The sequence below is a fragment of the Emys orbicularis genome, chromosome 1 (genome assembly GCF_028017835.1).
Source record: "Emys orbicularis isolate rEmyOrb1 chromosome 1, rEmyOrb1.hap1, whole genome shotgun sequence".
In the NCBI taxonomy this organism is placed as follows: domain Eukaryota; kingdom Metazoa; phylum Chordata; order Testudines; family Emydidae; genus Emys; species Emys orbicularis.
Genome location: NC_088683.1, coordinates 29,807,940 through 30,096,297, shown reverse-complemented (window position 1 = coordinate 30,096,297; position 288,358 = coordinate 29,807,940). Strand labels below are relative to the sequence as shown.

The following is a 288,358-nucleotide window of genomic DNA, read 5'->3' as shown; positions in this document are numbered from 1 at the left end:
TCGAATCCCGTGGCTGGCTCGCTCGCTCGCTGCTGGTGCCGAAGGAAACGGGAAAAGCAACAAGAAGGCAGGAGCAGGAGCGGCGCCATGGCGGCCCTGGAGCGGCCCGTGCCCAGTCCCGAGGCGTTCCTGGGCCAGCCCTGGGCCGCCTGGGTCCGGGAGGCCGCCCCCCCGCACGCGCACTGCGCCGCCCCCCCGCACAGTAAGGGCACCACCAGACACAGAGCCCTGCCCGGGGCTCCCCATGCTGCTCCCCTCCTCCTGGATACACACATGGAGGAGGGGGACGGGGCTCGCCGCCCGGGGTGATGGGGGCAGCGGGGAGGCCCGATGCTCTGCTGTCCCCCGCTGCACTAGGGGCTGCCTTCTCCCCCACACGCCCACTGCACAGATCTTCGTCCCCATGCGTGTGGGGAGGTGCTGGGTACGCGGTGTCTGGTGCCGGCACTGTATTGGGTACCTCTGCTGGGCCAGCTGCATGGGGTGAGGGGCAGAAGCAGGATGCTCTTGCACGGGGGGCTGGAGGAGCCGGAGGATGCTGATGCGTGGGAGGGGGGTTGGGGAAGCAGGAGGATGCTGTTGCTCGGAGTGGGCTGGGGGCAGGAGGTTGCTGTTGCATGGGGGAGAGTGGTGGAAGAGAAGATGCGCTTGCATGGGAGGGGGGCAGGAGGATGCTGTTGCATGGGGAGGCCGGCACTGGTACTCCATGGCAGGTGCTGTGACAGTGATAGTTGGGTTTTTGCTGTTAAACATATAAACACTGTTAACTCCTTCCCCTCCCCAGTAAACACATCTCCTTTGACTCTCTCCGACTTTTCTTCTCTTTTGCAGGTGTAGATCTAGAAGAGACTGGAAAAGAGGGTGGAAAAAGCAGGGAGGTTATGAGGCTTAATAAAGAAGGTAAGTGCAAACCACTGGCACACCTCTACCTGTCTGTGTCATAGTGGTTGTGAGTGAGTGTGGTATGGTCTTAACAAGGTATCATAATATCATGTGAATTGTTCTGCTGGGTAACCATGAAGAATGCTTATCAGGCTTCAGTACACACAAGCGATTGTCACTATGTGTCAGCTTCTTTTAAAGTATAAATATAACTGGTGTGTGCATAAGTGATACATGTTAAAGGATAAAAGACATTTTTAAGTCAAAGGATCATGTGACACTTCATATTGGATTTCTTTCTAAGAGTCTCTCTCCTTTTTGGTACAACACTCCCTTCATTTCAGTATGAAAATACACACATGCATACATCTGGGTACCAACTTCAAGCAGCTTAATTCTAAAAGTTATTAGCAACTGCAAAGACAACAGTATGGGCTGTTTTTCACTCTTGCTGAAAAAATTGGTTTGTGGAAATATTTAGATCAGTTCATATTATCTCAAGTTGCGTTTTGGTCTCAGATTGTCATGTGGTGAGGGTGGTTACAGATGGCTATATGGATAATTCACAGTATTACATTTTATTAAGGCCAGCTAATGTATATAACCTGAAACCAAATCCAATGAGTTGTTTGAGAAATACTGGGCATAAGACTATAGTTCGAAATAGCAAGTTTCCAGGTGCTATGAATGTGAATACGCAAATAAATCCCAATGTACTGGCATTTCCAGATATGCCAAGAGGCCTGCAAATTGGTAAAAGAAACCACTTTAGTGTGGCTGCAGGCACTCAGATTGACAGATTTGTTTGTGACAGGATTTGCTAAATTAACACTTGACTATGCTATAATGAAATTAGTGAATTAGTATTTGGCAGATTTTGAGGGTGACTCTCTATACTGAAGAAATTATTTTAGTTTGTTACAGTATGAGTAAGGTTTTATAAACTCATAGCCTGACCACCACCAAAAAATACAGTTGGTGTGAAATTGGTTCATAAGAAGCAGGCCCACAGTAGTGAAACTTTTACATAACATACTAACATTGAGAGCGCTCAGACTATTAATAAGGGATACTCAAATATGGTAACTAGGGCTATCAAGTGATTAAAAAAATTAATTGCGATTAATTGTGCGATTAAAACAATCGCGATTAAGCTTGTGATTAATCGCACTGTTAAACAATAATAGAATACCATTTATTTAAATATTTTTGGATGTTTTCTACATTTTCAAATATATTGATTTCAATTACAACACAGAATCCAAAGTGTACAGTGCTCATTTTATATTTATTTTTGATTACAAGTATTTGCACTGTAAAATAAAAGAAATACACCTCTACCCCGATATAACGCTGTCCTCGGGAGCCAAAAAATCTTACCGCGTTATAGGTGAAACCGCATTATATTGAACTTGCTTTGATCCGCTGAAGCGTGGAGCCCCGCTACCACCGGAGCACTGCTTTACTGTGTTATATCCGAATTCGTGTTATATTGGGGTAGAGGTGTAGTATTTTTCAATTCACCTAATACAAGTACTGTAGTACAATCTCTTTATCATGAAAGTTGAACTTACAAATGTAGAATTATGTACAAAAAATAACTGCATTCAAAAATAAAACAATGTAAAACTTTAGAGTCTACAAGTCCACTCAGTCCTACTTCTTGTTCAGCCAATCACTCAGACAAACAAGTTTGTTTACATTTGCAGGAGATAATGCTGCCCACTTCTTGTTTACAATGTCACGTGAAAGTGAGAACAGGTGTTTGCATGGCACTGTTGTAGCCAGTGTTGCAAGATATTTACGTGCTAGATGCTCTAATGATTCATATGTCCCTTCAGGCTTCAACCACCATTCCAGTGGACATGCGTCCATGCTGATGACGGGTTCTGCTTAATAACAGTCCAAAGCAGTGCAGACCAATGCATGTTCATTTTCATCATCTGAGTCAGATCCCACCAGCAGAAGGTTGATTTTCTTTTTTGGTGATTTGGGTTCTCTAGTTTCCACATTGGAGTGTTGCTCTTTTAAGGCTTCTGAAAGCATGCTCCACACCTGGTCCCTCTCAGATTTTGGAAGGCACTTCAGATTCTTAAACCTTGGGTTGAGTGCTGTAGCTATCTTTAGAAATCTCACAGTGGTACCTTCTTTGCGTTTTGTGAAATCTGCAGTGAAAGTGTTCTTAAAATGAACAACATGTGCTGAGTCATCATCCAAGACTGCTATAACGTGAAATATATGTCAGAATGTGGGTAAAACAGAGCAGGGGACATACAGTTCTCCCCCAAGGAGTTCAGAAACAAATTTAATTAATGCATTATTTTTTTAACAAACATCATCAGCATGGAAGTATGTCCTCTGGAACGATGGCCGAAGTATGTCCCTTGGAATGGTGGCCAAAGCATGAAGGGGCATACAAATGTTTAGCATGTCTGGCACACAAGTACCTTGCAGTGCCGGCTACAAAAGTGCCATACAAATGCCTGTTCTCACTTTTAGGTGACATTGTAAACAAGAAGCAAGCAGCATTATCTCCTGCAAATGTAAACAAACTTGTTTGTCTTAGCAATTGGCTGAACAAGAAGTAGGACTGAGTGGACTTGTAGTCTCTAAAGTTTTACATTGTTTTGTTTTTGAGTGCAGTTATGTAACCAAAAAAAATCTACATTTGTAAGTTGCACTTTCATGATAAAGAGATTGTACTACAGTACTTGTATGAGGTGAATTGAAAAATACTATTTCTTTTGTTTATCATTTTTACTGTGCAAATATTTGTAATAAAAAATAACATACACTTTGATTTCAGTTACAACACAGAATACAATATATATGAAAATGTAGAAAAAAATCCCAAATATTTAACAAATTTTAATTGGTATTTTGTTGTTTAACAGTGCGATTAAAACTGCGATTAATAACGATTAATTTTTTAAATTGCATTAATTTTTTTGAGTTAATCATGTGAGTTAACTGCGATTAATCGACAGCCCTAATTGTAACAATGTGTATCTTTAGATTATATATGTTACAGAATTATGTTAACTAGATTTTTATCACATTGACATTAACATTAATTCTGTGACAATGGCAACGTTGTTGGCAACTTACTTAAATGAAAACTAAAGACAATGTTTCTTTTCCAGACAAACCTTATAACTTATTCTGTGTTTCAAATCAGATGGTCATTAATGTAAATTTGCATGCTTTACCATACTTTAGAAATCTGTTACTGCTTTCAGGTAGCAACTTGCAGGACTTTTAATCCACTTGAATAAATTAGTATGAGTTGAAATATTTTTATCTTACTCATTTAATCAGTCTGTTAATGTAAATTGTTATATCATAGCCATCATTGTGTCTGAGTACCCTTTGTAAATCGTGAATGAGCCTTCACTCCCCTTGCTAAAGGTGGGAAAAATCTGAAGCGCTAGTGTCAGACATACAGAACTTATTGCCCATGTTTTTGCAACAATACTTGTAGATGTATTCTGATCTCACATATGCAACAACTATTGCATGGTATGACCGTGTTTTGGTTATGGCCAAGGCTTGTGGACCTGGAAGGTCTTCAGTTCAAACCCAACTTGATTTTCTTTGTGACCTCATATAATTCAGTTAACTTCCTTATATCACAGACTACCAAGGTATAAAACTTGGTTATAAATAGGGCCCTATCAAATTCACGGTCTATTTTGGTTAATTTCATGGTCATAGGATTTTAAATATCGCAAATTTCATGATTTCAGCTATTTAAATCTGAAATTTCACAGTGTTGTAATTGTGTGGGTCATGACCCAAAAATGAGTTGTGGGGGGCCTCAAGATCATTGTGGGGTGGGTGGGTGGGAGTTTGTGGTACTGCTGCTCGTGGCGGCGTTGCCTTCAGAGCTGGGCAGCTGGAGAGCGGCAGCTGCTGTCCGGGAGGCCAGCTCTAAAGGCAGAGCCGCTGCCAGCAACAGTGCAGAAGTAAGGATGGCATGGTATGGAATTGCCACCCTTACTTCTGAGCTATTGCCTGTAGAACTTGGCCTTTCACCAGCAGCCACCACTCTTCAGCCGCCCAGCTCTGAAGGCAGCAGCACAGAAGTAAGGGTGGCATGGTATGGTATGGTATTGCCACCCTTATTTCTGCACTACTGCTGGCGGTGCTCCCCTCAGAGCTGGGTGCCTGGCCAACATCTGCCGCTTTCCGGCCGCCCAGCTCTGAAGGCAGTGCAGAAGTAAGGGTGGCAATACCATGACCCCTCTAAAATAACCTTGTGACCCCCCCCGAAACTCCCTTTTGGGTCAGGCCCCCCATATGATAAACACTGGTCTCCCCCATGAAATTTGTATAGTATAGGGTAAAAGCACACAAAAGACCAGTATTCACAGGGGGAGACCAGATTTCATGGTCCATGACGCGTTTTTCATGGCCATGAATTTGGTAGGGCCCTAGTTATAAACAGGACTTTACAAAAATCTGAGACTTCATGTGGGTTATGATAATGTTTATTGAATGATAGTAAATTATTTTTAAACATTGAAAAAATCCAGAAATCCTAGTTTATCAAATTTGCTTTTTTGTAGTATATGGCTTTTGTCATGATGATAAATACCAAATGTACATTTTAAAATATTCATATTTTAAGTAATTGAAATAGTTGTTTAGCAGGAGATTGCTTAGCTACTTAGTTTTTACTCCATAAAGTACTCATCAGATGTTGACTAAGGTTCTCTTATCAATGAGAAAAAATAAAATGATATAAAAACTAGTAGGGTTTGTATTTCCATTTGCACACATGAGATAGACGAGGAAAAAATATTTGAAAGGGTCCATAATCCATGATGGATCATTTGGTGATGATATGATAGTACACCATTAAAGACTGCTACCCTCATTCATTATGGCCCAGTTTACATACCTCTTTCAGTGGTAAGCAGTTACATAAAATAGTTCCATTCAGGTCAGTGGAGCTACTTGTGTGAGTAAGTGCTCACCATTGAGAGTAAGAGTCTAACAATCTGGCCCTATTATGTAATTTCGGTAGTGGAAAAGGTGCAATGAGGTCATGTTTAAACAAAAAAAAGAAAGAAACTGGAGACTTACAAAAGACCGCATTGTGTACTGCCCCTTGTTTTATTATTTGTATAGTGAGAGAATAGTGAGGAGGGGAAAAAATCATGAATGTTTGCAAATGAACTTGCTTTGGCCATAATTGTGCCCCCTTTATGTTTACTTTTTGTGAATGTGTTTGAGTTTTACTGGTATGTATGTTTATGGAAAGTGGATTCCAAAGTTACATGCTCAAGTATTCACAGGAAAATGATATTTGAATGCATAATTTCATATGCCAGAAAAGCTTGATTACTCATCTAATCAGGAAGCAGTATCATGTGACTTATCTGACAAATCACAACTAATCAACGTAGCTCAAATAGTGACTATCAAAGACTTGGAGCACTGTTTGGAATTTATACTTAGAATTGACTAACAAATTTGAGGAAATGAGGGTTTGCTTGTGGATAGTCTATGTACAATATGAGGCAAAATCATTGGATCACTTATTTGTTGTGAAATATTCATTAAGCTGTAATTATGTGACGATGAAGTTGATGCTAAAAGATCACCATTTCCATAATAACCTGTAATTGATTTTAAATATATTCTGTACATCAAATATTTTCACTTACTCTTTTTCTTATGTGAATTCACATGTTGTATAAAATAGGAGTGTATTTTCTTATGTACATAAATCTTTAACATTGAAAGAGATGTGTGCTTTGCTACACTGTATGTGTATTGAGATCTGTTAAGCAGAAGCATTGCCAGAAGCTGGGAATGGGCGACAAGGAATGGATCACTTGATGATTACCTGTTCATTCCCTCTGGGGCACCTGGCATTGGCCACTGTCGGAAGACAGGATACTGCGCTAGATGGACCCTTGGTCTGACCCAGTATGGCCGTTCTTATGGTCTTATGTAAACAACTATTGGCTTTAAGGGATCAAAGACATCCTGATTTAACTTTACTGACTTTGCACCAGGGATGAATTTGGTTCATGGTGTTTCAGTCTATATCTGGTGGCTGTCCAGATGGAAGTTTAGATTCAGTGGATCTCCATACAAATTGAAAGGGTCAAAGGTTAAGCTTGATGTCATAGTCAATTTACACTTTCCCAGTTCAACAGATTTTAATGTTCCAGTTTGAACCTGATGACTGCTGTGTCTGTCTTACATTGTCTCTTCACTACCAGTTTCCAACTTGTCGCTGTACAGCAAGATAGCTGAGTATAAAATTCATTATAGCAAAACAAGTTATAATCTGTGTATCTATGTTAAAGTCTGGGTTTATCTGGATCAGCATCACACATGCCCAGTCTCTGATTTGGTGACTACATTTGGAGCTGGAGTGCTGAAAGGATAGAGTGGGGATATAGATATCAGGGGAAGGATTAAATTGGGTTCAGGATTACAAGTATCCAGCATTTTCACTCAGAACAGGACCACAGTAGCACTAGAGTAAAATTCATGGAAGGTCTAGTCAGTTTTACTCTTAACCTCTGCGCTGTGCATAAAATGAAAATGATTATTCCATTAGAAAAGATTCTGTTCTTGTTGGAAGCGAAGGAAGGAAAGTGGTAGGGAGATAGCAAAGGATGTTTTCAAAAAGGGGATTGTAGAATATAAACTTGAGTGGAGTGGGGGAAAAAACCCCAGGGGAAAGAGCAAAAAAAAAAAAAAAATGCATCAGAAAGTGGAGTAGTGAGAGAAGATCAAACAAATTGGTTTATGTCAGATGGAGATTGTATCTTAATTTCTTTTGGTCCCAATCTCCAGGAATGAAATGTACCTCTAACATTTTAAAATTTTTCTTTTTCTCCGCCTACTCCATCTTTTTTCGGAAAAATGTTTGGGAAGAGTTTATTAATTAAACATACCAAAGAAGAAAACAGAAATCAAGCATAGTCAGTCAGCAGAGGGATTGCATGTATGTTCTATAGTTCTCATTATGTGTAACTTTCCTCCATTTGCCCCCTAATGTATATAGACTAATAACCTGTTCCAAAGGCAGAGGACCTCCAGTGGACATAATTATTCCATTGGAGCTTGGTATGTGGAAAAACTGGGAATTGGCTTGAGACAAGGCATGATTGATGTGAAGCGGAACTATCCTCTTTCAGTATGGGGTTAGGTGTAGGAATAATCTATGCCATCTGTTTCTGATTACTTAAACTCCCATTGTGAGTTCTCCTTGGGATGACGAGGCTGACCATGGGATTGGATTGTCCATGTTCTGACATTAAATGCCGGATCAGTTGGATATACAATCTTTTGGCTTCTTGATGTTTTCTAGGATTCTGTCCTAATCTAGCATGCAACATTGAGGCACTGCTGGGGACTAAATATCGGCTAACTCTGGTCCTAGCTGTGTACTACAGTATTATTGTTTAATACATTTGTTATGATAGTCCCCAGAGGTTTAGTCAGAATTGGGGCTCAGTTGTGCTAAGGATTGTACAAAACACATTTGAAGACGTGGACTAGGTTTCAAGAAAGCTTACAGTTTAGGTATGTTATATTTAATCAGCCCAGGTTGGGTGGAAAAGTGGATGATGATAGTGGGAAAGGTGCTTTCTGACCACAGATGTTCAAATCAGGATTTTGGATCCTTAAGATATATGATCCTAAACTGTCACTCTAGGGAAAGACCCCTGTTAAAAATTCTTTCAATATGTAAAGGCAGCAAATTCTTTTAAACTAGAACTTCTTTGCTTTACTTAGATTCTCCTTAGAATCCTTGAGATTGTAGTTGAATTCCTTTCATCTAGCAATGTTGACAACTCCTCTTAATTTACCAGAGATCTTTTTAGACAGCATAAGTTCATACTCTTCTTAGTAAGTTATTCTACTGAGGGTACATATAAGGCAAGTCCTAGGATACATCTGCATTTAGAGGCTTCAGGAGTTGCCTGATGCCATGGAAAGATCATCATCTTGGTACGAGTTTGAGATTGGGGGATCTAGGTGGTATCTGGTAATTGTCCTCAATATTTGTGCTTGAGGGTTTCTGGAGATTGAGAAACCAACCTAATGTTCTTCAGGATAGAGATTTTGAGTTTAGTGGGAAGCTATATGTGGTTTTCTGTTCACTGATGAAATTGTCACAAAAATACTTTTCTATTTGACATTCTTTGTACTCACTACAAATTATGGTAGAATTTGGGATGATGAAAAGGTAGGAAAGGAAGGGTGTACAGTTGTCTACTAGGGATCTCTCCTATTGCAAGATCCCCAAGTCAATCCCAGAGAATTGGTAAAATGGCATGATGCTGATAGTTCTGTCTCTGTGCTTTCCAATTGCTTAACTGATGGGATGCAAGTTTGGGAAAACATTTAAAGAACCATTTTCTCCCCCCACTCCTCTTCCCCTTTCGCAGCCATATGTATTGGTGTATGGTTGACAGTTTCAGAGTATATTCTATCCTAGGATGATGTAATGTTTGTTTGAGGCTATGCTTTTAAACCACCTGAGCTATTTCAGAATGAGGTTTCATGATTCCTCAGGTCCTTTTATTCAAGAGAATATAAGTTGTCTGTATTCTGTAAGCTATCTTTATTATTCAGCAATTTTCTTCACTTTTTACTATCAATATTTAAAGTCTTAAATAATATACATTTTACGCCCAGCATGTCTTCCTGTGTCACTTTATAGCAATTCAGTTCACCAGAGTTTAGAACTACATGCTCTTACTTCATGTTTTAGTGCTTTTTGTTTTTCATTATTGTGTGTGTTGGGAAAGAAGCTGGATTGTGTAAGAATAAGAATAAGAATAGGCATTGTGTAGTAAGAGCAATGACTGCAAGGCAAGAGTTCTGGGTTCTTTTCACACCTCTGATACTAAGTTTCAACTTGTTCAAGTCACTTACTCTCTGTTCTTCAGTTGATCCATCTGTAAAATGGAGATAAGCATACTGTGGTGGCAGGGCTCCGCATAGTTCGCAGTGCATCGGGGTTAACTCTAGCTTCCTTTGGCACATGTGTTCAGGAGAAGGGGATATAAGAAGGGCTGCTGAAGCGACAGGGACAGGACAGTGCATGGGGGAAGGCAAGACTCCCTATCCCAGCTTTGAGGATGGGGTTGATCCCTAGTCTGTGGTTGCTTGTGTTTTACTGTACAGACGCTCCCCGACCTACGCAATCGTTCTGTTCTGGAAAGCCTTGCGTAACCCAAATTTTACATAAGTCGGAAACTTATATTGTGCAAGCATAAAAAACAAACAATTACAACAAAAATATTGCATTTACCTTAATCCTATTGTTATCCTGGCACACTGAAGGCTGCATTTTGGTGGTGGATGACAACGGGCTTAATTTGTAGATGAGGAAGGAGAGGAGAAGACAGGCATTACATCATCAGGGTCGTCAGAGGGGGCTTTGGAGGTGGAAGGCTGTCGAGATGTGGATGTTGCAGGCCTTTCAACCTTCCTTACAGACTTATCGAGAGATGACTGGATAGGGGCCTTTTTCTTCTCTTCATATATCTGTCTATAACAGGCCAGCATTTCGTCAATGCCTCTGTTCACTTTCAAGAATTGTGAGGAATTGGGGTCCATCTTTTCAAACCTTGCCATTGCAGAGTCACGAGACTGAGAGGCTGTGAGAGCGCAAAGCCTTCCCTTGTAGGAGATGCTACTGCTGTATTCCTCCGCACACCGCACTATAGTACTTTGCGTTTCCGTACGCTACGCAATATTTTCCTCAACTCAAAAATTTTATTTATACCTTATGGAACTTTTTGCGTAGAGTCGAATTTGAATAAGTCGGGTCTTCCGTAACCCGGGGAGCGTCTATATTTGCTTGTTACTTTGTTTTCATGGAGTTTAAAGACCGATGGGATTATAAGAACATCTAGTCTGACCTCCTGTATATTACAGGCCATCAAATTTCACCCATGTACACCTGTGTTGAACCCAGTAACTTGGGTTAGACTAAAACATTTCAGTTCTGAAGAGACTAAACGATTGTGGGCCACTGGCATAGAACAGGAGAGACTGAGATGCCACCTGTCACAACCGGAACCTGGTCAAAGCAGGAGTCGGAAATCAGGCCGTGTCAGATACCAGGAAGTCAGAGTCTGAGACAGGCTAGAGGGCAAACAGAGTCGAGTGTCAGGAGGCAGGCAGGGTCAGGTTACCAGGAGATCAGAAGCAGGAGAAAAACTTGAGAGCAGAATCACAGCTCAATAACCAGAGCCAGGCCAGGTTGGAATACCAGGAAGTCAAGCCAGGGGAGCAGGAGCAAGGGAGCACAAGGCACACAGTCCAGAGCAAGGTGGATCTTAGTTGCAAGGTTGACTTCCTGTTCCTGTGCTGGGTTTAAATAGGGGCTGTGGACCACTCAGTAGAGACATGCAAATCTGCAGATATCCATTTTATATCTGCATCTGCGGTTGCAGTTGTATTGTTTACCATCTTTACAGATCAGATGCGGATCCAAATTTTTGTATCCGCACAGGGCTCTAACAGTGAGATAGGGTGCTGGTGTGCATCGTGGATCGGATACAAGTTAATTATTGTGGATGCAGATCCAAATTTGTGTATCCGTGCAGGGCGCTACCAATCAGGACCCCCAGCATTCTACCAATCAGCTCCCAGGACTGGGGTCCTCTGTCTGAGTTCAACTCCTATTCTGACAACAGTTAGCAAATCCCTGGGAGCAGGTTGGAATTTGCTAGCTCCAAAGAGCCAGGGTTCAAGGCCTGAGGCCCTGCAATGGCATGAAATTGATTAGGTGGGATATGCCCAGATGATCCATACTCCATGCTGCAGAGGAAGGTAGAAAATCACCAAAATGCCTGCCAATCTGACAAGGGGGAAATTCCTTTCCAACCCTAAATCTGACAATCAATTGGACCCGCGCCCCCACAAGCAGCCGGGCTACCCTCCCCCATCACCCGTGGGGCGCTTGGGCAGTTTCCCCTTTCCAAAGTTTTATTCATTGGTATTTTTAGTAAAAGTCACGGACAGGTCACAGGTCCTGAATTTTTGTTTACTGCCTGTGTCCTGTCCGTGACTTTTACTAAAAATACCTGTGAGTAAAACGTAGCCTTCATGAATCCACCACCTCCCTGGTAAGATGTTGCGATATTTAGCTACCCTCTCTGTTAGGAAATTGTGTCTTATTTCCAGGTTGAATTTGTTTAATTTCAACTTTCTGCCATTGGATCTTGTTATGTCTTTGTCAGCAAGGTTGAAGAACCTCACTATCAGAGCTTTTCCATTTTTAAGTGTCTGTGCACAGTGATCAAGTCACCTCTCAGCCTTCTCTTTGATAAACGGAATAGTTTGAGCTGCTTAAGCCTCAGATTGTAAGGTTTGTCTTCCAGTCCCTGGTTCATTTTTTGTGGTCCTCCTTTGAACTCTCTCCAGTATTTCTACATTATTCGTGAAGAGTAGACCCCAGCTGAACACAGTATTCTAGTAGTGATTTTACAAATGCATTGTACAGAGTTAAGATTATTTCCCTATTTGATTTGTCTTCCCCTTTTTATACATCCAAGGATAACATTAGCCCTTTTTGCTACAGCATTTTATTGGATTGTGACCATTAAACTAGGTAATCTAAATTATTTTGTAATAATAATCTGTTGTAATGGGGGGCAATCACCTCTTGAGTGCCTCCTATGGGCTGGATGTGGTACTTCAGTGCTTTTATCACCCCTTGCGCCTGCTGCAGGCTTCCAGCTGACCTTCGTGGGTCTTCCATGGCTTGACCCTCCAGCCAAGTCAAAGTCCAAATGAACCTCTTCCAGGTTAGTAAAGAGTCTGATAAAGGAACACTCCTGCTGCCCTTCTATGGTCTTCAGCCCCAGCTCTGGGCCCTTTAAATTCAGCCCTTTGTTTGAGCTCTCAAATAAGCTCTGTCCCCTTCTTGGGATTTAGGCCACTGTGGCCAAGAGGGGAACTCAGGCATGCCCACTACTTCAGGTTCCAACCCAGGGACCCTATAAACCGCATTTAGTCACTGCTCGTTTTCAGTTCGTTGCTGCTTCTTCCCTGTGCTTCTTCCTACCTGGCCCCTTTTAACTTCATATTTACTTCTGGGTTAAAGATCTTAGGTCCTCTCTCTCTCTGAAAACCCAGCTTTAAGCAAATGCAAGCAGAAACAAACTTTGGTTATCCCTAGAGCTCTTTTGGCCAGAGTGGAGGACCCTGCCTTGCCTCACCCCTCTGATCCCAGCCAGGAACTGACTTGCTAAGGCTTTGCAGCTCCTTTTATCTGAGCCTGCTGGGCTCTGATTGGCTGCTTCCGTAAGACCTTTCTAGGCAGGCCTGGAGGACCCACCTTTCCTGTCACTTTGGTGCTTCTTGGGGCAGGGTGTAGTAGGATCGTGGGGCCTCCTGTAGGGAGTGACAAAGGCCAGGAACACCCTGTCATACCTGTTTTCATTATATAGTACTCAACCAATCTTTGTCATCTGCAGACTTTGTCAGCAAAGATTTTATATTATATCTAGATTGTTGAAAACAATATTGAATAGCATTGGAACAAGAACTGCTCACTGGAGGACCCTTAGAAATGGCCTCGCTCATTGATATTTTCCCATTAACATCTACACTTCCAGATCTGTTGGCCAGGTTTAATTCATCTACTGTTAAAAATAAATAAATAATGGAGATATACCTATCTCATAGAGCTGGAAGGGACCCCGAAGGGTCATCGAGTCCAGCCCCCTGCTTTCACTAACAGGACCAAGTACTGATTTTTGCCTCAGATCCCTAAGTGGCCCCCTCAAGGATTGAACTCACAACCCTGGGTTTAGCAGGCCAATGCTCAAACCACTGAGCTATCCCTCCCCCCGTTAACAATGTTGATTTCATATAATGGAAGTTTTTAAAATTTAAAACTGTAATAATGTGGTACTAAGTCAAATGCCTTTGAGAAATCCAGGCATACTATATCAACACGTTGCTTTTATCACCCAGTTCTGTAGTCCTGTCAGAAATAAACAGGTTTGTTTGACAAGACTACTTTCCACGAAACAGTGCTGACAGGTATTAGCTATATTTTCAGCTTCTAATTCTTTGTTGACCGTGTCCTGAATAACTGTCCTATTATTTTGCCCCTGATCGATGTCAGGCTAATTGGTCTATAGCTCACCTTTATCTGCTATCCTTGCTTAACAGTTCTTATTATCTGTTCTGTATATTTTTTGACTAGTCATCCCACCAGTCTTTAGGGGGGAATCAGAAACACTGTCTAGTTTTTCTTACTAAGCTTTGTGTTTATTTAGCTTCTGACAGATGTAGTGCAGTTTTCAAAACTCACACAGATGTTACTTGTTCACCAGAAAGAAAAACTTCCTGTTTTGCATCTCTGAACAGGGGATAGAATACCACCAGTTACATTTTGCAATTTTTATTGTTGTTTCTTTCCTTCCTAAATCCCTGCCACAGTTCTTGGCTGCTGGTTCCACAAACATTTTTGACAAAATAGTGCTAATGTGAATCCTCAGAGGGTCCTGGCAGGTCAAACTTTGTTCCAAAGTTGGATTTTGTAAAAATAAGCTTTTAAAAATCCTTCAAAAAGTATTTTTTATTTATATATAATATCAACAATGCGCTTGTCATTTTATAAACAAATAAGAGAACTTGGTCCCCGTTTCAGGGAGCTTACAGTGTATTTGAGATGCAGATAAAACGGACACAAGCAGTATATGGTGTGCAGGTATGAGTTAGAGGTGGTAAAAATCTAGAAGTAGTCAGTGTTGAAAGGCTTAATGGAAGAAGCTATTTTAAGGAGGAGTTTTGAAGGAGGAAGAGTAGATTGGTGTGAGGGGAGGGGACTATTCCAAGTTTAATATGTGGTTTGGAAGAAAGTTTGAAGACAAGAATGGGGAAAGATATAAAGGAAACAGATATTTATTTCCAGTGGAAGCCATTTTTTAAACTGTTCCTGAAATATTCACAATCTTGTGCTAATGCAGAAGAACCTGAAAGCGAAAGAGAAATAAGGACAACCCAAGGAATTACAGACAAGTCAGCTTAACTTTTGTACCTGGAAAGATAATGGAGCAAATAATTAAGCAATCAGTTTGCAAACATCTAGAAGATAATAAGGTGATAAGTAACAGTCAGCGTGGATTTGTCAAGAACAAATCATGTCAAAGCAACCTGATAGCTTTCTTTGACAGGGTAATAAGCCTTGTGGATGGGGGGAAGCAGTATGTGTGGTATATTTTGACATAGTAAGGCTTTTGATACTGTCTCGCATGACCGTCTCATAAACAAACTAGGGAAATACAACCTAGATGGTGCTACTATAAGGTGGGTGCAAAACTGGTTGTAAAACCGTTCCCAGAGAGTAGTTATCTGTGGTTCCCAGTCATGCTGGAAGGGCATAACAAGTGGGTCCCTCAGGGATCAGTTCTGGGTCCGGTTCTGTTCATCAGTGATTTAGATAATGGCATAGAGAGTACACTTATAAAGTTTGCAGATGATACCAAGCTGGGAGGGGTTGCAAGTGCTTTGGAGGATAGGGTTATAATTCAAAATGATCTGGACAAACAGGAGAAATGGTCTGAAGTAAATAGGATGAAATTCAATAAGGACAAATGCAAAGTACTCCACTTAGGAAGGAACGGGAAATGACTGCCTAGGAAGGAGTACTGCGGAAAGGGATTTGGGGGTCATAGTGGACCACAAGCTAAATATGAGTCAACAGTGTAACGCTGTTGCAAAAAAAGCGAACATCATTCTGGGATGCATTAGCAGGACTGTTGTAAGCAAGACACGAGAAGTAATTCTTCCACTCTACTCCGCGCTGATTAAGCCTCAATTGGAGTATTTTGTCCAGTTCTGGGCGCCACATTTCAGGAAGGATATGGCCAAATTGGAAAGAGTCCAGAGAAGAATGACAAAAATGATTTAAGGTCTAGAAAACATGACCTATGAGGGAAGATTGAAAAAATTGGGTTTGTTTAGTCTGCAAAAGAGAAGACTGAGAAGGGACATAACAGTTTTCAAGTATGTAAAAGGTTGTTACAAGGAGGAGGGAGAAAAATTGTTTTTCTTAACCTCTGAGGATAGGACAAGAAGCAATGGGCTTAAATTGCAGCAAGGGAGGTTTAGGTTGGACATTAGGAAAAACTTCCCAACTGTCAGGGTGGTTAAGCACTGGAATAAATTGCCTAGAGAGGTTGTGAAATCTGTATCATTGGAGATTTTTAAGAGCAGGTTAGACAAATATCTGTCAGAAATGGTCTAGATAATATTTAGTCCTGCCATAAGTACAGAGGACTGGACTAGATGACTTCTCAAGGTCCCTTCTAGTCCTATGATTCTATGATTAGCAACAGCTCAGTTATGTAATTGTCCAAGCCATCTGGTAAAAGTAAATTTCGTCCTCTGATTCTATTCTCCAAGCATCCTCTCTCTTTTCGTCCAGGTCCCTTCTTAAAATTAATCACTTTAATCAGCTTTCGTAGATTCCAAGGCTAGAAGGGACCATTGTGATCATCTAGTCTAACCTCCTGTATAACACGCCATAGAACTTTCCAAAAATAATTCCAAGAGCATATTTTTTTAGAAAAACATCCAATCTTGACTTAAAAGTTGTCAGTGATAGAGAATCCACCACTACCCTTGGTAACTTGTTCCAATGTTTAATCACTCTCAGTGTTAAAAATGTACATCCTATTTCCAGTCTGCATTTGTGTAGCTTCAACTTCCAGCCATTGGATCATGTTATGCATTTTTCTGCTAGATTGAAGAGCTCATAATTGAATATTTGTTCCCCATGTAAGTATTTATAGACTGTAATCAAGTCATCCCTTTTCTCTTTACGCTAAATTGATTGAGTTCCTTGAGCCTGTTAGTATGAGGCATGCTTTCTAATCCTTTAATCATTCTCATGGCTCTTCTCTGAACCCTCTCCAGTTTTTCAACATCCTTCTTGAATTGTGGAGACCAGAACTGGACACAGTGTTCTGGCTGTGGTCGCACAGTGCCAAATAGATGCATATAAAAATGGGAGGCGGGAGAGAGAGTGAGAGAGACAGGCAGTCAGTCAGTCCCCCATCCTATAAGTATCTCCTACATTTTTAGTGTCTAGATGTTTGCATTTACATTTAGCTATATTAAAACACAGATTGTTTGCTTGTGCCCAGTTCAGCAAGCTATCCAGATTGCTCCCTATGCATTGCAGTGAAGAAGACGACTAATGCTGTCCTTGACTGTATAAACAGGGAATATAGAGTAAGGAGGTGTTATTACCGCTGAAAATGGCATTGAAAAACTATGCACAGTTCTGGTGTCCATACATAAAAGGATGTTGAAAAATTGGGGAGGGTTTAGAAAAGAGGTACATGAATTATTCGAGGTTTGGAAAATCTGCCTTACAGCGAAAGATTTAAGAATCTCAGTCTATTTAACTTACCAAAGATACTGGACTTGGTGATGCTCCTGAAATATGTGGAGTTATTTTTTGACCTCCTGCCCCTTAAGTTTCACCTGGCAGCAATATTGCTGTGTTGCACTCCATGGCAATTGTACTCTGTCTTGTTATACCCTATGTTATTAAAATTCCTAAAGGACCTTCATACTTGCCCTCCAGTTAGAGTGCTGACTTCCACATGGGACCTCAATGTTGTCCTTCTAAAGTTTGAATTCTCCCTCATGGCCCCACAGTATGCCAACATTTTTATGGCTGACTTAGAACAACGCTTTCTCAGCTCTCGTCCCCTAACGCCCCACTCTACTCGCGCTACATTGATGACATCTTCATCATCTGGACCCATGGAAAAGAAGCCCTTGAGGAATTCCATCATGATTTCAACAATTTCCATCCCACCATCAACGTCAGCCTGGACCAGTCCACACAAGAGATCCACTTCCTGGACACTATAGTGCTAATAAGCGATGGTCACATAAACACCACCCTATACCGGAAACCTACTGACCGCTATACTTACCTACATGCCTCCAGCTTCCATCCAGACCACATCACACGATCCATTGTCTACAGCCAAGCTCTAAGATACAACCACATTTGCTCCAAGACAAACACCCACAAGATCTCTATCAAGCATTCTTAAAACTACAATACCCACCTGCTGAAGTGAAGAAACAGATTGACAGAGCCAGAAGAATACCCAGAAGTCACCTACTCCAGGACAGGCCCAAGAAAGAAAGTAACAGAACGCCACTAGCCATCACCTTCAGCCCCCAACTAAAACCTCTCCAGCGCATCATCAAGGATCTACAGCCTATCCTGAAGGACGATCCCTCACTCTCACAGATCTTGGGAGACAGGCCAGTCCTCGCTTACAGACAGTCCCCCAACCTGAAGCAAATACTCACCAGCAACCACACACCACACAACAAAAACACTAACCAAGGAACCTATCCTTTCAACAAAGCCCATTGCCAACTCTGTCCACATATCTATTCAGGGGACTCCATCATAGGACTTAATCACATCAGTCACACTATCAGAGGCTCGTTCACTTGCACATCTACCAATGTGATATATGCCATCATGTGCCAGCAATGCCCCTCTGCCATGTACATTGGCCAAACCGGACAGTCTCTATGCAAAAGAATAAATGGACACAAATCAGATGTCAAGAATTATCACATTCAAAAACCAGTCGGAGAACACTTCAACCTCCCCGGTCACTCAATTACAGACCTAAAAGTCACAATTCTTCAACAAAAAACCTCAGAAACAGACTCCAACGAGAAAGTGCAGAACTGGAATTAATTTGCAAACTGGACACCATTAAATTAGGCTTGAATAAAGACTGGGAGTGGATGAGTCATTACACAAAGTAAAAACTATTTCCCCATGATAATTTTTCCCCTACTGTTACTCACACCTTCTTGTCAACTGTTTGAAATGGGCCATCCTGATTATCACTACAAAAGTTTTTTTTCTCCTGCTGATGATAGCCCACCTTAATTGATTAGTCTCGTTATAGTTGGTATGGCAACACCCATTTTTTCATGTTCTCTGTGTATATATATCTTCCTACTGTATTTTCCACTGCATGCATCCGTTGAAGTGGGTATTAGCCCATGAAAGCTTATGCCCAAAGTCTCAAAGGTGCCACAAGTACTCCTCGTTCTTTTTGCTGATACAGACTAACACGGCTACCACTCTGAACCCTTTCACTTACTGTCAGAGTGCTCAGTACATCTTCTTGCCATCAAGCGGTCTGTCTCATGACTAAGGCTGTGAGTCTGTCATGGAGGTCACGGAAGTCACGTATTTCTGTGACTTCCGTGACTTCTGCAGCGGCTGGTGCTGGCTCATGGGCTTCCCAAGCCAGGCAGCCCCTGGGCCAACAGCGACAGTTTGGGTGTGTGGGAGAGGGCTAGGAGGTGCGGGGGGCACTTACCTCGGGGTGAGGGGCTCCCACTGGCATGGCCCTGCAACTCCTCCTAGGTGGAGGGGCCAGGGAGGCGCCGCACCCTGCCTGCGCCCACAGGCCCTGCCCCTGCAGCTCCCATTGGCTGCAGTTCCTGGCCAATGGGAGCTGTGCAGCCGACGCTTGTTGGGAGCAGTGTGCGGAGCCCCCTGACCCCTCTGCTGCCTAGGAGCTGCAGGGACACACAGAACCCCTACCAGTCCCGCCAACCCTCCCCCACCCCTCCCAGCACCAGCGGGGTCCTGGCCCACTCCCCTAGCACTTGCAGCGTCCCCAGACAGCCTCCCCCCTCCCCGAGCACCCGCGGCCCCCCGCCCAAGTTTTAGTTAGGGTTATATAGTAAAAGTCATGGACAGGTCATGGGCCGTGAATTTTTGTTTACTGCCCGTGACCTGTCCATGACTTTTACTAAAAAAACCCATGACTAAAGCGCAGGCTTACTCATGACCATTACCTCAGAATGGAGAGCCAGCAAGCTGCAATCTTTTATGGTTGGGCCACCTTATGCATTCTTCCACAAGACAACGTGGTGATAGAACCACACTGAGTGCTCCCTAATGTGGTCTCGGAATTTCAGCTGAACTAATCCATCACCTTACCAGTCATCCTGACACACTCCACACAGAAGAGGAGAAGCTGTATACTTTTGGATGTCTATAGAGCCCTGCTCTATTATCTCAGCAGAACCAAGCTTTTCAGGATCTCTTCCCACTTCTGTGTGGCCATATCTGGAACACTGAAAGGCCAAGCTGTCTCATTGTGGAGAATCTTGAAGTTGACCACACCGTGTATTTTCACTTGCTGTTACCTGGCTGGTGAGCCCGTCCCTGTGAATGTCGAGGCACGCTCTACCAGGGTGCAGGCAGCATCATCCGTCTTCTTCAGAAATGTGCCAGTTTGAGTTCTCCAAGTCAGCTACATGGAGCATCCACTAATTTTTGTTGCCAGTTCGGATACCAACTTCAGGAGAACAGTACTTCAGTTTCTGTTTGACTGACTGATACAGCTACATTCCCACCATCCAGGGATGCTGCTGCTTGCCAGTCAGCTATGGGGAGCCACACTGACACACATTCAAAGAAAGAATGGTTACTTACCCTATATATATATATATATATATATATATATATATATATATATATATATATATAATGAGTGAAGAACTAGCAGGTTGGACACTTGCCATGTTCTGTTTTGCTGCCATTGGCAGCAAACAGGAACTGACAGCGGGTCATTCCCCCCTTTCAGGGCCGGCTTTAGTCCGATTCCCCCGAATCGGGCCCCATGCACTAAAGAAGAGCGCCTAACTTAGGCGCCTTTTTAATTTTTACTTACCCGGCGGCGGTCCGGGTCTTCAGTGCCGTGGAAGACTCGGAGCGAGTGAAGGACCTGCTGCCGAAGTGCCGCTGAAGACCCGGACCACCGCCGAGTATTCAAATCGGGCCCCGCACTTCCTAAAACCGGCCCTGCCCCCTCTGTGTCCCCCCCCCCCCATGCCCTCTTACAGGAGTACATAGAGGCACAGGGTGCATATGGGGCCTGATGGACACTGCTAGTTTAAAAAAAAAAAAAAATCCAGTCTCACCCTCAAGGTGCATGCATATCTGCAGTGGGATCCATGCTGACTATAAAGTGTAAGGACTACAATCACTGTAGAGTAGGTAACCCTTTTTCACATGTAATCAGTTGCCTCCAGGAGCTGGTGCTTTAAGAAAAACACCAAATATTGCAAGACTTGCAATAAAATTGTGAGAGTTGGCAACACTGCTCCCCACCTCAACATGACCACCTTTCATAGGCGCTGACTCCATGGGTGCTCCAGAGGTGGAGCACCCATAGAAAAAAATTAGTGGGTGCTTAGCACCCACTGGCAGCCAGCTCCGCCCCTCCCCCCAGCGCCTCCTGCCCGCTAGTGGATCCACCAATCAACTCCTCTCCCTCCCTCCCTCCCAGCACCTCCTGATCACAGTTATCAGCTGTTCTGTGGTGTGCAGGAGACACTGGGGGTGGGAGGGAGGAGCAGGGATAGGGTGTGCTGGGGGGAGAGGCGGAGCTAGGGTGGGAAGAGGTGGGATGGGGTGGGGCCTTGGGAGAAGGAATGCAGTGGGTGCGGGGCCTGGGGTGAGTGGAGGTTGAGCACCCCCAGAGAATGGAAGAAGCAGCACTTGTGCCATGTTTTACATCCACTTGCTTGACGAACTGTCAGTAAAGCTTCGTGCAAATACAGTTTTGCAGATTGAGACATGGATATAAGTAGTGGATCAGCAGCACTCACAAAGGTTAAAAAAGCAAGATGAAAGGTATTGTTACATCTTTGACTTATTTTTTTTTTAGATACAGAAAACCCATGAACTTAACTTTACAGCACATTTCCTAAAAATATTTATTAGAACACTGCATATAATGATGTGGTATCTGTTGTCTTTAAGTAAAGACATTGTCATCTGAAACAGTAAGTGATTTTAAAAAGCCCTCTTTTTGTTAGGTTTCAGAAAAATTTTCCAGTCTGACTTGATAATTGTAGACCTTTATTTATGGCAAATGAAAGCTGCTCCTTAGCTATGATACCTTGAAGAATATTGTCCTTCCTTTAGCTATGTGTGCTTTTAAAATTACATGAGTGAATTAAGCTGTTGTAATTTATTTAGTCTTTCGGTTCCTTTAAAGCTGTGGCACAATTCGTAGTGAATAGATAGGTGGGTTTTGTTATAGCAATGTGTTCTTGTAGCAATTGTGTGTATGTAACTACAAAGTCGTACGTGTGTGCATTTACATGAAGGCTTGCATTTTTTGCCTGCTGAACGACGGGGATGGAATGATGTTAGTATGTACCAGACACAAGAAATATTTTTAGACCCTTGCTTAATCTCCAGTATGTCCATTTACATGCATTGTTCCTCCCTTACCACCACTAGCTTTTTGGAGTTTTCGCTGGTATTGTAGTAAAATGCACATATATTAAATAATGGATGAGTAAAACTTGGTTTGGTAAAGATATCAAACCTCCGAGTTGCTCTTATTTTTAAGTGAGATCCAGTGCTTTAATGTCATTCAGCACCAGGGTCTCGAAAGCTTTCTTTTGCAAGTAATGTCAGTGGTTTGTCCCTGTCTGTGCCAGCATCCAAACTCTTTTCATCCCTAGTGGGAGACCTGTGATTGACCTCTGTTGTCAGTTAGAGATTACTGACAGGGCCTCAGTGTATAGAGGGCTTCCCCTATGAAACTGACTAGGCGCTTGTAACTTTCACTTAGGGCTACTGCAAATTCCCCACCCCCTCTAGGATTGTCACCTAAGCTAATTATAAATGGAGAGAAGGGGATGGGGAAAAAGGCATGATACCCCACAATGCTATACTAAAAATAAATCCCCAGAGTATGGAGATTTTTTTCCTAAAGATGCGTGGATTAAATATATTCTACCTGTATATCTTTATTTTAAAATATGTTTAATTTAGGAGAACCAGCAATACAGTTTACTGTAAGATGCAATGAAACATAATAGTTTAATACCTTTGTAGCTCCTTCTAGCTGATGATCTCAGAGGATTTAGCAAACTGTTAGTGAATAAGACTTCACAGTCTCCTTGTGACCTAGATACCTAAATATTATTTTACAGATAGAGGAATAGAGAGGCTAAATGACTTGCTCAAAGTCATATCGCAAGACTGTGGTGGAAGCAAGAACATAACTCACATCTCCCAACTTCCACTTCTGTAGTATTAATCACTATGGGCTAGTCTACACTTACCCGGTAGTTCGACGGCTGCGGATCGAAGTTCCGAGTTCGATTTATCGCGTCTGGTGTGGACGCGATAAATCGAACCAGGAAGTGATCCCCGTCGACTGCGGTACTCCAGCTCGGCGAGAGGAGTACCGCGAAGTCGACGGGGGAGCCTGCCTGCCGCGTGTGGACCGCGGTAAATTCGAAGTAAGGTATGTCGAATTCAGCTACGTTATTCACGTAGCTGAATTTGCGTACCTTACTTCGACTTGGGGGGTAAGTGTAGACCAGGCCTATGTCATGCTTTCTCCCATGGATTGTAAATAGGAGTTGGACGAGGATGTCCAGGACACCCAGAGCTTTGTATGGCATTCCTTTGTGTGGAGTCTGCATAGGATGAAAATCTAAAAAAATGAATACAACTTTAGTTTAATTTATAGTTGCAATATTCAATATGTTTACAATAACATAGAAAATTGACTTTATTCTCAATTTTTCTTGCAGCATGTAGTCAGTTACACTTGTGCAAAGATGATGTAAAATGGTACCAAAATAGAATGGAAGCATTTTATGCCCTGCTTTGCATTCACTTTATGCTGCTATAAATGACTACATAAAGTATAAGGCAGTGGAGAACCAGGCCCAGTGTTTTTAAAGCAGATCTTCCAAAAAAAAAAAAAAGGCATATTAAACTTAAGCTCCTCATCATGGAATGCTCCCTCCAGCCAGCCTTGGATCCGGGCCCAGATATCTCCCCTGCAGTCCCCCACGTACATTGATCTCTGAGTGAGCACAGTGTCCCATCAACCTCCACATTCCACTGGCCTAAGTCGTTTGCAGAATGAGAACACAGGAGAGGGTACTGGTAAAGCTCCCAAGAAGAGGAGTCTGGAATCTTCTTACAGAGTGCCTACTTCAAAAAAGCCTTTGTCACCATCTCTGAGACCTTGGGTCCTGGGAAAAGTACTGCTGTGGCTCCAGGCTTCTCCGGTATTGGGAGCTCCTCAAAGACCCATAGTGCCAAGCATACCTCAGCACCAAAGTTGTCCGCTGTACCTTCCAAGCATGACCACTCTAGCAAAGACCCTGAAAGATCTGTCTCTATTATGTCTTTAACATCAACAGACTTTTCAGTACCACTTCTGGTACCTAAATAGATGACCCAGGCTCCAACATCAGTACCTTTGAGGTCAACATCTTTGGTACCAGCGCTATGAACTAGAGTCCTACACAACTCGTAAAGCGGCGAGGGCCATATTACTCCAAAGAAAACAGCTGAGGGCCGAACCCCCCCCCCGAGCGCCACCGAACCCCCCCCCCCCGCGCCACCCAGCCCCCCCGAAACACAACCCCCCCCCCAGCGCCGCCCGCCCCACGGAAACAACCACCCCCCCCAGCGCCGCCGAAATACCCCCCCCACCCCCCCCAGCGCCGCCTGCCCCGCGGAAACAAACTGTCCTTCCCCAGCACCGCCCTGCCGAAACAGCAGTATTGAACCTCGGTAATATGTTATAGCGGGCCCCGAAGGTAGTATAATTAAGGTAAAAGAGAAATGTCTTTTTGCTAGAAGTAGAATAAGATCTTCCCCCCACTTTGTAATCAATTGCCCTGTTGAATGAATGAGGTAGGCATGGAAGGCAGGCACCTCCAGACAGCTGCAATCCTTGGAGAGGGGATGGGAGCCAGACCAGATCAGTAGAACAGGTCAGCCACCAATTCGCCGCTCGCCTCCTCAGCCCCCCTCCCCCAGCTCGCCTACTTACCCCCCACCACTGCCCGCCCACTCGCCTCCTCAGTCCCCTACCCCCCCGGCTTGCCTACTCACTCCCCGCCACTGCCCACCTGCTCACCTACTCAGCCGCCCTCCCTCACCCGCCGCTTGCCTACTCACTTCCCCCACCTAGCCCTCTTCATCAAAATGGACGTGTTGATGAGGATTTGATTGAGGGTCTGGAACATCCCAACCTCGGGAATGTTCAGCTGCACCACCCTATCCACCTCCCTCAGTTTGGAGGTGGATAGGGTATGTCCCATTTTTGCTTTGCATGAGAGCAAATTACATCCAATAAATGGGTTTTGGAGGTTATAACATCGGGTTACTCCATCCATTCTACCTATCGCTTTACAGGAGCCCATCTTACAACCGTTTGCTAAGATAAGAAGTAATCTCTTTACTATGCATAGGGACCACAGAACCAGTTCCAGTCCAGCACAGGGGGGAGAGATTCTGTTCCAAGTATTTTCTAGTTCCAAAAAAGAATGGGGGATGAAGACCAATATTAAATCTGAGACTTCGAAACACCTTCATGAAATCAGAGAAATTCAGGATGTTAACTCTAGCAGCTACAATTCCAGCATTAGATTCCAGGGATTGGTTTGCAGCTCTTGACTTTTAGGATGCATACTGTCATGTTGCCGCTCATCCATCTCACAAGAAGCTTTTTTGTTTCACAGTTGGCCAAAATCACTTCTAGTATCGAGTACTCCCCTTCAGCCTCTTATCTGCTCCAAGGGTTTTCTCCAGTCCTGGCAATAGTACCCACTCACCTTCATTGGCAAGGAATAATTATCTTTCCCTTGAGATATTTCTCTCAAGATTACGAGTGGGAACTGGACTCTTGGATCCTCAAACAGATTTTCCTGATGTGAGGATTTCTGGAGGTGAACATCTTTGCAACCACAGCTAACAGAAATTGCAAGAAATTCTGCTTGAGTGACACAGGTCATCAGTCCTTGTTTCGTATTCCTTAAACAAGGGGCCTTCTCTATGCATATCTTCTGATTCTGAGGACATTGAACAAGATCAAACAAGGCAAAGCCAGAATCATTTTATTTGCACTGACTTGACCAAGACAAGTCCAGTACTCTTACCCGATTCTTCTTGTTTCCCATCCAGCGTTGGAACTTCCAACCATTTCCCATCTGCTGTCTCAGTACTCCAGTTGGACTCTCCATTCCAACCTGGCTATCCTCCAATTCAGAGCTTGGTTCCTCAGTAATTCTTGGGGATAGATGTTTCCTGTTCGACAGTGGTACAATAGGTCCTATAAAACAGGAGAAAGATCTCTGCTATAAATATTTACCTTTTAAAAGTGGAAGAGATTTCATCATTGTTGTATCCAGTGGCAGTTTCACCTGTTCATTCTTCCCTTTCTGCAGTACTTTTGGATTTAAAGAATTCAGATTTTTTTCTGAGTTTGTTGGAGTTCATTTGGTGGCAATTACATCGTTTCATTCCCCTGTGTAGGGATTCTCAGTCTTTGCTTATCCCACAATGGCAGTATTCATCAAGGGATAGGTTAACCTTTTCTTGCAAATGAGAGTCTACTCCCATATGGGATTTGATCTTGGTCCTTAATAGTCACATGACACTTCCACTTGAACTGCTAGCTAAGTGTTCTCTGCTGCATTTATCTATGAAAAGACACTCTTATTGGCCTTCACTTCTCTCCACAGATTTGGGGAATTAGGAGCACTGGTGGCTGATTCCTCCCCTTCACTGTTTTTTTCAAATATAAGGTATAGTTATGTCCATATCCCAAGTTCATACCTAAAATATTCTTGCTTGCTATCAGGCTGTTAATGTTCAATCCCCTTCAAGAATAATAGCCCATTCTACAAGATCCCAAGGAACCTCAATGATATCATTTAAAAAATGTACCAGTTGCTGAAATTTGCAAAGCAGTAACCTGGGAATCAATGCACACTTTTTCCAAACACTACATCCTGGTACATACCACTAGATCAGATGTGGCTGTTGACATAGCAGTCCTTTCTTCAGTATTGGATCCAGCTCCAAAGCTCCCTCCTCCTTTAGGGGAGTCACCTGACCTGGGACACTACTAGCAGAAGAAGTTATTCACCTTGTGCAGTAACTTGAGTTCTTTGAGATGTGTCTCCACGCAACCTCCCAGGTGCTCCACTACCCACCCTCCTTTCTTCTGCTTTGGAGTTCTGTCTCGCGGGAGTTCACGGTAGGGAAGGGACTGAGAAATGTTTGCCCATGCACCTGTATATATCCTTGGTGCAGGGCATGGGGATTTCTGAAGAGCATCTGCAGTCAGAATGCTCACTGCTACTGAAAATGGCCAGTCAAAGGCGCATGGGGCACAAGCGCACCTGAAGTGGAGCAACCGTAGGGACATGCACCTTGTACAGTTACTGTACAAGGTGAATAACCTCTCCTTTTTAGTTCACCTACTCCTGTTCATTCTATTTTGTATTTTCCTTTCAAACCTAGTCTGTTTAGTCACAGGCTGGTTTTCAGATCTCAATCCTCTTCTTCCCCCACACTCCGTGTAGCCCTCTTCTGTATTCAGTTCTGACAGAATTTCTTCTCTTATTTGGTCCTTGCTTATTTGGTCCCCTTAGTTACCTGCTCCCCTGTCACTTTCTTTGCCCTATCCCACCATCCTCCTTTTCACACCCCTGTCCGTCTCGTAAGTCCAGAAATATGCTGTCCTGGAGTCTGGTGCAACTATGTGTGTGCCACTCCCAACAGCTTCTAGCTGCACTCTTTCTGCTGTCAAGGCAAACACAGATCTTACTATTATCATGATTTGTATTACCATAGCGCCTAAGGGCCCTAGTCAAGGACTGGGACACGACTGTGCTAGGTGCTGTACAAATACAGAACAAAAAGACTGTCTGCCCCAGAGAGCTTACATTCTAAATGTAAGACAAGAGATAACCTGATACAATACAAACAGGTGTGGGAAATGGAGACAGTATTCAGTAGGATTGGCAGCAGCCTAACTATTGTCAAGGGCATCACAGAATAGGCGAGTTTTGAGGAGGGATTTGAAGGTGAATAAAGAGGTAGCTTTGCAGATGTTTACAGGGAGTGCCTCCCAAGCATGAGTGGCAGCATGGGAGAAAGCACCAAGGTGCTTGTTTGAAAATTTAACAAGTGAACTATGGTGGATGGCATCATGGATAGGTGGGGTGAGGGATAGGCTCTGAAGGGCATGGAAAGTGAAGACAAGTTTATATTTGATACAATACAGAAGGGATAACCACTGGAGGGATGCAAAAAGAGGGGTGATGTGGTCAAAGTGACGAACTAGGAAAATGATCATTGCAGCAGCATTCTGAAGGGTTATAAGCGGCTCAAGTTTGCATTTGTCAAGGCCAAAGAAAAGGATGTTGCAGTAGGAGGAGAGGACTGTCTGGACCAGAGTTTTAGCTGTGTGGATGGATAGGAACATCTTAGAGATGTTATGCAGAAGGAATCAGCAAGATTAAGACATACGTAGTCTGAACATGAGGACCTATAAGGAGTTCAGAGTCGAAGATGAAGCTTAGGTTACGAGCTTGTGTGGCAGGCAAGATAGTGGTGATTATGATGATTCAGAAATGAGGTTGCAGGGAGGGCTTTTAAGAGATCTGTTTTAGTTATGTTGCGCTTGAGCTGAGGCTAGACATCCACAAGAAGATGTCAGAGACACAGGCGAAAATTTTAGTTTGGACAGAAGGAGACAGGTCTCAAGTACAGTGGTAGATCTGTGAGTCATCAGCAGAGACAGAGAGGACTGGAGAATTTGTTTGTGGGTGATATTACCCAGAGATAGGTGTTGAGGGAGAAGAGAAGGGGACCAAGGACAGAGCGCTGTGGGAACCCCCTGCAGATCCCCTCCCCCCCAAAAAAAGTTGGAAGGGGGATGAGGAGGATCCTCTGCAGGAATGATTAGTGAGGTAGGAGATAAGTCATGGAAGCCAAAGAAGCCAAAATACTAAGAAGAGGAGCATGCTCAGTAGTGTCAAAGGTGGCTGAGAGGATGAGGATGAAGTACTGGTTCTGAGATTAGACTGAGAAGGGGTCAGACTTTGACAAAAGCCGTTTCAGTGGAGTGTAAAAGATGGAAGCTGGATTGGAGAGGGTTTAGGATAGAATTGGAGGAGAGGATCTCCAGACAACAATTGTAAATAGTGAGTTAATGAACTTGGAGGTGAAAGGGAGAAGAGAGATGGGGTGGTAGATGGAGAGGTAAGTGGGGTCACCGGTGTGTTCTATTTTTAATAAGGAGGGACTGCAGTGTGCTTGTATTGTGAGTGGAAATAGCCAGAGGGGGGAGAGAGGGTAAGGGGAGGGGATGCAAGTGGGTGTGAGGGAGATAGGGGATGGGATGGGGGTCACTGGGGCAAGTGGAGGGAATATAGGAAGAGAGCAGACAAGAAACTTGTGTGTCAGTGACTGTGGAGAAGGAAGAGAGTTGTGTGGGAGAGGGAGGGAAGGTAAATCGAGTGCAGGGGAGGCCACATTTTGTCAATTTTCTCTTGGAAGTAATTGGTAAGATCCTGTTGGGAGAGAGAAGTGGAGGCAGGATGGGGGAGGGTTTGAGGAGTGCATCAAAGGGATGAAAAGGGGACTGGGAGTGTGAGCATGGAATTCAATTAATATGGAGAAGTAGAGTTGCTTAGCAAGGAAGATGGAAGTACTGAAGCAAGAGAAGATGAATTTGTAGTGGAGGAAGTTAGCCTCATGAGATAGGGTTTCTAGTGGAACAACAGAGGAAGCAGATATTGGGGATGAGCCAGGTTTGGGGGTTGGCAGGGTGAACCTTGGGATGGGAGCAAGGGCAAAAGAGTCAAGGGTGGAGGAGAGTGAAGCATGGAGTGAATCAACAACCACATCAACAGAAAAAATGGAAGAGAGGACAGGAAGGTCATCGATGCTGATGGATTGGAGGTCACAGAAGGCTGAGTACTATCTGGGGTCAGGGAGTGGAGATGGGGCTGCTGGACAACGCTGAATGACCAGGTGATGGTTGGAGAGGGGAAACTCAGCAACAGAGATATCAGCGTTGCCAGGTCCAAGTGAACAGCCCTTTTGGTGAGTGGGCGTGTTGAACCAGGGCTGTGGGTTGAATGAAGGGGAAGTGTGCAGCTAAGGGGTTCAATGGGCCATCAGCATGGAAGCTGAAGTCACTGAAGGTGAGCGTGGGAGACTGCAAGAAGAGGAAGAGAGAGGGCCAGGAGTTGATGGGGAGGAGTTGGGTGGCTAGTACGAGACAGCAACATGGGAGGGGAGAGGAGAGTTGGATGCAGCATGTTCAAAAGAGAAGAAAGATTGGGAAGGGGAAGAAGGAAGTGGTTGGAAGCAGCAGGAACAGAAGAGCAGAAGCCCAACATTCCCACCACGGTCTGATATGGGGTGGGGTGTGAGATCCCATCAGAGAGGGCTGCTCTGTATAGGCCGTGTCAGACAAAGGGATCCAGATCTCTCTCAGAGCCAGGGGTCTGAGCGAGCGAAAGAAGAAGTGGATGGAAGAGATCTTTTTAGAGGTGGAGTGTGTGTTCCAGAGACAGCAAGAGGGGGGATGAGGTCAGGAAGGGTGGTATTTGAGGGGCGGGGATGGTGGCGAGGATGGATGTAGGATGTAGAGGATGTGCGGGGTGAAGGTAGGGCCGGGGTGAGATGAGGCAGAGAAGAGTGCAGCACTAGTCTGTGGACCCAGGCTGGGAGGCTCGCTCCCAGATGCAGTGTAGACAGACCCTAAGGGGCTAAGACCCTGTCTCTGCGGGGGGGGAAGAGGGCGGTGTTATGTAAAAAAATACTGCAAGTCACTGCATCGGTACTCTGGAATCCTGGTGACACTATTTTCTTTCATGCCCTCACTTTCAGATGGTCCGTGCTTCAAATATCATTTTTTATCACATTCTGCGACAATGCTTAAAAACAAACAGCCACGTGGCAAAACCAAATGGTAGACTGAGATATACCACTTCCAACAGTTTCTCAAAAGATGCCACAAGGAGACAGACTATGATAAAATCACACTTAAATCTTACACAATTTTGAAAATATATAAAGTACTATACAGGTATTTAACTGAGTAATCTGAACAGCAACTCTGTGAAGAAAAGTATTGTTATCCCCATTTTAAAGAATAAGCAAAGGAGTAACTTACAGAGAGATTGTCTTTCCCAAGTCCGCACAGCAATATTGGTTACAACCGTGGTATTTCTGGCTCCTAGTCCTGAGCTTAGTCTACAGATCATACTGCTTCTTTAGTGAGACTAGGAAGCATTTATAAGTTCATTTCTGCTTCAGAGTTGCTGTCCTGTGTCATGCTCTTTTCAGGTAGATGAAATGAAGGGTCCCCCACACACCCCTGATAAAAACATACATCTGGTAGAGAAGAAGCAATATCTGGTGATTGGAATTATCTTAGGGCTAGTCTTCACTGGCAACATTAAAGCGCTGCCATAGCAGCGCGTTAACGTGGCTTGTGTAGTCGTGGCATAGCACTGGGAGAGAGCTCTCCCAGCGCGCTAAAAAAAACATCTCCATGAGGGGCGTAGCTACCAGCGCTGGGAGCATGGTCTATATTGGCATGTTACAGTGCTGAAACTTGCAGCGCTCAGGGGGGTGTTTTTTGGAATGTTTTCCTAGCCTGAGCTTCAGGTCCAGGGAAGTTCAAGGGTTTTTCCACCTTCAAATTGTTTTTAGTTCTGTCATTTCAGAATTCTTTTTCGGTCCTGGGAATCTGAGAAAATAGCTATTAATGTGTCACCATTAGTGGTCAAAATCCTGGAGGACCGATATCGTTGCTCTTTTCAATATATACATTGGTTCATCTTTTTTATTTAATTTGACTAAACTGACCCAAAAATGTTTCCATGAATTCAGTCAGGTCAAGGAGCTCTTTCAGTGAGGACCTCCAGAATTCTAATAGTAGTGTTGTGTGCTCTGTCCTGGTTTCTGAGCTGCTCCAGTCTTCTTTCCATTACAAGATTGCTTTTAATCAGGAATTTATGTGGCCTTCCTCTACCACTGTAGTTTCCCCCCCTACTGTGTCTAGGAGCTTATCCTGGCTGATTAGTTTGCCATCGTGTATAATTTGCATAGTTTATGTGAAGGTGAGTCAAATATGTCTAATAGGGATGCCAGAGAGGTTTGCAGGTTATCAGTTTAATGCTTTGCTATATTTCTTTTATTTTACTTTCTGCTGATGAGGTATTTCCCATTTCTCCCTCCACAGTCTGCTTTGCAGATAAGAGTTCTGCTTGTGTCTGGTTCACCAGTGAAGTTGATTTTGACGCATAGACGACCTGCACATCTGAATTGATTTTCATTATTTTTTCCGAATATCCAATTTTTGCTTCTCCAAGAGCCTAAAAGCATTTCACTTCATTGGGGAGCCTTTCACAGCCTATAAAACAGTTTTACAAGATAATCTTACATATGTGTGCGTTCCTTCCCATTAAGGCTGTTCCTGTACCTATTGAAATAGATGGCAACACTCTTATTGATTCCAGTGAATACAGGATCAGGCCTATAATGAGCCACCTCACTTGCCTCCTTGCCAACGACTCTTTTTTTTTTCTTTTTTTTAATGGTTTAGGGTTTTTTTCATTTATAATAATTAATGGAGATATCCCATCTCCTAGAACTGGAAAGGACCTTGAAAGGTCATCGAGTCCAGCCCCCTGCCTTCACTAGCAGGACCAAGTACAGATTTTGCCCCAGATCCCCAAATGGCCCCCTCAAGGATTGAACTCACAACCCTGGGTTTAGCAGGCCAATGCTCAAACCACTGAGCTATCCCTCCCCCCTTTGGGAACAAATTTTCAAATTCAAGTTTGGGGACTTAATAGTTCAATTCCTGTTAATGTCACTGGGAGTCGTACAATTATATGGGTGCACCTCACTTAGAAGATCTGTACCCTTTTGTACAATTGTCATGATGGAATCATACTGCTCCAATCATCAAATTATTAGATTACGTCTCCAAATTTGCATTCTGTAAGTATGGTGAAATAGAGTGATTCGAATCTAGCATGTGAAATCAAACTTAGTATTAGAATTGAAAGAATACTTCTTACAATAGTGGGGGGGAGGGGAAAGATGCTTGAAATCTTTTTCTACAGCTTGCTCTCTGATAGAATTTTAGCAGATATGACTTCACTCATAACTTCATCAGCAGTTTTGCAATAAGTTTGATATTTTGTAAAGCTCTGTTTCCAAAAAAGGTCCTTGTAAGGTTATTGAAACATCCAGTTTTAAATTGCTTGTAAATTATCTTGGAATGTAAACAATGGTTCCAAGCCAGCTGTGAGAGAACGAGCGAGAGCATTATTGTAGTAAGAATTCAGATGTATTTTGATAATGAACAATTGGGCATTAATGCCTACCACATTTCTTACATGAAAAAGTTGCCAGTAATGTAAACCTCTTTTTCTGGCAAGGGGAGGTGTCATTATAGTTTAGTTTATGGTAGAGTGACTTTATCGCTGTTGAACTTCCCACTTGTATTAAACCTGTATGAACTAGTTGGGAATATGGGAGATAGTCCTTTCCATTTGATGTTTCACTTTGACTTTGAATTGCACCATAGGTATCAAAAAAATTATTAAAGTGAAGTTTGATTGATGGAACATGATCGCATTCTCCTTGCTGTACATTACACTTCTAACCGAAAACTAAACCTTTTCAATATATATAGCTATGTTGAGATTTCAAAACCAACTACAGGATTTAACCACATGCAACTCCACTGAAATTACTGTGAATTGTGTGGCTAAATTCACTAATTAGCTTTGGAAATCACAATAATATTGTCCAATGAAAAAATATGAAAAATAACCCCAAATTTCTCCTACTTAAAAAAATTTGTAAGCAATTGCAATTGAAATTAGCAAGTTTTGGTTCTCATTTTACCACTAAACATTTGTTTCACTCTGTTATCCCCAGATATAAAACTAGGTTAAAATGGAGTTAAGGTTGAGAGAGCACAGTGGTATCTGAAGGTTTAAAAACATAAGAGGAATTTGTAATTATCCCCCAAATGGGGGATAATTGCATATGAAGGAAATTAGGGATAAGGTTAAACTTAAGGGAAATTCAAACATGTTTAGGTATGGAAATTCACAGTTAAGGCATCCAAATAATCTTAACTTTGCCCTGTAGTAATGCTGTGCAATAACTATACACCTATGAGTAATGCCTTTTTAATGTTTGTGGTCTCTTATTAAGTAATACTAGTTGTGAAAGACATAATTTTTTCATATTTTTCCTTCAAGGAAAAAAATTCTATTTTCATTAGGGGAAATGAGTTCAGTTAAGTTAACTACAAAGAAAGTTTGGTTTCCTTGAAGTCCAAAACTGTGAGCCCAGTTTCAAAGTGTGGCCACTTGAGTCCCACATTTAGTCTTCATATTGAACACTCTAATAGACCTTACTAGAATAAAAGTTACTGTTGTGGACTTACAAAGCAAACACATTGTTCAGTATGAAAGCTGGGCTTAGGCACTTTCCTCCTCCTTTGGCCATTGCTAACAATGTTTGTTTAATCTATTAGCACTGATTGAGGCAAATCCACTGGTTTTCAGAGACTTCCTTGCTTAAAGACATTCCATCTAGAAGGCTTGGAAAATTAAATGGATTGTTCAAATTTTCAGCTACCATAACTATCAAATCTCCTGTCCAAAGCAAAGAGGAAGGAGAAGACTGCTATTTAAGCCTGTGATACAGTTCTGGTCACCCCATCTCAAAATATATATATTAGAATTGGGGAAGGTACAGAGAAGGGCATCCAAAATGATTAGGAGTATGGAATAGCTTCCATACAAGGAGAGAGTAAAAATATGGGGATTGTTCCGTTTACAAAAGTGGCAGCTAAGGGGAGATATGATAGAGGTCTATAAAATCATGAATGGTATGGAGAAAGTGAATAAGAAAGTGTTAGTTATCCCTTCACATAACACAAGAACCGGGGGTCACCCAATTAAATGAATAGGCAGCAGGTTTAAAACAAACATAAGGAAGTACTTCTTCACTGAACGCACAGTCAACCTGTGGAACTCATCGCCAAGGGATATTGTGAAGGTCAAAAGTATGACTATAAGTATTAGATACGTTTGTGTAGGATAAGTCCATGAATGGCTATCAGCCATGATGGTCAGGGATGCAAACACACGTGCTGGGTATCCTTAGCCTCTAACTGCCAGAAGCTGGGGATGGATCACTCTATCATTGCCCTGTTCTGTTCATTCCCTCTGAAGCATCAGAAGACAGGATATTGGTCTGACCCAGTATTCCATTTTTATGTTCTTATTATTAGTAATGAAGTTGACAGTTTTATAACACATAAAACCCATCCTGAAGTGACTGTAATATGTCACTTGTGCCATTACAGAGCAGAAAACAAAAACAATGTTATGCAAAAACACTGTGTGTGGTTGCAAGCTCACTTGCAGCAGTCATATATGTGTGTAAGGTAAAATTGTGAAACGTCAAAAAAAAAAAAAAAGGTAATTAGTTTTTCCATTGCTCTCTGTTACTGCTTGGAGAATGTGAAAATGAAACTGTTGTGCAGTTCTTTGTGTGTTAAATAAAATGGCAAGAATTGTATAGGTGAGTGTCAGGAAAGTCGTTTGATGTGTTTGACAAAATATGGCAGGCTAGAAATTCAAATAAAATAATAATGTAATTGAGTGTTAAGCTAATTGTCAAAAGCTACTTCTTCCCTACAGTAAAAACACTCTTTATTACATGTTAGTATGTTTTTTAAAAGGAACAATCCTCTGGTCTGAATGATTATACCAAACTGGTGATTTGTGTGGAATGTGTTAGAAATACATACCCTTCAGCATAACAAGTACAGAACGTTTTATTCTGATTTTAAACAAGTAGGACATATCTGTGTTTTCAAGTTTATTTCCTTTTCTTCCTCTTGCTTCCTCAGCATTACTAGGTAAGGAAGCTTGCTCAAACTGACTTGTAACATGTTCTGAGTCTTCAAGGTGGATGTTCACAAGCGGTTCAGGGGGAAAAATACCCTTCTGATAATTCTTTAATCTTTCTTAGCTAATAAAAAGCTCTCTTTTATTATTAAGAAAAATGTCTCAGTTTTCCCCCTGACTTTACACATCTTTTGAGTTGATGCTATACCTACTCATGTCTAAAAATAAATTAATCTTATCCATGCAGGATGAAGTTCCTTCCAGGATGAGCACTCTGTTTTTGCAGAGTTGTAGTCTGAGTCATTTACTTCTCTTCATATGGTGGTGGTTGTCTGTAGCTTAGTTAATAGCACAAATGAGAGCGAAGTGGGGAAAATAATGTGTGTGAATGCAACTTGCCCTTACATTTTGGAGCAGGCAAACTCTGGTCATGCATTTGGAGGCGCTGTAGATTATGAATGGCATTTAGACTCTTGAGAATAAGAGACGGTGTATAAACCTTATTGTACAGCCAGAATTTGAAAGGTGTGCTTATTCGGTCAGACTTTTAGCTGCTTTGGTATCTGATGTATGTACTTATTCTTTGGGGAGCAAACTTCTCTTCTCAAAACACAACAGCTGTTGTAAGGTGGTATATATTCTTAGAATCAAAGACAATCTGAAACTTGTAGTCATTAATTCATGAAGATCTGTAAAGTTTGTGTATCTGTTGAGTATTAAGGGTGAAGGTCATCATGGGTGTAAGAGTGGTTTTGGATTCATAACACAAACTGAATATTCAACTGCTGTGTGAGGCCCTATTGGATTAATCTTTTTGGTAGAGTGTGTCTTCAGCACCTGTAGCCTATGCTCTGTGCAGTGACACTTGGATAACATCAAGTAGTTTATCCCATATTTGACATTCCAATCTAGTGGGAAATATTGTTTGAATTTTAATTAATGTCTCTTATTTGGGTTTTTTTTTTTTTTTAGAACTTAAGAGAAAATAAATCTCCTTTATTTGCATTAGCACTACTAGCTTTGCATTAGCAAGCTAACTATTACTAATTTTATTCCTTATTTGTATAATGCCTTTACAGTGAAGTAAACAGTACAGTTTAGAGCTTGAACAGATGCTGTTATATTGGTATGTGACAAAGGAAGTAAACAAACAAACAAAAAATCCACATTTTAATTTCAAGCTGAAAAACATTAGGGGGCAACGGTAATATTTTTCCAAAGAGGGAAAAAATATAATCTTAACTAAAACCTGCCAGCTTCTCACATTTGTTGTTTGTATTGCAGGGGCACCCATAGACTTACTCAGGCTTGGGACAGCATTGTGCTAAGTGCTGTATAAACACTAAGGAAGACCATGAAGTACTTGAAATCTAAGGCCCAAAATGCAGACACGTGAACACAGAGTTCAGTGTTTAGCATTAAATTAAGCACATGCATAAGTCTTTGTAGAATCAGGATCTAAGAATACAAGCAATACATGGAGACTGCAGGAGAGGCATACACTAAAGTGTAGAAGGGCTTTATTTGTATGCGTTTTATATAAAATCACGTTGGCAATATCCAACTGTTCTGGACATCTTTGTACCAGATGGATTTAACTAATTAGTGTAAGTTTGAAGAGAGACTAAAATGACCCCAAGGGACTGGAGGGATTGATTTACTGGAAACTACTTGGTTAAACTATTAATTGGGATGGGAGGGCATAAATTTGCATATATTTGGAAGGTGTAAACATCCAGGAGGGAGCAGAATTACTGACAGTGATGCACTATGTAATTAAGAATAATGGCTAATTTAAGTAATAAAGAAATATTTAGGCTATGAATGGTGGAGGGAAATTGGGGGAACATCCTGATACAGATCTCGGACTGTGTAAGTGATGAGAGATCTGCTTATGGAAGTAGTGGAAAGTGTGTCACTTAAACCGCCCTAACATTAGACTAAACAAAGCACTAAAGGATGTACTATATGAACTATCCTTTGCTGGGGGAAACAGGGACTAGATGATTTGATAAGAATTTTCTAAGTGCAATAGCTACTCTTTCCAGTGTCAGGGTTCTTTATTCTGCTGAAAAGCAACATTGTGTGTGCTTGTAAAATATATGTGATATTGGTGAGTATCCATATGAGATCTAGGTATTTCAATGGTTACTTTATTACATTCAATAAATTTGTGTATATATCACTTTTATATGAAGTATCTCTTTTTTAATAATGAGAAGTAAAATAGGACAGTACTTACCTAACGTGGCATGTAAATTCCTCTAGAGATGCCTTCGCGTGTTTGTAAAAACTATGGTGCACATTGTGTTTTGTGCACCAAAAATAGGTTGACATAGTATTTTGTGGACTAATACAAGAACATCCCTATTCCAAAGAGTTTTAATTCGAAGGTCCCAATCCTGTAATTTATTGAACACAAACAGGCACTTGTGTGGTTTGTCCATGCGCCGTGTATTGCAGCGTTGGGACCTTAGTTTAACAATGTATAAAGAAAGGAAAGGGTGGGAATGGTTGTAAAGAAGTTGTGGTGTAGAGTGTTTCTGTGCTTCTTGTAGTTTCAGGATTCTTTTAAAGTATGTTGTAACATTATATTTCATTGCAGGGAAGAGAGAGGGAGAGGAGAGCTACTGTTGGAAGGCCAGCTGAAGGTGATATTTTAGGAGAGACTGAAAGGATAAGCAGTAGCTAAGCACTTGGGATCAGGAAGTCACTTCTGAAGTGTGCTCCGTATTTAGAGGGCAACATGAAAAGGCCCAGAGATGAGTGGGATGAGTGGGAGGGGATGAACTAGCATACAAGACATTGTACTTTAGATAATTAGTAGTATAAACACTTTTATACAGTGTGTAGCTATTAGTAAAGAATGAATGGGCACATAAGGGTTAATCATGGTCACATCTTAGAGCAGAGGAAGATTTTTGAAGCAAGATCTGAAGACACTTTGTCCCTGGGGGAGAGGGGGAAGAGTTCCAAAGCAATGGAGCAAGGAAGGAGTACCCCCCTCACCTATGGAAAGTCTTGGGGTGGGGAAAGACAGGAGGTCAATACCGAGGGAGTTTGACATTGAATTTGGAGATGGGCCTCTTAACACAGTCATGTGTTTCCCTTAGTCTGCTCTTTTCTTTTATTTTCTAGATTTTTTTTTTTTTAAACCTCATCACTTGGCTGGTGTATGAAATACGTGTTACAAATGTCAGGACTAATACAGTTCCAGAAAGCATCTCCAGTTGCTTTGAGATACGAATTGCGCTTTTAGCCAAGGTTATGGTTGCTTTTTAACTTATGTGCATGTGATTTTTTGCTTTTGAAAGGCTGACAGCCCCAGAGACTGAAGTTCTCTGTGGAACAGGTAATGTACAATATACAAATTAACACATACTCCCTTTCAATGTACCTCAACTCTAACCTGGAGGATTCACCTCTGGGTGTGTGAATAGCTCAGTTTCCAGGTCTGCTCAGTCCATATATAAGGCTATCAATAATAGTGTGTTACAGTCAGTTGTGGTAGTGTCTTTTTAGGATGTGGAAACTTGTCCTATGGGAACTTGACTTAGACAATTAAATCATTTCATATAGGCCACCAAACATCTATTGCATGATAACAGTTGTTAGTCGTTGGGTTTAAAGTGCCTACCTAGAGGTGAAAAGTTTTATATCCCATTATAAAATTCATAATTTTACTAGATATTTTATCCTGATTTTTGCAAGTGGGATAATCACATTTTAAATAAGACTCATTAAGTTATTTCTCTTATGGAGATAGTAACTTAATCATAAAAATGTCCAGCACACCTGAGAAGGGGAGGAATTAGGTATTTTGTATAAAGAGCTGCTTTGCTGCTTGAATATCATGGTAAAATAAATGAGTATAGAGATCAAAAACTCTTTGCTTTCTTTCCACAGTGTTTACCAGCAGTCTTTTTAAATAAAAAATGTAAGCTTTTTTTTCATGCCAACAAAATTTTCAAATGCTCAGCTTTCTTTGGAAAAAAATCCCTCTGTATTCTTTGGGAATTTTGGGGAGGTTGTTATTTTGAACCATTGCTGGATGAAGATCTCTTTATATTTTCCCTCTCCCCAATTTCTCCTACTCTGGCAGAATTTGGAATGAGGTAGATAAGGTGGGAAAGATTGAGGATGTTGTCATCCTGTACTGGCTTGGGGGAGAAAAGAGATTTTCCTGATTAGGCAGCAGTAGCGGAATCATTTTCTCTTCTTTCAGATTTAGTCCATATCTAACGATAAAAGAAGAGGACAAACTAAATTGAATTTTCTATGAATTGCCTGATGGCCGAGTGGTGGAATATAAGGAAATACTGGCTTTCTTCAGCAGTATTGGATATTCTGACAGCAGTAAGTAAAGGAATCCATAATAACGCTTACTGAAGTGGGAACACTCATGGGTTTACAGACTCTTTCTATATAGGAGAGCATGAGCATGCTTAGCTTTTTCCAAACTCACAGATGTAAGGTGAGGATATTTCTTTTTCTAGAAGGTGTCTTTTATTAGTAATTTTCTTTGCTAGAAGAATTGGGAGATTGCAGGCATTAGCTATTGTCCCAGGAACATTCTCCTTTGAAAAGAAGTCATTTCAGAACCTAGTTTAGTTGTCATCTTGATAGAGAACATCCTAAAGACATTAGGATAGAAATCCATGAAAATTTTGTGTTTTATTAAACTTGACATCCAAAAGAAAGAAGAGGTTGTTCATCTTTTATTATGTTGTTGTGGGATTGAGGATTTTTTTACATATTTATAGAAGATTACCTTTCTTTAAGAAGGAGCCTATGCTCAGCTGAAGATAATCTTTCTTCTCAACTGTGTCTGCCTCCTAGACTAGAAGTTGTTGATGTGAGGACAGTTAGGAAGGATTTCTTTATCAGATCTTTGTGATAGCATCATAGTCATCTTTTTCAACATATAAGAATTGCTGTAAATTATGTATTTATATTATAGTAAGTCTTAGAGGTCCCAGCTAGATCAAGGCCCCATTGTGCTAGATATTGTACAGATACATGGTAAGAGAATAGTAAAAAAGCTACCATCTAAATAGGTAAGGCATACAAAAGAAAGTGTTATCTCCATTTTAGAGATGGGGTATGGGAGCACAGAAAGATTTTCTCCAGGTCACTCAAAAATTCTGTGACAGAACCTGCAACGGAACCCAGATCTTGAATACTGTTCCATTGCCCAAAGACCATTATTCTTCTCTGAAACATTAGTGTAGCTTCCCAAGCTAGTTTGTGAATGCTGTCCATGTCTTGTCTGATTGCTTAAAAGTCAGTTATTCACTTGCAGCTCTGTACATAGCATAAGAAGTAGTGGCACATTTTCTGCGCTCAGGTTCTCTCCTTAGGTTTTTAAGATCAGGCTTGACAAAGCCCTGGCTGGGATTATTTAGTTGGGGATTGGTCCTGCTTTGAGCAGGGGGTTGGACTAGATGACCCCCTGAGGTCCCTTCCAACCCTGATATTCTATGATTCTAGGAAGGTTGGTTGATTTAAGAGTCAACATAAGTGTAACATTTTAATCAATTTGTATTAATTTGAGAAACAAGAGTAAGAGACGTGACATACTTGCAATATTTCTACTGGAATATAATCACTGCAATATGTAAATTGTGGATTTAACAAAACAGAAAGTTGCCTATGCCAGCCAGTTAACTAAATGCTCACCACTCCATTATCCCAGCAGAGACTTCTGCAGGGTTATCTAGTGGAAAACAGGGATGAACTGGAAAACATCAGTAAAGTTTGGAAATATCAGCCTTTCAGATGTTTAACCTACCTAACAGCTGCAGTTTTAGGAAATGGGAAACTTGATGAAAGGAGGATCACCAATAGTCTGTACAGTAGGTGATGGTTATGTACTATGCTTTTTGATACAATATTCACAAGAGAAAAGTGAATTGTCTCATTTTAGAATGTTTTTCCATAAATGGATTTCTCATAATGCATGTGTTAACAGAGCTTCCTGTTCCAAGAAGGTCCGTGTAGAAAATCCTTGATGGTTTGGGACGCAGTAATAGTACACTTGCATCATTAGTATGTGCTTATTTCTTAAAACCTAGGGCTACTATGGCATAGGAGAGAACACTGACAAAGGTTTGTACTACCTATCCACACCCCTTCAGCCAGTCAAATGAGTTTCTCAAGTCAGTCTGATTCTCTCCCTCCCTTCTCAGCCTCTTCCATTGCTTCTCATATAGCCTGTTTTGGCCTTTCCAAACTGTCAACAGACTTGCACATCTTATTACAATATTTAGAAACATTCCAAAGATCATTTGCATGAATTGATTTAATGTGAAAAAGGCTCACATTTCCTGTAGAATAGAATTTCTTCTGTTTTCGATACCAGTTTAAAGATGAAACTTTGCTCTTTTAATTACAATTTAAAAAAAATTAAAATCCTGAATTGTCTCTTAGGGAAAAATATATCACTGTTTTGTAGGTATAGTTTCTTCTTTGAGCAGGGATTCCACTGTAGATTCATGTGCACATCATGCACACAAGACTGGATTTTGATTAGCAATGTCCGGGGTCACGCATGCCCCATATCGCCTCATGCTCTTATATGAATGTATAAAGGGTGGGTGGCCACAACCCTCCCTTGGTTCCCTGTTACCACCCAGGACAGCGAGATGGGCTGCAGTGAATGTCTGACCTGCAGGTTCTTAGCTCAGGCTAAAGATCTTCGAAATCTGAGGTGTCAGGGGGAGGGATAGCTCAGTGGTTTGAGCATTGGCCTGCTAAACCCAGGGTTGTAAATTCAATCCTTGAGGGGGCCACTTAGGGATCTGGGGCAAAATCAGTACTTGGTCCTGCTAGTGAAGGTAGGGGGCTGGACTCAATGACCTTTCAAGGTCCCTTCCAGTTCTAGGAGATAGGATACCTTCTGCAAATCTTCAGAACCACTTCTGATCTTCTGTTGTGACTTCCATGAATCAACCATGAACTTCATTAGTTAGATCCCCTCACTCCATATACAGGGATTATCAAATGGCAAATTCAAAACCTGCAGGCTTCCAGCCCTGTCCGTCCTGCAATGAAATAATACCCTCAAAAGACAAACACAGTAGGTGTCTCTTTTGCCTGAGGGAATCACATATTCCAAGCAGATGCTTATTATGCTTATTCTCTGCAAGGACTCATTTTCCCCCAAGACAGATTGTTGGTGATGGGGGTTTTTTCTCCTTCCTCTGCAGCCTGGGTCACATGCTGGGATTATCTGGGTATATATCACTTAATCAGTTCCCTGCCATTGCAGGGGCCTTGGTCATAGGTGCATCTCAGTCCCTCCTGTTCTCTGCCTGTGGCACACAGTAGTTTAGTCTCCTGTGGGCTGCAACATTTTGGTCTAATTGTGGTTGTTGGCTTTGGTGTGTGGGTGCTGGGTGGTGTTGGTGACCTGTGAGTTACAGGTCAGACTAGATGATATGGTAGTCCCTTCTGGCCTTGACTCTGTGACACGCACGTTACAAGATGCGAGGCTGAAGCTCCTCAAAATCTTATCAAAAGTGGAGGAAACAAGGTCCAGAAACCTATTACTAGACAAGCCAGCATCATCTAACACCCCACTGAGTGGACAAGCAATGCCCAAGCCTACTGTGGGGAAGACTGTGTTGGGGAGAGATTGACCTCTGCTTCAACATCAAAGCCAGCACTGACACCTCAGATTTTGAAGTTGAGCACTGAAAGGGGCCTCTCTGAACATTGAGGCAGAAGCTCAAGAAGGATCTCAGTGTCCTCCCCTAAGAGTAGACGTAGCACACCCTCTGAAGAAAAATCCTACAAGCCCCACACAGTGTTGAGGGATAGAAAAAAGGAGCAGACTGTGATGCAGCAAACTTCACCATTGTTGATGACGCGCCTCTCAGCATCCACCCCAGCCTTGGGGCATGAGGCTCGGGTAGAACCAGGTCCATCGTTGGTACCAAGACATCCACCAGTACCAGTAGAGACTCCAGGACCAAAAGCACCTTATACATGGGCATGCCCTCTGGGGAGAGGTCTGTCAGACTAGATGGGGAGAGGTCTGTTCCTCCTCACTGTCACTGGGGCATACATTCTCCCCATCATTGACTAGTGAACCTGCCCCTCTGAGGTCTGTAGTCACTGCCACTGAGAGCCCCGTGGGGCTCTCCTACAGGTTCCAGCCATCACTGGCCTGTCAAGACTGGCATTGGTCCAGCCAACAATCTGTTAGTCATCTGTACTCATATAGGTATGATACCATGGCTTTATTGGGGGTACTGGGGCCTGTCTTCACAAGCACCAAGGACCCTGTCTCCACCACTGAGAGAGAAAGAAACAAGTGTCCCTCCCCAATGGCCAGACCATTGATGCCAGAATATTAAGAGAAGGCAGATCCTGGGCTGATGGTGCCAGCGCCTCATCTCTCTAACAAAATATTTCTCCTCCTCATTGCCAGATGAAGCAGTATCTTCAGTACTGGATGACTTTAAGGAATTCCAGGAGCTCCTTGTGTGGACTTCAGTCATCTCAGAGAAATCTCACAAGCAGTCTGACATCCTGTCTGGATTGCCCTCCCCATTAATGAGGGCCTATTACACACAGCTGAAGTCCTGTGGCAGATGCAAGTTATCATGACATCAATGGCCACATGAGTCAAGAAGAGGTATACGGTTCCCCTTTCAGGGTTTGAGTACTTCTACACTCACTACTAGCCAGGCTCTACTGTCCAAATGACTTTCTAGCCTGGAACAGGGTGACACCTTTCCTCACAAAACTCTGTCATGACAACAGAGAAGAGCATAAGGATATAATGAAAGAAGGTTGACTGTTGGCCATGATGGCTTTGCAAGTGGCAATGGATACCGCAGACACTGCAGCCAGGTCTGTGGCCATCACGGTGACCGTGTGCAGAGCATTGTGTCTTCAAGCATTGGACATCCTGAGGCACAGGTCACAGTTGAGGATTTGCACTTGAAGGGCTCAGAGCTGCTGAACAAGAGGACAGACATTGCTCTGCACTTGCTAAAGGACTCCAAAGCTATCCTGCATTCTCTGGGAATTTACACCCTTCTCCGTACTGCAAGCTATACCATCCTCAGCCACAGCTGAGATAGTGCACACCATGTTACCACCCCAGATTAAACTGAATATCACTCCAAAAGGCACTTGAGATGCCACTGGAGGTGCCAACCTTCCTCCTCCTTGGCAAAGCGCACTTCTTTTACGTGTCAGCGGGTTTGATGAGGCAGTCAGGAGCCTTATTGGACTCAGCCTAGAGAACACAAACTTCAGAAGCTGCTTTGTCTCATTCCACTGGGTATTATCTGTCCTGACATCAGACAGATGGGTGTTAGAGATAATCACCCCGGCTACCTCATACAATTTGACTCTTTACCCCCCCTTCCTTTCCCCATCTCTCTTCAGGGACCCTTCAAGACTGTTAGTCTGAATGGGCCTTGCTACTTCATTTTGGAGCAGTAGAGGAAGCTTCTCAGGAATACAAGGAAAGAGACTTCTATTTTTGGTATTTCCTCATTCCAAAGAAGAAAAAAGGGGTCTTCATCCTATCCTATCCTACACCTGATTAAAGAAATACAAAAACTTTCTCAGGTCCAGGATGGTAACGCTTGCCTCCATCATTGCATCCCTCCAAGCTCAAGACTGGTTTGTGACTTTCAGAATGAATCCTTCCACCTAGCTTTCCACTTTGCTCGCAGGAAGTATCCAAGATTCACAGTAACAACAAGGAGTCTGGTGGCACCTTAAAGACTAACAGATTTATTTGGGCATAAGCTTTTGTGGGTAAAAACCTCACTTCTTCAGATGCATAGAGTGAAAGTTACAGATGCAGGCATTAACTTTCACTCTATGCATCTGAAGAAGTGAGGTTTTTACCCACAAAAGCTTATGCCCAAATAAATCTGTTAGTCTTTAAGGTGCCACCAGACTCCTTGTTGTTTTTGTAGATACAGACTAACACGGCTACCCCCTGGCACAAGTTTCACAGTGGGACCCAACCGTTATCAATACAGGTTTTTGCCCTGCAGACACTCCTCAGCACAGAGTATGTTCACCAAATGCCTGATGGTAGTGGTGGTGCATTTAAGGAAATAGAGAATACATGGCTGCTTGTACCTGGATGACTGGCTGATCGGGGCAGACTCCAGCAAGAGACCAAGACAGCCTTGAATTGCATCTTTTCTCTGTACTGTCAACTAGGACTCCTTGTGAGCCACAAGAAATCATTTTTCACACTGTCTCAGATTATAGAGTTCTTAGGAGCTTTAATCCTAACCTGCCAGAGGACAGGTTCCAGTCTCTTCAGTCAGAAGGAGGGGATGACCTTATTGTCTCTTTCCCAACAATGATGATTATTGCTGGGGTGCTCACCTGAACCACCTTCGGATGTAAAACATGTGGTCTCAGGACAACTTGACACTAGAAGTGACTGTCCTGGAGCTCAGGGCCATTGGACTAATCTGCATAGCATTCCTGCCCATTCTGCAGAACTTCACAGTGCAAATCCTGACAGACAACACATCAGCGATGCACCAGATAAACAATCAAGGAGGTGCTCGATCATCCCCTCTTTGCCAGGAAGCCATCAAGTTCTGGGCCTTTGGGGTCATCAGCTTTGAGTGACACAACTGGTGCTACACTTTCCCGGGGTCAGCAATGACATGGTGAACTCCTTGAGAAGAAATGTGGTAACCAACCATGTGTGGTCTCTGCAGGAATCCATCCTAGACCCAATATTCTGTGAATGGCGGACTGTGCTCCAGAGGAGGCATGAGCCCAGGCTGTGTGCCGGGCAACTTCCTCCTCCAATGGAATCCTTCCTTCCTTACTCCCTCCCTCCTCCACCACCACTGTCATAGTGCTCATTGCCAAGGCTATGATTTAGTCACGGAATCCGTGACTTCCAGGGACCTCCGTGACCTCAGCCTGTGGTGGTCGGGAGCTGCAGGGTTCTCTGCCGCCCCCAAGGGCAGGAAGCTGCAGGTACCCCCATTGCCTCTGGCGGCCCCCAGAGCTCCAAGCTGCCATGGGCAGCAGGGGAACCCACGCAGCTCATGGCTGCTGTGGGCCCCTAAAGTGCCCCACAGCTTCCAGCCCCCACTGGCGGTGGGGGCAGCTCACAGCTCCCATCTGCCGCTGGGGAACCCCCGAGCTCCCGGCCACCGTGCGCCCCTGGGGCTGTGGGCGGCGGGGAAGTCACCCTCTTCCATGAAACTGACAGATAAATACCATTAGGAACTGAACGTGGTATACCTTACTGAGTTGTCAGGAAACTGTCCTTTCTAGAGGGAGAAGTTAGCCTCCTCCTTGTTCTGGCTAAGGTATTTATTACGTGTGTGTCTGTTTTGCCTGGGTGGTTTTGCTAGCCTTCCCTTTTCACCAAACCCCAGTATCTTGGCTCCAGAAGGGTGGCTAAGCACCCTATGGCTGCTCACTGAGGGGACATAGAAGGCATTACTCTGGTGCTGTAAGTAGCATAAACTTGAGCATGAATAATCTGCAGGGTCCACTACAGGCCATGTCACAGAGCAGCAAGTCCCCAGCTCCAACTTCTTGTGCCCAGGCCTTCTCCCTAAAACATCGCCAGTTCCAGTGGGAGTTTCTGTGGGGCTCCAGAGACAAGGAGGGGAGAGGGGGAATAAAACACATTTCTGCTGCTTCCCTCTTGTGCTGGATCTCAGTCATTTCTAGTTGTGGCTATGGAGGGGACAATCTGGACCCATATAAATAAATTAATAAATTTATTTTCCTATGTTACAACTATCTTTAATATTCCCTCAGTTTCACTAGTTTAAGATCTAGCTTCCTTTTCAACATTCATACTGTGCTTTTTCTTTGTATTTTACACACCTTGGAATTGAAACTTAATGTAGTTTTGTTTAACTAGGGCACTGGTATCAAACTGGCCTGTGGAGCATGTTGGTGGTGCTATCCAGAAAGCTGGCAGGTCATGTGGTGCGGACTCTTATTTTGAGCTGCAAACTTCCATGAGAGGGTTAAAAAAACCCTTTCTTAGTATTACTTATCCATATAAGTAATTGCTGTAGTTGCCACAGGAACGTTGTAATTGCTAATGGGAGAAGTGAGAGAGGTGGTACATACTCTTTATTAAGATGTGGTCTGCAGCATAAAAACGTTTGAGAATCTCTGCACTTTGGATTTGCAGGTTGCATTTAGGTGTTGCCAGCACAGTTGCAATCCCCTGCCCCCCAAAACTCTTCCATGTAGGCTAATGCCATAAGTGGTTGCTTTTTGCTCTACCTGCCTCCTCCTTCAGGATTACCCTTGTGACACAACCAACCTTGTGCTGCAAAGGAGGATGCAAAAATAAAATGATAAAATATAACATCATTAACATTTTTGTAACAGTTAAAACTTTGAGTCCTTGTGGCACCTTGGAGACTAACAAATTTATTTGGGCATAAGCTTTCGTGCGCTAGAACCCACTTCATCAGATGTATGAAGTAAAAAATACAGGAGCAGGTATAAATACATGAAAGGATGGGGGTTGCTTTACCAAGTGTTAGGTCAGTCTAACGAGATAAATCAATTAACAGCAGGATACCAAGGGAGGAAAAGTAACTTTTGAAGTGGTAAGAGAGTGGCCCATTACAGACAGTTGACAAGAAGGTGTGAGTAACAGGAGGTAGAAATTAGTATTGGGGAAATTAAGTTTAGGTTTTGTAATGACCCAACCACTCCCAGTCTTTATTCAGGCCTAATCTGATAGTATCTAGTTTGCAAATTAATTCCAGTTCTTGGTATCCTGCTGTTAATTGATTTATCTCGTTAAACTGACCTAACATTTGGTAAAGCAACCCCCATCTTTTCATGTATTTATACCTGCTCCTGTATTTTTTACTTCATACATCTGATGAAGTGGGTTCTAGCCCATGAAAGCTTCTTATGCCCAAATAAATTTGTTAGTCTCTCAGGTGCCACAAGGACTCCTCCTTTTTTTTGCTGATACAGACTAACACGGCTACCACAAAACTTTGATATTTGTCTCACGGGAATTCACCTGCAAACTACAAAGTACAAAAAGCAAATGCGAATTAGCAGGCATGGACACCAACACAGGCTCCCAACAATGTGTGTACTATATTTTAAGTTGCTATGGCAGTCCTGGTGCTGCCTTGGTAGCATCACCTCCAGTCATGAGAGCCAAAACAGAAGAAGGATCATTAATTGAGGGATACACATCAAGACTGCGGTCATGCATGGGAACCAGAAAGTGAAACTTAACCAGTCTAGTTTCACTGTCCAAGTTAAATAGAATGTAAGAAAGTAAATAGTAATAAGGAAGCTAGCATTAAAAAAAAAATCAGTTGTGTAATCGAAGATGTTAGTAAAAATAATTATTTAAAATGCGTGACACTGCCTTTCTGAATCTGTTGACACAGTATAAATTAATGGTTTTGATCATTGCTAATTTTGATTGCCAGATAGAACATTCAAAGGTATGTTTATTTCTAGAAGGCTGTTCTCTGAAGCCAAGTATTTCTGCATGTTCTGCTGAGATGAATGTAATACAAAATGTTTATTATGAACCCTAGTATAGTTGGGAAGCTGGAGTACAGAAGCCTTTTTGTCAGAGGTAGTCATTTATACTTCTCTGGCAAAGACTAAGAAATGAATTTTGTCACGGACCCTCTCACTTAGAGCCTCTCACTGAAGTCAATGGAAATACTTCAGTTGATTTTAATTGTGCTTAGATTGTGCCCTTGCATCTCTCACAAGGAAAGCTATATATTGAGGTTCTCAGTTTTGCCCCTTTGTACTGACATCTTTCCTACTTGGCAGGATTATTTTTAAAGGTTTGGTGCAGTGACATCGCTACAGCCATTTAGCTAAAGAGAGCATAAGAGCTGAATTTTTATCTGAAAACAATTAGAGAAAAATATACAGTACAATAACAGGACTCTAGACGACTATGTACATATAATATATACCAGTGGTTCTCAAACTATACTGGGGTGTCAAACATATGACCCGTGGGCTAGATCTGTCCTGAATTATGTATTTTTGGCCCACTAGACACATTCAGTTCGTGTGGAATATCAGCTTTCATTTTTTTAAAAGTAAGTTTCTAGCCTTGGTAGCTGCAGAGAGAACTTTTGAAACATGAACCAACTATAAACTGAAATCATGATGTTGGCCTGAATCTGCACAGAGCCTGAAACAATGATTCTGTCTCCTAATCTCACTGCAACATCTGCGCTAAAGCCCAGTGATAAACACTAGATAATATTAACTATTCCTTTGCTGATCACTTTAGCAGATAGAATGGAAAATGGGGAAAAGAAAAGCCTGAAAGGGTGGGAATTGGGGGTTGCTACAGGGAAGGAAGAATAGAGGGACTGACAAAGATGGAGAGAAACGGGGGAAAGAAGAGAAACAAAGGGCAGAAGTAGCAGTGGCCAAAAAGGAAGCAGATTTTCTTACTATGTGACAATAAGATACAGAGTAAATAATAAGTTTAGTTACTATGTAAATACGGTATTCTCCCATTAATTTCTGTGCAAACCGCCCACTCACATCATTGAAAGTTAATGTGTATATATAGAGGGGGGTATGAAGTCTACAGTTCTATACCCTGGCTCACAGACCATAAATAAACATAGAATCCAGCCATCTTGTCCAAGTGTGTTTGCCACCCCTTCTTTATATTCCATCCCACCCACTTGGCTCAGAGCAGATGAGCTGAGACCCCATCCTTAGCACATATACTAGAAACCGTATTCACATAGATCAACTAAAGCATAACCCTTCTTTGAGAGATTTCAATTAAACATGCAAGCTTGGGACAGTGTGGAGGAAGAGGGTGGGGTTAAAGGCAGATGGAGAACCTGGGTCAGCCTGGACAGGAGAGTTGTTGGCAGACAGTGGGAGCCATGAGCCTTCAGGATGGATTGAGATGAAACCTGGAGCAATCTCGTCCATTATGTTCCTGCATCCCATTACTCCCCTTGTATTCTCCCATCTTTCTCAGCTCATCCTCCCATTCCCTTAAGCCTCTGCTTCCGTCACCTCTGTGCCATCACAACCCTAAGGTGGCTGCTGCCTCCGCCTCTTCTTCTTTTGCAACTCAACACAGCTGGACATTAGAATAAGAAGCTTTGAAAGCAGAGAAGATATGATCAGTTTGGTTAGTGTTGGTACAATGGAAGGAATCACGGCAGGGGGAACCCTCCTGATTCCTGGCAGCCTTGCTGGGAGCATGGGAAGACTGTAGTTGGAGCTGGACCAAGCGTAAAGGAATTCTGAAAGAAAGACGCAGGCATTTTATCTTTAAAGTTGTAAACAAAGACAAGTTTCAGGTCCCACCCACAATCAGAGTCTGGTATACAACACATTATAATAGGTGCAGCAGCTCCTTAAGACTTAAAATTAAACTCCCTTAAAGTGAAGGTTACACAACAGTTTCCAATTAAGTCACCTGCACCTTACTGAATTGTTCAAGACTTTATGCTGAATTTTTTAGGCTTGAATTCAGCCCATAGGTAAAAGAATTTTTTTTTTTTTAAATCTGCCCTACAAATGAAAATGAAATAGTAGAAAATTGTAGTTGGCAAGGAAATAGTCAGGAGGAGCACCTTTCAGTGTTCCAGAAGAATCTTGGTTTGATTTGATCAATTTAAATGCCTTTGCAAATCATTAATTGAGTATACATATAGTAAGATGGTAAAGTGTTGAGCTGAGGAAGGCTTCAGTGCACAAGAGTTACGGAGCTAACTTAGCTGCCTAGTGAAAAATCTAGTCAAATGTCTAGCTGCAAAAAGACAAGGACATCTTGGGCTGGAGGAATGGTCTGGACTTCAGACCATTTAAAATGTAAAAAGGTTGGTGGGAGGGCTCTCTTACACCTTGTAAGGAGTTCAAATGGTGAAGTAAGGCCTCCATAAGTAGATGATCTCCCTCTTATGCACTTTTGGACACCTGCACAAGTTACGTTGTTGGTAAACTCCTAGGATAAAATAAGTGAGTACTAAAATTCCTTAAAATTCAGTGAGGGAAAATGTGCATTTAGTTATTGCTTCAGCCTCTAGATCTTTTAAGATGTGAAGGAGTTGAGGGGAGGAGTTCCCATTGTCTTTATTAGGTGTTCAGGATGCATCCTAAAGATGTGCATCTTTGAGAATCTCTTGCGGCCCTCCTAAGATATGTGTGGTACTGGAAGTTCTGGTGCTGTCGAGACAAATAGTTCCAGATTTTGAAATGTACATGCACCATTTGTAATCCAATAGGCCTTCAGAGTTCTGGAGAAAAACACCTTTTCAGATATTTTTTTAATTTAAAAAAAACTAGGACATTTCAGGAAAAAAATGTTACTTAAATGATTGATTGGTTGTTCAGTTTGATCCAAACCAATTCAGATTCAAACAGGTTCTTATCACAGAAGGCATTCTAGTGCTGTGAATCCAAAATATGTCTCTTTACACCACTGAGTCCAGTACCAGAATTTTCCTTGCTTTGCTAGCACTTGGAACTGGTAGGGCACAGGTAGTCAAAAATTTTTTGTCAAGGTCCAAATTTCTTTGTCAAGGTATAGTCAAGGCCCAGACTCCAGAGGAAATTAAATAATAATAATGCTAATAATAAGTAAATAAAAAGATTTTGGGGTCCATTCTAAAGCAGCTGGCAGTCTGGATTTGGCCCGCGGTCTGCCTATTGACTACCCCTATGGTAGGGTCTCTGAGAAGATCAATCCACTCCCACCTTGGATACTCTTCACAAGTATGTCTAGCCATTCCCAGTCAGGCAGTGCAATAATTAAACCTTCAGTCAGTGTTGATATCGGTTTCTGTGTAAACTGTAATTAATGGGAAATTCCCAACATTATTTAATATCTCCAACACCCTAAATTGATTTAATTAGCCATAGCACCTGGGAGGCAGCATACCGTTCTCGGTTATTTATGAGTCACAGGTGTCACCACCCAGACTGTTCTCTACTGGTGAAGATTACTTGCTGCTTCTTTCTTTCTGGTGGTTCCCTTCCACTCTCCTTGGTCACTGTTCTATCTTTGGCTTCTTAGGGCTTGTCACCCCCCTTATCACAGCAAGTTTGAGTGCTTTAAAGCGCTAGTGTGGACAGGCTCTCAGCACTCGGAGCTATTCCCCTTGTGGAGGTGGATTACCTGGAGCTCTGGGAGAGCTCTCTCCCAGCGCTCACGCACTCCTGCGGGATCACTTTGAAGTTCTAGTGTAGACGTAGCCTTGGTCTACATCTACACTTGACAGGAGGGGTTCTCCTGTCATTGTAGTAGCTCCTGACATGCAGTAGCTAGGTCGATGGAACAATTCATCAACCTAGCACTGTCTACACTGGGTTTTCGGTCGGTTTATCTTCATTCCTCAGAGGTGTGGGGTTTTTTAACACGGCTGAACAACTGTAGCTGGGTCGATCTGATTTTCTAACGTAGACCAGCCCTCAGTGCCTTTGTTGAAAAGTCATTTGCCCTCTGCTTTCTTCTCCTTAACTACTTGTGTGTTCACTTGCATTGTCTTTGGTGCTTTGATTTATTTGTATTATGTTAGCATCCAAAGGGTCCCAATCAGGACTGGGGATCAGCTGAACTAGGTGCTGTATGAATACCTAGTCTCTTACCTGAAGAAGAACAACTTGGTCTAATTCATATAATTTTGTTTCCTTGATTTCTACACTAGTGACTTCAAGCTTGCTTTACCTTGTTTGTTCAGAAAAGAAACCAGCTTGCATTTGATTAAAATGTAGCTCACCTAGGATGGGATTTTCAAAAGCACTAGCCACCTAAATGACTTAGAACCACAAATCATATTGACTTTTGCTGGGACTTGAATTCCCAAATCAAATAAGCACTTTTGAAAATCACACCCATTGTCTTGTCACTTGCCAGAGCTAACATTTCACAATTTGAATTACCTTGATACTATATCTCTTGTGTATCCAAATTTCTTCTCTTTTTGGGACTTAGGACACGTCTAGACTGCTCCGCAGTTCAGACTACAAAGGTGTGAATAGTGGCGCACACCAAAGTGCTGCCCTGTAATCCCCTTGTGTGGGTGCTGTGGGCATGAACTAAAATGTTCCTAGATCTCATTAACTTAGTCCTCTTCAAACAGCGGCAAATTATTGAGAAGTAGGAACTTTTTAGTGCGAACCTGCAGCATCTGCACAGAAGAGTTTTACTCAGTTTAATTTTACTCAGTTCATAAAAATGTGTGGTTTTGGTAACAAGGTGATTAACATTTAATCTTTATAGTTGTCCAGTCCCTGAAAATTCATATAGGATCTGGCATTTTCAAGAATAATATGAAACCAATATCAACTAACTACTGATGCAACTTCACCTCTTTTCACAAAAGGAGAATTGTTACTTGTAATAAAACTTATATTAGATGGAAGGAGTGGACACTTATTTCTAACATAAGGGAGCAGCTAAACATGCTTGCATAACAGCGCAGTTGCCTTTGTATTGTGTTTCGGTTTCAGGTTTCAATTCACCTCTCAAATCACTCAGATTAGATTTTTGTAAAAGTGATCTTATGTAGTGAAAGAGGTTTTCTCTTTCACTGTCATTGATCTAGAGTGGGAGAGAATATATCTAACAAATTTCTAGCCCTAGAGTTTTTCAAATCTATAACTTGAGCTGAGGGTCCAGGTTGATGGATGTTATTCAGCATACCTATCAATGCGACATTTTTGTCAATCTAAACAAGTTTCACTTCAACACTGACTTATTAAACATGACCAAAATTAATTTTTAGAATATAATTTTACTAAATGTTCAGCGGAGCAATTATTACATAAGGTGGAATGTATGTTTACAATTAACAGGGGAGTATGATTCCTATATAATAAAATACAACTTCTCTAACAGTCAGCATTGTGAGGTCCTTGGTGCTGTGATCACCTTAGCTCTGCAGTGGAGGGATCATTCCTTTCCTGAATTTTTCTATACACTTAGATGTAACTGATTATGTATATTGTGTTCTACATGTAGAGAAGGAACTTCATATAAGTCATTTGACCTTGATTGTTACTACAAGTAATCCTTACTTTCTATGTGTATTATGATGGAAAGTTAAAAATTATATCTGACATCTGCAGTAGCCTTTGAATGTTCGTGCCACACTCTGCAAAGGCAACATATTTTCTTTGTTTTCTGTGATTTCTGTTTTTTTAATGCATCCTTTACTAAAATAAAGTCTGGCAAAATTGGATCATGTTATGGATACAGCTATCTTATTGTTTACAAATGTTACTAATATAAAAACTATAAACACAAGAATTCCCTAGTACAGTAAGGCTTATTCTCTGAAAAATGCAATAAAGTATGTTAATAGAAATATTGATCTTATGACTTTATTCTATAGAAGTCAGGATTTCTACAGTCAACTTTTACCATCCCTTCGCCTTTCTACCTTTTCCCACACTCACATGGGTATGACACATAATCATATAATGTCGGACAATATTACATGCTATTACTCAAGTATTTAGTTTTCAAACACAGGCTGTGGTCCTATATAAATATGTTCTACGGCAATTGTGGTAAATTATCAGATGATAAAGGTACATTAGTATGTGAAAGGTTTACCATCTGACAACTAGATTTGGTCAAAGTATTTGTAACAAGAAATGTTGTTTATCAAAATATGCTCATTTTTGAGTTTGACAGTGAAGGCAATTTTATAGACGTTTGTATTTCTTGAGTTAAAATTTGTGCAAAGATTTTTGTTCTCATTAAGATGTCTGAAAATATATTGTGACAAATGTTTGTGCTTTTTTTTTTTTTTTTTTTTTTTAAGTTTTGAGCTGGACTGGTTTAGGTACAACTGGTTAGATAAGTTTAGCAAGGTGATTGCTCTGGTTCTTTGGTTGGTTGAGCCTATCCATGTTGTCAGAAGAGTTAGCAGACATGATTCCCCATTTTTTCTCTCTGAAGGAGTGGCTGTATTTCATGTGCTCTCTCTGAACTATTAAAAGTAGGGTTGGGGCAGGGAGCAGATCTACCTTAGGGAAGCCACAGGCCAGGAGGAATACAGGAAATGCATAATTTTCTTTCTCTCTTACCTCTCCCCCTCCTAAGTTGGGGCATATCCCCAATAAATGTTCCATCTGTAGGTCTTTTCTAAAAGAACCAGAAAGCTAGAGAGGCTGACATCAGACTTTGGATAGCTCTTTGTGGCTTGACTTGGACCTAGGCAAGCAAGACCTTCCTGTACCAGCTCAATCTGAGTTCAGAAGTGCCCTGAGCTCCAGATCAACAGCTAGCTCCCAAGTCTGTCATCTGTGATGGCCCTGGTTGCAGATGTGATAGGGCAGTTAGATTCCTGAGACAGGGGTGCCATTTAGGGGGGTCAGGGGAGGGCTTTAGCGCCCCCCTCCAGTTTTGTAGGGGAGGTCTACTCACCCTAGCCCCATTTATATTCATAAATGATCTGGGAAAAGGTGTACACAGTGAGGTGGTAAAATTTGCAGATGATACAAAATTACTCAAGATAATTAAGTTTAAAGCAGACTGCGAAGAGTTACAAAGGGATCTCACAAAACTGGGTGACTGGGCAACACAATGGCAGAAGAAATTCAGTGTTGATAAATGCAAAGTAATGCACTTGGCAAAGTATAATCCCAACTATACATACAAAATGATGGGGTCTAAATTAGCTGAACCCGTCAATAAAGAGATCTTGGAGTCATTGTGGATAGTTCTCTGAAAACATCTGCTCAATGTGCAGTGGCAATTAAAAAGCTAACAGAATATTGGAAATTATTAGGAAAGGGATAGATAAGAGGAAAAATATTATATTGCCTCCATATAAATCCACGGTATGCCAACATATTGAAAAGTGTGTGCCGACTTGGTCATCCCGTATCAAAAAGATACATTGGATTTGGAAAAGGTACAGAGAAGGCAACAGAAATGATTAGTGGTATAGAGCACCTTCTGTATGAGGAGAGATTAAAAAGACTGGGACTTTTCAGCTTGGAAAAGAGATGACTAAGGGTGGATATGATAGAGGTCTATAAAATCATGAATGGTGTGGAAAAATTGAATAAGGAAATGTTATTTTCTTCTTCACATAACACAAGAACTAGGGGGTCTCCCAATGAAATTAATAGGCACCAGATTTAAAACAAACAAAAAATGTATTTCTTCACAGTCAACTTGTGGAACTCTTTGCTAGGGGGTGTTGTGAAGGCCAAAACTATAAGAACTAGATAAGTTCATGGAGGATAGGTCCAGCAATGGCTATTAGCCAGGGTGGGCAGGGATCCAACACCATGTTCTGCATGTTCCTCGCCTCTGTTTATCAGAAGCTGGGAGTTGGCAACAGGGCAACTTGATGATTACCTGTTTTGTTCATTCCCCCTGGAGCACCTGGCATTGGCCACTGTTGAAAGACAGGATACTGGGCTAGATGGACCATTGGTCTTACCCAGTATGGCCATTCTGATGTTCTTATATAGAACCCAGATATATCTGTTCCCCGCTGTAACTCACTAGACCCCGCTCTCCTCCCAGAGCTGGGATAGAACCCAGGGGTCCTGACGGGGTCTCTCTCTCCACAGAGTTAGTAATAAAGTAAGAATATACATTAAAATTTTAAAGCTAACCAGTATCCCTTAAGTGACTTGCCATAAGATGTCAGAACATGTTGTTATTAGAGCTGAGTGGGTCTAATATTTATTAAATTTTCTTTCTTTTTAATAAAGGAATTAGATACAGGGCTCCTGTCAGTTAATTGCTAAGTTAGCTTCCAAAAAACTAGAGTTTTAAAGTGCCTAAGTAGCCTCAGGAATCACAGTTCAAGTTGTGTCTCCACCCCCCCCCCACCCCGGAATCTGAAATGGCGCCCCTGTCCTGAGAAAAAAGCTTTGGCTAGTGATAGAAAGGAGCTGTGCTCCTCTGGGAAATAGAGGGGTCGATCCCCTTCAGCTGACCCAAGCAAAAAGATTTAAACTGCTTCACCAATCCTAGTCTATGTGGACTTAATGGCCCAAATTGGGTGCTGTTGGAGCCCTGAGGGCGCATGGTACTTGGTATTCAACACCATCTTGGGAGGTGGGTCTAACTGCCTCTGGTACACCGTCAACAGTGACATGATCACTTTGGCACTCTCCGCTCTGATACTGTAATCTCCTGCTCTGCTTTTGTGGTACCATGTGTCTCAGTAATAAGATAATTCACAGTATTGAGAGATCTCTACATATAAGCTGAGCTAGAGTCATCATTGCTATCTTAGGTCCTGAACGTCTCCACTATGATGCTGGCTACCACCACTGCGGCGGTACTGAGTATCTCTTAGGCACCGGTCAAGCCACAGTTGGAAGTGCATCCAATAATCAGTAATTTGAGGGGCAGCTGGTAGCCAGATCATCCTTTCAGGCCACTCTAGATGCCTCCAATACCACAGTAAGATCCATGGCAATTTCTATTGCCATGAGGAGAGCATCCTGGCTAGTTTTTAGGCATCTCAAAGGAAGTTCAGACAACAATTGAAGACCTCCTATTCGAAGGCTGTGAACTCTGGTATGAAAATGGATGACACTGCATTCATTGAAAGACTCCTAACCTGCTCATTGGCTGCTAAGAGCATACACGCTAGAGGGTTGTGCACTTCATAGCTTGTGTGGGCTGAGCTGATTGCACGCACCAGTGGCTCCTTGCATCCCTCCATTCCCCCCACAAGCTCCCTGTGTGCCATCCTCCTCTGTTTGAGAGACTCACTGTGATTCCTAATCTCCTCATGCCAGGGGTTCTTTGTGATTCTCATGTCTGCCTCCTCCCCTACCAGGGGACCCCAATCTTCCCCCCCCTGCATGCTGGGGGTTCTGCCTGTCCCCATTCCCCCCTCTGCCATTTCCCTCCATGACAGGGGCTCTCTGTGCACCCCCTTTCATACCTTCCTTCTATGCAAGGGACTCTGCGTGGCCCCCTTTCTCCTCCTCCTCCCCATACTAGGGTCCTCCAGTCCTGTCCCATCCCCCACTAGGAGCTTGTTGTGCATGCCCCCATTCCCCACTTTCCCTGACCCCTTTCCCCCCATTATTATTATTATTATTTTATTATTATTATTATTTTTTGTCTGAGAGAGACATCATTCTGGGTGTCAACATGATAAACTCTAGTGGGAGGACAGGCAGAGAGGAGATGGGGTATTGTTATGCTGAGGGGCCATCAGCCAGCTGTTTGATCTACAGAGGACTGTAGAAGTGCTTGAAGCTGTGTCTATACTAACAAGATGGCATGGGGCTCCAGTTAACCCCCATTTTTCCCATCTCAGTTTTCCAATTTTTCTCAGAAGTCAATAGAGTTCTGGCCACTGATGCCAAGAACTTCCCCCGAACATTTGGAATTGATTAGATGCAGTGTTCAAAAGTTAGTGTCATTGAGATGAGTGTAAGGCTTTTGCAAGCTTGGCCAACCAGCTGCCAGAAGGAAATGGAAGGCTGCAGTCTTGTTCCAGACAAAGACAATGGCCAAGTGCTTTTATCCATCAAAGAAATAGCCTGATTTTTGGCAATCGTGGTGTCACAACCGGGGCATGGGTGGTCTGACCTCATAGTCAGAACAGGAGTCAGGAATCAGGCCAGGTCAGATACCAGGAGGTCAGAATCCTAGGCAAATCAGAGGACAAAACCAAGAGTCAGGGGTCAGGAGACAGTCAGAGTCAGGTTACCAGGAGATCAGTAGCAAGTAGAAGGAGCAGGTATTGAAGGGGAAACAGTCTGATGCAGGGAGATCCCAGTTGCATGGACAACTTCCTGTTCCTGTGCTGGGTTTATAAAAAAGTAGTGACTCGATCAGGACTGCCAGCATTCTGCCAATCAGATTCCAGGCCTGGTGTCCTCTGTCAGAGTTCAGCTTCTATTCTGTCATTTGCTAACAGGTCACTGGATAGCAAATTGGAACTTACTAGCCTCTAAGAGCCCTATGGACCAGAGGTCAAGACCTGTAGTCCCTGACACATGGTTATTTATGGCAAACATGGTTATTTACATTGAAAAAAGAAAATTCCTGTTCACACTAGACCACTAAACTATGCAAGCTACATCTGTGTTTAAAAATGTTTGACACAAGGTGAGTGAGGTATCATCTTCTATTGGACCTCACACACTTTGAGTACCTTTCCCAGACCTGAAAAAGAGCTCTGTGTAAGCTCAAAAACGTGTCTCTTTCACCAACAGAAGTTGGTCCAATAAAAGATCTCACCTCATCCACCCTGTCTCTCTAATATCCTGGGACCAACTCAGCTATACCAACACTGAAAACATTCAACGTTTGTCAAGCACATTCCGCCCTTTGGTGCCATAGGAGGCATAGGACTTTTCTGTCTCTTTCCTCTGCACTTTCTGTGCAACTCGTTTCACCCTTTTCTCCACTTTTGCCATCTCAGTACTACAAAAACTGCTATTGGTGCAATGTACTATTAATAGTCCCCTCATTCCCCATTTTGCCTCCCCAATATTGTGTGTGGTGGAGATGCAATTGCTTCTCTGATAACTGTGACCTGGCCTGGTTTCTAATTCTATCATGTCCTTGGATAGATTCTTGGAGTATTAACTCCTTCTGTTTTTTAGTAATTTCTCACAGCTGGACTTCTACTAACATAGGTCCCAGAACTGGGCAAGTTTTGAAGGCCTAGTATACGGGATGTATTCTGAGGCTTAAAAAAGCTTAAAGAATTTAGAACAGTGACAAAATGTAACTCTTAAATATTATCTATACCTTTTTATTTGCCAAGTGATAAGTCTCTCTGTGTGTGTGTATCTGTTTTTTAAAGTATGTAGTGTTGTTGTAGCCGTGTTGGTCCCAGGATATTAGAGAGACAGGGTGGATGAGGTAATATCTTTTATTGGACCAACTTCTGTTGGTGAGACACATAAGCTTTCGAGCTTAAACAGAGCTCTTCTTTAGGTCTGGGAAATTCAATCAGAGTGTCACAGCTCAATACAAGGTGGAACAGTGTGTTTAGCACAAGTAGTTAACATACATTTCAAGGGATCATGCAAGGTGAAGTGGCCCATTAACACCACTCCAGACATAAGGGGGAAAGGAGGCGGGCGGGGGGTCATTAGTGGGTTATAGATTGTTGTAATAGGCCATAAATCCAGTGCCTCTATTCAGTCCATGATTTTTAATGTCTAGCAAAGTTATGAATTGAAGCTCTCCGGCTCTCAGACTTTGAGGATGAGGACTGGTAGGTCAGATATAGAGTGACCGCTTTTTGAGAAGTGTTCACTCACAGATGATGTTTTTGTCTTTTATCATTTTCCTGTGTGAGTTCATTTGAGAGCGTAGTGACTGTCTGGTTTCACCCACATACTTGCTATTCGGATATTTAGTGCAATAGATGAGGTACACCACATGTTGTGATAGGCATGTGAAGGACATATGGAGCTTGAAAGCTGTGTTGTGGAGGGTGTTGATCGTTGTAGCAGTGGAGATATGTCTGCAGGTTTTGAATCAGTTGCTCTGGCATGGTCTGGTGCCGCTTTGAATTAGCGTATCCTGGTGTGTTGGGAGCTTGCTTCTAATGATGAGCTTGGAGAGGCGATGCAAGAGTAAGAATAATTTTTTTTTTCAAAACTCTTATAAACTTTATAACGAGGATGAAACATTTCATAAATGTAATGCAATGGATGATTCTTGAGCTGAGAGCTTGTGCCAAGTTTCAGACTGGTGAGGGAATCCTTATCATGGAGTTACAAGGTTCTGACAGTGGGAATCTACAAATGGAGAATCAGTAGCAAAACCCTGGCTTTAGCATTGCTATATCTGTACTGCAATGTAAAGTGTTTGTAAGATCAATAACTTCAACCTCAGGCTAAAGCAGAAGGAATGGCCTCCAGCGTTCTTAAAATTATATAACTGTATTAGATGTGAGATTAAAATAAAATGGCCTGCCAAATTGTTCTTTTATCAACCAGTAAAACGAATAGCTGTGAACAGGAACAGGGCTTAGTATGCAATGTTGGTCCCATCTGCACTAAAACTGTAACTAGTTAGGGGGTTAAATCACAACATGGTTTATTTATAGTGTGGACAGGGCCTAACTGTGTCCCAGTAACAAGGCTAAAACCTTGGAAAGTATAAGGCTTTAGAATGGTTAAGGGGCCACGGTTAGGTTTCATCTGAACTATAACCTTTGACCATGTTGTAACCAGATCTCGTGACTTTGTAATAGCAGTATAGACTGGGGCTTTTGCTTTCCTCCACATCCTGGCCTTTAGTATCTCTTCTTGATTTATATTGTCTATCACTGAGGGGGGCCTGGTTCTGGCCAACCATAGTTGAATCAGGGTCTTTTAAAGTCCACTAACACCGCTCCTTTATTGAATCATGGAGAGACTGCTCTGCTCTGCTCCATCCCTTGCTCTCTGAGAGACTGAAAATACTCGCTCCCAGCCCTTTCGACCTGAAGAGTGATATTAGTCCTAGGCATCGAACTGTGGGCTTTCCCACAGGGCAGTGCGGAACGTGACACGATTTTTAACGAAAACATACCATTCTGGCACTACCATTATCAAGAAACAATGAAACAACTTTGGTAATATATTAATTCACCCACTGAAAAAGCTACTTGTTTGAATAAAGATAAGTTATAAGACTTGCAGACAGGTCACAAGTATATTAGAGAATTGATATTTAAACATTCATCTGTTTATCATTCTCAGCTGGTATTTTGAGTGTTTCAGAGCCATTTAATTTTTGTGGTGGTCCTGCACTAGAAGGTTTTGTTAATGTTTAATTTTAATTTAAGTAAATGGAGTTTGTTTTTTAAATGGCAAAGCAGTGCTGAATTGAAAGCTAAATTTAAGGAACAGAAGCAGCATTTACAAGCTTTCGAGTAGATCTTTCAGATGCAGTAAGTAGTGTTAAGGCACCATCATGTGACATCTTTGAATAAGTAATGGACCTGTCCTGAGGGGTAGCATGGACCACAGTTGACATTGTTGATACTCAGAGAGGCATTTGACAGTCCAGCAGTGCATTCATTGTTTGCCCAAAAGAATCTACCATTACCTACCTACGAGGCCTTTCATTTTCAGTTGTTATTTTTTTAAACTTCAGAAAGTTCTCAGTGTTTGTTACAACAATTTTTAAAAATGGGTGAAAATGGATGTACAGTTCTCTGGGTAAATATTGAGGTTAGTGTTGCGGGTGGGAGAAGAGAGAAAAAAGCCACAAATAGAGAAAAGTAAGAGTATTAAGTAATTTAATGCTGTGGTTTATTTCATGGACTGCTCATTAAAAGTATGTACACCTGCATGTGCGTTTGTGTATCTCTTCCAGTACTTTTTCTTACTTTAACTGACAGCCTCGCATTTACACTTAGACTAATTTATTATTAACATAACCGTGTCTACCTAATGTAATGTATTGGATTGTCTTAACATAAGCAATATTTTCATGTACTTGAGCAGTACAAATTTGGGTGAAAATCGGTAAAAATAGTAGCTTTTGTAAAAGCTGGGAATTTTTCAGTAAAAATCAGTAAAACTGAAAACAAAGGGCCTCATTTACCTAACACTGATAGATTTAATGGAGTTTCCCAGTTGGTCAATGGAGAATGCTACTTTGGAGATCCTTGGCTCCTGAGTTCTATCTCTAATTCTTAAAAAGTAGAATCTGCTAATAGTCCACAGAGAGCCAAGCTCTTAAGCCATTAGCTGCTGCAGAACTCATGCTCCTTGTTTGCTGAAATAATAACAGAAATTAGAGATGGGAAAGACCTATAAATATTTCATTTTGTGAGTCCTTTCCCAGTGCAGGACTGTTCCTTACAACGTGTTCTTGAGTGCTTTGTTCAGTATTACATTTATTTCCAATAAGTATTTAGACAGGAGTGCTTCTTCTTGTATTCTGATTGTCAGAATAAGATGTTCTGTCCGCAGCTTAAATAAAGGATCATAGAAATTAGAGCTGGCAAAGATCTATTTTGATAACATACCACCAACACTGTCCTTACAGAGAATATTACGTAGTTTTTGTTTTTACAAATATAATACTAGTAATCCTACAGTATCTTTAATTTCTTTTAAATATACTCTTAACGCATAACTTCTAATACTTGTATATATTTTTTAACTTTCCCACAGATATGCACTTATTTGGCCATTATCCAGCTCATGACGATTTCTATCTAGTAGTGTGCAATATCTGCAATCAGGTAGTCAAGCCACAGGTTTTCCAGTCGCACTGCGGTAAGTGAAAATTTTCATTCCTGGATTACAGTGCCAGATCAGTGTATGGTTCTGATAAGAATCATTGCGTACAATCATGACAGAGGCATTGCAAAGGTAATCCTCTTGTCATCATGTCTGTTTTCAGTGCAGAACGTCACAAATGCCTGAAAGCAGCTATGAGTTTCTTATAGGGAAAGTTAAAATAATTATCCCAGAAGCTAGGCTTCTCAAATTGAACCTATTATAACAAATTAGATAATACCTGTAACTAGATACTAACTAGACCAAAACTATTTTGATGTAACCTTGAACTGGTCTCTGTCAAAGTTGGGCAGTTGGGTCACTTGTAACCAGAACACAGAAGGAAAGGTCTCAAGGATTTATATTTAGGAAGTTTGAAATGAAGGTTGATCTGTTGCAAGTTGCGTGTATACAACAAAAGCTTTAATAATACCAGGAGTTGTAGAAATGTGCAAATACTTTTTCTAAATTAGCCTGCTAATGGTAAGATTACAAAATGTATCCTTATTTTGATATCTGAAATCAGAGCTCATTTTGTTTGAAAAGCATTTTTTATTTCGCTTTAGCAAGCTGCTTTTGGGCATTTCCTGCAAATCTTCACCCCAAGTTCTAGTCTATAGTTTATTATTTGTCCATTGTTTTGATTTATACAAATAAAAGGCAGTGGCCGGGCTTGGCCAGGACACTAAGCTGATGAGCTTTCTATGAATTCCTGAAAGCTTTGTACATTTTCCTCTGAAACTTCAACTTAAGTTAGTTTTTGAGAGAGGATTGCAGAACAATGAAAAGTAGCTAATACTGAAGGAGGGATAGGTGAAAATGCATCAGAAAGCAAAACTGAAGGTAACCCAGTCAGTTTTTACTTTTTTCTGTCGCAAACAGAGTTCATAGATCCTTTGTATTGTTCAGTCTTGTATGCAGGAAGCGATTCAGTAAGTGGAATTCTGCAGCAGAACTGTAGAACAGGAAATGTAAAAATACTACCTCCACTTTGGAGGAGCACTTACTAAAAGTTAACTACAGAAATCCATCTGTGTAAGACCAACTGGAAGCAACTGAAGTCATGTTGCAGGCAGTTAGGTGCCACAGATAAGCATGGTAGGTTCTTACCAAAAGAATTGTGAAACAAAGCATAATAAATGAATGCCACATTGAGTATCTTATGAAAAGGACAAGATCTGAAAACATGAGGATCTTGGGGCTCCAGTACCAACATCATGTGAAAATTCAAAACCTAGATGCATGGGTCATGAACGTAATTATTTTTAAAGGACCAATTCCAGGGTTGTAACTAGTAATTTTTCTTGAACGAACACACTCCCTCCCCCCCCCCCCCCCCCCGTAGCCTACAGCCTACGTTATATTTGTATTTTCCCAAGGTAAACAGGCTTCTACACACATGGTCACTGATAACATGTATACATTAACACACTGATAAAGTGTGTTAATAAAGGCTTGATGCAGAACAATTGTGTATGCTGCAGAATTGCCACACAAGGATAATAAAAAATTATTTGCTGTGGCATGCATGATACATGCTGGCCTTCAGCCATGACATGTTGGCCTGGAGTAAATATGAAAGATGGCCCTCTTTCTATTAAGCGAACATACATGATCCCTGTTAGAAACAAAATAAAAACAACCCTAAAATCAATAATCTGATTTCTCCATCTGATCACTGAAGTTTCAACAGAATTATGCACAGGGCCGGCTCCAGGCACCAGCGAAGGAAGCAGGTGCTTGGGGCGGCCAATGGAAAGGGGCGGGACGTCCGGGTCTTTGGCGGCAATTCGGCGGCGGGTCCCTCAGTCCCTCTCTTCCTCTTTGAGCTGCCGCCGAATTGCCGCCGAAGAATGAAGTGGCACGATTGAGCTGCCGCTGAAGTGCCGCCGATTGGCTTTCTCTTTTTTTTTTCTCCCCGCTTCGCCACTTGGGGCGGAAAAACGCTGGAGCTGGCCCTGATTATGCAGCAGCAGTTTCTGAAAGGAATTGAGTGTAAATGGCATAAATCCAGTGTTAGCCTGCATGTCGGAGAAAACTGACCAGATTAAAAAGATTTTTTTGCCAAGAAAGTAGTAGAGTCCTGTGGTTTCCCCATCAAGATGTGAGTTACATATATGAAAAAATGGTATTTGTTCTTAGGGACATGGGTGCAGCAAACTGTATGAGGAAATCTAGTAGAGTAAACAAGGGAGGAATCTAATAATGACAAAAATACTTTAAAATCAAAAGCTACATTCAGATCCTTAGAATTAGTACAGGGGATATTTAAGCATATGATACTACCATAACAGAAACTATGTCCTATGCTCCTCAGCAAAAAGGAAAACATTTGTCATTGAATGGCAAGATGCACCGGATTTTATTCATGTCTGAAGGGTATCTGTCACATGGAAATACAGCATGGTGAATTCAGTAACAAGGAAAGTAAACTATGACAGGTAAATTGTAAAATGGAAATTAGGAGGGTCAAGAGGGAATTTTAACAGCTAATAGCCAAAGCTAATCAGCAAACAACAAGGAATTCTTCAAGTATGTCAGAAACAGGAAGACTCCAAGAAGGTGTTGTGAGCAAGACACGAGAAGTCATTCTTCCGCTCTACTCTGCTCTGGTTAGGCCTCAGCTGGAGTATTGTGTCCAGTTCTGGGCACCGCAATTCAAGAAAGATGTGGAGAAATTGGAAAGGGTCCAGAGAAGAGCAACAAGAATGATTAAAGGTCTTGAGAACATGACCTATGAAGGAAGGCTGAAAGAATTGGGTTTGTTTAGTTTGGAAAAGAGAAGACTGAGAGGGGACATGATAGCAGTTTTCAGGTATCTAAAAGGGTGTCATAAGGAGGAGGGAGAAAACTTGTTCACCTTAGCCTCTAAGGATAGAACAAGAAGCAATGGGCTTAAACTGCAGCAAGGGAGGTCTAGGTTGGACATTAGGAAAAAGTTCCTAACTGTCAGGGTGGTTAAACACTGGAATAAATTGCCTAGGGAGGTTGTGGAATCTCCATCTCTGGAGATATTTAAGAGTAGGTTAGATAAATGTCTATCAGGGATGGTCTAGACAGTATTTGGTCCTGCCATGCGGGCAGGGGACTGGACTCGATGACCTCTTGAGGTCCCTTCCAGTCCTAGAATCTATGAATCTATGAATAAGGTCAGTAGATCTGCTAGACTACCATAGAGTAAAAGAGAGAAACCCTGTGTAGTTAAGGCCATTGCTGAGAAGCTAATTAGTTTTTGCCTCTGTAGTCACTGTAGAGGAATTTTGAATACCTACCTAGCCCTATTCTTTGTGGATAAAGATGAGTCACTGTAAGAAACTGAGCGAACAAAAAGTGCTGGAACAAAATGATCATTTAAAAAGCAACAAGTCGCTAAGGCCAGAATTCTGAAGGAACTTAAGAATGGAATGGCTGAGCTGGTAACAAAAAAAGTATATATAATTAAAATCACGTACTATACTTGAAGACAGAAAGTTAGCTAATCTGCTTTTCTTTTAAAAAGGTGCTAGGGATGCCCCTGGGAACTACAGACTTTTGAGCCTTACTTCAGTAGTAGGTATAGTACTGTTATAGGTATATAACAAACAAAATTATAAAACATTTTGTATGGTAAGGTAGACACAAAGCAGCATAGCTTATATAAAGGGTTTTTTGCCCGATTCTTTTTGAATGATTTAAGACAGTCAGCAAAATAGTTGACCAAGTAAGGATGGTCTTGTGGTTAAGGCACAAAATTGGGACTCTGGATATATTGATTCACATCTCTGGCACAGACTTCCTGTGTATCTGTGGGTAAGTCTCTTAAAATGACTGTCATCCTTGCAATAGCCCTGTGATGTAAAGAAGTATTATCCCCATTTTACAGATAGGTAACAGGCAAAGTTTACTGTTTTGAGGTGCTCGGATAGTATCTCTGTAGGTTCTCATTATTTCCGAATGTGATGATTTTTAAGAGAGTTTAATATAGTCCCTCGCAAGAAGTTAAGAAATCAAGTCACAAAATGAATGGTTAACTTGTTTCATAGATTAAAAACTGTCTCTGAGACTGAAGATAAATATCAGGAAACATGGCCAATTTTAAACATGAAAGGAGGTTAACAGTGGGAAGCCTCAAGATTCCATAACTAATATCAGTGTTTAGTTTATTAATCATCAAGACAATGATGTGAAGTTGGCAGAATTTGCAGATGACACAATCATTTAGATAAGTCAACTAGAGAATAAGAAATTCCAAAGAGACCTAAAGCTAGGCAATTAGACAACATGATGGCACATGAAATTCACTGTAGATAAGTGCAAGGTAATGCTCATTGAAAGGGGTAATTTGAGCTCATGGTGCACTTTGGGTCCTAATAAGTTATCACTCATGAGAAAAGAACTATGTGTCAGTATGCATAGCTCAATAAAAACTTCCGCTTAGTGTGCGGCAATGATCTAAAAAAGCAACAAAATGTTTAATTAACTCCATTATAAGAAGGAATGACACTATTTGAAAATATTATATCACTGTCTAACTTTCCAGTGTGCCCTCACGTAGAATACTATACTTGATTCTGGACACCTCCATCTCAAGAAGGATATAAATGAAATATTGTAGAACAGGCCCATAGAAGGGCAACAAATACATAGATGAATGTGAAGGTTTCCGTTTGAGAAGAGACTAAAACTATTAGGACTAGTTTGTTTAGAGAGGAGACACATAAGAGGTGGTGTGATAGAAGTATATATAATGAGTGGCATAGAGAAAGGCAGTTGGGAGCCCCAGGTCATCCATATAAAAAATATATTTAAAAAATCTAAGAAAATTTAAAACAAATTTAAAACTGATAAAAGTACTCTTTTATACAAGGCATAATTAACAAGTAGCACTCATTACCACAGGTTGTTATTGAGGCCAGTAGTTTAGTAAGATTCAAAAAAGGGTTGGAGTTATGTTAGATATGCATTTACACTAGCTAGGATGAAATTGATTTATAAAAATCTCATGTGATTAGACAGAAGGCATCTACTAACTACTTGGGGCTAGGAAGAGTCTTTTCCAAAGGGCATGTCATTGCAGAATTGTCCGTTATGTGGGGGTTTACACTTTCCTCTGAAGTATCTGATACTGGCCACTGGCAAACAGGAAATTGAAATAGATGGGCCATTGGTCTGCTCTGGTGTTGTAAATATTTACCCTTTTTCAATATTACTTTATTTTGAGTTCTGGAAAGCCTTGGAACTAATTTGCTGAATCAAATATGTTCAATTGCAGTGTGTAGCAGTGTGCCCTGTTCTATTCTGTCTGAATTCAGAGACACTGAACACCTCACTAGGAGGATATGAGGATACTTTACACTGTTCAATTGAGTTTAAAACATAGGATCTTGCATGTCATGAGCTACAGCTGTAAAGGTGTGGAGGAGGCAGAGAAAGGGGAAAACAAATCACCATAGAGGCCACTATTATTGTCTTTCTTAGGTACGCAGGAAAAAAACCAGCAGAACATTGGTTTGTAATTTTTGCCTTTTTTCTCCTTACTCCTCCTCCACACTAACTGTAGGACATCTGTATAATTTAAACCCTGAATTTTATTAGGTATTTTGCATTACTAATTTTCTAATCTGTAGATTCATTTGAGCATTTTTTATTATTATTTATTTTATTATTTTCATTTATTTTTTTAATTGCAATTTTAGATTATTGTAATGTGACCGACTGGGAGAACCCTCTGTTTTTCATGTGGTGGAAAAACTCACCTGAAAAATACTCAATTTTGCATTTTTATTTAAAAATCTTAGTAAAAAGGTTTTTGTTTTTGTTTTTTTAAATGTTGGTAACTACACTGTTGTTTTCAAATAAATAGTTTAAAGGCATTATTATAATGTTCGGTTCAGAGATTGAAAAAGGCAAGTTATAGTTAAGGTGTTCAGTTTTCTCTTCTATTTTTGGATTTCTTTAGGAGTCTCTATTACAGTTTCTCTGTGTTCTTATTGCCACTTACTGTAGGATTTGCCTTTTACTACTGACAGAGAAACAGAGTGAAGCTTGGGGTTCTCACCAGGTTTTTTCTTGTCTTGTGTTTCTGCTATTTTCCCTCTTTAATATAATTTTAAAAACTAAATATCGGGGGAGTCATAGTTGCAGGGGTTAGGGATTGCAGCAGACCATGATGTGGAGGTAATGGAGAGGAAAGTACTATCTGGATGAGAGAATGTGTGTGTGAAACTAAAGCATAACTGAAACAAAAAATAGACTTGGCTTTTATTGACAAATGCATAATAGCTTATATAGCTACATAATTGAAATACATTTTTGCTTGGGTTGCTCTTCAGTTTCAGTATTCCAGGTACTGAGGTTCATGCCAGTTTTGCTCTGAAACCATTTGCAAGTGGCATCCTATCAGTCAGAATGTGCCGTCAATCCAGGCATTGAGCCTGTTGTCTGCTCGTAAATGCCGTTGTCCTAAATAACGAGTATGTTGTACTATTGCACTGAGTTACCCAGCTTTAGACTTTTAAAACTATTTAATCTGTGTACATTATATGCATAAATATCCAGTGTTGCAAGCATATAGTTGTGGCTACTTCTGCATAAAGTAGTTTTAAATGATGTCAGCTAGTTGTGAGACTGGTAATGTAGTTCAGTGCACTTTACCATATGGAAGTCAGACGTTTGATACTGACATCTTGGCTATTATATGCTGGCCGTAGTGGCATCTTGGAACACACTTGGGGGCACCACTACTCCTTGTGGTGGTGGATGGGTGGGCGTCATGTCCTCAATGCACTCTCTTTCTAGACATCTGTTTTTGTAGAAGATTTTTTTGAGCTAGTATTCCACGGTGTGAGAGGTTTGTCCACATGACTTTCATTAACTGGAATCCTGTTCATTTGCCCCTTATTAAATAAGATTGGATTCTTGCAGTTTCCACTAGATGTCTTTCTCTCCCTTCCCCCTTTTCTTTACAGTCCTCAGCCGGTTTTAAATAATCGAAAACTGGGGTTGTAATAGAAAATTAAAGAGAAATAAATGTAGTTCCAATTATCAAAAACAATGAAATGATGATCCTAGCAATAACAGCCCTGTAAGTCAGTCTTTCTCTTTTAAATGAAAATCTCTCTTAACAGGTGGCAGTGGAGCCATGAACAACAAGCAGAATAGGTTTATAAAAAGAATAGAACTTGTCAGACGAATTTGATGACTTTTTTTTATGATAAAACAAACTTAGTGAATGAGGGGAAAGTGGTAGATATAAAATTACTGGAATTTAGGAAATTATGTGATATAATGTCTCAAAATCTTACATTCAAAACTGACTGAAGGAACTTAGTGTGGTGATAAATGGTGAAGTATCATGTTTGGGGAGATGTGGATACTGCAGGGATCAGTTTGGGTTAGCAATGGTCTAGAAGAAGGAACTACTAGCAAATTAAATCTGTAGATGGTAATAGTTTACAGATCTATAGTGCCTTCCATTCAAAGATTTCAAAGCACTTTACGGAAACTGAGGGACAGAGAGGTAAGGTGACATGCCCAAGATTGCACAGGAAACCTGTTGCATAGCTCCAGACAGAGTGCAGCTCTCGTGCACTTCAATCCTTTGCTGCAACTGCAAGAATACCCTATCCCTAAAGGGAGATGGGCAGAAAATAAAATTAGCCTCAACTTGGAAGAGAAACCAGCTAATAACATGTGAGGAAAAACTAAATTGAAGCATAGATATTCAATTGGAGGGAGAAACTTAGAAAGCAGTATAATGAAAGATTTTGGATGAGAACGCTGGGGGAAAATGAGGTGTAAGTTTGTAAAGCTATCTGAAGTTGTATGCTATGGAGTAGTAACTACACCTAGGGTATGACTGCCCCTGGAAATACTAAGAAGCTTGTTATCATAAATGTATTGATTAACTGGCGGATGCTCAGAGAAGAGCAACAAAACTTTTTAGGGAGTTGTGGGGACTGATTTGAGGAAAGATTGAGTTACGGTAAATATATTTTGCTTGGCTAAGCTCTGGATAGGTGCCCCCTTTTAACTTTTGTACGAATCTAAATAATATATAAATACAAATATATTTGTAGACTGTGAACACCAAAGATGAACATGAAATGTTTAGGCTAATAAATGGTGGCAATTTAGGAGTTGTTAAACTGAAATTTAAGAAAGCAAAATTTAGGCAGGCAGACTATCGAGAAAAGCTTTCCAGCAGTGAGATCGGAGGCTGGGAAGTAGTTTCCAGGGAAGTGGTGGAAGTCCCATTACTTAGGTAATTACAACGAGGCAGGACAAAATATTAGTAAGTGTACACTGGAGAACAGTCCTGCTTTGGCAGAGATGGACTAGATGACCTAGAGGGTCTTCTCCATTATTTACTTCTGTGGTATGATTTTATTGTTCTGTGCTTCCTATCTGCAAGGTCATTTTACCATATACCTCTAATTAGGGGCAGAGACTCTCATTATATAAGAGTATAATGACAAGACAGGGAGATCATGCACACCTGATTTGTCACTCTCTAATTATGAAAGTTAGGGTTGGCATACCTGTTTTTCACAAGGGGTGCGTAGGGGATAATCTTTCATTTGATCTCTTTGCTACAGAAACATTTTTTTAAAAATATCTAGGACACCCTACAGTAGTCTAGAATATAAAATCTTTTTTCCCTTTCAAATAATTACTTATATCCTCAAAGAGATTATATTCTGAATGCATGTAAGATTAGCTAGTTTGCAGAGTGATGGTGGTACAGTAGAATTTAATGAACTGTGATTCAGAGGAAGAAGGCTGAGCTGTAAAATGAATGAGGAATGGTTCACTCTCCATACATTGAACTAGAACAGTGACTCTTGAGTGCATCCACTGTGACTTCTGGGGTCCCAGAGCCCCTTCTCCAAACTCCTTGCTGCGGCCCCTGGCTCTGCTCCCTGAAGCAGTGCCCAAGCCCAAGGTGGGCCTGGTGATATTTCATTATATTTTATTGGGCTGCTGCCTCTGGCTGTGGGAAGGAACCTGCCCTCTCTCCCCACCCCCTTTGGCTGATTGTCAAGGGGGCTCTGGCATGCCCTGATTGGCCAGACCTCATTGTTTCCCGGCTTGCCTTCCATTGAAGGGGAGTGTCACCTGACCAGCTCTGAAATAATCACCTTGTAGTGGGAGGAGCAAGGCAGAAGCGGGAAGATGCTGTCCAGGAGAGACTGCATGGTAGTGGTGCTGCTGCTACTGCTGCTGGGGAGCTGAGTCCCAGAAACAACTCCGGGGTAGTGTCAGCCAGGGAGTGCAGGTGCAGGACGGTGTACACGCTGCAGTGAACTTAGGGGCCCAGCTAGGAGAGAGCACAGGTGGCAGCAGTTGCAGGGACATGGAGGACCATGGAGCACAGGGACCAGGGACAGGCCCAAGGAGCAGACTGAGTGTGTGGCCTCCAGAAGCCTCCCCAAGGGTTCCAGCTAGGAGGAACCCACTAGTCAGGGCAGCCCCAACCACAGTAGCAGCTTCACATTTTTTGTGTGCCACTATGGATATACAAAACCTTTCTGCTGAAAAGGAAGCATAGAAGTGACCAGCTCACACTGAATCTAATATGAGTGACATAGGTAACTCTGACTTGTCAGCACCACCTTCTGCAAATCTCAACCGTGACATACACGAGGAAAAGAAGAGGAGTACTTGTGGCACCTTAGAGACTAACAAATTTATTTGAGCATAAGCTTTCGTGGGCTACAGCCCACTTCTTTGGGTGTTTTAGAGTGAGTGGAAAGACAAGTATTTAGTTTTGTTGGAACCAAATTCATCTGAAACTATCACGATTCGTGCAATATGTAAAACAGTACTTCATCAGGTGAAATCGTACCCTGGGCAGCGTCATTATAAAACTCATGAATCAGAAGTAGAGAAAAACTATAGTGACATTTTTTTCCATAAAAAGCTCTTGGGTAAAATCAGAAGTGAGATGCTTCAACAACGAAAGAAACTAAAGGACTTTCTTCCCCAAAATGATGAATTCCATCTGGCAACACTCAAGGCAAGTTATTGCATTGTGTTGCATCACAAAGCATTTTCAGATGGTGAATTCGTCACATCTTTAGTACTTTTTGTTCAACAGGAAAATCAACTGTTTTGTGATAGCCCTTTAATCAACCAATTAATTAATTAATTGCATATTATTCTTTACAATTATTTTATTTACGACACTTCCAAATGATCACGTCACTAGGCTGTCACTAATATAGTATTTTAACTGTCAAAACGGCGGCCTCAGCAAACATTCATTTGAGAGCCAATGAACCAGAACATAACTATTTTTTATTTCTCATAAGCATTCTGATATTATCAGTGTCATATTTTGTTAGAAACAGCATCAAAACTGTGAAAAAGTAAATCTAGCAAGTGTATCATCTCTACTATGAAATTACTGTTTTCTGTAATTGTTAATATTTTGTCCAGTGTATTATGACCTTTGTCAAGGAAAGAAAAGCGCTTGTATCCTTGATGAAAAAGGAAGTTTGATGGTTTCTCATTCTTACATGGTGTTTTTCATTAATACATATCATCATTTAATTACCTTGTCAAGACTTGCAATACAAAGATGTTAAGCATAGGCCAATTTTTTTCTTTTTGTATTGTCATGTTGAGGCTAGATTTTCACTCCACATAAGACTGAAATAACAAAAACTAGCCTCATTCCACTTGCTTTATGTCAAGTCTGGCAGAGTTGGTTGACATTTAGTTCATAGCTGCCAAGAGCATGCACTAACCTTACTTTTTTTGGGGTGTATTAATTTTTAACTTTATGTATTCTGGATAATTTAGTACGTATAGGGTTTTTTTGGGGGGTGTGCATGTGTTTTGTTTTTTGTTGGATTTTTCCCCATTATTTTTCATTTCATTTACGTTGAATTAGGAATTGTACAAGCAATTTCTCTCTATGAGAGAAAGATTGAGAAGGTGAAATCTGTTCCTGCCTGAGGCCAAGGCATTGGGCTGCAGCGCAAGCCCCCCACCCACAGCTCTAGCCTGGGGTTAGAATGCCAGCTAAAGGTGTGGGGTGTTTAGAACCATTACATCTGCAAAATCCCAGATTGCATAACCTCTTATTTTGGCTGGCCCCTATTCAGCCCTCCAAGCTGGCCTGCATAAACCAAAAGCCACCTGCTTCAAAACCCCCCATTCATGCATAGCCTGGCTGCAGGATTTAAGTGATCTTGAAAGCCTTGCACAAGCCATCCATATCTGCATTAAACTAATATGGGGCGTTTTGAACTCTACATCATAGTAATTGCGTGGGTGGGAGATCGGTATCCCTGGTAATTTGTGTCTCGGGCAAGGTTTTTAATAGAAATTTAGTTTTAAATAGTACCCGGCAAAAAGGATTTCTCTCTGAAGGAGTATCCATTTATAGGACTCAGCTGTTGAAGTTCAAGGGTAGCATTAGGTTTAAGTTTAATCTCCTGTACATTATAATTTACAGGCTGAGTTTAGAGCATCATACTTTCAACTGTTGTTTGACAGAATAACTGTTGCTTTTGGGGAAATAGAAAAAAAATTCTCTGGCAAATATTGAATTATAGGCAGGGCTGTTGACACCCCTATTATTAAAGTTGCACAACACACCCCATTATAAGACTGATTTCAGATAATGCATACACACAAGTAGGCCAAATTAAGGTTGCACAGGCAACCTCAATTTTGGCATTTCCTAGCTTTTGAATGCTGGACTTTGCAAACTTAATGTTCTTTTAATCTAGTTGTTGTGTATAATGTTACAAAAGTCAGTGCAAGCTTCCATTTTAAAGGCAGAATCCCACTGAAATCCATGTTTTTATTGGTTTAAAATTTAATCACTTGCTATGTTTTACATGCCAAATATATTCTTTCAGATAGCAATTATTTGGAATATATATATATATACTGTATTTCCAACAAGTAGTCCAAATAGCACTTTTGTTTGAGACTGCAAATGTGAACCCCTATAATATCCCATATTATTATGTTGAGAACTCTTGGTGGATTGGTTGTGTTGTGACAGCACTAGTAGAACCACCGATATAAAAAGGAAGTATTTCATTAATTTGTTTAGTAGTGATTTACAAAATATATTTTAAAACTTGGATTATGAATTTAATGCTGTGAAAGATGTTGGATTTATATCACGGGAGTCTGAAGCCTTGTGTTTATTGCCATAACAGGTATAGCACATGCAGGCTTTTCAACATGATTCTGCCAATGTGCCACCATACCGGCCTGGTGAGAATCATGAGGAGTTTATTTTCCAATCCTTGGCCTTTCTGCTGAGACTGCCAAGAAGGATGTCCATTAATTGCCAGTCGTAGTGGTTTTTGTGGTATGGACTTGTCCACTATGAACTGGACTGGGATCACCTGGGCATAGATGTATTGATGTATGGCGCGATAATGGAAGATACTTGTTTTCCCATCTCTGGTCTGGTGCCAACATCCATCAAGATGTCTTTTTAACATACAGCAGAACTATGTTGGGTTTTTTATTAATAATTTTGTGAATTCCTGACTTGTGGGAGCAATCCAAAATCATAAATAGATACAAGTAAAAAACAAGCCAGATCAAAACATGATATCAAATTGAAACATACTGTAAAGAAGGTGAATCTGACCCTGATTTTGAGTTTGCTAAAGACCCAAGTATGAGATCATTATTTCTACTGTATGCAGAGGTGCTAAGTTCCTTCAAAGCAAATGTACTTTGTCCTTCCATCTTTTTACTTACCTTGTATATGATCAACAGAAAGATTTGGTCCTTGCTCTGACAAACTGTGCAGGTGATAGTTTATTTGACAGTGCTCTGCAGAAAATATAATCAGTATTTGGATTAGTCACTAATGTACATTGCACACACGAGTTACCCTTGAATTCCTAGGAAAATGTTACATGCATATAAACCTGGAAATTGGAATTTTTTTTGGCAGTTTTCTAAACTCTGTTTCCTGGTTCATATGCTGAGTGCTATTGAAACAGGAATGCATGGTGGCACTATAACCCATATATTTTATTTCCCACAGAACATATGTATAAATTCTGGTCTACCTACCGTCTCAGTGCCCGGTCACCAAAACTTCTACAATATACAATGGTGAGTGGAGAGAGACGTGGGATAGTGGTTTGTCCCCACGCAGAAACATCTTCTTTGATGGTCTGTAGTGCAATAGGCAATGCTAGGCGCTACCACTTCCCTTACCATTCCCAACGTCTGCAGCCCAGTTATGGTACACTGTGAGGGAAGAAGCTCCTTGTTACCCTCTCATCCATCAAGTGTACTTTTGGAGATAGGTGTGATTAGACCCAAATCAAATAGGGAAACATACCAAAATTGAGAGAATTACTTTAATAAAAACACACACACAACACAACACCTTTAAAAAAAAAAAAAAAAAAACAGAAGCAGTTCTTGATGCTTTCGGGTGATGTCTGCCTGATGTACAACAAAATATTTTACTAAGTCGTGTCTTTCAAACATATTGTAAAGCAGGTAAAACGGTTTTATTGTAATCCACAGAGGGCTAGTTAGAGCAAAGCTCAATAATTAAGTGATAGTTTTGTCCTAGTTGGCTATTGGTGGATTACATTTTTCCTTTGAAAAGGCTGTTTTACCTACCTCAGATTCTTTTTGTACTAAGTGCGTAAGAAATGGTCTGTATTGCTGGTATTTTTTTTTTTCTTTAATCACAGTAAGATTGGTTTATTTCCTACCTCATACAAGTATGTATTTTCTAAAGCTAATGGGTTCTGTTTATTCCACTAGTACTACATTAGGAGTTCTGAGTACTGACAAATATATGCAAAACATTATATTTGAATGCGTGAAATACTGTACTTAAAATTTGCAATATTTTACATGCAACTGATGCTGCTCTGTCTAGATCTCATTTCAGAATCCCGCAGTGAATCATATAATTGTTTTAATAGCTTAATACTATTTTGCTTAACTGTTGATATTAGTGTAATAAGTCATAGTAAATTTTTAAAAAATATTGAATTAGGACTTTTGTTCTAAAATATATTTATTAGAGACAAGCTAGAAAATACTGTAGGCCAGTGTTTTTAAATAAAATTGCTGCATTTATCTAAATAAAGTAAAACATGATTAATTACATAATATATAATGAGAGAGCTATTTAAAAGATGATGTTGAAGATATTGCCCTGACTGGTATGTATTTTTGAGCATTCAGGTTCACACAAACAAAACCGGCTCTATTTTTAAAGCTGTCTCAATTGAATTTAGAAAATCTTCCTCAATGATTGTTTGAATTTGTGTGACTGGTGATACTGTCAACCAGGAATATTTGTTTACTATGTAGTGTTCTGTGGAATTAACAGAGATTTCTGGGAGGCTTATTTGCTTCTAAAGCATAGTGTATGAAATGTCACTGTATCTACTAGGGTATTTCTAGTTGTGCTCTAATATGGAACAAGCTGTGTGTGTGTGTGTGTGTGTGTGTGTGTGTGTGTGTGTGTGTGTGTGTGTGTGTGTGTGTGTGTGTGTGTGTAAAACAGTGGGAACAGTGTGTAAAACAGCAGAGGACCATTCGGGGGTGGGGGGAGGAATTGCGCGGCAGGGCTCGGGCCAGCCCCCATGGGTAGGCAGGAAGGGAACACCATGTTCCCAGCCCCGCTCTGCCACCAACCTCATTCAGCCTCCAGGCCAGTCCTGCTCCACCTCCAGGCCAGATCCGCCCCCAGCTCCACTCTGCCCCCCTGCTCTGCCCCCAGCCTGGCTCTGCCCTCATTGCCTCTCCGCCCCGGCCCAGCTCCACCTTTAACCCTACTTCCTCCCCCATCCCCAGTTAGGGTGGCCAAGTGTCCAGTTTTTGATCGGAAAGTCTGGTCAAAATGGGGACCTGAGGGTGTCCAGTCAGATCTACTGACTGGACACCCAAAGGCTGGTTACTGCAGGCGGGAGACTGTGGTCGGATCGCTCATACACTAATATATACTTGCAGATTTCCATATTTGGCAGTGGTACCCTAGTATACTACTGGAACTACTACTGGGCTCAGTTGCTGCCCTTAGATAGAGACAGATTGAGGGGCAGAGAGGAAAGACCGTGTTTTCGGTCTCTGCCTAGGGCAACAGAAGAGGTTAGCCCATCACAGTTTTTAATAGATTTTTATGTCACTACCTAGTGCATTTAGCTGGAATGTTGAAAACAGAGTTAAAATGTTCAGGTGGACAAAAAAGGCATAGAGACTGTTGCTTAGAGATGTGAGGAACAGCATGGTACAGAAAAGTAGTGTAAGAAGGGGTCTTTTGTGGTCCATTAACTAGCTTGGTTGAGTTGGAGAGAGGAGTTCAGTACACAGCTCAAATATGCAGGTAATGTAAAGCTGGGAGGGATCACTGATACTTTGGCAGATAGTGTTCTAACAACATAATTAGTAAATTATAGAAATAAATTATCATGGGGTTAAAAATACTCTTTGACTTGTTCCATTTCTGTTACCCAGGCTACCCTTAGGCTGTTCCACGATAGATTTCTGTGGTCCTGAGCTTTCCTGACCCAACATATAACAATAATGTTAGTAGAGTGAACTGGGAACTGTTCGTACCTGTCGTAGAGCTGTTGTTTCAGCCATGTCTGCAGACTTGGAACACTGCATCAGTTTACATTCATTTCATATTTTCAATTTTCAGTCTAAGTCTAAAAACATTAAAAAAAAAAAAACCCAAAAAAACCCTAAAGTTTTAATTTTGGAGCACAATTCTGGGGCATGTTCAGGGGCCAGGAAATACATGGGGCCTAGGTCAAGGCACTATTTTTCTATGAAGATTGAGAATACTCAGGGTTCATTGTCTTGACTCCAATGTCTCTCCTTTGATCAACTTGTTTCCCTTCAGCTTCTGTAAAGTTCTTTTGACTTTCCACTCTCACTCTAAGTGCCATATCCTGTCCTCAACTGGAGGAGTGCCCTAAATCTCAGTAACTGGTGGTGTTCCACTCTATATACATGGAGTGAGTGGGAAGGGGTAAGATGTGTGGCACCAACTCAGTGGTCCATACTGCATGCCGTGGAGTTCAGCTCCATGAGGACTCCCTGGATGTGGGGGCTGGGAGAGGAGCAGAGGGGCAGTGGATTGATCAGCTAGTGTGAATCCATGGTACCCCGTGAATTGGGAGAGCAGGAGTTGCCAGGGAACAGTGCCACTGCTGCTCCTGTGCTAAGATCAGATACTGTGGCTTGGTGCAGAGGGAAGGATTTGGCTTTAAAATCTGTCACATTACTTGATACCTGCTGTATATATATTAACCCCTCTCTTTATCAGACCAGCAATAGCTGTTAAGATATCCTCATGTAAAAGAATTTCTTCTTGGGTTTTTGAGAGCAGCTAGAATGCTCCAGACAACACCCAGCAGTGTTAAGTTGGGTGATACCGAGTCAACTATTATATATATTCACAAAGTTTCCCCCAAGTCATGTCTCATCATCATTTCTGAATTACCATCCAATGAACTCCTTAGGTGTGTAGGCCTGTGGGTTACATACACTGAGTCTGTTAATACTCCACTCTAACACAGACATTCATAATTCTGAAATAGCTACAGAACCTAGTTATATGCACATATACACAAGTTAAGTGTTTGTATATTGAATTTATCAGTCCCTAAAAGCAAAATTTAGAGTTAAGGTTGCTCAAGCATAAATCCCACAGCACAATTTCTCAGCCTAGGAGATCCCAGCCTGTCTACCTCCCTAGCTCCTCGTGGTCTCTGAGAAATAGAGCAGCGAGTCAGGGAGATGGGGCTGGCAGTGTACAGAAATGGAATTAGTTGACAGAACTTGACAGCGGTCATCTACTCTTGGCACAGATCAATTCAGTTATGCCAAATAAGGGGAACTGACTTTGTTTAATGGTTAAATTTCAAATGTGGCCTGTGTCTCAGATGCTAAAAGAAAATATGTAGGTTTGAAGTTTGGAGTTTGTGGTGACTGCATTTGTTTAGCTGGAGGAACCCCAAAAAGTGAGATGTTCAGAGCAGAATTTCACAGAGTGGAAGAATTTTTAAATATTAGCTCAGCAAAAGGAAATAAACATTTTACTAAAAAAAGTTATATGGGAAAATTGTGGAGTCACTAAACAACAGCAGCATAATAAATTGAGTTTCAGTAAAGACAGATGTAAAATATTTCAAGTAGGAAGGATTAGTTAAATGCACAAATACCTGATAACCATACTACCTAGCCAGTAGTATTGAGCTGGAACAATGGTTAAAGTAAACAATACATTAAATGGGTCCACCATGTGACTCCGTCACATATAAAAAATGGCAAATGGTGTACAGTTGAACCCACCTGAAATCATCTTGCTTAATGCAAGTTCTTGCATAAAACTAAACTATTTATTAATTTAATATAGATATTTCACTTAGTTTCACTTCAACAAAATAGTTGGTTCCAGCCAGACAGTTAAAGTCAATTATTGCACAGAACGGAAACAGGTTTTCAGTTTTTTAAACTGAAACTGATTTTAATTTCATTTCATTTTAGCAGAATGGTTTTGTTAGTGAAACAGCTGCTGTATGTGAAACAATGACATGATAAGATTAGAAAACTATTTGGATTCCGCCACTAAAGAGTTTGGAAAAAACTGCACATTTTAGCAAGTTCATTTAGAGTTTATCACTTATTAGAGCATCTTGGTTAATGGGGGTAGTATGTAAAAACTGGTATTAATATTAAGTAGTTTTGTCTGTGCAAAGTTAATAGAAACACAGGTAAAACAAATTAAATAATTGTTCCCCTCTACTTGTGTGTGATCCACCAAAACTATCATCCAGGCCCACTCGTCATGTCATGTCTTGACTGCTACAACCTTCTCCTTTCTAGCCATGACAAAAGCAAACTTGTCCCACTCAAGTTAATTCAAAACACCACTGCTGGGGTCATCTTCTTGGCTTGTTACTCTGACTATGTCATTTCCACTTTGCATCCCTCCACTTGCTCCCATTTTTCTGCTACATGGAATACCAGCTACAGGTCTTTCGCATCTTACGCGCATTTAACATGCGCGATTTCAGCTTTACGCGGTCGGCAAAAACAAAAAAAAGAGAAAAATAACAATTTTAATACTGTATCTGTAGTGCAGGCGATTCCATTTTTTATATGTGACAGAGTCACATGGTGGACCCATTTAATGTATTGTTTACTTTAACCATTGTTCCAGCTCAATACTACTGGCTAGGTTACTCAATGTAATTTTGACTATACGCGATTTTCGCTTTACGCGCTGACTGCGGAACGTAACCCCAGCGTAAGATGTGACAGACCTGTACTTTGTTCACCTCTGAGGCCCTGCATGACTTGACTCACGCCTACCAACCCTAGTGCACTGTCTGTTTGCCTGCTCTGCCAAAGATTTGCCCTTCATCCATTTTTCCCTGAGGCGCCTTCGTGCTTTCTCCCAGGCTGCTCTTTATGTTTGGGAGGAACTCACTGTTTAAAACAAAAACAAAAAGCCCACCTCCTTATCTTTCTTCAAATCCTTTCTTAAAACCTGGGGAAACCTCTGCCTTTTTGAAAGGCATAGGCAGAGTGGACAAAACCTTTATCTACTGTTGAAAACCACTGTGTAACAGTTGGGTGTTATTAGTACAAGGTCTTCAAAGAGAAACTTACACGATAAATGTAATAGTACTTATTTTAGCTGTGTCAGAAGGATGAAGTACTGAGTCAGTTTTGCCAGGATTTGGACCTGCCGTGGCAAGGAAGTATTCCAAACCTTATGATTAGGCTACTCAAGGTATTTCCTCTGGCTACACATGTTCTGCAAAGACTGTTGTTCCTAAACAAAAATGATCAAAGTGTACCCAAGAGCCAGTTTTTGAAGCATAACAAAGTCAGAAATCAATTTTAAAAAATAGTGAATTGGCTTTGATGAACATACTGATCTGGGCCCTCAAATAATGTGTATCTGCGTAGTCACTTAGCTGAGAATCTGGGCCAGTGTGTATTCTGTGTCACTGAAACAAATGAATCCATGAACATTTCCATGAATTTATATACCCTTCGTATGTTATTTCTCTTGGGGGCAGGAGGAGAAGGATAAAAAAAGAGTATGGAACTAGTAAGGTGTTTGTTTATCTGACTTCTTGCATATGTTTATTATGTTCCCCTTGTCTTCATTTGTGTGTTTTCTTTTCAGATTGTAAACTTTCGGGGTAGGAATTGTATCTTCTAATGTGGCTGTACAGCAATCATCTCAGCAGAAAACAGTCTTAAGCTAAGAGTAAAATAAGGGGTAAATGATACTCAATTGCAAGCAACTTTCTGTCCTCTTGCAAAATCAACACAAAAAAGATCTTGCAGTACTTTTTTTATTCAAACGTATGTCTTGTATCTATATTGAAATAGTGTCACATTCAGTATAATTTCCAATAAGAAGGTTCACGTCAATTTTCATTGTTTCTTATTAACTATACTGCAGTCGAGTACATTTGAATAAATTTAATGTTTATGGAATTGGTTTTCATTTCTTACTGCCAGCAGTAAACATTTTAAGTAACAATGGATGATTGTGAAACAGGAAGAAATTTAGAACTTTGCCTAATTTAAAGAAAGAACCAGTAGTTCAGTGACTGTATTGCCATTGGTGTTGTCTTGTAAGGTTAGTGTTCTCTCATGTCAGTCAATCAAATAGTACCAATAATGAAATAATTTTTTTTGCATCCAAGGATTCATTTCTTACTGCATTCCCAGGAGAATTACTACCTTTGGATGACGTTGGGTATGTCTGCACTGCAGCTGGGCGGTGTGATTCCCAGCATGGGTAGATAGACTCAAACCAGTGCATTAAAAATTGCAGTGTGACTGTTGCAGCGTGTGTGGCAGTTTGGGCTAGTTGCCCGAGCTTGGACCCAGAGGGTCGGGTGCACTTGGACTCGGGCAGCTGACCCAAGCTGCTGCCCATACCACAATGTCCACACTGCTATTTTTGGCATGCTAGCTGAGGTAGCACGAGTCTGTCTACCTGCACTGCGAATCACACTGCGAATCCAGTTGCAGTGTACACATACCTGTTGTGTCTGAAGGTCGTGTAGAACTAGTTTTAGTGATTTAGCAGTTTACTTCTTTGTAATGCTTTTGCTTTGAAGCTCTTGTGGTGTTTGGTTGCAATGCATGAAAGGTCCCCCATATATCGGGATCTTGTTTGGCTTACTTCCTCTGGCCTCTTAAAAAAACCCAGCCACCTCTGTTTATGGAGGCCAAGAAGCTAAAGGAACAGCTTTTGCAATTACAGTCTGCCAGTTACTACAGCAAGAATCAAGGCTTGTATTTAGTAGAAATCACAATTTAGAACATCAACTTGAGAAATTTCTGTTAGGAACACCCATGTCTGATTGTAGGGTTTACTCACCATCAGCTGATACAATGTTGAACTGACGTGGTTACTCCCTACACTGTTGTGGTCAACCTGTTAACACAATTCTTCAAGGTGTAGTTTTTTAGTGAAGACAAGCCTCAGAGGCCACTGTGCAGATAGCACGTTTCTTCACCATACCATCTCAACCTATGTTTGAGTTCCTCAGCCCAAACTAATCCCAGAAATTTAGAAGAGGAGAGACTGGCAGGACTAGTTACTCAAACACACGGAGGGTGGATTTGACTCTTAAACCTGTCATCAGTACTTAGCTGGAGATTTTGAAGATTCCCAAAAGTATTTGCCAGAAGGTCCAGTAGAGATAGGCGATATACTAAGAATTCTACCAAGAATTTGTCTAGTAATTTCAGGGGGACTATTTGCCTGCAAAGGTAGGAGACACACACACACCCTTTCCCCATTTGAAGTTTTGGAGAGGGAAGGTGAATCAGAGTTATTTGGAGCCAAAAAAGAGGCCCATAAGTCCTTCTGTAAAGTTACACAAGAGGATTGAACTAAGAACATTACACAAACATGTCTTCAGGAACCCTGGAGACCTGCATTCTCTGTAAGGAAAGGTCTTGCTTTGTTCCTAGATAAAGGTAAAATCAGAATTTATGCAGGTTCATCTGCCTTTCATACTTCAGAGGAAAACAGCTGTCATTCTCCTGATACAATTATTCTAAGAATTTAAACAAACAGCATAAAATGACCAAAGTATGTTGCCTGGAAGTTTCTATAGTAGATCCGGTAGTGTCTTCCTGCCCTGTTCTTCTTTTCCATGGGGAGATGCATCTCTCCCAGATGCACACCAGATAGGAAAATGGAATATGTCTGATACAGAAAACTTGAGTTGACCACACCACTGATAGGAACACCATGTGACTCATATCTTGAAGTCCAGTATTGAATGCATGGATGACATAATGTATTCTAATAAGAATTTTTGTATATAACTTCCAAAAGAATGTCAGATTACCCAGTAACCTATTTGCCTTATAAATGTTATCAGAGAAATCTCCTAGGATTTCCTTAAGTTAGTTGTCAACAATCATGGATGCCTGTCTTTGCTTAAAGTGTATTCTGGCCATTACTTGGCAAAGACAATTCCCCAGGCAAAGTTAAAGTAAGAGTTCCCTGCAGAAGAGGAAACTGGGGGATCCAGGATGGTCATATGTAGTTTTTCATTCATACTGTCCCATTTCAGTTGCATCTCTTGAAGATCACTAAATATATACAATTGTGATAAAAATTCAGGAACCATCCCTTTTGAAAGCCAGGTCAATTTTCATACTGTTTGTAGCCAGTTAACCAGCCAGGAAAGAACTCCTTCTGACAATTATTGCACCTGCTTTCAGTCTCCATAAGATATGGTCTCACATCGGGGACCATCAGATTTGATGGTCTCATGAGGTCATCATTACTCCTGTGTCAACAAGGGCAATACTACTCATACGGCCTTTGAGACAGTAAAAGAAGGGAGATGCTTTGAAAGCCATATTTCCTCACTAGCCATAAGAATCATCTGCCTCTTGTATTGGGGAAAGAGGCCCAGTGGGTCTGGCATACTCTGCTCCCTGTTGATCGTCTAGTCAGACTTCACACACTTAATTTTGATCATTAATGGTGGGATTATCAAGGTAAATTTATTCCTGAATTTGTGAAGATGTATAACAGTTTGAGTTTCCAACAGTGTAGTTATGATATTGTACTTACTGTTTATGTCCAGTATCACAATTAACTCAGATCAGTATTAATCTCTGGGAGAAATGAGCAAGAGGGGGCAGTATATCTTAAATTTTATGTAATTCGGTCTGCTTGAGGATCAAGTGCAGGGTAAAATTCATGCAGGGTTTCCCCTTCCCAGAATCAAAGGTGATATAATCAGTCAAGAATACGCTATTGCCAAAGTTATCCTATTGAATCCCATCTACAAACTCTAACAGAAGTCATATTTATTTCTCTTGCAAAGAAAAATCAGTCTAGCTTGTAATTAACTAGAGAAAATGTTCATGGTTTTCAAGCGGCTGTTAAGGTAGCTGGGAATTGGCTATATTGGTTCCCTGACTAATATGAACACTCCCTTCCTCACACCTTCGGCCAGGTGAGAATCAGTGTGGGAGCAGTTTACGAGCCGCTACAATGGTCCTGTGCCCTCTGGGGATTCCTCTACGCTATGGGATTCCTCACGTTGCTGGTTATATGGGCTTTCCAGCTGCCGGAGTAGCAAAAAACAGCAAGGGCCAGGACTTGGCCCAAAATTTCAGAAAGTTACGAGAAACTGCAAACAGGAATGGAATGGAAACTGTTATGCACATTTAACCACAGCAGTTGCTGCTGCTTCTGGCACCCACTTTCCCCCCCTCTCGAATTTACTGATTCCCCATCCCATTTATTTTACGTTCTTGTCTTCTTTGAGAGACAAAGTCCTTAGTTTTAATCCCACCTGTACCATTGCCTATTGTGTGTCCTTGGGCAAGTCATTTAAAATCTTTCTGCCCTTCTGCAGCATGGGAATACTTGCCTCTGCCTCTATGGGGATTTAAAGAATTAAATGCATTTTCAAAGTGCTGTGGAAAATTAATGCACTATTCAAATTATATGCTTGCTTTTTCAAGGTTGGGGCTGTATTTCTTTCCTCTTGATCTGTTGTCTCTTCTCCCCTCATTTGTATGCTCTTTGTTCATTCATTCTCTCTCTCTTCCTTTTCCCGTGTTGTCTTTTTTTATCCTTCCATCACCCACGCTTTTTAGTAGAATACTGTACTATACTGCGAACATTAACCAGAACAAAACTAACTTGAATCATTAAACTTTACTGTGTAGACTACTGCACTTCCAGAAACCCTAGAGAGAAGAGTGCCTTATGAATCCATATTAGGAGGGAAGTGGATTAGCAGTTCTGTAAGTGAAATCCTAAAGGAAACCGAATATGCATAATCCCACTTATTCTTAAATCCTTGATTCACTGTGACTGCTCTAGCCACATTGGTCAAACTGTTGTGTATTCTGTTTGCTCCTGGGAGATTTACACTATTTCTTGAACTAATACACTAATAGAAAATTGACCCTTGAGATATTATAAAGTAAAATACCATCACTCCATCCCTTAGCTACAAGTAATGTGTGTCTCAGAACAATGGAGGGTAATGGAGGGTCATACTGTATGCACCATATGTGCTATAAACTACAATATAAAAATTGTTCAGATTTATGATGGAAATAGCACTTCTTTGATTTCATGAGCTCAGGTTAAACCTAGTGCTATAAGTTCCAGTCACTGTGCAAGACTTTGTGCACCTCCAATTAAAGTGAAAAGGGATCATATTGCTAAAACTCTGCACAGGTGTTTGAAAATGTAGAGGTTAATGTTTCTTTAACTGCTTTATTCTCATCTGTTTTATAGGAGTAAAACCCTTTTTCAAGATGACATTTGGCAGCTGTCATTGGGTATTTGAGAAATGTACATTCAGGTTAAGTGTAGGTTCTAATGAACATGGTTGTTAACCTCAATTTCTATGCCCCCTTTCTCCCCGATCTCACAATTGCCACTGAGTTGCAACAGATTTGATTTAAGGCACTTAAAGTCTTGAACTAACTCAGTTTTAAGCAAATGCTGATCCGGTGAAATAGAAAATTATAAAACAAATAAAATGTTAATACTGAAGTCCTGCCTTCCTCTTGGTACCTGTACTGATCTTTAACTGCTGGGGGAAAACTAACACTCTGAATAATACTTTATTATTAGAAACAGTTCAACTTGTCACCATATGACAGTGTAATTATTTTTATTTGTGCCTTTATCTGTTTATAGCAATAGTGACTGCAAGGGCAGAATTTACCTGGCAGGTAAGGGCTCTTCACTTCACTTTCAGCACTCAGCTCTCCAGCTGGTTATAAATTGTCAGGCAATGTCCCCTTCCTTTTAGGGTATGTCTACACTGCCCATGTTACAGCGTGGCTGCAGCAGCGCTGCGACATGGGCAGTGTAGTCACGCTTTATCGCGGGGGAGAGCTCTCCTGACGATAAAATATAACCACCCCGAATGACTAAAGTTTTCACAGCCCTGAACGACTAAAGTTTTAGGGCTGAAAGTGGCAGTGTCGACACAGCCTAAGTCATCATTGTTGTCTAGTGCTGAATAGTTGAAGTACCCGGAAGTAACTGGTTTTTTTAACAATCATATAGTAGTTAATTCTTTAAGATTTTTGTTTCATTGTGCTTCACTGCATTAGTACCTTCGCTAAGTATTTGCCAGAGTCCAGGTTATGAAACAAGTGACTTTTTCATATGGAATTTAAAAAAGCCTCAGAAATAAAACCCTGTTTATTTCCTTAAATCTAATGAGAAAATTGTTCAACTATTTTTTTAAGGCTTTGCAAAACCCAGTGCACTGAGATTGAGTCCTTTTCCATGTTAGATAAACCCTAGAAATCATATTCTGAACCCTTAGCTATAGTTACTCAAATGATTCTGGAACTTTGAGTTAATATTCAGCACTGGTTGCAGTTGTTTTCCTAACAAAAAATAGCTTAAATCCGTTAAAATGATTTTAACAGATTGCATTGAAGGCCAAAAGACAAAATGATGATAAATGTAATTCACATTATTTTAAAGATGCATACAGTGCATCGTGTTAGTCTGAGGCTAGTTCTGTGCTGCCCCGCACTTCAGACCAAAGTGCTGCGCTGTAACTCCCCCATGTGGACATTGCAGGCACAAACTAAAAGGTTCCTTCATGTTGACATAATCCTCTTCAAACAGGACTACATTAACACAAACTAGGAACCTTTACTTTGCACCCACTGCGTCCACACAGGGGAGTTACAGTGCAGCACTTTGCACACTGCAATTCATACCCCCTTAGTCCAAACTGTGGGGCAGTGTAGACAAGCCCTGAGTTGGTAATATACGTGTGAACAGATGAATTGATTACCATAGTAATACAGTATTATACTCTTGAGTATCATACAGAGTCTTTTTAGTGTGCAATACAGTTTTGGCTGTAGCTGCATGTAATGTTTTTTACTTTGTAAAGGTTTCCTGATTTCTGCTTCTACATGACATTGTGTTGCCATACTTAGGGTTACCATATTCAAACATTTAAAAAAGAGGACACTCCACAGGGCCCCACCCCAACTCCGCCCCTTTCCCGGCCCTGCCCCAACCCCACCCCTTCCCCGCCCCCATTCCAACCCCTTCCCCAAAGTCCCTGCCCCAACTCTGCCCCCTCCTCTGAGCACCCCACATTCCCCCTCCTCCCTCCCGCTCTGATCTTGGTTGGGGGTTGCTAAGTGCTTCCCTGCTCCCCACTCGCCCTGCAGCCCCTGCACTCCCCACGCCCCTGCAGCCTCTGCGCCCCCCGCCTGCCCTGCCCCTGCGCCCCCCTGCTGCCTCTATGCCCCTGCCTGCCCTGCTCCTCCTCGCCCTGCAGCCCCTGCACCCCCCCGCCTGCCCTGCCCCTGCGCCCCCCCTACCCCTGCAGCCTCTATGCCCCTGCCTGCCCTGCTCCTCCTCGCCCTGCAGCCTCTGCCCCCCCCCGCCTGCCCTGCCCCCCCCGCCCCTGCAGCCTCTATGCCCCTGCCTGCCCTGCTCCTCCTCGCCCTGCAGCCTCTGTGCCCCCTGCTCCCCACTCGCCCTGCAGCCCCTGCACCCCCCCGCCCCTGCAGCCTCTGTGCCCCCCGCCTGCCCTGCTCCTCCTCGCCCTGCAGCCTCTGCACCCCCCCGCCTGCCCTGCCCCTGCAGCCTCTGTGTCCCTACCTGCCCTGCTCCTCCTCGACCTGCAGCCTCTGCACCCCCCCGCCTGCCCTGCTCCCCTGCTCACCCGGCAGCCTCTGCCTGGCGGGGGCTTCAGACGCTCAGCGGCGACCGGGGCAGCGCGGGTCCCTGCAGCCCCGGCACACGCCGCACTCCCCGCGGCCTCCTTCCTGCCACGCGGGGTGACGGGGCCGCAGGAAGGGTCCCCCAGTGGCCGGGGAGTCCCCGCCCGTGAGGGAAGCCCGAGCTGCTGGCTGGGCCCGGCCTCCCTGTGGTGCTGTGGGCTCAGCTGGGGCGCGCGGTCCGCCCGGCCTCCGGGGGCAGCAGCGGCCCCTTTGCCGCCTTCTGCGGCTGCGCCACCCCCCTTCCCCCGCCCGAGCTCACTACAATGTAGCCGGGCGGCTGGGCTGTGCTGCGGACCCTGCGGGTCGTGCTGGGGCCGGGCGGACCCTGGCTTATGCTGCCTCCCTATTTCCCCGGACATGTTCGGCTTTTTGGCAATTCCCCCTGGACGGGGATTTGAGTACCAAAAAGCCGGACATGTCCGGGAAAATCCCGGACGTATGGTAACCCTAGCCATACTGTACCTGGACCTCGCTCCCTGGTGGGAGCTCGAGGGCCGGATTAAAACGTCTGGAGGGCCAGATGCGGCCCCAGGGCCGTAGTTTGCCCACCCCTGTTTTGGCTGTCTACATACTCAGGAATACAATGATTTACAATTGATTGAGGTTTCCACAGAGTTTTTTTGTAACCATAACTGTAACTTTTTTTAACTTGAAAGCTTAGATTCTGGAGCACAGTTCTGTGGCAAGTGGTGGATTCTGTTGGGAAATATGCTGGGCCTTGCAAGTAACATCATAATTTAAGGTGGCATTGAGAAGTGGCAAACAAAGTTAGGAGTTTCTGAATATGCGGTCATAGAAGATCCATTGTGTCTACATATATTACAGCACATTTCTCTGCTGTGATATCTCAGAATAATGGATGATCTTCCTTAGACATGCTGAAATAACCAGCCATAATGGAGTGCTTTGGCAGCCTTGATTTGTTCATTCTGTGTCTCAGCCTTCATTTCTTTAAAATGAAGCCAATTCTTGGTGGGAATTTAGATAGTGGGATGAAAGTTTTGCTCTTATTTCCTTTCAGAAATCTTTAAATCAATATTCTTAAGTCTGATTGTGTTCTAAATGTTGAAATTAGCTATACAGAAAGTTGGTCATTCTTTTAATTTTATCGCACCATGTTTACTTTGTGAAGGTTTTAGTTAATAAGGACCTCTAGCTTATTTTCATTATTATCAGTGTTTATGGTACAAGGTATCTGCTGATTGATGTTAGATTATTTATGTTTGTAGTTGATACATTTTAAAATAATGTTACCACAGATCAAAGGACTAGTTTCAATTGTGCTCATGTGAAAAGATTATTTTGGTCTTGCCAGTGCATTTCCATAGCTTGAGAATTTTTTTATCATGGGTATCTTGCTGTCTGATCAGCTGTATGAGAGGCACTTACACTGTAGTCATTACCAGCTTGTTGTGCTTTTCCAGTGTGTACTCATCACACTGCAGTGACAGTCATGTGATTGTAAAATAGGTAAGTAAATCTGTTTCCAACATAAAGCTTTCAGTAGCTTTAAGACCTCATCACCCATCTGGGGTTTTGGCCTAGTATCCAGGCTGGTGTCCCTTTTTACAAGTACGTTCTTTACTACAACCAGGTTATAAAGAATATTTTTTAGGAGGGCAGTTGACCTCTCCGATGAAAGAGCTGGATGTGAGTGTGACTATTCCTGATCTAAGAGCAATATTCTGCTGTTCTGTATTGATTCAGATTTGGATACTTTCTTGCTGGTTGAAATCAGAATTGATACTAGAACCTCTGCAGATTGCTGGAGATGCCACAGAGCAAGTGACAAAGTGGATTTCTTTACCCTATTCACCTCTTGAGTAAAGGCCACACAGAATTCATGACATCTTCCTTTACCAGCAGTAGAGAGTTCTGAAACAGCTCTTAAAATCCTTCAAGAAGACAGACTGCAATTATTAATGGCCTCTTGTGAAAACAAGCATGATGCTTCAGTGACCAGAGTAAACAAGATGCAAAGAATCTAGAAGCCCTTGGATTTGGCTGAATCAAATGCAGAAAATGAGGAAAGATGTAAATGAGAGGAATAAGGGTGGAACTGAGATTTTAGTCAAAAGATTGACAAGGACAGCTAAAAAGAACGGAAGATCAGCGACACAACCAGAACATTAGGATTTGCGGAGTTGAATGTGAAAAGGAAGACAATGGCCTGGTCCACACTTACCCCCCCCCCCCCCCCCAGTTAATAACGTAGCTGAATTCGAAGTACCTTAGTTCGAACTTACTGCGGGTCCAGACGCGGCAGGCAGGCTCCCCCGTCGATGCCGCGTACTCCTCTCGCTGAGCTGGAGTACCGGCGTCGACGGCGAGCACTTCCGGGATCGATCCCAGAAGATCGATCGCTTACATCCGGACCAGGAAGTAAGTATAGACGTACCAAATGACACTAACAGGTGTGCAGAGAAGTTTCTTTCAAAATTTAGATATCGCCGTGGTACAGTCAATGAACAAATATATCTGCTGAGACCTTGCTGGTGATATTATAATATAACTTTTCAAAATAGAGATAAGAACAGGCCTTTACTGGGGGCTAAAAACAAGAATTGAGTTGTTTGGGTTTGATGTCCGTTCTTAACATATCTGGATTTAAAACAGTTACACAGTTTGTCAGACTTCCTGAGCATTAATGTCTTCATCAATTCTAGCTCCCTCTGAGTTCTGCAGTGAGAAAATATATATTTTCTGGAGCACAGATGTAGTGCCTACAATGCTAGAGAAAATGATAGGAAGAGATTGGTGTATAGGATTCAGAAAGCAAGTGTATAGGAGATAGTTAATGTTCAGTTTGATGAATGCATGTGACTTTAAAATTATTTTTTCTATATTTGCTTAGAGGTTGTGATAGATGTACATTTAAATAAACTCTCAGCTGTTTTTCCTAGTTAGATATTAATGCACATGCCTGCTGGTTAAAGAGCAACTGAATACTAAACCCCATTTAATATTTTTCTCAACAGTGTAAGTAACGCTTTTATACGTATACATGTGGTTTGTGTGGACACAGCCCTATATATAAAATAATTCTAAATAAAAAAAATTAATTGTAATGCAAGATTAAGAGCCTAATTCAACAACCCTCAGATTAATAGTTCCACTTCAATCCATGGCAATACTCATGTTACTAGAGATTGTAGAATCTGGTTCTGAGGCTGGGAAATTAAGCATAACATTTGGGAAATTAAAAAGATGAGGTTTCTATAGCAATTTAAACTCTGCTTTGTTGTGCATGTATTGTCGCTATATTTGACACACATGTAGTAAATTAAAAAGTAATATGCATTTTTGAGGTACACATTAGCAAACCTAAGAATAGACAATGCTAAGTGTGGCAGAGCTATTTTGCTGTGGAAAATTTACCTCTTCCAATTTTTGACTTGTACATTAAGAATTAATGTATAATTCATGTCAATTTGAATTTAAATTTCCTTTAAAAATGTTTCAGAATCCCTTCAGAAAGGAGATTGAGTTTCTTTAGCATTAAATGATCTGTTGCTTCAATATCACAGAAGAAACCTCGACCACTCCTCAATTTAGAATCTGATCCTGGAAGCACTTAAGCATAAAAGTAGTATGACTAAGTTTAGTGATATTGCCATGGCCATAAAGTTATTCGTGTGCCTAAGTGTTTGCAGGATTGGCACCCTCATTCATAAGCTATTCAGAACAGTGGTAGTGTTCTTGATATGTGTTTGTATCGTACCTATTACAATGATCTTGATTGGTGCTGTTGTAATATAAATACTACATAATAATAATGGATCTGGGAAGAAAATTTGACCAGCCTCCTAACAGCCAAACCTATTGAAGTGCAAATAAAGTTGAAACTTTTTTTACAGTAAGAAAACTTCATGCTCAATTTAAATTACTCAAAAATCTCCTTTTCTAAAAAGTCTTTTTTTTTATATCCTTTTATTTTGAAAAATGCTTTAGAAGAGTTTCTCTTGTTAAAAGAAAGGATTTATCTGTATTAAGGGAGCTACCTAAGGGCCCCTATCAAGGAGCAGAGCCTCATTGTGTTAGACATCTGTATAAATACATATTAAAAAGAGATAGTATCTTCCCCCAGTCTAGAAATGGGAGAAAAATTAGACTAGAGTTTATCATCCTTTGTACTTTCTAGGTAAAGCAGATAAAATGTCACTTGTTATGAAAATTAGTTTTATTTAATGTTCTAATTAGTTCTTCGAGTAACCTCTGCATATTCCCCCTTGCGTCAAGCAGTGGAGTTTTTCTAGCCAGCAGTGTTAATTGAAGATGTGATAGTGAGATATGTCTGTATCAGATTATAATCTACATTTTGTATTATGAGCTGAACTCTCATGTCTAACTTTGCCCAAGACAAGGTTGTTGTAATGCAGGGGTTCCCAAACTTGGTTCATGGCTTGTTCAGGGTAAGCCCCTGGCAGGCCGCGAGACACTTTGTTTACCTGAGCGTCCGCAGGTACGGCTGCTCGCAGCTCCCAGTGGCCGGGAATGGCGAACCACGGCAACTGGGCGCTGCGAGTGTCCGTACCTGCGGATGCTCAGGTAAACAAAGCGTCTCGCGGCCCTCCAGGGGCTTACCTTGAACAAGCTGCGAACCGAGTTTCGGAACCCCTGTTGTAATGCATTCCAGAGAGGTGGCCTGCCCAGAAAAGATGTTTGATACCTTGTTGAAGGACCATCAACTGAGAAGCTACCACAGAGTAGTCTGGAGCCATTAACTTTGATTGTCCCTCAAATGCTGGCCCAGCCCCATGGGGCAAGGGATTTTAGATGCTAGCATAGCTGGTGGATCTGCAGTTTCTTAGCCTGGACATATGGCAGAAGTAGACTGTTTTTAAGAAGGGTGCTGTTCTGAGTAGGGGTGGGCAGATCATCACCACATGTAAGCAGGACTGAATGGAGAGAAAGGGCAGGAGGGATTCTGCGCAGCCTGAGTCAAGATTTGGAGCTTACACAGAGCTCTTCATCAGGTCTGGGAAACTTACGTGTCACAGCTAAATACATGATGGAACAGATCGTGTAGCATAAGTAGTTAACACATATTTCAAGGGGCCATTCAAAGTGAAGTGGCCCATTAACACCCTTCCATTCATATGGAGGAAAGGGGGAGGAAAGGAGCTGGGGGGTTGTTAGTGGGTTATAGATTGTTGTAATAAGCCATAAACCCAGTGTCTCTGTTCAGTCTGCATGAGGGAGGCATCTCACGACTAATATTTTATAAAGATCTGTATCTCTCAAGTGCTTTATAAGAGTAAAGTTTCTGTGGTTAAGAAATTCCTTTGCTAAGCCTACAATCCTGGCTTTCCTGCCACCTTTTTACCAGAGGGCTTTAACTAGAATCCCAGAGTGCCCACAGCTAGGTGGATCTCTACGGTAGTGTCGTGGTCAAAGACCCCCACGCAGTCATTTTAGTTCAAAGACTCATGCCTGAGGCCAGTTTATTGACATACAAACCAGTGCGCACTGGGGTGTAGTCCGGAGACCAACACACCTAGCAACAGCTCACATGCTGCTTTTATTCCATTAAACCACAAGCAGGGTACAAATAATACGTCATGAGTTAAGAAATTGGGGACCAATTATAAGCTGGGCATGGGGTGAACACGAGCTCGGGGGCAAATCACAGGCTGGGTTTGGGGTGATCACGAGCTAGGGTGTTGGGGTTGGGGTCAGTCCTCTCACCCCCCTCCCTACCCTCTGACCTAATTTCCGAGGAGTGGGTGTTTGTTTGGGTAGAAGGGCGCTTGGTGGTTTCCGCAGGGGTGGTGCTCGGCCCTAGCTTTGGTACATTTCTTAAGACTTGAACTATGTCATTTTCCGGGGGATTTCAGCAAAGGCGTAAGGGGGGGGGCTAGTTTGCAGATAGCTGGAATCACGGAGTAGGTCACAGATCATGCAAAGGAGAAATTGCATGAGTCAGTTTGCATTTAGCTAAAGTTACCTATTGCTTCACACAAGCGGTTATTATATTTCATTAGCCATGAACATATTTCACCAGTGCTGCTGGGGGGGGGGGTGTCATTCCCTCCTCTGTTGCTGCTTTTGACTGGGCATAGCCTCACAAACTGATTTGAGCAGTTTGGTTCAGGCTTTTAGGCCTACCCCATTACCCACGAAAGTCCTCAGTATGGCAGATTTCTAGGGGAGATGTTTCAGGGTCTTCAGGCCCAGGATCTTGGTTATCGGAAAGAAGGCCACCCTGCTCTATTTCCCCACAATCTCCCTCCTCTGATGCCATATAGGCATCACTATCCTTATTTAGAATGGAGGTCATTGGGCAATACTCAGACTCCGAGTTTATACTAAGGTGGTCAACAGTTGGGTCTGAAAGATTATTAACATCGGTGGAAAAGAACAGGGCCCTGAGGGGTGGTTGTGGCTGAGGCTGGGATATAGGACAAACTCTACATAAGCAGCACAAAAAGGCAATTAACAATCCACAACAAGCAGCTAAAATAATACCAAGCAAAATCTTTACAACTATAGAAGTGGAAAGGCTGGGTGCAAGCTGAGCCAATTCTTTAGAGACAAAACACGCAATATCATGAGAAGAACATAAGGCACCTAATCTATAAATGGCCTGAAAGGCTTTAACTGTTTTGTTATATTTTACTTCTATTACATGTATTTGGGCTTGAAAGCGAGATAGGTTGGAGAGGAGGTTAAATAGAGAGGTTAAATTTAAGAAACGGTTAGAGAGGAGAGGAGTCCAATTAAAAGTAAGAGGGATGACTGGGTTGAGAGACACATAGATTTGGGGCATACCAGGCCAGGTAATAAAGCGGCTGCCTTGTGCAGTGGTTAAGTTAAGATTGTATGGAATGGGGATTTGGGGCTGAGATGGCAGGGCACACCCATCCTCTTTGCTAAACAATAATTTTCCCTTTGGGTCCTTTCCAATTGCTTTTTCTTCCCAACAGGCCATGTCCAATACATTGATCATTTCCCCAGGATGCAATTTGCGGAGGCAAAATAGCTGTGGGGGTTCCAAGGGCCATAATGACCACAAGGTTCCGATACCCACCCAGATATGTTGAGCAGCGAAATCAGAGGGAGTGGTGATGAAATGGCTAGGTTCATGGGGTGGTTTAACTTCCCATACCTGCCGGTGGATAACTCAGTCCCATAGACAATTCGCCCAGGGATTTGGCACAAGTAAGTGCACTGGAGCCCAGGTGCCATTTACCGGTTCCGAAGCTTGGAAGGTACATGCAACAGAGTCACAGCTTTATTTTGACAATGTTCACGTATTTTTCCACTTCCACAGCTTGGGTGGCACTCCCACAGTAGTGGTAAGGGTTTCAAGCCACCGCTGATTTAAAGGGACCGTTAAAGAAATCCTGCATTTGACTACAAGCTGAATCCCAGACAGTGTCCTTTCCTGCTAAGGCAAGGGTGTTTAGTTAACCCTGCCTCAGTAAGGAGGCCTGATGCTTTTTCCAAATTTTTCAGGCGGTTTTTTTTATGGTTTTGGGCTTTGTCTATTGTTCAAGTAGCGGCTACTCTAGTTAGGCTATGTAAGATTTTTTTTTTTACTATGCCTCCCTTTCCCCAATAAAAACTTTCCCACTGCACAAGCTGGGCCAGTTGAATGGCCGCTCTCTGAGAACAATCAGGGTACAAGGTAGTTATTTGGAAAGCAGAGAGGGAAATGAGAAAGTGGTGGTTTTTATAGTAGCATTTAGCACAATTCACCACTGTAAACAACAATTCCATCGGTAGGATGTGCTATACCACATTTGTTGTTCCGAGACTTGAATTTCCCTGAGGCTATGGCCAGACAGATTTGTATGGGAATTGGAGAAGATACAAGGGGGAGTAGCTGGGGAGCGGGGACTACAACAATGGGCAACCATATAGAGCCGGAATACACTGCAATACGACACAGGCCAAACCGGAGGCTACTGATTGGCCAAGATTACTTTTTCCCTCCCCACCCCAAGTTCGTTAAGGAGGAGAGGCTGAGAAATATTAAAAGTTTCATCTTCAGGTAGTTTTGGCTAGCTTCCGCAAGCTATTCTTCAAGATTTCGTAGTCTTAGTTCTCTTAGCTGTCCGGCAATGAGGCTGCAAGGGAGGGGTTACCAGCACAATCACCTTGCTTGGTTGGAGGCTTTATTGTGGCCTCAGGTGGAGAAGTTGTTTTCTTAGCAAGGTCCGAAGGCTTAATGGATTTGTCAGCGGACAAGAGTTCCTTAGCATGGGGTGAGGGCAGTTCTTTGCTGATGGGCCCTTATGCAAACCCAGTCTCTGGTTTCAGCGAGTGGCAGGACTGCTGTATATAAAAAGACCTAACACATTTCGTTAGTGCCTGACTATTGTGTGATTTATTAAATGACTGTTTATTTGAGCTAGACCAGCAGGGCACTGTTGGTAGCTGCATTTGGTGCCCTGGTAAAAAATTTTATGAGGGCTAAATTTGTTTTTTTGATTGGGAGTGGCCTTTAAAGGGCATTTGGCCATACTGGATCTGTGAAGCTGCACACATACTGGATCTGTGAAGCTGCACATAGCTCTTTTATAATCAGTTCAGATATGCCAGACCGTGATACAAAATCCTTAAACAAAAGCCCCACAACAGCCCACGCATGACACATTTTACCAATGCAAAACTGTTGCAAAACCTCCGTCCGAGATCCTGCATTTGCCCCTCTTCCACAAGAAAACACACCACCAAAACTAACACATAGTAATGTATTTTCCCGTAAAAAGCGAATGCCTGCAACACTTAAACACCTGAATAAATTAATTCAAATATTTAGAAAGAGTTCTCAAAGAAGGACTACCACATACTTACAATTATAACATTTAAACATTTGAATAAAATTAACTCAAATATCTAAAAAAAAATTTAAAGAGGGAGAAGTGCTGCCTGCCCAATCATCACGTCGCTGGCAGTAGTGCTGGGCCACAGAGGAAAAGTTTTACTTAACTGCAGCAATCAACGGTGCACAGTCATCCGGTGATGCACGCGAGCAAATAGGGCCAGAGCACCTGAGGCGCAACCGTCCAGGGAGTGCCAAAGGTGTACAGGGTATAAGGTGTACCTAGCAACACTTCCAGATTTCTATTTGTGGCTTTTTAGTTGATATTAGCTTTTACTTGCTATTAGTTACCAAAACAGATTTAAAATTTTCCATTCTTTTGGCTTTGACTATTTTGCTGCAGCCACAACTTTGGTCTTTATTTTAAACACTTTAAATTTTGTAAAGCATTAAATTACTTTAAGGATCAAATGCTAAATACCAAAATTAAACAACACTAGAAAACATCTTAAACTTATAAACAAAAAAATTATACACACCAGGAGCGTTTCTTAACAAATTTAACTAACTTTTTTATATAGTCAAATGATTTTACCTTAATAACCTTTTGCCTGGATTACTTACAGACACTCCCAAAGGAATGGCTGCAAAGAAACCAAGAATTTCTTTTTTTTTTTTTTAACATTTATTCATAGTTTTACCGCTTATGCCATTTGTGACGGGTTGGATTACAGAAACCCCCCCTGGGAGCTGCCACCCAATGTACCAAGACTACTTCTGCTCCTGTTTTCCCTGCCAGCTTAGGACTTCAGCACCCTGTCTTGCTGAGCCAGACACTCCAGTCTGCTCTAACACAGACCCAGGGTTTGAATCACTTGTCCCAAAGCTGCAAGTTTACCTGAAAACAGCTCACAGTAGTGTGCTTGTCTCTAGCACTCAGATGCCCAAATCCCAATGGGGTCTAAACCCAAATAAATCCGTTTTACCCTGCACAAGCTCATGCAGGGCAAACTTTTATAAATTGTTTGCCCTCTATAACACTGATAGAGAGATACATTTTATATTTCTAGATTTAGATACAAGAGTGGTACAAATTAGATGACTATACTCAGTAGATTATAAGCTCTGTAATGATACCTTACAAGAGACCCTTTGCATGAAGCATATCCCAGTTACGTTATATTCACTTATTACCATATTTTTCCTAAAACTATTCCAGTTACATTATATTGACTTATTACTAAGTTTCTATAAAAACATATAGACTGCATGTTACACCACTATTCAAGCAATCACTATTATAAAAGAAAGAAAGCAAGAAGCCAACTCTGCAATTACTTAATTTTCACCAGCAACTACAGAGTTAACCCCTCAACCCCCCCCTCTCCTGACTTCCTTAAACTGCGGTTGTCTGCCCGCTTGGGCCCAATCCTTTTTTTCTTATGGGCACAGGCACTGTTTTACTATCAATTCAGCAAGGAGGGTGGGCTGTTTTTACCAACTCTCCTTGTAGAAGAGGACCAATTATTTAACAAAACAATTATTATTATACTTAAAGAGTGGTTAAACAACACAACAACACTAAACACTTGCTATCATGCTTGAAGAATAATTAAACAACACTAAAATCTATATTACACAAATTAGAACACTGCAATAAGCTCTGCTCTCTCTTCCAGGGGAGAGCAATCCTTCCCCTATGCTCCTTTTTAAACCTGGGTGTAGCCTCACCCCTTTCAACATTCACACCACTGGGGAGGATTTATAAGGGAGGTCCTCGCATGCACCCTGTCCGGCAATGAGTTACCAATCCGCCCTTAAAAGGAACGGAGTAGGATGCCCGATTGTCCCAGGTTTTGGCAAATGATTTCCAGGGGCTCCCCTTCACACACAGCAAGGGGAGGGAGCTCACTCCACAGTGATCCAACCCACACGCGAGTTCTTGCTCCAGAGGAAGATAAGATTCGGGGAAGGGTTTTTGGTCGTAGGTCAATCACACGAAAAATTAGGAAAGCCTTGGTCACCGTACTCTCCTCCCCCAGTAGAGAGCACCGGCCCGTCTTCAAGAGTACGGGATGGGATACTCTACTACCTAGGAGTACTAGGACGGATTCCTTAGGGGCCCCCCCGCTCTCCGAGCAAGGAGGTGGTCGCCGTACACTCCTCCCCCAGCAGGGAGCACCGGCCCGTCTTCAAGAGAACGGGATGGGTTGCACCACTGCCTAGGAGTACTTGGACGGTTTCCCGGGGCCTTCCCGCTCTCCGAGCGAGAAGGGACACAATTGTCACTTAAATGGGTAGAAAAGGGTGGGGACCTACTACTCTACTTTACACAAAACGGGGGTCTCCGCTACTTCCCTTCACGGTCCCTTACCCCGCCCGTAGCAAGTCCCGGAGTCACCTTGCGACCTACAATCACACCACACCTAAACCGGGATCTTTGCTATAACAGTCCTTTCCAGCCCCCAGCCTGTTGCTAGTGGGAGTCCTGCCAATCCCCGGGCCGCAGGTCTCACCAGTCCACACAGCCTATTGCTGGTGGGAGTCCTTTGGCCCCTTCGGCTGCTCCGGGATTCCCTGTACCTAGCCCTACATGCGCAATGGGGGTCTCCGCAGTTAAGGGTCCCTTACCCCACCCGCAGTAGGTTCCAGGGTGCCCTGTACCTAGCCCCACCCAGCCAACGGGGGTCTCTGTTCCGGTCCCTTACCCCGCCCGTAGTGGGTTCCAGGGAGTGGCTTCAGTCCCCTACTCACTATGGGGTCCACTTTCCCGGGGTGCTCCAGCAGCCTGATTTTCACCTCCCTCTGAGATCACCACTGCCCAGAGGGATATGGCCACAAAGCTAAGCAAGCAACAATATAGAAAGCTTAAAAAAGCAAAGCATAGGAGTTTGGCGTACTTCTTGTTCTTATCAAGATTAGAAACCCTCTCAGTTGTTTACCTCTAGTCCTCGGGCCACTCAGTTCTTGAGTCAGTGGTGGTTTCCTTTATGTCCCAGAGAGATCACCCAGCCTATTCAGCCTCTATTCCTGCCTGAATAATCTCCTGCCATCCGAAACTTGTTTTTATTCTGGGCTGGCACTCTAAAAGTGTTTAACTGCCAGACGGATGTCCCAGTAATTTCACCAAGGCTGTTCCAAGGAAACCGTTGGGTTTAAGACCTCGTGTACACACCACAAAACAGACAGTCACCTACGCCCCACCCCCTAGCTTATAGCCTAAGGAAACAATGATAGAGAGAGCGCAGCATGATGCAAGAATTTAAACAGACAAGTTACAGAACAGACACACACAAAACGAAAAGGCGTCAGGCAAATGAGTCTTACCTCAAAAGGTTCGGATCACAGCGCGCCCTTACCTGAACCCAGAGCCTATGGGCAGCTCCCCACCGAAGCCCAAATAGAGACAAGGGTCTCTTACCTGGCGCCTGGGATCGGTGTGGAAGCGGTCCACGGTCCTCCGGTCCGGTGGGACGTCGAGTGATCCCGGACGAGCCCCCAAATTGTCGTGGTCAAAGACCCCCACGCAGTCATTTTAGTTCAAAGACTCATGCCTGAGGCCAGTTTATTGACATACAAACCAGTGCGCACTGGGGTGTAGTCCGGAGACCAACACACCTAGCAACAGCTCACATGCTGCTTTTATTCCATTAAACCACAAGCAGGGTACAAATAATACGTCATGAGTTAAGAAATTGGGGACCAATTATAAGCTGGGCATGGGGTGAACACGAGCTCGGGGGCAAATCACAGGCTGGGTTTGGGGTGATCACGAGCTAGGGTGTTGGGGTTGGGGTCAGTCCTCTCACCCCCCTCCCTACCCTCTGACCTAATTTCCGAGGAGTGGGTGTTTGTTTGGGTAGAAGGGCGCTTGGTGGTTTCCGCAGGGGTGGTGCTCGGCCCTAGCTTTGGTACATTTCTTAAGACTTGAACTATGTCATTTTCCGGGGGATTTCAGCAAAGGCGTAAGGGGGGGGGCTAGTTTGCAGATAGCTGGAATCACGGAGTAGGTCACAGATCATGCAAAGGAGAAATTGCATGAGTCAGTTTGCATTTAGCTAAAGTTACCTATTGCTTCACACAAGCGGTTATTATATTTCATTAGCCATGAACATATTTCACCAGTGCTGCTGGGGGGGGGGGTGTCATTCCCTCCTCTGTTGCTGCTTTTGACTGGGCATAGCCTCACAAACTGATTTGAGCAGTTTGGTTCAGGCTTTTAGGCCTACCCCATTACCCACGAAAGTCCTCAGTATGGCAGATTTCTAGGGGAGATGTTTCAGGGTCTTCAGGCCCAGGATCTTGGTTATCGGAAAGAAGGCCACCCTGCTCTATTTCCCCACAGTAGTGTGTGTAAGTGACTGAGGGCACTTGGGAAAGCAAAAGTACTAGTTTTAAGGTGTATGGTGTCTGGACTGCAGAGTCCCGTGTCCCAAGGAAAGGCTCAGACAAGATGCCTTAACTAGAGCTGTGCAAATAACCAATGTTTCAGTTCGATGACTGAACCAAAAAATTGAAAAAACTTTTGTTTCAGGTCAACACAAAACAAAAATTGAATTTTCCAGCAAACTGAAAAAAATTGTTTTTGCGTCAAAGGAAATAGTGCCGAGGGTTCAGGACAGTTGACTCTGATGAGCCACTTACTTAAAAGTGCCATTAAAGTCAGCCTTAGCTGAAGTAACTCCACACCCAGCTCAAGTGGCAATAGGATTCTATGATCCATCTGAACCAATGTAGTTCAGTGGCAAGATCCAGAACTGTTAACTTGAGTAAACCACTTGGAAAAGTTTCTTCGTGCTCAGTATCAACAATACCGAAATCCCCAGATTTGCTCAGGACAACTGGATCCAGTGCCGGCATGGTCCATAGTCTCTATACTGCCACTTGCTAAAGGAGTTTTATACCTACATCATTTTCACCAAGGTTCCCTGATTTGTCACAGATTCAAGAGAATCTCACATTGTGATACTTTATGTCTAGCATAACTGGCTCATGTGCTATATTGTCTGAGTATGGTTCTGAGAACATAGATCCACAGCCTATTTTCTCTTGTAGGTGTCACTATAGTTCCCTGATCCTTTGGGATTTGCTAAATCAGCAACCCTAAAAAATCTGGGTCTACTATCCTACTCTCATTTAAATACTACTGCGAAGTGTTATCTACCAATGGTTTACTCCAAAAGCCTGAAGCTGTAGACATTCCCTTTCTGGGAGTCCCTCCAGATAAAATCAGTAGTATAGTTCAGGTTTTCCAAAAGTTGTGTCTAGGACCTAGAATAACCTCAGTGGGCTTTGAAAACCTTCATCTGGGTTCCCTAACCCAGCAGCCCTTGAGTGCTAAACAGCATTGGTACTAAATTCTCATAAACCTGTTCTCAGGCCCAGATTGAGAGAACTCCAGTCTCTACTGATTCTTATTCAGAGCCTCACTACTTGTTGGTTCTGCAAATGGCTAAAACGTCTAGTCTAAAGCTAATACCCCAGTTTTAAAAATGTCCAAGTCTATGATAAGCATCAGGGGTCTAAACATGGGCATCAGTGCTTTGTTTCTGAAGTCATGTGTGACAGGTAAGTGTCACAGGACCTAGAGTCAGAAGGGAAGACAACCTGAAAAGATATGCAGACAGATTGTCCGGTGGGACTTTACTCTGGAAGGGGAGAACTATATAGTGACCTGACCAGACGGCAGAGTCACAAAGAGGGAGCACCCCACGTCCCAAAGAGAGTGGCTACTGGACGAGCAACCAACAGGAGGGGGTGCCAGACAGGACAAGAGCTAATTCCCAGACCTAGTCACAAGGAGACACATCTGCAGTGAGTGAACACCTTCACATCAGGTCATAAAGAGCTTCTGCTCTACTGTCATCTGCCAGTGATGGATCAGTGGATCTGCAGACTATTTCTTATGTGAAATCAATTGCACAGTGATATCCTTCAAGATAACAGGGAACAATAATAAATAAATAAGTACTTTTTGCAGCCGCTTCTGGGACCACATTGTCTTAGCACTGAAGTTCTTGGTTCCAATCAGATTGGGCCCTGATTGATCCCACATTAGGGTTCTGCAGTTGAAAACTCTTTTTCTAGCCTACAAGACTTCCTTTGATCAAGGGCAGAGACTGATCTGTCAAAAGCACACGTCTCTCACTTAGGACTCGGTCTGGCAGTATGTATTATTTAAAGGGAGTATGCCCAGGTTAGGCCTCTTTGGATACATCTATGCTGGAATAAAAGATCCATGGCTGGCCCATGTCAGCTGACTTGGGCTCTCGGGGCTTGGGCTGAGGGGCTGTAAAATTGCTGTGTAGATGTTCGGACTCGGGCAGCCCCTCAGCCCAAGCCACACAAGCCCGAGTCAGCTGACCCAGGCCAGCCGCAGGTATTTAATTGCTGTGTAGACATACCTTTTTTGGTATGTCTACGCTGCAATGTACGTCCAGGTTCGGCTGACTCTGGGTTAGAGAACCCAGGGCTTGAGCATCTACATTGATTGTTAACCCTACATTAAGAATTTTCTAACCCAGGCTCAAACCTGGGGCTCTGGTTTCCACAAAGCAGAACGTAGATCCAAGTCAAACCAACCATATCCCAGACTCCCATTGCATCCTCTTGAAACGTGGCCACGCTAGCCCTTTGATCATGGTGCACTTTGAGAAAACTTGACCATCCAGCTGCACGTTATAGGAAATTTGAATAGCCTGCCAACACATCCTGCTGAGCAGTCATTTTGCTCTGTGTGCTCCCACCTATCAGAGCCAGCAATGGGGAGGAGGAGCCCTTTGAAGACCTTCTCTTGCTTGGACTTCCACTCCTGTGTCAGGAAACAGGCAGAGCTTCTGTGAGACACTGGTGGACATGTCAGCGGTGTTTTCTGACCCACCAAAGGCACCTGACAGTTTATGATGGAGGAAGACACAGACATGGCAGACTTGAAGTGGCTGATGCTCATGACACTTGGCACAGCTGTTGATGCCCCCTACCTAGCCTGGCACTTCTGAAGCAGGGCCACGAGCACAGACTGATGGGATCACATCATCATGCAGACCTGGGATGACCAGCAGTGGGTCCAGAGCTTTCGCATGAAGAAAGCTACATTTCTGGAGCTTTGTGAGCAGCTTGCCTCAACCCTCCAGCGTAAAGATACACATATGAGGGCAGCCATCTCGGTCCAAAAGCAGATTGCCATAACCGTTTGGAAGCTGGCTAGCCCAAGCTGCTACAGATCCACTGCCCACCAGTTTGGTGTTGGAAAGTCGACTGTAGGCAATGTGATGATGGAAGTTTCTGAGACAGTCAGGCATGTGGTTTACCCCAAGGTGGCAGGCATCAAAGATATTCCTAAAGTAACTGCTGGCTTGGAGAAAAGCCCACTGCACCTGGGCTATTTATGAGACTCGTGTGCCCATATTTTGCTGCCCTCAAGGAGCACTTGGATGCATAAACCAAAAAGGGTACTGCTCCATTGTTCTGCAGGCCTTTGTGGACCCCAGAGGTAAATTTGTGAATGTCAGCATGGCTTGCACTGGGAAAGTTCATGATACTAGAGTTTTTCATTGTTTGGGAGTTCTGTTTCCAGGCTGGGACACTATTCCCACCAAATGACATTATCATAAACAGAGTTACTGTCCCCACCATTATTCTGGGAGACCCTGCATACCCCCCTTTTGCCTTGGCTTATGAAACTGTACCTTGATTTCAGAGGCCCTGACAAAAGATGTTTTAATTACACTCTGAGCAGATGTAGAATGGTTGTTGAACGTGCTTTAGGCTGATTGAAATCGTGTTGGAGATGTCTACAGACCCGTTTGCATGCCAGTGTCATCAAGGCTGTCTGCACTACTGTGCCTTGCTGTGCTCTTCACAATCTTTATGAAACCAGAGGTGAGCCATTTCCTTCTGAATGGATCTATGACAGCGGGTCCGCTGAATCAGTACACTCAGCCAGAAAGAGCACCTACCACAGCTGGAGCTGGATGCACACCCAGACAACAGAAGTCAGGAATGCTTTGTGTTCCCTCATTATGGACTTGCATGGTCCAATGGAAGAGGGAGACTTGTACCTTTATGAGTGTGCTGGGGTAGGGGTGGTGAATGGGCCTCATTGTGAGGGGCGTTTTCAGTGCTTGGGAGGGGTGTGATTTATGAATGACATGACTACTTAGCCCACCCTCTTTGATGATTCACAGTATGGATTGATGTAAGGAAGTGATTGAAGTAGACAACTGTAGACAACTGTATCTATGAATAGTGTTTGCATACTAATTCCTAATTTTCCCTTCTCATTTATTTACCTTTATTCTTTCAAATAGACACTGTATGATGTGATGCAGTGATAGCAATACACTTTCTTGATAAAATAAAAAGCTTTATTAATAAACTTGTATTAGGGAAGTACAACATTAACCCATTACCAGGCCAGCTGCCATTACCTCACCAAAACACCAGTAACAATAGAACCTTAACAAACAAAAAACCAGTCTATGAACAAGTGCAAACAGTGGAACCATGTATGAGACAGAAACCCCTACTGTTGCATATTCCTGCCCCACCCCCGGGTTCTCCTTTCCCTTCTTTCCCCATTTGCTGTTCATTTGGTGCCAGGGGAGAGGGATGGAGGCATCCATAGGGGAGGTGGTCAATATGGAGGGCAGCATGAAGCAAAGCTGCCCTACCAAGCCACTCATGGGGGGCTGATTGCACGGGACACCCAGCCATGGAGTTTTCCACGCTGTTTCTGGACTATATCACATGGTACTACACGGGGGACTCGGGCTGTGGTGTGGGTGATGCAGCAGGAGCCATTAGTGATATCAGCCACAGTTCTCTCTGCTGAGCTCTGACTTTCTCCTTTAGCCGCCATTCCTGTTCCAGGAACTGAGAAGCAAGTGCCTACTCCCACACTGAAACCCTGTCCTCAAGCTGTTCAGCCAGCCTGAGCCTTCCTGCTGGCCTCTTGCCATGCCTTTCCTCTAGCCGTAAGTCACTCTGTCTTTGTGACTGGGCCTACTTGTTGGCCCTGTTCAGAACTTCAACCATAAATTCATCACAGAAACAATTCCTCTTGGAAAGGTCCATGAAGATACAGTGACCCAGGTTCTGCTGCAGTGTGGGCGAGCTGTGGATGTATAGCAGCCAGTAGAGGTCAAGGGGCCCGTAATAGGACAAGCCACAGAGGGTTATTGTCTCAATAGCTCGGTGCAGAACCACAGAAAAAATCCTTGTGGAATTTCAAGGATGTAAAATATTACTTTTCCAAACTGAACCTCAGTATATTAAGAGAGGAATGCTTCAGATCACAGAAGCTCCCTGGACGTGGCTGGGTTAATCTCAGCAAAAGAAGTCCAGAGACCATACTAAGTTAAAATTTTAAAGTTGTTTTGTGTTTTCTAGAAATTGCAGCACTACTTGGGTTGGGGGACATTTTGGAGGACATAACAGTTGTTGTGGTACCCAACTGGCAAAGGGAGATGTTATTCCAAGCTGCTGGTGGGAAACCTGCAGTGTATGCAAGCAAAGTATTCAAATGTATAGTGACCGAACAGTAAATCTGAGTGGAGTGGGCTGGTCAGCTACTGTCCCCTGAAATGATGTTGTCAGTAGCTACCGGTGTGGTGCTCTGCTCTTGTTCGATGATAACAGTCGACTGCGTGCATGTTCCCTCTGTGTGCTGCCCAGTTCTGCGCAGATAATTGACACAGCAGACCCCGAGAGAACTCCCAAAGACCACAGACTCTGGTAAGGTACTAAGGAACCCGAGCCAGGTTTATTGTCAAACGAAGCACAGTAATAGTTTCCCATAAACTCTACAAGACATACTACGAATTTGTGCCCCCTGGCAATGGACCGGCTCAGTCAGTGGCGGGACTTTCCACTGCCCCCTAGGCCAGACACAGATGTGCCCTCCGGGACCTACTTTTATACAGTTACAGGACAGATTACTCATCCCTACTGACGTATTGAGGTATAGCCCCTTGACTCATTGGGGGCTGTCTCCCTCTTTGATCATGTCAGTTCAAACAAATCTATCCATCATGCTCTCCTTTTGACCCTGACTTTAATATGCACCTGCCTGTTCCTCATTATCTCTGTGGAGTGTTCTGATGCTATCTTGGCACAAGTCCCTCTTATTAGCACTTATGTGTGGATGCACCTGCTTCTAGCAGCCCTCTTCTTGCCAACTTCTGTGAGTGGGGCCTGCCTCTGGCTCACAGCCCAGCTTTTGCTTAGCAATGCCTGGAAGTACTTTGGTTCAGGCTTCAGGCCTCAGACTGGGCCTTTGATACAAGAGTTTATGTTTCAGGGCCTCATCGTACTACAAATGTCACTACCTATCTGGAGTTCCTGCTTCAGGAATAGTTTGCAGCTATCAGCCCCCAAGTTTGGGTTAGAATTCATGAGGGAATCAACAGGATGATATGTTAGCTTTCATGTGGCCTGTCTTGTTATGGCTGCATGCAAACACACAGAACTCCACAGCTATCCCCTTACTCCCCCTCTCCCTCTGCCACATTTGTGGAAAAAAATTCTAATCTTGGTCAAATTTGGCACAAATGATTTTGTCACCTGCATGGACTACTTCTAACTGAAATGGACTAGATTTGTAAATGGAAAACATTTTCACCTTCATTTCCCCTCCCCCTCCCGTTTACTCTTTCTAGGCAGCTGGTTACACTATTGAGTGGTTACAGAGCTGCGTATTTCCAGGCATGGCAATGTAAGGTTATTGTTTTTAAGAAACAGGAACGCCCTAGCAAAAATCTGTACCTTCTCAAGTAAGGATTCACTTTCAAGGCATTTTTATTGTTTGTGTTTCCCAGTCACCATTTTGAACTACACGTGATGAGGGGAGCCAAGCCACTGGTAGCATACAATACTCCACTAGGAAATACATGCTGCTAGCTAGGGCTTCTAACAACTTTTTAATTGGTTCATAAAACAGAAATCCCTCCCATTATTATATTAGTAGACTTTAAAATGGAGCCAGAAACTTACCAGCTTCTGTCCCTTTCATGTGTGCTACAGGCTCTGTGGCAGGCTGTTCCTTGGGGAAGGGCATCAAACAGCTCCTTCAAGTACGGCCCCTGGATGTGCTCCTGCTGCTCCTGCTCCTGCTCCTGCTCCAAAGCCTCCTCTGAGGCTGGTTTCAGCAACAGTCTCACTTCACTGTCCTCACTCAGCGCCTGCTGCTGGCTCCCATCAGTCCCCATGCTGGATTCTGGGACCAGCAGGTCACCTTCCTGGCTGACTAGGTCATCATGCACCTCTGTTGGCTCTGTGCTTGGTGCAGTGTCCAGCACCCAGTCAAACCCATCATAAAATGGGCATAATGTCGGCAAGTTGCCTGAGGTGCAGTTCTGGGTCACTTAATCCACTCCCAGCCTTCCTATCAATTGAGGGACAGGGGGGAGGGATAGCTCAGTGGTTTGAGCATTGGCCTGCTAAACCCAGGATTGTGAGTTCAGTCCTTGAGGGGACCACTTAAGGATCTGGGGTAAAATCAGTACGTGGTCCTGCTAGTGAAGGCAGGGGGCTGGACTCGATGACCTTTTGGGGTCCCTTCCAGTTCTATGAGATACATATATCTATATCTATATATATATAAAATAAGTTTTGGATTTACATGCTCAAAATGAGGTTTAGTGGATGAAAAATATCTGTTGTGCAATGCTTCCTTCTTCTGCTGGTCAGAAGGGAACTGTGCAGTCTCCAGTAGTGGTCCAATATGGGGACCTGGCCATTGCTACCTCCCCACAAAGAGCTCTGTTGCAGCAGAAGCTGGCTGACTTGTATCTTTTGATTGATTTTTAGCAGTGACACCATCACTGTGGCATCTGAACACTTACGAGGGGGGAAAAAAACACAAACAAATTTAATAGCAGAACAGCGTTGGCCTATGTGTTCGTAGAGCACCTGGAATAATGGGGCCCTGATCCTGACTGGGGCGTCTGATGCTATTGTGTAATATGAAAATAACAAAATCCCCAGAACTTAATGTTTGAGCCACCAGATATGTCTCGCACTACTCCAAGAAGTTAATCAAATGTAACAATTGATCTTTTATAGGGACATAGAAACTCTGCACATTAGTTTCTTTGAAATCACCCAGATATATGGTTAACATTTGTTTTATATTTGCTGTTTCGCTTTGAGGCAAATACTGACGTGCTTGCTCAGTTTTCTGTTCTGACGCAGGCGAACTCCCATTGAAGGCATTGTGGGCTTGCCTGAATAATAACTGAGTGAAAACCTGAGCAAGGACCTCAGGATTAAGACCCTAATATATTACTTGGTGAGGTGGAAAAGAATGGGGTAAAAACAGTATGGGAATGTGCATCATATAACATGTCTCTTGTTTACTTCCATCTTTGTACTCAGTGTTGTCAGAATAGCTCAGGGTATAGTATTTTAGCTTCATTGCTTATGTAGATCCAGTTGCTTATGTAGATCCAGTAGGGGGAGCTCACAACATTGTTTTGTCAGCTTTAAAATGTCTCTCTTTCATAGGTGATTGAACTAGATTTTTGAAAAATCTAGAACCTGAAGAGTATTAATTTATTTTGCCACAGGTTGGAGGGGACACATACTCTCCTCTGTTCTGGGCACATGATTCTCATTGTCATTAATGGGAAAATCCTGCCCACAGATGAACAGGAGACGGTCGCAGAATACTTTAAAATTAGATCCACATTTGGGCCTAAATTGTCTGTGAGTCTCTTTTCTGTTTGCCCTCTGCTGACTAGAAAGAGTGGCATTAGAATGAAGAGGTCTGGAATGTTTCAGTTGTGCACATGTGCTTGAATCCTGTTAGCTTTGGCTCTTTTGCTCAGTGTAACAGTTAAAACAACCGCTTACTGAATGGAGAATGATGTTGGTATGTGTATACATGTGTAAAGACAAAGATCTCTAGGGCTATAGAAATCTGCAGTGTCTAAGTGGAACGCAATGAGGACAACAGATCCTCACATGCAATCCATGTGTATGAAAAAACTGTCCTTTCAGTAAGGATTCATACAAACGCCATACTCTGTGCTGTGAAAATCAAAAAAATGCCTTTGAAAGAGTCAGTACCATAATAGTAGGACCTCTTGAGGAAAGATCTAGGATCTTTCTAGGTTCCTTTATGCCAGGTAAAGGGTCTCTCTAAGCCATTGATATAACCATTGATATAACCAGGGGGAATTCCTACAGAGCAAAAACTGAGGAAGACAGATGTAGGCTATCTTTTTAGGACCCCCTCCCGAGTCCTGGTGTAGGGGCCATGCAAGACCACAGAGCATAGCACCTTGGAGATTCTGAGCAGTGCTGCAGCTGGGGAGAGACTTCCATAACTTAGACTGGTGTTCTCAACCTGCAGCCTGAGGGCTGCTTGCGGCCCAATCATCACACAGCTGTAGTAGCCCATGTGACACTCTAAGGGCCTTACGGGTAGTATGTAATGTGGATGTGGCCCACATAACACATATGAGGCCCGCAATAGTAAATAGGTTGAGGACCTCAAACTTAGACTCTCTTGGGCTGTCTAAGGTGTGCTGGGTACTGCTTCAGCCGCCAGAACTGCCTAGAATCAGGAGGGTGCAAAAGTGGCTTAAAGCTACTTATTCCTCTCTTCCCTCTAGTTGTGAATTTGTGCTGTGCCTCTTAGAGTATGTCTTCACTGCAAGTGAAGGTATGTTTGTAGCATGGAAAGACATATCCATGCTAGCTTTAATTTAGCTAGCATAGGTAACAGTATGTAGACATGATAGTACGGGCTAGCAACCCGAGTAGACACCTAGAGTCTTCATCAGGCTTGTACTCAGGCTGTTACCCCAAGAACAAGCCTGTGCCACAATATCTTCACTACTACTGTTACCTGCACAAACTACATTAAAGCTAGCATGGAGATGCAGAAACAAACAGACCTTCTCTTTGCAAAGAAGACATATCCTTAAGGGTGCACACCATAGAATCTCACCATCATTATTTTCCTGGGGTAACAATTTTCATGAAGGTTGCAATCCTTTCTTAAAACTGGTCTCAGTAGCTCAGTATTGCATAATGTTGTGAGTGAACTAATGCAAAACAGATTACTTTGTATATGACATAGAATTCCAGAGAAGACAGCAGATCAGTGGTCCATTGCTTTATACAATATTGGCTGTGAAAATAATATATTTAATTCCTTTTTCAAAAATGAGATTAGTTACAATCTCAAATCAGGAAATGCCCCGGGTGATATTGCATGTTTAACTGAACTTTGACCCCTTGTGTGTCTGCACTCTAATTGTCTTTAGCTAGGTGATCATATTATTGCTCAAATACTTTAATATACTTTTTTCCTACCACCTTAGGGCTTGTCTGCACAGTGCCGTAGTCTGCACTGGCAAGGATGTAAATTCTGATGTTCACCAACATGTCGGACATTGTCTGGCCTGTGTGGTCCCTGCTGGCACACGCTAAAAGTTCCATAGTGCACTTCAATGTAGTTTGTTTTCTTCAATCAAGCAGACAAAGATATAACAAGATCCAATGGCTAGAAGTTGAAACGAAGCAAAATCAGGCTGGAAAAAGCACAAAGCTGGGGAAGGAAGGTTGAAATTTATGACTCGGACGACAAAAGACAGAATACATGTGATGCTTCATTGAGACAGACAATGAGAAGCCAATAAAACTAGATGGTATAGAGTTAAAGTCTGTACAATTTAAATATTTCAGTTCAGTGTTAAGCTGTGATAGGGATGTGGATGTTAGGAGTCATATAAAGAGCACTTGGTGCAAATGGAGGGAGTTGACAGGAATTCTCTTCAATAAGAATATGCCAAGTAAACTAAAGAACAAAGCGTATAACACCATGATTAGGGCAGCCATGATGTATGGGTTGGAATGCTGGCCAAAAAGGAAGAGAGAACCGCTGCTTTATACTGCTGAAATAATAATGCTCAAGTGGATGCTGGGTAAGATGAGAGCTGGCAGGCTACTCAGTGAAATACTGTGAGCCATGATGCAGGTAGCCCTCATGGAAAAGCTGAGGGAGTATCAACTAAGGTGGTTGGGTCACATGAGACGACGAGGTGTGGGATATGTTGGTCAAAGAGTATGTGATCTAGTGGCCACAGGACAAAGACCACAAGGAAGGCTCAGAAAAAGGGGGTTTGAGTCGCTGAAGGAGGACAGAAAGAAGGCTTGTGTCTGCTTGGAAGACACACTCGACAGCAATGCTTGGAGACAAAGAACAAGAGCCGCCAACCCCAACTAGCAGGATAAGGCAAAGAACAAGAACAACATTGAAATTTAGTATAGCAACAATCCACACTGAGGAAAGTGTCTTGGACTGTATTTGGTCAAACTTTAAAAAAGTTGAATCTTGGGTAGAATCCTAAATTTGCTTAATGGTTTCAGTTCTTGACTATTGCAGACACTGTTATTCTAGCTATAATATAGCTGTTTTCTCCTTGTTTCCTGCCTACTACCATAAAATTGAGTTGGAGATTTAGTTGTCACAAGAGGAGGAGGAAACATTTTATCACTTTCCCTTATAGTGTACCTTCCCTGTTTCTGCCGGAGGTCTCGTTGGAGAACCTGAGAACTGGGAACTTTTTCAACGCTATACTGATGGAGTTTGTTGAATGTTTAACAGAGATTTTTCATCTGAATTGTTCAGCAGGTGTTAGAATTAAGTTAAGATGTTAAAATTAAAATTTTCCCTTTTATATTCTCAAATTTCACTTTTTTAGTACTTGTAATATCATAATCCTACTAGTTCTCTAGTCATCCATAGTGTTACAAGAAAAACAAACAGAAGAAACAGTTTGATTCCTTTTATATTTTATTATTCTGTTTGCAGAAGCATCTAAAATGTGCTAGACTCTAAATACAAAGAAGAAATAGTCCCTGCCCCAAAAAACATAGCAAAAAAGAGCAATAATCCTCCCCTCCTCCTTCCAGAAGCTCCTCTAAGGTCCAAGGGTATGTCTGTGCTGCAATCAAAGGTGTGATTGCAAGCGTGGGTTGGTATACCTGCGCTAGCTTTCATCTAGCTAGCATGGTTAAAAATAGCAGAAAAGACATGGTGGCACAGGCTTCAGCACAGGCTGGCAATGCAAGTATGTACCCACAGTCCTCAGAGTGTTTGTACAGCCCATGCTGAAGCCCCCACCATGGTATCTTCACCATATTTAGCTGTACTAGCTAAAGTTAGGTAGTGTGGGTACACCAACTCATGTTGCTCTCGCACCTTCAATTGCATTGTGGGCATAACCTGTGAGTTAAAAGTTCCATAATCCCCTATGGCCTGAACAGGGATGCATCCTGACAAACCTGCAGTTACAGATAAGTAACCTCCTCTTCCTAATTAAACCTCACATTCCCCTTTCTGGGGAGGTAAATAAGTGTTAGTATCCCCATATCACAGATGAGAAAACAAGGGTTAAGTGACTGCCCCACCATCATACAGCAAATACTGTACCCATCACACCAAAGCTACGTCTTCTGGCTCACCAGCCGAGTGCCTTCCATTGCCACTCATGCATGTCATTCACCTTTTCTGTGTTTGTTTGTTTTTTGCCTGTTTCTCAAATGAGCTTGTTAAAAATGCTTTGCACTTTCATCTTTAGAGATCAAAGCACTTGCCAAAAGGGGTAAGCAAGCATGAGCAGTCCCATTTTACAGACAGCATAATTAAGCACATTGATTTGAAGCGATTTTTCTGTCATTACAGGAGCTGTCCTTATCTTTCTTTTCATTTTGTTGTTGACACATTTGTTGAGTATTATTACTGTTGTACTTCTGTCATCTCTGGTCTTTTTAGATTGACTAAATAGCATCATATAAAATACCTTAAATGAATTGCACCTGGTTGACCCAACAAAAGATTTTGCATTTCAAGTTATCAAAAGCTACTCTTCCCTTGTACATAGAGGTACATCACTAATGTTATTGCCTCTGAGTAAACAACAGTTTGCCAATAAAAACACCCCCCAGAATTCCAGGAGGAAAATGTATGCAAGTTCCCTGATTCCTGCCAATAAAGCCCTGCAAGAAAAACTTGTAATTAAACTTGACCTTGTGCAAGAGTAAGGTTTGATTAATCATGGTGTGCTACTGTTAACATAGTAAAATGGGAAGGAAAAGGGACTAGGTTGTCCACAACCTTCAGACCAATCTGTCTCTAATTACCTGTCTACTTTTAATTAATAGAGGCTTCAGTGAATGTCTGCAATAGTCCTGTGTAATCTGCATAATAAATATTACCATAGCTTTTCCATTCACTATTTAAGAATTATCTCACATACCTCTGAAATGCATCCACCTCTGGGAGGAAATATAACTGTTTTTAACAGGTGCATCATGACAGTTCGGACTATAATTGAATACCACCTTATCCAGTTGAAACTATAGGAACATTTAGGTCAGCAGATTGCAGTTACCCAAACTGTCACTTGGCCAGAACATCTGTGTTCTTGCAGTAAATGCTGCACGATTTTTAACTGACCCCTGCTGATTACAACTTCATTCTTATGTTTAATAAGAAGATAACAAGAAGTGCAGTGCTTCCTAGCACTATGCTGAGACATACTTTATTTATTTATTTCCATTAGTGACTTTGATGTGCTAGCTGCTTTCCAAACAGAAAAGAAGGGAATGTCCCTGACTGACTTCTTGGGAAGTATAGCCTACTTTAGTCACCTGAGTTTTTCCTTGTAGATATCCTTCTACACCAGTCACTGAAGATCCACCAGCCAATCCTGGAAAATGTATGCTGAGCACATGTTCTTCATATCGCTTTATTTTTTTTGAGGAATTTGGCTCTTTCCAGTAATTTAGTAGTGAGGTTCTAGACATTTTATCTACTGTCTCCTGTGCAGTTATCCTGGCAAAAAATCTGCATTGTTACATAAATAAAAGATGCTCCAAGGGAGCTCCGGTTTCTCCTGTTGACTACTGCGAAACATCTCACACAGCACCCTGCCCCTCCCCTGACCATATAGCAAGTATGAAAAATCGGGACGGGTTGAGGGGTAATAGGCACCTATATAAGAAAAAGCCCCGAATATCGGGACTGTTCCTATAAAATCAGGACATCTGGTCACCCTACCCCTGCCACAAGAAAGAATGAATAAATAAATAAATAAAATCTTTATCTACGAATATGTATATCTCTTACTCCTGCTGCTTTTAATTTTGTACTTTGTTTCAATATTACTTAGTTACTTGACTTGTATAAATAGTTTTTTAAAAAGCAGCACTTTTCAAAGTGCTTGTTCTTGGCACAGGATCAGTTCTGGTGTCCAACTGGTAGGACCTGAAACTTGTTGTTTAATAAGTGCCTGTAGTCAAAACAGTTGGTGTATGCAACGACTGATCTGGTATTTGTTGCAGCAGGTCATCTGCCTGATTTCTAACACATGCACAATACCTAATCACGTTGCTGTATTTCTCTGACGGAGTCCGTGGTAATGTGAATCATTTCACGTTCCAAAAGTACAACATGTTTACAGTCATCGTAGAATCAGATTACGTTGGCAGCGCGTTCTTCTCTGTAAGTGGTTTCAGTTTACATTTCGTCTTCTAGTAGGGTATTTGCATAATTTTGCTGATCCTACTTTATTTATAGACCTTTTTAGAAACGGGGAGTCGTTTTAGCTGTTTAATTTTAGGAAGTGGAACTTGTATCTGTTGCAAATAAAGAAACGTGCAGCTCAGAGGTTGTTTTAGCACTTGATCATTAATTTCCAAATGATGTCATTTGACCTAGTCTGGAGTGTATACTACTTGCACTGTTTTTTATCAAAACAACAGTACTTTTCTTTGAATTGGCAGTTTATTTCCTTTGTCAGTTTACAAGAAGGATCAAAATGAAACTGACTGTGCCATTTCCTTTACTGCGCACAGTGTAAGGGTGGATACAGTTTGCGGATATTGTTTCCAAACGTTTCAACTGGACTTGGAACAGTTATTTTGTCAAACTCTCACTGGTAAAGTTATCCTTGGATCGTGCAACACTCTGCTGTGGTTTGTTGGCATCAAATCTGAGTTTATTTTTATCTAGCCTCACATATTTGGTTTTGTAGAGTTTTTTTAGATTGTTGATACAAAATGAAAGTGCTTACAAGGTGATTATGAGCTCTGGTTATGAAGCAACTGCCAGTTATTGCAAGATGACACTCTCTGCCAATACTTCAGTTGTTCAGTTTTCTGGCTCCTAACTAGAATTGTTTCGGGGAGGGGGAGTTTATTGTTGTTGTTGTTGTCGTTGTTTTTAATTAGAACTAATGCCAAGCACATTTTCAAACTTTGACCTGGAATTAGTATACTATAGAAGATTTCATACAATATTTTCTGAAATAGTAGGTAATAAATTGCTCAACTTTGCACAGTGAATAGCTGTGTAATTAAAATTCAGAGTATAGAACTCATAGATTCATAGATTCATAGATTCTAGGACTGGAAGGGACCTCGAGAGGTCATCGAGTCCAGTCCCCTGCCCGCATGGCAGGACCAAATACTGTCTAGACCATCCCTGATAGACATTTATCTAACCTACTCTTAAATATCTCCAGAGATGGAGATTCCACAACCTCCCTAGGCAATTTATTCCAGTGTTTAACCACCCTGACAGTTAGGAACTTTTTCCTAATGTCCAACCTAGACCTCCCTTGCTGCAGTTTAAGCCCATTGCTTCTTGTTCTATCCTCAGAGGCTAAGGTGAACAAGTTTTCTCCCTCCTCCTTATGACACCCTTTTAGATACCTGAAAACTGCTATCATGTCCCCTCTCAGTCTTCTCTTTTCCAAACTAAACAAACCCAATTCTTTCAGCCTTCCTTCATAGGTCATGTTCTCAAGACCTTTAATCATTCTTGTTGCTCTTCTCTGGACCCTTTCCAATTTCTCCACATCTTTCTTGAAATGCGGTGCCCAGAACTAGACACAATACTCCAGCTGAGGCCTAACCAGAGCAGAGTAGAGCGGAAGAATGACTTCTCGTGTCTTGCTCACAACACACCTGTTAATACATCCCAGAATCATGTTTGCTTTTTTTTGCAACAGCATCACACTGTTGACTCATATTTAGCTTGTGGTCCACTATAACCCCTAGATCCCTTTCTGCCGTACTCCTTCCTAGACAGTCTCTTCCCATTCTGTATGTGTGAAACTGATTTTTTCTTCCTAAGTGGAGCACTTTGCTCAGAGAAACAATATTTTGTGTGTGCACACTGTAAGGAATTATCATGAGTAAGTAGCACATTAATCTGTATAACGATTATGGCATAACAGTTTAATAGACCAGAATCACATTGTAAATGAGATACTACACTTCATTGAACCATTGGTTAAATATTTTAAACAAAGATAGATAAATAGCATTTATACTATACTGAAGGTCATCTGATTGTTCAGTCTGACCTGATGTAAATAATTTGACCACAGATCTTGTACAGCTCAAGAAAGACAACTAAAAAAAGGACATTTCTATAGTGATAAATGTGAACACTAAACTGAGTCTTACTGTATTGTAACTGTTTACTGCCAGCAGAATATTTTTAATACATTTTTTTCAGCAATTCAGTTCTGCTTATTCTAATGGAATGTAATACAGAACTATGAACCAAAGTGCTGAGTTTACTGAATTATTCATGAATTAAATTTAGAATGAATATACCATTTTCACCCTTTTTGGTAGATTGCCTTTTTATTTGACTTTTTGAGGATTATAATCTTGAGACTGGGAAGTTTTTAAAAAAAAAAACACCAAGTTTTTGCTTTAGGCTCTGTCTACACAGGAAGTCAAATCATGGTAAACTGCAAATGTGTTTGAACATGACAGTTGCTACATAAATAAGGTTCTAGCATGTTTTCTCTGACTTTGTGCACAGAGATTTTTTGGGCTGAGAACTACGTCCAGGCAATACCAAGAGAAACTGAGGTTTTTCATTTGGTAATGGTGTTTGCTCTTCTCTCCCACTCCGGCCAGAACTGTCCCTGTCTGAGCCTTCCCCTTCTGCCATTTACAACACTTTGTGATTTTGTATCTCCCATTGATGCACAAGAGACTGTTTTGAAAACTGAATCTTTTGTCTTTTTCCTAGAATTGTTTGTGTTAATGGAGATAAGCATTTTGGATGAAAGAGGGGTTTACTGTCACATACTTGTTTTCAGTCTCCCTCAATTAAAAAACTGAGGTTTTAACATCAAAATATGATCTGTTTAGCATACACTAAAACAACTGTAGGATCCAACTTTTTAATCTAGTAAAATATGAACAGTTGACACAACTCATTAGAATTAATAAGCATGGACTGAGTACATTTGGGTTTATCTCCTCTGTACTTCAGAGACTACCTCATATTTTATCCCAGGAGTGGAGATCAGCAGGGATGCTTGATCTTATGAGTGTAGTCGTTAGAGAGCTAGGAACGAGGCATTCTCAGAGGCAGGTTTTCAACTTTGGAACTTGCTGCATTTTTGCCCCCTCTTTTTCACTGACACTGGTCGGACAGAATCTGAGTTTGTTGACCTTCAGAGCACGCTGCATTTCCATTTTCTTATGTTTTTTTGAGGAGATGGAGTTGAGGAGGAAGGATTTTAGTCTTCAGTTTTTGTGGATTTGAACGTCCTTATTGATTGTCATTGTGTCAAAGTGATTATTAGTGTATTTTTAAAATTATGGATCTGTATAAGCACGTAGGTTGAGCACGTGCTATTGTTAAAAATAAATAGCCTCTCATGTCACTAGGTAATTGAAACTCATTCACTTCTGACCAGGAAGTTGAGATGTTGCTCTTCCTGCAGAATAGTTGTTGTTGTTTCCCAAAGACCAGCCAATGAATTTCCAGTGGAATTAGTAAAGTGGTTCAGAGACTAGAGCTTGAGGATTTGAGCCGTTGCAGCAGAGGGTTTGGGAAAAGTAGAGGATTGCATCATGTGGTGGTGCATGAAAGAGGGCTGGAAACTGAGAGCAGTGCTGGAGATTCAGGGATCATCCAGTCTTGCTCCCCAAACAGCATAAAGACATCACATCTGGTGTGCACAAAAATCTAATTTGGCTGGGACAATTGGATTACATCCATGTTTCCATGGGACATGGAGAGTTTGCTGGAACAGTTTAATGATCATTTGCAGTGCTATTCCGAAAAGGGAAACTTAGTTGTATAGCAATAAAATGAACTTTAGGATCTCGTAATAAAATTTTAAATAAAACAAGCTTCAAGTTGTTTATTATATTTTTCTTTCTTAAAATGCATGTACGTTAATCTAGTGGGGGAAAGTTGAACTCTGTTCTCAAAGATTAATGCTGCTAAGATGTTAACTCCTTGGCAGCAGAAGCCAAACTTTGTTGCTGTGAAGTCAGTTGCCGCAGTGGATGAGCAGAAACCCACAGGCAGGCACAAAAGGCTTAATGCTGTAAAGGATTGCAGCTCTGCTTGTGTTCTATCTGACAGATTACAAATGCTTGTGGATTTGACAGTAGTTCTTTTATAAAATAATTGAACTATACTTAGTTATTTATGTGTAATGCGAACGTATCAATTTACAAACACTCCAGTAAATACGTGATGTTGTCTCCCAAATTTTATACCTACTCAGGTGAACAAATGTATTTATAGCATTGCAAAATATCTGCAGAAATTGCAACAGGTGTGGAATTCAGTTTAACATTATAATTACTTGTATTGATTTATCAGAGGCACATATCTAGCATTAGTTACTTTATAGGATTTTTTAAATAAAAACAGAAGTGTACTTGCTTGATGACTAAGTTATTTGATGCATGTACAGTGATTATGCTATTTAACGTGAACATGTAGGACCTCATTTTCAACAGGTTGTACGCAGATAAATTCGCTTGCACTTCTGTGCCTAATTTGCATGCACAATTACCACAGGTGCATGTAGAAATCCCATTTTTACATGGACAAATTGCCAGTTACATCCTTATTGGATATTTGTGTGTGCAAATACCTAATGGGAGAGTACAAATTGTATGTGCATTTTTGTGTGTGCAGCTGTGGTTTTTCTTTTTTCCGTTCTTTTTATAGGCTGTGTATTGGCAAATCAATAGAAATGTAATCTGAAAAATAAAACAAGCTTAAACAACCAAGTTTAATTTCCAGGAACTTGCAAAGGGAAGAATGCAGCCATTCTATTTAGGCAACTGAGTATGACAATGGAAGTGATATTTTCTTTTTCATATGTATAGGGAGGTATATATTTTTCCATTTATTTCCAGCAGTCCTTAAGGTATTTTCAGCTGAGGCCAAGTAATATTTCTGGTAATTCTCAAAGTACCTGCTGAAAATGTGGAAGGTTATTTATAGCCATGTTTTGTTTGTAGGTATTCAAAGATATGGAAGGAAATGCCAGATATAGCTGTCAGTACAGGTCACAAGAAAGTCGGCCATTCTCTTATGCTTTAGGTAAAATATTAAAAATTGTCCTGGTAACCTTTCTTCCCTTCCCCCAAACACATACACATTTTAAAAATGGAGGGATAAACTATTATATATTAACATAGTGCTCCTTATTTCTGACATTTCACATAAGTTACAAGTGCCATTGTGAATGTATTGCTTTGCTCTTGGGAATTAATCGATCAGGAAAGTTTTTGATGGAACAAATCAAACTTGCTTGATTGAAAATTACATATAATGAAGACTATATAAAAAAATCTGAAGCTGCTCATGTATGTGATTCTTTAGATGACTCTAAAATACTGATCATCTTAAATGGTCAATATCTGTGTCTGTAAATTAACCTGAGTATCTTTCTTTCCAGAAGATTTATTTTAATTATCTATAAATGGGATATATCACCCTCAACTACTACATCCTTAGGTATAATGCTTAAGGTATCATTTTCTAGAAGGCAGTCAGTCTTGACAAGACTATTAGCTGAAGTGAAAGTCTGAGCAGTCCATGTTGAATATTTAAGGAGGAAAAGGTTTTACCAACAGTTTTAATTCACAGGGAGTCTGTCATTGTAGAGGTTCTTGGTTGGTTACATAACAGCACCTTGTCATCAGAATCTCAATAGGGTAGTGGTAAAATTTAGAATATAATTCAAACTTGTTTTGTTTGGCAGGACAAGGTAGATTAAATTAAAACATTTGCAGTAAAGGAGTTACAGGATGTTATACTGGTCCACAACCAAATTGTATAAAATAATTAATATGGTTTAACTAAATAAGAAAAGTAACAGTACCTTTCAAAAATGACTTATTGCAAGTAAAACTGTTGTCAGAAATCTGAAATACAAAATCAGAATAATAATAAAAGGTGATCTGACAAGAATATTTTTGAAAAATTGAACTTGTGCCCTCTTTTTACTTATTGATGTTTGTAATTTTATTCTTTTACTACTTTTTATTAACTTTAAAAAATTGGAATGTCAAGTTTGGTGTTCCTTGAGCTGTTGGAGGACCTCTGGGAGTAGGGTGACCAGATAGCAAGTGTGAAAAATCAGGACGGAGGTGGGGAGTAATAGGAGCCCATATAAAAAAAAAGCCCCAAATATCGGGACTGTCCCTATAAAATTGGGACATCTGGTCACCCTACCTGGGAGGTCTCAAGGCATGTTTATCATGAGTGTGACAACTTACTTGAAGGGGTGGGGGTGGGGTATTGAATCTTTAAGAGAGGCTTCCTTTATTCAAAGTGTTGTTTAGTCATTGATGTTAAATAGGTTTCTAACAAAAACAAAAAAGTTTAAAACATTCTGACTAAAACTCTCTTCCATTTCTTTGAGCTCTTGTAAACCATTGCACTGGTTTTCCAGGCATCACAGTCTTCTAAGCTAGACAGAACCTGAATGGCCACTGTAAAAAAACATGCAAGGAAAAAACTGGGGTGGATGGAAAATAATCTTTTCTACATGATAAAGAAGCAAAAAGGAGTATAACTCTAGAGAAGCAAAAAGGAGTACACCTCCACTTTTGTCCCCCTTTGCACACCACCTTTAAGTATTCAGTATATAGTTCCCAAGCACTGCATAGATGTCTGTCTACCATAGATATTATTTTATTCTTTGCTTCTTCAGTGGAGGGCAGTGCCATTGGTTATTGGAAATTAGCAGTACTGGTGACATTTAGGAATTTGTCTTGCTTCCAACTAAAATCAGTGGTAAAATTCCCATTACTTCAGTGAGAGCAGGATCTGGCCTTTACGGGCAGAGTGAGTATGGGGAAACAACGGGGGGGAGGGATAGCTCAGTGGTTTGAGCATTGGCCTGCTAAACCCAGGGTTGTGAGTTCAGTCCTTGAGGGGGCCACTTAGGGATCTGGGGCAAAATCAGTACTTGGTCCTGCTAGTGAAGGCAGGGGGCTGGACTTGATGACCTTTCAAGGTCCCTTCCAGTTCTAGGAGATAGGATATCTCCATTAATTTTTTTATTTTATTTTGTACACAGTTGTTTTTGTGTTTCATATTTACCCATTGGCATTATGACTGATTTCAACAATAATTAACTAGTGTAATGTTGTGTGCTGAAAGCCTCATGATTTCAACACTGAATGGCATAACTTCATCTTTTCTAACTGCTTTTATTTAACTTTTTTGCCTGTGAAATGCTTTAAAATGTATTCTTTGTCCATTACAGAACGAAGACACAATTCAATGTGTAAACCTTCCCCATCTCCAGCTTCTCCACCCTCCAATTCCAGGACATCACTAGTACAAATTAAACAGAAATCCTGTATCAGCGGCCATAACCCTGTCAGCAGCAACTCAAAGCCATTCAAAACTCCCAAAGACAATCTACTTACCTCCACTAGCAAACAGCACACAGTCTTTCCTTCAAAAGTATCAAGGGATAAACCATGGTAAGTACCATTACAGTAGATAGCTGATTTGTCTACGCTTGTTTATTTGTATGTTTATTTTAAAACCTGTTTGTGTATCTCATGGTCCTCTAAAGAATATACGTTTTCTTCTCTTCTGAATGCATAACCTAAGCCCAGGGATTTCCTCTGGGGGGGAAATGGGGAATAAGTGTTGTGTTGTTTCTATACATATTTCTATAAAACCTGACCCCAGGTGTGTGGTGATAGATAGATTAAAAACTCTAGGAGGAAAGAGGAAGATTGAAGGTTCACCTTCCTAATGTACTATAAAATGTTTACTTCTCTGAGATATAGAGCAAGGGAGATGTCTTTTAAGTTTGGTAACTTAGATCCATAGAGCCTGTGGACCATCTGACATCACTTAGGCCGACCTTAAAATTAATATGCTTAAATAGTAAGAACAGGATTTTCAGTAGTGCTCAGCATTGGCTTCGCTAAAGTCAATGAGGGCTTGTCTTCTGCAGCCCTACCACTTGTTTTGGGCACCAGCTACCACTGAACCTCATTGTTTAAGTGCTGACAGTATGCTTCATGCTCTGTGAGACTGCATAGAGCGAAGTACAATCTGTAAAAATCGCTGTTCTCTAGGTCGTTCAGCGTGGATGGTATTGTATATGCATTTAGGCTGTGAGATCTTTGAGGCAGTCCTCTTACGTCTTAATGTTACACTGTCAGTATTTAACAAACTAATTGAGCACAGTGGAGTTGTGAGAATGTAAATGAAGGCTAAATTTGTATTTTAAATCTTAAGAAACTAACTTGTCTTCAGTTATATGGAAGAAGGATGCTTTTGTGATTAAGGCCTCAGACCAAAGACATCTGGGTTTAGTTTCTGGCTCTTAGGATATGTCAGCACAGCAGCTGGAAAGGTGCTTTCCAGTGTAGATACAGACACATCTAGCTCTGCTTGAGCTAGCATGCTTACAAGTAGCAGTATGGCTGCAGCAGCTAGGGTTAGCCTCCTGAGTTCATACCTGGGGGTTAGGCAGGACTGTACTTGGACAGCTAGCCTGAGCCACCACCCGTGCCACCCAGCCATGCTGCTATTCTTAGCATGTTTGCTCAAGCAGAGCTAGTGTGTCTGTCCTCCACATGGGAAGCACCCTCCTAGCTGCTGTGTAGACATTGCCTTACACAGTTGTGTTTTTTTGTGTGTGTGACCCTGAGCAAGTCACTTAATCTGTCTGTGCCTCAGTTCTCCATCTGTAAAACTGACATAGTAGTACTTTCTTTCTCTTTGTCCTACTTCTGTTTTAAGTTCTTTGGGACAGGAGCCTTTCTTATTATGTTCAGATATAGTACCTAGCATAATAGTGTCCTGATCTAGGTTGGGGTCTCTGGGTGCTGTTGTTACACAAATAATAATCAAATGCAGTTTTTCTTGCTATGTTCTACAAACCATTTGTGCAGTGAGACAGAAAATATCAACCCATCCAAATCACTTTAAAAAATACCAGGTTACATTTTTCTCTCTGATGTATTGTGAGCGATTCACATTGAATTCAAAGGGAGCTGCTTCCATATATCTTCAGAGTTTAGCATATTGCAATTATTTTTAACAAACTTGGTTCAGTTTTGACTTTTTTAAACGGTTAAAAGTAGTGAGTGTCCCAAGCAATTATGGTGCTAACATTGACTGAAAATAGTAAACTTGACCTTTTAGACTACATATAAAAGAGATGAGGTACAGATTATCCCAGATCGAATGTAACTGCTTTCCAGTACTGTGACAAAATAATACTACTGATCTCATGCTGACATTTTTAGTATCCTTACACAAGAATAAGACTTTTTAAATATTGTTTGAGATTAAAAAAAAAAACTTGTAAGCAACAAAATACAAATGGCTTCAAAGTGTTCACATTACAGACCATTGAAATGTTCCTAGTTCTGGTGTTACAAAATAGTAACCTACACGGAAAGATTTCATCTCATTGGCTCGTCTTGTGCAAGCATGTAATATGGGGGCCTTTGTTAGCGCGCGCGCGCACACACACACACACACACACACACACACACACACACACACACAGTTACTTTAACCTGGCTCCATCCATTTCATGTCATCATGTCATCATGCCCAAGTCTGTGTTTGTTATGACCCAAGACCTCCTGGAGGGGTCCTCAGTAGTCTCTGCCCCTTTCAGGATTATGGGGAGTCAGAGGTTTTGTGGCTGTAGTGGGGGCTGATCAACCCTAGGTTTCCTGGATTTAAGACTTTTTTTCTCCAAAAGCCCCTGGCTGGAGTTAGTAGTGGAACCCAGGTCCTCCCACTCCACTGGGTTTCAGCTCAGGGACCTTGTTTGGAACAGCCAAAACCAGTCTTCCTCAGTCCCTTGCTGCTCCCTGAGCTTCTTCCTACCTCTTCTCTGCTTCTTCCTACCTCTGCTCTAGATTTCCCCAGCCTTGTCCTGCTTCCCCCTCTTTGGAGTGTTGGTTTGTCTGACAGCTTCTCACCCGTCTGCAGGAGGGAGCGTCTCTCTGCAATGCCTGTGCCCCTCTGGCAGCTGACCTGCCCTCCTCCCTTGCAGCCTTCCTATCTTCAGAGCTACTGTGGGGCTGCCAGTCACTTCTGGCTGAGCAGACAGGCAGTTACTTCGTTAACTCTTTGGGTGCCAAACCAGGAGAGGTGTGTAGGCCTTATGACAAAATATTTGTTAGCCATAATTCATGTCCTTCACAGTGCCAGCAGATGGCCTTCCATAAATCAACCAAAGCCCAGTGCAGAACAGCATGCCCAGTGCATGTTCACCTGGCTGGCTTTATCCAAAAAGTTCTAAAGCAAAATAAACATTTCCACCAAAGCAGAATAGGAAACATTTATTGAAGATAGAGAAGATAAATCAGTTCATTTAATGAACTAGTGTAGTAGCATTTGATAACACTTAGTGTTTCTATCTAAAAAGCAGCCGACGTGTTTATTGACTAGTCCTCACAACATTCCTGTGTGGTGGTAAGGAAGTCTTGTGTAATCTCATTTTACAGATGGAAAAACTGAGAAATATTGAGATTAAAGGATTTGCCCAGTATCACAAAGCAAGTCAGTAACAGAGTCAGGATTAGAACTCATGAGATTTTTTTCTCCCAGTCTTGAGTGTAGCATGCAAGATCACACTGCTTCTCCAAAAAACAAAAAAACAACAACAATAACAACCCCCCTCTCCCCGCCCCCCAAAACCCATGCCCACTCCACGTTTTAACACTGGTCTTCCTGTGCAGGTTCCAGCCTCTTCCATGGCAAAGTTGCAAGCTTCAGGAAAGTGAGGACTGATTTTTCTTTTCACTTGGAACTCAGGAAAAGAAGGTCTGATTATAAAGTATTAGAAGATACTGACTATTCAGTAGATGGTTTCAATTTTTTTAAGGAGAAATTATTCATACAGATTTTAAGGTTAGACGGGACCATTTACAGTATTCTAATCTCACCTCCTGCATAACATAGGCCATAGAATTTCAACCAATCCTGGATCAGGCCAATAACTTGTGATTGAACAAAAGATATCTTGTAGAAAGAAATATCCAATCATGAAAAAATAGTAAAAATAGTTTTAAATAATAACTTTTAATAATTGTAAAGACAGTCACTAGTCTCTTCTAAGTCAACCCAATTGCTTGGTCCCATAAGCTTTCTAATCACCTGGGTCTGGGCCGAATCTATTCACTGTTGATAGCTCAGGATCTATAATACATGCTCCTAGGCTCCGACCTCTTATCTGACCCTTTCTTGGGATATGGGACACCATTGCACAGCTGCAGTAGATGTCTGGATGTCTGAGACCTCCAGAATCCCCCAGTCACTTACACATATTCCCTCAGAGCTCCACCTACAATATGGACACTCTGGGTGTCTAGTTAAACCCCTTCTGTGACAATGTGGCAGGAAAGCAAGGAACACAAGCTTAGCAGAAGAAACTCTGAAGCGGAGACTTAAGTCTTTGAGTGCCCGAGAGTTACAGATCTTTGAAAACAGCAGAAGTTCTGAGACACATCCTCCCCTATTCTGATCTCACTCTTCTTGTGAGTCTGAGGTTTGTTAGGCTGGGATGAGTCCATCCTGCTCACTCTTTCCTGCAAGTTCTCCTTATGTGTGGCAATGGTCGACTGCCTTGCACAGAGCAGAACTTATTCTTAAGTAGGATGATCTCTCCTCTGTGCTATGTGTCCAACTGAGACGCCCAGCCCCACATCCACCTTGTCATGCTTGCCCCATCTACAGACCCCCTGTATAGGGAAATCATTGTTCCAGAGGGGCGGGTCAGCAGTTGAGAGACAATCTAAGTCAGGGCCCTAGATTGCCCATGTTGATAGTTTATTTGTGATACTCCTTCAACAAGGTATCAAGAATCTTTCCTGGATAGGGGCGGTGTTTGTAATGTGGTACAATATGCTGCTGTCAGGCAAGATTAGACATCTGTTCAATATATAATACAAAATGCAGTTCATAATTTAGACTTATCCCATTCATTCACAGTCTCACTAATGCTGTATACAGAGGTAATACCACCTCCCAGCTGCTACTCCACATTCCCCTAGGATCACAGTAGAGGCAGTTCTTGATTCAGTCCTACGTGGAGCACAGGATCTGGTCCAAGAGGTCAGTATAGATGAACTGCTGAGTAATAGCAATCATAATGTAATTAAATTTAACATCCTTGTAGGGGGAAAATGCCAAAGTAACCCACCACAGTAGCATATAACTTTAAAAAGGAGAACTATGCAAAAATGAGGAAGCTCATTAAAAGGAACAGTGGGTGACCAGATGTCCTGATTTTATAGGGACAGTCCTGATATTTGGGGCTTTGTCTTATATAAGTGCCTATTACCCTCCACCCCTTGTTCTGGATTTTTCACACTTGCTGTCTGGTCATCCTAGAACAGTCACAAGAGTGAAATGCCTGCAAGATGCATGGAAACTGTTGGGGCCTCTATTATGGTGTTTTTAAACTAAATGTATTCCCCAAATAAAAAAAAGAGTAAGAGGACCCAAAAAAATGCCACCATGACTTTGCAGAGTAAGAGAGGCCGTTCTAGGCAAAAAGGCATCCTTTAAAAATTGGAAGTCAAATCAAAGGCCATGTCTACACTGCTACTTATGTTGGCAAAACGTATGTCTCTCAGGGGTGTGAAAAAACACATCCCTGAGCGACATAAGTTTCACCGGTATAAGTGGTGCACAGCACTCGCTATATCAGCGGGAGAACTTCTCCCATCAATATAGCTACCACTGCTTGTTGGGAGTGATTTAATTATGTCAATGGGAGAGCTCTCTCCTGTTGGCATAAAGCAGCTACATGAGAGATCTTACAGCGGCGCAACTGCATTGGTACAGTTGTGCTGCTGTAAGTTCTCTAGTGTAGACATAGTCTTAGGCCTTGTCTACACTACAAAGTTTTGTCGGCAAAAGTTATGCTGCTTTAATTAAAGCGCTTTAATTAAAACCACTGTTGCATGTCCACACTAGCTCCTTGTGTCGGCAGAGTACTTTCACACTGAAAGCTCTTGCATCGACACAGAGTAGTGCACTGTGGTAGGTATCCCATTATGCAACTGGCCCACAGGGTGCTTTGGGAAGGGTTTGCAATGCCTTATGGGGCAGGTATAGCGTCACATGATGCAAGTTTCTCAATCCCATCTTACCAAGGGCATCCTAATAGGTTGTCAGCTGCTTTTTCAACAGAAGCAGGTGGGCGGGGAGGAGAGGTGAGTGGTTGTCTGGAGCTGGGGAGACAGCAGGCTGACCGACCTATCCTGAGGCAGGAGGAGGGGGACACCCCCCCCCCCACGTCAGCCCCCAGCTCTGCTCGGCACAGCAGTCTCTCCCGAAGTAGCCCACTCTGCCTGCCTGCCTGCCTGCCTATGGTTCTGTGATTCCTTCTGAGTTCTTCCACAGCCTCTTCAGCTGTCGGGAATGGCATCCTCAGCAGCTCTGTGAGCTCTCCACACTGAGGAATGTCAAAGCAGCACATTAGTTCCGTGTGTGTCGTTGTCCTCCTCTCTCTCTCTCTCCACTCCCCCTCCCCCTTGGCTCCCTGCAGCGGCAGTCTGCCTGCCTCTGTGTTTCTAGTGCAGGGTAGAACAGGAGCATTCCAAAGATTTTCTCTTTGTTCCCGAAATGGAGCAGCACGCTCAGCTGTCAGATACTTTCCGGAGCTTTGAAAGGGCAGCAGAGATCAAAACAAAGAGCACAGCGGTCACGGCAGGCATTGTGGGATACTGGCGGAAGCCAGTTCTGTCGACAAAACAAACAGCAGTGTCTGCACTGATGTTTTGTCGCTTTAACTTTGCCGCAAAAGACTTTATGCCTCTAGTTGAGGTTTTATTTTGTCGTCAAAACAGCAGAGTTTTGCCTCCAAAAGTAGCTTTGTAGTGTGTACACCTTCCCTGTTTTGTCAGGCCTTAGTGAGGAAAATAGAAATGAATGTAAACTACGGCAAATCAAGTGTAAAAGTATAATAAGGCAGGCCAAGAAAGAAGTTGAAGAGCAACTAGCTAAGGACACGAAAACTAACAGCAAAAAAAAAAAAAATTGAGCTGCATCAGAAAAAAGAAGCCTACCAAACAATCTGTGGGGCCATTGGACAATTGAGGTGCTAAATGAGCACTCAAGGAAGACAAGGCCATTGTGGAGAATCTAAATCAGGGATCGGCAACCTATCAATTCACTCTGATTTAAGGTTTCGCGTTCCAGTAATACATTTTAACGTTTTTAGAAGGTCTCTTTCTATAAGTCTGTAATATATAACTAAACTATAGTTGTATGTAAAATAAATAAGGTTTTTAAAACGTTTAAGAAGCTTCATTTAAAATTAAATTAAAATGCAGAGTCCCCCGGACCGGTGGGCAGGACCCGGGCAGTGTGAGTGCCACTGAAAATCAGCTCGCGTGCCGCCTTCGGCACGCGTGCCATAGGTTGCCTACCCCTGATCTAAATGAATTCTTTGCATCAGTCTTCACTGCGAAGGTTGTAAAGGAAATTCCCAGACTGAGGTATCAGTAGAGGAGGTTTTGGAACAAATTGTTAAATTAAACAGTAGTAAGTCCCCAGGACCAGATGGTATTCACTCAGGAGTTCTGAAGGCACTCAGTTACAGAATTGCAGAACTACTAACTGTGCAATGTACTCACTCACTCACTCATGCCCGTCACCCCAGTTGGGGTATGGGCCGCCAACCACAGATCTCCAGAGTCCTTTATCCTGGGCCATTTGCTCTAGCTGGTTCCAGGTATAGCCCATTTTTATGCTATCAGCCTGAAGGTCGCGTCGCCAGGTGTTTCTTGGACGGCCTCTTTTCCGCTGCGACCTGCGCCATCTTTCTTGACTCGTACATGGTCCTCACGTTCCATGTACCAATGGTAATCCTCCTGGTTGCAAGAAGGGTAATCGGCTTAGTGGCTTCCTCACGACTTTCACCACCCAGCGTCATGCGTCTTCGAGTTGAAGACCCTTCTTTTTCCAGGCTAAAAGTCTCGTTATCTCTATTGTTGGCGTTTCTGTAGCAGGTTGATTTTTTACGGGGTGGAGTTGCTAGCCCCACGCCCAACCCTCCTCCTTTATCCTGACTTGGGACAGGCAGATGGCCCCAAAGGACCTCTCTGGTGGAGTTTGTGCAATGTAACCTATCACTTAAATCCGTCTCTGTACCAGATGACTGGAGGATAGGTAATGTAACACTGACTTTTTTTTTTTTAAAATCTGCAGAGGTGATCCTGCCAATTACAGGCTGGTAATCCTAATTTCAATACCAGGCAAATTGTTGAAATTATGGTAAAGAACAGACTTATTGGACACATAGATAAACACCATATGTTGGGAAAGAGTCAACATGCTTTTTGTAAAGGGAAATCATGCCTCACCAATCTATTAGAATTCTTTGAGGGCATCAAAAAGCATGTGGACAAGGGTGATCCAGTGGATATAATGTACCTTGACTTTCAGAAAGCCTTTGACAGGGTCCCCACACCAAAGGCTCTTAAGCAAAGTAAGCAGTCATGGGATAAGAGGGAAGGTCCTCTCATGGATCAGTAACTGGTTAAAAGATAGGACACAGGGTAGGAATAAATTTTCACAGTGGAGTGAAGTAAATAAGGTCCCCAAAAGGACCTGTACTGGGACCAGAGCTGTTCAACATATTCATAAATGATCTGGAAAAAGGAGTAAAGAGTGAGGTGGCAAAGTTTGTAGATGATACAAAATCACTAAAAATAATTAAGTCCAAAGCTGACTATGAAGAATTAGAAAGGGATCTCACTAAACTGGCTGACTGAGCAACAAACCGGGAGATGCAATTCAGTGTTGATAAATGCGAAGTAATTCACATTGGAAAATGTAATTCCAATTATACGTACAAAATGATGGGTCTAAATTAACTGTTAATACTCAAGAAAGATCTTGAGTCATCATGAATAGTTCTCTGAAAAAATCTGCTCAGTGTGCAGCAGCACTCAAAAAAGTTAACAATGTTAGGAACTATTAGGAAAGGGATAGATAATAAGACAAAAAATACCATAATGCCTCAATATAAGTCCATGGTATGCCCACACCTTGAATACTGCATGCAGTTCTGGGCACCCTAACTCAAAAAAGATACATTAGAATTGGAGACAGTACAAGGACAACAAAAATTACTAGGGTATGGAATAATTTCCATAAGAGGAGAGATTAAAAAGGCTGGGCCTGTTCAACTTAGAAAAGACACAGCTAAGGGGAGGTTTGTAAAATCATGAATGGTGTGGAGAAAATGATTAAGGAAGTGTTATTTACTACTTCACATAACACAAGAACGAGGGATCACCTAATCAAATTAATAGGCAGCAGGTTTAAACCAAACATAAGGAAGTATTTCTTCACAGAATGCACAGTCAACCTGTGGAACTCGTTACCTGGGGATATTAGGAAGGCCAAAAGTATAACTGAGCTCAAAAAAGCATTAGATAAATTCATGTAGGATAGGTCTATCAATGGCTATTAGTCAGGATGGTCAGATGCACGGCCCCATGTTCTGCGTGTCCCTATACCTCTGGCTGCTAGCAGCTGGGCCTGGACGACGGAGGATGGATCACTCAGTAAATTGCTCTGTTCTGATCATCCCTTCTGGAGCATCCAGCACTGGTCACTGTTAGGAGACAGGACACTGGGCTAGATGGACCATTGGTCTGACCTAGTATGACCATTCTTATGTTCTTAGCCATAGAATCACTCTGGGAACTCCATGTTTTTTTGGTTATCCCTAAGTCCTTTTTGGAGCTGCAGGCTTCCATGATTCAGTCCCCTGTCAAACAAGTATGGCCTACGTTCTTTGTTCTTAAATTCATGACCTTTCATTTGGCTGCATTAAAACACATGTCCAAATGAGCCTAGCTTACTGTGCAATCTCACTGTAAAACTTACCTGTCACGGTTTACTACTCCAATTTTTGTGTTGGCTGCCAACTTTACTAGCCGTGATTTTATATTTTCTTCCAAACTGATAAATCTGTAGATTAGTATTTCACCAATAACATAACTTGCAGGACCCCACAAGAAACCCCTGATGGATAATGATTTTCCATTTACATTTGGAGAACCATCAGTTAGCCATTTTTAATCCATTTAATATGGGCTACAAAGATTTTGTATAGTAATAATTGCTTAATCAGAATGTTGTACAGTACTACATCAGAGTATATTACGTTAAGCAGTAACCTTTGTCAACCCAGTTTATAATCTCATCAGTGAACAATATCAAAGTTGTTTTCAAGGCCTCTATTTTCCATAAAAATATGTTGACTTGTGTTAATTATGCTATCTTTTAATTCTTTAGTGATTTACCCAGAATCAGTGTCACATTGACCAGTCTGTACTTCCAGGGTCATCCTATTTATCCTCTTAAATACTGGCACAGCATGAGCTTTTTTCCAGTCCTCTAGAACTTCTCCAGTATCCTAAGATTTGCTGAAGATGAGCTTCAGTAGTTCATAGAGCTCTTCAGCCAACTCTTTTAACTCTTGAGTGAAAGTTGTCTGGTCCAAGAGATTTTAAAATATTTAACTTTAGTAGCTGCTGTTTAATATCCTCTGGTAGTTACTGTTGGAATAGAAAGTATTTGATGATCACTGTAGGATGTGAATATGTCATTCAGCTTCTTTCCAAATACAGAATAGAATATTCGTTACTTTTGCCTTTTCTGAATTATTGACAATATTTTTGCATTATTGTTGACAATTTTACTGTTCTTTTCTTGTAGTATTGTAAGGTCTTGTCTATATGAACAATTAGTGGGTGGCACAAGGGGATGTGAATCTACCCCATACTACCCTGCCACGGACTACCTGTCCATATGGACTCTGCTGACACTCATTAACATTTAATTAATGTGCTTTGATCTAGCACTGTTTCAAAGAGTATTAGTGCAGTAAGGCCCAGAGCTCCCATCAAGATTGGAGCCTCGTTGTGCTGAACAAATCTAAAATAAATGACAGATAATGTCCCCAAAAGCTTACAATCTAGACTGGGACAGGTTGTAACATGTGGATAAAGATCGCAATGCAAGTGAGTGTGGGGAAACAAGTGCAGCAGTAATAGAAAGCCAGAGTTGTATATATTAGCTAGTTGTATAATTTTCTGACATTGCAGTTTTCTTTTAAATAAGTGAACAAGAGATCTTTAATGAATCGCTAATCATCTGTCAGTTTAGCCATCATTATTAAGCACTTTATTGTAAACTGGGTACAGATGGGTCTTAAGAAGAAATTTGTGGGAGGACAAGAGTAATGGCTCTCCCCTCCAAATACTTAAAATATATTTTCAAAAAGCATCTTTAAAAAAAAATATTGCAAGGGGAGACTTTATCCACCTGCTTTTTAGAATGTATACTTCAGCCGGGTGCCAGATGTTTTCTTTTGCTAAGTTTCAGGAACGTTAACAATTAAAATGTAAAGCTCTCTAGCATAGGAAATTGGGTTCTGTGCTGCTATGCAGAAACTTTGGCTGGATTCTTGGTCCTAGGGCCTAACAGGGCCCAGAAATGAAGTGATTGGTGCCTTATCTTGCTTAAAGTTCTGCAATGTTGGGCTACAAAATGGTGTGTGAAAGGCTGGGAAAATAGTCCTCTGACATAGATGTGGAAGGTCTCCTGGTGAAAAGTGTTTCTGAAAGATAGGAAATAATTTTTTTTTAACATAGACATAAAGATTTTAAGCCCAGAAGGAACCACTATAATATCTAGCCTGACCTCTTACACAACACCGGGCAAGAAACTTGATCTTCTAATTACTGCCAAAATAGTCCTAAAGTCTTTGAGGATAGAGGTTTTATTTATTTCTACTTCTGCTTTCCACATTAGAAAAAATACTATCCTAAGTAAAGTAGCAAAAAGTACCTGAGATGTGTTACATAGTCATTGATTTTTTTTCTCTGCTTCTACACACCAATATGTCTGCATGGTACATGCACAAAAATCATGGCACGGTTGTAGATTCAATCCTTGTGATAGAGAGTTAGGATGTGTCTACACTGCAAACTTTTGCCAATGCACATTACATCAGCATAAAGCTGCCACAGTTAGCATGTTGCTTGTGTGCGTGCGTGTTTGGCTCTTTGCGTCGGCGCTGCCCATGCTCACCACACGTGCTTGTGTCAATGCACAGTGCGGTGCGCCATGGGTAGGTTACCACCATCCAGCACGCGCTTTGGGAAGTTTTGGCAATGCATGTTAGGGCAGAAACAATTCACACAGGGGCAACTGAGAGCCCCAGAAGTCAACTTCCCAGCATGCAACTCTCCATCCCATAATATCTATAGCCCATAATTTTTGCAGCATTTTAAAAAATCCAATGAACCCGTGCAGCCCACCTCGCTGTCTGCCATCTCTGACAGAAGCATTGAGCCTGCAGTGCTCTGCACTATTGTCATGAGCATTGCAGGCACAGGGACACATGATCCTCCCTTATTTGCAGAGCCACAAGAAAAAACCAAATCAGTGGGGAACATAATGAATTTGTTAAGGACTGATTGCTGTGGGACATAGTGAGAACTAATTCAAGGTTGGAGGTGGTATTCATGGAGCAGCTGCAGATGGTGGAGTTCTGCTTCTGGGCCCGAGAAATGAGCACTGACTGGTGGCATCACATCATAATGCAGGCTTAGGATGATGAGCAGTGGCTGCAGAACTTTCGGATGCATAAGGCCACATTCCTGGATTTGTATGCCGAGCTCGCCCCAGCCCGCCAGTGCAGGGACACCAGAATGAGAGCTGCACTGACTGTGGAGAAGCAAGTGGCGATCGCACTTTGGAAGCTTGCCACACCAGATTGCTGCTGATAAGTGGGAAATCATTTTGGAGTTGGAAAATCCACTATGGGGACCGTTGTCATACAAGTGTGCAGGGCTATTAACTGTCTCCTGCTGTGCATGACTGTGACTCTTGGCAACGTGCAGGACATTGTGGATGGATTTGCAGCAGTGGGGTTCCCGAACAGTGGTTGGGCGATAGCACTCATATCACTATTTTGGCACCTGCCCACCTTGCCACAGAGTACATCAATAGAAAGGGCTACTTTTCTCTGGTTATTCAAGCATTGGTGGATCACCGGGACACTTCACCGACATTATTGTTGTCTGCTCAGGTAAGGTGCATGATGCTCACATCTTTAAGAACACAGGACTGTTCAGAAGGCTACAAGCAGGGACTTTCTTTCCCAACCGGCAGATTACCATTGGTGATGTTGAAATGCCAATAGTGATCCTGGGGAACCAGCCTACCGCTTGCTCCCCTGGCTTATGAAGACATACATTGGCCACTTGGACAGTAGCAAGGAAATATTCAGCTACTGGCTCAGCAGGTGCAGAATGACAGTTGAATGTGTTCTTGCTAGGTTGAAGGGATGCTGGTGGTGTTTACTCACAAGATTGGGTCTCAGTGAAAAAATCATCCCAATGGTTATAGCTGCCTGCTGTGTCCTGCATAATGTCTGTGAAGCAAAAGGGGGAAAATTGCCGCTGGAGTGGAGTGGGAGCAGCTGTCTGCTGAGTTTGAACTGCCAGACCAGATGACTATTAGAAGAGCTCAGTGTGGAGCTATAGGGCTCAGGGAGACTTTGAAAGAGCACTTTAACAGTGAGCCAGAATAGTGCATAGTGGTGTTTTGGGGCCCACTAGAAATTGTGTGGTGCTTGGTATACACCTATGAATATAATGCAGTCAATGCTCCTATTAATTTTGTGGTGCATGCTGTACATTTATGATTATTATGCTGTGTTTTTTTCACTGATCCTGAGTTGTCACGTTGTACAATAACAAGTAAGTAGGTGCTTTCAGTACTGCTAGGCATTCTGCAGCATATGTTGTGAACTAATAAAGATGAACTGTTTTCCAAACAATAAAATTTTGAGTAATGAAAACACTGCAAAAAATTTTGTCCAAGTTAAAAGTAAATACATTTAAAACTTAATAAATTTATGGAATAGAGCTTAAGAAAGAGAGAGAATATTTATGGCCATTTTTGCTACATGTATAGCAACTGTGGCTCTTTCAGGTCAGTGTATGTGAAGCTATGGTTGTTCTTAATGTCCTCAGGTGTGGAGTGGTCGGGGTAGGGATGTGACCCCTGATGCAACGTGGAATGTTGAGGAGGGGTGCAGGGAGGTGCTATAATGGAGTTCTCCGTGGACAGAAAAGGGAGGTAAACCTGTGGTTGTTGAACCTGTAGGTCCACAAGAGTGTGCAGAATCTGCGTTTGCTGCTGGAGAAAAACCCCATTGTGTCCTGGTGCATCTCCCTCTCCTTTTGCTGGTGTGACTCCTGGGCCTTTCTCTGTCTGCTCTTTCCTTCTTCATACAGTTTGCAACATTCACCCTCCAGGCCCTCTACTCTTGTCTGATGCAGCTCTGGCTTGCAGGATCTCTCTGAACATGTCATCCCAAGTCCTCTTCTCTCTCCTCCTTATCTGGTTCAGGCATTCTGCGAGTGTGGAAGGGGAGCCCCCTCAAGGCCGCAACAGCAGCAGCTACAGATAAAACACACAGAGGTAACACTGTCAATATAGTCACAATGGAAAGCGGAAGTTAAGATTCAGAACTCCCTTCCCTTGCTTCCCATTTGTTTTAAACAAGGCTCGCTTATTGACACTTCTGCTTGGGATTGCTTGTGCACTGCACCACTCACCGCTCCTGCCCTGGTGAGTATGGCCCACCGGGGCAAGGGAAATGAGGTGGGAATTGCTCAGTTGCATGAAACCAGTTGCATGAGAACAGGGAAATGGCACTGAGTACTGGCACCATTTTCCACAGACAGTAGTGATTTTAGCTGATATCTCACTCCCGAGGGTGACAAAGGCACCGAGAGCACAGCTGCTGCTGGCATCCTGAAGCTGCCTGGGCCCATATGATGCTAGCCTGTTTACTGCAATGGTACCTGCCGAAGTTATCTCTGAGTGGTATGGGAAAGTGTCCCACCAGGGAGGAAGAAATAAGGCTGCCATCCTTAGAAACCTTTGGCAGCAAATTGCAAAGAACCTCCATGAAAGTTTTATTGAAATCTCTTGGGACATCCCAGTGTACATAAACAAACTGCTCCACATGCCCCAACCACCGAACTGTACAGGGGAATGAAAAGCATTTGGGACAAATGGGAAATACATTTACACACTTACTGGAGGTTCCTTCCCCTGCATTGGGCTCACCTATGCTCGACTCCTGGGACTGACTGGACTGCATTAGAGTCTCAAACAGGTCCTGGCTCATGGCATAGCTGGACCCCATCCCTGGTCTCCTGTTCCCCGTCCTCCTTCTCTTTCTGCTCCTCCTCCTTGTCCTCACTGTTCACGACAGGAGTGTGTGAGTCGGGCTTCTCAGAGGTATCAGCAGTGTTGTGTGGGGTGCTGGTGGGGTCTCTGCCAATTATGGCACGCAGCTCTTTGTAAAAGCAGCAGATCTGTGGCTCGTCACCAGATCAACTGTTGGCCTCCCTGGCCTTACGGTATGCCTGTTGCAGTTCCTTCACTTTCAGTCGGCACTGCCGCTGACCCCTGTCGTACCCCTTCTCCTGCATACCCCGTGGCATCAGCTCCTAGATGCCAATGTTTCTATGGCTGGTCTGTGGCTCTGTCTGCACATCCTCTTCTCTCCACAGGTCCAGAAGATTCAATCAGTATCTCTTATCTACTCCAAGCTGGGGGTATGTCTGGAGCATGTAGCTGACATGTTCAGCTGGGCAATTCCCACAACCATTGCAAGCTGCTAGGTGTCTTTCCACGCTGGACTATCAGGAAAAGGCATTTCAAAAATTTGCAAGATTTTAAGGGGGAGGAGGGCTTCAGGTCCCTGTGACACCTGCACAGTAGAGTTCACAGTTGTGGCCAGTGTTGGGCATTGTGGGACAGCTACTTGGAGGACTGTTAGGGTCAGCATAAGTAGCACAGTGTCCGTACTCATGCTGTGTAGACCTCAGTACATCAACCATGGCTCAGCGCTGCTCAGGGAGGTCATGTTACTGCATCACAATAATAAGACACATCAGTGGGAGACAAATTTAAGTGTCAACACATGCACAGCTAGGTTGACGCAAGGCGGCTTGCATCAGCCTCACTTTATAGTGTAGACCAGGCCTTTGTAACCTACCTCCACAGCCATCAATTTGAATAGGGAGGGGATTCCTTTTTCAGGCAGAAATGTGTTACATAGCTGCATTTATTTCTCTGGCACAATGAAACTGAATCTTATGTATGGAGTTCAGAACTAAAAATAATGTTAATTCCATCTTTCTACATGACAACATTTGATGATTAAGGACAATAACATTTTTTGCTCTTTTCTTCTCATAAAAACAGATCACAGTGGACTTGTCTACACACAAAATTTGCATTCATTTAACTAAACGTGGAGTAAAATCAGTTTAGCTAAACTAGTGCAATTTTAGCCTGCTCTACACTTAAAAATTAGATTGACCTACCTAGATCACTCAGAGATGTGAAAAATTCACACTTGTGATTAACAGAGTTATGCTGGCCTAACCTGCAGTGTAGAAACGGCTAGATCAACTGAAGAGTTCTTCCACTGACCTAGCTACCACCGCTTGTAGTGGTGAATTAACCTCCACAACAGAAACCTCCCATCCTTTGCTATAGTAAGCATCCAGCACTGAAGCGGAGCTGCTGTAGTATCTGTAATGTAAACATGACCTTAGTATGTGAACACTCTGTTTGGTTTAACATGGGACAAGCTAAACCAGTGGAAGCCAGGTTTAAACCAGTGTGAGAATGTGTCCACACAAAGAGTTGCAGAGGTTTAGCTAAGCTGGTTTAACTTTATCTCTTTAGTTAACAAGCACAACTTTGTGTGTAGAGTAGGCCTATAATTGCCCCATCAATGGTGCTGTTAGAAAAGAGCCATTGTTCCTTTGTCTCTGACAAGTAACTGGAATGGTGGCTCAAGATGCACTTTTTTTTTTCAGAATGATTGAATTTAGTACATTATATTCACTTTGATTTTTATTTTGAGAAAGGACAAAGTGTGTGTGTGGGGGGGAGAGGGGGGGAGGGTTGTATATTTTAACCAGATTTTTTCTTTAGTAAAGCACCACAGCCCCTAAATCATGTAGTATGAATTATCATTGCTTCCGTGTTTTTTATACTTGTTCTTAGTTTAGAAATATACTACACAATAATTACTAAACAGTGATTCCAAGCACAGTTATTCCTTGTTAACCCTAAATATATTAGTGTTAAAGTGTGTTTGGCTGTGTTTTGCGTGAAAACAAATGTTGTTTTTTACATTATGTTCTGTTAACTGGAAAGGACATGGGAGATGGGTGGGGATCAGAAAGGTGGGAGAGTTTGGGCAGAGAGGTGGAAAGGCATACTGCCCCGTCTCCTCCATCCTGCCGCAACACAGCAAGGCTTCTGGCAACTAAAAAAACACAGGGATTTTTGTAAACTGAACTGGGAGAATGGAAAGTCCCTCAAAGCCTGGGGTGTTCTTGGGTTTCTGGAACATCTGGTCACCTTGCTTGCTGGTGTCGGGGGGCAAAGGGGAGGGCAGAAATATTTGACTGGTCTTATGAACGATGTTGTCTGAAGTGCACCCATTTAGCAGGTATCAGTTTCATCGGGTCATCTGCCTGATAGATCTTTCAGTTGGTGTCTGCAGGGGCCACAAAACTGGGACAAAGCAGCATGTTTTTTAATTTGATTGATTGATTGTAAAAACTAACAGGGACACCCAGTTGGGCCCTAAAGACAGGAATGTTTCCAGTTTTCTGGGACACAGTGTAGCATAAAAACAATTGATTGTTCCACTTTCTCAACCCCATGCCCAGCTACTGGGTATTTCTGAAAAGGAAGGGAAATTTAGCCCAGAAGAAAAGAAGATTGGATTTCATTGGAAAGACAGTAACTGCTTTTTGTCAACTATAGCTAATCCTTGGGTAGACGAAATCTAGGTGTGAACCAGAAAGAAAGCCTTCCTGAAGCAGAATATTAAATAACACTGTTTGCAGAGAGCCAGACAGCAGTGTACGACTTGTGAATACCAAAATAATTATATTCCATAAAGCAAGACAACTTTTTATGCTAGTAACAGAGATTAATATTTCAGACATGTTGCAAGAAAGATGTATGGCTAATAGAGAAGCACAAAAGGAACTAATGGAAGATAATCTTTCACTTTGACAAAGCAGTTTTTATTGTGGGGAACCCATGTTTTCTGTAGCAGTGCTGAGGAAGGATTATCCCTTACTACACTCTCCATGACAGCATTGCAAAGGTACAAAGATACAAGGTGTGATAACTACTCCCAGTATATTACACGCAGCAGGGAAGCAAACTGCTGCCCAGGGCTCTTGTAAGAGTTTGTTCCAAGTGAATAAAAAGCAGCATTATAAAGCCAGTAGGTAAGATAGGATCCACCACCCTTCTTCCTCAATCTCTGTTCCCAGTGAAAAGATACAGAGCGAGGGGAAACAGGTTAATTTTGATACTTCCAGATGGGAGCAGGGAGCCCTGTTTAATTTGAAGGAAGGAATAGTTGTAGTGTAGGTAGTACATACAAGGGCATGTACTGGGCAGTCGTCTTTTTGTTCCTCTGCACCTGAAGAGCTGTTGGGTATTCACCTCTCTCTGCTGTCCTCTCCTGGTTGTCACTGGAATCATATCAGCCGTTATCTGGCCTGGGTCTGACTTCTCTTCTCCCTCGCAGCTTCCTGAATAGTTGACTAGTATCTCCTCCCAGTCCTGCCAGCAGTCTGGGGACCCCGCTCATGATGGATTTGCACCAGTTCACTCCCACAGCACCTCTGAATGACGTTCCTCTTCCCCCATCACATGTATGAGCAGTGTGGAGCAAACAGAGATAATACTGAAGCAAACTGAGAATATGAAAACAGCACAAATAGCTTTCCCACACCCTGGCATAATTAAGGAGAGGCTCCAGTGCCTGGCAGGGGGAGCTGAAAATGAAGGTAAAGGGATAGCCTAGTCAAAATCAGGGAAGCTGGCAGCCTTCCTATCAATTGAAGAACAGAATACAAATCAGAAGAGCTCACAGAGATACCTAGAGCTGATAAAAACATACCTATGGTATAATAATATATAATCATTTGAATTTATAATGTTGTTTTAAAGGGTTTTCATATCACTTGTCTGTTAGTGACATGTAAACATCATTATCGCCAGTTTAAGGATGGGGAAACAGGCTAAACAAGATTTAATGATTTACCTAAATTAACACAGCAAGTCTGTAGCAGAATTGGGAGTACAGTTCAGCAGTACAGATTCCTATATTAACCACTAGAGCACATTTTGTGTGCTCTTTTGTTAGTTATATAATAGGAAGGCTATAGACAAACTGAAAAGTGCAGAACAAACAAGAAATATTTGGGTTTTTAAAGATTACTTTTAGGTATTTTAAGAGGTTTGAAAAATAAAGTTTGTATTAATTTTAAAAAATGAGATTAAAGGGGTTTGAGATGAGGCTGAGACTTGAGAATGAAACCAGCGATGGCTGACAAAAATAATAAAATTGTGAGACTATATCAGGCAAAAATGATTTAATGGTAAAACCTGAAGAGAAGGAGACCAACGGTATGATGTGAATATAATAGTCTACAAATATCTGAGAAATATTAAAGTAGAGGGATTATTTGTGTTTGAGAATGGCATGACAAGGAACAATGGCTTGGAACTAAATGACAATTAACCCAAGATAATATTGGAAGAGAAAATTCTTAACTGTTAAAGCAGTTTGTCATGGGAATAATCTATTTAAGGAGTGCCAACGGTTGATGTTTAGGCGTAGATTACATAACATGAGAAAATAGCGTAAATGGGAAATCCTTTGTTTCATGCATCAGGATGCTAGAAGACCCAGTAGGTTCTTGTCTATGCAGTTCTTATGGGTAATGTACTAAAAGCACAGTAAACTGATTCAGGGGCCATAAAAGGCTTGAAAGCAGATGTGCACTAACTGAAACAAGGGAAAGCATGAAAATTACAGGTGTTCTAGCACAAGTCTTTGCTTATGTATACTTTTGAAGAAACTTCATCTTCAAAAGTATACATAAAGGAGGCAGCATTACTTGAAACAAATATTAGGCCCTGCATTTCAGAGCCCCACCGGAGTAATCCATTTTATATATATACATATATATATCATCTAAGGTTTTGATTTTTTTAAATAAATCTTAGAGTTTAAGGCCAGATGGGGGGCCATTAGTTCATCTAGTCTGACCTCCGGTATATCACAGGCCATTACATTTCACTCCGTTACCCCTGTATTGAGCCCAATAATCTGTGTTTAACTAAAACATAATTTGTATTTGGCTTAAGCATATCTTCCAGATAGGCATCCAGTCTTGATTTGAAGACATGAAAAGATGTCTCCACCATTTCCCTTGGAAGTTTGTTCCAATGGATATTCACTCTCACTATTAAAAATGTGTGCCTAATTTTTAATTTGTCTGTCTTCAGCTTCCAGCCATTGGCTCTTGTTACTCCTTTCTCCACTAGCTTAAAGAGCTATTTAGTACTGAGTATTTTCTGCCTGTGTAGGTACTGTAGTTATGCGCTATAATAAAATCACCTCTCAGTCTTCTTTTTAATAAACTAAACATACTGAGCCCTTTTAATCTCTCACTGTAAGGCATTTTCTCCAGCCTCAAATCATTTTTGTGGTTCTCTTCTGCACCCTCTCCAGTTTTCCAATATCCTTTTTAAAATGTGAACACCACAAGCAGACGCTGTACTCTAGTATTGGTCTCACCACTGTCATATACAGGGGTAAAATAACCTCCCTGCTCCTACTCACTATTCCTTTGTTTATCCGAGGATCGCGTTAGCCTTTTCTGCCACAGCACTGCGCTGGGAGCTCATGTTGAGTTGCTCATCCATTTTGACCCCTAAATTCATTTCAGGATCTCTGCTTTCTGGGATACATTTCCTCATTCTGTAGATATAGCCTGCATTCCTTGTTCTTAGTTGCATGTGGCGGTATTAAAATGCATTTTGTTTCAATGGGCCCAGCTTACTACATGATCAGATAATTCTGTGTGGCCGCCCTGTCATCATTTATCATTGTGCCATTTGCAAATTCTATCAGCCGTTATATTTACTTCCAGATCGTTGATGAAAATGTTGAATAGTATCAGTTAGCCAGTTCTTAATCATTTAATGTGTTTTATTGATAGTTTGTAGTGCTGTTTTTTAATTAATGTTGTTCAGTACTAACTCAATGCCTTAAATAAGTATATTACATCTACACAGTTACCATTATCAACCAAACTTTGATTACAAGTTTCAATCAAAGAATGAAATCAGGTTTGTTTGACAAGACCTATTTCTTCTTCAAGTGGTTGCAGGTATGTATTCCACTTGGGTATGCATGTGCCCAGCGCATCAGTTGGAGAACTTTCCTTAGCAATACCCCTCGGGGTGGCGCTTGTACCCTTAGGCCCTGTAGCCCCTCCCATGGCTACCTGCTTAATTCCTTCTCACTGCCCGCAGGTTGAGTTGGCACATTCAGTGTGGTGTTTCACCTCACTTTCCTCTATCACAATGTTTCTGTGGTTTTCTTATGTAAATAGTTAGTTTAGTAGTACCTTAAGATTTTATTTAATGTAGTAAGTAGAGTTTTTGCCTGATGTGATGCCTTCACCAGGTTTTAAGCATTGTTTGACATGTCGGGTAGCTGCCTCTACTGGTGACTCCCACACTCAATGTTTATTGTGCCTTATGGAAGGGCACATTAAGGAAAGGTGCTCCATCTGCAGGTTGTTCAATAAAAGACCTGCGGTACAGCTGCTGCTGGCCCAGGTCAGCTGACTCGGGCTCATGGGACTTAGGTTATGGGGCTATAAAATTGCAGTGTAGATGTTCAGGCTTGGGCTGCAGCTCAGGCTCTGAGACCCCACGAAGCAGGAGGGTCTCAAAGCCCTACACTTCAATTTTATAGCCATTCAGCCCAACTCCAGTGAGCCCAAGTCAGCTAGCCTGAGGTCCTAGGCTCAGTGCTATGAATTTTTTTTATCACAGTTTAGACATACCGAAGAGAACTCAGGTGGCTATAGACTTGTGCTTGAAGAAGCACCTTATGGAGCAGGCCATGAGGTCCACTTAGGCTCTCTGGGGACTGCCACAGATCATCAGGCCCCCAGAGACCGTCTGAGCTGCTACGGGCTGGGGCTTCACAACCAGATTTGGATTCCTCACCCACGAAGAAGGGAGATCGTTCCCTGCCTCTGTTCCTCTAAGGAAAAAGAACCCACAAAATGGACTGAGGCTGTTCCAGAGCTCAGCAAGATTCCTCCTCCCTGTCTTGGAGGAGTGCAGACCACCAATGTGAGTCTTCAGTACTCAGGATAGAGCTGGACAACCCACTTGCTCTCCAATACTGAGGCAAGATCAGATAGATGCCATACCGTCAACCCCAGTACTGTCCAGAGGGCGTCCATTGAGTCTGGTACCAATGACAATGGTGATGGCACCGATGGTTTCTGCACTGGCAGCATATCAGGCATCAGTGGACTTGCTGTGCTTTTCTGTTCCTGATTCGCCACTTACCCAGGAACATTTGACTGTGGTGGCGGCTTCTTTGGTGTCCTCGGCACTGCATGGACTGGATCTAGACTTGTTGGTACTGTCGTCCATACAGCCTTATGGACGGGGTTGCAGTCAGCGTCCTGCTTGGTACTAAGGGGCAGGGTTGCAGTCAGCTTCCTGCTTGGTACTAAGAGCATTGCCAGCATAGTGATTGCAGTAGTCTACATCTGCGGGTCTGGTATCAATTTCATCCTCTGTACAAGTACCAGGTTCAGTAATGAAAGTGAGTGCAATGCCTTTGTCAGTACTCAGTGCCAACTATTGTACCATCGTTGGTGCCGATGAGACCTGCGTCTAGGGCTGTGGATGACACGCGGTGTTTACTGGATCCACCTGGAGCAGCTCCTCCATTACCATCAGACTACTTGGAAGGGTCTTCAGGATTGAGTTTGGAGTCTTTTCTTTCGCCATACCGTTCTTGAAGGTCGTTGAGACTTCCTGGGAATCACCCTGGGTACAGAGATTGGTACTGCTCTCGCAGGGATAAAGGTTCCTGGCCTAGCTCCTACTGGCCACCAGTGCCGTATCCCTATCGACAGTGGCCTCCTTGGAAATCCCTGGGAGGTTCCTCATTCGACGAGGTCCCAGTCTTCCACTCGTTCCAGGGTGAGGTCACACATTCCTCTGGTAGTGTCCCTCCTGATCCACCTGTGCTGCAGCCACAGACTGAGGTGACTCCCTATGAGTTGGTGCAGATTGATCCTATATTAGTCATGCATTGCCACAGGAGATTCCATTGATCTCGCTTCCCTCTTCTTCCTCATCACCAAATGAGGCTACGGTGCCAGATCATTCTTCTCTGGTGCCAGAGGATTTTAAAATCACATCAAGATCTCCTGAGACAAATAGTGTCCACCTTGGGTATTCAAGCTGAGTTTGTTCAGGAGAACACCCATACATTAGTGAATATTCTTCAGTCCTCTGCTCCTGTCAGAGTCACTCTCCCTATAAATGAAGTGATGTTAGAGTCTGGCAAATCTCTGTGAAATATCCCAGTGTCTTTAAAAGCAAAGCATAGTGATAAGAGGTATTATGTCCACAGGCAGGGTTTTGAGCATTTTTTCCTCACATTCAGCTCCTAATTCTCTTGTTGTGATGGCGGCAAACAAGAGATTATGACACAGGAGATATAAATCCGCACCTAAAGAGAAAGAGTCTAAGAGGTTAGTCTTGATGGGGAGAAAAGTTTATTCAACCTCTTAATTACAAATGTGCATTGAGAAACACCAGGTATTATCATTTAAGTATGATTTTGTGAATTAGGATGCTATGCCCAAGTTTATGGATAAGTTGCGAGAATCCTCCAAGGAAGAGTTTAAGGCAGGGGTCTCAAAGTCCCAGCCCGCGGGCCATCTGCTGCCCAAGAATCTCCCCACTGCGGCCCGCGTAGGAGAGACGCATGCAGATATGCTGCAGGCAATGTCTGCTGAAGGTGCGCTGCCCCGCCAACCCCTCCCCCCCCCTCCCCCGCAGCATCATTAGTTGCCAGACAGAATCAGCCATGGAGGCAGCATCACTTTTTTCCACAATGAATATAAACAAGTCAAAATACTGAACACAACTATCTGATGCACACCTTGCTGCAATCCTGAAGGTTTCAACTGCTCAGTCACTGAGGCCAAACATCAACAAACTGACAGAACTGAAGCGTTGCCAGGTGTCTGGCAAACACTAAAAACTCTCTGGCAGGCGAAGAATTGTATAAAGTTGTATGACAGTTTTATTATTTCTAAGAAATTCAAAATAAAAAATACAATATAAAGGTTTTCTTTTCTGAACACCATCTTCAGTGACACTATTGGCCTGCTAGGAGGATTTGAGGACTGGCACTGACCCTAAGGTAAATTGAGTTTGAGACCCCTGGTTTAAGGCATTCATTGCAGAAGGCCGTTTGGTGGCCAAAATGTTGTTGCAGTTGGCACTGGACAGCAGATCCTTCATCCAGATTTATGGCTGCCTCTGTAATAAAGAGAAGGACCTAGTGATTACAGAACTCAGATAGCTCCTGAGGTCCAATAGAGCACAGAGGACGTACCTTTCGATGATTGGTTTTTGTTTTCTGAGAAAACTGACAAGACATTGCATCCTTTTAAGGATTCTTATGTTATTTTGCAGTCACTGTGGGTTTATACGAGGCCACAAAGAGACATCGTTATGAGAGTCAACAACACTAGCAATATCATCCACCACAATACTTGTGACAGTCGTATTAGCCTGCTAGGTGGCAAAACTAGAAAGCGGCATAAATCACCAGAAGAGAAGACCGTCTGGGTCCAGATTTGATTAACCAGCCCTTTCTCCACTACCTTCGGGCAAGCAGCCTATTCGACTTTTGTATCGAGAGCAGCATACCAATGGTGAACTTATTGATCACATCTCCACAGTTCAAGGACAGGCTTCTAAAGTAGTTGGGAAACAATAACTATGGACAAGGTGATCCTAAGCACTGTGGGATCAGATTATACCATCCTATTTCTGTCCAAATTCTGTGTGCTCTGGGGGCTTTTAGTGAGGGAGTTCATCATCAGGGAAAGGAATTCTGCTTCCGTTACTTCCTGATCCCCAAGTCCAAAGGAGGGGTGAGAGCTAACCTTGATCTCCATGGTCTCAACAAATACATCCGATACGGAGATTCTGCATCTTTCCTTATCTGGATGATTGGTTACTGAGGGGCAAGTCCAAAGACCAGGTTCTCTGCCACAGCCAGTTCACACTTTTCTCTTTTTGATCAGCTGGGTCTAATTTAGAACAAAGGGAAGTCACACCTAATACCAACTCAAAAAATAGAGTTCATTGGGGCCCTACTAGACAATACAAGTTTGAGGGCTTTCCTGCTGATTGAGAGATTTCAGGCAATTCACCAACTATGTCTATCCCTCCAGTCTCATGATCACCCATCAGCTACAATCCTTGTGTCCCTGAGGTCACTAAGGCATGTGGCAACATGCATTTAGGTAGTCCAACACGCAAGATTGCATTTGTGTTCTCATCAAAGCTGGATGAAACTAGTCTACCTCCCAGATTGTCAGTTGAAGGACAGCTTAGTGTGAGTACCACCAAACATCCTGGACTCCCTACAGTGGAGGACAGATCAGTTCAATGTTTATAAGGTGTTCCCTTTGTCCGCCCTTCTCCAGCCAGGACTATAGTTACTGGTATATCCAAAATGGGCTGGGGAGCACATCTAGGTCATTGCGAGTTCTGGTTCTGTGGGCAAAACTGGAAGTTTTCCTTTGTATCAGTTTTCTGGAGCTTTGCACTATTTACAATGCATGCCTGGCCTTTCAGTCTCACATCAGGGGTATAGTGGTTCATATTCTTAATGACAATAGTATTGAAATATATTATGTGAACAAGCAGGGAGGGGCTAGTTCCAACCCACCTTGCCAGGAAGTGATACAATTTTGGCATCTGTGCATCAAGGAGGAAATTACCCCCACAGCGGCTCACTTACCCAGTGTTCAGAATCAGTTAGCCGACCACCTCAACAGAGTTTTCTCCTAGAATCATGATTGGTCCTTGAACAACGTATTGAGATCCATCTTCAGAGACTGGAGTATTGCAGCGATTGACTTGTTTGCAACAAAAGACAACAGTCAGTTGTGATCTCGAGTGGGGCCCAGTCTAGGCTCTTTAATCAGTGCCTTCCATTTGAATTGGGGATCAGAGCTGATGTATGCTTTAATTCTTCAGGTTATCCTGAAACTGAAGTTGAATCATACCAAACTGATACTCATATCACCAGCTTGGCCAAGACAAGCTTGGTTCTCTGATCTTCTTGACCTTTCTGACATCTCAAATATTTTCCCCTCCCCCCTTCTGACACACTGAGCAGTCTGCATCTCTTGACGTGGATGCTACATGGTTAGATGAGGGGGAGGGACATTGCTTGGAAGCGGTGCACTGAGTCTTGCTTGACAGCAGAAAGCTTTCTACTAGAACTACATAGTTCATCAAGTGGAAGCGTTTTTCTGTTTGGTTGCTAGCTCTGGGAATCCAGCCAAAACAAGCATGCATTCAAGATGTTTTGGATTATCTGTTGCTTCTTAAGTCATCAGGTCTGTCTCTCAGCTGCTTGAGGGTCCGCTTAACGAGGATATCGACATTCCACATAATTTTTTCTAACTAGCTGAAATGTAGATTTGTTTTTTTAAAGGGATTGTCTGCCTCCAAGTCATCAGTTGTCTCGACTTTGTCTCTTATGTGGATCGTGTGAAGGGTCTGGTGGTTTCCAAGCAGACAGTTCCCAGATGGATTACTTCCTGCATTATGGCAGCATATGGAGTGGCTCAGTCTACACCTCCTCCAAGACCAGTGGCTCATTCAACAAGGGCCCAAACAGCTTCCTGGTGATGTTCTATATTAGACATTTGCAGAACAGCTTCCTGGTCTTCAGTACATATTTTTACCAAGCATTATGCTAGGATGACTGCATCAAGGTCAGATGCAAACCTTGGGAAGGCAGTTTTGCAATTGTTCTTTAGCCCCACCTCCTTCAGTTACTGCTTGTGAGTGGCCTTAGTGTGGAATACATGTCTGCAACTACTCGAAGAAAAAAAACAACAGTAACTTACCTGAACTGTAACTGTTTTCCTTTGAGATGTGGGTGCAGATATAGATTCTACGACTCACCCAACATCCCCTCCTCATCAGAATTGTTAGCTTTGGATTCTGGTGCGAAGGAACTGAAGGGAGTCAGGGCAGCGTTGCCCTTATAGCAGGGGAGGGGCTAAGGACTGAAAGACATGAGTGCCGCCCTGACAGGTACTTCTAAGCAAAGTTCTCAGATTGTGATGCACTGGGCACACGCACACTTTGAGTGGAATACTACACATCTGCACCCACATCTCAAACAACAGTTAGAGTACAGGTAATTAATTTTTTTCCATGAAACTATGTTGACTGGCATTAATCATATTCCTATCCTTTAATTCTTTATCAGGTGAGTCCAATATCAGCTCTTCCATTATTTTGCTCGGGCTAGCCAACCTATATTAACCCTTTTTGAACATTGTCACAACATTAACACTCTTTCAGTCTTCTGGCATTTCCCCAGTATCTCAAGATATGTTAAAAATTAACATGAGAAGGGCCAGAGATCTCCTCAGCCAACTCTTTTAGGACTCTTGAATGCCAGGTATCTGGGCATGCTGATTTAAAAATATTTACTCCCAGTAGATGTTGTTTTACATCTTCCTTAGTACTTCATCCTCAGTGATAAGAGTACATAATCCTGCTTCTTTCCAAATACAGAACAGAAATATTTATTAAACACTTCTGTCTTTTCTGCATCATTATTAACAATTCTAGTAATGGGTCTATACCCTTGTTGGGACTTCTTTTATTATTAATACACTTCAAAAACTTATTATTGTCTTTAGTCCTGCCAACTATGGATTTTTCCTGACGTCTTTAGTTTCCCTTATTGATTTTCTGTACTTCATAACTTCGAATTTATATCAATCACTTTTTAAAATTTGTTCTGTTATTGTTGTTTTTGGGGGGGGGGGTGCTGTTTTTCTATTTGCTGCTTTTACTTTACCACTGAACCAGGAATGTACTTTTAGCTAAAGTTGTCCTCTTCCTTGATTGTGGAATCATGGCTTTTTTGGCCATCTAATAAACTCTTCTTAAAGAACTCACAATTTTCCTCCCAAACAATTTAATTCATATTTTTCCTCAGCTTTGGAAAATTAGCCTTTCTGAAGCACCAAGTGTATACATTACTGGTTGGTATTTTTCCTTTGTTTGTCCATACTGAATGTAATCAGGGTCATGGTTGTATTTCTTTCCCCCTTCCTTCTCCCCCCCCCCCCCCCCAATTCATTCAGTGAAAAGATAAGACACCATTTATATCAGTGATCTCTTGGAGAAAAACTAAAGTTTTCTGGTCCCTAAGCAACCAACAGCTTCCCGCTCTGTTATTGATTAATCATTATCTGTCATAATGAGGTCCAAATAATTGCATTGTGTTGAATGCAATACCTTTAGTGTTAGAAAATTATGTATAATTTTTAGAAACTCTAATGATGTTTTACTTCTGGCTATATGAGACCTCCAGCATGTCTCCAAAATTAAAGTCCCACATAACATCACAAGTTTTCTTTCCACACATTACAGACAACAGGTGTTGAAGGAGTAACTCATCCTATTCTCTGGTTTGATTTGGTGGTCTGAAACTGACCCAAGCCAGTAACCCCTCCTGGGCTTTGTCAGTTAGCTCATTGGTCCATATGCATTCAAGACTCTGTAATTCGGAGTTAGCAGTAAATATAAAACAAGTAAGTTCTCTGCCATTATTCTTGTTTTAGCATATTTACTCCATTATCTTTAATACTAAAATAGAGAATCTATTTTGGGGGACACTTTTGCCCCTTTTTATTGCTTATCAGTGTTTTTAAATTTATCTGTATAAAAATAAAAATGTGTCTTGAAAACTTACCCAGCTTTATTTTTACATAATAAAAACTACTTGACTCTGAGTTGAATTGGCTATGATTTCCTCTGTTCATAAATTACTGTAGTTCAATCATCTGTAAGAAGACTATAGCTTTTCTCCAAGAAGTCATTTTTATATAAATGGTGTCTTATCTTTTAACTGAATGAATTCAGGGGGTCGGGGAAGGGAATACACACAGAGGGCCAAATTCTGTGTCAATGTAGAAGTGAGACTATAGTAGGAAATGCAGGTATAAGGGATATATGCTTTATTTTACACCCTTCTGTTGCTTTGGGTGCAATCACCTTGTAACTTATACTGGTTTCGCATACCTGTTGAATGCAGAGTGGGTACAAGTTAAGCTACAGTTTTGCCCGTTTTCTGACCAACTTACAAAACCATTTTTTACACCACAGAATTTGGCCCTCTTTGACCGTTGCATCTAATTAATACCAGATCTGGATATTGCTATGCTACACAATTCTTTTTTGGTTTGATATGTATATGATTTATACAAATCTCCTCTGGGTACTTTTACCATGTTAAAACCTACAATCACACTGATAATACAAAAATTCCTAACTCTTCAAAACCAGGGAGAGGGAAGGTGGATGTGCTTCAGCCACAGATCCCAGCCCTTCAGTAACACATTCCAGTTTTCCGCTCACCTTCCTCAAAAGCCTGGAGAAAGAGAGGTTTTGCATCATGCCCTGAAGATCAATAGACTTTGGGGCTATTTTGGACCAAGGTTCCAAAGTTCAGGGCCCCTCTCAGAATACCTGTCAGCAGCTCCTTCTCTTTCAAACTAAGGGAACTCCAGCCCTGGCACCTCTGCCAGCTGCAGCAATGCAGCATGGGAAGAGGCAGTTTCTCAAACAGGTAAGTTCTAAGTCACTTGGTGCTTTGTATAAAAAATCCAATATCTTGAACTCCACTCAAAGTCAGGAGGTAGCCATTGCACATCTCAGAGCACTGGCAACTTATGCTCCTGGCAAAAAAAAACCCTCCACTTAACAGACATATTATGTTAGCATATTTCAGTTTCTATCTTGATTCAGTAGGAGATGCATGGTTAACAATATACAATTTTTGAGAATCAGCACAATTGTAAACATTCTCTGCTCTCTTAAAATGTTTGCAGTGATAATGTCCTTAGTTAATAAACTTGATTGGTGCTTCAAAAGAAACATTTAATAAAATTGTGATAAGGGGAAACTTTGTGCTGTACCCATCCAGTTAATGCATTTTCTTTTTATCTATAGTATGCACACCGTTTAAAGGTCTGTAAGCCAATGATTAGACTAAACAACTTCTTATACTCTGACTCATCAGAAGTATCTGTGTCCAGGATGGCCTGGTGCTCTAGGTTATCCTGGGGGTTAAAATTAGAGGCTAGCTCAGTCTTTAGCACCCATTATTGGATAACTAATGTGATGCTGTTGTTTTTTTAAAAGTCTCCAGAGGCAATCCTGGCAATTAGAGGCCAGTAAGCCTAACTTCAATATCAGGCAAATTGGTTGAAACCACAGCAAAGAACAGAATTATCAGACGTATAGATGAACACAGCATCTTGTGGAAGAGTCAACATGGCTTTTCTAAAGGGAAATTATGCCTCACCAATCTATTAGAATTCGTTGAGGGGGTCAAAAAGTATATGGACATGGGTGATCCAGTGGATATAGTGTACTTTGATTTTCAGAAAGCCTTTGACAAGGTCCCCACACCCCTGGCTCTTAAGCAAAGTAAGCAGTCATGGTATAGGAGAGAAGGTCCTCTGATGTTTACAAGGTAGAAAACAAAGGGTAGGAATAGACAGTCAGTTTTCACAGTGGAGAGAGGTAAATAGCAGGGTTCCCCAAGGATCTGCAGTGGGACCAGTGCTGATGAACATATTCATAAATGATCCAGAAAAAGAGGCAAACAGTGAAGTGGCAAAGTTTGCAGATGATACAAAATTATTCAAGATAGTTAAGTCCAAAACTGACTGCAAAGAGTTAACAAAAGGAGTTCACAAAACTGGGTGACTGGGCAAGAAAATGGCAGATGAAATTCAGTGTTGATAAAGGCAAATTAATGCACATTGGAAAATATAATCCCAACTATACTTACAAAATGATGGGGTCTAAATTAGCTGTTGACTCCAAGATCTTTTTCTTGAGTGGTATCAAGTTAGTTCTCAGAAAACATCAGCTCAATGTGCAGCAGCAGTCAAAAAAGCTAACAAAACGTTAGGAACTATTAGGAAAGGGATAGATAATAAGACAGAAAATACCATAATGCCACTATATAAATCCATGGTATGACCACACCTTGAATACTGCGTGCAGTTCTGGTTGCCACTTCTCAGAAAAGATGCATTAGAATTGGAGACAATACGGAGAAGGGCAGCAAAAAAGATTAGGGGTATGGAACAGCTTCCATGTGAGGAGAGCTTAAAAAGCTGGGGCTGTTCATCTTGGGAAAGAGACAACTGAGGGGGATATGACACAGATGTGAATGGTGTAGAGAAAGTGAATAAGGAAATGTTATTTACCCCTTCACATAACACACAAACCAAGAGTCATCCAATGAAATTAATAGGCAGCCGGTTTAAAACAAACATAAGAAAGTAATTCTTTACACAATGCACAGTCAACCTGTGGAACTTGTTGCCAGGGGATGTTGTGAAGGCCAAAAGTATAACAGGGTTCAAAAAAGAATTAGATAAGATCATGTAGGACAGGTCCGTCAATAGCTATTAGCCAAAGCTGGTCAGATACGCAACCCCATACTCTGGCTGTCCCTACACCTCTGACTGCCGGAAGGTGGGAGTGGATGACAGGGTATGGATCACTCAATAAATTGCCCTGTTCTCTTCTGGAACCAGCCACTGTTGAAAGAGAGGGTACTGGGCTAGGTGGACTGTTGGTCTGACCCTGTATGGCCATTCTTATGTTCTTAGCCAAGCAAGCAGAAGCTGAGAAAGCAGCAGAGGTGACACTTGTACTTACTGGTGAAGATTTGGTCTACTACACAAATATCCCCTTCTATTCATATTTAGGAACAGCTCTTGAATTTCAAGGACAGTCTGTCTGTTTCCTCAGTGTGGAATAATGGCCCGAGAGCATCACCAGAGAATTTGCGTGCCATCTGGATATGTATTTGCTAAAAAAGTAGTTGATCACACCCTGTCTGACAAGAGCAATGCCTCAAAGAGGGTGGGGGATGGAGTGGAATAATGGAGATGTTTTCATTATGGCCTTTTAACAAGACCTGGGCTTAAAGCTCTGTGCCTCTTTAGCATGAATGTTATCTATCAGGATTGGTTTTCCTGGGAGGGCCTGAGCCGGAGGCAGGAAACTGGCAGGCAATAAGAGGGTGGATGTTGGATGGACAAAGAAGTGTGCGTCTTCACAACATGTCTGCTCATTTGCATGTCAGCCAGTAAAGTCAAAGCATTTTAGGATTAAAATAAATTTCTTTATCAAACTAAAATAAATCCAATCTTGCTCACCTCTTGCTATTGAATTGAGAATGTTAATTTGTTAATGCCATAAATATACTATTAAAAAAGTCAAATTATATAGCGCTCATTATTGATGAACTTATTCTAGAAAGGAAAAATTAAGCAAATTGTTTATTAATTCTTAAAATTGTATTAAAATACATTTTACGGGCTGCTAAACTCATTAGGGTTTGTAGTATATTTAAAGGGAGACTGTTAAAGTTGCCAGGTTCAAAATGTGACTTCTTTCCCTCTAATCCCCAAAATGCATATAACCTTTTGGGACTCTTCTAAGCAAGAGAATGTTTTATGGATATTTATTAATTAATGTTAATACTGCCAATAGCAAAGCACACAATCATGATGAACACTATACAGGAAAAAAAAGTGTGCGCCTATTATTGGAGGAATAAAATCTTTATATAAAAAGACTAATTTTAAATTTCAAGATTCCAAAGAGGAATTATAAATAGTGGGGAAAATGGATCGTAAAAAGGAAAAATACATACCTTGACCCATATAATTGGTTCTCAAAACTTCCATGCTTTGAAAAATGGCCGTTTATGTAAATACCTGATTGAACGAAATATTACATGTTTGCAAAGTATCTCATTTTTAGTCTGGTCCCAGGATATTATGTGACTTAATTCAGAAGTTCTTATATAACTGTGTCTAATTCATAATAAAATGTAGAAGTAAGTCAAACTGTAAATCCTGTGGTACAGAAAATACAACTTGAAGACTCTTTCTTTGGTTTTTCAGTGTTCCTGTTCCTGTAGTCAGTCTAGAGAAAATTCCTAACCTAGTGAAGGCAGATGGTGCCAATGTTAAAATGAATTCTACAACCACTACCACCATCACCTCCTCCTCAGCCTCTTCATCCACCATACCTGCTCCAACTTTGGTTAAATCTTCTTTGACATCTAAGTCAGTGCCACCATCACCAGAAAAGATTCTGAACGGCAAAGGAATTCTAGCTCCTTCAATAGACAAGAAACACCAAAACGGCACTAAAAGCAGTAACAAGCCTTACAAAAGACTTTCAGGTGAGTGATGTTGTAGTGCGCCTTTTGAGATAGTCCATCATTCTTCATTAATAATTTTTGTAGCTGAGGAGTAATATATTGTAATATGCTGTAGCTATGTTTTACTGTAAGATGCTGTTTTTAATATGAATAGTTAGCCTGCAAGCCCTTGCCATATGGATAAAATATTTCCTTTACAAAATACAAGTTCATTTTGGCTTAGAATTAATCTGGGAGGTTAACTTATTTGTCCTCAATTGGCCAGCAGATAAAGTGTAGACTATCTAGAGAATAAATGCAGTAAAATAAAAGGGCAACAGGCTCTCCCTTTTTAATTTATTTTTAGTCATATTGAACAAATTTGCTGCAGACCAGTGTAGTAATGATCAACTTACCAAGATTTAGTATTGTTCTCAAGTCACTCCAATTGAATACTTGAGATTTGAGGCATTAATGTATATCTTGTAGTTGAAGGCCCATGCTGCCAGATGGCTATAATTCATAAAGTTGTGTGTAAAAAAGCCAAAAATGTCTGAGAACTTAAATATTGGACAGTAACAGACTGTGAATCACAGTGATGATTGAACCTGGTGATATTCTAAACAGAAAAAGGTCTCTACCTTGCTTGTAGCTGTTTCCATCACTTCACACTGACTCAACAGACATTGTAGGCCTTCAGAGTGGGGTTATTGTGTGTGCTGGTTTTGTCGTTGTGTGAGTGATTGTGTTAATTTATGTGTGGGTTGTGTTGTTCTGGGAGAGGTGTGTGGATTTGAGTGGGTGGAAAATGGGTGTATGCTCTGGCAAGAGGCTGTGTGAGTTTGAGATAGTTGTGTGTGCTGGTTGTGTTGTGTGAGTGGTGTTGATTTGTGCAAGTGGCAGTTGGGCGCATGGGTGTGGCAGTTGGGCCACATAATCTATGCAGTCTCCCTCATTCAGCCAATGAAAATGTGCATGCAAATTAGCTATAGAGTAAGAGTGGTAATTGGTTGAGTTATTTCTGGTATCACAATGGTCTGGGACTCTTGACATGGCATAGATACATGCCTTCTCTAGTTGTACGCTGCACGGGTATAATTTGTAAAGTCAGAATGGCTGAGAACTTAAAAACTGGACAGTAACAGACTGCAAAACCCAGTGATGATTCACCCTGGTGATAATCTGAACAAAAGAAGCTCTCAGCCATGTTTCTAGCTGCTTCCATCGCTTTGCACTGACTCAATAGACGTTTTAGGCTTCAGAATGACTCACGGTGACATTTCTGGACTCTTATTATGTACATGTGGTTAGTTCAACTGAGAAACGTAACTTCTGCCACTTGCAAGATGTCCATTGGATGTGCCATCAGTAAGTGTCTTTCATGTTAAACATCATGCCTGTACTAATGAATGGGCTTTTCAGGGGTACTGTTATGTGGATCCAGTGTGTTAGTTGTGTAGCTGTGCAATGCAGTGGCTAATCTTACTCTCTGGAAACGGTTACAATTTTGCATTGTTATACCTTTAAAAGGGACAAAAACATAAGAGTATGTGCTCTGTACAACATTCTGTTTTTAATTTTGGTAAGAAGGCAGTATGATACAAACATCACCCTAATCTGATGGGACTTCACCCTATCACATTGTAAAATAATTTTAAAGCTTTTATTTTTTCTTAAATATCAGGAAATACTGCTAGGGTTACCATATCTATTAAATAAAAAAAGAGGACCCTCCACGGGCCCTGTCCCCGCCCATTTCCCCACCCCAGCCCCGCCCCAACTCCGCCCCTTCCCCGCCCTAACTCCGCCCCCTCCTCCCTCCCACTCCCAGCCACGGGGAAAGGGCTGCCCGAGCGCTACCGGCTTCACGGTTTGCCGGACAGCCCCCAGAACCTGCGCCCCCGGCTGGCGCGTGCCCAGCGCAGCTGGAGCCCGGGAGGGGAAGCGCCCAGCCGGGGGCGCAGGGTCTGGAGGCTGCCCGGCAAACCGTGAAGCCGGTAGCGCTTGGGCTTCGGGCAGCCCCCTTGCCTCCGGACCCTGTGCCCCCAGCCGGGCACTTCCCCTCCCGGGCTCCGGCGGCGCAGGGTCCGGAGGCATGGGGGCTGCCCGAAGCCGGTAGCGCTCAGGCAGCCCGGCTCTGTTTAAGAGCCGGGCTGCCCGAGCGCTACCGGCTTCGGGCAGCCCCCTTGCCTCCGGACCCCAGCCGCCGGAGCCCGGGAGGGGAAGTGCCCGGCCGGTGGCTGGGGTCCGGAGGCAAGGGGGCTGCCTGAAGCCCATAGCGCTCGGGCAGCTCGGCTCTTAAACAGAGCCGAAGAGTCGGGGAGGAGCAGAGCAGCCGCGGCTGGAGGCTCTGCTCCTCCCCTGACTCTTCGGCTCTGTTTAAGAGCCGGGCTGCCCGAGCGCTACCGGCTTCGGGCAGCCCCCGTGCCTCCGGACCCTGCGCCCCCAGCCGGGCACTTCCCCTCCCGGGCTCCGGCGGCGCAGGGTCCGGAGGTATGGGGGCTGCCCAAAGCCCGTAGCGCTCGGCTCTTAAACAGAGTCGGGGAGGAGCAGAGCCGCCGCGGCTGGAGGCTCTGTTCCTCCCCTGACTCTTCAGCTCTGTTTAAGAGCCAAGCTGCCCCAGCGCTACCGGCTTCGGGCAGCCCCCGTGCCTCCGGACCCTGCGCCGCTGGAGCCCGGGAGGGGAAGTGCCCGGCCAGCGGCTGGGGTCCGGAGGCAAGGGGGCTGCCTGAAGCCCATAGCGCTCGGGCGGCTCAGCTCTTAAACAGAGCCGAAGAGTCAGGGGAGGAGCAGAGCCGCCATTTTCCCGGACATGTTCGGCTTTTTGGCAATTCCCCCCGGACGGGGGTTTGAGTGCCGAAAAGCCGGACATGTCCGGGAAAAAGAGGACGTATGGTAACCCTAAATACTGCACAGATTTAGGGGAGAGACACTGATGCTAGGTAAATCGTGTCTCTCATTTCCTCTTCCGCAACAAGTGAAGAGGAATGAAGAGGGCTGCACATGTGCACATACACACACAGAGAGCAAAACTGGGGTCTGGTTTCTCTTAATGGGGAGGAGGAGGTAGGATTTGGGGAAGCTGCACAAGCTGTGGTCATGACCTGCACAGCCTTGGATCTGTGGTTATGAAGGCAGAATGTGGGCCTGTTGATCTGTCACTTTGCAGATCCACCAATGGAGCAAGAGGATAAGCATCATGGAAGAAACTGTAGCTCAAGGATGCAGTAGCAATTACAAAGTGCCCACTGCTTTACAGCCGGGGGGGGAGGATTTTTCCCCAGAGCTGAGCCAAGCCAGTTGCAGGACTCTGGGCAGAGAATTTGCTGCCAAAAGCAGAATACATTTTTGTTCTGAATGAAGGAAAACAAAATGTCTGAGTTAGATTTTCCAGCAAAAGTAACTGAATCAGGTTTACTGCATCAGAAGCTGCACAGGGCCTATTCATCCATTGGCAGCATGCTGAGATTTGGGCAGGAAATTTCTTGTGTGAATTGAAAGTCTAATTTTGCTATTGGCAGTGCTATCCAGATTAGGCTGTGCGCTTGATAGAAAGTTAATTGATTCTGTTTCCCAAATGCGTGTTGTGACACCACTGATTAGTTATACAATAACTTATAAAGATGAATGCTATTATTTGTAATTGAGTTTAAAGTATAACCCAGGTTTTTGTAGACTGAATATCGGTTTATTTTTTTTATTTTTCTCACATTTGGCAGTTAGTATTATGGTTCTGTTAGAATGGCTTGACTCCAAAACAGTGCAAGGTGTGTTTTCTAAGGGGGGGGGGGAGGATATGGAACAGTGCCATTGCGCTAAAGCATTTAGTGTGGTGTCTTCTTTCTTAATTAGTTAAATGTGGCACACAGGAAAACTTTTGTCCTAAGATTTTGCAGTTGACCATACCAGAATTCAACAGAGCTGAAAGTATTTAGCATAAATGACTCATTTATCTTTTTTAACCTAACGTTTCATTTACTAGGATCTAATTTATGATTCCAGTGAACAAATGCAGGGAATTGTGTTCTACCAGAAAACAGTTTAAGATACCAATGGAAAGAATGGTTTAAGAAAACATGAAAATTTTGAGCAGCTTAAGTTCAAAATTCAGCTTAGATCTCTCTTCCCTGGACAATGGGAGCTTGTCTTCACTGCATTGTTCATTCCAGCTGTAACTCAGGTTTTGCCCCTAAGTAGACAACAGGACAGACACACGTATCTCTAGCTCAAGTTAAGTGGTGCTTTAAGCTCGAGCTAGCTGGCCTGTAAGGGGGCTGGATTGAAGCTCAGGTGCTGCTGATGCTCAAGCAAGTAATGCAGTGGGGATGCAGCAGCTCACAACTCATCTGCTAATCTGATCACTCTGTGTTGCTCGAGTGGTGTTTTGCAGTGTGGTTGCTCTCACTCCACTTTCACTTGACCTAGGCTAGCTCCAGTGGAGTAACTCGAGTGCGCTAATTCAAGCTAACTCTTGCAGTGAAGACGAGCACTAGCTGATGGGCCCAGTCTTCAAGCTACCAGCCTTGCTCCACAGACGACTGTAGGTGTTGTATATGCTGAGGTTGTATTTATAAATATTTACTGTATATGCAACAGTCATTAGAGTGAATAATTATTCTGAAGAGGTCATCACAGTATGGGGCCTTCTTTCATATTGCTTAACTAGGGCTATAGTAGTGCTAGGGCAGGTCCACACTGGCACTGACTCAGCAAATGTTGCCAGTTCACCATATCTGCCAATATATTAAAATTTGCTTGGGGGAAATCTCCAAATAGGCTAGGACTCTGTCGTAGTACCTTGTGGTCATTCTGGTGAATGTTAAGCTATTTTTTCACATGAATATCTTGATTGCCAGGGCCACAAAACTGATAGGTTTTTTTCAGGTTGTTCTTTAAAGATCTATTCCGTTACCAGACCTAGAATCCACTAAATCCTGCCTTCTCTGCCCCACTTATTGATGCAGCACCATGATACCGTTTGTGATTGTTCATCACAATGATGCAAGTAAAGTACGTTGTAAGAACGTGTAAATGTTTTATACAGGTTGTCCATCAACACGGTTGGTTTCTGACCATTATTATACACAATTTGGCACAGGCTGAGCTAAAGATCTGAGGGTTAGTAAATGATTCTTTGGAATATACCCAGGACTTAATATACTTGTTTTACACACTAAGTGGGCAGGGGAATTTTTAGGGTCATCTCAGTCTCTTGCTGCAGAAGTGGAGCCAACTGCTTGTGGTTTTCAGTCCTGGCAATGGGCTTAAACTGATTTACATCAGTTTTACTTCCTTCTCAGAGCCCTGCCCTCTCTCTTTACACTACATCCTTGAGTGAGGCTGAAGCTCTTTCTGTGGCTGAAGGCTGGTTCTTGTTGGGGGTGATCAGGGATGCTGCCCTCCTCCCTGTGGCAAAGTTTGAGCAGGGAGAGAGGTAGCCAGCCTGGAGAGCTGCGAGAGGCAGTCTCGGGGATCAATGTCCCCTAGTGGCAAACTGGAAGAACTGAATCTGGAAAAAATAACTTTTTTCAGTTCCAAATCCCATTTATGGAGAAAGCTAAAGAACTGGAAGCCCCATCTAAATAGGACTGTCTGCTAATTTGCAAGCTGTGGCTATGGGTTGTAGAGTTTACTCCCTCCTCTTCATTCTGCCGAGACTATAATGATGTTGCTCTAAGCCACCCACTGCAGCTGCTCCAGAGAAATGCTTGCACTCTCCCATTTTGGAGGATCAGTGTGTCAACCCTGCAGCATGCCTGGGCTATGCCAGTGCAGATCTGTGACAGTCCAAGGTAACATTTACAACTGGCACTCTGACCTGACATAATGGATACTGTTCCTCCCTGGGAATCCAAGAGATCTGTTTTTATCATTGCTTAGCAAGAAGGTGGTGATCTTTCCTCTTCACCATGGAGCAAGTACATGGCTACTCTTGGAAAGATTGCTCAACTAGAAGAAAATGTGGTTTACCTGCTTACTTAGCAGTGTGCCTTGCACGGAGTATATTATGTCATTGCTCTGTAGGTCATACAGGCTTCCAGTTTTTCTGGCTGCAAATCAGGATGTTGGCTTACATCTCTAAAGCCCTGCATAGTTTTGGACCTGGCTGTCTTAGGAACTGCCTTTTTCCGCATACTCCATCCTAGTAGTTTTTGACCAGTCAGGATTTTTTCACAGTTCCCAGTTTTGTGTGTTCCTGAGGCTGGAGGGCTAATGTTTTTAGTGGAGCACTCTTGGTTGTTGAATTTGCTTCCATGTTGGTCCTACAGTTTGAGCGTATTGGTGTTCAGGGCATATAGCAAGGCTTGTCCATTCACTCCAGCTTTCTCTTGTGGTTCTTTTTAGTAACAATCTTGTCAGTATAGTTTGTTTTATTTTGGGGGGGCAAAGGAGGAGATTAGGTAAATGAGCCTAGAACAACACATTATATACATTTAACAGCATAACTTAAATAATTGATTCATACAATTGGCCTGTGAACATGCATTTGGATGTATTAAATATTTCTGTAGTTTCATCTTATTTACTGTACAAGCCCTTTAGTGTCGGCTATGCGTCAAGGGCCACAGCAGCGTCTACTACTCAGGACAGATTTCATTTCCATTGTAGTTTTCCAATAGTCATGGCGCTGACCACCATTTCAGGGGTGTGCACCTGCTCTGGAATGCCTTGTTATCCCCTCTTTCTGCCATGTCCCAAAGATGTTTGTGCATGTTGTTTAATTAGCTGGTGGCAACAGCTGATTTCCTTTGTTTTCTTTCTCAGCTCTTCCCTGGAGGGGGGTGTGAAAGGGCTTGAGGGGTACCCCACAGGAAGGAATTCCCAAGTGTGCCTTCCTGGGTTCTCAAAGGGGTTTTTGCACTTGGTGGTGGCAGCATCTACCCATCCAAGGTTAGAGAAAAGCTGTAACCTTGGGAATTTAATACAAGCCTGGAGTGGCCAGTATTATTTTTTAGAATCCTCGCAGGCCCCCACCTTCTGCACTCAAAGTGCCAGAGTGGGGAATCAGATATATGCATAGCTATTTGTATTCCTGTCAAGGCTATCAAAACAGTGGGGAGGGAGGTATAAACTAAGTACGTGTTCATGTTTCTGCTACAGTGCTATAGTATAAAACTAAAACCTATGTTGTACATACATTGTGGGTGAGACATACAAAATTAAAAATGGTAGTAAAATATGTAAATCAGGTACAGTTAGCATTAAATATACTAAAACGAATATCTCAATGGATGTTTACTATTGCTAATAATATTTAGAACTCAGTAAGTTCTTTCTCTTTTCAAAAGGCATTGCAAACTTTAAGTAAGCTTCTCAATGCCCCTGTGAAATAGGAAAATAAGAATTATTATACCCATTTTTACAACTGGTGAAAAGGGGACAGATTTAGGCCAAAACTTTCAAATGTAGCTGGTAATTTTGACTGATTCAAATTTTTAGTGTAAAGCTTGAGATATCTATGGCCTGGTTCTTCAGAGGTTCTGCTCACCTGCTACTCCCAGTTGAAGTAACTGGGAGCTGCGGCAAACAGTCAGTAGGTGTCTTAAGCTGGGCACCCAAAGATTTGAGACACCCAAAATCAATGGCCATATATGGAAAATTTTGGCCTTACTGGCCACAGTGGTAGTCATACAGTAAAACCTCAGAGTTACCAACTGACCAGTCAACCACACACCTCATTTGGAACCGGAAATACACAATCAGGCGGAAGCAGAGACGGGAAAAAAAAAAGGCATACATAGTACAATACTGCGTTAAATGTAAACTACTACAAAAATAAAGGGAAAGCAGCATTTTTCTTCTGCATAATAAAGTTTCAAAGCTGTATTAAGTCAATGTTCAGTTGTAAACTTTTGAAAGAATAACCATAACATTTTGTTCAGAGTTATGAACATTTCAGAGTTATGAACAACATCCATTCCCAAGGTGTTCATAACTCTGAGGTTCTACTGTAGTTGAAATTTAACTCAAATACTTGGCTTCGTCTGGTACTTGGACGCTTCTATCAAGCCCCATTCTTTAGCCCATATCTCTGAATGCAATAATGACACAGGCCTGGTCTACACTGGTGGGGAGTGGGGGGGTCGACCTAAGATACGCAACTTCAGCTACGAGAATAGCGTAGCTGAAGTCGATGTATCTTAGGTCGACTTACCTCGCGTCCTCATGGCGCGAGGTCGACTGCCGTCGCTCCCCTGTCGACTCCGCTTCCGCCTCTCGCCACAGTGGAGTACAGGAGTCGATGGCAGAGCGATCGGGGATCGATTTATCGTGTCTAGTGTAGACACAATAAATCGATCCCCGACAGTTCGATCACTACCCGCCGATCCGGCGGGTCGTGTAGACGTACCACAACCTCCTTAATTACTACTCCCAAAAGACTTTTTGTCAAGTGAAGTGTTCCCTAGTGTAATAGCAAGTTCTCTGAATTCTGTAAGTGAAATCCTGCTTTTACTGATGGGCGCCATGTGCAGGGAAAGGAGAGAACAGAATTGTCTCAGCCATGCATGTGGTACAAGAGATGCTTTGCTGGTATAGGTCAGGATGGTTCAAATTGGGCTTGGGTGAATAACCAGGGACAGCTTACTGCAGCCCCTTAAAAAATATGTATTTTCTAGGAAGTAGTCTTAATTGACACATCCATTTAAAAACATGTATTTTTGAGACAATCTTTTCTTTTCTTTTTTTTCCCAAACAGAAAGAGAATTTGACCCAAATAAACACTGTGGAGTACTGGATCCTGAAACAAAGAAACCTTGCACAAGATCACTCACCTGCAAGGTACTTTTCTCAGAAGATAAAATATCAGATGCTTTGTTGTAGTTTAAAATCCCACCACGGTAATTTGAGAGGTCATGCCTGCTCCTGTCTTACAGACAATGGGTATGGTATTCAGACACTATCCACAGGTAATTCTTGCTAAAGTAATTCTATTCTGTTTCTTTGATGAATCAGAGCATCTACATCATTCCACTGACATTTTTGACAAAGAAGGTTTTCCTTATCATTTGTGATGCAAAGGGCATTACAATTTATTTACATGCACTCAATAGCATTGCTTTAAACACTGATTTTTGGTTAATATATGCAGCCGCACTGTTACACAGTCTCCTTGTAGTAAAGATGAAATTCATTTTCTTATAAATAATTTGAGATCTGCTTATATGGCTAAAAGACTCACATTACTGAAACAACAGTGTAAGACACACATATATCTACTGCTGTTGGTCTGTAGAGGGGAACAGGGCAATGTGCTTGAATATCTACCCTTATTTATATTTATACATTTGCCAGTCCAACCAAATCTAATTATTTATTGTAGATTAAGGGCTGCAATTACAATGCTCTAGATAGAATATTAGTAATACTGTTGGGATACTATTTGTCTTGGAAATGGTAAATGGATCGTTTCCATTATGAAAATTGTCCCTAAAGATAATTTTAAGATAAATTGGACACATCCTGAGAATAATTTTTTGAATGTATCCAGGGCTATGTGGAATAGCAACTTTTTATTGCCATGACTAAATCTAAAGTTGTTTTAAGTGGAGTTTTTTTCTTAGAATTGTGTTTCAGAAATTTAGAGCATTCACAAACATTTTATACACAAATTCTTTTTAACCACCCTATTTTTAGACTCATTCACTTAACCATCGACGAGCAGTTCCAGGTCGCAAAAAACAGTTTGACATCCTTCTAGCTGAACACAAAGCTCGATCCAGGGAAAAAGAAGTTGCAAAAGACAAGGAGCATCCACAGTCTATAAGGGAAACCCATCCGAGCCATCCCACACCAGCACAGGATTCTTTGCCAGGATCTTCACTGAACTCTGGGCAAGAACCTAAAGTAACATTTCCTGCAAAATCTAGACCACCCAATTCTGTACTTGCTAGGTGAGCAGCCTTCTCAAATGCATGAATGCGATATTCTGAAACTTCTATGGCAAATGTCCCTCTATGTCTTGTGTACAGATAAAGTTATATTTGTGTCATATTTATATGGAGTATTCCATAATAAACTATTAATATAGGGTTCTTCTCAGGAGCTGGAAATAGATAACACGAATAGCAGTACTTAAATCACTGTATAATAGTCAGGGCTCTGATTGGGATGGGGGAGAGTGGTTATTCCATAAGCTCTGCTGTCAGTCGCAGAGTAGCTGAATGTTTCAGCTAAAATGGTCAGTAGAAGTTAGCAAAGTTAATATTCAAAATATATGAATAGGTTTTAGAGTCATTTCATTTAAGTGAATCAGGGCAATTCATGCCTCTCGGTTAAGTTTGTGAAGGAAGGTGCCACTTAATAATTCCCGTTCACTTTAATGGGACTACTTGTACAGGAAGGTGCACTTCAGTGATCAGCAGCTGGCCCTTAGCACTGTTCTTTCAGGCTATCTGTCTGTAGCTCATCATTTCTTATTCAGGTTTTCTTTGCAACCACAAGGGCTAACAACACTTCTTAGAACGGAAGCCCAACTTCTAAAGAAACTGATGAAACCCCTCCACAGAAGTTCTGGCATAGTATACTGTGTCAGCTGAACCCCAGTAATGATCTGGTAAACGCCCCATGTGGTCTAGTTTCTAGCATATAGCTCAGCAGGCCAAGTGACAGTCACTTGTATAGCTTTTGAACTGGAGCACCAGTTTTGGATAGGGTTGATGGGGTCAGTCAAGTCAGATTGATCCATGCTTCTTTTATTATTTCATAATTCACTTCTTCTGAGAGGTCCCAGTTGGGATTGGGCCCCTAGTGTGCTTGGTATTGTACAAACACATACAAAGATACTGTCTTTGCCTCAAAGAGCATATCTAAAATAACCAAGTGACATAGAAAGGGTGCAGGAAGAGAGGTACAAACAAGGATATGCAGTTTTTATATGCATATCTGCACTTGCCACTTTAGAAATTATTCTGAATAAAGTAATTGCCAGGTGCTCCTGTCAGCTCCTCAAGCCATCAATAATTAGCTAATTCAGTTCAGGGCAAGGAGCACGGAAGAATGTGTGTAGATGTTTGGGTGAGACTGACAAACTGGCAGATGAGGCTGGCATCACTGGTGGAGAGGGGAGACTACAAAGAGATGGGCAGAGAGGCAGGGAATGGCAAAGTTGTGAAGAGACTTAAAGGTTTGCACTTACTGTGGTGAAAGCCAGTGGAGGGTTTCAAAGAGAAGGGTGAAGCGGTCAGAACAACAGGCAAGGAAGATGAGCTTACCAGTTACACTTTGTAATTCTACCCATTAAGTACTCATTTCTGCTGCAGTGCCTGCGTTTACCATCATAGTGACTATTAGCCTCCCTCGATCTCGGTACAGTAACGTGTATAACTGGTTTGAGATTGTAAACCTCAGTGCAGTTAGAGGTATAAGCAACTCTGCAATTTCCACAAAACAGAGGCAGATTGGCTACAACTAGTGACATTTTAGGGGGGCTGCATCCTATTACGTTAAGATTCTCATCAACTCCAAGGTAATTTTAGAGAAAAACCTGTTAGGCACTGAAAACATGCCTATATTAGCAGCAGCATGTTTTTATTGTAAGCACTCAACAAATGTACTAGAATGGTTGTTTCTCTAAAGCAGGGAGAGGGATAGCTCAGTGGTTTGAGCATTGGCCTGCTAAACTCAGGGCTGCGAGTTCAATCCTTGAGGGGGCCATTTAGGGATCTGGGGCAAAAATCCATCCGGGGATTGGTCCTGCTTTGAACAGGGGGTTGGACTAGATGGCCTCCTGAGATCCCTTCCAACCCTGATAGTCTATGAAATCTACATTTGGACTCTAGATTGTTGCACATGTGACTTCTCAGAATCAGAGAGTACAAAACTGAGGGAGAAACAATTTAGCAGTAAATTCACTTGACTAGAGAAGTGACAAAATCAGGCTACCAGTTACAGACCATTTGTTTCCCTCTACCTTCAGACTAGCACACATGCACACTTGGCCACATAGGGTGCAAGTCTTCACTGACTATAACTGAATTCCCCCAATAATTGTTTCTAGGCTGCTTTTGAAGCATATACATTTGTTGCTAAAGAAGGCACTGTCGTGCACTGGGGGCAGGGATTGTTTTGGGGGTGGGCGGGGAGTGTCTAGCACAAAGCCTGCACTATTCTGGATGGTCCCGCTTTGACTTTTTTATAGGGTTTTAGAGAAAGGCCAGATAAAGTTGTCTGCTGGGAAAATCCTACAATATAGAGCTATCTGGGTTAATTAACTAGCTGGAAATAAACTAAGCCAGGCATTTTATTACATTTACTAAGCTAGTTGACCACCTTCTGGTAGGAATTTCATAGCAAATAATATTACAGAACTGGACACCTCGTTTTTTGGCAAGTAACAGAGTAATGGTTCGATGTGTCAGCCTTTCAGTTTCTTTCCCATTTATTTTTTGTTTTTATTCAAATATACTTTCTTTGCCTTTCATACCTCTTAAACTGACCCTCCTGTGAGCCCCAAATGTAACTTCATCCAGCACAAATTTAATCGTGAAAGGCTGAACTGTGAAAGTGATGTAATTTTTAAAAAATCTTCTTAATGACCCCACATCATTTTTGTGCTGCTTACACTGTCATTTCTTGTGCCATTTACTTTGGAGCTTGAACAGATGTTGTGCCATACAATGCGGTTTTAGCAAGCTGGTTATGGAGCTTCTTCAAAACATTGAGACTGTAAATCTTTTTACTCCTCTTAGATCATCATCTGCAAATAGTGTAAACAGCAACAGTTCTTCAAACCACAGTGGCTATGTACCAGAACTGCCACTACCTTCCATGGGAGGAGATTTAGCTAGTAGACTGTCCAGTGATGAAGGAGAAGTGGATGGAGCTGAAGAATCCGAGAAATTAGACTGTCATTTTTCTGGACACCACCCGAGGCCTCTTGGGGTATGTCTGTCTTTTTACAGCATTGTTGCTGTTGTTGTTTATACTATGCCATTGGTGTGTATGGCATTCTACAGACATGTAAGAAATAAGGACTCTGCATTCTAAAGCTTTCAGTCTAAATAAGACAAATACATCTGATTCTGATAGAAGACAATGATGGGTAGGGGAGGAGGGGAGAAACAGGTTAGTGCACCTGACATTAATAGTACAAGGTTATGGGCACAATAAAAGGTCAGCTGTAGAAAAAAAAAAGTTTTAGGGCTAGATTTCCCTCTCACTGACATCAGTATAAACCAAAAGTAATTCTGATATAATGAATAGTTACATTTGTGTAAAACTGGCATGAGAGACAATTAGCCTTTATATCTTAGGAAGAGCTAACATCTTAGGTTAAATGACAACATCTAAATGTCCTTGAAAATCTTATAGCAACAAAAAAGCTACCAAGTGATTAAACTGCTTTATATTCTTGAGTATGTGTAGTCCACCTTGGAGCAATAACACTTCAGGAGTGCTATTTTCATATGAATGCACTTGTGCATTGATCTCATTGCCTTATTCATCTAAAAATTGAGTGTCCTCTCCTGAGTAAGGCTTAATCCATCTGCTCTGGAAGCACTCTGGCTCAAGTGTGTGCCGGTCTGGCTGCTCCTGTTGTCTTTCTCCTCTGCTAGTTTTAAGTTTTATTGTTACTCATAAGTGCAGCCATATGGCACCAGAACTTAAGAGTGTATTTGTTTATCTAGTACAATGAAAGCAGTAATCAGATAATTCTTGAACTCCTGAGCAGACAGCTCTCATAAAAATCAAGCTAAGGAAATTAATGACAACTAGAAGTTTTCATCAATTTATTTTCTATACAATTTGTGCAATTAAGAGACTCTGCTTCTATATCACACCACAGTAATACACTGAAACAGTATGACGACTGCAACGTAGTCTAGTCCTCAGACTTAAATGTACATAATTCCCATTGAAGAAATGGAGAATTTTACCTGTGTTGTTACTCCTGGACTAGGCACATAGATGCCCCAAAATTAACATATGTTTACACTGATTTTCAAATTAAATTTAAATATCGCTCCATCTATATGTTTATTTTCCCCATGTTTTAAAGGATAGCCAGCATTAGAATTTATCCTACTGTAATTATCATGTCCAGAAACTACAACGGCTTGTTTGGTGCATCCTACTATGTGTCTGTCAATTATACAAAGTTGCAGGTGGCACTTTCTCAGACGGATCGCATAGATGTGATTTCAGAGTCACTGAACAGTAAAGAAAAGCTAAAATTCTTTTAAAATTAAAAAAAAATCTACATAATTAGTTGTCCTATAAACAAGCTATGTAATGTAGCATAAACTCTCCAAAATGTGTATTAATTTTGGATGGTCTCCTAACCCAAAGGCAAAGTGAAGTGGAGCTACTCATAAGTGAAGATGGTATCCCTAACTTGTGAAAAAATTTCTCCTATCTCCATCCAGCATGTGCTTCCCTTGCTCACAATCATTGTATTTGAACTTATGCTAAGGAATTCATGTTAAATTATACCCGTTGTCTGGGTACTGGCACTCGAATACTGCAGTTGATGGGTGTTTATATAGGAGCCCAGATGGGTAGATAGTATGTCTCATTTCATTGAGTACTATCCTTTTCATGTTGCACGAAGCAACACATAAGACAACTATAGGAAAGCTCTTGTCACCAGTAGAATTGTACAATAAAGAAATCTCCATAAAACATTGGGTATCTGTCTGTCTAGTATTCTCTGCAGCGTCACCAGCAGACCCATGTTGGATTGTTTTCAAAGCCTTTTTGTAGAGGATTGGTGTGGACTTGGATGCAGTGAAAGAAGTATGAAAGAACCACTAGATACAGAATGCATTGTTACCAAACAGCTGCCCCACTGAGTGTCAAAGGAACAGCGTTCATGAGTGTGAAGAGACAGTGACTCTGTAATAATGAATGTTGGCTTGGTTAATTGGTTGTATAGTGTATGGATATATTGGTTTAGCTCAACCTAGGAATAAATCTGTTGGGTTTGTCTGACTAGGAAAACAGGCAGAAAGAAAAGACTGGCTCAATATAAGCCATTGCTCAGGAAATACTTGTTGTTAAGAGATAGTGGCAGAACCATCAGCTCTGAAAACTCCGGCTCAATCTCCTGCAGAACCTACAGGACTGGTTTTGATCAGAAGGCTCAAGGACCACAATGTGACGGGTTCTCCCCTCTTCCGCCCCCCCCCCCCGGTGCCACCTGGAACTGGGGTACCACTGAGCCCTCTGACTCACCAGCCTGGGTTCCCTCTCACACTGTGCTGCTGTGACAAGCTGCAGACCTGCTCCCGGTCTTACACTTCCACCAGCATTCACACAGGTAGGGACACACCCAGCTGCAGTTAAATGCAGGTTCTCCAACCAGCGACTGCATAAACCAACAATAGAGAGCCTACAGCCAAAATAACCACCGGCTTCCCAGCCTAGGACCCCCCCCACTGGAGTATAAACCCAGAATTATATCGTCTTGCACCGCACAGGGAACTGTACAGCGTAAGCTCATAGAGTTCACACACACACAGTGTGGAGAGGACTATGCAACAGCCTTGAGATACGATTTCCCATACACTTCATTCCAACATACTGGTTTAGATAAGCAAAAACAGGTTTATTAACTACAAAAGATAGATTTTAAGTGATTATAAGTGAGAGCAAACAGATCAAAGCAGATCACCTAGTAAACAAACATGCAAATTAAGTCTAAGATACTAGAAAGATAGGATATGAATTAGCAAATTCTCACCCAGGCTGATGATACAGGCAGGCATGCAGATTCTCAAGGCCCAAGCTGCACTTGCTTTACAGCTTGGAATCCCCAGGTTTTCATACACAGGCTAGAAATCCCGTTAGCCTGAGTCCAGCACTTCCCCCAGTTCAGTCTTTGTTCCTCCAGTGATTCCAGGAGTCTTCTTGTGTGGAGAGTGAAGAAAACCTGATGATGTCACTCCCTGCCTTATATAGCTTTAGCATGTGGTGGGGACCCTTTGTCCCAAACCTCAGTTTGTGGAAAAACACCGGTATCCAAGATGGAGTCCAGAGACAAGGCCCTTACATGCCTTGCTGAGTCATAGCAGCCATTACTTACATGTTTCTGGAGTGTTCTCAGGAAGGCTCACTAGGTGGGAGATAAGTTTCTCCTAAAGCCTATTGTTTTCCCTAATGACTCATTACCCTGAATAGACCCTTCCCAGCCAGCTATATAGACTGAAAGCATCTTGCCTAGTGGGCGTCACCCAGGTGTAACTACATTTGAAATACAGATACATAGTCAATATTCATAACTTCAGATACAAAAATGATACATGCATACAAATAGGATAATCATATTGAGCAAAGCATAACTTTCCAATGACACCTCACATGACCCGTCTTGTACAAAATGCATCATAATTATGCCATAATTATATCATAATAATATCACTGTGACGAATATGGGGTGCAGTGTCGCACACAAATTTGGAATAACAAAAGAACTGTAACAGGGCTTAAAAGGAACCCTCTTCTCAAGAGAGAGATAGTGGGCATTTGGGGGAACCAGTGTGAGACACAGGGATCTCCTGGAGTGTCTGAAGAAGATAGGTCTGCCTAACTCTAACCATCTTAGGGGATGGTGAGACCTTTGGTAAGATAGACATGTGTAGATTGTTGATTTAAAATCTTTTTTATCTAAAAGCTTTGTTCCTTCTGCTAAATAAGCAGAACTTTGATTTTATCTTCTATACCGTTGGCCATAGACTCCCAAAGGGAAGGACCACAGGTGCCTGAACTCAGTAAGACCTGCTGAGTTGATACACTGGTTACTATAGCATGGACCTGGTCTAGGAGTGGGCAAATTGCGAAATTCAACCCCAGGGTAGGTAAAAGCCCAAGGCCTAGCACCTTGAGTGGATACTCTGAGAGAGATCAGAAAAGGAAGAGAGGTGCAGCTAGTGTTGTAATTATGTCAGTGTATTTCAATACAGCCATCTTCATCCAGAATAACAGTAGCTGCAGTATTCAATCTTGAGGGTAAGGGGTTAAGTATAACTGGAGAAGTGAGGGAATGTTCAGGATTCATCAGGGACGCACATTAACCTCCCTCCTCTCTTCCATTCCACATATGCTTAATAAATATAATGTGTTATTTCATGTGAAATAAACTTTGTTTGCTCACACAGTGACCTGGTCATTGATTCTGGGGTTTGATGCAGTCACCTCAATCCATGTAATCATAACAGCTATGCTCTGAGTGGCGGTGTAATCTGGTTTTACTCCACCACTTTTGTGTTCTTTTTACCCTCTCTTTGGCAACCAGTACAAAATATTACTTTTTGTAGGATGGCCAGCTGCAGTCTGAGAGTTGTGTGTCTTCCATCTTCTTACAGATGCGTAATTGCTATGGTGCATGGGGGCTGCACTGGCAGAGAGTGAGAGTTACAAGAGTGTCCTGAACATATATATCACTGGGGCCATAGCATGCTACTGGACCAGTTTGGAGTGTGCTGAAACAGAAAGACAGAAAAACAAGATAATTGTATGTAGTAATAGTGTTCCTAGGATATTGGCTGTTGGCATTAGGAGCAGGAATGAGGGCTAAGTTAAATAAAGATGACTACAGAGATAAGTGTATCAAGAGGCTAGAAAAGTGGTTCCATTGTTTTCTGATGTTGACTTCTAAGAGGAATCTACTCCACAGAGATCTGTCGCTCCAACACCTTGCCACGTTAAGGATCGGTAATGGTGACCAAAAAGAAAGTAGACAACCCAAAAGCATGGAAAGCTTTCAGTGATGCCCTCTCAGTGGTTTTTAAATTCATCCCCAAAAGTCTCTAGAGATTGTGGTGCAAATACACCCTTTCGAAGTCTTCTGTAGAATTCCCACAGGGAGATAGTACCCACTAGTCAATGCATGTGCAGCCAGGAGAATGGGGTGTTGTGCACTCTTCTGTACAGGATGTACTGACGGCAACGCTTTTTCTCCTCTTCCTGAAGTGTCATCTATTCAGGCATTTGTGAAGTGGTTTATTAAGGACAGTGGTACAGTGCTTTTCGTTTCATTTCTTTAGAAAGATTTTTATTCTTGCTTAATGAACCATGGTATTGAACATGCATTGAATGGTATAGCCAATTGAGGCAATTACGGTATTAGCAGGAATTACTTCTCTAACATTTCAGGTCAGGACTTACATGATGTTTGAAAGAGAAAGTATGACTCTGATATTAGAATCAAGCCCTTACCACACACAGGTGAGTTTTTAGCGGCTGTATAAAATACCCCTGACAACAAGCTGAAATGTTAAACATATTTCATATATCATGCAGGAAAGTAATTGGTGATATTTTCTTCTGTCTATAGCTGACTTTTAAAAATATATATGTTTGTGTGGTGCAAGTATGTGTGTGTATGGATGTGTGTGTGTGTGTATATATATATATATATATATATATATATATATTTTTTTTTTTTAATTATTTTCTCTATACATTTTGTACTAATTTATTAGTCTATTAGCAACATTGAAATGTCTTTTCTTTCAGTTTTGTTCATATGGCAGTCGCTTAATGGGAAGAGGATACTATGTATTTGACAGAAGATGGGACCGTTTTCGATTCGCACTAAACTCCATGGTAGAAAAACACTTGAATTCACAGATGTGGAAGTAAGTGAGAATTTTGCACCATGTGGATGTTTTATTCTTTTATAATAGTTAATGCTTACAGTCTTCTAAATTAACCACTTCCATGAAACGCTTTTTTTTAAAGTTACCTGGCACATTAGGTAGTGTCAGTTACATGAATACAATTTTATTCTTTGTACTCAAGAAATACAGCTAGCCTTTAGGAGCTTGCAGCACAACAGAATAATTTTTTAGTCAGAGTTCCGAAGCAGATTTCTACTTGGTGGCTGCTGATGATCTTAACAGACGTGTACCACATCTAGGTCACTTGTCCCTCTGTACCTCTAGGGTAGGGTAGTTCCATTAGCCTTCTAACTGCTTATGTGTCATTCTGTTGTGCAGCCCATTTTTCCAAAATATTTGTGTCTGCTTCATGCAATTGTATAGATTTATTATCTACAGACATGGCTTTCTTTACCCATTATTTTGTCCTGACTTCACTGAGAGGCCTATGTACAAAAGATTTTTTTCTTTGGCTATCATTGAGGTGGTGGTTCAGAGATACACTACAGCAATGTATTGATGGGTTGAATGCTCATTGCTTGAAAACCCACAGTAGTTTTCTCCATACTGACTAAAATACCTCTGACAACAAGCTGAAATATTAAACATATTTCATATATCATGCAGGAAAGGAACTGGTGATATTTTTCTCTGTCTAGAGCTGACTTTAAAAAATATATATATATATATATATATATATATATATATATATATATATATATATATATATATATATATATATATTTGTGTTGTGCAAGTGCATGTGTGTGTGTATATATAGAGAGAGAGAGAGAGAGATAGTGTGAGAAACAGTCAAATGAAAAAGTCCCATTTGATTACATCATGTAATGGCAGACAGCCAAAAATTGACAAGTTTTTAAAGTGCTTATATACCAATGCTAGAAGTCTAAATAATAAGATGGGTGAACTAAAGTGCCTCGTATTAAATGAGGATCTTGATATAATAGACATCACAGAAACTTGGTGGAATAAGGATAATCAATAGGACACAGTAATACAGGGTACAAAATATATCGGAAAGACAGATCAGGTCTTCCTGGTGGGGGAGTGGCACTATATGTGAAAGAAAGCATCAAATCAAATAAAGTAAAAATCTTAAATGAACTAAACTGTACCATAGAATCTCCATGGATAATAATTCCATGCTCTGATAATAAAAATATAGCGGTAGGGATATATTACCAACCACCTGACCAGGATGGTGAATAGAGACTGTGAAATGCTCAGGGATATTAGAGAGGCTCTTAAAATAAAAAGTTCAATAATAATGGGGGATTTCAACTATCCCCATATTGACTGGGTACATGTCACCTCAGGACGGGATGCAGAGATGAAGTTTCTTGACACCTTAAATGACTGCTTCTTGGAGCAGCTAGTCCTGGAACCCACAAGAGGAGAGGCAATTCTTGATTTAGTCTTAAGTGGAGCACAGGATCTGGTCCAAGAGGTGAATATAGTTGGACCACTTGGTAATAGTGACCATAATATAATTAAATTTAACATCCCTGTGGTGGGGCAAACACCACAGCAGCCCAACATTGTAGTATTTAATTTCAGAAAGGGGACCTACACAAAAATGAGGTTAGTGAAACAGAAATTAAAAGTGCCAAAAGTGAAATCCCTGCAAGATGCATCGAAACTTTTTAACTACACCATAATAGAGGCTCAACTTAAATGCATACCCCAAATTAAAAAACATAGTAAGAGAACCAAAAAAATACTACCGTGGCTAAACAACAAAGTAAAAGAAGCAGTGAGAGGCAAAAAGGCATCCTTTAAAAAGTGGAAGTTAAATCCTAGTGAGGAAAATAGAAAGGAGCATAAACTCGGGCAAATGAAGTGTAAAAATATAATTAGGAAAGCCAAAAAAGAATTTGAAGAACAGCTAGCCAAAGATTCAAAAAGTAATAGCAAAAAAAAAATTTAAGTACATCAGAAGCAGGAAACCTGCTAAACAACCAGTGGGGTCACTGGACGATGGAGATGCTAAAGGAGCACTCAAGGACGATAAGATCATTGCAGAGAAACTAAATGAATTATTTGCATTGGTCTTCATGGCTGAGGATGTGAGCGAGATTCCCAAACCTGAGCCATTCTTCTTTAGGTGACAGATCTGAGGAACTGTCCCAGATTGAGGTGTCATTTAGAGGAGGTTTTGGAACAAAGTGATAAATTAAACAGTAATAAGTCACCAGGACCAGATGGTATTCACCCAAGAGTTCTGAAGGAACTCAGATGTGAAATTGAAGAACTACTAACTCTAGTCTGTAACCTATAATTTAAATCAGCTTCTGTACCAAATGACTGGAGGATAGCTAATGTGATGCCAATTTTTAAAAAGGGCTCCAGAGGTGATCCAGCAATTACAAGACGGTAAGCCTGACTTCAGTATCGGGCAAACTGATTGAAACTATAGTAAAGAACAAAATTGTCAGACCCATGGAAATTTGTTGGGGAAGAGTCAGCATGGTTTTTGTAAAGGGAAATCATGCCTCACCAATCTACTAGAATTCTTTGAGGGGGGTCAACAAGTATGTGGACAAGGGGGATCCAGTGGATATGGTGTACTTAGATTTTCAGAAAGCCTTTGACAAGGTCCCTCACCAAAGGCTCTTAAGCAAAGTAAGCTGTCATGGGATAAGAGAAACGGTCTTCTCATGGATTGGTAACTGGTTAAAAGGTCAGAAACAAAGGATAGGAATAAATGGTCAGTTTTCAGAATGGAGTGAGGTAAATAGTGATGTCCCCAAAGGGTCTGTATTGGGCCCAGTCCTATTCAACATATTCATAAATGATCTGGAAAAAGGGGTAAACAGTGAGGTGGCAAAATTTGCAGATGATACAAAAGTATTCAAGATAGTTAAGTCCCAGGCAGACTGCAAAGAGCTACAAAAGGATCTCTCAAAACTGGGTGACTGGGCAACAAAATGGCAGATGAAATTCAGTGTTGATAAATGCAAAGTAATGTACATTGGAAAATGTAATCCCAACTATACATATAAAATGATGGGGTCTAAATTAGGTGTTACCACTCAAGAAAGAGATCTTGGAGTCATTGTGGATAGTTCTCTGAAAACATTCACTCAATGTGCAGTGACAGTCAAAAAAGCTAACAGAATGTTGGGAATCATTAGGAAAGGGATAGATAAGAAGACAGAAAATATCATATTGCCTCTATATAAATCCATGGTACGCCCATATCTTGAATACTGCGTGCAGATGTGGTCGCCCCATCTCAAAAAAGATTCAGAGAAGGGCAACAAAAATTATTAGGGGTATGGAACTGTTTCCATATGAGGAAAGATTAATAAGACTGGGACTTTTCAGCTTGGAAAAGAGACAACTAAGGTGGGGATATGATTGAGATCTAAAAAATCATGACTGGTATGGAGAAAGTAAATACAGCAGTGTTATTTACTCCTTCTCATAACACAAGAACTAGGGGTCACCAAATGAAATTAATAGGAAGCAGGTTTAAAATAAACAAAAGGAAGTATGCACAGTCAACCTGTGGAACTCTTTGCCAGAGGAAGTTGTGAAGGCCAAGACTATAACAGGATTCAAAAATGAATTAGATAAATTAATGGAGGATAGGTCCATCAATGGCTGTTAGCCAGAATGGGCAGGGATGGTGTCAGAATCATAGAAGATATGGGTTGGAAGAGACCTCAGGAGGTTATCTAGTCCAACCCCCTGCTCAAAGCAGGACCAACCCCAACTAAATCATCCCAGCCAGGGCTTTGTCAAGCCGGGCCTTAAAAACCTCTAAGGATAGAGATTCCACCACCTCCCTAGGTAACCCATTCTAGTGCTTCACCACCCTCCTAGTGAAATAGTTTTTGCTAATATCCAACCTAGACCTCCCCCACTGCAGCTTGAGACCATTGCTCCTTGTTCTGCCATCTGCCACCACTGAGAACAGACAAGCTCCATCCTCTTTGGAACCCCCCTTCAGGTAGTTGAAGACTGCTATCAAATCCCTGCTCACTCTTCTCTTCTGCAGACTAAATAACCCCATTTCCCTCAGCGTCTCCTCATAAATCATGTGCCCAAGCCCCTTAATAATTTTCCTTGCCCTCCACTGGACTCTCTTCAATTTGTCCACATCCTTTCTGTAGTGGGGGGCCCAAAACTGGATGCAATACTCCAGATGTGGCTTCACCAGTACCGAATAGAGGGGAATAATCACTTCCCTCGATCTGCTGGCAGTGCTCCTACTAATGCAGCCCAATATGCCGTTAGCCTTCTTGGCAACGAGGGCACACTGCTGACTCATATCCAGCTTCTCGTCCACTGTAATCCCCAGATCCTTTTCTGCAGAACTGCCGCTTAGCCAGTAGGTCCCTAGTCTGTAGCAGTGCATGGGATTCTTCCTTCCTAAGTGCAGGACTCTCCACTTGTCCTTGTTGAACCTCATCCGTGTCCCTAGCCTCTGTTTGCCAGAAACTGGGAATGGGCTACGGGACATGGATCACTTGATGATTACCTGTTCTGTTCATTCCCTCTGGGGCACTTGGCATTGGCCACTGTCGGAAGACAGGATACTGGGCAAGATGGACCTTTGGTCTGACCTAGTATGTCCGTTCTTATACTGAACAAAAATATTGATTACAGCCCAGTCCTTCTCTCTTATGCTGCTTGGCTAGCAGCACACTTTGTTGACCAATCTGCAGAGCATCATTGGTGTCAACTTTGCATGCTGTTCATTCTTTCCCCTCAAAACTGGAAGGAAAACTATATATCTGTGACAACCCTGAAGGAGACTGAAGGTGTTTGGAATAAAGGGGAATGGTGTCAGTACCATACAGTGAGCACTTGATACAGTGTGTCAAGATTTCATAACATGAGGTATTCCTGGCAGCACACAGGTTTCATGAGGCTCATTGGCATTGAGGTCTTAACATGTCCATTTGCAATGCAATATTAAACATATTTCACCATTATATTTTGCAACAGTGTCCTAAGCACTGCATATGGGCATGAGTTGCACCGATGCATTAAAAATAGCCGGCATTACTAACATTTAAGAATTTAGAAAACAATGTAAAAACTGCACTTGGGGCTTGAAGATATGATTGTGGGATTGTACTGCACAATGTGCATACTCCATCCAATATAACTACATTACTCTGTAATGTTTCATGTCACTCCATAGATCAGAGCTGTTATAGGCCTTATATAGCAGTTATTAGATAAACCAGTTTTAAATATATTTAAATATATTGCGGTTGAAATACTAAAGTTTGGCTTCTCTGACTAACCTTGTAGCCTACAAAAAATAAGGCTGCTGTGCTGGGAGACAGAGTTTGGAAACAGTGGGCCTGTTGCCCCAGGGGTTAGTTTCCTGCATAGCTGAGAGATAGCACGTGTTTGCTGCACAAGTGTTTCTCATCTTTCCGTAGTAGCTGTAGCAGTTTACTATCAGGTAAAGAGGAGGCTGTTCGTTAGACCAGCCTTCTGCTCAGAGCTATAGTTCCATTACTTTTGCCACCCAAAGGTAAAGCTGTGGATCCCCAGAATAGAAGCTCAGAAGATTTGTGAGCTACTAGTTTTGTTCATCCAGAGATTCAGCACTCAGGTGGCTGAGAGAGTGTGTCACTGGCATCGCGACTACCAGGAAAAGTATAAAAAATCACTACCTCTGTCAGTACTGTGAAACGTGTTAAAAGGCACCATCCTGCTCCCATGGAAGTCAGTGAGAGTTTTACCTTGGATTTCAATGAGAGCAGGATCTAACCTTAAATGTTTTACCCAACTACTAGCTCAGCCTCTTTATGAAATCTCTACGTATGTTTAATATTTCTTTTTTCAGTTAATTCTGTCAGCACTTTATTAGCCATATAACATAGAAAGTTCATGAAACTGGGTCCCTAATTGTATCCCTTTCTTATCCTCTCCTTCTTCCAGACTGAGCTTTTCTCATCTTCCCCAACTGACTGCAGGGGCATTTGTAAAGCACTATAGAACTGATGCTATTGCAGTCCCATAGCTATGGATCATGCAGCAGAGATGAGGGGTGAGATGAAGCAGTGTGCTGAGAATATGTTCCCCAGAATAATAATACTCATGTAGTCCTTTTCATCTTACCCACAAAGGTGGGTAAGAATTATCACCCCCACTTTACAGATGAAGAAAGCGAGGCACACAGAAGCTAAGCAACTTGCCCACAGTCACACAGCAAGTCATTGGCAGAGTTGAGACTAGCTCTTATTAATTCCTAGTTCCCAGGCCCCTACATAATTCCATCCCCCTCTCTAACATAAGCATTGTGTTCAGTGCTAGGCCCTTCAATTCTAGATAGATACTGCAAATAGGAGGTAGTTCAGAGAAGATCAATGAGAGTAGTTAGGGAATCGGAACTACTTTATAAGGAAATACTCCGTTGAGGGTTTTTATGTATACTTGTCTGAGTGACCATTCTGGGGCCAGGGGGATCTGAGTCTATTAATCCCTGAAGGGTGTAAACATGGCTCGAAAAAGTTGTCTTAGAGAGGCCGACAAGACTGTAACTAGGAGAAATTGAATGAGATTAAGAAAGCTAAACTTTAGGCTGAATGGCAGGAAAAGGCCATGTAATAGTTTCCCAGAAGAAATGACAGAAGCCCAATTTCTTGGGATACTTAAGGTAAGACTAGATAAAGCAATAAAATATATGCTAGTTGGCTGAATAGAAAACAAAATTCAATATAGATAACTAATTTCACTGGTAATTATTGAATAATATATTCTCCAAATAGTATTCAGCCACCTATAGAGCTGATTAAATACCACAAAAAAATGACAAGTTATTCAACAAAAATCAGTGAAATTCATCAGATAGGTATTTGACTAATCCTATCTGGCCAGCCCTAAAATGGGCTATAGGGAACAATCCTGCACTGACAGAGTGATGGACTGTGCTTTTCTAACTGCGCTGATCCTGTGATTCACAACTCAGAAACTGGCCAAGTTCAACAGCTCCCCACCCTCATTGATCTGACCTGTAAATTCACATTAATGTTGAATTGTCCCAGTAATCCAGCCTTTGAATACTTTCAAGAAAAACAAATGTAATATTTTTAAACGTTATGGTTAGAGGTTGAGAGTCATGTGATTGAGCTTTTTTGTATTTCTGGGTTATTTTGTAAGGTGGGGAAGGAAACAGGAAATTAAATTTGGAATACAATTATTTAATTGAAACATTGAACTCAGAATTTTCACTTAGCACTTTTTGCTGAAGTGAAGCCTGGATCTAGATTAGCAGGTGTGTTGCAGGCAAGATTAAGAAGCATTGGCAGTGTTGTTTGGGGAAACTTACACAGCATAATTCTCTGCTCAGGCCTGTGTATTACTCCCCCACTTTCTTCAGCATCAAATCAATACTCCAGATTTGAAACTACGCTTTGGGAAAATATAATTTAAGATCCATGTTTAGGAAATTATTATAGTAATAAAATGTGTGTGCATATTTATTTTAGGTTGAATCACAAAGCACCTAACATTAGAACTATGAGTTTAAAAAAGATAGACATTTAAACTGACACAAAATGCACAATATAGTCTGTGGTATTGGCGTTAAAATTTACATGGTCACTAGGGATAATATTCAGAATTAGAATGTCTTTGGTTTGCTTTTTTTTCATAGTTTGGTCTGTCCAGGAAAACTCTTCCTATCTGCATTGCTCAAATTGAACCTATCAGATTGAATGAAAAATAAAAAATCTGAACCTCAATGTTTTTCTTTTTCATATTTAGGAAAATCCCTCCTGCGGCAGATAGCCCTATGCCTTCTCCAGCAGCACATATCACCACCCCTTTTCCGGCATCGGTTTTACAGCCTTTCAGCAACCCCAATGCAGTGTATATTCCTTCAACACCCATCAGCTCAAGAATCACTTCTTCTTACATAATGACATCAGCCATGTTATCGAACGCAGCCTTTGTGACAGCGTCGGATACGAATTCCATTGTGTCACACACCACAGCTTTTCCTCATGTGGCTGCAAGTTTAAGTATCATGGACTCAACTTTTAAGGCACCATCAGCTGTGTCACCAGTGCCAGCAGTCATCCCTTCCCCATCCCACAAGCCATCCAAAACAAAAACCAGCAAATCCTCAAAAGTCAAAGACCTATCGTCTCGTAGCGATGAGTCTTCAAGTAACAAAAAGAAAAAGTCACAGTCTTCTTCCTCTTCATTATCTTTGCAAACATCCTCCTCGTCTTCATTTTCAGGGTCCCACAAAAAGAACTGTGTCCTGAACTCTAGTTCAACTTTGAACTCCTATCAGGCTACATCTTCCTATAACAGTATGTCTGTACACAATACAAACAATGGAACAAGCCCACTCAGTGCCAAATCGGAGCCCTCAGGACGGACTTCATTAGCAAGTAGCTCAACTGACTCAGTAAAACACATGAGCATGGTAGTAAGCAGTATTGATTCCTCTAATTTGTCTGTATCCTCCTTTGTGCACCATTCAGGGGACCATTCCCTGGCAGCACATAATGCAGTGTCTTCTCTACCCCTTTCTTTTGACAAATCAGAAGGAAAAAAACGTAAAAACTCTAGTACTAGTAGCAAAGCCTGTAAAATCACTAAAATGCCTGGTATGAATAGTGTTCACAAAAAGAGCACTGCCAACCTTATTTCTACGGTGCCAGATCCTCCAAACAGCTCTCTCTCTCGGCAGGTAAGGGATTCTTCCAGTTACTTCTCTGCAGGTCTTGTTTGCCTTATTTGAAATGTATTGAATTGTGAGGGAACCGGTTTTACAATTGTCTCAGACTCTGTTTTTCATCTTCTGACTTACTGTTTAGGCTGATGCAAAAATGTTTTTGCATTTGTTTTGAACCCGGTGTGGAAGGGAGGTTCAAGTGTGCACAACACCTTTGTGATACTTAATTCAAATATTTTTGTTTTACAAGTTATAACAGTTTTAATGCAACTATATAACTAGCCATTTATGTTTTAGAAATCAAATTGTGGGGGAAGGATGGGGAAGGACTTTCAGAAGATAATTCCTGCTCTTTGTTCATGGCTTGGTACAGTGCATGCAAATTCAATATATAATCTATCTCAGTATAGCTCATCTCTGCACAGCTCATCAGATTTGGTTTCTTTATATACAGATGTTTTGCTTTTGGAGTGCTATTTTTTTTTTCATAAACACATGCAAAATAAATGCCTGCTCCTGAAAGGTGGAGAGTACCAGTCACTCCCATGGATTCAGTGGCTGTTTTGTGCTCTCAGCATCTTTCTGATTCCAGACCTAAACCAAACTTGTTTTTCCCTTTGAGCAGTACTACTCGTTCACTCCCTTTTTAGGGGTTTGGCTCCTAAATGAATTGTTCAAAGACTGGTGATGACCTCAGTTCTGTGAATTAGGATCCCCTTTATTAGACATCAGTCCTTATTCTGGAGTACAGTAACTTTTGGATTGGTGAACTCAATAAAGCTAATAAAATAGACTTATTTCATAGTTGGAACCAGGAGAATGGAAGTTTGCTTCACATGTGGATTTGTTTTAAAAACACTTTTATTTGTTTTTAGTAACATTCAAATAATTTTTAAATAGTATGCGTTACACACAAAGCATAGTGACTGCTTTAAACATCATGACTGGATAATTCAGATCAATACGTTCAAAAGAGAAGGAACAGTAGTTTTCACAGAATACTGTGACTATTGGAACAATCCACAGTGCACTTATTACAGAAAACAAAGTAGTAAAAGGGCTTAAAAGAAACTTATTTGAGCCCCATGTTGTATGGACCAGTTCATGGGTTCTCACCGTAGGGGGTCACAAACAAGGCTGTGGGAGAGAGGGAGGAGTTATGGCCATCCTCTCTTTCTTTATGGATAGATGGCAGTGTGGGAACCCAACGCTATTTCTGTTGTAACATGGGGTCATGGTATTGAAAAAGTTGTGATGCACTAGTTAATTACGATAGCTAGTTTAATACATAGAGCTGGTATTTGTGAAATTAGCATTTATTTCCACAATAACCTGTATCTTCATTTGATTTTAATTGCTTTTATAAATAGCAATGTTAAGGGGTTTTCCCTTTCCACTTTAATTGGGTGACAAATTCTGAACAGTTTGTCTGTTAGAGCAGATAGCTGATTGTCAGTCCCTCTAAGTTCTGTTGCTAGGCTCTTTTCCCTCCCAGATCTGTCACTGATTTGCTTTGTGACCTTAGGCAAATCATCAAACTTCTGTGCCTGATCTGTGAACTGCCTGTGTCTTCACCATCTGTCAAATGGTAGTATTTACATTTTTCAGTGAGGAGGAGGGGTGTGGTCAGAAGCTTTTCTCTTTTTTGCTTATATTGAAACAATGGTACAGCCACCTCTGGATCCCCGATGCTGTTCCCCAATCAGAAGTAGGAAAACTTAAGTCAAAGTAAAATAAATTCATCTTAATCTCAGTTCTGTGCACCATTCATGGCTGTTTAACAGCACAGTTTCCCCCTTGAACTTGCTTTGTTGCCACAGACTGTATGTAGTACAGATTCCACCAGAGGGCTCCAAAGCAGCAGAGCTTCCAAGGAGGGCATTTCATTGAACGTTCTGGTAGCCAAAGCAGAGGTGTATGAGGCAATTTCCAAATCACCTTTATTGAGCAGTTGGTTATCGTTTTAATGTGCATGTGCTCAGAGCACTGAATTCAGTGCAGTTTTTAAATATCTAAATAAATAGAATCAAATAAAGGTTGTTACGATGCACCACCTAAATCTAGGATGGAGATTTGCCACTAATTATAGAGCTTTGAAATCCTGGGAGAAAATGGCGCCATATGCGGGCAAACGTGTAAGGTGTGAGAATAAATAAATTGTGGCCAAATGCATACCGATAAAACCTTTATTATGATTTATTATTGATATGCAATGCACACAAACAAAGCTAGTCCCTGCCCTGAGGGGTTTCAGTCTAGAACAGTGGTTTTCAATCTGTGGTCTACGGACCCCTGTGTCTAAGATTTCCAAAGGGTCCACACCTCCATTTGAAATCATTTAGAGGTCTGCAAATGAAAACCACTGGTCTAGAAAGGAGAGAAAGCTGTAGAAGACAGGACACGCTGCAAAACCCAGAGGTGGGGATAGCTTTGTGTGTGGCTTTTTGTTTTGTTTTAAACGAAAACTCTCCCTCCATGTGGACAGTGCAGAAGTGAGTTTTTGAAGGGAACGTGACTGAAGAGAGGATGGTTTGGGAAGGACATTCCATACATAGGAGCAGCACAGAAATGGGAAAAGAGGACAAATAGGGCTCTCAGACTGGTGTAATGGACAGAGTAAAGATCCCCAAGGGAGGGCACCATTATGTATTTTCTCTCTCCTGCTACCAATAGAGATACAATAATTACATAACATACAGAGAGATGATTTATTTTAGCTTTTGAAAATGGATAATTTTGTTTCTTTGCATGGAATAATGGCATTGTTTTTCAGTTGTGGTTGATCACATGGCTTAATCATTTAGCTCTGTCCAGGTGACCTGGATTTAACCTCATCCCCAGACAGTCATTGGAGCACCAATATATCAGGGTGTGGCAGGGCCGGGCTTGGCTCTAGCAATCCCCAAACACCTGAGCTGTTATGCCAGCATCCAAACCAGGACCCAGCCAGCCGCAGGATATGAGGGAACAGAAAGGTGGCTTGAGGGTACCTTTCTGCCCTACCCTATCCTCCCCCTGCATCCTGCACCAAACACAGCTCATTTGAACACAAGGATCAACTTCCCCACATTTGAAACCATTTTCAAACCATTTGAAAATCACTAGCGGGGTCAGTTAAACAGAAAGCACGCTATGGATAGAATAGTGAAGCAGTGTCCATAGGTCAGCCCACTGAATCTAGGTATTATAAGGCATGGTATAATATGGATCAGAATCCCCAGTTATGGAGCACATGGAGAAGAGATTTAATACCTCTTCTGTCGCACTTTTTATAATCAGACATTCTAACATATTCTGTGCAAAATCCTGCCCCACTAGATGGAGGCAGAAGGAAGCATTGGGTAGGTGGGGAGGCTAATACAACTTATATATTCCATGTGTAGAAGAAAGCATGTAAGTGTCCCTCTCCTCAAATGCAATGTAAACTCCCTGCCCACTGGGCTAATAAATTGATCTGGCTTCTTGTGCACTATAGAAGGACCATGTCAATCTGATTGAAAAATGCTCTCTTCCTGTTTTCCTCTGACCAACTAGCAGAGGGAAGGATTTGCTCTGAATCAACATGTGTGTTATGGCTTTGAGACTCAGTACAGGGAAATAAACATGTCGAAGGAAACAACAAACATGATAGAGAGGGTCTCTGTGCAGTTGAGACAACATGTATATCTATGAGAAATAGCTAGAAAAGAAGCAATTGCAAGGGTCCATAAAGTGTCTAAAATGCTGAAAGGTACAATATAAAGGAATGGATGCAACAGACCTATTTATGAAAGTAACAGACTCAGGATGCAAACTGAAGCTAAAAACAAGGACAGGAACTTAAGGGGCATTGGGAAACCTTGCTTTACTCAGAGGGTGATTAATATGTAGAATAAACTATACAAAAGACAGCAGTAAAAGCTGCAACCTCGACTATACTTTAAAAGGACTTTGTTAGACAACGCCTAACAAAAGGGTGTTTAAGGGTATAAACATTAAACTAGGGGAATGCAATGTAGGTTACTCCATTCTAATATTCAACAGTGTAATCAAAATAGTCATAAGTGTCCCCCTGCACAACAGTTAGAGGTAACTGAGTATAATACAGCACTTCCCATTTGCAGCTGTTAGGGCTGTAGATTCACAGGGACAGGTACTGGAAGTTGACCATGACACACAGCAAAATGTAATAAAGTTTGAGGTCAGAAATCCAAAGGACTGCTCAAGACTCAGCAGCTTGAGGCCTTTGCAATTGTCCACTAGCTTGAGGTGCTGCAATAGATTAGCTGTAGCCCAGTGCATCAGTCTGAAATCAGTCTGTAGCCCACAAGTCAAAATCGGGTTACTACAAAGCTAGACAGAGGGTCTATCTGATTTGTTGTTTTTCCATCCCATACTGTTCCAGTTAGTGTTTCCTATGTGCTTTGTGAAATGTAACTACATTTGCCTGCCTTTAACAGGGTCTGTGAGATCACTAGGATTATATCTAAAGAAACTTGTTTTTCAATAGACAGTAGCAGTTACTTCTGTTTTCTAAATAAATGTAAAACATGCTTTCAACATGAAAGAAAACAAGGCCAATACAGGCTTCCCATGCATCTGACAACAATGTGCCTTTCAATACTATTCAATTAATGTCTTTCAGATTGGAAAAAATAGCAGTGTAGCTTTGTCACAATCCAGTCCTTCAAGTACATCAAACCCAGTACACAACAGACAGGTAAGTTTTGGGGTTGTTGTTTTTTAAGCGAAAGTCACTTCAGTAGTAAAATAGCAGATACTCTGTCAAGAAATGTCTGAATTGTTTTATGTATTAAATTATATTTTTAAGCTTTGTCCTCTGTAGATTTAATCCTTTTATAAATTAATATTAGATGTCCCCCCCTCATTAAGATTCTTTTTGCAGCTGTTTATTGCTCCCAAAGAGTGTATGAATGGTGAGTTTCCTGCATATTGTTGGCCACCCACACCACTGCCCAATCAGTTTGTCGTTTGCCTGGCCAGCTGTCTCTGATGTGATGGAACACCAGCCAGCAGCAGCTGAAACAGTGCTTTACACATAAAACTCACTGCAAAAGGAAATTGACTAGGCTCATGCAGTTGCAATCAGAAGAGAGAAGTAGGGCAGAGAAATATTTGAGAGGAGGAGACAAGGGCTTGTCTACACAAGGAAATTGACTGGCACAGTCATACAAACTCCGTATATACTCGTTCATTAGCCCATTCGTTTATAAGCCGACACCCCCAAGATGGTTAGGTAAAGATAGCAAAAACTGTATGACCCTTTCATAAGCCGACCCTATACTTCAGGGGTTGGCAAACTTTGGCTCCTGGCCCGTTAGGGTAAGCCGCTAGCGGGCCTGGACGTTTTGTTTCCCTGGAGCATTCACAGGCACGAAGCCCCTCAGCTCCCAGCATTGGCTGGGAACGGCGAACTGCGGCCACAGGGAGCTGAGGGGCTACATGCCTGCAGACGCTCCAGGTAAACAAAACGACAATGTATTATATATTCAATTCAGTGATTCCATAAAGTTTAAAATCATCAAATTTTGGTGTAGACCCGTTTATAAGCCGACCCCCGCTCTTTTTTACCAAAAATATTCAGCTTATGAATGAGTATATATGGTACTCTGAATCTGGCTCCTTCCCACACCATCAGACATCACTGAGGGCATAAACAATGCTCTGCCATCCCTGTCTGTCCTACTGTTTGCTGCAATGACTACCTTGTTGTGTTTCTATAACGCAGCTTGTGTGAGAGGGCAGGTTGTTGGCCTGTTGCTAAACCTGGAGGACTTGTGGACTGCTTTTCATTTAGTCTTTACCCTTTGACATGTCCAGCTTGGACGGCCCTACCAGGAGTTAAACTCCCACCAGGCTAGCTCTCAGGGTCATTGGAACACAAAAGCCTTCCCACTGTATCAAGTCCCCAGAGAAGGATAAGATATTCCCCCATAACTATTCCCCATATGGACAGTCTACTTCAGAATAGAAGTGACTTTCTTCAGAAATAAGTACGCCACTCACAAAGCAGTCAATGCTGGTCAATTTTCCCCGTGTAGACAAGAGAGGAGAGAAACAAACAGCAGGAATAGTGATAGTCCTAATGCTGATAGCTTGCATCATTTTCCCCCACTGACAATAATCTGAATCACCATCGTTTAGAGATGAACTGCTAAAATATGACCTAAAATAATGTATTCCCCCTTGCTTGCTGATTTAAAGGAGGAAGTACATGGAGGAAGAACTACTATTAATAAACAAATGCATTGGAAAATCTCTCCTTGCACACTGGCTTTTTGTTTTGAGAGAATGACATCCAAATGCCAACAGCAGTCAGGGGCGAAAGCTGTTATAAGGCATAATACAGATTTTTGGTTGATTTAAGGGGCAATTCCTGTTTTGTTCTTTCAGCTGCACCATCTATACACAACCCCAGGAATAAGGCTTGTTAGTTAACTGCTGTACTGGATCCACCAGTGAGAACCCAAGAGTACAAAACATTGATTTTGTGGCAATCGTACATAAACAGAAGCTATTACACTGTTGCCAGCTCTTGCAGTTTTATCAAGCATTGCAATATTTGGTGATTTTTTCTAAAGCCCCAGCTGTTAGAGTCATTAAGAGAAAATCTGAGCTTTCATTTTAAAAAAGTAAGGTTCTAGCCCTCACAGTGGCAGTTGAAGCTTGAAAACATGAACCCTAAACGCAAATAAACCAAAATATATTGCTGTTTTTAAATCTCATGATTTAGTGGGGCCTGACTCAGGGTTTTTGAATGATTGGGGTTAATACTGATCATATGAATTGGCAACAGAGTGCTCTGGAAGTCAAATATTAGGCTTACGCTATATGGCAATGTCTCTTTTTGTAAGATTTTTGTCAATTACATAAACTGATCTGATATCTGAAAGTTGCAGCAATCGGGATATTGTCACAGTAGCCTGCGCTGTGTGGTTTTTTAATAAACCATAATGGAGTTGGTAAAATGATGACTTTACATGAAAATGTCTTCTACCTGTTGATGTCAGCTGTGAACTAAAAGCAGACTTCCCCAGAATTACTGGCCATAACATCCATCCCTGCATTAGATTTATAATTAATCATTTCTTTTGTCTTTGTAATATTTTTAGGTACCTGACTGTTTTAATATTTCAAGCCCTCATTGTATTATGGTTTTTAAATATGTATAACCAGATCACTGTAGTAAGAGGTGACAGTGCATTGTATGTCATTTGGGATTACAATAGCTTTTCTGCCTAAGGCTAGTGGAGATGTGATGTATAAGGAAAAGATTCTTTAGAACTGCCTCCTGTTTGTTATTTCACATTTGCCCTGATTCTTGTGTTCATTAAGTCAGTGTATCACTGAATCTCTTTTTTTTTTTAAACCCTACACACAGTCTCAACAAGAAACAAACAGCATATTTGATACAGCTTCTTTTCATTGTAATGAGTTTATTTATTTCTTAGAAAAAGAGAATTTATTTCTCAAAAGGGATTATACTTTATTTGTTATGAGATTTAAGAAAAACAAATTCCTTTTTTAGGCTTTGCAGCAGGTGCATTATTAAAGTTGTTACAGTATTGAATGAACAAGCGCATGTACTGGGAAATGTTTCATGGTTTTGAAACTGGCTCTTTTTTCTTTTTTAGAAAACGTCAAATCGGACTGGTAGGATAAGGACTCTTCCATAGCAAGGAAAAGGAACCAGCCTATAATCTCTAGCTCTCAGCAACCCTACACCACAAAGTTTTTATTTTGTGTGTCCTGCAGGTGGATTTAACCTTTTATCAGTTTGTGGTTCTAAATTAAATTTACAGAAAACTGCTATAATAGAGGATTGTTTAGTTTCTCGCTTGTATTTGCCACTGATCTGTGCATTCTGCTTTGTTCTGTTTCATGCCTTCTCAAGCTGTTAATGTTGCTTTGCTCCCTTTGTTTCTTACAACAGTAACAGTGGACATTCCAAAATAATCTAATTCATGGCTTGGATTTTAAATTGTCCCCCAAAATTGTTGTCATTAATTACAAACTACATTAATCTCTGAATTTATGCTTGTTTTATGGATAAAAAATATTACCTAGTGCATTTCTCAGCAGTTTGTAACAATTGGGGCATTGCAACTTTAAGAACTAATTTTGATGGGTGCTCAGCTCCCATAACTCCCATTGACTTCATTGGGAGTTCTGAGTGCTCAGTGTCTCTCAGGATCAGGCTCTTAAGGAGTCTGTACTCCAATCAACGCATGGAGGATTTACACATCTAACTCCTGCTAAAGTTAGTAGGAACGCAACGTGAAAATTCCCCGTATCGTGGTGGGAGTTGTGACCCCTAAGATCATACTATTGGTTTGCTTCATTAAACAATTTGGGTTTGCAAGGACAGGAGTTGAACAGATTGGTTTGCATCAATAGAATTGCACTGACAGTGTTTCTTATAGGATTACTGATTTTTTTTATATAAAATGTAGATTTTATAATCAGAAAATTGATACCAGGTACTGGAACATTAGTACAGAGGAATTAATTTTTATTTCTACAGTGTTAAAAGTGCACTTATATGCTGGTTTATTTACATCTTGGGGAAAGGAGAGACTGCAGATAGTAAGGAGATTACTTTTTTCTTTTTTTAAAAAAGAAGGCTTAAGGCAGATTTTAAGAATTATAAAATGTTTAAGGAATTATAAACGAGGCTAGATCCTTTGAAAAAAGTTTAGAAGATATTCTTAAAGTAAATTTTTATAGTGTTAATTTTGTAATAATTTATGTTTTACTATATTTCGGAGCTAGCTGACCGGAATAGTTTCAGAAACAGTATGAAATGTAGGAAAGTTTAAGCAATGTTTATATTTTTAAAATGTTCTTTGAATTATGTTTTTATTGAACATTTCTTCAGACTGAAAAATGTGTACATATCTTTGTTATTTTTGCACAATTTTTGTCTTGTTCAGTTTTAGAAGCAGAACTATGTTTGTTTTTTAATTTATTTTGGTTGTAAAACTGCAGGAATTTAAAAATCTTAGTAACAAAGTTACCCTCTGTAATTGATGAAGTGTCCCTCTGCTTCCAGAGGAAAAACAGTGCTTGTGGGATTCAGTGGCTGCTTCTGAGAAATAATGCTTGTCAGTGACTGAAGGAGTAATTCAGTAGTTTTAAGAATTTTTAGCTCTTTACATGCATCTTTTAATTGGAAAGCTGGAACACGGAGACTAACCTTTGAATGCTGCTTAAATTTGTTTTCAACTGGCTTAGGCCTGACAGCATTTGGTGAAAGCTAAGTATCAAGTGAAAACCCATGGTATTTCTCCCTTCATTAAAGAAGCATTATTTGATTTTATATGTATTAAAAACTTCAGCCTGAAAAGTGAAATGGAAATCAACCTTTTTAAAAATGGATATAAACTGGACCAGCCTATAATGCATTATTAGTGTAGCATTCACTCAGCAGTTCTTTTTCTCCCTCATTTGCCTGAAGATCTTGTGATTTGTTTCCAGCAATATAGGCTCAGAAGCTTTGGTTGTTACACATACGCAATGCATAGGCCCGTCAGCCATAAAAAAAAATTAAAAAGCAACTTGGATAACTTGTATGCCTTCTTTTGTATTGATGTAACAATTGTAAATAGTGCTGATCGACCTTTGTAGAGAATAGTTTATACAGCATATTCTATTATTGCTGATTCTCAGTGAACTATTGTTTTAAAAAAAGAAAAAAAATGAAATTTTTCTATTTACACCTTATATTTTGTTATGCTGTTGACCCATGGCACTTTAACAAAACTCTGTGGGTTTTGCATAGCTGGTCAGTCATGGGGTATATTAAATAACTGTTGTTGCACAGAAATGAATTTGCACCTGCTATATTGTGCTTTCCTACTTCAGATTTTAGAAATTTTTCCAGAAAACTTTTGAAGAAAGCATGTCCAATCATTCTAAAAAAATAATGCCATACTTGTACAGTCAATTTCTTTTCTACAGTCCATATTTTGTAACACTAAGTATTTTCATTCTTTGTCCTGCACCTTTCTGTGTTAGCAGTATCAAATAGAATTCATTCCATGCTTGTGATAATTGTAAGCAGAATAAATGTCTAAAGTAGGTGTAAATAGTAAATTCTATGGCTTACAGTTTAAAAAAAGAAAAAACAGAACAAACATGTATCTGATTGATACTGCCATGGTTCAACACCGGGCCTGGAGATATTCTCTAGTGAGCGATTGTATTTTTTGTTTTTTGCTTTATTTTTTTTTTTTTGTAACATGGCTTTGTAAATAAAATAATTTATATGTTTGTAAGAAAAAATGTGCAGTGTCATTATTTAACTTTAAAAACAAATGTGTATATATTTTAAAATTGTACTTTTCTTCATTTCACAGGGGAAGATTAACTCCTGTGCAGAGAACCAGCCAGTTGGACTAAACGGGGTTCTGTGACCCTTTCTCGAGGTGCCCAGAACCGTAAGCCCCTGGTTCCCCTCTGCCTCAGCAGGTGAGAGCTTTGGCAGAGCTTAAACTGTGACAGCTCCCTGCCACACCAGTCGGTCGGCCTCATCAACAAACTCCTCAAGAATTTGCCAGGTAACATGCAGTGAACCCCAGTTTCCGAGTTCCCCAGAGACATCTCTCTGCAGTGTCCAGTCCCTTTGACTGGACACACTCAGAAATTAGTAGGTCCACTAGTCTCCAAGAAGACAGAATACACACCAGCCTGCTAGTTCAACTGAGGATGAATGCCTTATTTTAGTGTAACAGCACTGGGACAAATTTATAATAAAACAAAAATAAGTTTATTAATAAACAACATAGATTTGTGATACCAAGCAAGAGAAAAAGAGAGACAAGGATGGTTACAAACAAAACAAAAATAACACATTTTCTAGTGACTAAAACATAACGTTAGCAAGCTACAGTCTTTGCCTGCTAATCATAACCCCTCTCCAGCCCTTCTCCTCATGGCAATCTAATCCTCCCTTGCCCTCAGCAAACAACCCCTGACAGTCTCAGCTAGACACTGGAAATTAACCAGGATTTTTACCCAACAGGGAACTGGAAATTATCGGGTTTTTGTCCAACAGGGAACTGGCCAGTTTGAGAGACTGAGTTTTGGGGCAGGAAGTAACACATCCTGTTGCCTGTGTTTTCCTCTCGCCCCAAAACAGTAAATAAAATATTGGCATAATATCTGATACTTAATAATTAACCGAGTGCTAACACTTTTCACAAAGTGATTGTTCCATATCTGACCTCTGTCCTTATCTTCAAAGGAAACCATCACAACGTCTTCAAAAGATGAGCCTGGGAGCTTAAATTCATAACTTTACTAGACACTAAAAATAATGGATTTAATAAAGACACTAAACTGTAACCCACTAACCCCCTTTTTTGTCTTATGACTGCAGTGTTAACTGGCTACTTTACCTTGAATGGTCTCTTACAATATGTTACTCCTGGGGGAATTATGCACCACTGCGCACACGAAGAATTCATGTTCCCCCACAGATTTTTTTTTCTCTGCAGAATATAGATTCTGCTGAAGAGGCACTGCAGTTACACTTTTCGCCCTCCAGGGGCGGCTGTGGCACCAGAAGAGAGAGCAACAAGCCAGCAGAGAGGGATGGGGAGAGACTGCATTCCTCACAGCGGGGCCAGGTGAGGAGGCACAGAACGGACAGAGCGTGGCTATTGGGGGGGGTCACAGAGTGGGGTTCAGAAGGACTAGTGTGGTGGGGACAGACTGGGGCGGGGGCTCAGAAGCTAGTGGGGTGACAGCATTGACCCAGTGGCTGAATGGGAGGGGGGCTGCAGGGCCACATGGGGATGGGGGTAGGTAGGCTGCAGGGCCACATGGGAACGGGGGAGGGGAGGCTGCAGGGACACAGGTAGGAGGGTGGTGTGGGGACTCATGGAAGGTGGGAGGTATGCTGCAGGGACACACAGGGATAGGGGCAGATGTGCCTGACTGAATGATAGAGGCTAGAGGTCAGCCAGGGTCTGCATGGGGGAGGCTACCCTGTTCCATATTTCTCCCACCCACACCCAACAACCCTCCAGGTTCACTCCCAGGCTCCTTCCCTCTCCCTCAGCTCCTCCGTTACTCCTGACTCCCCCAAGTCTTTGCACCACTTCTGAGGGGTGCTAGAAATATGTTTCTGTATTGCAGTTTAAATGAATTACTCAACACTCTGTATTAATATGCCTAGTAAGGAATCTATTTGTCAAAAAAAAAAATTCCTGAATCTTTTTCTTTTGTCTGTATTGTTACAGACATACTTGCTGATAGGTATTTTGAAATAAATTACCAAAATAATTGAAACAGGAGTGATTATATTGTGTTATTTCGACAAATAAAATACACCTCTACCCCGATATAACATGACCTGATATAACACGAATTCGGATATAACGCGGTAAAGCAGCACTCCAGGGAGGCAGGGCTGCGCGCTCCAGCGGATCAAAGCAAGTTTGATATAATGCGGTTTCACCTATAACGCGGTAAGATTTATTGGCTCCCGAGGACAGCGTTATATCGAGGTAGAGGTGTATACAGAATTTTGCAGAATTTTAAAATATTGTGCACAGAATTTTTAAATTTTTTGGTGCAGAATTCCCAGAGGAGTTCACATATGTGTTAACTACTTATACTAAACAATCTGTTTCACCTTGTATTTAGCTGTGACACTGAATACTTTCCCAGAGCTGAAGAACGCTGTGTAAACTCAGAAGTTTCTCTCTTTCACCAACAAAAGATATTTCCTCACCCAGCTTCTCTCTCTATGGGTAGGTCTATGCCTAAAACGCTGCATCAGTGCTGCTGTGCCACTGTAGCATTTAATTGAAGACACTCTGTGCCAACAGGTGAGATTCTCCTGTCATCATAGTTAATCCACATCTGCGAGAGACGGTAGCTATGTCGACAGGAGAAGCACTCCCACTGACATAGCACCATCTACACCGGAAACTAGGTCGGCATAACTACGTTGCTCCGGGGTGTGAATTTTTCACAGCCCTGAGCGATGTAGTTTTACCGATATATGTCTGTATTGTAGACCTGGCCTAAGAGCTAGCAAGACACTCAGCAGAAGCAGAGACAAAAAGAAGTCAGTATTAAAAGGAGTCCCCTGGTGAGGGCAAGACGGATTTGGAGACGTGCAACTTTCCCAACACAATTGCTCCTTTCTTCTTCCCCATGTCCCCTGGGACTAGTCTGGCTCCTGCACCTTGATTTAGGAAATGCTATTTCATGAACCTACTTCCGAATCAAGCCAGCACCTGCAGTGTGTCCAGCCTCAGCCACTATCCTTCTCAGTTACACCTTTTAAGTCCCTGGGCAGTTTGGGCTCATGCATCACTAAGAAATTAAAACATGTGAAGTGACAAAGTTCAGCTTCATTGACAGGTTGTATACTAACTTTCAGCCAAATTCAGTTTCCAACAGCAAAACACTCTAAATCCCTGAAAATACACTTTATCCTGGAGCTGCTGACAAAAGCTTAGCTACAAGCATCTTATATTCCACACATTATGCAGCCATGAAACGTTGTTAAATCCTTTTTTCCCAACTCACCTAATGTTTGGTTTCTCTCATAATAGTTTGCTGTACAAGCTTCTCACAAACCTCCCTCAACGATCAAACTTCCATGGCTCATACACATCAAATCCCATGGTGATGAGTAGGGATAATAAACCCCCTGTATAAGGCATTGTCAACCTTAAGCATTCAAAATTATAAACTCTACTCCCCAAAAATCATAATTAAAAATTACAAATTAAAATAATAAATCCACCTTGGGGTTTCCTCTGCTTTGTCATTTTGGAGCATTTAGGTTTTCCCCATAAAAGTCCCCCCCCCCCCCCCATTTGTGTGTGATAAGGCAGAATTTTAAATCTAAATTAACTGTACCAACAAAGATGAGTGTCTCCTCTGGCTTTCTCCTAATTGCTGGGCTGAGGGAACTTTCTTTTTTTTTTTCCCCCTTCTCCATCTCCTCGCCAAACATTGGCTTCCCTTCCTGCTCCTGTCCCTTACATACATGTTCCCTTTTCCCTCTGGCTTCTTGCTCCTCATGGTCTCCCTCTCTGCCCTTCCATATTACCCTCTCTGAAGTTTCCCTCTGCCCCCATATTCTCCAGCCCTCTGTTCCTCCTTGTTCTCCTGTTATTACTGTAGTTATGTGTATTTCCCTGCCCCTCCGGAGCTGCTTTGTTCCCAGGTTTCCTCCCCTCCTCCCGGAAAACAATGTGCAGCTTCTCTGCAAAGCCTGAACTGCTAATTTTACTGGAAGGGGAAGGGAAGTCAAGGATGAAAGTGGCCCTAGTATCCCCTAGTTGCTTCTGGGAGGAAGAGGCGGCTCTCAGAGGGTATGTCTACACTGCACTTAGACACCTGCAGCTGGCCGGGCTAAGGGGCTGTTTAATTGTGGTGTAGACATTTGGGCTCAGGATGCAGCCTGGGCTCTGGGACACTGTCACCTTGCAGGGTCCTAGAGCCTGGGCACCAGCTCGAGCTCAAACGTCTATACTGCAATTAAACAGCCCATTAGCCCAAGTCCCACAAGCCTGAGTCAGCTGGCACAGGCCAGCCATGGATTTTTAATTGCAGTGTAGACATACCCATACATGCCAGGACACCGGCCACTGGGTACAGGTGTTAAAAACCTGTAGTGACTGCTGGCAGGGATGATGATAGGTAGAGAATACTGCAGAATACAGTCATGAAGAAGATGGGTTGGCTCAATAGTTTCTGAAGCCTCCTTTCTGACTATATTCCTTTATCAGACTAATTCAGAGACCTTTAGTGCTATAACATGATATACTAGTGCTGGCAAAGGATTAAATACAGAAAGGTCTAGAATAGAGTAATAATAGGCTTTTATCCCACATACCCAGTAATCATTATTGTCTGTTTCTGATTTGGTGGCCCGCTGCATCTTTCCACTCTTGCTTATTCCTTCCAGAGCTATACTCAGTTTCTTTTGTTTTGTAATCTTACTCTTAAGCATCTTTTTCCTATTTCATATTTTGGGGGAATAGAAAGACTGTTTCAGTTGTGATCTTCCCTGTCACACTGTTTACAAAGACATTCATCCCTAGTTTTCCAGTGTGACTGGAACATCCTGGTTCTTATTCCTGGTTGTGATAATTGATTCTGTATGTGGAGAGAGGTTTCCCTGAGTCATCCACATTTCACACATTTGTTTAAGCATAGCAGAGATCAGACTAAACTGAAATATGGAGCTGAAGCATCTCTCTAGATTGTGCAGCAGAGGGAGAGCAGCAATCATCTTTTTAAAAATCTCTCAATGCCAAATTTCACAACCTGTAGCTGACCAAATCCCTTCAGTGGGAGTTTTGCATGATTAAAGACCCCAGGATGTAACAGTGAGAAGCTGTGAACATAGCACTAATAATTTTGAGCCATCCATTTAATAAGGCTCTACTGGATGGCACGTGGACATTTTGTTATCCTCTTGACGAAGTATTCTGCCGGACACTCGACGGACATAGAGAGACCAAACAGCTCTTAGTAAGGGGCTAAGTAAAACATTTACCTCATTAAGCCAGTCCAGAGGGAAGGAGACTTGAGAGACTATTAAAGGACTACATCACATTGCCACAAACAGAAATAAATGTGGCTGATGTTCACAGTACTTTAAGAAAATGTTAAGATCAACAGAGTATAATTTGCTTTCCCGGATATTAACTAAATGCAACTGTGCTACAAAGTGAGCACTTCAGGAAAGCTTAAGTTTTTCAGTTACAATGCTAGTGTAGTGGAGTCTAGGTGGCTGAACTTTCAGCCTCCCACTTAAAGCACATACAGTACACAATAAAATCTCACACTGCTAAACCACTTACTATGGGGGTAGCACTTCCCAGTGTTGTAAGCTGACTTCTAATTTGGTATCACTCAGGGTTGATTTCTTGAAGAGGATATTCTGACAGTCACTGACTGTCTGCTCTCCTCTTCCAGTCCCTCTGTCTCCTTGTCCCTATCCTCTCCTGACAGCTATCTATTTCCCACCTCCTTCCTCACAATCTCCTCTGCCTCCTTTTCCTGTGTACAAACCACCTTTGATCCTTTTGTCTCTGCAGAGCAGCACTCCCCACTCCCTCTTCCCCTGAAGGGACATCTAGAATCAGGGAGCAGGCTTTTTACACCAACTGTATTGACTTCTTTCCATCACACTAAGAACTTATGACTATAGTGAGTCAGACCAATTGTCCATCTAGCCCAATATCTTGTTTTCTGCCACCAACCCGTGGTAGATGCGTCAGAAGGAGCAAACAGAATAGGGCTGTTTATCAAATGATCCATCCCGTTATCCAGTCCCAGCTTCTAACAGAGGTTTAGGGTGAGCCAGAGCATGGGGTTGCATCTCTGAGCATCCAACAGCCACTGACGGACCTATCCTGCATAAACTTATCTAATTCTTTTTTTAAACCAGTTATACTTTTGGCCTTCGCAACATCCCTTGGCACCAAATTCCACATGACTGTGTATTGTGTGAAGAATTACTTCCTTGTGTTTGTTTTATACCTGATGCATATTAATTTCATTAGGTGACCCCTGGTTCTTGTGTTATGTGACAGGAATAAATAACACTTCTTTATTCACTTTCTGCACACCAGTCATGATTTTATAGTCCTCTATCATATCCCCGCTCAGTCAGTGCTTTTCCAAGCTGAACAGTCCCAATCTTTTTCATCTCTAAGATGGAAGCTGTTCCGTACCCCTAATGATTTTTATTGCCCTTCTCTGTACTTTTTCCTATTATAATTTTTTTGAGATGGGGATGACCAGAACTGCATGTAGTATTCAAGGTGTGGGAATTCCATGGATTCACATAGTGGCTCTATATAAACGAAGCACTAGATCCACTCAGTCTGGCTTCCATCCTTTCCACTCATCAGAAATAGCTCTCACCAAGATTTGAGATGATCTTTTACTGGTTAAATCTTAAACCCTACATGCCAGCCTCAGCCAACTTGGCCAGTCTGCTGCCAAACCCTGTACTCCCTTCCCCCTGCTGGCCTGTCTTTTCTTGGGTTCTGAGACACTGTCCTCTTTGGGTTCTCCTTACTTCTCCAGCCACTCTGTGTTACCTTTGACATCTCTTCCACCCAACTCCGCTGGAGCCCTTCAGGCTCAAGTTCTTGTTCCCATTTCCGTATCCCTTGCTACTCCTGTTTGAATGGCCTCATCCACTCAAATAGGGTTTAATCACCCTCTTTACCAGAGAGGTGGTAGTACTGTGGAAAAGGATCTGGTCATTACAATGGATCACAAATTGAATGTAAGACAACAAATTAATGCATTTGTGAAAAAGGCTAGTAGTATCTGGGGCTATAACAACAGGAATGTTGTGTGTAAGAGAGGGGAAGTAACTGTCTTCTGCTACTCAGCATGGGGCAGGCCTGAGCTGGAGTACTTTAGAAAATATTTGGCTAAACTAGAGTCCAGAAAAGAGCAACAACACAGCAGAGGTTTAGAAAATCTGATGTACGAGGAATGCGCAGCTACAAAAATGGGGTGGGTGAAGTCTTTGCTCTTGGGAGAATTCTGTATTGCTGTGCAGAATTCATGCTCCTTCTACCAGCTTTCTTTGCTTCCCCACAGAAAAATGACTTCTGATGGGGAAGCAAAGGGAAGCCACAAACGAGGTCATGCGCCCCTTGTTGGCAGTGCAGACAGGTCAGCTTGGGCGCCCGGAGCAGCCGGTAGAGAGATCAATCACTGCCGGACAGGAGGGCCGGGCAGTCAGAGAGCGAGAGACACCGTCCCTCTCGCTCGCTCTTGCAGCATGCTTGGCGTGGAGGGGCAGGTCTGTGGTGTGTTTCTGGGGAGGGAGATGTGGAGCAGGCTCTGTCCCCTCAAGCAGAGCAGAATGTAGCAGCCTGCCTGCTTAGTGAATTGTTACCATTGTTACTGAATTCCCCCAGGAGTATAACACTGTTGTAAAAAATTTTCTGGGGCCCCAACTCTGCCACAGCCCTCCCTCCCCCTGTGGTCTGAGGCCCCCATCCGGACTGCCCCTTGCACTGTGTGCCACCCTCAGTGTCTCAGCCCAGCCTCTGTCCTTCACCACAGGGCTGGGTCTCTGCCCCTCATCCCCTCTCAGCTCGCCAACCGCCCCAGCAGTGTCGCTCGCACATGCTCTTCTCGGCACTTTTACCATGCCACCAGGTCTGACTGGATGGCGCTGCTGGAACTGTCCCCAAGCCTGGGCTATCCCACTGCAGCGCTCCCCACCACAGGGTGCCCGGCGCTGGCTACCCAGGAGCCTCCACCCGCACCAGGCCGCTACCCCCATGGCAGTAGCGGGGTGGGTGGCGTTGGTTGTGCTGGTTCCTGCTGACACTGGCGCTCCTGTCGGGTGTAGTGTGAGAAACTGTTCCAAGTCACTTTCTGCCCCGTCTGCTGACCGTGCCCACCACCCCCTGCTCCGACTTGCCCCCTTTGCCCCTTTTTATCCCCTGTAAAGCACAGGCTGCAGAACTGGATGTCAAGTAAGGGCAGGGTGAAGGGCAGTAACTTCAGCAGCTGTTATTGAGCATGCTCAGTGCACTCTAAGTAGCAAATTCCTATAGCTAACAGGTGCGCACACTAGACGGGCACCCTCCGCCCTGTCACTGACGGCGCAGCAGCAGCCGGGGGCGGGGCCTGCCCAGCCCTCGCGCAGCCACCTCCCTCCCGGCAGGGCCGGGGTGACAGCGGCACCTGCCGGCAGGCTGCGTTTGGTTGGCTCTTAGGGACCGGACGCCCCGACCGCGGGGGCGGGGCCTGCGCTCGTCTGCGAGCCCCACCCCGGGCGGGTCACGTGGTGGAGGTGTGGCCGCGTGATCGGTCTCCCAGCAACGCGGGATGGCGGCAGGCGAGCAGCAGGGCCGCGAGTACCTGGAGCGCTACAAGATCCCGGAGCTGCTGCACAACCTGAGCGCGCTGCTGCTCTACCACCGGCCCGGTACGGCGGCGGCCCGCGCGCCCCGCTGGCGTCGCGGCACCAGCCCGGCTTCGGCCAAGGGGCGGGGCTCGGGAGTCCGCGGGAGGCTGACGGAGCGCTCAGCCCCTGGCAGGAGACCGGGACGGGCGGGGCGCCATAACAGCCCCCGCCCCCGCCGCTCCGGGTGCAGGGCTCCCAGCAGGGACCCGGGTCCGGCGAGAACACGTGACTGGGCTCAGACCCGGGCCAGCTAGAACCATTCACAGCCGGCTGCAGCGGGGCAGACACGCCCCCGGCCTCAAGCGCCACGCGCAGGCTTGGGGCTTTGCTCGCCTATCTGTGGTGTGTCCGCCCCCCTCCCGTCAGTGCATTAACGCCAAGCCCTGATTTGTGGCCCGTAAGGGCCGCCGAGGCGTGAGCTGCACAACGGGCCCCTCGTGCCTTCCTGACGCATCCCGAGCAGCTGGGAAAAGCCGGCGTGGTGGAGCGCTCGTGCCTCTCCCGATGCCGCCAGGACGCTGCCATCTCTGCTCGAGCAGATGAGCCTGCTGAGTGTGTAAAAACGTCACGTGTTCTAATAGTCCCGCATCAGGTCTTGCCCCACCCTGTTTAATGCACCTGTTGTAGTTTGTCGTACACATAGATTACACGTTTGCTAGGCCCAATGACTTTGTAGTATTCAGTTGTACAGCACCTAGCACTGTGGGGGCCTTGGGTGGGGCTCCCAGGCAGAACTATAATGAACCCTGAAAATGACTAGCCCCTGCTCGAACAACTACTTGCATAGGGACAAAGTGATTGGTTGTACATTATTTGACTGCATTGAAACTGCATCCAGCCTAGTGGGTGTTTATCAATTGTTGATGCAGGATATCACCAGACAGTAATTAACCATAAATTCCATTCTTCAACCCAAAGGCTGAATAACCTTAGCTTAGTACTTGGGTAATTAGACAGGTTTAGCACATTTATACAATTGGGTAATTAGACAGGTTTAGCACAATTGTATAAATGTGCTAAACCTGTCTAATTACCCAAGTACTAAGCTAAGGCCTTTCCCCATTGCCTCCCCTCTGCACGAACCTTTCACTGCTGCACGTAGCTACACTCTGCAGTTTGGATGCAGCTTGCTTTTTCTTGTGGCATGTGGCTCCATCAGGGGTAGGCAACCTTTGGCATGCATACAAGCTGATTTTCAGTGGCACTAACACTGCCTGGGCCCTGGCCACCACTCTGGGGAGCTCTGCATTCTAATTTAATTTTAATGAAGCTTCTTAAACATTTTAAAAACCTTATTTACTGTACATACAATAATTTAGCTATATATTATAGACTTATAGAAAGAGACCTTCTAAAAATGTTAAAATGTATTACTGGCACACCACTTCTGAAAGGTAGCAGACCCCTGGTCTACATGCTGCCAGAAGTGGTGTGAAGTGTAGCCATACCCTTAGCAAATTTAAGGTTCCACACAACTTCTATTAAAATATTGTAAACGATTTTTTTAATTGCATTACTTCCTATGACTGTAAGATACCAGTACCTTAGCTGTAAATTTAACAAGAATCATTAATGGGCAATTTAAGATATCATTTTATTGATAGAAGAGCTTTTTATATGTATGTTATAATTTTTCCAAAAACCGTGCTGCCTAAGTTCTGCTATGTTTCAAATTTTATTATAGACAGTAGTGATACATTTTCACATTTCAATTATTTTTTAGAATTACTTCATTAAAACTGAAGGTTAAGTGCTTATAAAATCATTCACTTTGCTGCAGAATTCAGTGCAGCGTTGCTAAATAATTCTGAGGGCTTTGGCATATAACTTAGGTCTAATGTGCCATAAATCATATATAAGGCCTTGGTAATAAGCTAGCAGTTTGCCCCACTGCCCCTTTGCAAACTTTTTGGCCCGAGGGCCACATCTAGGTGGGCAAATTGCATGCAGGGCCATGAATGTAGTGCTGGGGGTTGGGGTGCGGTGTGCAGGAAGGGGCTTGGGGCACAGAAGGGGTGCAGGGTGTACAAAGGGGCTCAGGGGAGGGGGGTGGCAGGGGACTCAGGTGCAGGAGGGGTGCAGCAGGGGACTCAGGGCAGGGGCATGGGAGGGGTGCAGGGTGTAGGAGGGGTCTCAGGGCAGGGGGTTGGGGTGCAGGAGGGGTTCAGGGTGCAGGCTCCAGCCTGGCACTGCTTACCTGGAGGGGCTCCGGGGTGGCAGCAGCATGCAGCAGGGCCAAGACAGGCTCCCTGCCTGCCCTGACCCCGCACCATGCCTCTCCCAGTAGTGGCCGGCCCCACGTCCCTGCGGCCCCTGGGGACGGGGAAGTGGGGGCAGAGGGCTTCACGCACTGCTCTCACCTGCGGGTACCTCCCCTAAAGCTCCCATTGGCCATGGTTCCCCGTTCCCAGCCAATGGGAGCTGTGGGGGGTGAGGGCACTACACAGAGCCCTCTGTCACCCCCAGGGGCCACAGGGAGGTGGTGCCAGCCGCTTCCGGGAACAGCGCAGGGCCCATGGCGCCACGGAGGTGGAAATCCTGTGGGCTGTAGTCTGCCCCACCCTGTTCTAGGGACAGTCAGCATATGTTTATAAAGTAACAAAGTAAGCTTCAGAATGAAGTGACTAATAGCTAAATATTTCAAAATTTCAATTTTTTTCTTAATTGCTATTGTGTATACAAAAAGCCATATCTTTCTAGTGCTACAGCTAATATAGTCTATAGCCAACTGTTAAATCAAATTCTATTTAGTATGTAAAGTAATATAACACCTTTTTATACTCAAATGGTGAAATTTTGGCCCCACTGAAACCAATGGGCTTGACAAAGCCCTGGCTGGGATGATTTAGTTGGGAATTGGTCCTGCTTTGAGCCGGGGGTTGGACTAGATGACCTCCTGAGGTCCCTTCCAACCCTGATATTCTATGATTCTAATGGGAGTTTTTTGCCATGGACTTCATTGGGGCCAGGATTTCACTCAAGGTGTCAAAGTATTTTACAATGTAATGCATTAAATTCAGGGCCTTTAATCAAATGTGGCAGCTAACATACACACAACAATTGCTCACATGAGCCTTGGATATTAGAATCAGTTTTAGCGAGAGGTGGAACAGTGGTTGACAACCAGCAGCTGGTTTATTTATAGGTAATTAATCAGAGCATTCAGCGGTATAGTATATGAACACCTATTTGTTCCTCACCCATTTCATTAACTGCTACAGCACCTTAAATTATAACCTGGAGAGACTGCACTTTTTAACACAGCATCCAATGGAAGATAACCTTTAATAGTACATCAGCCCCTTCCTATTCTGTTGTTAGCATTGAATCTGATATGAGACTTGAACTTGCATGATGGTGCACACAGAACAAATGGTTTTGCCATAACTTGTATTTCCTTGAGATTGTCAGAAACTTAATATTTATAGAAAAATTTGCATTAATTATAGGGTTGAAGAATTAATAACTAGATTACATTTATTTTTACACTAGTGTATATTCAGTGAAGTTACACTGCTAGTGCACTATGGGTAAAAACAAAATAAATCCTACTGTACTGTAGTTCACTGTTTTTGCATTTAATGGTAAGAATTACTAAACCTAGTTTAAAAAAAATGTATACTATCAACAAGATTTGTTAACTTTATTCTTTTACAGAAAGACCAAGAGAGTTTTTGATACATGCACTGGAAAGAGTGAAGCTTGCAAAACTAACTGATGTGGAATATCCTTATCTTGTGGATGAATCAAATTTGGATGCTATGTTTGAAATGCTGGATACTACAAGTCAAGGCTATATAACCTTAGTGCAGTACAAAGGAGGTTTGTCTTCCTTGCTTAGCATTTTTTTAGTTAAGATGGATTTTTTATTTAATACAGCACAGAACATTTAAGCTATAATATGCAAGGTTGTTGCTCAAAAGAATGTGAGATAATTTCATTAAAGAAATTTCTCAACCCATCAGAATTTAGCAGTGATAGAAAAACAATTTACTTGTTGCAAAACTCTTTTTATTAAGCAAAAAAAGAGAGAGACCTTCCTCCCCACCCCCCAGCTCTTGTACACAATATTTGACCAAGAAGTTCTAAAAATAATCTACAGTAGAGTTAGCAACTTTAAAAAGTTATATTCTGTTTACCAGCTAGATCAGGGTGGGCAAATGTTTTGGCCCGAGGGCCACATCTGGGTGGGGAAATTGCATATGCAGAGCCATGAATGTAAGACTGGGGCAGGGGGTTGGGGCAGAGGAGGGGTGTTGGTGTACAAGGGGGTTCAAGGAAGGGAGTTGGAGTGCAGGAGTGCAGCAGGGGCTCAGGGCAGGTTGTTGGGGTGCAGGAGAGGTGCAGGGTGCAGCAGGGGGTTGGGTTGCGGCAGGAGGGGTTTGGGGTATGGGCTCCGGCCTAGGGCTGCTTACCTGGAGCGGCTCTGGGGTGGCAGCGGCGCCGGGTCAGAATTTTTGGATGTAAAATTAGACTTCTGTGGGCTTGCATTGGAAGGTTTAAAAGGATTCTCTTTTTTAAAAACCTTTGTAGCTCTTAAAAGCTTGGGGCTAAGTACTCAGGATTTACCTTATGAAGAAGATGCAACTATCACCCTGGAAATATTCAAGAAAGAAGTGTAAGTAAAGTGACATTTTTACTCTTTGGCTTTATGTGGAAGAGAAAGATTTGTAGCTAATTTTAATTGCATGAATTCTTGTATTAAGCTGTTTCTAAAAATATCATTATGCTTTTTAATATTACTTTTTTAATCAGGTCTTAAATCTACAAAGTACTCGATAGTCACAGCTGCTCGACTTCAGTTTGAATATCAGGCACTTGTCACCTTATGTTCATACCCTTTATATTAAAGAATAAAAATGTCACTATAAAGTCAAATTTAAACTAGAAGTGATTGGATTACATTTGGTTTTCCCTGTGAGGTGGATCATAATAAATGAGTAGCGATAGACTGGGGAAAAGTTTAAAAATATAATGTTCTAATTTATGGGGTACCCTGGGGAGCACTAGCAAAAGAGTTCACAGTTCTGAAAGTGATAATATTTCCACGAGTAGGTCAGATATTTTGCTATTGGTGCCACTGTTCGCTCTAAAGAGTATTTGTACCGACTGCACAGCAGCAGTGATTTTCTTGTCATCTCTGAAAGCAGTCTCCTTGGAAGCTATATGTGGAAATGACACTTGCATTAAAAATTTTTACCAACTGACATTGCTACTTGGGAAAATATCCCAAATATCAGAAATCAATACTACCAGAATAAATATCTGGGGATATAGAGTAGTGCTGGTAATCTCCTATACACAGGAGCATCTGTGTTTGACTACAGTGATAAACCTTTCAGTTATAATTAACCATAAGGGGTGGTATACTCGGTCAATACATATACATAAAGCCTCAATATTATCTAGTTAAAACTACTACTGTATTTTATAGGCAGCCTGGTAATTTAATTTTTTTTTTTTTTTTTTAATTAGAACAACCAATACACCAGCAACTGAGCCAATAAAATTTGTGTGGTTTGGACCAACATTTTAATCAGGGCTCTGTCTATTCAATGCAGCAAATTCACTGGCTGTGGAGCTGGATGCTGAGATTCTGGAGTTGTGCTCCAGAATCTCAGCATTTAAATTATGAGCAAAGAGAGAACCTTGAAAACATGAACTAAGCATAACCAATGCAGTGTCACCTGCCTGCTTAGCACCTAATACAATTAGAGGAATTAATTTCCCCCATTCATTTCAAAACCCTATGGATTCTTGCTATCAAGGCTATGCAAATTGGCATTTTTCCAAAAAGACCAAAGAATTGAGCATTTCTGCACTGAATTTGGCATTTTGCTGCATGCAGATGACCAGCATTTTGTTTCCCCATCTCTGTCCTGTAGAACCTGCCTGTAGTGCCTGCCTCTTGCTCTCTCTTTCTCTTCAAAGGCAAGTTATTTGAGTTACAGTGCAGTCTCTGCCTTGTTCCATAGATGTAGGCAGCAGGAAATTAGGATGCCAGAGCTGGAGTCCAGTTTACAGCCAAGGATCAGGAGAAGCCATAGGGGTGGACTGGCAAGCAAGGCAGCCTGGACAATTGTGTAGAGCCTAATGCCTGTTTTGAGCCTGTACAAGTTCCCCATATCCCAAGCACACATTTGGGAAGGGGAGAGCATACCAAAAACCCCCTCAAATGTAATAAGTATCTTCAGCTTCAATTTGGCATGTTTGTGTTTGTTTGGGAGGAGGGGTACAGAATTGGAAAACTAGATTGTTATTTGTAAATGAGAACTGGGTAACTAAGTCTAGCACACAAGTCCATCTTTACTTCCCACATATGATGGAGAATAACTGTGGTGGTTTGGGAAGGGATAAGAACACTATGTACTGAAGAAAATTCTATATTGAAATCTCACGTGTAATGAACAAATTGTTTACAGAGTGTTTACAGAACATCTAACTAGATTTCTTTTCTTCTATAGAAAGAAGAAGTTGCAGGAGAGCTGGGCAATATATCAATCTTAAGCAGCTGTCTGCTAAAAGTAAAAATGTTTCTGAAGTCTTATCTTTGAGTTTGTTTTTATTTTAATTGCCTTTTGGCAACTGATAGTTTCACTTATCCAAAAATAAACTGAGTAGCATCAGCATAGTATGTAAAAAGTTGAATTATATGGTACTAGTTTAAATCAATCAGAAACTACTCATTACACCCGAGGAACATCTTTTGAGGACTTCCTTTAGAAAAAAAAATTCAAAACAGTATAACATTAAAAAGATGCTGTGTATCAACATCTTCCCTAGCAAGAATGTTTTGGGGCCATACAGTGATAAAAAAATGACTTAATCAGAGTAGCTCAAGGCAATACTTTGACACTTGAACAGAAATAGCTTTATATTTGAACCAACAAAACGTGGTTCTAGTATGCAACAAACAGCAGCCATTATGGCATTGAAAGTTTATTTTAAAGTCAGATGATATTTCTTTAACACTCTTGGGGGGGTGGGGGGGGGGGAGGAAGCAAGTTTTAAACAACCTGGAGAAGATACCCAAATTCCAACAAACCCATTATTTCCAAACATAAGCAATTTGAAATACATAATATTTCAATAACTGAATCAGTTGTGATGGCATTTTTAAACAAGTTTACTAGTCACAAAGTATGCAAGGCCTGTTCAGAACATTTTAAAGAGGACAAAGGATTTGGACATTCAAGGAAGAGACAATTCTGAAGTTTCCATAACAGGACTTAGTTTTAAAAGTTAGCATGATCAGAGAAAATAGAACATGGACACATGCTTTCACCTCATTCCACACCCCCTGCACACACATTCATGTATGTAATGTCCATGTGTGGGAATTTATGTACATAACTGTCCATATACCAAAATGAGAAAGCACCAATTTGAATGGAATGTTTACCACTGAATGCAGTAGCATATATACCCAGAGTTTACTCCATATTACTCTAAACCATAAAAGTTTCTTCAGCATAACCATTATCGCCTTACAGCCATCAACTAAACAGATCACTCACTATTCAACAAGGAACACATTCTCCACTCTAGATCTGAGCCTGCTGTGCTCTACAGGCCTCTAGGCTGGGGGTAGTTACAAAACAGGCAAAGTTAAACGTGATTAAAACAGATTTGACTAAACTATACCAGCTTAGAAACCAGTTCAGTATCTCAACTGTTTTAAAATGGCTATGTACAACATATAATCTGAATTATAAAAAGATTAAGGCATAAGGCTAGATCAAGTCAGCATTTTACAAAGATGTACTAGTGGTTTGTTTGGTTTTTTGGGGTTTTTTTTTTTTTTTTAAACGAATATACAATAAAAGTATACTAATGTAATAGCTTGACTTCACTTTTATTCAGATAAATAACCTAGAACAGATATTTTACTTCTAACCATTTTCCTTGAAGATCTTTACTTATTTTCTTATATTAGGCCAGTTTGTTCTCAAATTAAGTAAAATCTCAACATCCTGTTGAGCTAATTTGTAAACTCCAAGTTCATTTAACACTGCTGTGGCAGAGGGCTGGTTTGGATCCAAGATGGTTCCATTTTCTGAGGCTGAATGTAGTGCATCTTTCAAAAGGAGGGCAGAGCCAACATTTAGATTCAAGATAATGCAGGCTTCTTTTATGCTATAAGAGGAAAAAATACACACATTTTACTGCCTGAAATGAAGAGTGCCCATTTCAACTTCATGCCAGGACACAGTATATTAGTCTGTGTTTTTTTTTGTTTATCCCATTAACAAAATACTAAGAATAACCTCCCCTGTCTGGATAGCTGAAAAGACAAAACCTGAACTGAAAAGATAATGCAGCCACAGCTTTCAAGATATATAGTAGACATCTACCTTAATGTCTTCATTGTTTTCAGTGAGACAAGACAAATGTGAGTATAACCACCATTTCTGACATATAGTGCTTCCAATTACCCAGGTCCTTGCATTTGTTTTTTTAAACTCTAGTTTCCCCATGGAGTAAAGTAATAAAAGCCAATACTTTTTCACATTTTAATACTGGTAAAAAGTTAAGCAGGAAAGCAAGATGAACTACCTTCTCATTCAGTATACTGTTTTCTTTTTTAAGTATGATATATAGGTAACAACTGCTGAAATTTGAACACATTCCTTGTCAGAAGTCATCAAAAAGCAATAAGATGCCCTGTAACTGTACTTTTCTGTGCCTACACTTTCCCATTATAAATGGGGATAATACACATGAAGGGAGTGTAAAGCTTAATGTTGGAGAAGTACTTCAAAAGCCTCAACAAATAAAGCATCTTCCATTTAAGTATTATTGTAGTACCAATGTGTCACCTTCATCTTTAAACATTTCTGGACCCACTCCTGCACTCTATTCAGGCTGAAATCCTATTTGACTTTGTAGGGCAATTAGCCTTAGTAGGAATCACAGCACTGCACCCTTAGTCCTTGTTTCTTGATGGTTTGTCCTGCTATGGCTTCTTGTGCTGTTTACATGCTTTACCATCCAATTTTCCCTAAAAGTGCAAGTCTGTGTGTAACAAACAAACAATCCACTGCTAACCTGTAAGAACCACAGAGACAATGGGAGCTTTGCTTAAGTATGAACTGCAGGATCATACCTGATGTAGTGGTACAGATTCTCTCCACTTTCAACACCATAATTTTAACAGATTTCTCACCCAATTAATCCAAGCTGCAACCATGAAAGATGCTGATTTATACACAATGTAAGAACTTGGTATGATCAGTTGGATACTCGCTACCGAAATACTAATATTTTAGAAATTGGCTTACTTACTGTTTGAAATAATTTTCTGGCCTTTTGCAATAGTGGGAAAATAAAGGGAAAAGATTCCTAGTCATATCAAACTGAAGTTGTGCTGCTCCTCCTTCATTGAAGTGATTAGCCAGAATTACCTACATATGTATGCAAACAGATGCAATAAGTTAATTTAGGTAAGTCAATTGCACTTTCATTGTCACAGCACATATCACAACTGCAGATGCTTACCTCTTGATAGATGAACATATCCACTTTCTCTGCAAGCATTTGCCAGAAGATTTTAAACAGCAAGTAACAGAGCTGCTGTTCTAACTGCAGCAAACGATCTCTTAATGTCAACAACAGTGGGCAAGCTGTACTGGATAAGGACATTACTGCCTGCTCTGCCTGGGATGGCAAAGATAACCACCTGAAGAAACAGATGTACAACACGATGTTACAGTAAAGTTATTCACAGAAAAGCAGTAGCAATGAAGCTCATCTTTTTCAAAAGTCCACAATCTCATCCATTTTTAATTTTCTTAGGTTTCGGCTACCCCTCCACTTTCTCAAATATCCAAAAAAGATCAGTCTGCATTATGGATTAATACTCTACACCAGTGGTTCTCAAACTTTTGTACTGGTGACCCCTTTCACGTAGCAAGCCTCTGAGTGCAACCCCCTCTTATAAATTAAAAACACTTTTTTATATATTTAACACCATTATAAATGCTGGATGCAAAGCAGGGTTTGGGGTGCAGGCTGACAGCTCGCGACCCCCCCCATATAATAACCTAGTGACCCCCTGAGGAGTCCCAACCTCCAGTTTGAGAACCCCTGCTATACAGCAAGTATCCTAATAATATCAAGGCTATATTTTAATTAAAGGAATGCAAGCTAGGACACCAGAAATTGGGGGGGAGGGACAGGGGGACACAACTCCAAATGCATAGAAACAAATCAGAAAAGAGCATTTATTTTAGAAAGCGGCCTACCAATTTTACCCAGAAGCAAGTATTCATAGTTACATTTTTGATATGTAAATTCATGAATAAGCACTCCAATGATTGGGACCTAGTGTTGCAGCAGTTGCTTTTTGCCTACAGGGCTGTACCACATCCCAGTTTAGGGTTTTCACCCTTTGAACTCGTTTATGGCTACAAAGTTAAGGGGCCATTACAGCTGGTGAAGCAGCAATGCGGGGGGGGGGGGGGGGGGGGGGGGGGGGGGGGGCTGAGTTACATCTTCTCCAGGAACTAACATTTTGGACTTTGTAACCAACCTTCAAAACACCCTCAAAGACTCTCTAGCCCTTGCTTGAGAAAACCTACAGGATGCTCAACAAGAGCAAAAGGCCTGGTATGATAAACATGCCAGAGAGTGTTCCTTCAGTGTAGGTGACCAAGTCATCGTCCTGAAAGCACTCCAGGCCAATAAGATGGAAGCGTCATGGGAGGGGCCATTTATGGTCCAAGAGCATCTGGGAGCTGTTAATTACCTCATAGCGTTCCTGGACCCTACCCTAAAACTTAAAGTATACCATGTTAACTCTCTAAAGCCCTTTTATTCCCCAGAAATCAAGGTTCTCCAGCTTATAGCCCAAGAGAGAGACAACGCTGAGTGGCCTGAAGGAGTCTGTTATGAAGGTAAAAGGAACGGTGGCGTAGAAGAGGTGAGCCTTTCCATAACCCTTGGGAATAAGCAGCGACAGCAAATCTAGGAGCTGTGCACCAGCTTCGTGCCAATGTTTTCAGCCATCCCAGGATGGACAGAACAGGCGTACCACTCCATTGACACAGCAGATGCTCACCCAATTAGAGCCCAGCCCTACCAGATGGGTCCTCAAGTGAAAACCGTGATAGAAAGGAAGATCAAGGACGTGTTACAGATGGGTGTAATCTGCCCCTCTGAGAGTGCATGGGCCTCTCCAGTGGTTCTGGTTCCCAAACCAGATGGGGAAATCCGCTTTTGCATGGACTACCATAAGCTAAATGCTGTAACTCGCCCAGAGAACTATCCAATGCTACGCACAGATGAACTATTGGAAAAACTGGGACGTGCCCAATTCATCTCCACCTTCGGCCCCATCTACTCTGGCAAGTTTCTGACCACTAAAGCAGCTTTGAGGTGTACACACTGCCAAGCCACTTAGTGCGCAAGAACTGTGCAGTTGCAGCGCTATTAAAAAAAAAAACCCTACGAGACGTAGAGCTTTCTGCGCCGGGGCTACAGTCCTGCGGCGCCAGTGTAGACACGGTGGCAATTACAGTACAGAGATTGGCCTCCGGGAGGTGTCCCACAATGCCTGTTCTCGCCTCTCTGGTCATCGGTTTGAACTCTACTGTCCTGCCCTTAGGTGACCAACCGTCAACCCCACCCATTACATTCCAGCGGAGGGCAACAAATAGGAAGGGGACTGGAGCACATGACTTATGAGGAGAGGGGACTGGGATTGTTTAGTCTGCAGAAGAGAAGAATGAGGGGGGATCTGATAGCTGCTTTCAACTATCTGAAAGGGGGTTCCAAAGAGGATGGATCTAGACTGTTCTCAGTGGTACCAGATGACAGAACAAGGAGTAATGGTCTCAAGTTGCAGTGGGGGATGTTTAGGTTGGATATTAGGAAAAACTTTTTCACTAGGAGGGTGGTGAAACACTGGAATGGGTTACCTAGGGAGGTGGTGGAATCTCCTTCCTTCGAGGTTTTTAAGGTCAGGCTTGACAAAGCCCTGGCTGGGATGATTTAGTTGGGGATTGGTCCTGCTTTGAGCAGGGGGTTGGACTAGATGACCTCCTGAGGTCCCTTCCAACCCTGATATTCTATGATTAGGACTTCTTGAAAATGGAGGTAGCCCTTAAAGCCCTATCACACTTGAGCCTTAATATTCCCAAAGAAGCAATTATTGTCAGATAACAAGAGTCAGCAAAGGACAGTTACCTGTTCTGTAACTGGCGTTCTTCGAGATGTGTTGCTCAGATGTATTCCACAGTAGGTGTGCGTGCTTGCCACATGCACCGGTGCCAGAAGTTTTTCCCTTAGCAGTACCCGTAGTGGGGGAGCCCCGCTGCGACCCCTGGAGTGGTGCCTCTATATCGCGCCATAATGGGGGCTGCGCGCTCCCCCCACCCTCAGTTCCTTCTTGCCGCCAGTGAAGGTAGTCGGAACTTGTGCTCTAGCATTGCTGTAGCTTCTATCCTTGGTAGTACCTCGACTGTTACTAGTTTCTGCAGTTAGTAGCCTGGCCCGGGGCATGCCCCGAGCCCCAGGCTTCAAGTCGTGCGACTCCTGTCGCAATTCCATGCCCAGAAGCGATCCACACTCCGAGTATCTTCGCTGTCTGGGCAAGGCTCACATAAGTGAGCGGTGTAAAATCTGTAAGTCCTTCAAGCCCCGGACTAAGCACGAATGCAAAATCTGACTCCGGGCCCTGCTTATGGAGTCGGCATTGGCCCCGGCGCCGGGCACCACATCCTCGGTACGGAGCGAAGCCCCATCCACCAGTCGGCACCGCTCCCCTGCCAAGAAGCAAGGCAAGACCCAGCGGCGCCGAGACAAGGACAGGGGTGAGGCCGGACCCGAGTTGGGCAGCCCACGATCCCCCTCGGGACCCAAGCCTCCGACTCGTGCGGAGCGGAGTAGTCCGGCCCCGTCTGCACGTGCCTCCCCAACGATGAGGGTTCCGTCAACACCGGAGGCAGCCCAGGCAGCGCGTGACATCCTCGTCACGCCAGAACCGAGCGGGCCGCCCGAGCTGGGGCCCCGGTCCCGAGGGAAGCCGCCGTTGGGCGCTCACCAGCCCTCACCGGCCAGGTCGGCGGTCGACGTCTCTACTCGATCCGCTGGGCCTTCCCGTAGCCCGCGACAGACCTGCACTCCGTTGTCAGGGTCGCCTGGGAGTGAGTCGCCGGAGTCTTCCTTGACCCACGGGGGCCGCAGGCACCGGGACAGGAACCGTCGACTTGAAGCTATGGCATGTCCCGGGCCAGGCTACTAACTGCAGAAACTAGTAACAGTCGAGGTACTACCAAGGATAGAAGCTACAGCAATGCTGGAGCACAAGTTCCGACTACCTTCACTGGTGGCAAGAAGGAACTGAGGGTGGGGGGAGCGCGCAGCCCCCTTTATGGCGCGATATAGAGGCGCCACTCCAGGGGTCGCAGCGGGGCTCCCCCACTACGGGTACTGCTAAGGGAAAAACTTCCGGCACCGGTGCACGTGGCGAGCACGCACACCTACTGTGGAATACACATGAGCAATCACTCGAAGAAGAAGAATTTCTTCTGGGAGTCCTGCTGCAGTGTGCCTCCACTATTTGCAGGACTGTGCTTTAGAAAAGCACAATCTAGTTAAAAACATATTTTTTTTTTTTTTTTAAAGAATTGTGAAGAAATACCACAGGCAGCACTTTCCAAACAATTTACATCTATCTCATTTCATTCATAGAAATGGATTTTTACATTAGATAGTTTTTTGCCAAGTCTTAACATTTTATAACAAATTATTAGAAGACATTAACACAAAGACTCACCTCTCTTTTTTGTACAGTTTTGCAGCATCTTTGACCTCCCTGAAGACATGGTCTACTTGGCGGGTCAACATATCATGTTTTAGGCGTTCTAGGAGGTTAATCATGTCATCAAAGACAGAGCTTTCCATACAAGCTAACTGTCCTAGCTGTAGCTTACTGAGAGCATTACTGTCTGCACAAACCTCCAGCGCAGCCTGCTGAAGCTCCAAGAAGAACTACAGAAACAAACAGATTTGGATATAAATACTAGAGCAAAAAGGTTTCTACCATGTTAACTTTTTATTTGTACTTTAATATGCATAGCTTCATCTGATAATGTGTTTCCCTAAGGTTTTTATAAACTAACAATTTGTTTTCAAAGAGAAGCGATTAAAAAAAAAAAGTCTGGTAATTCTATTGTCCCCAAATGAGTATAGTGTTTTAAACCCAGTGATGGAAATAGAAAGCTGTTGTATCCCATCTGACTTCACAATAGTACTAAAAAATAATTTAAAAAACACAAGCTGAAGGGTCAAATTTTCTTCTGGCCTAAGTGACATAGGCTCCTAAATTCCATTTTCAGAAGTTCAATGGAATTTTGGGCTTCTAATTAATTACCTGAGTCACTTTTGAAAATGAGACTTAGGTGCTTTGAAAATTTTACCCAAAAATCTCAATTCTCTGATTTCTGCAAAGTCTGACATTCTATTTTTAACATACTAAGAAAAAACTACAAGACTTGGATAGCATTTAAATTTTAATAAATGTTTCCTTAACTTAAAAAAAAAGTTTCTGAATTAAATTTTGTAAAGAAAGAAAATTAAATGGAAGTGTTCATATTATGGTGATAGTGGCTACATACATGTTAGATCTAGCATATTAAGCACTGAATTTCAACATTTCCAGTTTTTTAGTTAATCATTTATTTTAACAGGTATTCATTAATTAAGTTGCATACTTAAATATACAGAAACAGGCTTGGATTCTGAATTAGGACACACTACCGCAAACCTCCGAGGCCATGGAGAGCCCCACTGAGGTTAATAGGGATCCGCACAGGTCTCCACTAGCAGACCCTAATATAGAATCAGGGTTTGTAGGTAGGTAAAACAAAGCATACTCTCATGGCTAGCCAAATCCACACAGACCTGGCTGTCAGATGTGTCTGGCTTCTCAATTTTACATAAAGGATCAGCAACTCACTATCAACTATAGGTGCATAGATGTGTGCTGAAAGTAATATCTTATGGCATTAGGTAAAGACACTTAAGAGCAAGAAGAAAAAAACCAAGCAAATATGCTTCAGCAGAAAAAAATCCTAAAAATTAAAATCCTCATATATTTAGAAGCAATGGATCATTAACCAGAAAGATAGGTTGACCTGGAAATTTAGCATATTGACTATAGGTTTTAGATACATTTTAGTTTGCTGAGTATAGCATAGTCTGGGATTCTTGCTTCCTGGGCTGACTGAGGCAAGAAAATTAGCTAAGGTTAGTGTGACACAATGGTGCTTTCTTTTTACAGGTAACGGAGCATTCTGCAGGTGGTAGGCTACAAGTAGGAGGAGGAGGAGGACTGTTGGCTGTAAGAATGAAGTATAGCTCTAAACATAATGGGTGAAATAATCCTTCCCCTACTAGATTCACCCTGTTTCCTGGGAAAGTGACCACTCCTACAAATCTTACACGTGAGCAGTCTCATTGACTTCTACCAGACTACTCATGTAAGGGTTAACAGAATAGGATCCATAGGTGGTCTCCCATGTAACAAGATGCTGCAGAATGGCCCTGGTGCAGTGCCAGTTTACAGGAAACTAGTCTGCTTTAGGTGTTTTGATACAGTGCACAAAAATGGCAGTATTTAAGCACTGTTTAAATTATAAGTAGTAATTTATCCTTAAATTAAGCATCTTTCACTGAATTAGAATTTACATCTGGTTCTGTTTTTCAGGACTCATGATTAATTCTGCATTTTAAAGATATTGAGATGAATGAAGTGGTTTTAGTTGAGCACCACATGACAAAGCTAGTTTATTTCTTTATGTAAAACAATAATTACTCACAACATTGTCAGCCCAGTCTGCTAATACTGTTGCTATATAGTTAACAGCATTAAGAATGGCACAATAACGGAAGCCTAAAGAAGCTCTAGTCTCTTCCTTCATAACTTGAGTTAACCGGATTCTGAAGTCATCAACTAAGTCTTTTTGTAACTCCAAGAACTGTAGTTTTCTAGATGCTGTAGGAAGATTCTTATACCTGTCTGGAGAGACAATTGTAAAAATTTTATTTTCCAGAGTAAATAAAAACAGCAACTTTTTTTAAAAAAGTAAGTATTTTGCTTGCCTCACAACTAAGGCCACACTCCTGCAAAGACTTACATGCATGCCTAATTTTACACCCTAAAAGTAGTCCCATTGAAGTCAATGGGACTACTTACAGTGCATAAAGTTAAGCACATATGTAAATCTCTGCAGGACTGGGGCCTAAATAAATGGTTGTTTTACTGATTTCACTATAGCATTTAATTTTAATTTTTTTTTTTTTTATTGAAAGCAAACTTGAAAAACAGTCTGTTAACACTAGGTGGACCTCAGAAATCTTCCCACAAGATGTGACAGATACACATTTAGTACTCAAATAAAAATCACCTTGATGTTCATCTGCTCTTACTCACAGTGTAGAAAGGCTAAAGTTAGTTAGTATCTACGTTTTCAGGAATTCATTGTTGGTCACTCAGCCATTCCCTGGGCTGAATCCCTCAAAAGAGATAACAGGACTTGTTTTATTTAATTTTTACACATAAATAACAAATATGAATTCAATTTATCTTCTTTCAAATTTAAACAAATTTCTAATGGTAATCATCAGGTGTATCACTGTAGAAATTAGTACAAATGTAAAAGTTTGATCATTATCTCTAGAATTATTCATTAAAGTTCAAAGGAAAAGGCAACAAGAATTCCATTTATTTGTTAAAATGCAAACCAAACAACATTTCTACTTCTTACTCCTTTGAGGACTCCATAACCACTGACTTTAATGTATATTTTCTTATTGAATTATAGTTCTTGAAGTATTCAGGAGAATTCACCTTAAGAAGTGTTTCAAATTTTATCATTACCTGTGATAACCTGTAACAGAGTCGTAAAAGTTTCAGCACAGTCTGGGACTTTCATTTCATCTACATCAGTGATATCTTTATATTGCGATACCCAGGCAGCTTCAGATGAAAGTAGAGAGTCCATCTTTTGAAGAGCAACTGACAGGCACACAAAAATGTTTAATAATTTAAATATTCATATATTTCTTATGTAAACCCCAAAGCAAGTTTAAGTATTTAAAATTTATTCTAATAAACTATCGTTTTTAAATAAACTTAAGAATCCTAAAATATAAGATTTAATAAAAAGTAACACTGACTAAAATACAGTTCTTAAATTTGCAAATTAAAACATCAATTGCTTCAGTTAAGATGAAGTATGTTAGAGCAATATAAAATTAGCTTATTGAAAATCATCACTAATCATAATTTTTAAAGTACTCATCAACCCTGTACAGCTGTATTTTTCCTTTATCCAAAAGAGGGTCAGAAAATTCATGGCCTATTTCAGCTGTTCTTATTCTTTACAATACAACACTTAGACACTATTATCATCATCACTGCTTGAAAATTTACCAACATCTACTATCCTGAGGATTAAATCTACAAAACAAGCTGAAAAGCATTGTGCTGTCATGTACTCCAAAGCCAAACCTCTGCAATTAAATGGAAAAAACCTTTAGGTACTGCATTTAACATTTTCACTCAATTATCTTTTTAAATGTAAATGTAGCCTACTACACAAATATATCTGCCAATGAATTTCACCTGTCTGTCAAATAATATAATAGCCCTTTAAAGTTGTACAAATATTCTTTTGCAATAACAGATATTTGACTAATACTCTTGAAGTCAAATAATATATTCACTGAACACTATTCAATCAGCTTTATTTACTATGGCCTGAACGCACAAAAGGAGTTAGGTGCCTAAGTCCCAGTTTTGGGACCAATGGGATCCACAAGACTCCCATTGAAACTCTGTAAGCACCCAAACTCACTGGGCGCCTATGTTTTTTCAGTACAAGTTCTGCTTCTGTGCATGTGTGCTGCTGCTAATCTCCCACATTAGCCTTAGAGCAATTCATAAACCAGGGGAAAAGAGGTGTTCTCCTGTCTAACTTGCCTGAGTGGCCCAATCTGGTAGGCAACTTCTGAGCATACTTATTGGATTGGGACCTCAAAAGTTTACACAAGAGAATGGGGGGAAAGGGAGACGAGACAGGCCTCCAAAATAGCTTTTAGCCCACTGGTTAGGGAACTGGGGGTCTCCCAGATGAGTACAAGTCCCCCCTCCACCTGCAGGGAAGAACAGATCTGAACTGGAATCTGCCAATTCTCAGGTGAGGGCTCTAACCATTGGGTTATAAGATATTCTGATTTGGGGAATTCGTCAATCTCTCCTATTGAAGCTGTTGCACTGTGGAATATTTAAAGAGTCATTGGAGCAGGGGGAGAGCATGCATGCACGCACACATCTGTGTAAGCATGAGTGACTCTATAGACTCGTGGTTAGCACATCCACTGAGGATGTGGGAGATCCAGGATCTACTCCCCCTTGCCATGACTCTCTAAATATTTAGCCACAGTGCAACAGCTTCATCAGGAAAGTGAGAGACTCCGAACATTAGAATATCCCAGAGCCCATAAGGAGGGCTTGAACCAGGAGTCTACCACATCCCAGGTGAGTACCCTTATCACTGGGCTAAAAGTTATAAGGGAGGTGGTCCTCCCTTCCTAGTTTCTTGCTAAAACAGCCTAAGATACGAAACTCCAAAGAGATTTCCTGGTTGTGAATCGCAAGTAGAAACAGAAGACTCCCTGTAGCCCAAACTTAGGCTCCTATCTCTGCAAAAGGGGCAGGGCTGAGCACAAAATCTCTAGTCAGTATCTCCCTTTCTAGTTTAGACAATCCCTGCCTACCATACAGACTACAGCATCTATCTCTCCCTATTCACTATATATGTGCCAACTCAGGCTGTGTGTATTGTAGTGATTTTCCCGGGGACCCAACTCCTTTTCTGCATTCAAGCCTGCATCTCTCTTGCTTTTCTTATAGCTTCTTTCACTCACTCCACTCTCTCTTCCCCTATAATAGATCTTGGTGTGTCTCTTTCTCCCTATAGTGTCCTTTACTTGCTCCCCTGTACTTCTGTCTCTATTTTCCCTGTTACTCTTCTCCGTAAAAATTAGTAACCTCTTTTTCTTTCTACTATATTTTTCTTTCCTAACTTATCCCATCAATTTAAAAATCCACCTTCACCCAGGCACATACACAGAATATGGACATGTTATCTGAGGAATAAATCCCCACAATCCAGGGGCAGCAAGCATACCAATTATGGTAGCATTAGTAAGTGTTGTCTTAAAACTAAACAGGACAGTCTTGTATAAAAATCAGGGGGCTGATCTAATATCCTTTATTCATGTGACATCCTAACTTAATGGAACTATTTGTAGAGTAAGTATTACATGATTAAAGAAAAATATATGAAGGCCTAAACAAAACCAATCATATTAAATCTTACATTTTCTTTCCACAGTTAGCCACCTTTGAAAACAGGTTTCTTCTGACAGAATATGCATGCAACTGGGAAAGCTGCTGAGATATCCATGAGTAGCGTATAGCTCTCTTTCAAATAGAAGCACCTCATCCACGAGATGACAAAAGAGATTATCGTCATACAATAGGCAAGGGATATCAGCAGCCAACTTCTCCAAAATCAGCATTACTAGAGCACGGGAAAATTCAAGCTTCAAGAAAAAAACAGAAGTCACCAAAGTAGACAGAAACTGCAAGTTAAATTTGTTAATATTTATGCATTTTTAAAACTCTTTCTGAACTAACTTCAGCCCCATCACAAATTCAGTAAGGTTAATGAAGTTGTGCTTACTTACACCACAGCTAGAATTTGGCTGTATATATAATTGCACATACAGTAACTCCTCGCTTAGCGTTGTAGTTATGTTCCTAAAAAAATTTTACTTTAAGCAAAACGATGTTAAGCGAATCCAATTTCTCCATAAGAATTAATGTTAATAAGAGGGGTTAGGTTCCAGGGAAATGTTTTTCACCAGACAAAAGACATACAAGTTTTAAGCAAACAATTTAATATTGTACACAGCAATTATGATTGTGAAGCTTGGTTGAGGTGGTGGAATCAGAGAGTGGAAGAGGGTGGGATATTTCCCAGGGAATGCCTTGCTGCTAAATGATGAACTAGCACTCGGCTGAGTCCTCAAGGGTTAACACACTGTTGTTAATGTAGCCTCACACTATACAAGGCAGCACGAATGGAGGGAGGAGACATGATAGACGCATGGCAGTGGCTGCAAACATTCCCTGCGGAAACTGAACGTGATGATGAACCCACGCTATCCCACTGGAGCGCACCACTCCCTCCACTTTCCAAAGTGCCGGGGGCGTGTGTGTGTGTCACACAGAGAGAGAGACAGACAAGTGCATTGTCCCTTTAAGTGTGCTGACCCCACTCTAAGTACACTGCCTTTTTAGTAGATCAGCAAGTTGAGAGAGCAGCTGCTGCCAGCATGCTCCCTCATCCTGTCATGTCCCTCCTGCTCTGTGGAGATGGGGTACAGAAGCAGGGGGAGGGGGACACCCTGACATCAGCACCCCTCTTCCCCCTTACCCCTGCACAGCAAGCAGGAGGCTCCTGGGAGCAGCTCCAAGGCAGAGTGCAGGAGCAGCACATGGCATTGGGAGGAGGTACACCCGGACTGCCCTGCAATTGCCGCACAGGGAACTTAGGGGAACTGATAGGGGGGCTGCCAGCCCACCCTGGTTCCAAGCTCCCACCAGCTAGCTCCAACAGCTGCTCTTCCTGCAAGCAGTGGACAAAGCAGGCGGCTGCCAAACAACATAAGGGAATATTGCGCAACTTTAAACAAACATGTTCTCTAATAGATCAGCAACATAACAAAACAACGTCAACCCGGTTAACGTTGTTTAAGTGAGGAGTTATTGTAACATATTTGCTTACCCTTGCATTGACTGAAGAGCCTGCCTTGTCCAATATTGGCTGGATTTTATCATCGAGGAATTTTGCGTGATTTCCAATCCACATGAGTGCCTGGGTTAGGTACCACTCAGGCTTGTACAAAATAAAGAAAAAAGCAAAAACACCCAGAACATTAAAGTTAACTCCACCCAAAAAACAACTGATATATGAACAGGAGTATAGATTTCACCTACAATACCCACTACAAACAAATATGAAACATAAAAGGACATAACTACTGACAAGTCAGAAAGATTATATTAAGGGTACATTTTAAAAATAAAGTGTGATAAAGAGTTAAGTTACTAGATGTCTCAATAAATGGTTAATCAACTGTTATAACCATCCATAACACATTCTACTCATGCCTGTAACATGCTTCTAACATCTATTCAACACTGTTAACTCTTTATAAATTATTTATAAGTGTAGCAAGATTACAAAGCATGACCAGAAAAAGCATTTGGGGGGGGGGGGGGGGGAGAGTTAACGAATGCCAACTTTAAATTGGATTTTGCAATTTAGAGCAGTTTATTTTACAACAGCAGCAACATTTAAAACCTGGGTAGGGGTTTTGGCTTCGGGTGGGAAGGGAGGAAAAATGGAGGACATATATTGCTTTCAATTTAAAGCATTGTTTTTTCTGTCCCAGTAGGTCAAAAGCCCTCAAAAAAAGGATTTTATTATTTTTTTAAATCGTGGACCTTCTCTGTATTTGTGATCACATAACATCCCTATGGCAACTAAGCAATTATTTACATGGCAAATTAACATCAGAGAACCATTTGTGTACTTGTACTATCTTTAATGCAGTAAGTGTTCTCTCTTTTTTGAAAAAAGGAAAGAAGCTGCCTACTTTTATTCTTCATTTATCTCTCCTTCCATTTGCTCTATTATTCTCTTTCCTACACATATTGCTCTGTCACCACACCCACTGTCTCCTCTCCCTCTCCACTGCATATGCCTCTTCTGGCTGATAGGGAAAGGACACACCACTGAGAATGAAGCTGACCGAGAGGCCAGTTGCCCTCATCATCCTTTTATGTAGCATCCTCCCCTACTGGAAACAGCTATGCCGGTGGCTCCTCCTAGTTTCCAGTAGAAGTAATGAAAACCCTGTAGAAGTAATTAAAAAATGCAACTAGCCCTTCACAGACCACCAGTGAAATAGTTTGGGAACTAATGCCAAGGTGAAATGTATTTAGTTTACCCAAAAATGTTACATGCAACCACACAGATTAACCTTAAAACTTTGTTACTACAAGCAGTTTATATACATGCTAAATATCAACTTTTCAGACTGACGCAGTTGTATTAGAACAAAAAGAAAAAGGAAACATTCTTATAAAAATGCACCCGTATTTTAACCCCCGATGAAAGCCACCAAACTTTGAGGGCATTTAATGTGCGCGCACACACATTTCCACATTTGGGGGGAGGGGAGGATTAGACATCTGCAATTTAATGTAAGTTTTTTGTTTTTTTTTATTTAAATTAATTAAATTAAAGCCGAAAACTAATTATAGTCCCAAGCCATTGTCAGTTAGATTTTAAACCAAGAGCCTATTTTAATGCAGAGTCTAACACCTGTAAATATAGGAATAATAAAAATGCTATCACATGACCAAATTCACTCCCTTTTACACACAAACTTAAGTAGCCAGGACTGGTAAAAGGGATTTTCCATAGGGACGAAGAGAAATGAATCCATCCTTCTCAGGCTGTGGAGTCTACCCAAGGCTGCAATAGGGCCGGCTTCAGTGCCCCCCGCCCCAACAAAGGGATTTGGCAGGTGCAACGGAGGAATATCCCATTGCCAGGGAATCTCTGCAGTGCAGCACTTTGCCAAGCAGGGGGTAGGACTTGTGGAGGGTCTTCAAGTGTTTTTTCACCTCCATACACATACAAGCCCAAGGTCCTCCATGCAGAGAGCAATATTTGGGCCACAACTTTACTACAGCAATGTATGTTTTATATAAAAAGGGTTGGGTTTTTTTTGTTAAGTACTGCAATTAAAAGTAAATCAAGAAATGTTTTCCCCATACCTTGCTTAAAACATTAGTTTGTCTATTCCCAGTAAAATGATACTTGAATCTTTTCTGAAGAGAGTTCAGCATGATTTGCATTGGAAGGATAATAGGTGGTGATGGAGGCAGAGAATACTTCTCTGGCAGTTGTTTTGGTTTAGTTAGTAATTCATCTCTAAGGTTTAAGAGTCAAAGGTAAAATATTTTATTGGTAGATCATTGTTATAGAAGTACTGAATTCTCAACATCATAACTTGAGACAGCTAAGAAATGTTACATTCCATTTCTATAGTCCCCTTTCTTTACTGCAGTCACTACACATACTATAAAATTATCAAAAACCTGCAATGAAAACTATTTCTATATTTAGAATACTTCAACATTAAACTTGTGTTTAATATAACAGGCTGATTACAACTGATTTGTGATAGCAGCAGTCAGTCAATTTGGTTTACAAAAAAAATCACCTCTAGTCAGGATTGCCAAGACAAATGTGGGTTGTCCTATCCTCCCATAGACACACACACAGACTTGTCATTACTATACTGAAATGGAGAAGCAAAAACTCAGATTATTAGTAATGCAAAACAAGAGCTTCTTAGTCTCTGATTTGTATGTGACCCAAACTGGCAGAGATCAAAAGCTGTTTTTACCATCTGAGGGCTGCTCAATGGCTTATGTGAAAAATATTAGTGGTCTCAGTCCAGTTCCAGGGAACAGGCAAATGTACCACCACAATTTTCACCTTTGTGGGTAATCTTGCCAGAGGGCCCAAGGACTGAATAGCATGAAGGTTAAACTATCTTCCTCACTTCCCCAGATGTGAGTCCACTAGAATCGTGGTTGGCACAGCATTGCTGCTGCCAAAGCTACACTTTTTCTATTGGCAAACAATTTCTAGTATTGTTAACTGGGTACTTACTTGTTTTATTAAAAGAAAAAAATTAACATAGAAATACTAAACCCGCAAACCTACTTCACCCTTAGTGAGAAATGTCCAGCTTAACAATGATTTAAAATAATCAGTACACTGGATGACTATCACACATTTCTTCTTTGGAGTGGGCATCTCTTAAGTTTGTTCATTATTCTTACTGAAATTCCCTGTGAATATAAGACATTAATTCAAAAAGGATACGATGTTTGCAATTTCAGAAGCTGAGAAAACAGAGTCTCCAAATTATTATATATTTCTGGAACATTAGCCGGTGCAGCAAGGCCAAAAACCTGAGACTGTGGTGGCCCAACAAATGGCCAATGAAGGTGAGTTAATATTTCCTCAAAATCACTGTAATAGAAAACATATACATCAACATGAATCAACGATACAATGCAAAGATGAAAGAACTATGATGCATTTCCTACCTTGACAGTTTGTCCTTAAGAATTTTATGCCAGAACTTAACAGTAGACCTCACAAAAGTAAGAAGATGAGAACAAGACGACTCCTGAAGCTTAATATCCAATTCTGCCATGGATGCCAGAGTAGTAGCTGCCTCTGGCACATTGTTGGTCATGAGATACTGCTGAATATTATCACTATAAAATATATAAAGCAAAATCATGACTAGAATGCACTGAGGCAATTTTTAGCAACACTGAGAATAGTTCATTATTTACCTGTCTTACTGTATAATGAAAGCAAATAAAGCAATTGGGAGGGGGGGGGTTAATATAAAATATTTTCCAGGTCGGCAGCTAGGTGACCTTGCAGTTAGTGCTGTGCACTGCTACCTGAGATACCTAGATTTCTGGTCCATGCCTCTTGCTACCTATGTTGAGGGTGCACTACTGAAGAACAAGAGGATAGCTCTTGATGAGAAACTAAGTGTTTTCAAATCTGCAGTGCAACTCATTTAAATAACTTTTTAGATAAATGTTTTATTCTCACCAAAACGATAAAAATAAAGAGATGTCAACCTACATAATGCAAATGCATCTTTTTCTGCTCAAACACCTTATTTCAGTATTATTAGACTCTGTACAGTTATGTGTCAAAAAAAATATAAATCCTGTATCTTCACTATCTAACGCTGACAAACGCTATTAGAGGTGCATCTTTCAGATTACATGGTAAGCTACGATCCCTTTTATTCCCATATCCAAAATATAGTAATCACCAAATTTAGTTGCAAATGAAAGCAATGGCAGATCAAAATTAGGTATGAATTTTTAGTCAGTAGGTGAATTAACAAGGGTTATAACTGTTTGCATTTAAAAATATAGATTTACAACTCCAAAAATGTCTCAAATTTGTTTACCACCACCTAAGCCCTAAACAAGACTGCAGGAAAAAGATACTTAGAAGTCCAGGTGGGCCTATTTTACCTTAACTCTTCTATTTGTGAAATCCATTTTAGATAAGCAAGGTGTCGTTCAACCTCTTCTATTTGACTAATCAGTACACCAAGATCCTCCATCCATGGCTGGGCTGTCAATAGGTGGCTATTAATTGAATCAAATAAAACAGTTTCTTCCTCCAGGAGCTGACTAAGAGACTTCTTAGAATCCTCTGCACTCTTTAAGGCATTCTGAATTCTTTTGGGGACTTCTGATGAAACTGTAAGTACCTGTATTTAGGGAGGAGTAATACATCTGACATACAAGTACTAAGACCCCTCTTTCAATGATTAAACAAATGTGATCTTTTACAGATCTCCATGCATAGTAAAGCGTAACAGAAAATCAGAAAATGACAGCTTAGCTTACAACATTGTGTAGGATGTTATCAAAATGTGCTGATGTAATTAGATGCATGTAATTGGTGGTATATTTTTAATATTTCAAGGAGTTGAGAAATAACTAACAGAATGCTTACCTGTTCCTCTAATTGCTTTTTATTTTCTGATAGCTCCTCTATAAGTTTGCCAAGTTTCCTTAGACAATTAAGGTCAGTTCCAACTTCTCTTTCAACAAATTCAGCTACATAGTAAGGGATGTCACAGCGATCTGGGTCTCTAGTGACTTGTTCCCTTCCAACATTAATGGCTGCCATGTTTTCATCACCTGCAGAACTGAGTTAAAGAGTCTGTAGTTAGCCACCACCCACACAGCACTATCAACTACCATGGACCTTCATGTGGAATGGGGCAACTGAAAATACTATGTTCCATTCAACTACTCACATGCATAAAGATAGCCACATGCATAAGCCTTTGGAGAACCAGGGCCTACGTATGCAAAGTATGACACACTATTATACACTCTGCTGGGGACATCGTGCCCATCACTCAACAGAACTGAAACATGTCTGCTACCCAGAGAAGTCAGTCAGCTTTCATTTCCACTACCATACATTTTTCTAAAGCTAATTCAATGTTTTTATGTCTGTGCTAGATGGTATATATAAAAATACTTGAAAATGTACAGAGGACTTGCCTCAGCCCTACAGGTAGTAAAAAGGCTCCAGCACTTTTAAATGGCAGGTATGCCATCACTAGCAAAGTATACAGTGGCAAACTGCACACAAAGCAGCACATGATGTGTTGACAGACAGCATTTCAGAGACATACAAAAGAAGAAAATTCCCATAAATTATCAAATGTGCTGAAATGAGCTGATCATCTTAAATCTTTGCTTTGGAAGCAGCACCTCCTGGCCTACAGCTTTGTCAGTGGCCAGGAAAGTCAGGAACTGGGAGGATATAGATATGTGAAGAAAATAAAATCAAATTAGTTAAGTGTTTGATCAGATTAAGATCCAACTCCCCGATCCAACCATCTTCAAAAAATAAAATAAGTTTTAAATGCATTAATATGCTTTTAAAACTTTATCTGAACTCTGAAGCAAGTTATCATTCCAACATCAAAAAGCAGATTTAAAACTATATGAACAAGCAGTTAAAGGAACACTACCAATTTAAGAACTTATTTCAGTTTGAAAATTTTTACTCTTTTTATAACAAATACACGAAAGAGATTAACGAAATATCTCGTTCCAGTTTACCTTGTGTAGTTGACAGTGTTCTGTGTATTCAATTATTTCTTGTTTCCTTTTATGTGTGGGTCCCGCACACAGCAACAGGCAAAAGAGAAAAACCTTTTAAAAGTAGGAAAATGTACTTGTAACACCATAAAAATTGGCAGGTAAATCAAGGGAAGGTGTAGGAACTGACATTCCTTACATTTTTTTCCAATGAACTACATTTCAAGGTAGTATCCCCTTTTTATGAATCTATTAGTAATTTATTAAGAGATTCGCACCTTCATTGCTTGTTGCCCACATCAAAAATGAAAGGGGTTCTATGCTACACATAAAGACTCTCCAAGAGAGAGGATTTTTTCCTTAGGGAAGGATTATTAATAAACTACTGGCTTAAGAAACTGAGTTACAGTAAATATTCTATTCATGCTCTCATATGGCCCTTATCACCAAACTATCTGAGCATCTTTCAGAAGTGCACTGAGCACCATGACTAATGTCTGTCGTGACTAACATCTGTCATATGTGGTGGGCCTCCAAGGAGAAATTGTGTTTTTTAAAAATATTTTATTGTACATAGACAAACATCTGCAAAACTATTTATTCTCCTTCAAACTCTCACCTGCTATGAGGACTACAAAAAATTGACCACTGTTAGGCTGCTGGTCTGTTGAGACCAATGCCTATCATGCTGACCAATACTGTCTCAATGTTGCCTTGCAGTCCCCTGTCCATCTACTGTTTATCTTATACTTAAAATCCCATCCCCCAAAAGCCATGGGTCTATCTTTTTATTCTGCATTTGTGTAACACCTAGCATAATAGCAGCCAGGTCCATGACTAGGACTAGTAGACATTAAATAATACATATAAAACTACAACACCACCACCACCCTGTGCTATGGGCATAATAGTAAAAGCAAGTCGAAGAAGTGCACCTTTCACTCAAAACAAAATGTCACCAGCTTGGACCAGGCCAAAGAAAGCACTGTCTTCTGGACTCAGGACTATGAGGCCCAGGGTATTTACACTCCCCTAGTGCAGAGGTTCTCAACCTTTTTCTTCTGAGCCCCAACCCCCCCCCCCCCCCATGCTATAAAAACTCCACAGCCCACCTATGCCACAACTGTTTTTCTGCATATAAAAGCCAGGGCCAGCATTAAGGGATAACAAGCAGTGCAACTGCCCAGCACCCCATGCCACAGGGGCCTTGCGAAGCTAAGTTGCTCAGGCTTCAGCCCCAGGTGGCAAGACTTGGAGCCCTGGGCTTCCACCCCAAGTGGTGGGGCTTTGGCTTTCTGCACTGGGCCCCAGCAGGTCTAATGCCAGCCCTGCTTGGCGGACCCCCTGAAACCTACTCGCAGCCCCCAGTGGGCTCCAGACCCCTGGTTGAGAACCACTGCCCTAGTGTACAATGTATGATGTTGAGCTAAGCAACATAGGCCAGTCTCAGGGCTTGTCTTCACTACCACGCTAAACTGGCCACCACTGCAGTCGATTTAGCATGTGTGGCGAAGACGTGCTAAATCAGCTGTCAACTTAATTACTCCACTTCAATGAGAGGGAGAAGCTATGTCTACGGGAGATACTCTCCCGTCAACATAGGGCGTTGCTGACACTGCTTTAAGTCAATGTAAGTTACGTCGCTCGGAGGGGGAGGCAGTTTTTTTACACCCTTGAGCAACATAACTTAAACAAGCCCTTAGCAAGTCATAACAACCTATTGCTAGCAGAGCAGTTCAAGCACAATCAGGATGTGCCATGCCACCTGTAGGGTTGCCAACCCTCCCTGTTTGGCTGGGAGTCTCCCAGAATTGGGCTCAATCTCCCGGAGGCTACTGAAGCCAATTCAGGAGATTTTAGGCAGCTAAAGTCCAGCGTTGCAGCAGGGCTAAAGCCACTCCCAGACGCAGCAACATGTCCGGCAGCGGCTCCTAGGAGGAGGTGCGGCCAGGGGGGGTCTCTCTCCCACCCCCCGAGCACTGACTCCGCAGCGCCCATTGCCAGGAATGGGGGACCGCAACCAATGGGAACTGCAGGGGCGGTGCTTGCAGGTAGGAGCAGCCCACAGAGCCGCCTGGCCACCCGTGAGCCTAGGAGCCACTGCCGGACATGCTGCCGCTTCCAGGAAATAAGCGCCGCCCGGCCACAGCCTGTACCCCTCCCGCACCGCAACCCCCTGCCCCAGCACCCTCTTACACCCAAACTCCCTCTCACAGCCCGCACCCCAGCCCTGAGCCCCCTCCTGCACCCAAACTCCTTCCCACTGTCTGCACCCCCAACCCTCCGCCCCAGCCCCCTTCCACACCCCAGCCCCAGCCCAGTGAAGGTGAGGAAGAGGGTGGGAGGCTGGAGGCAGGGCATCGGAGAAGGGGCAGGGCAGGGATGTGGCCTTGGGGAGGGGCAGGATGTTTGGGTTTGTGCAATTAGACAGTTGGCAACCCTAGCTCCCCAAGACAGCCCACGGCATCCCTGGAGACCACTATCTCCCCACCTACTGCTCGCCTGGGGGGAGCTGCTCCTCCCCCTGCAGCAGGCGAGGCGGTTGCTCACCCCTCAGCCCCCACCACAGAGCGGGGCAGACGGGGGAACAGATCTCCGCGGCCAGCAGCAGCCTGGACCCCTGCGCCCGAGGGAGTCCCGGGGTCTCCTCAGCCTGCCTGCCGCAGTCGCCTAGGCCCCACACGCTGTTAGCGTTGCCATGGCACCTAGCAGCCAGCCCCTCTCCTTGGTAGGCCCCCCGCACCCCGCTCAGCCTGCCGCGAGCTGAGGCCCCTCACACGCCGGCGTCGGGAGCGGGCACCAGCGGCCGGCCTGGACTGAACGAGGCCGCTTACCGTTACGGCAGGAACAGACGCGAATTATTCACCCACCGCCGAGCGCCTGGGGCTCTGCCCCGCCCCCTCAGCTCTGCCACCTGCCAGCCCAGCGCAACGGAAAATCCCGAAGTTGCTCCGAGTCCCGCGAGAAGTGGGAGGAAAGAGGGAGACTGTAACGTACCCTCGGCTCTGTCCCACCCATCAGGGTCACGTGATGCCATCCCTGCTACAGAAGAAAGCGCATGCGCGCGGCTAAAGGTTGCTTCTGCGCGGCCGGAGTCGGGGAGCGCGGCGCGGCGCCTAGAGCCCTCCTCGCGCCCCACCCCCGCCCACCTGCAGGAAGCCCCGAAGCAGGGGAGGAGAAGGCGGGGGGAGCGTCAGGGGAGGAGGCGGAGCTAGGTGAGCTTGGGCCGGGGGCAGGGCAGGGAGCTGCCAGAGATTGTGTTAAATTTAAAATCCCTTTTAGAACCGGGACAACCGGTTCTAAAAGGGCTTCTAAATTTAACAACCGGTTCCCGGCTACAGCTCACCACAAACAATAGGTAAGTTCATGCAAGATAGGTACATCAGTGGCTATTAGCCAAGACGGTCAGGGACACATCCCCATGCTCTGGGTGTCTATAAACCTCTGAGTGCCAAAAGTTGGGACTAAATGATGGGATGGATCACTCAATAAATTGCCCTGTTCTGGTCATTCCGTTTGAAACATCAGGCACAGGCCTTGTTGGAAGACAGGACGCTGAGCTAGATGGACCATTGGTCTGACCCAGTATAGCCATTCTTATGGTTTCAGAAAAGGGTGGGTGCAATTCTCCATGCAAGGGCCGAGCACTATTATTACAGATGCAGGAAACTGAGGCACAGCTGGGTTCTCTATATTTACCACAGGGGACTTGGCACACAGAGGAGCCAAAAATAATATAAAAAACAGATTCTTCCAGACCCAAGGAACTCACCTGGCATCCAAAAGGATCTGCACCACCTCCAGATCCAGCACATCAAAATGCAACAATAGGTGGGGGAGGAGGGAAAAAACAGGCTCCAGAAAGAGGTAAAACAGCATGAGACCATGGTATATGGGGCCTTTACGAGCAGAAAATAGCTGAAAGTTTTAAGACTCAGATTCTCCAGTTCATTGCGGCCACTGTGCATGGTGGAAGTGTCACAAAGTGGCCTCAGAATGGCTGGAGGGAGTATATGGAGAATGCTAGCAGATGGTTCTCATGCAGAGGGCAGAGTCAGCTTAGCAAGTGAAGGAAGGAGGTGCGTGAAGTGGAGCCCCAATATGCCTGTTTCACCACAGTTGTAAATTAAACTGCTCCACTGCTGAGGTTAAGAGAGCTGCAAGAGGCTTCTGGAGCCAGTCCACGACACAATGAAAAAAATGGGCAGGGTGGAGAATCTGCCCTCTAATAATTTAGTCTAGGACAGATTAATGCCCTATATTTTAAATACTTATTTTGGATTTAGATTTGTTTACTATTATTTGTACAGGACTAGCATAATAGATCTGTTTTCAGTTTGGCTGGATCAATAATGGCAGAGTTCCCTCATTTCCCATTGTCTACATAGGCAATTCTGGGTAACCAGCAACTGAGAAATCAGGCTACTTAGGACGCTTAACTTTAGACAACCATACTTTTAAATGTTGTCATTAATATATGTAAAGTAGCAGAATGGGATAAATATGACTGAAGATAATGAAATAAACTCATAAGCTACCACATTTAAAAAATGCATCTATTATTTTAATGATCTCCTGATCTGAAAAAAATGTGAAGAAACAAAATGGTCTTTCCTGAGAGAGAGAAAAAAAGGTATCAATATAAAGCTGACAGTTAATTTTCCAGTGACCAATTTAGGTCAAGAATATTTGTAATAACGGATCTACACACTGATGGTATAAAAGCCCAAACTGGCATATAAATATGAATCAAATGCATTACCTAAATTTCTGCATCAATAAAAAAACATATTTCAAGACAGGCTGAGATATATGAGCAGAGTCAATGCTCCTTACACCCGAGAGGAAGAAAAAAAATGTTTATATTAATTTTTACAGGTACTGTGACGCTGGCAGATCAGGTACCAGCTCATGCCAAGGCCCCAGGCCTCACTGAACAGTTACAATTGCATAGCTGGAAACAGGCTTGTTTACTCATGTGTTAGCATCCTCAGATGCTGTTTAGACTTTATAAAATGCTTGTAGGATGCTGCAAGTATTAATCTAATTTATAATCTCTACAACCCAGGGTATAAATGTATATTGAGTGTTTGCATTGTAAACCTCTAACTCTATAACTCAACAAAACAGGAAAACAGCATTAAGGTAAAGTACTTCCCCTACATACAAGAATGGCCAATTGAAAGCAATTGAAATATTGCATAGCATCAGAGGATAGAGACTTAGTTGATTCTATTCCTAACTCTTGTCTCTATTCAGTCCATGAGTTTTACTGTCTAGCAAAATTATTAATTTAAGCTCTCAGGCTTATCTTTTGAGTGTCTTGTGCAGCTTTCCTTTGAGGTGAGGACTGACAAGTGAGATATAGAGTGATTGTTTTGTGAAAAGTTTTCACCTACAGGTGATGTGGTGTTTTTGTCTTTTATCATTTTCCTGTTTGACTTCATTCAAGAGCGTAGTGATTGTCTCATTTCACCTACATCAGTGGTTCTCAACCCAAGGCCCATGGGCCGTTTGTGGCCCAATCAGCACACAGCTGCAGCCCATGTGACATCGTCAGGGCCATACAGGTAGCATATTGATGGCATGGATGGGGCCCACATAAAACGGCTGCATATGTCACCCACAATGATAAATAGGTTGAGACCTACATAGTTCTATTAGGGCATTTAGTGCAAAGGATGAGGTACACCCCATGTTGTGACAGGCATATGTAGGACCCATAGATCTTGAAAGGTGTGTTGTGGAGGATGTTGACCATTGTAGCAGTGGAGATATGTCTGCAGGGTTTGAATCTGTTGCTCTGTTACGGTCTAGTGCTTTTGAGTTGGTGTATCCTGATTTGTGGGGAGCTTGTTTCTGATGATGAACTTGGAGAGGTTAGGGGGTTATTTGAAGGCCAGAAGAGGGGGTTCAGGAAATATTTCTTTAATGATACCCCATATGGATTCCAGCGGCAGGTGGTAGGTGATAACTAGAGGTTTGTGATCAGAGGGGTTTTTATTTCTGTATTGAAGCAGGTTCGCTCGGGATATGTGGGTGGCAACACTGCCTAATTTTCTAAAAGTGAGATACTGACATTTTCATATTGTTGGTATGCAAAACCCTATTCAATTTTTTATAAAAATGACAGTGCAAAGTGTCTCATATTTAACATAATTTATTAACACAAGCAGCACAAACAGGTTTCTTATTTGTTTGGTTTTAGAAATTATAAAGTCCAAATGCAACCTAACTGCTGTCAATTGTTTTCGAATGGCTTTTTAATCCTTTCATGCCATGATACAGATTTGCCTTGCGCATACATTGCCAGCAATGGACACACTAAATATGCTGGTGCAAAGGAGTTAGTTGTTGATACAAGCTCTCATCTGGGCTTTTTGGTTAACTTGTTTTCATTACCTGTTCTTTGGTACAGGTAATAGTAAAGATGGGAAAAATGCACATAAACATTTTCATAATAAAATGTACAGTTCAACTAATAAAAACAGATGTACATGTTTATATCACATAAAAGGCATGAAAAATTCTGCCAACAGAATCCTCTACCACATCAGTGCAAAAGCTATTGGCCTTCTAAGGCGACATAAATGTACTCCTTTAATATAAATATTAATCGCCTAACTTACTCTAATTAGCATTCCTGATCTGTAATGTTAGCACACTTGCAAGAAATTTTATCCTGTGCTGAATTCATGAAAGCACGTTGAATACTCACTGTACTTCTGGAAAGACAATTACTGAAGATCTGGAATTGCTGTCCTAAGCCCATTTTTTCTTAAGATGTGGTTTTCCACCTTATTTACTAAGGTCATTTAAAAAACCCCAATCAAATATTTTTATTATTTTTACTAACACCATTTTGCATATAATCATTGAAGCTAATAAAAACAACTTAAAAAAATACAAATCTTTTACTACAAATCTTCAAAATCAAAACTAGGGTTTGCACAGAACAAGTAAATATGAAAACACTTTTACATCTTAAAATCTTTACATGACTTTAGAGCATTTGTTCAGCGTAGCCATATAGTATTCAGTTGTGTCTGTTTTTTTATGCTTGTGTCCATTTTTAGCACTTCTCTAATTGCCATGGTAGCGTAAGTGGATGGAGGAAGAGAGAATTCCATCTTCAAGGCCTTGAATTTACCTTCTATTACATAAAGAAAAGATTAATTGGCACATATAGTATACCTCCTCTGGGCATTATTTAAATTGGGCTGAAGGGCTCACACAATTAAAGAAATCAAAAATTAATTGATCAACCATGGAAATGTGAAATGTCAATTCATGCTACAACTTCCACATATGTGGCAGATGTGAGACATGGAGTTTGCCCACAATGAGAAAAGTAAAGTGTCACTATTTATGTAGCAAATTTTATTTATAAAAAAAAAAAAACCTTTTAGTCACACAAAAATTCGGTATTTCAAGACTGCCTTCCTCTCCTCCTACAACCCTGGATTGTAAAGTAGTAAGGCCTATATGTTATAGTTGGCTGTGTACTTTATTCAAAAGTTTCCATCACACAATCCTGACATGTTAAAAGTTCTTAAATTTTTAAGCTATACTAATTCTCCTAGAAACAAATATTACACTTACTAATACCAGTTTTAACAAATAATATTTCTGATGCTGTTCTGCTAACATGTCATCAATCCTATTTTAAACATTTTCTCAGTTGTAATTTTAGCCCCAGTTAAGCAAAACACTAAAGCATGCACTTAAAACATCAGTCTCCCACTGAACTTCAGTTAAACACATAAGTAGTCCCAATTAAGTTGAAGGTGAATATTCACATGCTTGAAGTCAAGCACATGGTCAAGTGCTTTGCTGAATTATGGCCTATGTCTGTCCCTCTTCAATGAAGCACTTAAATATGCTCATTTGATTCTGTAGACAGCTAGACACAGAGTATAATGTAGTCAATATGATCTGCTGAGCAAAAGCTTGCACTTTTGAAAAATCAGGTTACTTATATAGGAACCTAATTTTAAGCACATCCTTTTGAACATTTTAGCTTGATGTTTTGTCAAATGTAACCTTTTTATTTATTTTTACATTCAATATGTGTGATGTGTAGCAGTTACAACTTCAAAGCAGTAGTTAGGTCAAACTTTATTGTTTACAGTGTATAAACACCTGCAGAAAAGTTGTTACTCTTACCTGTAGCAAGAATAGGTGGTGGTTTTCCTTCCAGCTTATCCAAATCCGTATTAAATAATGGAATTCTAGGATCATCATATGCAACCACCTCCCTTTATGAAACACAGGATGACATTTTTTAAAATACTCAGTGTGACCGAATGCACCCCTGTACACTATTGTAATAATCTTTGTACAAAATATTATGAGGTATCATTTGAAAACTAATAACTCACTAGTCAATAATATCATGATGAAATGTGCATAGCAACATTATATGTAAAGTTATAAACAAATTGAAATTAGGTCTGAAATATGTTTACCAGACAAGTCAGAATGAACCAGTTTCTCAAAGACAAAAGACAAGCTGACACCTCAAACCAGGTGTCATCAAAGTTGATGGGCAATCACCTGTCAAGTGGCTATACTTTGTAAAGTGGGAGAGCAACAAACTGATCTGCATTTTAGCAAACAATAGCATGGAACCTCTTTCACCATGAGACTCCTTGTCTTTGTCCTCACAGCATGAATGAACTTTATCTAGGAGTAACCCTCAAGACAATGCATTTCAGAGGGGAACTAGACTATAAAAGTGATGGGGAAAAAAACAGCCCAAGGTATCACTCCCACTTTCACCTAAGATGACAAAAGAAACAGCCTTTTGACACTGGGAGCAGATCCTGGCCTGAGAATTTGGTCAGCAATGTTACTGGGAACATGTGGTAAGGGATTTCACCTTGAACCAAGTCTAGTTTGTTATGTTGTAGTTACTAGAAAACATTATATGCTTATTTCTCTTGTAACCATTTCTGACTCTAATGCCTTAGATTTGTACTCGCTTAAAACTTTCTCTTTGTAGTTAAATAAATTTTGTATTCTTTAAATCAAAACGAATCCAGTGTTGTATTTCAACTAAATTGTGTGGGTAACTCCATTTAATATTGGAGTTTGATCTTGATCCCCTTAGAGGGGCAACGGACCTAAAACTGTCTAGGAGAGGGCTGGACAGTGCAGGACACCAATTTGGGGGGGGGGGGAATTGGGGACTGGGAGTGTGTTGGGGTCACCCTGTGAGTGGTAACCAAGGCTGGTGGTAACTAGTGAGAGACTGGAGTGTGCTGGCAGGCTGCAGCTATACAGAGAGACTCAGACTGTGACCTGCATGCTGTTTGGCTGTTTGTAAGGGGCCCAGGTTGGGAGCTACAGCAGCAAAGCACTGTGAGGCACCCCAGGTTGCAGGGCTAAGGTGACAATCCCTCACTGGTCTAGATTGGACCCCGGAATGTCATACTCAACAATTACAAGTTTTTTATATCTAGATTAAAGAGAGATACCACATGAGAGAGGCTGATATTCTGATAAAACACAAGTTGGTTTTTGTGAATAAAACCTACCACTGATGGACACAGACAAAAGATTTAATGCGAACACATATGCTAGTTGGTGAAGTTTCTCTCCACATCACACGTTTTTTCTTTGTAGGTTTTGTCAAGATTTCTAATTACACAATAAACATGGTTATTAGTGGATGGAAAGAACTATGCCAACTAAAAGAAAAATAGAGTTCTACAACCATCAGAAGTATCTGAACTTCTTCATGGCTGGTTTAAGTACATACTCTATTTTTCCTCTCCAGCACATCATAGGAAGTCGTGTATAATGGCTACACTGAAGAGCAATCTTTTAATTGCCCCCCATCCCAAACCCTGCTTATAGTTCTCATCCTCTTAGACCAGAAGCTCTTCAGAGATCATGTCTGCCTGTTTGGTATAGGACCTAGCATAAGAGGGCACTGATCCTGGTTCTGGTCTGTACATGCTACAATAATAGGGATTTAACAGATAAACCATAATTCATAATAATGTGTAAACAACTGAACCTTTCATATACTTTTTGTTCATATGCCAATCTAAGAAAGAGGTTGAGACTAACTTTTCCTCAAAATAAATTGCTCAGATTAAAAAACAAAATAGCACCCCCCCCCACACACACACACACACACACCAGGTTTTTTTGGTTGCAAATATTAATCTACATGATTTACTGTCTACAGATTATCTTGGGCAAGTCTAAAATAGTCACATTCCTGGTCAATAATTTTACTTTTCTCATATTCAGAACATTGTATTTTATTTTAATTGCTTGACTGAAGATACAAAAAGAGTCGCTTGCTAAAATGTATCAGGACCAAATCCTGCTCGTCTACCTTCCTGTGGGCATCCTAGGCTCGAAGTACAGTGGGAAGTGTCACATTTATGCAGGGGTGAAAGTAACTTAAAGGACTTACCAGTACGGCCGGAGTCCTGAGCGGGGGCGTGGCCTCTCAAGATTTAAAGGCCCTGGGGCTCTGGCTGTGGCTGGGAGCTCCAGGGCCTTTAAATCCCCGCTGGAGCTCCGGCACCTGGGCTCGGGCGGGGATTTAAAGGGCCCGGAGCTCCCACCGCTGCGGACAGAGCACCGGGCCCTTTAAATCACCGCCACGGAAGCCGGTCCAGTCCGGCACAGCGTACTGGCTCTTGCCGGTACGCTGGACTGGACCGGCTTACTTTCACCTCTGCATTTATGCTGTGTGTAGGGGGATGCGCATAACCCTCAGTGGAATACAATGGGGACCATCACTCAAAGAAGAATCCACAGTATCTCGAGTGTTAGTACACAGTGCTCCACAGCAGATCAGAGCCAGGGGACCAGTGAAGCAGTGGGGTCTATGCCTTACTGGTCTGTGCATAGTGTGTGTGGTACAAAGATCTTTATTTACTGCTCCTGCCTACAAACTAGTATTGTTCATGGCCTAGCTACACATGAGACCAATGCTCGCCAGCTCGCCAGTCCTCCTGCATCTATTCTGGAGACATCCTATTATTTCCAAATACATTTCACTGTATCCAGTGTTCCCTGTAATTTTTCCCACCCATCTGCGGAATAAATTTTATGTGCACCCATATGGAGGTGATGCGTGACACATGACCTTCATATTGGTACCCATAACAAAATACATGTGGTGAGCATGGGGCCAACGGGTTCGGAGTGTGGGAGGGGGCTCAGGGCTCGGGTAGAGGGTTGGTGGTGGTGGGGGGGGGGGGGGGGGGGAGGGCCCTGGCTGCGGGTGCGGGCTCTGGGGTGTGGCAAGGGAGAAGGGGCTTAGGGCTGAGGAAGAGAGTTGGGGTGCAGGGGTGTGAGGGCTCTGGCTGGGGGTGTGGGCTCTGAGGTGGTGTTTGGGGTGCAGGGGGGTGCTCCTGTGGGGAGAGAGAGAGAGAGGACTCCCCCCAGCTCGCTCTCCCCTCAGCAGCACCTGGGCTGGGGCTGCAGGACAGGCGCCCCTCCCCCAGCCCTGTCCAGTCCAGGCTGGGGTGCCCTGGCCGCAGCAGGTCTGGGCCACCCCAGCCACCGCAGGCCGGGCTAGCTTGGGGCTGGGGGAGGGGCACCCCTCTCCCAGCTGGTCCCGGGGCGGGTTCCCTGAGCGCCTGCGCGGTACTAAATAGGCTGCTGCACAGCTTACAGGGAATTTAGCTGTATACTATTACTTACCATCTGACATTCTGGGGTCGAATTATGATTTTTCTATATGCTCCAGATAATGAATAATCTCGAATTTTATGTCTCATGTTGCTGATATCAAGGTTGTCAGCAGCTAACATTTCCTTGTAGGCATCACCAACTACAAGAAAAGGAAATATTTAAAAAAAATTAAAGCTACTTAAAATCTTAGTTCAGATTAAGTTTTAAGTGATCGTGCAAATTAAAAAGACTTACTTTTATGCTTCGGATATATAACATCAAACCCAGGTAATGGCATCACTATATCATGGATAGTATAATCATCAACATCTGCTTCTTCAATATGAACAGCTGTCCCTACAATTCAAACAGTTTTCTATTTAAAATACATAGGTATGTGACATTTTTCTGTCACAGGCATCTACTGTTAACTGAATTTAAAAATAAAGTTCTTGATTTAAACGTATCTGACTATAGATGAATGAAGCAAATGTTGTGTTGTATCTTCATTTACTGACACAATTTACCTAAAGAAAGGTGTAACAGTCTTTAAAGTTTAAAAAGAAATCATGCAAAGAGACAAGAATTTGAAGTTTATTTTACCTCCTTTAAGTACAAGGTCTCCCGATACAGCTTTAAGTCCATATTCTTCTATTCTCTTGCTCACCATGTTATTCCATATATAACTCTGATAGCTATGAATATACATCAAACGATTATTCCTTGGTATCTGTAGGTGAAAAATGTTTAACTGAATAATAGGTATCTTTAGTTACTTTCACCACTCAGCCACACTTAATGGATAAACACTGAAACAAGTCATTTTTCCAGTCACACAGTAACATGCAGGTGTTTGGTTTGTATGCTACACTCCTGGTCTTATTTTGAGAGGAATTTACTTGGAAAGAAAGAGAAAAAAAAAGTATGCATTATCCACTCAATACAAAAAGCTCATATTTTCATTTTGTGTAACAGTTTGCCAAGTGTTTTGTTGATGTAGACACGAGTCCCATTTTCAACATTGTAAAGCAGTACTTAATTATTTTTCATAGATGTGTAGGTCTTAAGGAACTGATAAGACCATTCAGTCTGACATCCTGCATAACACAAACCATGAAACTTCACTAAGTAATTCCTGTGTCAAGCCCAGTAATCCGAGGCTGAAATAAAACTATTTTTGGAAAAGATCCAATTTTATTTTTTTAAAATCAAGACTTCAAAGTGATGGCAATTCTATCATATACCTTGTCAACCTATTCCAATGGCTAATTACCCTCACTGTTAATTTGATTTGATTCTCTAAAGGCACAAAGAAAATCTGATCTTAAATCTTACACATAAGTCACAGATACCTATATAATTCAGATGAGTTTAATAACCATACAGCTTCCATATTAGCATGCAACTACATTTAGAATTCTGTTCTTCCATCAATGCGTATTAATAGGAAACACCCAAGTTATTCATTACACATCATTTTGAGTCTGGACCCCTCAGTAAACAATGTGGATAGTACTTCAAGGGAACACAGAGGAAAGGAATGGATGGATTTAAGAGGTTTATACATAGTCCATTTAAAATGTAGTGTAACACCACAAAAACAAAACACACACACAGACAAAAAACCTCAACCTTTTTACACTCACTATGCCAAATGCAGAGACTATATTCTTCAGTCCATACTTGGAAAGTCCACGTAGAAGTTGTCCTTCCACACACCTTTTTACAGGCAGTTTTTTGAGGGCTGCAGCTGGATCTTTAGTCTTTGCCCACTCTTCTCTGCATTTAACTAAATATCCTTTCTCAGCTGTAACAATAATTTAAGATTAACATTTTAACTGCAAAACAAAAAATTCAAGTTGATTTAAAATATTAATGTAGCTGAAAATCTCAGTGCAACTAGCGTGCTTATGTCTTAGTGAAAGTTATTTAAAAAAAATAAAAAGAGCCAAAGTCTTCTAGATTCTCTACTGCAGTGTTTTTCAACCTTTTTTTGGGCAAAGGCACACTTGTTTCATGAAAAAAATCACGAGGCACACCACCATTAGAAAATGTTAAAAAATTTAACTCTGTGCCTATATTGACTATATATAAAGTAATTCTCTTGAATAGGAATCAAATAAACACAAAGAAAGTATTTTATAATTACTTTATTATGAAATAGTAAGTAAACAGAAATATGAAAAATTATAAAATACTTTATTCAGTGCGCAACCTGGGCCTGTTTGGCTGAACACAAAGCTGATATTCTGGCTGGAATCGAAGAAAGACACACACGTAGCTCTTCGTCAACAGCTCTCAGTCTCTCTCTGTATTTAGTTTTTATAGCAATCATGCTTGAAAAGCTCATCTCACACAGATATGTAGTGGAAAATATTTTTTTCCCACGGCACACCAGGCAACATCTCGCGGCACACTAGTGTGCCGCGGAACAGTGGTTGAAAAACACTGCTCTACTGGAACAGCCGACTCATTTGTTAACCTGTCTTTAAAATGTAGTAGGAGTACAGGACTCATGACATGGCTAATTTAAAGCAAACGTACAAACATGTAAATATAAAGGGTTAAAGTACATTTAAAATATATTCCTGTTCAATAGGGTTGTTGGTACATAAATCCACCTATAAAACCTAATGTTTACTACCTTCTAATAAAACAACAAGGAGTCTGGTGGCACCTTAAAGACTAACAGATTTATTTGGGCATAATCTTTTGTGGGTAAAAAACTCACTTCTTCAGATGCAAAAAGATGAAGAAGTGAGGTTTTTACCCACAAAAGCTTATGCCCAAATAAATCTGCTAGTCTTTAAGGTGCCACCAGACTCCTTGTTGTTTTTGTAGATACAGACTAACACGGCTACCCCCTGATACTTGATACCTTCTAATATGCATTCTGTGGCTAAAATAGAAGATGCCCTTTTGAGCACAGAATCATAGGACTCGAGAGGTCATCTAGTCCGGTCCCCTGCACTCATGGCAGGACTAAGTATTATCTAGACCATCCCTGACAGGAGTTTGTCTAACCTGCTCTTAAAAATCTCCAATGATGGAGATTCCACAACCTCCCTAGGCAATTTATTCCAGTGCTTAACCACCCTGACAGTTAGGAAGTTTTTCCTAATATCCAACCTAAACCTCCCTTCCAGCATGACTGTGAACCACTGATAACTACTCTCTGGGAACGATTTTCCAACCAATTATGCACCCACCTTATAGTAGCTCCATCTAGGTTGCATTTCCCTAGTTTGTTTATGAGAAGGTCATGCGAGACAGTATCAAAAGCTTTACTAAAGTCAAGATATAGCCACCCCAGGCTGGGTTAACTTTTTTGCAGCTCTTTTCAGCCCAAGCGGAGTTGTGCTGCCAGGGAGTGGCAGATGGGAGACTGCTAAAGGCAGAGCTGATGCAGAGGTTCAGGTTGTGGGGTAGTTTTTCCATGGGAAAGGTAATCCTGCACAACTCACAACAAGATGTTCAGGGAATCTCTACAAAGAAATCCCCACCAAGATACTCAGACAACAAGTCCCCTTCCAGTTGCTTTTTTACTACAGGAGGGGGTGATCCAGGCCATGAACAATGGTTTGTTGTTAAGAGCTTGCTGAAAGATTTTAAACAGAAAGGACAGTTCCAGTGCTGACAAAGTTTACCGTATGCAAAAATGTGAATATCCATATGTACTTCAATTTTTAAAAGTTCAACTTTCTCTCCATAAATACGGTTCTGTTCAATTATGTGTAAAGTGTTTCTTAGAACCTACCTCCAGGCCGTGGTTTTAATATTAAATCCATTACTTCATTCCAGTTGTTTTGTAGAATAGCTCTAAAATGAAACAGAAAATTTATTAGCTATTATTAAAACAGGAACAGGTTTTAGGGATATATTTAAGTTCTCTGAAAACCAAAATATTCTGTAAATTTTACATTTCATCTACAGCCAATATCGCGCAAGATAACTGCTACTGCTGCTTACATAGATTCTGTTCCTGATGCTAATGTTAAATTTGACACACAATATCATGACTGAAACTTTACAGAGAGAAAAAAATAAAAAAAATAAAAAAAAACCATATGCAGATGTAACATCCTAAGATACAAATTTCAAAATAAGATTCTTTAGTATACACAATAAAATCATCAATTATTAAAAAAACCCATACCTTCCAACTTGATATGTAGGAACAGCCGTGGTTCCAAATCTTTGCATTCCATAATAATTAATAAATCCAATTTCCCTGAGAGAGTGCATTGCTTGCTGTACTTGATCATCAGTTCCTGTTATATTTCTAACAACATACAAAATTATTTTTAAAAATCCACTCAACAGTAAAACCATCTCAAATTACAGCCATCAGATCAGTTCGAACTTGTACTCCTGTGCTCCTGAAAGCAGTCATTATCAGTGTTAAAAGTCAACATACATTGTATACTGCATTTCTAAATCCAGCAAGTTCCCTCCCCCACACCTTGATTGAGAAAAGTTTTAGAGTAGTAGAAAAGTAGTCTCAGATCCCCTGGTATTCTCCCTACTTTATAGCTGAAAAACTCTGACTTGATTAAGGCCATCAATGGCAAAGTCCTGGCATATAGCAGCATTTTACCTGAGAACAACTGTGAAATGGTTCCCTTGCAGTTCTCCCAATTTCAGCGGATGGTTCTTGTAACTAAAATTTCCCAACTTAAAGTTCATCAAACATTTGTTCAAATGAGCAAGTCTTTGTGCAGTGATTCTAAAAAGAAAGGGGAAAAAAAAGTGACCAAGCTACTCTCAGAAAAGCTCATGGATAAGTATTTATGGAGATGCCAGGGTTTCAAGCTAAAACACCATTATAAGAAACAGGAGTATAATTCCCTTAGTTTCTCTGCTTTTTGTGTATTGGCTCCAAAAATATTCTAAATGAATCATCTAAAAGGATAGGGCACATTATTCTCAAGCCCCATCCTCACAAGAAAACTAATCCATTACTGACAAAGCTATATCAACAACAAGTTTCCTGGGTCCTATGTTGGAAGATTGATTGGCAAAAAATGTTAATACAAAGTTATGGTTGCCCCATGCTCATTCATGCCCTTCCCTTTCCCATGGAATTGTGGGAGAACTTGTCTGTTCTTCTAAGTACACAAGGGGGCAGGGGAAATGTGGGAAGGTATTATCAGCATGAATGATTTAGCCTAAATCCTCACAGCAAAGTCAGCTTGTTATCAGCTTGAAAGCACAACTCAGGCTTTAGGCTACAGCTGGAGTTCCCAAAATTTTTGCGAGCATGACCCCATTTTGATTAATTATTTCCTTCAAGCACCCTAGCATGGAGGACATCATTTTGTCCTCTGCACTGCATGACCTCATACGTATGGTGCATGCAAGGTCATACTGTGCAAAGGATGCCATTTTATAGAGCAAAATGGCGTCCCTCCATGCATCGTGACCTCACACGCACTGTAACATGCAAGGTCATGCTATGCGGAGAAAAATGGCATCCTCCGCACACTAGGGATTGCCAAGACTCCATCTGGGGTCATTATCCAGTTTGGGAACCGCTGACCCACAGCAAGCCAGGTAGTCGGGGACTGAAAACAACACTAAACTTGAATGAGGGAGCTGTGTGTGTGGATGGAAGTGGGGGTCGGGACGACACCCAACTTAGCTCTGCAGTGAAGACAAACCCTTATAGATGCTACAGAATGCTTTGTGAACAGAGCACATAAGCACTATAGGACAAAGTTTTACACCTTCTAAGGCAGAACTCAGGTTTAGGTCACAAGGGATCTGACCACTGCGGAAAAATGCTGTGAATAAAAATGCTATCCCCCTGAACCTGTGTTTGAAAATGATTAAGCTGCTAGTACAGATGGGACAAAACTGTTTTCAAACACTTACAGAAAGCATGACGGAGTGGGTGGATCTAGGAATCCTTAGAGATTTCAGTGTACTGAACTGAGAATCAAGCATGCCGATCCCACTAATGGTTACAGGCATTGTATATGCCTTTACTTGAGCAGCAAGCTAAGCACATCCCCCACCCCCGGATGTCAATCCCACCTTTTACTTGTCTCTTTACAAGAAATTTAACTGGTATTGAGAAATGTTCAGTCTAACTGGAGAAGTGAATAATTTGTGGTTACAAGGCAGAAGCAAAAAAACAAAGAATCCTAGAAGGAAGACATCAATTAATCATATTTCTGTACTCTGCTTTTTAAAATCCAGCACTTCTGCCCTGCTACAGAAGCAACTGTCTAGTGCAGGGGTGGTCAAACTACAGCCCAGGGACCGCATCTGGCCCTTCAGACGTTTTAATGCGGCCCTCGACCTCCCGCCGAGGAGCAGGGTCCGGGGCTTGTTTGCCATGGTTCCACGCAGCTCCCAGAAGCAGCGGCATGTCCCGCCTCCGGCTCCTATGCGCAGCAGCAGCCAGGGAGCTACACACGCTGCCCCCCCCCCCCAAGTGCCATTCCCGCAGCTTCCATTGGCCGGGAACTGCGGCCAATGGGAGCTGCAGGGACGACGCCTGTGGACAGGGCAGCACGCAGAGCTGTCTGGCCACACCTCCGCGTAGGAGCCAGAGGGGGGACATGCTGCTGCTTCCAGGAGCTGCTTAAGATAAGTGCCACTCGGAGCCTGCACCCCTGACCCCCTCCTGCACCCCAACCCCCTACCCCAGCCCTAATCCCCCTCCAGCCCTCCAAACCCCTCAGTCCCAGCCCGGAGCATCCTCCTGCACCCCAAACCCTTCATCCCCAGCCCCCCCCCCGAGCCCGCAGCCCCCACGCTGCACCCCAACCCTCTGCCCCAGCCCAGAGCTCCCTCCCATACCCTGAACTCCTCATTTCTGGCCCCATCCCAGAGCCCACACCCCCAGCCGGAGCCCTCACCCCTCTCGCACCTCAACCCCCAATTTTGTGAGCATTCATGGCCCGCCATAAAATTTCCATACCCAGATGTGGCCCTTGGGCCAAAAAGTTTGCCCACGCCTGGTCTAGTGCCTCTGTCTCTCTCAAAGCTTCCATTCCAGTATGACTGCTCAACAAACTATGTGCCCCTTTTCCTCCCAAGTTTTACACCTGAGAAATCCCTTGCCCAAAACTGCACATACCCTGGAACGGCAACCCGGGGCAGGGCACCCACCCTCCTTTTGTGCAGATGCTCTGCAACAAAAGGAACCTCCAAGCTTTAAGTGCAGACAAATGTGAGTGCATCTTTGGCCAGGTCTACACTACAGAGTTTTGCTGGCATACCTATGTTGGTTAGGAGTGGGGGTGGGGGAATTAAAAATTTTATTAAAGCTAATGTTAAAAAATTATATAGTACACAGGTTAAGAAAGGAGTGTCTGTACATCTGGGTATAGTGCTTAGATTATCCACAGATACAAATTTTGTTTTAAAAGTCATAAGATACATATAGTGCATAATCAGCAATAACCCAAATTTAGATAAATACATTTAACAATACAGTTTAGATATTAGCATCCAAGTAGTCCGGTACATTACTCATGACAAGTTATACAGAGAGTTGGTTGTGGAAAGCAAATATAGCAATGAGTGAAGATTGTCCCTCAGTAATTGAGAATTTAGGGTAGGTTGTCCATTTAAAAAATACAATCCATGAGGAAAGTATTTCAGATACTTTCCTGACTGCGCTTCTCATTGGCACTCCAGCTCAACTCTCCCAGTATTGCCAATGTCCGGTGATGTGTTGCCCTGCCTGTGCGAGATGTACACCAGTTCATTGCTGGCTCTCTGGGGAAGAAACATCCACTTCTTCACTAGCTGCCTGGTGATGCTGTCTGCCTTGTTCAGAGGTACCTTCACCACAGCAGATTCCCTCAGGACGAATGAGATACAGGGGATCAGGAAGGTGTTCAAGGCGTTGATCTTCTGCCATGGTGCCAGTAGGGAGGAGTTGATCCTGGCCACATCTCATAGGATCTCCGCAATGGTATCCTCAGGTGTCTGCTGGATGTGGAAACCCGTGGGCATGCCGAGATGTTGGTATGCTTGCCCATCCTCGAGGAAGATCATAGGTTCATCCTCGATCTGAAAAGGCATCATCTGGACCGAGTCCCTTCTACTTTCATCGATATGCAGGGTTGCACACTTCCTAGCATTGAAGCGGAGTCCCATCCAGTTGGCAGCCTGGCTGGTGATGTTGAGCATTTGTTGACACTCCAGGTTGTCTGTGATCAGGACCAGATTGTCTGCGTAGGCCAGGATATTCAGCTGTTGCCATACAGGTCGAAACCGGCTAAACTGCTGGAGATGGCTCGAATGAGCAGCTGCATGGCTAAGTTGAAAACGATGGGGCTGAGGGGACAACCTTACTTCACGACACTACAGATAGGAATTTCAGGCGTCGCTCCTTCCATGGAGCGGGTGGTGGTGGTGCAGCCTTCAGAAAGTTCCCAGATCAGTTGGAGAAAGTTTTCAGGCATCCCGAACTCTTGCAGCATGGCAAAAATGTGCTGGTGAGGCATCACTCCAAAAGCATTAGCCAGGTCGAGCCACACTATGGCACATTGCTTCCGTGCCCTCCTGGCTGTGTGGATGAGAGTCTGAAGGACAAAGTTGTGTTCGTAACAACCTTCGCACAACATGAAGCCTTTCTAGATGGAGCTGATGGCTCCTCCATTCACAGACCAGTCTGTGATCCTAGCCACGAGGCAGCTGGCATACAGTTTGTACATGGTGGAATAGAGAGAGATGGGTCTCCAGTTGCAGGGCTCGTCTCACTCACCTTTCTTGTAAACGAGCACCATCATAGATTTCTTCCAGAAGCTTGGGATACGGCAGAATTGGGGTCTCGTTTTTTCAGGGTGTTATTGTGACAGTGTACCCCATAAGGCTTTATGGGGGGTGTTTATAAATATATGTATGATATAACTGGCATATGTTTTGTGCTGCCTGTGCCATGTAACATATCTCTGCAAAGGTTATGGTCTACTATATCTATTCATCCTATTTGTACATATATATCATTTTCTACTTGAGGTTAAGAATATGGGCTGTATGCTTGCTTGATTTCTAAGTAAGCTTTGTGAGGCATTTGGTCAGCTTCTTTAGGAAGGAATTCACCAGGTTAAGTACCTGATCAGGAAACACTTGGGGAACAATGCATCTTGGAATGCTCCAATCCACATAAGAAGTCTTCCTGGAGACAGGCAAGATACCATGTGGACAATGACTTCGGCCTGTAAAGACTGAGTCATGCAGGGGCATGAGACTTGCCCAGGTGACTCCAGGACTCGATCTTGGAGCTGGACTTTGCATAGGACGGAGAAGGGGGGTCTCCACCCACAAGAGAGAGTCTATTTAAACCCGGGGGAGACCCCTCCATTTTGTCTTCAGCTGGCTAAAGAAGGAGCCTCTCCATCCCCCCAGGATACTTGAAGGAAATTAGAACAAACGACAGGAACTACAGGGGGTGTGAGTAATTGCTGGACCCAGGCTGAAAGGAGATTAGCCTGTAAAAGGGAGCATTCTGGAACTGGTGAGGAACTTATCTGTATTTAGTTTGATTAGACATAGATTGCGCGTTTTATTTTATTTTACTTGGTGACTTACTTTGTTCTATCTGTTACTACTTGGAACCACTTAAATCCTACTGTCTGTATTTAATAAAATCACTTTTTGTTTAGTAATCTACTCAGAGTATGTATTAATACCTGGGGGAGCAAACAACTGTGCATATCTCTCTATCAGTGTTATAGAGGGCGAACAATTTATGAGTTTACTCTGCATAAGCTTTATGCAGGGTAAAACGGATTTATCTGGGTTTAGACCCCATTGGGAGTTGGGCATCTGAGTGCTGAAGACAAGCACACTTCTGTGAGCTGTTTTCAGGTAAACTTGCAGCTTGGGGGCAAGTGATTCAGACTCTGGGTCTGTGTTGGAGCAGACAGGAGTGTCTGGCTCAGCAAGACAGGGTGCTGGAGTCCTGAGCTGGCAGGGAAAACAGGAGCAGAGGTAGTCTTTGCACATCAGGCGGCAGCTCCCAAGGGGGTTTCTGTGATCCAACCCGTCACAGTGGCGTAGTCGAGCAGGGTCTGTGCACAGCTGATTGCTTTGAGATACTGGTAGTGATTTTAAGTGAGTTTTAAGTGTGGTGGCTGGAGAACAGACAAAGTGGTTACTGGTTTGTTATTTTCTGTTTACTTATTTCGGGCAAGGGAAGTAGGGACAGAAAAGGAAGCAAAATAAGTAAGACGGAAGATCAGAAGAAACTAAAACTGCACAGGGTACAAATTGCCCAGAAAAGGTGAACGCTGGGCACTGTGAAAGTCTCGGTTAACTAAGAATCCCCTGAGCTGAGTGCATCTCAGTTTCAGTGAACTGCAGAGGGGTTGTAGCCCAGCACAAGAAAGCAGGAAAATGAGTACTAGTGACGCTGCGAATAAACTAAAGTTGGCCAAACTGGAAGCAAAAGAGAAAGAAAATGAACATAAGACACGGCTGGAACTAAGACAATTAGTGCTGTGGAGACAGAAAATGCAAGGGAAGAGGCTGCCCACAAGAGAGCTATAGAGGCGGAGGCAGCGAGGGAGCGAGCGGAGGCAGCTGCCCACAAGAGGGCTATGGAGGCCCAGAAACATGAACTGGCTGTTATGGAGTTGAGGAGACAAAACCCTCCACCTGCTGGCTCTACTTCCCCAAAAATCCACAAACGGGAGCGACTATGTCCACAGTATGACGAGTCCAGTGATATCGCCGAGTATTTCATCATCTTTGAGAGACTGTGCACCATCCATGCCATCCCTGAAGATCAGAAGATGACCACATTGATAGCAAAATTGACTGGCAGAGCTCTGGACATATTCAATAAGATGCCTATTGATGATGCTTCAAACTATGGTAAATTTAAGGAACTGGTTTTGAAACAGTTTCAGGTTACACCTGAAACCTACAGGGTTAAATTCAGGAGCCTTAAGAGGGAATCTGGATTAAGTAATGTGGCTTATGCCAATGAAATGAGAGATTTGGTAGATAAATGGGTGCGGAGGAAAGGCATTACAAGCTTTGAAGGGATGTGTGATCTGGTTACTCAGGAACAATTCCTGAATATGTGCAGTGATAAGGTAAAACAGTATTTGTGGGACAAAAAGGTAAATGCAGTGGGTGAATTAGCTGGGTATGCAGACTCTTATGAACAAGCACAAGCTGCGATCAAACATAAACCACTGGCGGAGGGGTATAAGGTTGGGGGAAAGCAGAATCACCGTTTTACCCCTGGGTCTGGGAAAAAGGAGACTGGGCAGTCACCCCCCCATTCTCCTGTTACTCGTCCCAAATTTCCTGCACAAGCAGGGGATCCCAGACGGTGCTTTCACTGCAATTCCCCAGGGCACCTGAGGAGAAGCTGTCCCAAATTGAAGGAGAATAAACCTCCTTATTCGACATTGGTGAGGCCTCATCTTGAGTACTGTGTCCAGTTTTGGGCCCCACACTACAAGAAGGATGTGGAAAAATTGGAAAGAGTCCAGCGGAGGGCAACAAAAATAATTAGGGGTCTGGAGCACATGACTTATGAGGAGAGGCTGAGGGAACTGGGATTGTTTAGTCTCCAGAAGAGAAGAATGAGGGGGGATTTGATAGCAGCCTTCAACTACCTGAAGGGGGGTTCCAAAGAGGATGGAACTCGGCTGTTCTCAATGGTGGCAGATGACAGAACAAGGAGCAATGGTCTCAAGTTGCAGTGGGGGAGGTCTAGGTTGGATATTAGGAAACACTATTTCACTAGGAGGGTGGTGAAGCACTGGAATGCGTTACCTAGGGAGGTGGTGGAGTCTCCTTCCTTGGAGGTTTTTAAGGCCCGGCTTGACAAAGCCCTGGCTGGGATGATTTAGTTGGGAATTGGTCCTGCTTTGAGCAGGGGGTTGGACTAGATGACCTCCTGAGGTCCCTTCCAACCCTGATATTCTATGATTCTATGATTCCCTTGTCCCATGTTAGCTCAGTTGCCTTCAGCCCTGAGGCCCCAGAGGGCACCCCCACCTCTTATCACACCAGCTTGGTGGACATGGGGCCCAGTGAAGCGGACAGGGAACACATCAAGGTTGTCAAGATTGATGGCATGGAGTGTCTGGGATGGAGGGATACAGCGGCTCAGTTCTCTCTGGTTCGACCGGGTGTGGTCCCAGATGCTAGTGTTCGGACGGGGCAGACGACCCACATTAAGGGGGTGGGGCCGCAGAGGTTCCCTGTGCCCCTGGCTAAGGTTCATGTGGAATGGGAAGGTATGGAAAGGGATTTACTGGTGGGGATGCTCGAGGACATCCCTGCGGACATGTTGCTGGGAAATGATTTTTTCAGCAGAACTAGGACGGTTAGTGTGGTAACTCACAGCATGAAGAAAGGCTGTGAGGGGGAGGCTGTTCCAGCTGGTGACTGTAGGTCTGATGCAGCTGAACAGCCAGCCCCTCCTGACCCAGGGAACACGGTGGTGGGTGACTCAGAGGGAATCCCCAGGGATGGGGTGGGGACCTTGGAACCCATAGAGGAGTCGGGGGAGGGTCTCATTGACAGGACAGTGCAGGGAGGTGGGGTACTTCCAAATATGGGAGAGGCAGAGCCAGGCCTCTGCCTGGCTGAGGACAACAGGCTCCCAGGGGTGGGGGCGGGGGAGATGCAGTCAGTGCCCAGGGACGGGGACGCTATCTCAAGGGTTGTCTGTCAGGAATTTGCAGCTAGACAAAGGGCAGACCCCTCCCTTGAAAGTATAAGAAAGTGTATCTCGGAGGGAACTCCAGGAAGGGAGGGGGGGGGGGAGTTTTTTGAAGAGGACGGGAAACTGTATAGGCAGGCCCCTGTAGGGAAAAAACAGGGTCCCGGTCAACCCTATAAGCAGTTGGTTGTACCCAGCCAACACCGGGGGGAATTAGTGCTGGTAGCGCATGACAGTCCCTTTGCTGGTCACTTGGGGGTACAGAGGACATATGACAGGCTGAGGAGGAATTTCTACTGGCCAGGGATACAGAATGATGTGAGGGATCATTGTAGGACTTGTGCGGTGTGTCAGGAGAGGAAGAAGCCGGGGGGACCCCAGAAGGCTCCGCTGCGTCCCTTGCCCATCATCCAGGAGGCATTCCAAAGAGTGGCAATAGACATAGTGGGTCCTATGCTACGCCCCACTCGGAGGGGGAACAAGTATATCTTGGTGGTAGTAGACTTCGCCACTCGGTACCCTGAGGCAATTGCACTGTCTAACATAGAAGCCGAGACAGTGGCAAGAGCTCTGCTCACCATATTCAGCAGAGTGGGCTTCCCTAAAGAGATTTTGTCTGACCGGGGGGCAAACTTTATGTCGCAGTTGTTCAATGAGCTATGGAAGGTGTGTGGAGTGAAACAGCTTAAGACGGCCCCCTACCACCCCCAGGCCAATGGGCTGGTGGAAAGATTCAATGGGACCCTAAAATCCATGCTGGGGATGTATACCAAGAAAAGGGGCAAAGTTGGGATGAACTATTACCGTTCCTGCTGCATGGCTACAGGGAGGTACCCCAAGAGTCCACAGGCTTTTCTCCATTTGACCTTCTGTATGGGAGGAAAGTGAGGGGACCCCTCGATCTCATCAGGGATACCTGGGAAGGATGCAACACGGTAAGGGAGGAACCTGTGACTGAGTATGTCCAGAGGTTCAGGAGGGAGTTGAAAGACATGATGGAGATTGTACAAAACAACCTCCAGAATAGTCAGGCCAAGCAAAAGGCGTGGTATGATAAAAATACTTGTAAACGCACTTTTGACGTAGGAGATTTGGTCTTGGTACTCGGCCCTGCCAAAAAGTTCAAGATGCAAAACTCCTGGGAGGGGCCCTTTGAAGTGGTGGAAGTGGCGAATGAGGACACTTATAAAGTTAAAAAGCCCCTGGATGGTGCGGTACCCCAATTGGTACATGTAAACAGACTCAAGGCCTATCACAGTAGAGTGGCAGAGGTAAACATGATCTGTTGTGTCGAAGGGGAAACTGAGGCACACCCACTCACTGATCTGATGGCTGAATGCCAAGACGGGTCATCCCTTGAAAGTATAGAAATCTGTAGTGAGCTGACACCACTCGAAAGGAAGGAAGTGTTGTCAACACTGCAGAAGTACAGTGAGGTATTTTCCAACAAACCAGGGAGGACGCACTTGCTGTCCCATAGGATCCTCACGAAAGGGGCTCAACCTCCTCCTTCCAGGCCTTATAGGGCCACCGGCAAGGTGAAGGAGCAAATTCAGGCTGAGATACAAAGCATGATGGACTTGGGGGTGATTAAGGATTCTGACAGTGCATGGGCTTCCCCTGTGGTCTTGGTCCCCAAAAGGGATGGCACCGTTAGATTTTGTGTAGACTATAGAAAACTCAATGCTGTCACTAACAAATGCATACCCCATGCCAAGAATTGATGACATGCTGGATGTGCTGAGCCAAGCCAAGTACCTTAGTACCTTTGATCTGACCAAAGGTTACTGGCAGATCCCTCTGGAGGGAGAGGCACAACAAAAATCAGCTTTTATCACGGACATAGGGCTCTATGAATTTACAGTGTTACCTTTTGGTCTGGTAAATGCTGGTGCCACCTTCCAGAGACTGGTCAACAGAGTGTTAAATGGCTTGCAACATTATGCTAGGGCATATATAGATAACATTGCTGTATTCAGCAACACCTGGGGTGACCACAAAGAGCACCTGGAAGTCATGCTATCAAAGCTCAAAGAGGCTGGACTAACTGTGAAGCCCTCCAAGTGCAAGATAAGGGACTTTGGCTGCCCCTATCTGGGACACTGGGTGGGGGGGGTAAAATATCCCCTGACCCTCTTAAGGTGGAAGCCATCGTGAAATGGCCTGTACCCCAGACTAAAAGGCAAGTCCAATCCTTCACAGGCTTGGCAAACTATTACAGGAGGTTTGTGGTGGGGTTCAGTGACGTTGTATCCCCAATCACAGACTTATGTAAAAAGCATCAACCTAATAAGGTCATTTGGTCGGAGGCATGCCAAAAAGGCTTCAACAAGGTAAAAGCACTCCTGTCTGCGAAGCCTGTGCTGGCCAGCCCTGACTTCGAAAAGCCTTTTGAGTTGTGTACTGACGCATCAGACACAGGGTTGGGTGCTGTGCTGATGCAGACAGGGGAAGACAGTAAGAAGCATCCCATTGCCTTCCTGAGCAAAAAACTGTCCCCGGCCGAACAGAATTACTCTGTCATAGAGAAGGAATGCTATGCCATTGTGTGGGCCGTCAAATAATTAAGGCCTTACCTTTTTAATAGGAGGTTCAGAATTCTAACTGACCATTCACCTTTAGTATGGCTTCAACGAACTAAGGGCACAAACTCCAAACTGCTACGCTGGAGCCTGGTCCTACAGGAGTTTGACATGGAGATTACTCATATTAAAGGAAAGGAGAACTGGGTAGCAGATGCCCTGTCCAGAAAAGAGGAACTTTAGGTATACTGCCTCCGCCGTGGACAGTGTCCAAGTCTCTGGCAGTAAGTTCAGGGGGAGGGTGTGACAGTGTACCCCATAAGGCTTTATGGGGGGGTGTTTATAAATGGGTCTGTGTTGGAGCAGACAGGAGTGTCTGGCTCAGCAAGACAGGGTGCTGGAGTCCTGAGCTGGCAGGGAAAACAGGAGCAGAGGTAGTCTTTGCACATCAGGAGGCAGCTCCCAAGGGGGTTTCTGTGATTCACCCCGTCACAGTTATAGCTAATGCCATCTTTTCCAGGGGCTGTGGTTTTGGTCTTTGTAAGTCTGGTCATTACTTCCTGTGATGTGAAGTCTTGTTCCAGGTCCCCTGCACAGTCAATGAGGGGTAGAGGACGAAGGCACCCTGGACGCTGCATGTCGTTCTGAGCTAAGCGGTCGAACACACCCTTAAAGTACAAGAATAGTCTCTCCGACAGAACTAATCAGACTTGTAAACAACATAGCTGTTCTGGCAAAAAGCCCCCTAGGGAGACACGTCTTATACTGGCAAAAAGCCATAAGATGCATCTCCACTAGGGGGCTTTGCTGGTGCAGCTAAACCAGCAGAACTAATGTAGTAAAGATAAGCCCTTTAATTCTTTCTATGGGGAGTTTCATCCTGGGTGCTTATTCATCAACAGCCCTCAATGTGCAAGTTATCGCCACCTTTCACCATCGCACACAAAATAACTTGTCAAAGAACTTATTTACTAGAACATTTAACAATTGGTCCCAAAGAAACACCACCTCACTTCTGTGCAGGATCAACAGGCTCTAGGGATCTCTCAGGACTCAATCTAGAATATGTACGATCATCAGTTCATGCACTTGTTCTTTAAAGTGTGGGGTTCATCAGATGGACCCACAAATTATTTATCTCCACCCTCAAGCAGGTAATCTCATTTAACCAGATTGTATGGTGTACTCTGTTCAGGTGTGTGTGTGTGTGTGTGTGTGTGTGTGTGTGAACACGTGTATACATACCAAATTGTAACAGCTGAATAACATAATCCGTCTTCTCTACAGATATCAGTTTGGGAACCTCTAGTTTAAATTTAAGAGTCCCACAGTTATTGAATGGGGTTGCAAAAAGCCACAAAACAGTCATGACATGGTCTCCAAATGTTGCATTGTAATAAATGTATCCACACAAGACTGCTATATTGTGGTACATCTTCATTTTTTGATGCAATATTACAATGCAATGCCAAAGAACCGCATCACTGTTTTGTGATTTTCGGAGACTCCATCCAATTGCATCTCTCCCTCCTAGGTTACTTCTAGGAGTACATTACAGCAGAGCACCAGCTCGGCTATAGTGAAGGTTAAGACCGGCTTCCTGTTTAAAACTAGATTCTAAGTGCTCTAAAATCTGCAGAGATAGTAAGTTATACTGACCTAAGTGCCAGTATAGACAGTTTCTCCCACCAACATAGCTACCACCTCTCACGGAGGCAGGGGTTATTAAGCTGTCAGAAGAGTTCTCTCCTGTCAGCATAGAGCATCTTCACCAAAAGCACTACAGCAGTGTAGCTGTGCCACTGAAAATCATGTAGTTCTCACTACTACGTCTACGCTACAACTATCTAAACAATCATTAACTACTAACACTTTTCTTCTGTTCAAAAAAAAAAAAAAAAGGGGGGGGGGGGAAGAGAGAGCGGCAAATTAAATGGTAAAAAAAAAAAACCCAATAATTAAGCAACCAAAACACTTTGTTAATGCAGAGATAAGGTTGCCGGAGATAACTCATGCCCTCCCAGAACGTGAATCCAGTCAAGCTCAAACTTCTGAAAACCCAGCACACACAGAGTTAAGGTAAATGCCCATGTAACCTTAACTCTGTCCTCTGCGCGGCATACCACCTAAACCTAGACTTTCCCCTACCTATCATTAAATTCACAGACTGCTCTCATCTCCCACCTCATTACTAGCAATACCCATAGCAAGCAGGCTGCAGTGCCCTGCTACTGACACCACCTACGCAATTCTGTATCGAAATGATGCAGACTAGAGCCTCAGGTACACATGAACCTCTTTCCTTTGATAACACACTGTGGAAAGAGGGAGGGGCTCAGACCCAGATCTTCTGATATCAGAGACGAAACTGTCCCACCTACCTCCTCCACCATTCAGTACAGCTATGGCTACCTCTAACACAGTAATTCCCAGTAGCTATTGCCAGCTCCAGCGTGGGGCACAGTTAAGGTTATGTGGCATTTACCCCAACACTGTATTTCCTGGTTTTCAGGAGTTTTGCCAAACTTAATGTTCTGGAAGGGCACAAGCTGTTACCAGCAACCTTACCTCGGTGTTAACAACATTTTTACCATTTAATCAAGGAAGGAGCTGTTCCTCCTCATTCTTTCTTCACCTTGGAGCAAGGAGCAGTTCTGGTTCTCCTTCCTGAATGCTCAGAGGGAATTGGATGGGGAGGGAAGAAGATGGGATCCCAGTGACAGGGTGGATCACATTAACAACAGATAGGTGGGTCCCACACCACCACTCAGCATCCTTCTGATATCTTGCAAGGGTAATATAGCATGGGAGCAGTCTTGTGATCAACTCTCTGTTCACTGTGTCTCCGATCAGGTGCAGCTCCAGTCAGACCAATGGACCCCATGCAACCTACATATCACTCAAAAGCTGTAGCCTGAGTACCACCGGTTTTACAAGATAAACAGTTACTGTATAACGCTTCTTGAAATAAAAGGGTTCCATAGTATCAACAACATTAACGTTTAGTGACTGTGGTCCTGATTCGGTAAAGTGACTAGAGCACATGCTTAAGTGCATTGCTGAATCAGGACCTGACTCTGCAACTTGGAGAAAACACTATTGCATATTAAACATGTAAAGCTAACCTACCTTAAACAAAGTCCATGCTACTGATGAACAAAATAAAGAGTGCACATACTATATTTAATAAACCAACATGTTTTACGTGTGCTACAAGATTCTTAAACGTTTATTAAGACAGCCAAGTTACCTTGTTATAAGAATTTACTTGCAACATATTTTCACTTACCTAAGAACAGCAATCTCTTGAACTGTAATAGCTCTTTTATCTTTGGTCCCCATGTAGGAAAATATATTTGGCTTAACTCTTAAAAAAAAAAAACAGTTATGAAAATTTTAGATTTGATACTGAAGGAAAGTTACCATATATTTTGTTAGCAAATACGGTAGAATCTCAGAGTCACGAACACTCGGGAATGGAAGTTGTTCATAACTCTGAACAAAACGTTAAGGTTGTTCTTTCAAAAGTTTACAACTTAACATTGACTTAATACAGCTTTGCTGCTGCTTTTAACCATCTTAATTTAAATTAAACAAGCACAAACAGTTTCCTTACCTTGTCAAATCTTTTCTTAAACTTTCCCTTTATTTTTTTTTGTCGTTTACATTTAACACAGTACTGTACAGTATTTGGGGGGGGGGGGGGAGAGGGTCTGCCTGCTGCCTGATTGCATACTTCCGGTTCCAAATGAGGTATGTGGTTGACCTGTCAGTTTGAAACTCCGGTGTTCGTAACTCTAAGATTCGACTTTACTGCCTATACGCAAGTGGACTCCTTTATGACTGTTATTGTCACTTTTACTTTGAATAATTTGGGGGGGGGGGGTATATACAGTAAAAAAATTCAATGGAATAATGCACAACAATCAGTCACTATTTAAAAAAACCCTCAGTGCGTGCCTATTTTTCTGTGTGAAATTCAAATAGTGCATTTATCTCTATGTGCAGCTATCTGTATACTGAATACATACTCATGTAAGCATGTAGTCGGTGCACTTCAATATTGTTCCGTTTCCATAACTGTTTCTTTCCCTCTCAACATTATCATTTTCCTTTGCACTCCATGCAGAATAAGAGAAATGCTGCTGTCAGTAGATTCCCTGCTATCCCACTTGTGCGTACCAAGTGGTAGCACTATTGCCATTACATGCATATTCTCTATCAAGCTCTGCATGAACCGCTATAGTATGTTCCCAGGCATCCTGTTTTTCAAATACAAGTACCACCTTCACCCCGGTGGTGCTGATTTCTCAGAGCCAAACATTCATAAACTTAGATTGTGAACTCACACTTATAAAACAACTAGTGAGTAGTGTCACTGATGGGGGTGGGAGGACAAAAAACACAAAGACTTGCTTGGCCACAAAGAAAGGCAGAAAGCCAAGGCTTATGTGACTGGTGAATCCCTCACAGCAAGCAGAGGGAGACTGGTCACCACCTACCTTTCACAGAAAAAGGAGTTACAATGATTAGGACAGGACAAAGAAAGGAAGATCAGTTACAGCTTGTCTACACATGGAGCTATTGTGTTTTAAAGTTTACACCCTACCTTAATCTGAACTAACTGCCCCAAATGCAGTGGCTACAAGAACTGATTTGCATATGAATGACCACAACACTATTTTTAAGTACATCCACTGTATGTTTGGACAACTGCACATTTAAAATCCTTAAAGTAAAAGATATGTTGCATGGCCTGGTCTTCACTGGGGCTTGGTCTACACTAAAAAGTTAGGTAGACCCAGCTACATCACTCAGGGGTGTGAAAAATAGTTAAGCCGATCTAACCCTGGCGTGGACAGTGCTAGATCAACAGAAGAATTGTTCCATCGACCTAGCTACTGCCGCTCAGGAAGGTGGATTACTTACACCAATGGGAGAACCAGTGCAGCTGCAGCACTGCAACTGGGCCGCTGTACTGTTTCAAGTATAAACAAGCCCTGAGAATAAAAGTGCATACTTAACTTCAGTTAAGAATGCACCAACTCAAGGTGAAATCCTAGTGAATACAAGACAGTTTGTAGTCTTCACACAGGTTAGGAGGTCAAACACACATCTTTCCCTCAGTGAAGACCAGGCCTGAAAGCATGCCTGAAAGTATGCCATTTTTGATTATTTAGAACGATTTTCTTAACATAGAGAAGCATTTCAAATTTGACCTTCAAAAACAAAAATATTTTGCAGTTACTAAATATATTGTGATAATACATTTCCTGTGTGGTTTTGGCATAAGGATTTTAAAGCAGAATGTTTACATTAAATATTTAGTTGTTTTTATTGTGTCTGAAAGCAACAAAGTAATATTCTTACCTTAAAAATTTTGATAGTACATTAATAGCATCCATTGTATCCTTGTTTTCCTTGTATAACACAAAGTGGCAGTAGCTTCCCCTAGATTTTGGCCATGAATGTTTCCTTGGATCTTTAAAACAAAGAGTTAAGACATACAAAAGGACAATTTGTAAACTATGTTATCAGTTGTTATTCTCTTTTGCAAACAGGGTTCATTTACTTGCCACAGTAGTTTCCATTTTCAAACAAACATGTGACTCTCAATGACTTCAATTAGCTTCCATCTGCTTCTTTCTTAAGAAAATAAAAGTACTGAATGGAAAAAGTTGGTCCAGTAAAAGATTACCTCACCCACCTTTTTTCTCTGGCAGTTATGAAGTATGAAAAAATGCACTTTCTGCAGATCCGCTGTGGTGTAAATTTATACGGCAATACAAGATTTTAGCCATGTGACTTACACAAACATTACCAGGAGTTGCATGACAAAAGAAAGTGTCCTCCTGTTGGAATATTTTCCCAGTGGTTTATTTGTTGCCACAGCCCCAATCTCATTCCGACTGAAGTAAATCCAAGTTTTACCAGTGACTTCACTTTGAACAACATCCGGCACTTTGGGTTTGATGCAATGCTTGTTGAACCAAATGGGAAGACTCCACTGGTCATTGGATCAAGCAAGCCCTTTATATTCTTCACAAAAAAGCAAACTATGTTATTTTAAGGATGGCATTAATAATGTATTATTTATTTCTACAGCATTGTGCATGCAACACTAGAGCTTGGGTTATAACATATACACATTTTAAGGGCTTTATAATTGGTAAGAATTCACTTTGAGGTGAAGTTTGGTAGCAAAGTCTCACAAGAGAGTTAAATTTGGGCCAATTTTCTAAGTTAATGAATAAGTCAAGATCACCTTGGGTATTTTCAAGTTATGTAATGTGTCTCTAGTCTAAAATATGGTTCATTATATTGTTTAATCACTTTTGGTTTCATAGAAAGGGAAACAAGACTGTCAAAATATTAAAAAGTCACTACTGCACAGTAACACTACTGCACAGTTTCCCCTCAAGACTGAGGGGAAAAACAACTGAGGAGAGTTGGCAGTTTTTCAAAGGGACACTATTAAGGGCCCAAAAGCAAGCTATTCCGCTGGTTAGGAAAGATAGAAAATGTGGCAAAAGACCACCTTGGCTTAACCACGAGATCTTGCATGATCTAAAAAATAAAAAGGAGTCATATAAAAAATGGAAACTAGGACAGATTACAAAGGATGAATATAGGCAAACAACACAGGAATGCAGGGGCAAGATTAGAAAGGCAAAGGCACAAAATGAGCTCAAACTAGCTACGGGAATAAAGGGGAACAAGAAGACTTTTTATCAATACATTAGAAGCAAGAGGAAGACCAAAGACAGGGTAGGCCCACTGCTTAGTGAAGAGGGAGAAACAGTAACAGGAAACTTGGAAATGGCAGAGATGCTTAATGACTTCTTTGTTTCGGTCTTCACCGAGAAGTCTGAAGGAATGCCTAACATAGTGAATGCTAATGGGAAGGGGGTAGGTTTAGCAGATAAAATAAAAAAAGAACAAGTTAAAAATCACTTAGAAAAGTCACCAGGGCCTGATGAAATGCATCCTAGAATACTCAAAGAGCTAATAGAGGAGGTATCTGAGCGTCTAGCTATTATCTTTGGAAAACCATGGGAGACGGGAGAGATTCCAGAAGACTGGAAAAGGGCAAATATAGTGCCCATCTATAAAAAGGGAAATAAAAACAACCCAGGAAACTACAGACCAGTTAGTTTAACTTCTGTGCCAGGGAAGATAATGGAGCAAGTAATTAAGGAAATCATCTGCAAACACTTGGAAGGTGGTAAGGTGATAGGGAACAGCCAGCATGGATTTGTAAAGAACAAATCATGTCAAACCAATCTGATAGCTTTCTTCGATAGGATAACGAGTCTTGTGGATAAGGGAGAAGCTGTGGATGTGGTATACCTAGACTTTAGTAAGGCATTTGATACGGTCTTGCATGATATTCTTATCGACAAACTAGGCAAATACAATTTAGATGGGGCTACTATAAGGTGGGTGCATAACTGGCTGGATAACCGTACTCAGAGAGTTGTTATTAATGGTTCCCAATCCTGCTGGAAAGGCATAACGAGTGGGGTTCCGCAGGGGTCTGTTTTGGGACCGGCTCTGTTCAATATCTTCATTAACGACTTAGATATTGGCATAGAAAGTACGCTTATTAAGTTTGCGGATGATACCAAACTGGGAGGGATTGCAACTACTTTGGAGGACAGGGTCATAATTCAAAATGATCTGGACAAATTGGAGAAATGGTCTGAGTTAAACAGGATGAAGTTTAACAAAGACAAATGCAAAGTGCTCCACTTAGGAAGAAAAAAATCAGTTTCACTCATACAGAATGGGAAGAGACTGTCTAGGAAGGAGTACGGCAGAAAGGGATCTAGGGGTTATAGTGGACCACAAGCTAAATATGAGTCAACAGTGTGATGCTGTTGCAAAAAAAGCAAACATGATTCTGGGATGTATTAACAGGTGTGTTGTGAGCAAGACACGAGAAGTCATTCTTCCGCTCTACTCTGCTCTGGTTAGGCCTCAGCTGGAGTATTGTGTCCAGTTCTGGGCACTGCATTTCAAGAAAGATGTGGAGAAATTGGAAAGGGTCCAGAGAAGAGCAACAAGAATGATTAAAGGTCTTGAGAACATGACCTATGAAGGAAGGCTGAAAGAATTGGGTTTGTTTAGTTTGGAAAAGAGAAGACTGAGAGGGGACATGATAGCAGTTTTCAGGTAACTAAAAGGGTGTCATAAGGAGGAGGGAGAAAACTTGTTCACCTTAGCCTCTGAGGATAGAACAAGAAGCAATGGGCTTAAACTGCAGCAAGGGAGGTCTAGGTTGGACACTAGGAAAAAGTTCCTAACTGTCAGGGTGGTTAAACACTGGAATAAATTGCCTAGGGAGGTTGTGGAATCTCCATCTCTGGAGATATTTAAGAGTAGGTTAGATAAATGTCTATCAGGGATGGTCTAGACAGTATTTGGTCCTGCCATGCGGGCAGGGGACTGGACTCGATGACCTCTCGAGGTCCCTTCCAGTCCTAGAATCTATGAATCTATGAAAACATTTTCAAAGATAAATATGCATTGCATAATCATCTATCATTGTAGGCCCAATCCTCCTCCTAGAGAGGCCAACAAGAGTATGGCAATTGACTTCAGTGGGAGTAGGAACAGGCCCTTTGGGGTTGTTTTTTTAATAAAGGCACATAAGGAAATTAAATACTAAAAACTAACAGCTTGTCTAAATGAGAAAGTTTTACACATATAAAACCACCATGTGGACACTCTCATATAAGAGCATCTTTTTCATTTGCTCTTAAACCTCTTCCCAGGCAACAAAAACTAAATTAAAAAAAGTACTCTTATTCCAGTATAAGGGTGTCCACATGGGGGGAGGAAGAGTGGTGGTGGTGCTGGAGGTGGTGGTTTTACACATAATAATAATAATAATAATAATAATAATAATAATAATCATAATCATAATAATAATCTTTGTTTAAATTAACATTTTAGGTTATACTGAAAAATACTTATCTCCTGTAGGGAAGGCCTCAGTTTAAAATATGGATTTTTTTAATAAAAAATTACTAAAGCGAGAAAGAAGAGTTGGTGTTTCTTTTTAAGGAAGCAATATCATCAGCCCTAACTCCTCACTGAAAAATAACTCCTCATATGGAGTACTACAATATTCAGAGAGAACACAAGCAGAGTTGTCTCTATCTCCCTTGGGAAAAAAAAAATACCAGGAACATTTGTATGCAAACCGTGGACTGTACTGGCCATCAATGTTTAAGCGAAGTCTCCACTGAAACCAAAAAATTGTTAATAATATTAACGATATGGTCCACAGTCTTTTTGTTAGGAGTTCACTGGCTCCTACTTATTCTCCTTCTGAAGTCATCAATCATCTGTGATCTCAATTTACTCTTGTACAAATTATAACTTTAAAGTAGCAAATTAGGTTTAAAGAACAAAGATTGCACAAAAATTTCTGTCATTAAAATAGGGCAAGGGGAAAAAACAAATAAAGTGATTCACAGGGAGAATCATTTCCAAGTTGAAAGTTTCTCCACAATGCATCGATTGCTCAATTTTGCACACTTTCATTTGGATTTCTTTCAAAAACACCAGCTCTGATCAAAACCAAAGTAAGGCAACCCAGGAACCTAGGCACACACCATCTGCTACTACAACCCCATGCCCGTGCCATGGTCCCATCCATCCCACTTGGAGGGGTGGTGGCTGGAGTCCCTCTTTCCCCTGCCAAAGAAGCAGGGATGGTACCAGAGCCCACAATACTTACCCCCACAGCCAGTGTGTCTCTACTTTGATAGGTGGGTGGAGCTGCCTCCACTCTCTTTCTCCTGCTGCACATACAGTCCTCTGCTGGGGTGGTGTTGTCACAGCCTCCCAGATCAATGGGTCTTGGAGTCATTCATCCATTGAGATGAATAAGACAATTCATACCTCTCAGAGGTATTGCTTCAGGCTATCTGCACATTCAGGCAGACATTGCTGCATCACTTATTCTTGATTCATGTTTTCAAGCTTTTTATTGCAACCACAAGGGCTAAAACCCATGAATCTTAGATCCTGATGTAAAACTCACATGACTCTGGGAATTGGGACTCTAAACATAGAACTATGAAGTGAAATCCTGCCTTACTGACGCCAAGGGGAGTTTCACCATTGATTTCAATAGGGCCAGGATCTCACCCATCATCCCTATGCCTTAATCCAGCCCTGGTCCTGACCTTGCAAGCCATTCCATGTGGGTGGACTACTGGGTCCACACCAACTGACTTGCAAGACAGAAGCCTATAACTGCATGTGTGAAGGGTGCAGCGCCAGCCTCGTCACTTTCTGTCAAAACTTAACGTTGCTTATACATAGATTTTATATTTAATTCTTGTTAGTTTGGCCAATGCCTTCACTATTTAGTGTGTCTGAATGGTTGGCATTTCATTTTACCACCATGAAATACCAACATATCTTACCTGTTGCAGTTCTGACCTCTGTCCCAATGTATAGCATAAAGAGCACAAAAGAGCAATGTTTAATTTTTAGACTATTGAAGGGTTTTAGAGGTGAACATGCAGGTTTATGGTTATGATTGTTTATGCTGTAGATTTCTATAGCATCCAACAATTATGTGGTTGGTGACAGTGATTTAGATGGTTATGCGATGGAATCGTGCAGAGGCAAACAGTAAATATACGGAAAGTTTCAATCAGAGGTACAACAAACTACACCATGGACAATGATGGACAGCACTGCCAACAAGTTACTGAGGTAATAAGTCCATGCCTGAAGTACTCTAAATACCACACATACAAAAGCACTTGCAATTTAGTGAGTTAGAAAACATTCTTGTAACCCTTATCCCCACAAGCATACCTCATCATGTTTCTCATGTAAGAATAGATTATTAAATATTTCAAGTGTTTCTTGCCCACTGACCACATTCAGGATTGAGTCCCCATGTGTTAGTCACTGCACATATGCAAGATTTAGGTATAGTCCATGTCCCAAAGAGCCTATAGTCCAGTATCCCCATTCTGCAAGCATTTATGCATGTTGAGTAATATTTTGCACATGGGTAGTCACTGAACTTACATATGTAAGTATGTTTGCGGGATCAGGGCCTAAGAATCTAAGTTTAATACACATTAAGTCCTACTGCATTGTATGAAGTTATCCAGAAAAGATTTTTCCTCTAAAGAAATACATTTTTTTTTTTTTTTTAAATGGACGCCAGTTAAAATCTACAAATCCTATTTGTAAGGTACCTTTTAGTTATACTTGTTCAACTTAATACATGCACCTTGAAGGAACATAAACATCAGCAGGGCAAACTGAGGAAGACCATTATAACCCAAAGGAGAACAAGATTTGTTTGGAGATTACTTTTTGTACTTCTAAGTATGCATACTCCATGCACAAAGCATGCAACCATAGGATTAACCTGACACAGTTAATGTGATAAACATACACATGTAATAATAATTTATTCCAAGTGTTTGATACTTTAAATACTCTAACACATAGCAACAGACATTTACATTTGCTTAAGAAAAAGTTAAAATAAAATATAATTTTATCTAAAATAAATATGTAGTCCCTATCTAATTTGCATTACAAATTTTGGAGCCCATCTACTGGCAATGAGATATATTTTATCTTAAACCAGTTCCTAACTGACTTCAGGTAAACTGAAATAAGCCTAATTTAAACCAAAATAAGAGCATCTATACAGCATATCACACTAATTTTAACTAAATCAGTTTATAAAAGCCTCACACCTTGAGTTAAACTGGTGAAATTCTGTGTTTAGGCAAAGCTTTAGATTTAAAATCAATTTGCCAATGTGTCAAAAGTGTCAGATAATGGGCAACAATGTTTTACATATTTGTATACCAATACTGATGTGCCCCAAAATAATTAGACTACCAAAATATTTTGGAACATATTAAGTTATTTACCTTAATACTACCAAGTCCATCATTATTCTTACTACACAAAAGCAATTCCTATAACTGATGATGGATACAGACAGTTTTCTGCTTATAACTTTAATTTTGGCAAAGCATAGGATTGCCATTAACTGGAAAGCAGAAGCAGGAGCAGGTTCAGCTATTTTAAAAAGATCCTATCTTTGAGAAAAGTTGCTACTGGAAATATATTCATATATTATTTATATAAAAGATGTAATTCTGAAAGGTAGTAAACAGATTGGGATAAATTCTGACCCCACTGAAATCAAAGGGGGGTTGCCACTGACTTTAGTGAGGCCAAGATTTCACCCATTGAATTTATTATTATTTGTATTACGGTAGTCACAGACCAGGACCCCACTGTGCTAAGCATTGTATAAACACAGAGGAAATTTGGAATTCCTAAATTGTATGATTGTGACAACTTAATTTGGATCCAATTAGGTTCACATGGTCTACATTTAAACAGTAACTATACAATAAAAGAAAACAAACACACACTCCTATGTTGTCTATTTGGCACTCAGTGAGAATCATAGAAATGTAGGCTGGAAGAGCCAGACCTCTGTGCTGAGGCAGGACCAACCTAGACCATCCCGACAGGTGTTTGTCCAACCCGTTCTTAAAAACATCCAATACTGGGGATTCCACAACCTACTTTGGAAGCCTATTCTAGAGCTTAACTACCCTTATACTTAGAATTTTACCTTAATATCTAACCCAGGGGTAGGCAACCTATGGCACAGGTGCCGAAGGCGACACGCGAGCTGATTTTCAGTGGCACTCACACTGCCTGGGTCCTGGCCACTGGTCAGGGGGGCTCTGCATTTTATTTAATTTTAAATGAAGCTTCTTAAAGATTTTAAAAACCTTATTTACTTTACATACAACAATAGTTTAGTTATACATTATAGACTTATAGAAAGAGACCTTCTAAGAACGTTAAAATGTATTACTGGCACGCGAGACCTTCAATTAGAGTGAATGAATGAAGACTCGGCACACCACTTCTGAAAGGTTGCCGACCTCTGATCTAACCTAAGACTCCCTTGCTGCAGATTAAGCCTATTACTGTATATACTCGTTCATTAGCCCGTTCGTTTATAAGCCAACCCCCCCAAATGCAGAGGTAAAAATAGCAAAAATCGTATGACCCTTTCAGAAGCCAACCATATATTTCAGGGGTTGGAAAACTTGAGCACCCGGCCCGTTGGCTGGGAACGGCGAACCGCGGCCACAGGGAGCTGAGGGGCTCCATGCCTGCAGACGCTCCAGGTAAACAAAACGACAATGTATTAGATATTCAATTCAATGATTCCATAGAGCAAGGGTCGGCAACCTTTCAGAAGTGGTGTGCCAAGTCTTCATTTATTCGTGGTAATTTACGGTTTCGCGTGCCAGTAATACATTTTACATTTACAGGGGCCGGTGGTTGGGACCCCAGGCCGGCAGCGGGCTGAGCGGCTCAGCCCACTGCCGGCCTGGGGTTCCGTCCATCCAGGCCGGCAGCGGGCTGAGCGGGGCCGGCGGCGGGGACACCAGGCTGGCAGCAGCGTGCCACAGTAAATCAGCTCGCATGCCGCCTTTGGCACACGTGCCATAGAGTTTAAAATCATCAAATTTTGGTGTAGACCCATTTATAAGCCGACCCCCGCTCTTTGATGCATCACTTTTTTACCAAAAGTATTCGGCTTATGAATGAGTATATACGGCACTTTTTGTCCTACCTTCAATGGACATTGATTGTTTTCTATCAATCACCCTTTATAACAGTCCTTAACATATTTGAAAACTGTTATAGTTCCCCCACACACACACACAAGTCTTCTTCAGGTACTAATACCTCTCACTTACTATAAACCCAGTAAAACAACTTTACATTTGCTACTCAATTTACTTGATTAGTGGTTTGAAGAAAAAAAAAAAAAAAAAAAAAACCCACTCTAATATCTTTTAGCATACCCTACAGGTAAGCCTCATGCCCTGTGCCATTTAGAAGTAACATACTGGATGAATCGGTACAGAGGTATGCAACAGCCTCCAAATCCAAATTATAACATACCCCCTTGTCTGAAGTATTATGTAATTTTAATTAAACATTTTGTTTTTAAATTGTAGTTCAACTTTGCAATATGAAATGATGGCGACAGTAACAAACTCACTTGCCAGCGCTTTCTTTCCAGCAGCATGGTAAGCAACGATGTATTTTTTCCCATCTCGGTCCTCTGTTTTCGTCTCTAATCCAGGAAACAAGGATTTCACAGCGTGGTGAATAATAGTTCTTTTTTCTTTAGTGTCTTCAATAACCTACATTTAACAAAGAAAATTGTCTCACAAAAATGGTCCTTTTTTTGGTCTTGTGTACGTATCTTTTTGTTTGTTTTTAAACACACAAAAAAATAATTTTTCTGTTCAAAAACCAACCTTAAGAAAACATGGTCTGACTATGCTTTAAAGGACACATTCTACTTGCTATAATTAATTCATAAAGAGATATATACATAACTCCACTACAAACCTTGAATCTGATGTTTCAAAAATAAAAACCACAATGACATTTTTTAATTCACCAGTTTAATTCTTAGCCAAATTTCTCTGCCTGAATGGTGACTATATCCAAACTGTGCGTCTTTAGTGCACATCTGTATAGAAGCTATACAACTAGATGAGAAGAAATTTTTTTTAAATGTAGGAATGCTTATTAATCCCAAACCAAATTTTTGCCCCTAAATCAGCTCAGCACTTATTCATATTTGTGTTATTTAAAAATAGCCACAAAACTCTTCTTCCTCTTGTACCTTTTTTCTTCTTATTGTGGAAGATCAAATTCACTGTCTTCTATTAAATCAGCACAAGCTATCCTTGGAAACATTCTTTCATCAAAGTGCATGTTTGTTTAATCCCTTGTACATAATCATTCTATAAAATACTCATACACTGAAAACCCAAATACTGCATTAGCCCTAATCCTGCGAACACTTAGGCATGTGCTTAATTTTATGCAAGTGAATAGTCCCAGTGAAACCATGGTTAGTACTCACATGCATAGTTCAGTACACTTGCAAGTCTTTGCAGGATCAAGTCCTAAATTTACAAGTTTTCAGCATCACCTATTCTGATGTAAAGCTCAACAAACCACTTGTATACCTAGCATTTAGTTTCCATGCACACACCCATCTCCTTCCCCAAAAAGGATATGTTAGCCAAGTCCTTTGTATCGTTTTACCATTTTACCTCTATGGCAACACTGGTTTCTTTGTTCTTAAAAAGTTGGAGCTCTTCTAAATGCTGCTTGTCTTCATTTGACAAAACTGTAAATATTTCTTCTGAAGGATCCTAATATATATAAAATAACAGTAACTCACACACAGTCAGAACAAGTTTTCATTAGTGACTTAATTTAAAAAAAAAAAACAAATCTTTTAGCCATTTCTGAAAGCTACTCAGAATTTACCTCATCATCCACTGGAACAGAAAAGTCATCTAAATGGCTTATGCGCCCATCTTTTCCTATTTCATGAACGACAAAGTCTGAGTATCTAACAGAAAGAAACACAAAGGGTTAAAAAACAGACAGGGAAGACTAAAGGCTTCTGTGAACAGAATGCTATTTTCCGCTATTTTCCAATAGACTTTATTCAGTTTCTAGATTAAAATTTCAGCCATCTTTCTCCCCTCCCCAGAAAATTACCCAAAAGACACACTAGATACTTTCCAGAATCATCTTCAATCATCACTTGAAAACTCAATATGAAAATTATACCTATTTTCCCCCTCCATAGTAGAAGCACAAATATTGGTTTGTTACTGTAGAGTTATTCATGAATATTAAAACCACTAGCATTTAAAAAGAATCATAGAAATGTAGGACTGGAAGGGACCTCAATAGATCACACAGTCCAGTCCCCTACACTGAGAAAGGACTAAGTACAGTAACTCCTCGCTTCACGTTGTAGTTATGTTCCTGAAAAATGCTACTTTAAGCAAAGTGATGTTAAGCGAATCCAATTTCCCCATAAGAATTAATGTAAATGGGGGGGTTAGGTTCCAGGGAAATTTTTTTTCACCAGACAAAAGACGATATATACTGTGTGTGTATATATATATATATATATATATATATATATATATATATATATATATATATACACACACACACACACACACACACACACACACACACTATAAGCTTTAAACAAACAATTTAATACTGTACACAGCAATGATGATTGTGAAGCTTGGTTGAGGTGGAGAAGTCAGAGGGTGGGCTATTTCCCAGGGAATGCCTTACTGCTAAATGATGAACTAGCACTCAGCTGAGCCCTCAAGGGTTAACACATTGTTGTTAATGTAGCCTCACACTCTACAAAGCAGCATAAATGGAGGGAGGGGAGACAGCATGGCAGACAGAGAGACACACCTTGTGAGAGAGAGAGAGAGAGAGAGAGAGAGAGAGAGAGAGAGATGCGCATTGCCCCTTTAAGTACACTGACCGCACTTTAAGTACATTGCCTTTTTAAGTAGATCAGCAAGTTGAGACAGCAGCTGCTGCGAGCAAACTCCCTCTGTCCTGAGCCCTGTTGTGTCCGTCCCGTTCCCCCTCCCCCGCTCTACGGAGATGTGGAAAGAGGGGGCAGGAGCAGGGGGGAGGAGGACACCCTGACATTAGCCCCCTTCACCTCCCCCCCTCCCCCACAGCAAGCAGGAGGCTCCCGGGAGCAGCTCCAAGGCAGAGGGCAGGAGCAACACATGGCAGTGCGGGGAGGGACAGCTGAACTGCGGGTAATTGATAGCCTGCTGGGCGGCTGCAGCACAGGGAACTTAGGGGAATGGGGAGCTGATAGGGGGGCTGCAAGTCCACCCTGGTTCCAAGCCCCCACCAGCTAGCTCCAATGGGCTGCTCTTTCTAACAGGCAGCTGCCAAACGACGTTAGAAGGGAGCATTGCACAACTTTAAACGAGCATGTTCTCTAATTGATCAGCAACGTAACAACAAAACAACATTAACCGGGACGACTTTAAGTGAGGAGTTACTGTATTATCGACAGACCATCCCTGACAGGTGTTTGTCTAACTTGTTCTTAAACACCTCCAATGACAGAGGTAATTTGTTCCAGTGCTTAAATACCCTTAGGAAGTTTTTCCTAATGTCGAACCTAAAGCTCCCTTGCTACAATTTAATCCCATTACTTCTTGTCCTGTCCTTTGGTTCAAAAAAGAACTAGATACATTCATGGAGGATAGGTCCATCAATGGCTATTAGCCAGGACAGGCAGGGACGGTGTCCCTAGCCTCTGTTTGCCAGAAGCTGGGAATGGGCGACAGGGGATGGATCACTTTATTATCTGTTCATTCCCTCTGAAGCACCTGGCATTGGCCACTGTTGGAAGACAGAATACTGGGCTATATGGCCCTTTGGTCTGACTCAATATGACCGTTATGTTTTTCTGTTCAGCGGTTAAGGAGAACAATTCAGCACCCTCCTTTTTATAACAACCTTTTACGTACTTGAAGACAGATATCATGTCCCCCACTCAAATCTTCAATTCTCCAAACTACACAAACCCAATTTTTTCCATCTTTCCTTACAGGTCATGTTTTCTAGACCTTTAATCATTTTTCTTATTCTCCGCTGTACTGTCTCCAATTTGTCCACATTTTTCCCACACAATACTCCAGGTGAGGCCTTATCTGTGTTGAGTAGAGTGGAAGAATTACTTACTTCTTGCTTACAATACCCCTGCTAATACACCCCAGAATGATGTTCACTTTTTTTTTTTTTTTTTTTTTTTTTGGCAACAGTATTACACTGTTGACTCAATGTATTTAGTTACTTAGTTTGTGATCCACTGTAACCCCCAGGTCCTTTTCTGCAGTACTCTTTCCTAGGCAATCATTTCCCATTTTGTATTGGTGCAATTGATTATTCCTTCCTAAGTGTAGTACTTTAAATTTATCCTTATTGAATTTCATCCTATTTAATTCAGAACATTTCTCCACTTTATCAAGATCATTTTGAATTCTAATTCTGCCCTCCAAAGCGCTTGTAATCTCGGTATCATCCAGAAACTTTATAACTGTACTCTCTATCCCATTATCCAAATAATTTATGAAGAAATTGAATAGAACCAGACTTAAGACAGATCCCTATAGGACCCCACTTGACATGCCTTTCCAGCTCGATCGTGAACCACTGATAACTACTCTGAGTACAGTTTACCAGTCACTAGTGCACCCACCTTATAGTAGGTTCATCTACAAAGGTATCAGAGAAGAGAAAGAGTATATATAAATTAGGAAAGAAAGGGAATGTAAAAAAAGTTATTTGAAATTACAGGAACGGTGCAAGTGGACATTAAAAAAAAACAAAACAACAAAAAAAAAAAAAGAGGGTGTATGTCAATTCTTGAGCCTTCCTTTACAGATCATCTATTTACCCAAGATTTTTTATAAACAACAGTAACAAGATAATTTGATCTCTATCTGTCATTCACACAAAGAAGCAAGCAGCCTCTCCCTACTTCCCAACAAAGGTAAGAGCAGATCACTGTTGTGAATCTTCATGCTACTGAGGCCTCCTTATTTAATCAAATATACTATAACATTTATTAGTGTAATAAGTAGCTAACTAGGCTCCTCATGTAGATGAACAAAGTACATTATATAATGTATTCTTTGAATTGGTTGATTACTTGCTAAGTTGCAGAGCTCAGAAATTTACTCTCTCACCCCTAGTTGTTAATAAGAATTTCAAAGATTCTACTGTACTGTTATTTCATGAATTAGTACATTAACTCTGTCACTTCAACCAACGTTCTTCAGTGCTAGCAGTACATTATAGCTCAACTCATTCTTTTCCCAGGGAGAATGAGTCAGATTTCTGTTCACAGTTCTGCGGGTGGAAATACAGAGAACTCCACTGAAGTAAGAGTTCTTCTGGATATTCACTAAAGTAGCAAAGCAGATTCTGATCCAGTCTTTTAAAAAAGAAAAAAAATAGAAAAAGAGAGACAGTGAATTGGTGCCAATAGAGGGAACATAAAGGACTTTCTTTCTACATTAGTAAAGCCAGGATAAGTTGTATTTTCTAAAATAAGAATTTTAGAACAGCTGAGAGAAAAAGCTGTCAACTGATTGTGAAATGCTGAAAGTAAGATGGGAAAATGAGGCTTCACTGTGAGATGTTTCTATTGCATTACATCCAAAATCCACACATGAACGTATCACACCTCTATAAAGTCACGTCAGTTTGGCAAAATACCTTCTTTATTATTTTCCCATAGACACTATGGTGAAGGACACATTACAAATACCTCAGTTAGATATGCTTATAAAAGTCACAAGGGTCAAAATGGGGGGGGTGGAAGGACCATAATGAGACTGCAAACATCTCTGTCAAGACAGTATCAAGGTTATGTTTTGCCAACTGAGTTTAAACGTAGAGATGTGATGAATCCACATTTTTTAATTTGAACAAAACTATCAAACACTTCTCACTGGTATTCACCCAAAACTGAATACAAGTATGTGAGGCTGTCGTTATCTTGCCAGATCTCTCAAAAGAAACATCTTTCATATGGATAAGGAATAGCACCAATAAATAGGGATAACAGAGTGTCTTTTTTTGAAGATTATGTTGTATCTGCAGTTTCAGAGAAAAAGTGCATAACAATGTCTATTTATGGTAAAACTATGTACATACAGGATGACTAATTTGAAACTGATTAGGCAAAAATATGTTTAAGTGATTTGCTGAATTGGTGCAATAATTTGTGCACTGTTTCTTCAGAAAGGTTTTGAATTTATATTTTGAGATTTCTGGTGAAAGACAATATTTATTTTAAGTAAGAGTTAAGAATGCGGTGTTGTAATGAAATAAGAATAAGGAGTTTATTATGTAGGCAGTGTGATTTGTGATATCCTCAATTATTTTCAAGTTCTTTAGGTTTGTACATAATGTTATAACTGTCAAGATTTATAAATTTTAGCACCAGAAGAGACTATCAGATTATCACATAGCAACTTTAACTTGTTTTTTCAAAAGTTTTTTGACTTTGGGATCATAAATATTTTGTCACGTCTTTTACATAGGTTAGCGGTACTTTTAGTGTGCATAGTACGTATTGTAACTAGATTGTATATTTTGTAAACAGTTGGCCGAAAGTAAGTCAAATTGCAAATTAATATAAGATTATCTTCCTATCATTTAGAGTACCTTTTCTCAGTTTTATTCAGCAGAACACAAACACTTTAGAAAGGCACCAACCATGTACAAATTGAAGCTTTCTCAGAGCCCTAGTTTTAAGAAAAGAAAGCAGTGAAGCACACCTGCAGATAATCCTACTGTATGTTGATACGTGTTGGTGTTATACCAGAGATGATGGTATCTGACTCCTCGGCTAAACAGAGAAGGAAAATGGGGAATAATTGCTAATACAAGGAATTAAAGTACAGCGGATTGCAAGATGAAAAGTTACCTCTCTTTTAAGATTCCAGAAAACCCTTTGTGAGAGCTAACAAACTTTGTAATGCCAACATCAAGTTCTATTAGACCATGCTTCATCATGTCTGCAAAGCTCTCTGGGTCCCCTTCTTCATCACTTTCCTCAAGTTCATTATCTTCTTCCTCACCTTCTTCATTCAGGATTATATCATCTTTCTTGTCCTCAAGCAAAGGTTTCCCAGGTTGTTCAGTTACAATGTCAATGCTTTGCTCAGAATTGCTCCCTGTCTTAGAAGGCTCTTCTGAGATCTTTTGCCTTTTAATTTCATCCACATTAGCCACATCGTCCTCAGAATGAGGTCGTTTCAAGGAGGTCATTTCTACAGCTTCCATGTCGAAAGGCACAGAGTGGTACAAAGTCCTGGGGAGGAGGGAAAGGACGATTTAAAATGGTGTATTTCCAAATCTTTTTGCTTTTTAAAAAAATTATATTTTTAAACATGCAACACACACAAACCAAACAAAAAGCAGCAAATTCTACATCAACTTATACCTGGGCAACCCCAGATTCAATGGATTTGCACAGGTGTAAGTTAAACTACATGCAAAGATGTATGTACCAAGCTACCAAGAAGATCTACTGAGTTTGCCGAGTGTTCTCAGTAGAGGAACAATGCAGGGAAGGGGGAGTAAAGGATTAGGATTAGAGATCCTGAGAAAGACAGAAAAAGCGTTCCTGACAAACAATACATTGTGTCAGGCTCAGGCCTGGTCTATACGTAAAAGTTTTGCTGCATAGCTACGTTGATACAGAGGGTCAGGGGGAGGGGGGAATCACACCCCTAACCAACATGGTTGTTCCGGCAAAAGCCAGGGCTGGCCTTACCATGAGGCGAACTGAGGCGGCCGCCTCATGTGCCAGACTGTGGGGGAGTGCCACTAGGACCCAGAGTGTAGAAAATTGTGTCTGCTGCTGGTGCATATGTATTCTATCTGCTCTAGATGCACAGAGATGGTGGAGTGCTGTGCTGGAGGAAGGAGAGCACAAGAGACATAACAGGCAGGCAGGAGAAAAGGTGAGAGGAAATAACAGAAAGCAGCAGGAGCTGCAGGGAGAGAGAGGAGGGGGGACCTCTTATGTACCTCCCTAGCACCCCCAGGAGCCTGGAGTGATTAACACCAGCTTCCCAGGGAGCTTTCTGTTTCCTGCTGCTTCCCTGAACCCACTTGAGGAGAACAGGCAGTCAACTGAAGTAGCAGGAGCCAGTTAGGCCCTTAAGACGCTGATATCTTCCCTCACTCAGGCCCTGCTTATTTGTCCCCTTCAATTGAGTGTTGAGAGGCACTATAGCTGGCACAGAACAGCAGTCATGAGTGAAAGAAGAAAACGCCCCTCTGGGGCAGCATTCAGAAAAAGAAAGAAAGCAAAGGAAGCTTTTCTGTCTAAGCAGGAAGGAGCATTCCTGAGATAACTAGACACAAATGTTCACGGTGAGCCTTCCGGCCCCACCAAGGATGTGAGTGGTGAGGAGATGCCTGATCTTCCAGTACTTACAGTGCAGGTGACCTGGCAGCTACTGCAGCATCCATATCTCCATTTCAAATGGATGTAACCATTCACATTCCTGAAGAAAAGTGTAGATCAGAGAAGAGTGTGGTGGAGGCGCAAGAAACAGCTGCTGCTGAGTTTAGTTCCTTAAGTCTAGATGATCCAGGACTGTGGACCCACTTGAGCAGTAGCCTGAGGGACTTCTTTGTAGGGCATGGGCCACAGCAAGTGAAAAACTTCATGCTCCCCAAAGACAATGAAAATAGAAGTTTCCATCCAACACATTACTGGTGTGAAATCCCCAATGGTGACAAAGTGGAGAGGCCATGGCTTATGTACTCAAAAACCCAGAATGCTGCATACTGTTTTTGTTGCAAACTCTTCCAGTCTAATGTTCCAGCTACATTGGGTTCTACAGGAATAAAGGACTGGAAAAATCTGGCTAGAAATCTGGCATGCCATGAGAAGACAGCAAATCACCAGAGAGCATTCCATAGGTGGAAAGAGCTTGAGATGAGTCTAAGGTTAAAGGCTACCATAGATGATCAGCATCAAGAGAAGATTGCATCAGTCTCTTTACTGGCAAAATGTTCTGAAAAGGCTCGTTGCCATTGTGAGAAAGCTTGCTACCCAAAACCTAGCACTGCGTGGCACTTCAGATCAGCTGTATGTGCCAAACAATGGAAACTTCCTTAAAATTGTGGAGCTGATGGCTGAGTTTGATGCTGTACTCCAGGAGCATCTAAGAAGAGTCGCCACCCAAGAAATGTACACACACGACTACCTTGGAAAAACAATTCAAAATGAGATCATACAGTTACTGGCAACAAAAGTCAAACAGAAGATTGTGGCAGATCTGAAGTCAGCAAGATATTACTCTGTTATTCTGGACTGCACACCTGACATCAGCCATACAGAACAAATGACTTTAATGGTGCATTTTGTAACAACAACAGAACCTAGTGACAATGTCCCTGCAATGGTGACTGTCAGAGAGCATTTTCTAGAATTTATTGACATTGATGATACTGACAAATATGCTTCTTAAAAAGCTGGAAGATACGGGATTTGCGATAGCGGACATGAGAGGTCAGGGCTACGATAATGGTGCCAACATGAGAGGAAAAAACAGAGGAGTGCAGACACAGATCCAAGAGTTAAACCCTCGATCTTTTTTTGTCCCATGCAGTTCTCATTCATTGAACTTAGTGGTCAGTGATGCAGCATCAGCTTCTAGTGAGGCTGCTGAATTTTTTAATGTAATTCAAAGCATCTATGTATTTTTCTCTACATCAACTCATCAACGGCAAATTTTGAAGCAACATCTGGGAACATCCTCTATGACACTGAAACCATTGAGTGCCACATGATGGGAAAGTCGAGTGGAGGCGATAAAGCCTATCAAACACCAAATTGGGAAGATAGAGGATACCATAGTTGCCATTATGGAGGCTAATGCTATGACAGGAACTGTTCATGGGAGAACAGTGGCAGAAAGAAATGGAATCACAAGAAACATACATAACTTCACATTTCTGTGTGGCTTAGTACTGTGGCATCCCACACTGTTTGAAATAAATGTTGTAAGCAAGAGACTCCAAGGTGTTGACCTTGATATATCTGGAGCAATGGAACAACTGGACAACGCAAAGTCATACCTACAGTCTAACTGGTCAGATGAGGGATTTCAAAACGTTCTGAAGAGTGCACAGAAGTTGGCAGAGGAACTTTACACTGAAGCTATTTTCCCACTCATTCAAGAATACAAGAGTCACCGAGGAAGACGACATTTTGATTACGAGGCACGGGATAATCCCATAAGAGACCCCAAACAACAATTCAAAGTTGAATTCTTTAACCAGGTGCTAGATTGTGCAATACAGTCAATTGAAGAACGTTTCATGCAGTTCAAGGAACACAGCGTATATTTGGGATGTTGTATGATATTCCCAAACTCCTCACTATACCAGAAGAAGACCTACACCAGCAATGCAGGGCACTAGAGACAGTGTTGACACATGAGGATATGCGCGATATTGATGTGAGTGATTTAGGTGATGAACTGAAAGCCCTTTCAAGATACATTTCAGCAGGATCAACTCCAAAGGCTGTTCTGAAATATCTGTGCACAAATAAGATGACCACCCTCTTTCCAAATGCTTTTGTTGCTCTGGGCTTACTTCTAACACTTCCTGTAAGAGTTGCCAGTGGAGAACGCAGCTTCTCCAAGCTGAAGTTAATAAAAACACATCTACGCTCCACAATGACACAGGAGAGGCTGGTCGGCCTTGCAACCATCTCAGTAGAGCATGAGCTGGCCCAGACTGTGGACCTTCAGCAGGAAGCAGTTCAAATCTTTGCAACCAAGAAGGCACAGAAAGCACCACTTTGATTATTCAAACAGCTAAAAATGCCAGTGTTTACTATGCAGACAAGAAAAGTTACATTTGCTGTTCAGGGGTTTGACAGTTAAGTGTTACTTAAAATTTTTGAACAAGGCATTTTAAGTTGATAGTTCTCTTTTATTGGGTTAGGTAGCAGAAGAGTACCATGAGAGGAGTAGAACAGGAAGAAGGCAGAATTGAGACCTTTCAAAGTTTTGGCCCAAGCGAGGGGGCATGGGGGCATCATTTGAGCTCCCCCGCCTCAGGTGCCAAAATGTTGTGGGCTGGCCCTGGCAAAAACCCTGGCATAGATGCAGTTATACTGGCAAAAAAGTCCTTTTGCCAGGATAGATCATTTCATTTAGAGAACTAGTATAGGATATACCAGCAAAAGAACTAATTTGCTGGTATAAAATGCATCTCCAGTCGGGGGGCTTTCCTGTATTGCTATCTTGGTATATTTCTACTGGCAGACATTTTCTAGTGTTGACAAGGCCTCGGACAGGAAAGGACAACTTCCAGAAAAGACTTTGGGGTTATATAAGGAAATGAGAGTGAAAGGATCAGGGAAGATTCACTGTACCCCACCAAGGGGAGAAAAAGTGTTTTATGTTTGTCTTTATGAAAGACAGGGGAAGGAAGGTGGTCACATTTTTAGGTAGCATCAGCTTTTCAAAGTTTTCCAGAACGGGTACTCCTGGAATCTCTCTCAGCTGGCACTGGAGAAGAATGATGCAACACCTCCAGCAAATCTGGCCTCTTCTCTTGGCAGCTCTCCTTTCTTCATTATTTTCAACTGCTATGATAGTGCCAGTGCTCAACTATCATACAGCTGTCCACATGGGCTTTGCTGCTGTCAATTTGGGGCCTAAGAAGCTTCTAATCCGTATCTCACTACAGCTAAATCTGACTACTTTGTATTATTTCCCTTTCCAAAAAGATTTCATCCTGTGTGCATCAATAATTCAGACACAATGGTTCAATGCGCTGCTCCCTCCCCCGACTTCCCCCCCCCTCCCCCAATCTGTATATTATTTCATCTCTTCTGTTCCCAGAAAGAGCTCCTATTCTTCTTCCTTAACTCACACAGTTCTGACCAATGAGTCTCCAGGGGTGAGGTAAAGGAAACCCTGAGTGGGGAGGGAGTGAGCAGGGAGTGAATGAAATAAACCCTGGAGGGCTGTATCTACTCACTCTTGTGGAACTGAGCGCTTGATTCTCTTCACTGACTGCTTCAGTGTTCACTTGTGGGCCAGCAGGAACAGAACTTTGGGGGCTAGAGAAGAAAGGGATAACTGTTTGAAATTATAATTAAAAAATTATTATAACACCTAGGATGTTAAATGGGTCAAAAGTTCTCCACAGATCCCAAGATCTATGGGATTGCCTCAAAGTACTTGGGAAACCCCCACAGATCTGGAATATTATGCTCCTTTCTCATTCCAGAGGAATGGGAGTATGGGGGGGGGGGGGGGGAAATCACATACCCCCACTGATTCTATAAAAACTCCACGAGCTGAAATACACAGATATTCCTAGCCCTTCTGTGCAATTTTCCCCCATGGAAGCAACAAGCTGACCCTGAACTTGTGGCTCAGTGTTTATGATGCCTATAAAAGCTCTTTCCACACTCCAGAAGGTAAATTATCACCATAAATAGAACACAAATAGAGGTAAATAAGGCACTTTACAAAGGACTTCCTAGTTCTGTGCATCATATTATAGAAAGGATATTATGTAACTGGATAACAGTTAAGATTAAAAAAGAGCACTGATGCTTAGATATACAAAGAAGCTGAAAAAATAGTTTTGTATTACTAATAAGATAAAAAACAAAAAACACACTCATAACTGGGATGCCTACAGAAGTTGGATGCCATGAAACTGTAAGAGAACCACCACAGAAACTAAGAAACAGCCAGACAGAAGAAGTTAAGAAAGGCACAGAAAACAGAAAAGACACACCACGCAGAATAAATACTAGCGAGTTAGGTGGACACACCAATGTGGACCTTTATTAACCTCAGTGCTAGCCTATAATAAATTAACTTACTCAAGTACTGCAGAATCTGCAACAGGTAACCAAATGCAAGGCTAGCTCAGATGCAAGGCTAGCTCAGGGTTTTTGATTGATTGTTTGTAGTAGTTATTTCTTTTAAGGGATTTGTATGTGAGTTTAGTGCTTGTGAAAGGTGCCAGATTAATAGCCCTGGAGATCAAAATCCCCATAACTGTACACAGAACTGGTTCCCTATATCACCCCACCAATATACACACAGATTTTTGAAGAGAGAACAAAAATCATTTGTTGCCAGTAAATAGTTCAGTCAGGTCACAAACCAATCTTCTAGAAACTTCTTCAAACATTAGATAACATCTCCCACTTGAAAATTTTAAAAATCTATACTTTAAGGAAGACTAACATTACAGGTTAGTAATCTTGTCACCTATTGAATTGTCAGCTGTCCTGAAACTGACCATAACTAGCCATGCATAATACAAGTACTCTCAGAAATTTAGACATTACAATCACTTTTCCAGCCACTACTTGTTTCTCCCTAATTAGATTTTAACATTTTCTTTAGCTCCAAATGTAAATGTAGCTGTAAAAATAAACAACCAAAAGGATTGTATTAAGTTACAAATAAATCAGAGAGAAAGTTGCTTCACAAACATTTAAAATAATCAACTCAAATGAAGAACTAATAAATAAAACAAAGACTGAAGAAACAACAAAAGTGAAACAAGAAAGGGATTGTTTATTATTATTATAAAACTATAAATAATAACAAATAATAACAAAGGAATAAAGACCACTAAAGGAAAGAGTGGAAGAAAGCAAGCAAAATAGAGGTATCAAACCATGTATTTCTTCATACCTTTCAATGGATAACAACTTCAATCCGGCCCAAAATTTAAACTTTAAAAAAGCTTTTATAAAATCATAACCAATAGAAGTGATTCTACTTTTTAAAAATTCTCATTAAAACTATTTTAAAATCAAGTTTTCTGTAACATTGAAATGCTAATATCTAGGTTACAAACTGAAATTACACCCATTTAAGAAACTGGTTTCTAAATTTATGTAGTTAAATTGGTGCGAACTCCTTGTATAGGTCCTCTTAAATAGGTTTAAGAGAGGCTGATATTGATTTAGCTTTAGTTGATTACCACAGAAAAGCTGCTCCCTTTCCCCTTTCATCCCAAACCCCTCCAGCTACCAACCATTTACATGGCAGGGCTTTTGCTAATATCTGTAGGAGATAAGAGTGTGTCTGTTAACTCAGATTCCCCCCTCCTGATGGGGGGAGGGGGCAGTGCTCACCACTTATGCATCCGAAGAAGTGGGTTGTAGCCCACGAAAGCTTATGCTCTAATAAATTTGTTAGTCTCTAAGGTGCCACAAGTACTCCTGTTATTATCACCACTTACAATGCACTGAAACCTTGCAGGGCTACAATCCACTGGGAAGCCTGCCAAAGGATGTTGACCTATTAGTCTGTTAAGTATCTGTTAGGTGTTTCTAACACTCTAAAACACACACACACCCCCAAACCCCTAGAGATTAGACTGTTATCATAGATTGCCTAGTCTAAGAACAGGGGACAAACAAATACCAATTGGAAAATGCTGTTCACCATATGAGAAAATATTTGAAAAATTAATTACTTGAGGGACTAGATGGCTCAAAACTGATTAAGAGAAAGACAGTCTTTCACTTGTACAGGTCACTAGTGAGAAAAGGTTGTTACTATTTGACAGCTGTTTGATTGTCTTAGTCCAGGTACCAGTGGACTGGTGTTCATATCACAGAGCCTGCACCCTTGTTGGCAATTTCAGTAGAGGCCAAGGTTTTACGGAGACTGAACTATCCCTTCATCATTAAAAGTATGGGGCTCTTTTATTCCTTGCCAGTGAGTAAACTTACGCTGCTGTACTTGCGCTGCATCTGTTCTGTAGATACACAGGGAAATTCAATCAGGCACTTTGCACTTTAAAAAGATAAAATGAAGAATGTTAACATTCATATGTAAAGCACAGAGCAGGCTCTCCGTCAAATGAAGCAGGAAATTAGAAAAGATAGTAAATGGTATCATGGTAGAATGATACAGGAGGATCTAGGAAGCAGATGCCTCAGTCAACTGCAGGAAACAGTGTGGCATCCATATAATTTAAACATTATACTTAGCAAGGATGGCCCAAATATTGCCCAACTAAGGGGACCATGGCAAGCTGCCAGGTGTACAATTGCTACTCCTATATTTTCAGGCCGTCGATGGAGGGGGCAACGGGCGCAACTGCCCAGGGGCCCGGGCGATTTAAAAGGGCCACTGCTGGCAGCTCAGCAAGGCTAAGGCAGGTTTCCCGCCCACCCTCACTCTGCACCACTCCCAGAAGTGACTGATGCCCCGGTGGCCCCTGGGGAGGGGGTCTCCGTGCGCTGCCCTCGCCCCAACTCTGCAGCTCCCATTGGCCGAGAACAGCGGCCAATGGGAGCTATGTTGGCGATGCCTGCAGTCAGCAGTGAGTGGCGACCCCCTGGGTCCCCACCTAGAAGCCGCTGCCAGAGGGGTGTGCCGATTGCTTTTGAAAGCCACCTGAGGTAAGCGCCGACCCCCTGACTCCCTCCTCACCCCAACCCCCTGCCCCAGCCTAGAGCCCACACCCCCTACTTCCTCCCAAAACCCACATCCCACACCCCAATTCCCTGCCCCAGCCTGATGAAATGAGTGAGGGTGGGGGAGAGTGAGCCACAGAGGAAGGGGGATGGAGCAGGGGGCAGGGCCTCAGAGAAGGGGTGGGACAGGAGCATGGTCCCAGGAAGGGGTGGGGCAGGGCAAGGGTCTTTGGGTTTGCGTGATTAGACAGTTGGCAACCCTACTGGCTGGGCATGTGGAAGCCCTAGCCGTGCCGGAAGAGCACGTCTAGCAGCCCGCTGGGCACCAGCACTGCCCAAACGTCAGGCGGACTGCATCCGTGCGGGAGTGGCTTGTGCATGCGTGGGGGCCCTTTGACTGTTCGGAATTGCTGTTGGCGGGCCTGTATATTTTATAAAACAGATATGAGTTCAGTTGTGTTAATCTTTTCTAAAGAGATGCAAGTGACTAAAGATCCCAGCAAGCAATGCTCCATGCTCTGGAAACCACTTGGATCAAAAATAGAGCCAGGATGATCATTGGGAGGGATCTGAGCCCCTCATTCAGTGAGGAAGGGCAGCAGGCAGCTGATTACCTACAGACAGATTTCCGAGGGGGGTGGGGGACTCAAGGAAGGAAGGGAGGGAGGAAAACAAGGTAAGAAGGGGTGATTCCAGAGGGGATGGGATCTAAATTGAGGCTTCTGGGCCCTAGCACTGTATAGGCAATTTACACTAGAGAAGTGGGGTTACAGCAAGGAGCTTAATGAGGGTGGAGGGAAGTTTTTTTTGGAGAGGAAGTTTCATTTTGGAGTAGGAGAGTTGTTTTAATCTAGCCCTGGCCACGGAGGAGCACAAGGCAGGATCTGTCTGTACTCTGTGGGCCATGTCTCGGCACTGAAGGTAAGGGCAGCCATGGGGGTGCAGTTAGAACTCAGTGAGCCACATTTTTGTTCACCCCCGCGCAAACACGTGGCAGTGGCACCCCGCGCAGCTGGCAAAGGGAGAGGGGCAAGGGGGTATCCATGGGCCCGCCCAACACTGATGAAGAAACCGGGCACAAACTCTTCCCCACAGCCCCACGAGAGGAGTCTAGGAACCACATGGAGCGTACCAAGGCAGGAGGCTGCGCGCCTACGGGGGGAGAGGCTCCTCCCGCTTAGGGCAAACAGTCCTGCGGGGCGAGCGTCGCCCTCCGGGCCGCGTCAGCTCCCACGCTGGCGGCGGGGCAGGCAGCCCCGAGGCCGGGCGAGGCGGCGGCGGGGGACGCTTACCCGGAGCTTGACACTGCCACTGGCAAAGGAGAGCGAGCAGCAGGAGGCGGCGGCCGCAAGGAGTCAACAACATGGAGCGGGTCCCCGGCCGGAGCTGCGGGGCTGGCGCACGTGTCCGCCCTGGGCTCGGCCTCTGCAGCGGGCGGCCTCAGTCAAGGCGCTGCTGCCGCGGCTGGACTGGGCCGGAGCGCGCGTCTGTGACTGCTGCTCCCGTCCGGAGCCGGGGGAGGGCGCAGGCAGGAGACAGCCCCCTTCTCAGTGTCATCCGCCCAGCCTCCTGCAGACACCCACCCCGCCCTCCTCCCACCGAGCCCGGCCTCCTGCCCTTCGGATGCCGCTGCTGCAATGAGCCGGCTGGGCCAGGGTAAACAAGGCGCAGCGGTGCCCAGCCTCCGTTCCTGCTGCAGCCATTTCGAGGTAGCAGAGCAGCTCCTCCCCGGAGGAAGGGTTTTGCTGCGTGTTTCCCTGAGACATTTACAGTCTCCTTCTCCCTCCTCCTCCAGCTTGTTTAAAAACGCCCCCGCGCGCGCGCGCGTCAGTTCTGGGACAAAAGCAAATAATCCCCAGATGGT

General features: G+C 42.1%; 4 protein-coding genes across 4 annotated transcripts; 2 read left to right on the top strand and 2 right to left on the bottom strand.

The window, feature by feature from the left end:
• Positions 1-63,807: 63,807 nt before the first annotated feature.
• Positions 63,808-192,671, top strand: ATXN7L1 (ataxin 7 like 1). The gene is made up of 10 exons (XM_065397602.1): positions 63,808-63,897; positions 124,486-124,708; positions 157,478-157,761; positions 166,418-166,500; positions 167,356-167,612; positions 170,409-170,601; positions 176,176-176,297; positions 184,074-185,010; positions 189,620-189,694; positions 192,630-192,671. Exons 2-10 carry the CDS (start codon positions 124,503-124,505, stop codon positions 192,669-192,671), a joined length of 2,199 nt encoding a protein of 732 aa, XP_065253674.1. The 5' UTR covers positions 63,808-63,897; positions 124,486-124,502.
• Positions 192,672-203,800: 11,129 nt separating this feature from the next.
• On the top strand, positions 203,801-210,462 carry EFCAB10 (EF-hand calcium binding domain 10). The gene is made up of 4 exons (XM_065423295.1): positions 203,801-203,938; positions 207,575-207,739; positions 208,451-208,535; positions 210,382-210,462. The coding sequence occupies exons 1-4, from the start codon at positions 203,839-203,841 to the stop codon at positions 210,422-210,424; spliced, it is 393 nt and encodes a 130-aa protein (XP_065279367.1). The 5' UTR covers positions 203,801-203,838; the 3' UTR covers positions 210,425-210,462.
• Positions 210,463-211,758: 1,296 nt separating this feature from the next.
• RINT1 (RAD50 interactor 1) lies at positions 211,759-233,674 on the bottom strand. The gene is made up of 15 exons (XM_065412056.1): positions 233,582-233,674; positions 230,769-230,861; positions 229,642-229,837; positions 229,152-229,393; positions 228,189-228,362; positions 227,962-228,111; positions 226,842-226,998; positions 224,779-224,889; positions 223,306-223,531; positions 220,800-220,937; positions 219,739-219,938; positions 217,695-217,909; positions 213,416-213,596; positions 213,203-213,321; positions 211,759-212,053 (listed from the first exon to the last, which is right to left on the bottom strand). The coding sequence occupies exons 3-15, from the start codon at positions 229,816-229,818 to the stop codon at positions 211,837-211,839; spliced, it is 2,307 nt and encodes a 768-aa protein (XP_065268128.1). The 5' UTR covers positions 229,819-229,837; positions 230,769-230,861; positions 233,582-233,674; the 3' UTR covers positions 211,759-211,836.
• A 3,235-nt stretch (positions 233,675-236,909) lies between these two features.
• On the bottom strand, positions 236,910-287,859 carry PUS7 (pseudouridine synthase 7). The gene is given in 17 exon segments (XM_065412822.1): positions 236,910-237,900; positions 238,914-239,005; positions 242,421-242,550; positions 242,646-242,747; positions 242,994-243,120; positions 244,037-244,197; positions 246,148-246,209; positions 246,547-246,672; positions 246,988-247,116; positions 260,851-260,928; positions 262,932-263,043; positions 271,663-271,807; positions 272,735-272,836; positions 272,955-273,039; positions 277,978-278,364; positions 283,071-283,152; positions 287,787-287,859. Coding segments are annotated over 17 exon segments (2,130 nt in total). The 3' UTR covers positions 236,910-237,763.
• Between the last annotated feature and the right edge of the window lie 499 nt (positions 287,860-288,358).

Excerpts from the sequence above, each read along its gene's own strand:
- ATXN7L1 (XM_065397602.1), top strand. The coding sequence starts at position 124,503 with ATGTGTAAACCTTCCCCATCTCCAGCTTCTCCACCCTCCAATTCCAGG. Across the intron at positions 176,298-184,073 it reads TTGAATTCACAGATGTGGAA|GAAAATCCCTCCTGCGGCAG; the intron begins GTAAGTGAGAAT and ends TTTCATATTTAG. Across the intron at positions 189,695-192,629 it reads ACCCAGTACACAACAGACAG|AAAACGTCAAATCGGACTGG; the intron begins GTAAGTTTTGGG and ends TTTCTTTTTTAG.
- EFCAB10 (XM_065423295.1), top strand. The coding sequence starts at position 203,839 with ATGGCGGCAGGCGAGCAGCAGGGCCGCGAGTACCTGGAGCGCTACAAG. Across the intron at positions 207,740-208,450 it reads CTTAGTGCAGTACAAAGGAG|CTCTTAAAAGCTTGGGGCTA; the intron begins GTTTGTCTTCCT and ends AAACCTTTGTAG. Across the intron at positions 208,536-210,381 it reads GAAATATTCAAGAAAGAAGT|AAAGAAGAAGTTGCAGGAGA; the intron begins GTAAGTAAAGTG and ends TTTCTTCTATAG.
- RINT1 (XM_065412056.1), bottom strand. The coding sequence starts at position 229,818 with ATGGCAGCCATTAATGTTGGAAGGGAACAAGTCACTAGAGACCCAGAT. Across the intron at positions 228,112-228,188 it reads CTTAAGGACAAACTGTCAAG|TGATTTTGAGGAAATATTAA; the intron begins GTAGGAAATGCA and ends TTTCTATTACAG. Across the intron at positions 213,322-213,415 it reads ATATGTTCATCTATCAAGAG|GTAATTCTGGCTAATCACTT; the intron begins GTAAGCATCTGC and ends ATACATATGTAG.